The sequence below is a fragment of the Canis lupus genome, chromosome 11, assembly GCF_011100685.1.
Source record: "Canis lupus familiaris isolate Mischka breed German Shepherd chromosome 11, alternate assembly UU_Cfam_GSD_1.0, whole genome shotgun sequence".
In the NCBI taxonomy this organism is placed as follows: Eukaryota; Metazoa; Chordata; class Mammalia; order Carnivora; family Canidae; genus Canis; species Canis lupus.
In genome coordinates this window covers 70,387,458-70,631,250 of record NC_049232.1, presented here as the reverse complement: position 1 = coordinate 70,631,250, position 243,793 = coordinate 70,387,458, and the positions used below count along the sequence as shown (strand labels likewise).

Genomic DNA, 243,793 nt, shown 5'->3' with positions numbered 1-243,793 from the left:
TGAAACTATTATTTAAATCTTGTTTCAGTCTTCACAGTGAATTGAAAAGAACTAAGTAAATATCCTCTTTGATCATTATTTTTCTTTGGGAATAACTATTTATCTGGCATAATTTAGCAATGACTTTTATTCCATTCTTTGGTGGCTTCCCTCATGTCTCTCAGTGGATTCTGTTTGTATAGAGACCAGAAATCTACTATGGGTGGTTCTTGACTTGCCTACCTGTACCCTTTAATATAATTCACCTTTATGTCCCCAAAAATCCCCTTTTGTGCAGACTCAAAGTTGTTAAGTTCTAGCAAATACAGATTTTGACCTGTGTCATTGTGGTACTGCCAGGCAAGAGTTCAGTGTATGGTGCCAGCGACTTGACTCCGTGGCAGTGTCTGTGCAAGTACTTGAATGCTTTGGTGCATCTTGGCTTTATTCTCTTAAAAAAATAAGTGGATATGAGAAAAATTCATGTCTTATGAGTAGTTTTCCCCTGCTCATAATAGTCATAACAAGAGTTAATATGTGATCTGTGTCTGCTGCAGTTCTAAAAACATTACATATTTATCCTATTTAATTCTATCAACAACATCTTGAAGTGGGCCTTTTTATTATTTCCATTTTACAGATGAGAAAACTAAATCTTAAATGACTTTCCAAAGATCACATGGCTACTAAGTGGTGATACGATGAAAAATGAGATCCAGTAGGCAAACCAAATACAGCAAAATTTCAGCCTCAGCAGCAGGTTGATGACTGGATGACTAAGCATTCAATCATAAAGAAAAAAAAAAAAAAGAATATGCTGGAAGTTGATTGTTGAAGATAGCATCCAAAAGGCTAGATATAGCTGACAGTTTCATGAAAACTGAGCTTTTTTTTTTTTTAACAAACATGTAAGAATGGTTTTCAGTTTTTGCATATGCAAAATATAGGTATTTTTCAGGAATTATTTATGTAGAAGATTGGGTGTATGTTGAATTCGACCTCATGCTACCAATAATCTTCCCATCTGAGGCTCTGGGGATCTCGTCCATATGAGTGTGCACATATGAGAGTCCTTTAGACTTCCACAACAGACAGAAACCACACTGCTACGTATTGAAGCATACAAGCTATTATATATTTTCATAATATAGAATTTTAAGGTATAGTAATCAACAGTGGCAAAATATTTCTGTCTTTGACATCATATTTTTTTCTTTTGTGAGATCCAACCTGTAATTGAGACCAGAGAAAACAGTATGGAAAAACAAATCCACGAGAACAGGATAAAAATATCACAAACAGCAAAATATGTCTGAGTATTTAAAACCGTATAGAAAAAATAAATTAGATGAACAATTGTGTAAATATAAATTAAAAAAGATGACATTCTTAATAAATAAAGTTTACTATTTACAATTTTATATATTGCTGAAAGACTTAACTTAGATCCATAAAAACACATAAACAGGAAAAAATAAAACCCAAAATAGGAGCAGCAAATTTATGCGCGTGAGGTACAGAAAAAGGATTGGAATTGTGTTTTGTTTTTGGTGTTTAGGCTTTTTTTTTTCTTTTTTTTTTCTTTTTTTCTTTTTTCTTTTTTCTTTTTTTTTTTTTTTTTTTTTTAATAGTAGTAGGCCAGTAGAATTCTCATGAGAACAGATTTTAAGCACTTCAATGGAGAGTCATTATTTGGTAGTTTCCAGAAGGTGCCAAACAGATTTCAACATCATCATAATTAGAAATACCCATAATAATTATAACAATAATAAAAAGGTATAATATGATACATAAATATGGAAGAGCAGTTTGTAATATGAATACATTTTCTCTAGACGAGATCACAGTTTTATTTTGTAAATATTACATTTAAGTATATATATACACACATATATGTACAACTATATATACATGTGCATATATATGTAAATTTATATTTATATATAATATCTTTATATAGATAGATATCTGCGGACAGGTTATTGATTATAGAGACCCAAGAAAGCAACGTAATAATTGTTCAAAATTCTCCTCACTGACTGCTGGTGTAGTAGTTTAAGAAGCCCCGAGTTGTTTGCACTCAGAATGCCGTATCTTCTTTAAATGGAACACTCGATGTGGAATTTTAAGTCTGAGAAGAAGAAGAAGGGATTTTAATGACTCCCTTCCTCTTGTGAGGTTGGAAATGGCCCATAAGTCTTGACTAGACCACAGTAAACTGACTTTTACACTGTAAGATGTAATTGGCTTTTAATCAAATTCTAGAACTGGTAAAGGCCAGAATGGGGGGGAGGGATCCAATTTACCTATGAGTGAAATATCCCCAACTACAAGCCTCTCTCTTAAGGTGGACTATGAAATCTAGGAGCTCCAGCTTTATTCCTTGAAATATCAGATGAGCACTCCCTGTCTTTCTTAAGTGACCAATGGGCCTGTGCATTCTTGAAAAGTAACCCATGGACTTTGTGTGTCTCTCACAGATTGCCACAGCCCCTTTAAAACCTCAGGGCCTCACACCATCCCCTGCCATCCCACTGTGAGGTAGGTAAGTAATATTATCCCCATTTTGCAGCTGGAGAAACTGAGGCAAATGGAGAAGCTATTTGATGACTTGTTCAAGATCACTGAGCAAACCTGCAGCCCGGAGTTAAGAACTCCAGGTTCTTTCTCTAGAGACATAACTCCTCTCTTGGCTGTCAAAGAATTCTCTTAAAGATCAAACAAATGGTAGGAATTTGGCAAAACTTGAGTAAGTTCAAAGAATAGGCTTTTATTCATTTGTTCTTTAGTTTTTATGTTTGCTGTTTGCTTGGTTTATTTTTGTTTTGTTTCTCAAAAACCATGGAAGTTACCTGTCTGGTCATGTAGCAGCTTTTTAGGAAAGTGGACCGTGCAGTGTGATTCTAAGTGCAGTCTTTATAAAGCCCAGTGCTCTACTGGTAAATACAAACATTTTATAACGTGAAAAGCACAACACACTATGTCCCCTTAATATTAGGCAAAACCAATTTCAAGCCCTCCCCACTCCCTACTACCACTGATTGCCACCAAACATATAGACAAAATGCTCCCCCAACAACAACAACTACATATCCAAGGGGGAAGATGCCTTATTTGCCTGGATCTACCACAATGTACAGAAAATAAAAGCATTATAAAATCCCGCTTTATGTCTCCTGCTAGGGAAATTTTTATGCTTGTGTCTATCTACGCAGCCTGCAGAATAAACAGTTCCCTTTAGGAAGCACAAAAATAGGGGGTTTTTAAATTCTTATTTTTAATCATGCATTTTTATTTCCTTTTCATATCTTTGTCTTCTATCAATCTCTATCTGTACAGCTTCGATACCATCAATTTATTCTTTTCATTTTCCCACTTGAAGTAGTTCCAGAAAAAAAAATAATAATAATAAAACACACAAAACACAAAAACCTCAAAACTGTTAACTTGAATTTATGGTTTCCTTTCTTCCTTTCCTCCTTCCTGTTTTTTTCTTTTTTTTTCTTTTTAAAACACAGGTAAGACCTATAACAAATTGACAGTTACAACCAAGTTAAATTGAACCTGGAAGGGAGGTAGCTGAAATCTGTCTCAAAGAATTATTTTCAACAAATAGCATTTAAGCATGGGCCAAGGTGGGAAAAAGACCAAGAGAACTGTCTAGGCAGTAACTCAACATGCTGCAGCCAGGAGTAGCAGCCGATACCCTCCATCTTCAAAGCCCTACTATTTACGACCATAGATCGCTCCCTTTCTTACCATCCTAATTCAGCCACCAAAACAGACTTCCCAAGGACTGTCTTCCCTTAAGAGGTGGTTGGCACAGAATATGGGGGTAATACGAGTCCTCTGGGCATGCAGTTAGGGTTGTGGCTTGGAAAGGCTCCCCGCAACAGGGTTTGGAGAACCGTCTTCCTCATCTTTTCTTTCTTGCTGCCAACAGGCTAATACTTCTTCAGACCCAGAACCCCCAACTGTTTTAGGGCCCCCTGAGCTGCTGATCGATAGACAACAGTGCTTCAGATCTGCCTCCCTGTGAGTACTCCATTATCCTAAACAGGAGATCATCGAAGGGATAAGACAATGAGTCTATTCCCAGAAGGAAAATGAAGGCCGAGATCAGTGCATTGCATGAATAGAACGGAGTCTCTTTCACTAAGTTTTGAGAAGGGCCTTCCATGTGGGCATGAGGCTGGCCATCCGTCAAGTAGCCTGTCTTGCCTAACATTATTGGCAAATAGGAATTTATGAGTAACAGGTTTGAATGACGGTAAGGAGGAGACTGGGTGGCTCCTTGCTTGACTCAATCTGTGAGTCTGAAGATGGAAGTCAGCCTCTAGGAAGCTTTGCTCAGCTGGAGAGTGTGGGCACAGACAGGGTGAGAGTGAAGGAAGAAAGAGGACGGGGGTCCTGAAGGGAAGCTGGAGAGGTTTTCTTGTGGTTCCTGCAACCCCACCATTAGTGATGGCGTCTTCGGGTCTCCAAGACCTTCCACACTACTTATAGGTGTGATAAAGCAACTGGGAGGCCCACTCAGTTACCTTTCTTAGTTCATATCTTGTCAGTTAACCACACATGTTGATAACTCCACTAGGGCGAGAGAGGGGCTTTAACATCGGCCAGCATCCAAAGGTACTGGAAGGAGTACAAAATGGGATCTGTGCTTCCATGTTTATGATAATTTTGGTAAGGACTGGCCCTGGTAACTCTAGAAAACGCTCTGAATATATGTGAGACAGGAGTTTGTAAAAGAAGGAACTGTAAAGGATGTGAGCCTGTCCTTAACCGTGGTGGCAACCTCTCCAATCTGGAACCCAGTCTCAGGGTTTGGAACATGGTACGAGCCACACAAATCTAAGCACTGCATCCTAATTTATGGGCACCTGTGCGAAAAGCACCTTGGTATGTTGGCGTCTCAAGTGTTCTTGGTCGGCAGGTAATTGCAGTTGGGAGTAATACAGGAAGAAGCTTCCTGAAGTTATTTTTGGTCCCCATAGGACCAAGGACAATGATTGAATAACAATGCCTATCTCGGGTGCAGGAATGAGGAGGGTCAGCACATATGCCTGGGGTTTCCCATTCCAATGCTAGATTTTGTTTTTGTTGGTTGTTTTCACTAGATTTGAGATGATGTGATTTACAGCAATCTTTATGCGATACCCTCCCATTGCCTCACTTTCTCAGTTCCAGGTCTTAGGAATTACGTCCAGCTTGACCATTCTCTCTACCTCATTCTGTATTAATTTCTTCTCATATTATTTCAAAAGCAGTGGACAAGTAACGGGTGGAAAACAGGCAAAGAGGACCCCAATGAGGTAGGGGTTTCCACGTGGGAGTGGGAAGCCCCACTTCCACGTGGGACTACCTTCCTCTCAACTTTTGGAGGCTAAACATGGGAAAGAGGGAAGGGTTGACTAACTGCAGGTGGATGGGAGTCCTGGTAGCTGGAAGACTGTGGAAAACATGATGCCCATGTTGGGTGGTTGGGGACTGAGGCTGTGAACTCTTTGGCTTCCCTCTGATGACCCTCGAGAACAGTTTAGACGCACCAAACCCAAGATGATTCTCTGTTCTAGGATTATAGCTGCTCAGGGCAACAGCAAAGTCCTCAGCACCAAAACCTGATCTAGCCTGGAGGGCCAGGAAAGCTTGGATAAGGAAAATTAACTCAAGAGTCCCCACTATCCCAGCAGTCTCTGGATGGCCCCAACATCACAGACATTTAATACTGGTCCCCTTGATTCTAAAATCTAACACTGGCTCAGACATCCTGGACCCTCCATGAGGGTTTCAGCATCTCCAGTCCCTCTACTCCCTTCCAGGATGAGAAGCCCACCCATGGGGGATGTAACTTCTCACCATGTGGGCCAATGAGGATTTTTCTCTTACAGAAGAGCTAAGACATGAGGAGCCGTGGGAAAATGTGGGTCACTTTTAAGGCAGACTGTTTGGTTGTGTGGGGTTTTTCCTAACCTAGTCCTACTATCTTGGGGGTACTCAATGTATAGGATAGAGCAGCAGGAAAAGTAGCAGCGAATGTGGTCCCAAGGCAAGATTTGGGGAATGGGTGGGTTCTGGAGGGATAGTATGGCCTCAAGCAGGGGGCTGTTATAATACCTTGACACTGCAACCCTATGCCATTTCCAGCTTGGCCTCAAACCCTGGAGTTGGGGTAAGATTCCCCCATGGCAACAGAAGAATTTGGGGGCTTTTCATACCTTGGATTCTTTACCTCGTCCTGGGTTCTACTTCCCTAGAAGGTAGGTGATCAGAGACCATTTCACTTCTAATCCCAAAGGGCTGCACAACTGGGCATGCCCTACATGTTCCAAGCCTTAGAGTGCAAGCTATCTTGACATCTCAACACTTGGTCTTGGCAGTTTCTGTGACTCTCTTTCTCCCAAGGACAGTACTGTCTAGGAGCTTGGGGAAGGAAAGACTGAGTGTGTTCCAGTCTCTCTCTGCTCAGTCTCCCAAACTGCCCTCGTGCAGATAGACGTTTGTTGGGGGTGCGTATGCATGCATGTGTACTAACCACATATGTGCACACTCCTAAATATAGAACATGTTTCTCGCTGTGGTTGTGTGACAATTGATGAGACTTTTAGGCTCTGGGACTGCACACTTATATGTGCAATCCACCTAAGACTTTGGGATGGGATTCCAATCCATCATCCAACATGGCGAAACTTGGTTCATGCGCCCCTACTATGAGTCCTTCCTGGGTGAAATTAAAGGCAGACCGGTTGGGTGCTAAGGATCCCTGGTGTGGGGAGGCCATTCCGTTGAGCAGCTGACTGTGAAATCAATACCAAAGGGATGCGGGTCCTGGCGCTGGGAATTCTTTGTCAACTCCTTGTCCTTCCTTAGCCATGGCTGTATCCCCGGAGGTCTTTCCGGCTGTGTTCTTGGGCCTGGGGGTCCCGACAAGCACAGTCACCTTGTAGGTCACAGGACATAGGGAAGGGGGTGACCTGTAGAGAGAAAGAGAGATGTGAGCCAGGTGGTTGGGTCTGATACAGTAATTTTCAGACAAGTAGTGCAGAGCAGAAGGGGAATGACGGGGTTGGGGGCGCGGGGGTGGTGTCAGGTAGCAGATTCAAGTTCAAGTCATAGCTCTGCTGCTTGCCAGCCCTGTCATAACTTTTACCAAAGTCATTACAATAGCAGCTTTCATTTGTGAGGGCATTTATGAAGGGTTAGGCAACGCTTTAAGATAGGTGCTAAAACCACCACCCTTTTACAGGCGGGGAAACAGGCTCTCTGAAAGGGACAGCCATTTGCCCAAAGTAATGAGTGGCAGACGTGGTCATTAAGGTAGGATAAGCTATTTCTCTCCAAGCCTCAGGTTCCTGGATGTAGAACTGGCATCATCAGCCCCACCTCGCACTGGGAATTCTAAGGGCTGAATGAAATCATGGGTGAAAAACTGGAAGGTACTGTCCCAAAGCTGGTTGATAAGACTTGCATGACGGAATACCTAACTTACAGGGCTGCTGTGGTGGCCAAGTGAAATTAAGTATATGAAAGCGCCTTCTAAGAAAGACACACGCTAGGAATTTTGACTTGGGGAGGCAAGGATGAAAACAACTAGTGCATGTCTCAGCAAGCTCAGACCGCTTTCCAGGGGGCCTGCGATCTCAGTGGGGGACATTTCACATAGAGATTTTGCATAAGGCTCGGTTGAAGGCTCTCGGAAAAAGGTAAGAAGGGTACAACATGATCTGTTATCCACATATATTATGAAAGCTGGGGGAAAAAAATGAAAAGAGATTAAACATTTTTTTTTTAAATGGGAGGAGCACCTGGGTGACTCAGTTGGCCGAGCATCCCACTCATGATTTCCACTCAGATCGTGGTCTTGGGATCGAGCCTCATGTAGGGCTCTGCCCTGAGCATGGAGTTTGAAATTCTCCCTCTCCTTCTGCCTGCCTGCCTCTCTCTCTCTCTCTCTCAAAGAAAAAAAAAAAAAAGGAAAAGCCTGAGTTTTGGTTCCCAGTCCATTCCTTCACATGCTCTGTGACCTTGAGCTGGCTCTCCTTTCTAGAAACTGAGAGAAAGAGCGAATGTCTTCTCGATGCAGCAGATGATCTTTCCAAAGAGCACAGTGCAGTCCCTGCTTGAGCCCCAGCCTGGGCTAACGCAAGCGGATTTCAGATTTCACCTCATTGCATCATGATATTTGCATATAACTTTTCCCAGAGGGTCCCCCATCTGCGCAGATGGATTTAATGACCTCATTCGCCTCCTGCCTAGGCAGGGTCTCCAAGTGCTCACACGGTCTCAGAGAACATCTTTGTCCTCCTCCTAGCCTGTGGACTCATTCTCTGTATCTAACTCTTCTTGCTGCCTCTTGGCCTGCCTGCCTCCCCTCCCTCGCTCCCTCCCTCACAACCTCTCTCCATCTTGCAATTTTGCAATGATTTGAAATGGAAGATTGGAGCCACTTACGTGATCTTGAGCGTGTGACAATTTCTCTGAGCCTCAGTTAATTCAGTCATTAAATGGGAATAACGAAAGCCTACACCTCCTGAGGTTGTGATGGAGGATAAGGGAACTGACCAAAAGCATGTAACACCCAGTTCTTGGCATGTGCTCAGTGCACAGACCGACCAATCAAAGGATAGGTATCTCCTCATCTCTCTCCCTCAGTGAGGCAGGAACCATGTCAGTTTTGTTTTCTGAGCCTGAGCCACTGAATGAATGAATGTCTCTGTTCATTTCTCCATCTCTTACTGACCCTTTCATTGTACTCATGACTAGCACATCTCTGTTTCTTTTCAACTCCTAGAGCATTCCCAAGAATGTAAGCTTTCTCACTGATGCTCCTTCCACGCAGTGCCTGTCTTTCTGCACCCAGCAGCTGGCCGTGCCCTGTTCAGGACCTCTACCTCCTGGTCATCATGCCTTTGCAGAGACTGTGCCTTCTAATCTAGAGAAGTCTTCCACAACCTCTTTATCTCTAAGAGAAGCAGAGAATGTTAGACTTGGAAGAGACATAGAGGACATCCTCCAGTCCAAGTGGGGACACTGATGACAGAGCCAAGTCCAAGTCTAATAACTGAGGTCAAGTAGGGAGAGTATGATCACGGGGGCCAGGAAGCCTGGACTGGCATCCTTGCTTGACTCCTAGTCACTGAGCAATTTCCGGAAAGTCCCTTCACTGTCCTGATGCTTAGTTTCTACATCTACAAAAGGCTGATTTTTGAAAACACTGTATTGCATGCGGTTGTGAAGATCACATGAGAATAAGCATCCAGAAGCCCCAGCACATGGCCTGACACTCAGGAGATGCTTGATGCTGAATACATATGTGCCGAGTCATATTTCCCACCAGCTCACATTTCGCCATCTGTGACACCTTTGCTGCCCATTGTCCCCCTTTCCACCTCCCTTCCCTTTATCTGTTCTCTTCTCCTGCCCTTGCCCATGTTCTAACATTAGAATGATCCAGTTACCTCTAATGTCCTGTGCACAAATTCTGGCTCTGACCCATGAGGGATAATTTCACTTCTGATTTAGCTCCCATGCTTCCTGCTGCACCTCACATGGGCAAAACTGGAACAGGTCTTTTAGAACAAGACCCCAAGTCCTCAGCATGAGATCAAGGCCTTGCATGATTTGCTCACACATACTTCTCGGGCCTCTCCTGGTCCCCTTCTCCTCCTCACTCTCTGTGGCTTATTTCCTTCTTGTTCTCTCAAATATCCCATGGGTTTTCTTACTTATTTTTTCATCTATAATCAATATTTTATTGAAAAAGTGACAGGAAAATAGGAGATCACTGTTGTATAGCTTATAAAAGGAAACATAATTAGGTTATCTTGGTAGATCACCTGGAATTCCTGAATGTTAAGGCTTTCTGTGATAGAACACACCTTCGGGAGGTTGTGTGGATCATTAATGTTGCTTTCTTGCACATGAACACCCCTCTGTGAGTCTGGCTTTTCCTCTGTTGCCTGGCACAACACTGTTGAACCGCCTATACAAAGAACCACCATCTGAGCAAATCTCTAGCCATTAACACTCATCTGCCCTCACTACTGTGTCCTGACCAGCTTTCCTTCCTCTCTTGAGGTCCCATCTCAGGTGTCACCACCCCTCCCTCATTGGTCTGAACAAAGATGGCATTATCACCTACGTTCCACATCACAGCATCCTACGTAAGCCCTCCGTGTACCAAAATGCTCTGTATGTCACCCCTCTCTGAGCAGGGAGCCTGTCTTTCATTGACCAGAGTCTTTATATATCCCATAACAGGCACTCAATGGGCCCATGAATGGAGGAACAAAGGAATGCATGCATATATACCCAGAATCCAAGGCGGGGAGCCTCTGCTCTTTCACTCACTCACTGTGACAGGTGCAGGTTGCCCGCCTTCTCTGGCCTTCCCTTGCCCTAATCTGTACACTAAGATTCAATGTTAATGGTCTCTACCTTCCCATCTGTCTGAAAACCTTCCTCAGTCTGAGAAGAGTAGAAGGCAAAAGTCCTGGTCAGAATATAGAAATTTAGACTTTCTCTCACAAATGCTGCCCTTTCTGCTATCCCCAGTTCCTTCAGCTTCTCCACAACCATCTGTTGCCAGGGCTCTGCCCCAGTTAGCTTCTCTGGCCGGCCTGGCCACCCTGGCTAAGTGGGCATGGTATGGCCATTCTCGTTCCTCCCCAGGTCAATCCAGGCAGCTCTGACCTTTTCTCAAAGAAACATGTCTGAAAACCGAGAGAAGGAACCACAGTCAGAACATAACAAAGTCTGGAAGGCTTGGTCTCAGGAGGCAGATCTGGAGCCTTCTTATCTTCCGTGTATGCTGGTATTGAGCCCTTGTTAGGAGTCTAGGAGGCAGACGAGCCTGGGTTTGGGTGTGGGCTCTACATAGGCGCTGCTTGACTTTCTGTAAGCCCTTGGCACCCTAGGGACTTTGTCTCCTCATCTGTAAAATCAGAGTCCTCTGAAAGATCTCACCGGATTCTGCTGAGGAGTCAGTGAAATAGCGTCTCCAAATGAGCTTACAGAGGTCCTAGTGCAGAGGCGACGTTCAGCAGCCTGTCTCCTCCACCTGCCTGCCTCTTGCAGCTCAGTGAACTGCCTGTTCAGAGCCTGCCCCGGGGTCTCCTCTTCTCACAAGCTTCCTCCCTGATCAAGGGCCTATGAGTGGGAACAGAAGGGTAGCGGCTGGCAGCTCCACCCCCTTCCCTGGGTCTGAACTAGGGGCAGGTCCACAGCAGTGACCAACACTCAACGCCCACACTAGCACTTCCGGAGGGCCTTCCGTGTGCCAGAGGACTCCCACCTGCTGGCTAGTCCAGTCTGCACAACGCCATGAGGCTAGCGTGGTTAGCGACCCATCTTGTGGATGAGAAGACAGAGGTTTCAGAAAGTTTAGAGCACAGCAAACTTGCCCCGGACCTCACTACCCCTTAGTAATGAGATGACAGGATTCAAAAGTCCACTCCAAGAACTCAGAGAGCTTTTCAGCAAGTGAGAGTAAGAAGGCTCCTCCTCCACAGCCTGGACAGGATGTTGCTTTGTCTTTTTACAGCCAATAGCCTTTTATCCCTTTATCACGTGCCTGGCTGAGTGAACCCCGTGCGCATTATCTCACTCACTCTTCCCAGCACCCCTAATAAGGTGGCTATTCTTACTAGCCCCATTTTACTTCTTAGAGGGAACTACAATGCCCAGAGGTGAGTCACTTGGCTGGCAGGTGGCCTGGGATCTGCAGCCCCATGTGTAACCTTCTCCTCGACACCGACCCCCAAGGAGGCAGGCGCAGCAGGAGTCAGAGTCCCCTTTTGACAGAGGGAGAAAGTGAGGCACAGAAAAAAGGGCCACATCCTGGTAAAGTTAGCTCTGAGCCCGATTCCCAGATTCCCTGACTCCCCAAGCAGCGTTCCACCTTCTCCCCCCGATGGCCTCCCAAGGAAACCTACCACCCGCAGCACAAACGCTGTGGTGGCCAGTTTACATTTGGGATTCCCAGCACCGTGTGGTGAGGCTATCCCATAAATGGCTTGGCCACCCACTCTAGGATTCTGTGAACAAGCCCAGGTCAATGACTAAAGGCCAGGATTCTCTCCTTTTTTCCTCTGGGCTGGAGATGGTGCCCAGGCTCAGGGGCTTCTCCTCTGTGAGCTGCCCGGGAGAACAGCTCCATCCGTATGTGTGAGAGGCTCAGGAATGCAGCCCAGGCAAATGCACCGCAAGGCCCTGGCTGCGGGTCTCCCCTGATGCTGGGAGACAGGCAGGGCCAGGATTCTGACTCAGACTCAACAGGGAGGCCACAGCAGAGAGTATGCGGCATGGGGAGCAAGGGGCGGCCTACCCTGAACGGCAGAAAGCCTTGACTATCCCCCCACCCACTGCGGGAGCTTGGGCACAAGTCGGTTCACCACCTGAGTGCCAGGGACGTCATCGTGTTGATGGAAAGATTTAATGAGATCAAGTGGACCAAGGTGTGATGTCAAGTACAAGGACTCGCTGTAAGCTCCTCGGAGGTAGGGGAGACACACGCCTGGCACGGGGCATGGAGGAGTCCATGAATAGAGAGGCTTGTTTCAATGTGGATACAGTGGTCATGTGGATAAGGGAGGGGACGGTGGAGAGAAAGGAATGAGATTTGGGTTGGATTCCTTGCGCTGTCAGGGGCTCCGTGTATGCTGTTAGGCAAGTTATTTTCATTTTGGCGGCTTCAGTTTCTCTGTTTGTAAAATGAGGGTAATGACAGTCCTGCCCTCTGGAAATATTTTACAGAAAGTATAAAATTCGAGGGAAGCCCTCAGCATCGTCTATTGCTTATACTATGTGCTCAGTGAATGCTGCTGCTGCTGCCGATGGTGGTGGTGACAGTGATGCTGGTATTGATGGTGGTCATGGTGATGTTGACAGTGGTTATGAGGATGGTAATTTGGGGGGATAGGAGGGTCTGACCCCTTCGCAGGATCAAACGAAAATGAGTGTCTTATTCATCCACATGAAAAAGTCAATGCTACACCCCCAATAGGAAAAATCATAACATTCCAGAAGCCAGTGATTTTTGGGACAAGGAGGAATTAGTGTAGTCTGTTTAGTCATCTTCCTGTTGTCTTTTACTAATCTTCCAAGGTAAACATGTCTAGCCCCTCTTCCAGGAAGCCTTCTAGGATCCTCTATACTAGTTCAGTGCTTAGAATCACTGAAATACTCCTACACTCTGTGGATAAAGTTCAGGTTCTCTGGCTTGGTTTAAAAAGCCTGCTTAAGGTTCATTTTCTTACCTCTTACTACTAACATCCCCTCTCATCCTGTGCTCTAGCCACACTCAGGGAATTGGGGTTTCCTTAGCATGCCTCTTTCTGTCTGGGCCTTTGCACAGACTGTGCCCTCTGCCAGAAACTCTCTTTTCTCTCGCATCTTAATCCCTGGTCTTCCCTCCCCCACGGACTCCTTTTACCTGGCTATGACCTACTATGCCTTTCATGTTCACCTTTGGTGTTTCCTTCTCCAGGAAGCTTTGTTGACTCTCCTCACTTGCTCTATCTGTCTTAATATACTCTAAACACATGGCCATTAGTCCACCAGACATGAACTCAGCATGGTCAGGACCAGGTCCATCGTGCTTGGGGCCTACAACAGTGTCCGTCACATAGCGGGTGCTCACCAGCAGGGTATAGTGCAACTAGGGATACCTCATTGAACAAACAGATGCACATCCTTGACCTCACAAAATTTTCATTTGATCAGCAAGAGGGGAGGGATAATGAGATGATAAATATATTTTCTAGGATGTGCCAAAGTGATAAGGGTTATAAAAGAAAGAAAGAAGAGTGGAGGCCAAAGCAAATGGGTGCGTGAGTGCCAGGGGTAACGTAAGGTGGGTGGTCAGGATGGGGCTCATTGAGAACTTGACACTTGGGCAAAGACTTGGAGGAGGTAACACAGTGAGTCATGTGGATTAATGGGGAAGAATGTTGTCAGCTAAAGGAGGAGCCAGAGACAACGTCTGTCAAAGGTAGGAGGACACCCAGCTGGACAGTCCAGAGGGCTGGAGTCAAGTGAGGGAAGGTACTGATAATAGGGGTGAGGTCAGAGAAGTGTTGGGGGTAGGCAGACAACCAAGGGCCTGATAGGTCATTGGGAGGACTGGTTTTTACTCTGCGTAAAATGGGGAGACACTTGACGGGCTTTGCAGAGGTGTGATACCCCAAGACTTATTTCGGAGGACCACTCTGATTGCTGAATTGAGATTTTAAGAGCCACTGAGGCACATCACCAACTCTGCAGCCCAATACCAAACCTTTTAGCATGGACCACTCAGCTAAGCAGGCTGCTGTCCATCTACTGATTTTTATCTTCCTACATCCTATAGAATCACTAGACTCCTTAGACCAATGGGCTACGCCTGGGTACAACGTCCTTTCACAAGAAACCACGCTTTTACTTCGATTTAGCAAATAAACAGAACAACTCTATACTGAATGTCATCAGTTAGGCATGCCATCCTGTGCTGAGACATGTTTCTGGGATTAATTTCTTCTTAGCCGACTGGTCTCTGCTCCAAATAGCCTTCAGGTTCCTGCCAATGGCCAATTCCCTCAGGAAGCCATGTGGAGAATCTTTAGACATGAATATAATCCAAATGTCAAGAGATAAAACCCGAAGGTGAGCCTGGCCTGCCCAGGGTCACAGAACTAAGTCACAGAACTGGGACTACACCCCAACTTCCCAGACATCCTCCAGAACCAGTCTCTTAGCAGCTGTCTAAAACACGATCATAACTAGTGTTCCAGGCCACCACGCCTCACGAAACCTTGCTACGCTGAATAAGTTAAGGCTGTTTCCCCGTCTTCCCTCAAACCTCCAACACATGGCTACTAGAATGATTCCAATTATAAATGAATTTCTCTGTTGTTGTTATGAGGGTGGATTATTGAAGCAACCATTCTGGAAATCTGCTCTGTATTCGAGACTCCTCAAGGCTCCAACAGGAAAATAATAAACGGACATGCTGAGAGGCTGAGTCCTGCCCTTTCCTGTCTGCCCCGCACTACAGACAGGTGTCTGGATGGGAAACCGGTCACCCCGTCAGACGGAGTTTCCTGCACTGTCTTGCTCTTGTCTGCCAGCCGGGCCCGGGTCACCCCACAAGGCAGATGTGGGGAACAGCTGGTGTCTGGACAGACGAACACGGGGAGGAAGGATGAAGGCAGCAGACAGACATCATTCTGGGCCAAATGACCAGGAGGCCCTAGGCCTTGGAGACTGGGAAGAGGTTAAGTTAGAGAGTTGGCTAGAAGGATGTCTGCGAGAAGAGGCCGTGCGCTCACGCCCGGGCCTGCTGTCCAGGAGCACCAGGAAGGAAGACGCCCACCCACCAAGGGAAGGGCGAGACGCAAGCCCGTTACAGCGGGATGTTCGGGGCAGGGCTCCGAAGCAGCACCTCGCGGCCTAGACTCGCGGTCTGCCGCTCAGCTCCAGCCCTCGTGGTGGAGGAGCCCGGCTCCGCCCGGCCCCCCGGCCTCAGCTGCGGGGTCTGGACGGTGAGGATAACAAGACAGCACCCGGGACGGGACGACCGTGTGATGAGAAGAGCAGACAGCAGACTCGTGCCCCGTTACCACCAGGCTGGGCCCATCGGCAGCCCTCAAGCGATGGTAGCGACTGCTATTTGGAGCCACAAAATCCTAAGTCCTCCCCACAGCTCTGCCACCTTGTACGAGTGACTTCACCTCTCTGAGCCTCAGCTCAGTCCACCTTGCCAGGTTTTACCCGAGTCTCTAAGTGAGACGACATGCACAGAGACCCCAAACCACGGCCAGGCTCACAGGATGGGCTCCACGGATGAAATCACTGTCACGTAGGAAGGCCATGAAGCCGATCCGGCCTGTCAGTGACCTTCTGAGTGCCGGGCTGTGTGCTCGTGGGCAGGGACCTCCCACGATGGGTGCCCGGGGCCAAGAGTTTAGGTGGGAACTAAATGGGCCCAGTGGTAAGGGGCAGGGAGTGAGAGGAAGGAAGCCAGCCTCTGGCCCCTCTCCTGCTATAAGAGGCTTCCTGCTGTGGAAGCTGGAGACAGAAACCAGGACTTTTTTCCACTCAGAGGAAACTGCTGTCTGGGACGTCAGGGATGGCTGGCAAGGCTGGGAGCCTCAACGACTCTCCACCCTGTCTTTGCTGCCGGGAAAAGCTGCTTTCACCTTTGCCAAGGGGAGGGGTCCGACGGCCAAGGTTCCCTGGCAGGCGGGGTTCACTGCGAATTGTCTCCAACCAGAACGGGGAGGGTCATGCCCACGCACCCTGAGGACTCAGCCCCACACACAGGGAAGAGCTGGGCTCCTGAGTCAGGACTGGGTTCAAACTCGGGCCTTAGCACTTGTGGCCAAGTGAACTCAAGCAAGTCCTGCAAGTGCTCTGAGCCCAAACTGGCTCACCTGTGCAACTGGGATGACAGTGACCTGTAAGAGGGGAACATGGGGCTTAAAGAAAGAGACAGGGGACAAGCATCTGGCAGGATGTCTGACCGCTGTGGCGACTCCCTTAGGGGTGTCTCTATTTCTCTATCCTCTATTTCTCCACCTGCTGGCTCTATAAGGCCGTCTACTGCAGGCAGTACAGCCGGGTGTACACAGGGAGAGAGCGTTAAAGCATCCGAGAAGCCGGACTTTACTCAGAAGTTAAACTGGGGGATTGAAATGGTAGAAGTACAAGTTTAATTTGAGATGCCTTTCTCCTCCAGAAGTCAGACTCCCAAGAATCGCAAATCTGAAGGAGGCCCCAAATACTGTGGACCAGGAACAACCGTAGCAAAGCCAAATGCACCAGAAGAGAGGCCGTCAGTCTGTCATCCACACACGTAGCGCTCGCAGGCTCTCCGTCCTGACTTCAACCACCCCTCACCTTCCCCAGGAAAGCTACTCCTCCTGCAGGTCTCAATGTAACCATCTCTGACCTTCACACCGGTCTCCGTAAGATTTGCACCTTTGCTGTCCTGCCCTTCTACGGAGGTACCACCACGCACGGTCGTATACCTCCCTGCCCACGCCTGGCTCCCCTAATAGGCCACAAGCCTTGCGAGGGCAGGTGCAGGTCTGTCTCGACTTGGTCCAGTGCTCACAGCTCGGTGCACTGCTGGGCCCACACAGGTGCTCGAGGAACAGGCATCTCATTGAACAAAGGATGCTGGGCTAGCTGCATCCTGCAGCCCCGGCCGACAAGAAGGATCACCAATTTAACGTGGAAGAAGGGGGTCTTTTCACACAAAAAGCCTAAATTACATATATAATGTGGGTAGAAAAGGAAAGGGGGAAAAAGGACCAGAAAGCACATTCAGAACTAGCAAAGAACTGACTCTGGGTCCCTCACTAAAGAGGCAGCACTCACCCAAGGACGCTGACGTCTGAAATTATTGCAACTGAGCCCAGTATGAACATAGAGTCAAAATGGCCATTTGGTGTATATATATGTATTTTTTTCAAGTGACTGTAATAATTTGGAGTCTGCACCTGAACCTCAGTCTCATGACTTCATGTTCCCACCATGCACTCTGTAGAAACAGCAATCCATTTAGGGGAGTCTCCCAATAAAAAATAAATTAGGGTTTTTTTTTTAATGTTTTCGTATATAAGTTATAGGTGGTAGGAAAATTCTTTTAATCGGAGCTGCTCTTGCTCCAACTGATGGTGTCACATGAATACTGTGTCATATTCTACAAGAACTTCTATTTAAAACACAACCTCCCTTGTGCATTCACTTTTGAACACGGTGGACTCCGAACACGTGAAATCGACTCTCCTGTATGCTGTATTCGTTTGGCACCAGGGGTCAAGAGCCTTAAAAATGCTCACACCTTTCGTCCTAGTCATTTCCATTCTAAAAAGCCAACTGTCGAGGAACAGAGCTGGAGAAGTATCTACGTGCTAAGATACTCACGAGCATCGTTATTTATCTTTGCAAGAAACCAAAGTAACCCAAGAGTTAAAAATAACAGCCTGAGGTGAATGGTCACATAAATGATACATCAGGACCCTCTGATAAATAATAATAGAGCAAAAACGACAGCTGTAAGGTTTATGATGATATCAGATCATTCTTAGGTATAAGATTTCCTATGCTGGGTCAAAACAGTATCCCAAACTGGAAATGCAGTGAGAGACCCACAGGAACACATATCCACACACTTACACACGCGGTACAACGTGGCACAAGGAACCAGTGGCTGTTTCTGGGCTGTCCGACAAGAAGGGATTCTGCTGTCGTTCTGCTTTCTGGATTTTCCAAAAAAGTATTCTTTCATAATTGGGTGAAAACTAAAATCCATTAGTAGGAAATGAATTTTATTCTACTGTATTTGAGCAGAAAGTACAGACCTACACTAGGGATGATTTAAAAAAAAATTAAAAAAAGGAGGCAGGCATGCTAAAATATTGCCCATTCGAGACTGGCTGATTCCAGAGAGCCCCCGCAGCTCAACCCAAAGATGCAGCTTGAGTGTGTTCCTTGGGTTTTGCCCTGTTCATCCCCACATTCTAGGGTCTGAGCATCTTTCTTAAAGGAACTAATTCTTTTACGGATGGTGCGATATGGATAGCGACCCTGAAACCTTGCTCTGTTTCTGTCCCTCACTCTGCCACCAGGGACAAACCATTTCTCCTGTATGGGCCTCAGTTTACCCCCATTATGAAATGAGAACTGCGGGCCTAGATAATCACTGACAGCACTTCAGCCAGGATGGACTATGACTGGTCTCAGGAACACAGCTCCCCCTTCTTTGAAGAGAAAGAGATGATCTCAAATGATTTTTCAGTGCAGATGGTAGATGAGTATAAAACCAGAGATCGTTCCTCATGAACTCGTTTGTCACCCAGAGCACTTCTCAACCTGGGTTGCCCAGCTCTCAGCAGGAAGAAAGTGGGGGTGGCCACTCTTCCATGAGCAGTGGGTATGCATCATAGTCAAATATCCCAGGTTGACTCGAGACACTTGAATCACTCCTGTTATACCTTAATATGCAAAGGAAGAAAATCACAACCAAGACCACCCCCCCCTAATTTTACAAGTGTGAAAAACCAAACAGGTTATAAAACAATTAAAGGCTATGATTTACCTTGTTAAGAATGTCCCATTTTCTCTCTGCCCCTAGATGTTACCCATACCCCCTAGAAATGCAAGTTCTCTCTAAGATTTTACCCTTTCTGGCCCCAGAAACTCATCTTTTCCTGGCTACCTTCCTGTTCCTTTCTCCTTATCCCTCAAGTCTCAGTGTTGATGCTGACCCCTTGGTAGAGCCTTTCTCCAGCCTCCGGCCTGGGCCCTCTCAGTGCTCTATCCTCCCCCTTATGAAAGTATTGATTACACTTGTACTTATCTGCTTCCACACCGGGCTCCAAGCCTTGAGGCTAACGAACCACATCTGCAAAGATCATCCATGAGTCTGCCCACCAGCTCAGGGCCCAGCACATGATATTAGCTCAACTACTGGCTCAAAGAACAAAAAATACAATACAGTACAGCATAGCGTGTGAGCAAGTGCTGACACAACCAGGGCCATGGGTCGTCCCACATGCCAGTGATCCTGGCTAGGAACCAGGAGAGACCTGCAGAGGGTGGCTGCCCGGGGGCCTACCTTCTTGGTCTTCACTGTAGAGGCACAGCAGTCCCCACCATCGTAGTTGCAGAAAGCTCGGTTGTTGATGGCATCACAGTAATTGTCTCCCATGAAGGGCTGCAAGGGGGAAGAAAGGCAGAAGGAAGCAGCCTGTTAGTAACCTGGAGTGGGTGGGGGATGGCCCTGTACCATGGTAATTGTTCGGCTCTCTCTCATCCTTTTAAAAACCTCTGCAGGCAGCTTGCCTGGCTTCAAATGCCAACACTCCCTTGGACAAAGTATTGCTTCTACCATTTGTAAAGACTTATCTAGCCACATTTTCCCCAACACAACTGTGGTTATGCTGGTAGACACACCTGTAGGCTAGGGTATGCAAAGCCACAGGACAGATCGCTCACATCTCTCTAAAGCTTCTTCATACTTGAAGAAATGATTAGAAAATTTGAGGACCCTTCTCCTACTTTTCCTAGTAGTAGGTAATATAAAAACACCATTTATAATACGATATAAGCTGAATATAATCTGCACAAGACCTGTAAGGATCAAACCTAAGAATTCATAGGAACTTGGCGCAGTGGTCTGTGCATGATGGTGGGCTCCCTCCCCTCTAGCACTGGAGGACAGGTGTACTTGATGCCACATGCATTACATGTTTGCTGTCTTCTTTGTGAGGTAAGCCCTGCCATTCCCACTTTTCAGATGAAGATTTTGAGGCTCAGAGCAAGCAAGGGGCTCAGTCAAGATCACCCTGGCAGGGGCAGAGCAGTAATATAAATCTACTCTGGCTTCTTATTTTTTCATTGCCATTCGAGTCTGTATCAAGCACATATGGTTCTTTGCTTTTTTCCCCTGTGTTCCTCCAACACTGTGGTACCCCAAAGATGAGGGAAAAGATGATGGGGTTAAGTCATCACTGATCTGAACTGAGAGTAATCTTATGGGAGAGTCAGGAGTATATGTAAACCTCCTAACACCTTTGTGTCCCCGTCCGGGCACCAAGCATACTGTTTTCCAATGTCTGCTTAGGAACCTGCAGCTGGTGCAAGACTGTGAGGCCGTTGAACACATGTGCGATATCCAGTTCATCTTGGTCTCCCTATCACCTAGTTTAATGCTGGGTACAACTTTGGCTCTTAGAGATGTTTTTAAAATTGAACACATCGTATTGGTATATGGAAAGGCATTTGTCAGGGATCCAGAAAACATGGGTTCCAGCCTAATACACCTCAGACAACTGGAGGGGTTACTTGGGGATTTTGGTTAAGTGGCTTATCTTCTATGGGCCTCATGACTCTCAGTTGTGAAACAGAGAGGCAGGATTAGTCCACTAGTTTCTCAAAGCAATAAGCATACCCCTCCTCACATCAAAAGCAATGCTGTGTGACCCTTTAACATAGAAGACAGTAAGACCTCCCTGATTGAAGTTCAAGTTGGGCTCTCTAATGCTCAAGTGACTCACTGATGGGAAAGATGTAATCAGTCAGCTAGGGCCACTGCATCTCAGCACAACCCCTGTGATCCAATGGTCTTTCCTTCCCACCCTGACTGTTATGGGGAAAACCAAGCTCACAAGGAGCCCCTCCCATGTGACATCCCTGAATTTTGCATTTCAGCTCCAAATTCACCGAGCCTTTGTGCTCCCAATTCATGATGCCAGATTCCACTTGATCACCATCCTTAGGGTCTAAAAAAAATATCTTAGCAAGACAGACAGAACCAAGAACAGGCGAGAGCTGTGCTCAGGTATATATGTGCAAATGTGCACGGCTATGAACACAAGTGTGACTCTGCTGAGTATCTGACAAAATGAACACGTTATTACATTCATATTCGAACAGAAGGGCACAAACAACAAACAAAGGATAAGCCCTTGGGATAAGTCCTTGGTTTTTCTCTGTGCCTTAGGAGATGTGCCTGTGGGATCTGTTCTTTATGACCTTTCTTATATCATTTAAAACAGAGTAAGGAAGGAAACCAAATGTTCCTTAGAATGAAAGGAACTGGCTCCGTAAAAGAGTAGCTGAGGAAGAAGAGAAAAAAAAAAAAGATAAATGCATTTTTTTTTTTTTTTTGGCACCTGAAACAATCAATCTCCAGTCTCCTCCTTGGCTACCCTCCCCTACATGTCCTTTCCTGCAGCCACATCTGTGCGTCCCTCCACTCATCTTGTACTTGACCATATTTACTGAATGCCTACTACATGTGCTAAAGAAAAAGATACAATAGTCAATATAGATCGAGCTCCTACTCCTCCAGACCTTACACTTCAGCAAGGAGGCAGACTTTAATCAAATAATCACACATCTAATTGGCCAATTTCAACTCTGATGAGCACGACAGAGGAAAGGAAACATGATGCTGTTAAAGAGTAAGAGGACTGGACCTAATCAGGGAGCTCCGTGAAGGTGTCCCTTAGGAAATGACATTTCAGCTGAGATCAGAAAGATGAGCAGGGGTTAATTAGACGAGGGCGGAGAAGGGAAAATTCGTAGAGAGAGCAAATAACATGTGAAAAGCTCTGCTACTTAGAAATTTTCCCCATCCCTGGTATTTCTCATGGCTGCCACTACTACTGTGGCCTGGCAAGCAACTCACCCTTCGAGACCTAGCTCAAACCTCACCCCTCCAAAATGCCTTCTCTGATACCCCCAGGATGTTCTGTGCTTCTATAGCTTCTTGTACTTATTTTGGCTACAGCTCTTGGTACATATTTCAGAATTCTCTCTTTAACTGTGTATCTCCTTTGCCACACTGTGAGCTCCTGACGGATGAGACTCTGTGTCATCCTAGATTTCCTAGCAAAACGTGTGGCAATTTGAGCAAAACTTCACCGAACATGTGTTCCTTAAATGTTTATCCAGTAAAATGCTGCATGGATGGCTACACAGATACATGGATGGACAAGGGGCAAGAAGATACCACAGATGACTCTGGAAGAGAGCATAGTTTTCACTCGACTGAGATCATTGTGTTCCCAGAACGTAGAGTAGCATCAGGCACAGAAGAGGCATCGGTGAAGCTCTGATGCATGAAAGAGTGAAGTGACCACATTGGACACAGCTTGGGGTGGACGGCTCAGGAGTTCCCAAAACCCTTCCTCAATCTTGGCTACCTCTAGGGCATTCCAGGTTGATGGTTCCTCCCTAGTCCCAGAGTTTATATCTCTTCCAGGCGTTCTTTTCAGCCCCAGACAAGAGGCAAACTATAAGCTCTAAGCTAAGGAAGAAAGGAGATGAGGGGCACCTGCAAGGGCAAAGGCGATAAGCATCGTTGGCAGGGCTCAGAGCCTGACAGGTGAGGGTCTCCTAGGCCCCAGTGCTGAGTCAAAGGAGGATCGAATTCTGCTGTCACACTGGCTGCCCAGACCGCCGACTCAGCAGAACGAGTGCCCAGGTAATACAAGCTTCCTTTTCTCCAAGCACTGGACTGATCCAGAGAGATGGAAGGAAGCAAGAGCCACAGGGCCTTGGCCTTGGTTTTGCCATTCCTGGCTGAACCTTGGGAGAATGGGGGCTCTCAATGACTATAGCATCCAATGCCCTGAGAAGATGCCACAGGGAGCCCCTAGCCAATACACAGAAACAAAAGTGTGATCCAGGGGCTGTCTTGTGACACTTGCAGGTCAGGGGTGGTTCATGAGTGGGAGGTGGCCTAGTGGAGGAGAAAAAAGCACCAGCCTGGAGTCAGGAGACCCAGGTTCATGCTTTTGTGCTGCAGCTTTTAAGTTGTGGCTTTTATGCCCAACCTTGGGCCAATCCATCTCCTCTCTGACTCTCATTTTCCACTCCATATAATCATGTGTAGGGTTAGATCACACCAAGAACTCTTCCAGGCTGGGTATTCCCTCAAATCTTAGATCTGGCTACACCTTTAAAAAGTCAGGTACAGATCATCTAGAGGAGCATTTCTGACTCTCACATTCTAAGAATTTCACCAACTACATTTCCTAGAGCTCAATCTAGTCCGTTTCACATGCATTTTCCCGAGTGGGCTCTGAGAGGGGGGCACAGATATTTGTGTATCGACCTGGACGGGATTAGGGGCCACCTTTTCCTTGCCAGCTGAGAAGACCCACAAGGACTTGGGGTGCACAGAAATATATTTTAGTTCCAAAGGCAGTGTAACCCCTTAGGAATACAGATGACATTCTAAGTACCCTGGCCCTTTCCCTCCCCAGGCTTGTCACTGAGTCACAGAGACAGATCTCCATAATGCCAAGTTCCAGGGAATGATTCAAGTCAGAGGGGATCTTCACTTTCAGCTCTATGGTCGGGGCTAAGGTGGCCATATTACTTCTGGGGTTGAAGAACAAGTGAATGACAAACGTGTGGCAAAAGGGAGTGACCTGCAATTAATGGTCAGCAGTAAAGTAGGAATTAGAAAGAAAAAAAATGCACCCTGTGGTTCTATAAACATTAAATGTGACAATTTTGGTAAAATGCCTGGCATGTTATAGATGCAAAATCAATATGACCTCCCTCCCTCCCTCCCTTACAGATACAATATTATGTTGAACACTTCCTGCTTAGGAAGCAGGAAAACCTGGCTTGGAATCCCATTTCTGTTATATATTAGATGTATTTTTGAACATATCTGTTGGTATTTCTGTGCTTCAGTTCCCCCCATCTGTAAAATGGGTTTGCTCATTCCTGTCGAAGAAGCCTGTTAAAGGGATATTCACAGCACTTTGTAGGTATAGCAAATGGTAGCCATGATCAATATAACAACTAGGGACTCACCTCACAGCCTTTGACACAGTGAATCAGAGCAGGGTGAGGATACCACTTGAGACCAGCTGTGCAGACAACTCTCTGCAGAGAGAGGGAAAGAGCAGTCAGATGAGTGTGTGGCTGGGAGGAAGCCATCTCTTTGTTGGCACCACATTCAAGCACCCCACCTCTTCTTGGATCTTCCAAGTCCTGATTTCACCCTGGCATTTGCATGGATAATTCGCCCAGGTACTTGCAATAACAGGAACCATGAGATTACAATAGTATTTGTGTTTGTTGTAGGTATCATGATTCCCTATCTCCCTGGCACGAATAAGGGCTAAAGAAAAACAGAATTGGAGGATGAAGATGCGATCAGAAAGGCCCATCAGGCAATTTGTGGCCGATGTTTGATCCATGGGTGGAGCTGGGATCAGGGGGGGAAAGAGTAGATAGATGGGAGAATGGGGTAGCGCAGGGTTTCCCTAAGGAAACTGCAGGATCAGTGCGGGAGCTCACAGAGAAGGCAGGTACTTCGGAACCACCTTGGATCTAATGAATCCAAATCTCTGAGACCAGGGCCGGGGACTCCACCTTTTACAAACAAGGTTGCCAGATGATCCTGATACACATTACAGTTTGAGTGCAGTGGACCTGTCGCCATGCCATAAGGGCCCGCTCACAATTCCCTGCCATTGCCCTCACTTCCACACCCCTGTGACTTTGTTCCTGCTCTTCTCCTTCACTGAAATGCCCTTTCCCCAACTTGTCTCCTGGAGTCTCTTTAGTTATCCTTTAAATTGCTGCTTAAGACTGACTTCCTCTTTGGTGCCTTCCCCAAACCCCTTAGAGACAGCGTATAGGTTTGCATGTATGTATGTATTTATAGCCTCCTTTAATAATAATAATGATTACTATGATAATGACAACTAAAATATATTGAGTTCATTTGTGGTGCTAATTACTTTATGCATTATCTTATTTATTACTCGTTACCATGCAGTGAGGTGGGCATTAATCTTGGGTCCTAAGGAGAATAAATTCCCCAGGCTTCATAGCTGTTTAGTGAAGAAACCAGGATTTGAAACCAAGCACTCATTTTGGAAATTATTTAAGGCAGCTCATAACATAAAATTCAGTATGAGGATAATTCTTAAAGGAGTGTGTTGCGGGGGGGGGGGGATAAAATGAGGAAGGTAAATAGCATTAGGAACAGGGCTAACATGGTGATCCCAGAAACTCCTTTCTCTAGTCTGTCATAGATGCCTTACTTTCTATGCCAAAATTCCAATGATTTCTTTAAAAAATAGAATTAAAATAATCTGGAGGCAAATGCTTAGATTTGCAATGGGAAGTAAGTATGTCAGGGACCAGCATGGAGGTCTATATGATCAGCTCTTGCCCTCCTGGATGAGTGCCAGCTGATTAATTTTAATTAAGAAATGAACAGTCATATGGGCCAGAATATGGAAAATCATGTGACCGACCCAATTTCTGAAGGCAGACCTATATGGAAGCCCAACTGTAATTAGGTTTCTTGGTGAGCTTGGAACAAAGGGAATCCCTTGACTCCAAGGCTGGGCTAAGACTGGGTTGGTGCCTCTCTGCTGCATAGTATCTGTGGTTCGCCCTTGGATCATCCACACCTAGAATGGCAGCTGGCACCTGGAGGACGCCCATACCTGTTTTTGTTACAAATGAATAGCTAAATCTCAAAATAGAGATGATTTTATCAAAGGGCAATGTTATGTTTGCTTGTTTTCCGCTCTTCTAGAACATCAGAAGAGCCCTTACCAGGCCTAGCACAGTGTCTAGAGGCACAATTAAAGTCTTAGGACAAAGAGCCTAACCTGAAGATCTGACAAGCCTTGCCATGTGAAATCTGCTATGTAGCCCCCTCCTGCCCCTTTCTACCTTTCCCCAGTACACCTAGACAAGGTGAAATATGGGAAAGACCTTGGGCATGGGGTGTGTCAGATGTGGATGTAATTCAACTTGAAATTGCTTTGTAAATTCCTACTCTGAGGCCCAGTTCTCCTGTCTGTGAAATGGGCCCTGAAGGTCACATCAGGAGCTTGCCGTGATGATAACACTGAGATAAATGGTATGGGAACAGTTAACCTAGGACCTGGGTTTTAGTCATCTCTGTCCCTTCCGCGGGCCAGGCCTGGAGCACAGCAGATAAATACATGCCGACCAAATGAAGGAATTTGAGTAGCTCCAGTGCTTTCTTCTAGTTTAGCTACTTTGGTGCCCTCTGCTTCCCAGCTGCAGGGCCAGAAGTGGAGAGAATCACCTGCTTTCATTTCTGGGTCTGAAGGTCTGTCCCCAGCCCAAATCCAGGGATGCTGGAGGGCCACTTGGTAACGGCTCAGGAAGTAGAACAGAGTAGGCTTAGGATGCATGCGGGATCTGATGGCCATCCCTCCCCTTGCTTATTGAGAGCTAAGGTAATCAGTCTGTAAGAATGTCATGGTGTGGTTGTACCAGTTTGTCAGCTCAGGTTTACCTGATGTGAGTTCAGAAAAAGGACTTTTATCCTATCTGCATGAGGCTGTTTATCTTTCCAAGGCTTTTGGATTTTCCACTATTCCTTAGGGCTGCACGTCCTACCTGTCTTGCTACAGGGTCCCTCTGTATGTGAGAACTGGGAAGCAGGCAGGCAGCGAGAGCTGAAGGAAAAGCTGGGCTATTTACACTACAAACTTGGAGATCCCATATGGGGCCCCTCCAATGTCAGCCTTGTTCCGCCGGGTGCCAGTGAGACCTCTAGCCCAGTACGAGCGCTTCCAGACCAGGTTTTGTAAGACAGCTTTCATTTCCTGCCTTGGTGCACATAGGAAGAACTTATCGTCTGCAACGACCATCAGCATCACCAACACCCCCACTACCGTCCCCATCACCATCGTCACCACCACCATCATCAGCAACATGGCACTGCCACCAACCCTGTCATCGTCATCCTCATCCTCATCCACCCAAGCCCTGTACTCATTATCTATTTACTTCTCACCATAACTACGAGAGAGGTACTATTTTTGAGTGTGGTTTACACAAGAGGAAACAGACCACAGAGAAGTTAAACAACCTGCTCCAGGCCATACGCATCGGCAGTGACGTTCAGGACTTAAACCCCACAGCTGTCTGATTTCCAGGTGTATACTTTGAACCCAACCCTCTCCTTGAGGTTCTCCGAGCCCCCAAAACTGTAAATATAAAATGGTTTACTCTTTTGCCTAATGGGAAGACCAAGGTTCAGAAAGGTGGAGGGGCTTTGAGACAAAAGTAGGGTGGGCGGGCAGCAAGTCTCCAAGATGAATCCCAGGGAAGAGGGGTCCTAGGCAGCTGAACACATGTAACAAAGCATCTTAAGAGTCTCCCCATCCCGAGGTTCAGATTGGACACCCCTTCTGGTACCTTGTAAGATGAGCCCTCTTTTCTCCCTAATTCTTTCCTTGATTGATAGGACTTTCTGTGAGGGAATGAGATCGTCTAACCCCTGTTTGCCTTTCGTGATCTGCTATGGAGCTTCTGGCTGTCTTTGAAAGCCTAGGCATTTTCCACCCTGAATGCCTTGCTTTCGAAGAACACCTGCCATTTAGAAGTGTATGATCAGTGACTGAGTGAATGAACCAGTGACCAAATGAATGAGTGTATGAGAGTGTCCATGAGTGAATGAGAAACCCCTGGGTCCCAGGCACACCTGTCCAGCTCCGGGCTTCACGGCCAGGGCACCCAGGATCTCCCCTCTGTACACGGGGTAGACTGGACTTCACGTTCACTCACAACCCTTCTACCTCTGACTTTAGACTCTTGACAGGGTCTTCCACAGTGCTGCCTTCCCTTCAAGGGAGAAATTCTACATCCTTTGTCTACAAGTGTTGAGTCCTATGATTTGTAATAGGTAAGGTGGTCGCCCTGCAGGACAAAATGCAGGAGAACTAGCCCTGGGTTCAAACTCTGATTCAACTGCATTAGTTCTGTGGATTGGGCCGTGAAAACCCCTCAGAACTTCAGCTCCCTCACGTGTAAAGCGGTGACACTACCGATCTCCCTGGGGTACGGCGGAGGCAAAATGAGGCGGCATACGCGGAACTGCCTAACGGTGGCCACATGCTCAGAGATCTTCAATAAATGGCTACTTCCTTTTTCCTCCCTTAAGTACCTCCCTCCCTTTCTTTTTCTTCTCCTGTCTTTCCTCTCTCCTTGCATCCTCTTCCCAGAAGCCATTATCAAATCTAAGGTCTCAGCTGTCCAGAGGGATGATAAGCTTCTGAGGTTGTGAGCTGCATTGGCTATGATCGAGTTGCAGAGCAGACTAGAGGTGCTCCTTAGGAGCTGGTGACAGAGAGGCTGGGAGTCCACCTCATCCAAAGGTTGCAACCCAACAGCCTGCAGGCTACACAGCCCACAGAAACGTTCGCTGTGGCACACAATGTGCTTGACAGAAGTCAAAATTATGTGCCAGTATTTTTTTTTTAGAAATTTAGATATTTTATAAAGACTCCAGATTTCAAGAGAAAGTGGAGAATCTAGCCATACGAGGCACACATGTTCACACTGCCACATGTGCTAGAGCTGCCCCCTTGGGAAAGCAGGATGTGTTTTCCAGAGTTCACCACTGTCTCCACCATTCCCTGCGGTCTCTCCAGCTCTGAGCCCCAGGGACATTCCCATGTGTCCTTGAGTTTGTATTGTCTCGTTTATTAGATATGAGGAGGATTTCACTCTGCGTCCCTATTCCTCCAAAAGTGCGTGAGGGACTGGAAGCTTTCAAAGGAGAGAACTCTAAAATATAAGGAGATGCAGTGGATTTCCTGATGAAAGTAAAACTGAAAATTTCAGTACACTTGAAGCTAATATGATTTTATATGGCAATTGTACCTCAATTAAAAAAAGAATAAGCAAAGCCAGTAGAAGTTAGCTTGGTGGCACAGCCACCACCTGGCACAGGGAAGGGGCAACCTCTGCGGAGTCAGAGATCCCAACCAGTCATGGCTTCAGGAGTGGCCACAACCACAAACATTTATCAAATCGTACCCTTAAGGTCAGCATGTGCAGTGTATCTCCTTGAGAAGAGAATTTTAAGTCATTCCTTAAGGTGCGTAGTACGCACATGGGCGTTTGTTATATTTTCTTTAAGTCTGTGTGAAATATGTCTAGTACATGCTGCTCCTACTATTAATAATATGTCTGGGCATTTAATACCCGGGACGTGCCTGGCCTGCCTGATTCCCTCAGTGTTCAACGTTGCGACTCTTGATCTAGGCCTCGCTCATTCCATGGATGGGCAAACCGCGGCTTACAGGGGTGACGGGATTTGCCAAGGACAGCGAGCAAGAGGAGGCCGAGGCTTGCAGTAGAAATTCTACATGAATTCTACATGGTCACCTGACCCTGCAACTGCAAGGGTCTAGCGCACACCCTGCGCGCTTGGCAGGTCGGGCCTTCACCGAGGCCACTGTCGTGGTGCACCGATCGTACCTCGGGATCCCAGCGTTGCCCTCCCACTCACCTAAGTGGGCATCGTTCTCGTCATACAGGCCGATACGTGTCAAGTACCCGAGATAGAGGCTGTCGTGCGACAGGCGCCAGCCAGCTCCTGTGGGCTCGGGAGCGGCAGTGGCGCTTCCTTCCCAGCTTTGTGTGCAGGGAGGGCCACCTGCAAACCCAGACACCTGCCATGTGTGTGTGGGGGGGGGGGGGGCGGGGTGCTGGGGGTTATTTACACCACCGTAATGGGGCAATGCTACAGATCAGAGTTCTATAGGGCGGTGGCTGTCGGGGCGGGCGGAGGGTGGAGAGCCAGCTGCTAACTGTTTAGCAGCCCGGCCCTGGTAAGCGGTTGGTCAGCGGTTTGCCCTTATCCTCGTCACCCGCCCCGCGGACACCGCACGGGGAGCTGGGGAACCGGAGGCATTGGCCGGGCTGGGGGCTCCCTCCACTGCCCTTAGGCAAGGGGCTTCCCTTGCTGAGATCTCATTTCCTCCACTAGGAAAAGGGGAGCGAGTAAGAGCGACCTCACAGGGTGTGAGGAGGGGGCTGGGGGTGGGCAGAGGGGGCCTGAGCCTGAGCTGATTCAGGGCAGCCATCCAGGAAATGTCCTGGCCCCTGCGTCCTTCCCCGGGAACCCAGGTAAGGGCAGGTGGAGCAGAGCCTGGCTCCCACCCACCCATCGGCCTTGCGCTGGTCCGGGAGGCAGACTGTGGAGATGGGGGGTCCCAGGGGCCTGCCCTGCCCTCGGGGTGGGGCTGCTCTGGCCCAGAGGAAGGGGGGCCTTTCCCTGGCCCGGAGGAGGGGGATCCTGCCCTGGCCTGGAGGAGGGGGGGCCCTGCCCTGGCCTGGAGTGGGGGCCTACCCTGGCCTGGGGGGGCTGCCCTGGCCCAAGGGGGGAGCCTGCCCTGAGGGGTAGTGGGGGAGCTGCCCTGGACCAAGGGTGGGTAGGCTGTCCTGGCCTGTGGGGGGGCCTTCCCTGGCCCAGAAGGGGGTTGAGGGGGGGCCCTGCCCCGGCACAGAGGCCTGCCCTCACAGCTCTGTTCCTACCTTGCTCTCCCGCACGCGGGGCAAGGGTGCGGCGGAGGCCAGCTTCTCAGCCCTGTTCCTGGAAATCATCAATCTCTGCCCTTCACCCTCCTCCCCTTCTCTACCACATTTCTTGCCTCCTGGATAATGAGGCCTCGGGAGACCTCAGAGGTCTGAGCCTCGTTCGGGCGCTCTCCATAGGCCCCGCATCAATAAAGGCGGCGAGCGACCCGGGCGGGGCGGCGAGCGGCTGGTGGCGGGTGGGCGGCTTTCAAACCCCTGGATTTATTTCGCCCTGAATTATAACTGAACTCTGGTGCCCAGGGCGCCCCGAGGGAAGGGTGGGAATTCACCCCGGGGCACAGTAGAGGCCTGAGTGGAGCCGGACCAGGGGAACCGGGTCTGGATCCCAGGCAGAGAAGACCTGGGCTCCTGGGGTGGGAGGGAGCTCCTGGGTCTGCTCCGTGTGCCCGTGTGAGCCTCCTTCCCCTGTCCCCGAGCCTGTGGAAGTCGAGGGGGGGGGCTTAAGGGGGGAAGGGAAGGGAGGGGAGAGGAGGGGAGGGGAGGGGAGGGGAGGGGAGGGGAGGGGAGGGGAGGGGAGGGGGCGGCAGGGCTTGATCCTGGCTCTGAGGCCTGTGTGACCTGGGCCTGATGCCCTTCCCTCTTGGCTCCTCAGCATCTCCACCTGCACCATGAGGGGCTTGCGCTTGATCGCCAGCGTCCTCGAGATTCCCACATGGGGTCCTGCCCACTCCCGGGCCTGCGCAGCCCCGTGATGCTCCCCCGGGGCACCCGTGTGAGAACGGGTGTGGGGGCTCTGGGTGTGCCAGGGGGAAGGGCACGCAGGGGATGGAATGGATGGGAGCAGGAGGGGAGGTTAACAGGGAGAAGCCAGGGAGGCGGGAGGGGAAGGAGGAAGGGGGGGCGCCAGGTGGAACTTGGGCAGCTCTTGGGAGGGTGGAGAGACACATGGGGCAGGGAAAGACGTCCCTGATGGGACTAGTGCTGGAGAGGGGGCACCAGGTGGTGGGGGAGGAGGGGGGGAGGGGGGAGGAGTAGGGGGGAGGAGGGAGGAGGAAAAGGGCAGAGGAGGGAGGAAGGAGGGGTGGGCGCCAGGTGGAACTTAGTGATTGGCTCTTGGGAGGGTGGAGAGACACATGGGGTGGAGACAGACGTCCCACCCCCAGAGGGTACAAGCGCTGGAGACCAGGCACCGAGGCACCTCACCGGGTGGTGGGGGAGGAGGAGGAGGGAGGAGGAGGAGCAGGAGTGGGGCGCAGAGCAGAGCGGGGTCCGGGCCAGCACCAGCCCCCAGGCCGAGTGCTGAGTAAGGCCTCGCCATCACGCCCTCAGCTCCTCTGGGAAACCGTACACCTCGGATCGGGTTCTGCGCATCCGCACATCTGTGGCCGGAGGGCAGACGGCGGGCCCGGCCCGGGCAGAAAGGCCGCAATGGGGACACAGCTGAACACCCCTGCGGCCCGCCTCCCCCACTTCACCTTCTGCAGGAGGAGCCAGTGCCCAGAATGGGTGCATGAGGCCCGGCATCCGCGCTGGCCCTGAGGGCAAGAGTGGGCTCCCAAGTCCGCTCAAGGGCCACAGAGTGACCAGGTGACACCCAGGCGAGTGGGAGCGGCCGGCCCCAAAGGGGACCTGGGCAAGGACGGTGGCTGCCAGGAGGCGGAGCCCCCACGGCCTTGTGGCGGGCCCATGCCAGCGGGACCCTGGGAGCGCTGCACCCGCCCTCGGCCCGGGCTGGAGCCCCCACCCCGGGCGCCCCAGGGACTGCAGGCGCTGCCTCCACTCGCACGATTCCGAGGTCAGGACAACCCTGTGAGCTGCGTGCGGGCCGCGAACACAGTGGGGCTTCATCAATGGTGGTAGCGTCCCCGTTTCACGTGTTCATCACGTTCTCCCTAAACAAGTAACGCGCGGAGAAGCGGAGCAGAGATCGAGGCCCGGGACGCAGAAGGCCTTCCGAGGGCTCTGGGGAAGCCACGCTGCACCCTCCGTACGAGGACAGGCCGACACACATGGGCTCGTGACCCGACTGCGCTGTGTCCCTGGTGTCTCCGTATTCCCACCCCTAAGCCAAGGACCACCGTCCTCGTATTCCCAGGCTGTCCTCATGATGCCCGGACTGTAAAGGAAAGGTCCCCTGCACAGCCTGGCAGAGGGGAGCGGGCCACGCGGGCGGCGCCCACCCCACAGAACAGGTGCCACACGTCGACCACTGAACGTATGCAAGAGGGCCAGTGCAGGACCAGGGCACAGTGAGTGTCGAAGGGGGCACGGGGGACAGCGCCGTCACTCACCTCCACGCGTGTGGGGTTCAGCCAGTGGGGGATGTCCCGTACGGTCACGTTGACTGGCAGGATGATGGACTCGCTGTTGTGGTCCAGGCACGAGGTGACACACTCCGACCCTGCGGGGAAGCACAGCGTGAGGCCGCAGCTCAGCTCCCCTGGCCCTCGATGCCAGGGGCAGCTCTCCCGGGGTGGGCCCCGGTGGCCCCGGTCCCCAGGGGAGCTGGCGATCCCGGCCGTGAAGACAGCTGATAGGCGTGAACTCCCCGCAGGGCAGCCTCCCCGGCGTTCTCCTCTCCAGTGCAGTCTGCACCCGCGGCCACCTTCACCCTGCACCTGTTCGCCACACCTCTCCGCTGCCTGAGGACAATCCCAAGGCTCCCCAGGAGCGAGACAAAGTGTGATCCCCCTAGCCTGGCATCCGTGGGCTCCCGTGGGCTCCCCAATCTCATCTCCCATCAAGCATCTTCATGCGTCGGGTGGTCCGGCCGGGTTGCCCTAGGTTTCCCATCTGAGTCCCACAACCCCGTGCCTCTACGTTTCTGCTCCCACTCGCCCCTTCCCCTGAATCACCCCCATCTGCCTTCTCAAGGCCAAAGCCTATCCGTTTTTCAGGGCCGGATTCACATCCTCCCAAGGCGCCCGCCCTGATTTTTGTGCCCGAGTGAGAGAGGTGTTTGGCGTTGACGAGTCTCTCGGGGCCGACCTTAGCCCTCCCTGTGCCCGGCTTTCCGCCGTTACGGTGATGCCCTAGAGGGACAGGGATCAGGGGGCTCTTCTGGGAGCCCAGCCCGGTGCCTGACACCCAGGCCCCCTGCATGTGAGCTCGGCAATGCAGCCCAGTCTCTTAGCCCTCCCTCTCCGCTTGCACAGGACTCGCACACGTGCCTCCCTGCGCCTTCACACCCTTCCTGCTCTTCTTCAACTCATGCACTAAGAAGCCCCCCCTGCCCCCAGCTGTAGCACCAGGGCCACCCTTGAACACTAAGGTCACAGCACACAGCAGCTCTACTCTATTAGCCATTCTAAGGGCTCCCTTCCAGGGTCGTGTGTGCATGTGTGAGGTCTGTGTGCGTCCACCCCCTTGCGCGCACGCACACATGTATGTCGGCATCTCCTGGGGCCCTGCTTGCTGCCGCCTTGTCATCCTCTTCAGTCTGAGAGACTCACCAGGACCGAAGAGGGGATGACCTAGGACAGCGTTTAAAACCTCTTCACTTTAAACACAGGGACACCGAGCCCAGAAGGGGCACCGGCCCACCTGGCCGTGCGGGTGGTTTCCATAGGTCGCGCGTTCTCCCGAAGGTGCGGCGCTGCCTGGCAGGTTGTCATCGCACCCATTTCTCAGGTTAGAGGAGTGCGCAGAGCTCCGGCTATGAGCGAGCAGGCGATTAGAAGCCCGTGAGTGAGAACCCACGTCCCTCTGCCTTCCGGACCCAGCAGTAAGTACAGTGGAGCCCAAGAGGGGAAAGGGAAAGGAAGGGAGAGGAGACACAAGAAATGAGGGTGGTGTGGGGGGCGGATGGGAAAACACCAGCAGGTTGAGCGACAGGAACAAGGGAGGGAGGTCACTAAGCAGCTGGAGAAGCTCAGGGCTGCGCATGTGTCATGAGATCAGCTCTAAAGGGTTTTTAGGGAGCAAGAAGCAAGGCTGTGATGATAAAATTCTCCTCTTCTGCAAAAGCAAGAGGCAGCCTTGGAGGAAAAGAAGACAAAGGCCATCTTCTCCCAAGAGCGGGGACAAAGGGGAAAATATGGTCAACACGGGAGGCCATGCCTACCCCAGGCAGCAGCCCTGTCTCCCCTTCCCGTCCCTGCAGCTCCCTCCCCTGTGCTCTCCCCACCTCCCCACCCCCAGGGCTGGGCCTTTAGAACCAGGCTGCTATGTTGTGATATATGAGCCCGAACTGGCATCATTACAGAGGGTGATCTCACCAGGCCCCTGCCTCTCCTTCCTCAGGAGGAGGAGGGAGGGTGGCAGCCTGGGTGGCAGGAGCAACTTTCTGAGGCCCCTAACTGCCACAGGAGCTGGCCTGTGCTGCCTGGGGAGGGGCCCACAGGGGGCCGCCCTGGGGGGCTCCAGCATGTGTCCTCCAGCCCCCAAGCCCACAGGAAGGGACGCACACACTGATGATAAGGCCTTGGATTAGATCCCCCGCTTAGTGAGGTGGGCTCTCCCCGGGGAGGGGCCCAGCCTGGGATCAGATCTGGGGGGGGGGGTCCCGGGAGGAGAGGAAGGGGAGGGCCCCGGAGATCAGCAGGTGCAACCTGCTTTCCCTCCTTCCCAGTGGTTGTCTCCCAGCGTCCCACACTGCCTGTGCCCTCTTAGCTCCCCCACATGCCCCCCCAGCCACCCCGGGACCCCGGGGACCCATATTCATCAAAGGGGCATCTGCATGGCAATGGGGACAGCGGGACAGGGAAGGCCATTCAGGTTCCCGTGTCGCAGTGACTTCTTTCCCTGTCTGCTTGACCCTGAAAAAGCTCAGTGGGCAAAGGAATGCTCCTGCCACCCGTCCGCCTGCCTCAGGCCGGGCGAGCGGAGGGCCAGGCCGTGTGCGGCTGTGACGCGTGCGGGCGGTGCAGGTACAGGGTGGCCCCAGGGCATATTTGTGTGCATGCGTGTGAGCCCTGTTTGCCTTCTGTGCCTCTCTCCGTGTACGTAATATGCTTCGGAGCATGAGACGTGTCTGTGCTCGTGACATGCGTGTGATATCACACGTGTGTGCGCGCGGTGTGCAGCTCCGTGTGTGTTGGGTGGTGGGTTTGTGCAGACTCTCCCTCTCCTGCGTGCCCGCCGGGCATGAGTTTATGATGTGTGTGTTTGGATATCTGTGTGGTTGTTAAACATTTGTGCTTGTGTTTATTTTTGCACGTGTGAACATATCTGAATGTGCCATGGATCTAGACACACAGGAAATCTCTTTTTATAAGGTTTTTTTTTTTTTTTAAATAGAAGTAATTTAAGCAACATTCCCCCCCACCCCCCGCAGGGCCACTTAATGCCAGTCATGAGTGTCACTGAATACTCATTAGTGTATATCCTGACCGACCTGGAGGTAGGAACCTCGTCACCGACATAGAAGTGTCTAGAGCCACCCCACAGGAATGACGGAGGGAAGGCCGCGGAGGCCTCGGGGTGGAGCGCCCAGCGTGACCAGCTGCTGCGCCTACGGCCCCAACCCCCTAAAATGCCTGTATTGACAGACCCCACAAGGTAGCCGCCTCTCTGCAGCATCCCGGCTGGGGTCCTCTGGATCGGTGGCTCTGTGGGAACGTAAAGGACCTTCTGAATCCTCGGAGAGAGCAAACCATTCCCCCGGAGGTGCGCTCACCTGGGGCAGGTGCTCTGGACGACGTGTAGGAGTGCGCAGTCCTACCCTAGGCTCCATGTTTCCATCTCTGAAAAGGGGTGGCCAGGCCCCACACGCTCCCCCCACCCCACCCCACCCCAGGCCTCGCTTCAGGACAAGAAGTGACAGCTCCCGCTTTGCTGGGTGCAGAACGGGTTGGCTCTGTGCGACTGGGAGTGAGTGTGCACATGATAACCTCCTGCTCCAGACATCCCTGGTGATTATCCCATAAATCACACCGGCCATGAGAAAGAACATCCAATTCCCTGGGCTTTTCATCATGGTCAATTAGGGACTCGGCCCCAGAGGTCAGCATCGCCGCCCTCAACTGAGGTCACACTCAATGCACACCCAGTTCCCCAGAAAGCCTCAGAGCCTGTGATTAATGCATCTGTCCAGACGCCTGGTCCCAACCAGGCAAATCCCTGGCACCAAACCGCAGGTTGTCTCCCCTCACTGTGAGCACTTTGTGAGCCAGCCGCTCGCCACACAAACAGTATTCTGAACGCGCTATTTATCCTCTCAGTTGGAGGCAACCGAGGTGCCAGGCAGGGAAAGATCTCCGGCTTCGGAGTAAGAGAGACGTCCGGGTTTGGGGCTCGTTCTGTTACCCCGTCAGCGCTCAGTGTCCTCATCCGTGAGAGCTCACTGAGCAGGTAAGAGCCAACGCCTCTGCCGTGCTCCGTGCTCCCTGCAGGGCCGGACCCCCAGGAGGTGCTCACCAACGCGGGGTGCTATGCAAAATTTAGGATTAACAAAGGCAGCTACGCCCCACCCCTCCTGCTTTCCGAAACACGATGTGTGCTTTCACATCTCCCTCCCTGGGCACCACGGGGCTCCTTGACGGATGGCCATTTCCTGCCCCACAAGCTCTTTCCCATCCCTACATGAGCACCCCTCGTCCTGGGAGCTCCTGTGTCCCCCGACACCGTGGCCGGCTTTTCTGTACTCCCGCATGACCCTCGGCACTCACCGACCGGCACTTCTCCAACATTCGTGCCCTTAGGTCTCTTTCTGGGAGCACAGGACCTGGCCTCCCATCAGGACCTGGTCTCTCTCATCTCTGCTTCCCTCATTCAGGGCCTCAAGGGCTACAGGTGCTCAGCTGCCCAGAGAGGCACTGGCCCCAGGTTCCCAGCAGGACCCGTCCCTCCCACGGCCACCCTCGCGCGCCCACTGTACCTATGGCGTAGCCTTCCGGGCACTGCAACTTGAGGTTGCTGTTGAGCTGGTCCGGGGCCGAGCACTGGCCTTGCATCTCCTGGCACAGGTGGAAGGAGCCGCTCCAAGTGCCATCCTTCCGGCAGTGGATGATGTTGCTCCCGCGTCCCTGAGCACCAGAGAAGAACAGTCAGGACGACCGAGAGGGAGCGCCACCCTCCACATAGCAAAACCCCTCGAAATAAAAGAGGAAGCAGTTCCTCATCTCCCCAGAGCCCCAGAAGTGCTCCAGAAACAATTTCTTCACCACGGTAGGCACCCGATCGCCCTAAAATAGAGGCACTGCTAACATCTCTGCTTGACAGATGGGGAAACTGAGGACGCAGCACGGGAAGAAACTTGTTCGAAGCTCCCCAGGGAGCCTAACTCCCATGTTTCCTGAATTGTAGCTCTGAACTCTTTCAGAGATCTCCATCCAAAGGGTTTGTTTTGTAGAATGGGCACCACGCAGTTTCTTGGCCTCCTGAAGGTGGTGGGCGCCTGCGGCTTCGCAAGCAGGGTCCTTCCTCTGCGTCCCCCTTTCAAAGCCTGCGACTGTAACGGGAGGTCCAGCTCTGTGGGTATTTCAGAACGGCCCCTGAACCCAAGCACTCCCTTCTTAGTGCCCAGTCGGTGCCCAGCTCCGTGGGGTCCAAAGGGAGAGCGAGAAAGACAGGCACGTGAGAGGCAGCCACGTCCGTGCCACTGTGCTCGGGGCAGCACCGCAGGGACCCGGGGACAGGGATGGGTTGTGCGGGGCCAGCAGGGGAGGAGGCCCTGTAGAGGAGCCATATATGGAAAAGAGTTTTCACGGTTGCGTAGAATCATAGGCAGAAAAGGGCTAGGAAGACCTTCTGGAAGGCCAAAGGGGACGTGCGAGTGCAAGGAAGTGCAGCAAGCAGCAGAGAGCTCCCGGGTAGGGCGGATGCCGCTGCGGCCTTCGGTGTCAGCGGATGGAGTTCGGGCTCTGCGCCCTGAGGATGGAGAAGCACGGGGGGCGTCTGGGCCGCGGCTCCTCCAGCGTAGAACAAGCTGTGTATCCTCTCCCTCTCTCAAGCTTTTGATAAGAAGAGAAACTCTAAGTGAGGCCGGAGGAGCTGAGCGTGCCGCACCGGTGCAAAACTCCACGCCTCAGCTGAGCTTCCACGCACAGTCCCGCCTCCAGCATCCTCACGGCCTGAACTCTGGCGCATCCTCCATGTCTTTGCTCCCTGCAGCATCGCCGCGAACCTGGGACTTTGGTTTAAATCGTCTGCACCCTCCAATGCGCCCCGTGCCATCTCCCTGGGCCGTGCCTCTGCCCCCGTGCCCCTTCGGGCTGCTGCGCTTCCCTCCCCGCCCGAACGCATTGTGTGGCACGGGCCGCCCTGTCCTAAGGCCGCTCTGACGGTGCAGAGCCTACTGCCGTGAGGTCTCTGACACGCGCTGCCTTTTTATCATCCATTCCCTGCCCAGAGGATGAACTCCTCGGGGCCCAAGACGGTGCCCCACTCACCCCTGCCTCGGGGCCTTCCCACTGCACGTGACATGTCCTGACCACTCGGCAGAGATTTCTGCTCACTCGAGAATGATGTGCTTCACAGAGGATGGGGTGAATAGGCAGAGAGTTACGGGGTGACTTTGTTCCATAAGCAAGGACACCAGTGAACTTGCAGGGGAGGGAATAAATGGACCAGCGAGCCCGCGACGACATGGGTGCATGAGGCGAATGGGGGACTCCGTGAATGGGTGCCCGCCGGGGGAAATGAATCCACTCTCCGAAAGGGCTGATGCAGGCCGAAGCTCCCCTGTCTGAGAAAACAGCTGCAGGGAGACAGGATTCAGAAGAGAAGGGGGTGGGGGGCTCTCTCGGCCTCTCGTGGACCTTTCCAACTGCAGTGGAAGCCTCTGTGGCCACGGGACAAGGGTGGCCCATCCCAGGCATGCAGCTGTGGGACGTCTCGCAGAGTCCACCCCCAGAGGTCAGAGGTCCCGTGTGAGCTCAGGGAGGGGTTAGGCAGCTTCATGCGGCTTCAGAGAACCGGCTCTCCCTCCCAGAGCCCCAGGCCCCGGGCCCCATGATTCTGTGGGGCCCTCGGGGGAGTAGGAAATTGACCCCAATTTCCTGGAGCCTTGGCCTGGGCCTATGATGCATTTGGCCTCCAGCCCCCGAAGGGCTGCAGACCTCAGCAGTACGTGGGCCAGAGCTGGCAGGGGACCTCGGTTTGCAGCAGAGAACGTATCAGAACTAGCTGGAATCTGCTCAGGGAATTTCAGCGCGGAGAAATCCACCGTACAAGGCTCCACCGAAGAGGACGGGAGCACAGAGGCGCTGGCCTTGCTGCCTCCAGCCTCCCTCCCTCCTGCCCAGTTCATCAGGCACTTTCCGCTGCTGAGTAAATCTGCTTTTAAAAGCTGTGGCATCCTTCAGCGAAGACGCCTCGGCCTTCCGAGCAAGGCCCGCCGCGGGGGCTGGCTCTCCAGGATAACACGTCTGTCCCCCTCTCTCGCTCCGTCTAGTCTCAGGGTTAGCTCGTCTCTCCTGTACGTGTTCCTTGCTTCCCACCTGCACACCCTTGCCCTTGCTGTGCCCTCTGCACAGCAGACTTCCCAGAGCCCTTCCGGATTTCCAAACTCTCCTCCAGGACTAGATCTCGGTGCCCTCAGGGCTCGCCTCCCAGCCAGTATGGAGCCTCAGGATTAACCACTGATGATAAGTCTCGTGTGACCACGGAGGACCTGACATTGAAGATGCAACCTGAGAGACCCGAAGACCCGCGGGCAAGGCGCCCGCCGGGTACGCTTGGCTCTGATCGCACAGTTCTGCACACCGGGGTGAGCTCTCTTCCAAGAGGGCTGAGCATCCCTCAGCAAAACACCGTGCTCTCCGCGCCTGTGACTCCGTCTGTAAAAAACCACGAGGGCTCTCTCAAGCTCTCATCAGTCACACAGGCCCACCGAGCGTGAAAGGCACATAATCATCGTGTTATCAAATACCCATCACGCGCCAAGGGTTTTACAGGCATTTAGAGATCCTTTTAGTGACACAGTAGAGTAGAAATTATATCCGTGTTACAGATTCAGGAACTGAGGCTCAGCCAGGAAGCGAAGAAGCGAGTTTTGAAACGGTGCTGGTGCCCCGGTTGGGAGCGCGGCCCCACGCGCCGCCACGGAGATTCGAACGCCGGCCCCGCACCTTCCGCGTGGGCTGTGACGACTCTGCTGTGGCCGCACAAAGGGCACCTCTGCGGTCCCCACGGAAGGCCTGGGCGCACTACGGATCCCCGTGCGCTCTTCACGTCCCGCTCCCGCAGAGCCGCCGCAAATCCCTGCTAAGGGTGTCACTTGGTCCACAAGCACCTTTAGCCCGTGGCTCCGCTGCCGCAGGCATCTCCCACGGGCCGTGCTCCCCTAAGCACCTACAAATCCGCCACCCTTCCCCGTGTTCCTCCCGTGGAACCAGCCCGAGGAATCTATCATCGGGCAGCTCAGGAGCATCGGAGCGGTATTAAAGATGCCGGACTCTGGGGAACAGCCGCAGGGATGTGGAAGGGGAGCTGGGGGGCGGGTGGGGTGACCCGGGGATGGCACTGAGGACGGCACCTGATGGGAGGAGCACTGGGCGCTACCCTAGGTGTTGGCAAACTGAGTTTAAATTTTTAAAAAATGGGCAAAAAAATAATAAATTAATTAAAAAAAAAAAAAAAAAAAAAAACATGGGCAGCCTGGGTGGCTCAGCGGTTTAGCGCCGCCTTCAGCCCAGGGAGTGATCCTGGATACCCAGGATCGAGTCCCGCATTGGGCTCCCTGCATGGAGCCTGCTTCTCCCTCTGCCTGTGTCTCTGCCTCTGTCTCTCTGTGTCTCTCATGAACAAATAAATAATTTAAAAAATAAAATAAATTTTAAAAATATGTAAAAAATGAATTAATTAGAAGAAAATAAATAAAAATGAATCAACGAACAAGTAAATGTTGGGACAATGAGCACTTCTCCCCGGCTGTCTGGGGACGGAGTTCCTGCCCTGGGCCACTGGCCTGCCCTGGGAATGCTTGGGGCGCCGTAGGAAGAGCAGGGCTCCGAGCCCGTCAACACCACCCACTCATTACCATGGGCAACAACTTAGCCTCAAGACCTCTTCCCTGACAGGGTGGGGTGGGGAGTGGGGGGTGGAGGGACGTTGGTTTCTTTTCCAAAGGTCTGTTGTTGTCAAAATGAGACAAAGTCCGGGACACCTGTGTGGTCACCTGGCCACACTCAGAAGCTAAGAAGCCGTTGCCACCGAGGTTCTCGGGCTTGGTTTCTAGAACTGAGAGCACTAGACAGTCACGAGCTGCCCAGTGTGGTGGCTGCTGCATTAGCGCGGCTCTTGGCGTTTACATTTGAACCACCTGAGATTAAAGAGAGCGTAAACCTTGGTGGCTGGGTCGCTCCAGCCACGTGCCCAGCTCCCCAGGGCCCATGTGGCCGGTGGCCGCCACACGTTGGGGTGACGCTCACCACAGCACAGAGTTCTACCGGGTGTTACTAGTCTCGAGAGGCCGTACGCTGTACAGGTTTATTTGTGCCATAAATCGGGTATCCCCGTGGTTCATACCACTCTCCCCACCCCACACCATGGCTTCATGCAGGATGGATGGCCCCCTTCTCCGATATTCTGGGGCTAGCCGCCCGCAGACGGGTAACATTGAAGCCACTGCCTTTGTTTCTAGATTCCACGGGAGCCCACATGGAGCATCGGGGATCCTCTCCGCTAGAAGTGACCTTAAAGGGAGGCTGGCTAGCTCATCTGTGCCTTCCCCAGGGCTGCCGTGTACGGCGGCACAGGTTGTAAACTGCACAATTTCAAGGGAGTACTCACAGGCGTGCTGTACTCTCATGACCTCATTTAATCCTGACAAACCAGGAGGCATAAAACCAGGTTTTATGTGCACCCCGCCCCCAGGAGACAACTGATGCGTCAAGGGGTAAACAACTTGCCCGAGTCCCGAGTCCTCCCACTGGGAAGCGGTGAAGTCAGGATTCGAACTCAGGGTCCAAATCCAGCATCACGCTGGCTCCTCAGGAACAAATGAACCGGAGTTTCATTTGTCAGTTTGCTTTTAGTGGCGGTGGGAGGGAGGACACGAACTTCCCCTACACTAGTCCCTGTCCTCTGCTGCCAGGATCTGGAACTTGTTTGGGAAGCAGAGACTTCCAGCTCCATACAAGCTGTTGAATTCAAGATGCTCTGGGCCGTAGGTTTCTGCTGTGTTTACAGGCAGCAAGAGGGGATCTGAGGTGAATACTAGATTTGGCTCTCAGGGCGCTGGTCTGAGGGTAGAGGAAATTCATTTTCGGCACAAACTAGAAACGTCAATCGTATTAGGAGCCCATTTGGCACACGTCCCCTCATTCTTTGAGCCGACGAGCAATACCCTGCTCCTCTGCATCTAGCCTCCCCGCCGGTTGCCAAACAGAACTGCTTGCGTCGTCTGATAAATTTACATTTTCCTCTCCTTTAAATACAAACTGGCCATGAAAGGTACTTGGCAGGCCCCAGGCAGACTGGGTTTCAGTTTGATAACATGACCGCGGCCAGAATAGTATTTGGCTCAGCAGTTCGGGTAACTGCTAGCAACAGTTTTATGTAAGGGAGGGGGAAGGAAGTCCATCAGCCTGCGTGAGGCCACGGTGATCTCCGGCCTCTGCTTGTCCCGGCACTGACTGCTCTCCCCGGGCGGCAAGGGCGGGAGCGATGTGGGTTCGCAGACATCCCAGAGGGTACACGACGGGGGGTTTTCCGGGGGCATCCATGGGGTTCTGTCCGTCTGCAGTTGGGCAGGGGGTGGGGATCCGGATTCTAATTCTGATGCAGGCAGCACCAGCTGCGTCACCTTGGGTGCTTGGGTGACTTCTCCGGGTGTGAATTTTCCTCATGTGGAAGAGGAGGAAACCGTCCTGGCTGGTCCCCGCGGCTCTCAGGGCGGGACAGCCCCCGAGCACCTACCTGGGGCCTGGCACTGTCCCAAGTGCTGAAAACCCAGGGATGATGAAAGAGGTGGTCACGCACGTCACAGCCGGGAGAAGGGGGAGCCTGGGGTGAATCACCGCGCAGTGTGGCCAGTGCTGGGGGACCCAAGGAAGGGGTACGGCGCCCCAGCGTGGGAGGGGCTTCGAGAAAGAGTTCCGAAAACTGATGGCTGCTAGAGGGAAGGGGGGTGGTGGGATGGGTAAACAGGTGAAGGGGAGCAGGAGGTACGGGCCTCCAGTTATGGAGGGAGTAGGTCACAGGGATAAGAGGGACAGCACCGGGCAGCCTGGGTGGCCCAGCGGTTGAGCACCTGCCTTCAGCCCGGGGCCTGATCCTGGAGTCCTGGGATCGAGTCCCACATCAGGCTCCCCACATGGAGCCTGCTTCTGCCTGTGTCTCTGCCTCTCTCTCTCTCTCTCTCTCTCTCTCTCTTTCTCTCATGAATAAATAAAATTTAAAAAAAAAGGGACAGCATGGGGAATATGGTCTATGGTAGTGGGATAGCGCCGCATGGTGACAGATGGCAGCGACATGTGTGGCGAGCACAGCATGACGTATGCACTTGTCAAATCCCCGTGCTGTGCACCTGCAGTGAATCGCGCGTCGACCATCCTTCAATAAAAAAGGGGATTCCTGGAAAAATGGGCACCTGGGCTGGCCCAGAAGGACGATTAGGAGTGAGGCAGCTGATAAGGGGAGAGGAGCGCAGTGCAGAGGTGAGGGGGGTGCAATGGCGCTGGAGGCCTTGAATCCACCCTGAGGAGTCAGGGGTTCATCCTCCAGGGGATGGGGGCACTGGTTCACGAGGGGCTTTGGGTAGGGGAATTGTGATGAGGTGTACGCTCTGAACAAATCACCCGGGCTGAAACGTAGAGAATGCGCTGGGGGTGTAAAAGCAGGGAGATGATCAGAAGGCTGTGTGCGGCTCAGGGAAGAGACGGTGGTGGCTGAGTGAGGGTGGGGGCGCCGGGAGCAGGCGAGAACAGCTCCAGGAGGTGTCCTGGGGGCAGGATGGGTAGGATGCAGTGATGGTTGGCAGGTGAGGGGCAGGTGAGAGGGGCTGAGGATGGTGGTATCCCCGATCTGGCACTCGGGGGGAGCACTAATAAAGATGGGGGAGGACTGGCTGCAGGTGACGCCAGCACTGGGGCCCAGCCAGCCAAACTCCAGCCGCACCTGGCCAAGGGTCCTCGCACACCCTTGAAATACAGGGCTCAGCCTATCGACCCAAAATGGCTGGTGGAGCTAAGGCTCCTATGGAGTGAGCTGGCTTCCCACTTCCCTTTTCCATTCTGGATTCCCTACCTGCCTTCGAAGGAGTGAGAGACTTTCACTGACTCCGTCAGCAGGAAGGGGCGGGAGTGGCGGCCTTCGTCTGTTACAAGGGGGTGGAGATAACACCCAAACCCTGCCGGCCCCTCCGGGTCTCCCTTTCCTCCCTGGTGTTCTCCACACCGTCCACTTCTAATCAGAAGGTGGTCCCCCTTCTTCACGCAGGCAGAGCCAACGGGTGTCTTGTGTTTTTTAATGCTTTGAGGACGAACATGAGTGATGGTGGCGGGCAGTTGGCCAAACCACCCTGGTCCCTCCTCTCAGAGTGACTCAACTGTGATTGTTTCCATGCCATGGGATTCCACAACATGCTTCCCTTCGCGAGGGTTCGAACCCCAAACATCTTGCAAAGCTCAGGACCTCTGAGCCAAAATACGGTGTTGAGAGAGGAAACCCAGGCGCAGGGCGATCAGCAAAGGAGACGACCAGAACCTCTACTGCATGGGTGACACTGCCGAACCTGCAGTCTCCTGGCGGATGCTGTTCTTCAGATACAGGCGGGCCTCGGTCAGCAGGTAGGAGGGGGCCCGAAGCACCGACCTCCAGTTCAGGGAGTCTTACCTGGGCAGCGTCGCTGTCTTCACACTTGATTCTACACTCGCTGTTGAACTGGAAGCCATTCGTGCACTGGTAAAGCCCATGGAATTTCGGCGGAGGCGGGTCACAAGTCACGGGGACACAAGCCCCCTCCTGCCAGCTGCCGTCTTGGGTACACTGAGTCTTGAAGGCCCGTCTTTACGGAAGAGATAAAAGAAGAGATGTCTCAAGGATCAGATGGCCAGGCTCATGCCCCATCCCAACACCCACGTTTCTCGGGAGCCAGCCAGCCTCTCGTCTCCCTTTCTCACTCCTGGTCCCCTACCTGCCCTACTGGTTGGGAGGGGGCACATGTAGGGATTCAAGAAAATTCATTGAGTTGGGGCAAGTGGTGGCTTCAGACATTCTCTCAGTTACACATGGATTGAAATAAAATTCCAGCCCTGCAAGCTCTAGTCCCCTCCCTACCTTCTAGACTGTTCGGGGAGGGGGGGGCGCATGAGTACAGTGATGATATTAACACCTGCCATTCATTGAACAACAACTACATGCCAGGCACTTTGCAAACACTTTACACACACATCCTCCTTTATTCTTCACAGTAATACCAGACAGTAACTGGTACCATCACCCCCATCCTACTGTTGAAAAGTAGAGGCCTAGAGACGTGAAGTCACTTGCCTGAGGTCGCACGGCCAGGGGGCGGTTGTTAACAGTGTCCCTGTAGACTCTCACGGGGCAGCATGTGATGCACGGTGGGGGCTGCTTCCAGCAAAGAAGCGGCGCTTCCTAATCATCAGACCTCTGGACCTGGCTCTCCCCCTCGCCCCCAGAGCCCACAGGCGTGTGTTTCTGGCCCCACTTACTTCTTTGACTTCCGCGAGGAGCCAGGCACGTGGTATCCCGGTTTGCACTTGTACTTGCAGAAGGAGCCCACCTTGTGCTTGTTCTCTCGGCACCGGGCCGTCTGCAGGTCTGCGTTGGGCACCGGGGGCGGAGCGAGGCACATGAGCTCACACAGGGCCTCCGGGAAGGACCACAGGCCGTCCTCCATGCAGGTCAGGAGGCTGTTGTTGCCTGGAGGACACAGGCCGGAGGGTTAGCAGACGGGTCGAGAGGGGTGCCCCTGACAGCCGAGCTATGGTGCGGGCTGCCTGGGCTACAGCCAACGTAAAAAGCCAGAAGGTCTTCCCCTTGGAATTCCAGACCCTTCTGTATACGACCAAGGGCCTCTAGGAGGTGGAGAGAGCTGCGACGAGGAGATCCAGCATGGGGAGTAACTCGCCCCACATCTACAAGAAACTAAAATTCAAGGATCCTGAGTCCCGATCCAGAACCTCGCCCACCGCACAGGAAGAGACCCTCATGCTCCTTCCCTCCCTCCTCCTCGCTGCGCCAGGTGGGGCCCCGGGCCCAGAGGCCAGAGTACGTGTGCCTCCTGGGAAGTGGCGGGCTAGGGCTCCTGTGAGCCTCTCCTCCGAGCTCCGGGTCCACGTGGCCTCGAGCTGCCTGCCGCTCCTCTCCGGGCCCGCGCCCCTGTACTGCTGTGGGCCCCCTCGGGCCGGAAGGGACAGCACTGTGCTGTCTGGAGGTCTGCTGTGCTTTCCAGGCCCCAGTGTTCAGTGACGCTTTGCCAGAGCAGCCGCCCTCCCCTACCCCGAAGCCCGTGCCAGCTCTGACAGACGTGTTGACTGCCCCCGGGAAGCTGGCCTGATGGGGGACGCGGCAAGAAGAAGTAAAACACGGGGTGCAGGCTTTTCCCTGCCAGGTCATACATTATCAGTGCACAGCCTGCCCCCAAACCTCCCCAGGACAATCAGAGGCAGACCCCAAGCCTGGCTTTCTCCAGCGAACACCGCTCTTCCCGGTTATTACTGAGCAGTGTTGACCAGCAGGGCTGGCGGCAGGTGGAGGGTGCGGAGGTAGGGGCGGAGGCGACAGGCCCAGCGCCCTGAGTGTCATCGGAGTTAGTCTCACAGCAGGCTCGGAGCTGGGAGGACGCACATTTGGGAGCAGAGACTCCGAGAGTGAAGGCACCTGACCTAGTCCTCGCAGTGAGTGAAAGGCAAACCGAAGCTCAGAACCAGGGTCGTCTAACGACAAAGGCAGTTGTTTCTCTGGGAACTTGGCTACACGTGCTCCGTAGGGCCTCTCTTACCTGTTCCGAGAGGCAACCCCCAACTCTGATCTACAGAAAGAGAACTGCCCTGCCTTTCATGGCGATGAGAAGATAAAATGAAACACACCTAGCAAAGTGCTGTCAGATTCCTTATTTGCCTCCCTTCTTGCCTCCCTCCCTCCCTCCTAACCTTGCCTTCACTGGCAGGTCTGAGGGGCCCTATGAGTTGCACACAGGCCTTCGTTCATCCAGCAAGCACCTGTGCAGTGCTCACCATGTGCCAGCTACTCTTTTATATGTCGGGACACAGCAGTGGACAAAACAGACGTACAAACCCTCAAGCCCTGCCCTCCTGGAGCTTCTATTCCAGTGTGGCAGGGAGGAACCCTGGAGACCGGACAAAGAAATACACTGTTTGGCGTGCCGGAAGGCAGTAGGTACTCTGGAGACAAACAGAGCAGGACCAAAAAGCAGCAGGGAGTGCCGTGCACTTTTCTGTAGGCTCCGTACCCCCCACCGACCCCACTCATTGTCCTCTTTCTTCTCCTGTGTCAGTGTGATTCACCTGGTGAGCACAAGGCAACCTAGTGTCTGTGAACCCTAAAGAGGATTGCATGCTGACAAACACTGATGCTGCAAACCACAGAGATTTCTATATCAAGTGAAGGATGATTCATTTGGGTTCCATAGAAGCAGAGAGGCCTCTAGACCACCAGAGACCACAAACTGCTTTATGCATTGCTTTTGTGGTGGAGGTGGTATTTTGGGGGTGCACAGGCACAGCAAAAGCTACGGGAGAAACTTAGCAGAGGTAAAGAGAAGTTATCAAAGATGCAGGGAGCACACACTCTCGGAACTCCCCAAGAAGGATGAACTGTCTGTGCAGAAAGTGTGAGGACTCCAAAAAGTACACCGTATCAGCTATGCAAATTTTAGATCGTGATGTGCAAGTTACAGTCGCTTGGTGGCAAGAGAACGTGAGAGTTGCAAAATGGTCATCAAGAGTGAAAACGCAAGCCAGAAATGTCCGTTCTGGGAGAGGGTGACTGGGAATTAGCCGTGTACCACCGTCAAGAGAACCATCACACTAAAGCAGGAACTGGTGGTTCAGGACCATGGACATGCCCCCACCCCAAAGACAAACAAAATCTAGGAGATGCAGACACTGAATGGCACAGAGTCAGTATTTCCGTGACCCAGCTATTGCCATTACTCTATATCCACTACATGGCTTTGAAGAAAGCGGGGTGTAAAACGTACCATCCGTGCCCTGCCCTCACCTCCTTGGCACTGACCTCTATACCAAGGATGGTCACTGTGTCTGCACACAGGGCAAGCTCACGGTACTGAGGCATCCGTGCTACTGGCAATAGCATCCAACCAGCAAGGGAGCTGGTGGGTTAATATGGCAGTTCCCAGAGCTGCAGTAGCTGTATTCCCATAGTTCCCCAAAGCGACTGAGCTCTGGTTGCCCCCAGCAGGACCTTGCTCTGAAAGAGACCCTGGATGCTCCTGTCATTTCCATGCCTCCCTGCCCCATTCCCTTATCTGTCTTTCCTGGGAGAACATGACTCAGGATATTAGACGCAGGCATTTCTGAGCCTGGGGCTTCTGGCTTGGGGTAACAGTGCCGATGTCAGAAACTGCGTTCCAAAAAGTGATGTGACCCTGTATCTTCATCTGTCCATCTTTTAGAGTCAGGAAGACAAATGGTGCTCTGCTGTCTACAGATGTGCTTAAAGAAATGTCAGTCTCTAATGAGTATTAAAATCATTGTAAATGTACTGTCAAAGAGATATGCCTATGTTCATTATTTTATTCAAAAGATTACCCAGAAGGCCAAATCTCTTTGGGAGTGCCTTTAAGATTGAAATTGGCCTAGGGCAGAATAGGTGGAGAGAAATGCCAGGAGATCTAACATCTGGTTCTCTTACTACCTCATACATGGTGCCTGTAACCTAAGGCTAAGGAATGGACCTCGATCATTCTTTTAGCACCAGAAGCTAGCCTAGTGCCAAGCAAACAGTGGGTCCTTAATACCCATTTATTCAATGCATGAACTATTGTGAATCTACATGTGACCTTGAACAAGTCACCTAACCTCTCTGGCCTTCAGCCAAGGCTGTCTTTGAGTCCTTACAGCTCTAACGTTTTAGGACGCGAAAGAATATTGGCCACTGTATTGTTTTGAGAAAACACAGATGCAGTGAGAGGGACTGGAAGTGGACATGCAGGCCCTCGGGAGGCTGCATCAGCCAAGGGCTAGTGCTGCTGGAACTGGGAGGAGATTCAGTTTCATTGCTCTTGATAGGAAAGAGACCTTAACAGAAAAGGAAGGGCAACAGGAAGTGTAAATAGAGAAGAAGTCTCTCTGTACAAGGTCCTGGGCCAGGTGAGGCAAGAAATGAGGACCTCAAGGTTTCAGGATGGTTGTTTTCCCAATGATAGCCAACTGGAACTCCACCAAGTGCTCAGGCTGCCGCAAGTCAGAGGAGGAAAGCCGAGGCTGAAGAAATGGAGCCATCAAGAGAAGCATGCAAGCCTCTGCCAATTTTAGTCCTAAAAGCACATTGCTAGGCTCCGGGGACCCCGAGGAGCCAAAGAGAAAATCCGAGCTGGGCTAGGCAGTCCCAGAAAGAATGCCATTTGCTTGTAAAACTGGGCTCTCCCAACTCTCGTGGAAGTGAATATATTTCAATTATTTAATTGTCCAGTTCTCTCCCTAAATATCTACAAGGAAGTCTAATAGCTCTTTATAATTCAGCCCAAGAGGCAGGACTTGCCAGGGCCATCTTCTTGATCCTCCTAATAACCCAATGTGTCATGAACCCCATTTTGTAGGTGACAAACTGGAGTCCCTGAGAGGGAATGTGAGCCGCTCAGTCTAGAGTCGAGGCTCCCTCCAGGTCTGCCTGACTCCTAAGTATTTTCTCGACCTCACCACAGAGCTTTTGGCCATGAGCGTGGTCAAAGAACATCTCATGGAGAATTTGGATGAGTGGAGCAGCTCAAAATCAAGAACTGGTCATACAATAAGATTTCAGTACCTCCACCTCCTTCCCACTGTCCAGAATGGTGCCCCTCACTTCCAAATTTCTTTACAAGGGGCCCCATGTGTCATTCACATGTTAGGCTCAAAGGAAAGAGGTTGCTGTCAGATGCAGTTACAGCCAGGGGTAGATGATGGAAAACTTCCCAAGCAGATAGAGAAAGGAGCCTGCAACACCGGACACCTGCCATGAAGAAGCAGCTTGGGAATGCACATGGCAGATGTGAGTGAGCAGATTTCCGCCGATGGGTGGGAATGGCATACCTAGCAAAGGGGCGTCATTTCTAGGGTCAGGCTCCCTGCCTCCTGACCCTAGTGCTAAAGATAACTCCTAGGTGTCCTTGTATAAATGTCTTCCTCTCTTGGGCCTTAGTTTTGCCATCGTGAAATTAAATAATTCACCTTGATGACCTCTGGGCTCCTCCCAGCTCTGACATTCCAGGCTTCAGAGGGGGTTCTGGGTTGAGGGACAGGCTGTAGGAAAGGCCAATGGACTCTGAGACAACAAATAGCAACAGACTCAACCCTCAAAACTTGAGCGACTACTCAGAGTAGAGCAGGAATGAGACAGATAGGAAGAATTATTTAAGAGATGCCATCTTAGCACTACTCACATTGAATAGTGGCCTCATAAGCAGCTGTATGATCTTGGATATGTCCCTTCTCCACTGTGACCCTGAAATCCCCAGGCATAATCTGAGTAGTGGGTCTACCATCAGCACTCAGCAGTGGTTTGGACCCAGTGAGGTCCTAGATCATCTTGAACTCTCACCATCCCAAATGCTAGGGTGACAGATGGAGCAAGCAGTATTCTCCTGAGGAGTTGTATGAGAATTTCTCTTGGTTGGGGGGTGACCCTGTTTTTGTGGGGATGATGTCCCAGTGAGACCCTTGTGGCCCTCCAGGGCCTAGCTATCTGCTTCTGAGAAAGAAGGAAGGGTCTTCTCCTGAGACAGAAGAGAGAACTTGCAATTTCTACAGCGATGGAAGTTGTAACAGCTGCAGGGAGGGGGGACAGGGTGAGGGAAGGAGCCGAGGGCAAGCACAGAGGTTCACTGCGAGGCGCTATAGGATGTGGCCACTCTCTGTGTCCACCCAGCTCACACCCCTGTCTTCGGTAAAGTCTGAGAAATCAGGAAGTGCTCAGTGGCATTGGCTATCTTCTGCAAATAGGCTGAGTTTTCATCTGAGTTGGAGAGGCAAACAGACAGAAAAGCCAACAGAAGCTATAAGTACAAAGCAGGCCTTTTAAAAAAGATCTTTGTAGGATGAAGTCATGCTTACTTTTTTTAAAAGATTATTTTTTTATTTAAGTCACCTCTATACCCACTATGAGGCTCGAACTCACAACCCAAGATCGAGAGCCCCATGCTTTTCCAATGGAGCCAGCCAGGCACTCCAAGGCATGCTTGCTTTAGAAGCCCCACTCCACACTCAATGTCAAGTGCATCTAACACGCTTGAGTTGAGGTTCACTGGGTGATATAAATAATGTGGCATTTGCAGCCTTTTAATTAAGCATTTATGATTCTGAAGTGGTGGTGTTATTGCTGTTGTTTTGACTTGAGAATATAATTTCCCTCTGTTCTTGTAGGTTCCGTGTTGGTGGCGTACATTGGCAGAAGTGACTCTAAGGCTGTGAGTTTGCAGGATATTTTGCATACATCTTGAAGAGGACTCAGAAATTAAGTGAAAGTGGGGATATTCAAGAAAAACTCACCAGGACTAGAAGGGGAAGTGGGCTTGTGGTGCTACCCACATTATTCCAGGTCCCAGGGGCTACCTTTGACTGCCTGTCCTGGGTGGTGGCTGCTGGGCTGACAACCCCTAACCTTCAGGTCCTGGGAGGAGCATGGAGGATGGAGTATATCTACACAGCTCCCAGGACTAAGGCCTCCACGAAACAGAGAGGTCAGGCCTGGAAGAGGGAGGCCGTGGCACAGGTCCTCACAGGGGTGCCCCCTGGGGAAGGTCCGTATTCACTGAGCACTTTCCCTGGCTCTGGAATTTTACACACATCACCTCTTTCAGTCCTCAACCTGACCCTTCCATATGGGCACACCTGCACCCCTTCTGCAGATGAGCATATTGAGGCTGAGAGCCATGAAATAGCTCTTTTGAGATCAACAGTTTGGGGCAGAGCCAGGAGAGGAATCCCAGTCTGTCTGACTCTAAAGACGGTGCTCTTTTCACTTCAATGATGCTGCTCAGAAAAGCAAAACAAAGGGAGGAAAGGGAAGCAAACAAAAAAATGGAGGAAGAAAGCTGTTTACCCTCTTGCTTGAGAAGGGGTTCACTAACAAGTTCAAGAGAGAGGTAGCAGGACCTTCACCCAGTCCTTACTGCCTGCAGACCCAAGCAGAAGCATCAGATCTGGGATTGAGCCCCAGATGATGCTGACAACCAAGGTGCATGAAACGCTAGGGGGTCCTAGTGGGTCAGCGTGGCCGCTGGCAAGATGCTTCTCTGCATTCTCAAAGGGAAGATCTAAATTAGGATCCACGACTATCAAAATGATGGTCCCTCTGGGGCCTCGTCTCCACAGCAGGGGTCACTCCCCTTCCACCATAGTTAGCAGAGAAGCAACAGCAGAAGGGTCTGAATCACTTTGATGAAGAATCATTATTTGCAGGGCACCTGGGGGGTACAGTAGGTTAAGCGTCCAACTCTTGGTTTCCACTCAGAGTTGTGAGTTCAAGCCCTGCATCAGGTTCCCCACTCAGCACTGAGTCAGCTTGAGTTCTCTCTCTTCTTCTGTCCCTTGCCCCCCACCCTTGTGAGTACATGCTTGCGTGCTCTCTCTAGCTCGCTCTCTCTAAAATAAATCTTTTTATTTTTTTAATTTTTTTATCTTTTTTTTTTATTTTCTTAAATAATCATTATTAGCCACAATGGGTGCCATGATAATCAATGCTAATTTACATACTGCTCCTTCCCAAAGGCCCCTGATTGAGGGGAGAAGTGTGATTTCTTGGTCTGGCATTATCAACATGCCCAACATCTGAGCCAAGGGAAGGACTCAGAAAGCGTGAAAGGCGGAGGGCTTACAATTTCCACCATCTCTTCACTTCTCCCCAGCCTACGTCTTTAGAGAACCTCACCTGAAATGCCTATAACTTCTGAATTCAAATCATCTGGGGTTAAAAACCAGGGGACCCGAAGGCTGCTTCCTTTCCATCACTGCTTCCTGGTTTTCTTCCAGGGCACCAGTTTACTAAGATTACTTGGTCTTTCATTCATTTCTCAAAAGAAACATTTCCTGCGGTATTACTTTTATCAATTTACCCAGCCATCCAGTCAAAACACTTATATTAAGTCTTACTAAGCACAGGTTCTGGGCTTGCTGACAGCGATGTGAAAATGGATTAGACATAGCCACTGCCCTCTAGGAACTCATGTCCAGTAATCATTGGAAATTTGGGGAAACTATTGACTCTCTCCCATCATTAAAATGCCTGAAACTCATGAACACATAATATTACATTCAAGTTCAAGGGAATCCATAGATATCCCCCCATCTCCCCACACCCCATGGAAATCTACTAATTCCCCCTCAGAGGAATGATGGCAGGACCTTTGCTGGATGGTAGGACTCATCGGAGGTAGGACCCGGGCTTGAATGAAATCACATTGTGGGTGTCTGACAAACAGACAATGTTCCCTCTGATAAGACAAGGAAGAGGGAGGGTCCTGGCACTTCTGAGAAATGGGTTTATAGATTTTCCTCAACGTATGATGGGGTTACATCCCAGGAAACCCAAAGTAAGTTGAAAATATTGCAAGTCGAAAATGCATTTGTATTCCTAACCACTGAACACCCTAGCTTAGCCCGGCCTACCTGAGCCACGCTTGGAACACTTACAGTAGCCTACAGAGTAGGGCAAAGTTGTTGAAGGCAAAGCCTATGTCATAACAAAGTGCTGACTACCTGATGTAATTTGTTGAAAACCATACTGAAAGTGGCAGAGAGAATGGTTGTGTGGGGATGGAACGGCTGTACAGGCACCGTTGCAAGGTGCCACCGCCCAGCACCACGAGGCTGCGTTGGACCACGTATCGGCAGCCAGGAGAAGGTCAAAATGCAGAACTCGAAACGGTTTCTACGGAATGCATGCCACTTTTGTGCACCATCAAGAAACTGTAAGTTGAGCCATCACAACTTGGAAATCCTGTGTCACATCAAAACCCAGTATTCTGACTGGAAGCCAAGAGCATTTTTTCTAAAAATACCACTAATTTGGTCTGTGATTTCGTACAAGTTCCTTCCCGTCACTGGACCTCGGTGTCACCATGTTTCCAAATCCTCAGTTATTCCACGTGAGCTTTGAGAAGCCCTCTGGTCCTGACATTCTGGGTCACCCCAGCTGGCCTCTTACCCGTTTTCAAGACGAGGCCTCCCCTCCAGTGTGCCCGACTCTGCCCCCCTCACCCCGACACCCTGGGGCCTGGCCCAGGAGATGCCCCAGCAAAGTGCTTCCTGCCCCAACACGCCTCTCCCAGCAGACCCTTCCTAAGGAGGAGCAGTGGCTTTGGTACAAGTCACACCCAGGCCCCAACGCGGATCCTACCGCGGAGAGCGTGGCCTTGGGCAAGGTCTTTAACCTCTCTGAGGCTCTGCAAACATGACTTCTCGTGCGGACTTCCTGGGCCCTAATCCTATCCAGTGAACCAGTCACGTCGTTCCAAATGTTATTTCCTACCATCTTTTTCTTCGTCGCTCCCTCCCCTCCACCTCCTGAAAGACTTGCCAGGCCCTGGAGGGCATTTCGGGGTCACACTTCTGCACACTCGACTTTCTCCTTGGCTGCACCGCAAGGCAGCGTACAAACACTCCGCGGGTGGAGCGGCGGCAGGGGGGCAGAGAAACCCCTGCCCTGCCCTTGGTGTGCGGGACCCAGGGGATGACCCAGAAGTAGGACAAACCAAGCCCGAGGGCCCCTCGTCCATACCTTTCAACTGCGCGGGGTGACGGCACTGGAAGGAGCATTTGCTGCCAAAGGTGGTCCCTTTAAGGCAGGAGAAGGACGCGGCGTAGACGTGATGCTGGTCTGGGATGCCACAGTCCACGGGCTCACAGGCCACCTGCTTGTTCCACTTGCCCTCAGAACAAGTCACCGTGACGCTGGGTCCCACCTGAAAGGCAGAGGCGGGCACCCTAAGCCGCGGCCGACTCATCCCGCTAGCCTCTCCCATGCTACACATGAGTCTCATCCCGGCCCCACGAGCCCAAGGGTGACCTACAACGGGCTCCTGATGATCCCCCCAGCTGCCTGAGCTGAGGACCCCAGCTCCCATTGTGCAGATGCAGACCCGAGGCCCAGAGACGTTGGGGAGCTCCGAGCTACACGGCTGTGAACAGGACGCACGAGGGGCACCTGGGGGCCGAGCTGCTGAAGTGTGTGCCCTGGGCGCAGAGCGCGACCCGGGTCCTGGGATGGGGCCCCCGGGATGGGCTCTCCCTCTGCCCCTCCCCCTGCGCGTACTCTCCCTCTCTCTCTCAGATAAATAAATAAGATCTTTAAATAATAAGGACAACAAAGAGGCTCTGGGGGACTTGAATCCAATAGCCACATTGCAAAGTGCTCCCCATGGAGTCTCCCAGGCCCGACAAGCGCTAAGGCCTCCCAGGGCCTCATGCCTCCCCTCCCGACCCGGCCTGTGCGAATGGCACAACGGGGTTCACGGGCTCTCGGTCTTCATAGCTTGGCTCTGCAGGGGGTAGCAGGGAGTTTGGCACCAGCAGGCACTGCCCTGGGATGTCGGAGGCCCCAATGTTTCTCCTCTGGGCCGTGACACCACAGGCCCATCCCTTGCCTCGGGTGATCTCTCCCACTGGCGCGGCCCCCATGGTTTGCTCGCTCTAGGAGCCACCCCTGCTCTGAGGGAGTCAGGAGGCGTAGACGTGAAGATGGGACTGGCCGGGGAGAAGCAAAAAGGGCTGGCAGGGATTTGAAACAAGCCGGAAGGTGGCAGGAGGGCGCGGGTAGAAGGGTGAGGCTGAGCTTCCAAGCCAAGGGAGGACGGCACGCTCAGGGCAGAAGTCGCCAGATCCTGGGGGACGGGGATGCCGAGGAATGTGGATCTGGGATTTTATTTTATTTTTTTAGAGATTTTATTTATTTATTCATGAGAGACACACAGAGAGAGGCAGAGACACAGGCAGAGGAGAAGCAGGCTCCATGCAGGAAGCCCGATGCGGGACTCGATCCCCGGTCTCCAGGATCACGCCCTGGGCCGAAGGCAGCGCTAAACCGCTGAGCCACCCGGGCGTACCATGATCTGGGATTTTAAAAGCAAAGGACATCTTTCCCCTTTTAGGAGCACATCAAAGGGAGCTGAGGTCCCTCGCTGCCAAAACAGCCCAATCGTTTCCACAGGACCTCAGACCTGACGCGTCCGACACCGGGAAGTGGGTGTCGAAGACCAGGGGTCGAGGGCTCCGGAGCGCCCGATGGGGACTCCGCTCAGGCCCAGAAGCTCTGGAGGATGGTGTCCCCGTGTGTCTGCAGCACGAAGGTGAAGCCCATGGGCAGGGCTCCCGAAAAGGCTGCGTCTGGTGATGGGGCTCCAGAACCCTCCACCCAGGTGCGCAGCCAGGAGCGCCTGTACCAACTATCACCTGGGCCCATCACCTTCTTCGACAGCTCCCTGCTGCCCCAAGTGTAAATCTCTAACCTCCCAACCTGGGGCCTGGGGCCCGGCCCCTCCAGCCTCCTTGTGTGGGTGAGCTCAGGCAAAAAAATAAATCATCTGCGGCATGCTCTTTCTCACCAAGAGGCCCTCACAGGCCACTTCTGCTGTGCCCAGGCACCCTCCTCAGTGCGCACGCCTGTGTCTACTGGTCTGGGTCCCTTTGTCAAGTCACTTCTCCAGAGGGAGCCCCCCAGGCTTGCACCACGCCTGCCTGGCACTTGCCTCGACTGCAGTTTATCACACCAGGAGGTCATCACTCACACACTGCCTGCGCCGGCGGAGTGCTCCTTGGGAGGACGACCTAGCTTTATCTTAGTGACTGTTTTTTTCCTTTTTCTCTAGCACCTAGTATGGCACCTAGTTCCCGGCGAACAGATGCTTTACAGTCTGTTTTACAATTACAGTGAGTGAGCGAACACCTCGTCGGCAGAGGGCTCGCCTCTTTCTAAAGCAGGCCCATGCGAACTGTAGCAGAGTCCTGCCTGCCTGGGTTTCCTTCCCAAATGCTCGGCACGTGAGTTTCTGGATCTGCAACCCTCCCCCCGGCTCCCACGTCCTCCCTACGGCTCTGATACCCTCCCCAGGGTTCTCATGCTCTCCCCAGGACTCTCACGCCCCCCGCCACCGCTCTTACTCCCTCCCCATGGCTCTGATACCCTCCCCAGGACTCTCACATCCTCCCCACTGTTCTCACGCCCTCCCCATGGCTCTGATACGCGCTGTGCACAATGCTACTCTGCACGGGAACCACGCTCTTAGAAATGCCAGGTCGATGGATCCATTCATCCGATCCACACCCGTTTACTGAGCATTTGCTGGGTGGCAGCCCGTGTGAAGTGCTGGGGATTCGGCAGGGGACATGCCATGCCCCCAGCCAGCCGCTCTGGGGCAGGAGAGGGACCCTGAGCGCGGCACCTGGCGCACCTGGCTCTTGATGAGCTCGTCGTCCCGCTGTATCTGCAGCACGTAGCCCGTCCGGCAGCTCACGGTACACCGGGCGCCGTGGTAGCGGTCGCTGCTGGAGCAGTTGAGGGAAGCGTTCTCCACCGCCAGCTCCGGGCAGTCGGCGGCCTCACACACGAAGTGCACGCAGCTGGGGAGGAAAGGAACAGGGGGTGAGCAGGGCTTCGCTCGTGGCACCCCGTTCGCAGCACCCCTGCACTCCAGCTGGGAGGGGCGCTGATGGACTCCCTCGCCGCCCTCCCGGGAGGCGGACACAGAGGACGGGCTTGGGCCCGCTTTGCGGACACGGCCCCGGGGGCAGCAGAGTTCATCACAGCGCCCCAGGGTTCACATCTCACAGAAAGTCCGTGCATGGTGTCACCTGCAAACCTCGCGGAGGCTCAGCTTCTCCACCCGTGAGGCAGGGACCACGACGCCAGCAAGAATCCACAGAGGTCCTTGCAGGCCGGGCGCCGAGGTGATCGACAGCCTCTTCGCGTCTCGTGGCGGCACCCACCCCAGGGGATTCCCGACACACGAACACACTCACTAAGTAGCGGGGAACCGTGTAAACGGGCCTGTGCTCCGGTACCTAGAGGCTGCGTCATGTTGGGCCAGGTACGTCACCTCTCTGAGCTCCAGAGTTTGCTCAAATTTGGGCCCACCCGTAGGGCCACGAGACTCAACCGGGGCGGCGCTGAATGTGCAAGTCTTGTAGAAACTGCGAAGTGATTTATGAATTGCTGGCAAAGCCGCACAGCGATCACGCCTTGCTTCTTGCTGTAGCTGCCGTTCTAGTCCTCCTGCCAATCTGCAGTCTAGCCTCTCTTCAATTTCTACGGGAAGCTTCCCCAGGGGTCCCCAGGGGAGCATCCTGGTGGGCACTCTGCCCTCCTCTAACGGGCCTCGCGCCTCGTGCGCTGAAAACACAGGGACCTGGGTGCCCACCGTGCGCCGGAACGCGTGCTAATCCTCGAGGAAATGGAAATATTAAATCCCTGGGCTCGATGCTCTTTCCCCTCCTGTCACCGTTACACAGACACTCGGTAACATTAGCGGCTATTCAGCGATTGCTTATGCACATGAGCTCACCCCAGCCTCCCAACACCCCTATGAGCTAAGTGTTATTCATTTTATGGTCGGAAAAACCAGGGGCCAGTGAGATCGTGTTCCTTAGGTTCCCACCCAGATGTGTGAGTCTGAAGTCCTTGTTGTTAACCTGGCCCCACACCTGGACTAGAACTTCCCTGAGGGTAGAGACAAGGCCTGTTTCATCCGGGTGTCCTCCGCACTGCAGTAAAGCAGCGGTGCATCCAGTAGGTGTCTCCTAAGCGGCAAGAAACGAGGGGCGGCTGCGTCGGGCAATAGCTCTTGAGCACGCTGGAGGTTGAGATGCTGACTGGGAACCCTGACAGCTTGTCGGGGGCAGTTTTCGGTAGCCGCTTGCCTCTCCGACTGTCTACACTGCCTGGCACCCAGGATGCGTGGAGAGCGAGGAGGCAGGGAGCCATCGGTGGCCAAACCAGCTTCAGAAGGGATTCCTCATTTTTTTTTCCTTGGTACCCATTTCGGGAAACCGCGCTGGGGGCCCTCCCGGAAGATGGTCACTCCTTGCCATGCTCTCTCCTCTGCCTCTGCTCTGGGGCCTGGTGAGTCACGCTTGAGCTGGGGTGGAGCTAAAAGCCTCCACACATCACAAATTCCCTTTCTTCAAATCCTTGGAAAAGGGAAGCACTTGATGTAGGCCTCAGACCCATGCGGATGGGGGCTTTGCATCTCCACCTACCCCCCGCTCCCAGAGGCACCGTGAGAGGGCGACGGGGACACCTGCAGACATACTGGCTTCTCCACCCACCCTCCTGCCCCTGACAGCGTCACCTGCGCCGCGCCACATGCCCCGGGGAGGCGTCCAGGACAGTGGCTGCAGAGCCGACCAAGGGCTCAGACACCCCACGACACACGTGTCCACAGTGGGTAAGCGCGGGGGGCAAGAGCCACATGGTTCCAATCTCAGTTGATTTGCGCCGTACACTAGCAGCTCCCACACTGGCCCTCTGACCCGTGACTTCCCGAGTGGCCACGCCTGCTCTGCTTTCCCAGGGTGACGACCAGGGGGCTCTGGCCCGCCCCAGGCTGTGGGGCCGTGAAGTTGTAAAAGCAGCATGTACCCCCCACCCGGTTTCTCTGCACGGTAATGTTCTTCATAAGAAAAAGAAGAAACTGAAAATAAAAAAAAAAAAGAATTGATTTGCTACAGTGGAAAGGGCACAGGGCTTAGCAACTGGGCTAATCCGAGTTCTAAGCCCCAGCAAGGCCATTTACCAATTGCTTAACCCTGGAAAGTTCCCTGATGTGCTAAGCCTCAGTCTTCTCATCCACAAAATGGAAGTAATAAGCCAATTTATCTCTCAAGAGTGTCAACAGGGTGACATGTCAGCCACTCATTCATCTGTTCAACAGACCTGGTCTAGGGGCCTCGCTGCCCTGTTCTAAACACTGGGGAATTGCCTAGGACGCCTGCCACCTGTGTTATTGAGGAGAAAGGACATGCGTCCCAGAAAAATCATAAGGAAGCCTGTTTCCAACAGTGACGTGCCGCAGAAAGGGCACTAAAGGTGAAATACAGAAGATGACTGTTGGGGGCTGGGGGGAAGGACACCTGTGCAGGTGGGTTGGGGAAGGAAGCCTCCATGAGGAAGGGACATCTGAACTAAGACCTCCATGATGCCAAGGGACATGCCATGCAAAGGTCTGGGGCAGAAGGAGTCCTAGGTGGAAGCAAGAGCGTGCACCAAGTCCAGGACAGAATGGAGCTCAGCATGTTCATATAATCAAAAGGCCCATGCATGAGAAATAGAGAAATACTTTGGAAACCATGATGCTGCAAGAGAAGGTGGTTTCTCTACTCTGGTTCTCTCTGTTGTAGAATGAAAATATCCCCTGGTCACAAAGGTTTCATGGTCAAAAGAACTGGATTAGTAAATCAGCTTTTTTTTTTTTTTTTTTTAATTGCAGGACTACTCAGAACCTTGAATGTTCTAGTGCACACTGGGGATTTCCAGAAGGGGCTGCGGCACACATCATTTCCCAAACTGATAACCTTTCCCAATGGGACATTTCTGGATTAGCGTGCTCCAGAGCATGCCGTTTCAGCACATCGGTGGGTGCCCAGCCTGCGGGCTTGAAGACAGGCAGAAAAAGGGGAGACGGCGATGTGCACCAGGTGTCAGCCGCTATGTCTTCCCTGCATCACCTGACTTGCACCCTCACCGTAACTCCTGGAGGTAGTACGAGGACTCCCATTCTCGAGAAGAGGGAAGTGAGACTCCAGGAGTTCAGCTGGCCTGTCCCAAGGCAAGGACCCGCCAGTGGGTCCGCCCGTCTGTCCCCTCAGCCCCTGCTCTTCTCTTTGCTTTCCCATTAGCTGGAAGGGTTGTGGGAACACACTGTCCAAAAACGATACACATTACCCCACGTGCCCCTCCCAGATACCTCCCTGTCATTGCTGAAACACAAAAACAGGGAAAACAAAGGCCGAAAACCCTCTGGCTTCATTAAAAGCAAACTGGGGGAAGGATTCAATACCAGTGATGAGCAATAAAAATAACAAAAGGAGGAATAAGAGAAGATACTTCTCAGAGGGAGGACATTGGCTGATCTGAGGGATGGGGGAAGGGACATAGGTACTTTTATCAATGAAATTCTCACATCTGGGCAAAGATGGAGATGCAGCCCCAGCCAAAGATAAGCAGATATTTATAAATTTATAATTATATATTTTATTAATATATTGATATATTATTATATTTAATATATTATTTATGATACATTAGTTATTTATTATAAATATATTAATATAGTATTTATAATATTATAAATAAAATCATAATTTATATATTTATTTATTATATATAAATTTATTTATTAGATATTTATTATATATCTATATATTTATGTATTTACTTACGGACTCAAGTCCCACATAGAAGCATATCCTAAGTGATGCACCAGCCAGTCCCCCAACACTGTCCCCACTGCCCAGGGAAATGGCCCCCAATCATGCTCAACCCAAAGGATGGATGTTGCTCAACCTGAACACAGAAGACCAGCAGTGAAAGGGAGGACGAGGGTCCCACCCCGGGCTGCGCCCTGCCTGCCTCGGCGCTGCAACTACACCGCAGGGCGGGGGGATCCTAGCGGCAAGGTGGTCTATCGATCAGTCCGGGGCGCTCAGTGGGGACAGCGGAGAAGACAGCACATCCACACGGGAAAAGGGAGAGAAGATGCTCCTGGCAGGAGGGCTTGCAGGGCCCCTGGGAAGCAAGACTGAGAAGGAAAGATCAAGACAGGACCCCCGTGGGGAGGTGGGTGGGGGTTGGGATAACGGGGTGACAGGGCACTGAGGGGGGCACTTGATGGGATGAGCACTGGGTGTGATACTATATGTTGGCAAATCGAACTTCAATAAAAAACAAATGAAAAAAAATGAAAAACTAAATTCGGGATGCAAATTCCTGGATTCTCATGTTAAAAAAAAAAAAAAAAGACAAAATTCTTTTTTTCTTTTCAGCCTGGGAGGGATCCCCAGAGGCTCTGCACCCTGGAATCCCTGGAGCCAGTGAGGGGTTGGCCCAGGGTGACGAGGCAAAGTCGAAGCCTGCAGGGTCGGGGTGGCAGCCAGCTGGCCAGCAGAGCAGAGGCAGGGTCACTCCACGCCCAGGTGGCCCGCGGGTCCCCTATCGTGTCTCCCAGCCTGAAGGTCGTCGCTATGAACGCTCCTGAGGGTCAGACGTCAGCAAGTCATGAGGGAAGAAGACTGGGGAGGCCCGGCACAGGGTGGGCTCTGCTCTGGCCCCCGTGACCACAGCCTTGAAACCTGTGACCAAGAGGAAGGCCTCTGCGATTCCCGCGGCGATGCCAGTCCTGCCGGGAAGCGGCCGCCTGGCTTTGGGGACTCACGTCCCTTGCTGGGACTGCAGAAGCAGACAATCCATCAGAGGCCCGAGCTTTCAGGGACCACGATCTTACGAAGACAAAATAACCGACGTAGATCATTTCAGAGCCTTTCGGCGGGGGTGGGGGGTGGGGAAGAGATTGTGAAAATCCCCATTATTGACAAGGATGTGCGTGGAAACGGAGGAGACCTCTGATGGGAGCGGAAGCTGAACCGCCTCTTGGAGGAGAGTCAGGAGCCTCTGTCACCGTCGGAGAGACACACGCTCAGCACAGCAGTTCTGTCTGCAGGTGCATCCCCCACATCTGCCACTCCCAACCGGTGTGCCGACAGGTGCTGAGCCGCTCGTGGGCAGGATAAATGGGGGAGCCTGTGGTCTCTGGCCACGAGAAGCTTCTTTCCAGGCTCCAAATCTCACACACAAACTCCTGTAGAGTCATCTGATGGGACGGACACTCGCGCGTGGGCTCCTCTCGGGGCACCGAGTCCAGGAATTCCTGTGGGCACCATCCCTCACCCGCACACCACCTGGTCTAGGTCCACGCCGGCTGGAAGGAGTCAATCTGGTCCCGTGAAGAATTTATTTCCTCCTAGAGCTGGCTCACTAAAGGTTAGCTCCCTATCAGAACTGCCCTTCTCTGGGTGGGCCGGCATGGGGAAGAGGAAGACGGAGAGGGAGAGGGAGAGGGAGAGGGAGAGGGAGAGAGGATGCAAACAATAAAAGGGGCTGGAGGAATGAAGGGGGGAAGGAAGGAGGGAGGAGAGAAGGAAGGAAGGAAGGAAGGAAGGAAGGAAGGAAGGAAGGAAGGAAGGAAGGAAGGAGGGAGGGAGGGAGGGAAGGAGGGAACGAAGGAGGGAAGGGAGGGAGGAAGGAAGGAAGGAGGGAGGAAAGGAAGGAAGGAAGGAGGGAAGGGAGGGAGGAAGGAAGGAGGGAGGAAAGGAAGGAAGGAAGGAGGGAAGGGAGGGAGGAAGGAAGGAAGGGAGGGAAGGAAGGAGGGAAGGGAGGGAAGGAAGGAAGGAAGGTGGGAAGGAAGGAGGGAGGGAAGGGGAGGGGAGAGGAGATGAGAGGAGAGAGAGGATGGGAGTTTACTGATTGTGTAAGCACGGGGCCCCCTGAAGTTTATAATAGCTGCTCAATCTCTGTTTAGAAGCAGAGGATAGTGTGCGTGTGTGTGCATGTGTGTGTGGGGGTGTGTGTACGTGTCAGACACGCCGGAGCCTCAACCCATGGCTGTCGCGTCCCTCACTGAGGCAGCCTCTGCCCCTGGCCGGGCCGTGCCCCCGGGGCTCCCCCGTCCCCCAGCTGTGGCCTGGGACTGGGCTGCGATTCCACACCAGGTCCTCTCCCTCGAAGCCTGACCTTGCTCCCGTGGGCCTCCTCTGGCCGTGGGGGCCTTGAGCCCCTGGAATCTGGGTCGAACACACCGCCTGCACTGACATTGCGGGAGTGATGCGTCTCCTGTGGCGGCCCACTGGGCATCGGTCACGCTGCTCCCAGGACAGGGGAGCAGAAAGGAGAAGGGAGAAGAGTGGACGGAGGAGGGGCCGCACCAGACTGAGGGGCGGGCTGAGGCTGAGGCTGAGGCTGGGGCTGGGGCTGGGGCTGGGGCTGGGGCTGGGGCTGGGTCGGGGCGGCCTCTCCGGACCTGGGCAGCAGCTGAGGTCAGAGGCCCGCGCCGCCCGAGCCAGCTGAAATGTGCGCTGTAAAAAGTGATGCTATTTACCTTGGTGTTTTGAGAAAGAAGAAAAACATCCCATGGCTTTTTACAGTTGTTGCTTATTTTTCTTTTCTTTCCTCCCGGTTTGTTTGTTTTAATGCATTTGCACATTTGTGGGGTCCTGACTGTTTGGGTAAGTGCCTCTCGGGCTCTCTGGGTGCAGCTGCTCCCCTCCCCAGCAGCCCCCCTTCCCCGGAGCCTCCGGGAGGGGTCCTCACCCCCCAGCCGTCGGTCGGTCAAGCCGCTGAGGCCCCCGGACCTCGGCTCTCTCCTCTCCAGCCGCCCCGCTCACTAGAGGCCCACGCGTGAGCAGCCGGGACGGGTCCCCTTCTCTCCCAGACGCGCTTGGCTCCGAAGGGTGTGCGTGTCTGTTAGGGGCAGACGACGCAGGGCTCTGCCTCCTGACCGCCCGGACAGCTTGACTCTCGTGCTCTTGTCCGCACCTCACGGGACAGGTGTCATAATGACATAAAATAATGAAATGCGGTAACGAAGTGCACGTTGGTTCCCTCCGCCCCCCGTACACCCCCACCAGCTCTTGGGAACCAGAGAATGTTAGAACGGGAAAGGACCAGGGACAACATCCAATGCATCACCATCCTCCTATGGACGGCGAAACGGAGGCCCAGAGAGGCGCAGTGACGGGCTCAGAGTCACATAAGCAGCCAGGGACGGCGGGGGCGGGGGGGGGCAGTTCTTCGGCCCCATGTCAAAGAACTCAACAAATGCTGGAGCAATTGATTTGTTTCTGGTGTCAGGCACTTCTAACGGTTTACTGCTAATGAAGAATTCGGAGAAGCCTGGGCTGGCCTCAGTCAACTTGCCCGTGGTCCCGGTGGCCGGGCAAGGATGGGACGGAAAGCACTGCAGCAGAGGTCTCAGGGATTTACATTTCCCATCGACACTGTTTCCCTGAGTTCTGAGAATTGACTTATTTTTATAGTCTGGAGAGCCGGGGAGGAAAAAGCCCTTTTAGTGTGAAATATAAAGTGATATTTAAGGAGCTCTTTTGCCTCCGAACGATTGCAACAGACTTTGCACAACAGAAGCTAGAGACAGTGGGTGCAAAACAATGTGGGTTTTGCAACCACCTTTGGAGTCCCCTGTGGCGGCAGGGGCGTGGGAAAGGCAGTGCCCCCCCCCAACCACGGTCCCAAATGTTTTCTTCTCCTCGCTCCCAGGTATACGGGGCAGGACTGGCTCGCCTTTCAGAGGGCCTCCCCCTGGGGGAGCCCACCGAGGCCCCTGCGCCCCCTGCCTCAGTCTCTCTCTCTCTCTCTCTCTCTCTCTCTCCCCTTCTGGAGCTCATTAAACAAACATGAGAGGTGCTGTGTGAGCCTGGACCAGCCCTTCCCCTTTGGGGGCCCTGGGATTCTGGGGAGTTTGGACACTCCGGGTGTCCTGGGTGATCTCCAGGGCGGCTTCCTGCTCGAAGGGCCTCATGCGGAGTTCCAAGCGGAGACGCACCGCCGTCGGATCCGGAAGGGGCCGCAAATATTCCGCATCAATACCTCGCCTCTGCATGGTGCCCAGCGGCCTGTGAGAGGACGTGCGTCGACGGCGCACCACTAGCCCTCACGGCCACCCGGGGCGGGTGTGTGTGTGTGTGTGTGTGTAGATATTCCCGTCCGTTTATTCAAAAACAGGAAAGCGAGACTCAGAAACGTAACGTGCCTTGCCATGGAGATGCAGGCGAGGAGGGGCACATCCAAACCCAAGTAGGAGTACCCCCCAAACTCGGATCGCTCCCCGGAGACCCCAGCTCTCCCAGCTTCAAGCGGGGTGCGTCACTGACACCACTTGAGACGCACTGATGGAGCGACGTGAGGCCGCCACCAGGGCCCCCGAGACCGCTGAGGGCATCTCCGGGGCTAGGCTTGGGGCGGACACGGACGCTTCCCCATGGCTGAAGTCCAGGGAACCGGGCCGGAGCCAGTGCCAGTCCCCTGCACCCTCCTAGATATCCCAGCGTGTCGGAGCTGCACGGCAGCGAACCCCCACCCCCGGCCCCTCTTTGTTCAAATGTGGATGCCCAGACCCGGGCAGGGGACGTGCTGTTGCCCACGCAAGCCGGCCATCGGCGGCGGTGGGGACTGTGAGTGGGAGGCAGGGCCTTCCCACCGCGCCCGCCTGCTTCCCTCCCTCCCAGGCCCGGGAGCCGGAGCCCCACGCCGGGTGGGCCGTGTAGACCCCAGGGCAAGGGCCCCGCTGGAGGCCCGAGGCCAGAGAAGGGAGGCAACGCGCATGTCCGTGCGCCGCCGAACCCCAGCCAACGGCCCAGGGCATGCGACCCGGGGTCCCTTACCTCTGCTCGGCTGAGCTGTAGGTCTCCCCTCTCTGGCAGCTGCTCAGGGTGACGGGGTCAAAGTTGTCGAAGGAGCGGAGGGCCACCCCCGAGATGGCGACCAGGGGTGAACTGAAGCTCACACGGACCGCCTGGCTGTGGTAGAAGGGCTGGCTGAGGTCATGCACCACGGGGATAATCAGGGGATTGTTCCTGCAGCTCAGGACATGGAGGCCTGTCAGGGGAGACAGAGGGCCGCGGGGCCAGGCTCATTACTCAGGGCCAGTCACGCCCCCCCAACGGGCCCTTCCCGAAGCCCCCAGACCCTTTCATGTCACTGCACAAAAGCACCATTGGGTGGCCAGTGGGGATTTTGAGTTTGATTGAAAGTTTCTTTGTCTGCCTTTTTCTCTTGGTTCCAAATCTTTCCAATCCCTGTGCCTCCCTGCCCCCTAAGCTCTCCCTTCACCCAGCGCCCACAGCCGCCCGCCCTCCCCCCGGGCCGCCCCCCCCCGACGGGCGTGGCTGGCCCTGACCACCCTCCCGCACGGCGACAGGGCCCGCAGGCCAGGCCGCCTTCCCAGGCAGCCCGCAGCTGGTAGGGACCATCCAGGGGAGCCAGGCCCTTCCTGGGGGGCCAGGCCTGGCCTCGGTGCTGATGCAGGAGCCCGGCCTGTGAGGCGCAGACCCCACAGCCGTGCTCAGGGGCGACGCGGAGAAGCTGGGCAGGGGGGCTTCCCGGAGGCGCCCAGGAACAGCCTTCCAGAAACCCGGGTCCCTCCAGAGCAGGGAGCAGGTCCCCAGGTGTCCAGGACGAAGGCGGGCGGCAGAGAGGAGGGCGCACCCAGGAGAGGGAAGGGGGCGGCCGGGTGGGCCGGGTGGGCCGGACGCTGGCTCTGCTGTCTGCCGGCCTCGGCTCACGGGGCGCTCAGCCGGTCACACCCCAGCCACGTGACCCCAGCAAAGGGTTAAACTCGCTTCTGCATCTACCACGGGGATGATCCCCGCCCGGCAGGCCTGCTGGGTTGGGCGTCTGGCTCCCGCTCCAGAAGGTGCCCTTCCGCGGTCAGTCCCGGGGGCGCAGGGGGGCAGGATGCTGAGGACAGAGGACCCCGCGGGGAGGGACGGGGACACGCCGAAGCCCCGGACGCGGGGTCACGGGATCCAAGTAGCTTCTGTGGAAGCGGGCCTCCCCCGCCCCCCGGGGCCTCTGCGATGCCAGCACAGCTAGGAAAATATTTGCCTCGCACTTAGGGAAATTTCCCCGGATTCCAGATAAGTCCGGAGGGGTTTTCTTTCTCTTCCTTATTAACACGTCCCCCCTCGCCTCTAAAACTCACTAAATAAGTAAACAGAAAAACAAAACACGAAACCCTCTCCCGCTCCCTGGGCTTCCGCTTGACCCTGCGGTGACCCCTGGCCTGCTGGCTCCACGCGGGTCTCTGAACCCAGCTCCCCAGGGGCGGTGCAGGCCTCGCTCTGGAGCCCGGCCTCCCCGGCTGGCCTGGAATTCCCAGCCCCTGGAGTGGCTGCACCGGAAACAGGACTCTCCTGGTGCCAGGCCCTGGGCTGGGCCCCCTTACCACTGCCGGGAGGGCCCCTCCGTTACTCCCTCTCAGTCTCGCTCTGACGATCACATGGCACCGTGGGGACAAGAGGACAGCAAGATGCCACATGAGGTGCTCTGAGGTCGTGGAAAGCGTTCACCTCTGTGGGCCCAGTGAGTGGCAGGGACAGCACGGAAGCCTGGGCCCTCAGCCCCGGGGCTGGGCCCCCCCACCTCTGCACCGAGCACATGCGGGTACACAGAGGGCTCTGCAAGTGACAGCTTGACCACTCTGGCCCCGTCCTCCCCGCCCTCCCCCAGCCCTGGGCGGAGGCAGCGCCTCGGCAGACAGGACCTGGCTCTGGATACACCTTCCTGCTCCCCACACTGGCCTTTGCTTCTCCTTCCTCCTCTGGGGAGCTCTGCAGGTTGTGCTGGAGAAACGGCTGCCACTGCGGGGGACTGAGGGACACCTCGGGCTGCAGGGTAAAGCGCCCTGGCTACGATTCCAAGCTCCTGGCTCCTTCTCTCTTCCTGGTCACTGCCCCGCCACCCGGGCTCTCCCAAGGCCTCTCTTTGGGTGTCAGGTGCTGATACCTAGAGGAAGGGCCTTTGCTCGGTCTCCTTCCCAGGGGTCTCCTGAGGGTCACATGGGGTGCGCGAGGTTAAAGGTGCCTGGTAGAAAGGAGCTGTTGAGAGGACTTGGACGGTGGCCCCTTATCCCCATATCTACCACACCCAGGCCCCTCTGGATACACAAAGGCCTCCTGATTTGCCACCAGAACGCCAAACAGAGACGCAAGAAAGAGGGAAGGCGAAGGAAGACCTAGGTCTCAGCTGCTCCTCAAACCAAGCCCTGGATAGATACGGTCCTGAGGGCCACGGGCATGAGAACGCGCTCACCGAGATCATGGCTCTGATCTTTGGTATCAAAGAGCTGGACGCTGATGGTTTCCTGCTTCTGGTCCCCGTAATAGGTGCCATCGGTCACCAGGTGGACGATGACAGCTGCAGCCACCATTGGCTGAGAGAAGTATGCCTGAAATGCAGAAGACACAGGAGGGTCACGCTCGGGCACGTGGCTGGGGAAGCAGCCATGGTGCGGGGGTTTCAAGGAGCATCTTCCATTTTAGGGACTGGGCCGCTCATCATGGGTCCAGGATAGGAATAGGGAGGCAGGGGGTGAAGAGCACAGGCTCTGAGGTGGGAAGCTCTGTGCCAACTTGGCTCTACTCCTGCTGAGCTGTGTACAGTGAGTGGAGGCTCAGCGTCCATGGGCCTAGGCTCCCTCACCTCCCTCCAAGTGATATATTAAGTGAATAACTCAATCATAGGGTGCCTGTGAGGCTCCAGTAAGATAATGGGAACAAAGTGTCTGGCACATACTAAAACCATAAAAAAAGAAAGGTGCTGTTATTATTTGTCACTTCTCCATGCTAGCCTCTGTGTTGGGCAGCAAGGAGACAAAGCCGAGTAAGACCCAGCCCTTGCATTTCTGCGGACCATGGAGTTCAAAGTGGGTGTGCAAATCAAAAGTGGATTTGCAAATCAAAATCAAAATGGATGTGCAAATCAAAAGTCAATACAATCCACAATCCTTAGTCAGGAAGATGGGCCCAAAGAGAGCCACCGAATAATGTGACAAGCACCATCCAACAGATGACCAAACACAGGACGAGAAGGGAGAGAACAGTCAGTCACTCCTCTGCAGGGATCAGTTAAGCCTTCAAGGAGGAGAAGACAATCTTAAAAGGCCTTGAGCAATGAACAGAAGGTTCCGGGAAGACAAAAGGTATCCAGAGTCTTTGCCAAAACAAGAATGACGAGGGGCATTCCATGAGCGATGAAGGGATTCTATTTCAGGAAGCATCCTATTGCCAAGTGTTTTGTTCTCTGTCCTGACCATGAGCACCCTCAGGGAGGAGACAAGCCATCCTGAGGAAGGGTCATGGGAGTTGGTTCCTGGGGGCCACTGCTGGAGAGTCTAAGGCTCTTAAAGCTTTGGCTTACCCGGAGCCAGAAAGTGGTCTGAGCCATCTGGGAGTAGTATGGGTAGCTGATGGTACAAGGGTACCAGGCATGCTGGGAAATGCCTTCACTGAGATCTATCACCTTCGTTCGACACACCTGCGAAAAGATAAAGAGAAACGTGTTTTAGAGGGTGTCAGAAGTTGAATTAAATTCAAGTAGAAACACCTTTGCCATCCACCTATTTTGTTCTTGGCGCCACAGGAGGAAACCGGGATGACAGACAGGAGCCCGCTGTGCTCCAGGAGCCCACCGCCTACCGAGGAACAGGGAACCCTCCACACTCTTAGGGACAGGACAGATACCACGTTTTGGTGGTGGAGGCGACAGAGACATTCTCATGGGGGCAAATGCTGGAGGAGCTGACGTCTGAGTTGGATCTTAAAGAATAGAGGAGACAGGGGGTTAGGGCACTGCGGGTGCCAGGAGCAGGAGCAAAGGCTCCGAGGAAAGTGGAAATCTGGAATGCTTCGGTTGTGCTTAGCTGCCTGGTATTCTGAGAGCTTGGGGAGGGCAGCAGAAAAGGCAGGAGGAGGGGTGGGATCTTGCAGAGTCGTGAATCCAAAGCAGAACATTTTAGAACAAATCTGAAAATTGTGCCCAGATCTGTATGAAGGAACAGAGGAAAGACTATGATAGTATGGGCCTATCCCCCAAAGACAGGATGTGTGTGTGTGTGTGTGTGTGTGTGTGTACACTGTGTGCACGTGTGTATACTGTGCATCCACATGTCATTCCATTCCTCAGGTCGTTCACGCATCCGAGTCCTATTTGTTGGGAGATTGCTGTTTGCCGAGCACTGTGGGACGGGACAGACGCTGAGGAGCTAGGGCCGACCATGAGCGCACGTGTCCATCCAGGCACCACACAGGTATGCGCAGCTGTAAACTGTCGAGTAGAAAACAGGAAAAGCTCTATGATGGAAAAGGAGAGAAACAACGGACTAGTTCTTGAGATTGGTGAGGCCTTTCGCAGCAGGCCGCCCCACGTCCGTGCTGCTCCTCTGACCTGGGATGTGGCTCCTCTCTCAAAACTCCCTGTGGATCTGGGCCTGTCATGCCACACGTCTGGGTCTCAGTGTACTCATCTGAGAAGGGCCGACTGGCAAACGCTAAGGCTCCTGCAAGCTATAAAAAAGACCCCAGAAGGTCATAATAGACACATATACATGTAAAACAAACACAAAAGAGAGGGAAAAAGAGAAAGTATATGCAAGGATCAAGGATACGGATTCCAGCGATACCTAGAGTAGCAAGAGATCGGGAACAGTTTATATGTCCTTCTGTGGGGAAGGGATGCATCGAGTAAGAAACAGTCACGTGACCATCCTTCCATTTGGCAAAAGACTGTGAAGAGGCCTGAATTAAATCCATGCACAGGGATGATAGTAGAAGTATTCAGTGTCAGGTCCAGTGTGGGTCCTGGCCACACGAAACAGAAGCTCTCCCTCCTCCCGAGTCCAAGACATCAATGGAGAGGTTGCAAAAGCCTAATACTCCGCGGGGAGGGAGGCGGAGCAGGAACGAGGTATGAATGGACAGGTACAATATGATGTCATTTACAAAAAAAATCACACAGAGCAAGACAATCTCCCTACCAGAGATCCCTAGAGATGACTACAGAAGAATTAAAAACAGAGTAGAAGAGTCGTATGTCAAATGTGCTATAGTCAAATTCAAGATCAAATGCGTGGCCGCGTGGCTGCGCCATCATCTACAACTGCAATCATCAGTGCCTTTTTATTTTTTAAATGAACTTTTTTGTATTGGAGTGATTTCATATTGACAAAAAAAAGCTGCAAAAGTAATAACTGAGTCCTGAATGCGCCTCCTTCATCTGGTGTCCCTTGCCGTTAACATCTTTATCAATTCATTCTTGAAGCCCCATATAGAGGGGCGCCTGGGTGGCTCAGTTAAGCATCTGCCTTGGGCTCAGGTCATGATCTTTGGTTGCTGGGATCAAGCCCCACATTGGGCTCCCTGCTCAGCAGGGGGGGGTGCTTCTCTCTCTCTCTCTCTCTCTCTCTCTCTCTCTGTTCCTCTCCCACTGCTCATCCCCTCTCTCACAAATAAATAAAACCTTAAAAATATTTTTAAAAAATTAAAAAGTTGCTTAGCCAGCTCTGAAGCATCACCCAGGACGTCCTGCAGGGGCATGCTGGCCTCCGCTAAGGAGACCCTGCTTTATCTTTGACATCTGCACATGAGATGAGCTCACAGGTTTTCAGGGATTCCAGGGTTCCCTGGAGGCCTCCACCTGCGGCTCAGGGTGTGAATCTGCTTCCTTCCTTCTCTGCTGCTTTACCTGTAGCATCTCCGCTCACGGGTCTTACCTATCAAGCTGCCATGTCATGTTTCCCTTCAGAAAAGAGCTTCACTGCTTTAAGAGCATGGAAAAGTAGTAAGAGCCATCTATTGCCAAAGTTCCCTTTCCCCTCCCTGAGAAATCAGTGGGTCCTGGGCATGTAGCAGGAGTTTTCCCCCCGAACGTCGCGTGTCATGTCTCAAGGAGTGTAGAGGTGCCAGGAATCAACCATCTCATTGGCCAGAAGCAGGTGACAGCTTCTGTTGGTCAAGTCTCTCGAAGCCCAATACCGAGGAGACCGGGGGGCAGACCAGCCACTTTAATAGGCTGGAAGATGTCTTTGAGTTTATTTTTCTCAAAAACAACTGGGACTGGGCTTAGGCAGATCTGCCAGTGGATTGTGTTACATTTTACAACAGTGCGAGACTTTGCATAAACTATCTATGGCATTTGAAATCCTGGCCAGCAATTCGACATGTATCATTTGGAAATTCTTTCCCCTGTGTTCGGAGTGTTCTGAGCTGCCCGTCCCCAGCAGAGTGTGGTTGGAGCACATCTCTGGAGTGCTGGGCGGCGGCGGGGGCGGGGGGGGGGGGATGCTTATCTCTGCATCTAAGACACCAACAAAGCCCTCTTATTGCTCAAATACAATTTTCTCTTATCTGGTCAGCTCTATCAGCACCAGACAGGGCTTGAGAATAACTGCTGTTATTTTATTCTCCTGTTTTCCTATTTAGATTGTGTTTGTTTCAAGCTGGCTGCGATCCTGGCCGGGGACAGTCAAGCAGATCAGAGAGGAGCAAACAAATCCAGCTGAACCTTTGCCCAAAGCCCCGGTTGATCTTAAAACCTTCTACGTTCCTGGGGGAGGCTGGCGGGGAGGAGCGGGGTAGGCCACAGGGGAAAGGTGAAGCGAACACTCACAGGCCTCCTGCTTTTGTAGACCTTGCGGATTCTGCTCATTCACCAGCTACTTACTGAGGGTGGGTGGCACCCCCCGGGGCTCTGCACAGCTGAGAGAAAAAAGAGCTTTGCTCTTGGCCACAGGGTTGGTCACTACGGTCCAAGTGCGATCCCAAGGTGACTGATTCCACGGGGATGCTCCGTTTTCATCCACTCACTGCTTTGCACCCTCCAAAGAAAGCCAAGTCCGACTGCATAAAGCATTACTGAACAACGGAGACTTTCCTGAACATTCATGCGGAAACAAGCAGGAGAGTTACATCCCACGCTCTGTGGGGACCCGAGCTCCCCTGGCAGCCGCAGGAAGTGGGTGCCGTCTCCCTCATCATCCCCTTTCCTCCAGTCGCTCTGCTGACCTCCCCAACCCTCCTCACCTCCCCGTCTTCCCAACTTGCACCTCCCAGATCGCGCGTGAGCCATTCTTCTCTCCCTCGGATGACCCGGTCTTGCACACACATCATCTTTCTGATGATGCCACCTAACAACCCTCCCCAGTGCTGTCGGGGGCTGAGCATAGTAACCTGTTGCCCTCTCCATCATGCTGCTATCCGTCCCTTCACATCACTAGACCTTGCAGAGCACACCTAGGGGCTCTAAAAACATGGGCAGCCTCCAGGCTTCGGGTTGCCCTGACAGATGAAGAGGGGGGCCTCCTACAGATGGAACCTGGCTTTCGGCTTTGCCCACTTTCGGCCCACATGTCCGCTACGGCATTATTCACAATAGCTGAGATGTGCAAAAAACTCAAGGTCCATCAGGAGGTCAATGCATAAACAACATGTCATCTGTTGATAGAATGGCAGCATGTTATACAGCCAAAAAAAAAAAAAAAAAAAAGGAAACCCTGCCATATGTGATGCTAAGGATGAACCTGGAGGACATCATGCTAAGTGAAATAAAGCCACCACAAAAGGACAAATACTGCATTATTCCACTTGCATGAGGCAGCTACAGAAGTCAGATTGGGGGATCCCTGGGTGGCGCAGCGGTTTAGCGCCTGCCTTTGGCCCAGGGCGCAATCCTGGAGACCCGGAATCGAATCCCACGTTGGGCTCCCGGTGCATGGAGCCTGCTTCTCCCTCTGCCTCTCTCTCTCTCTCTCTCTCTCTGTGACTATCATAAATAAATAAAAACTTAAAAAAATATATTAAAAAAAAACTCCCTTAAAAAAAAAAAAAAGAAGTCAGATTGGTAGAATCAGTGAGTGGAACAGTGGCGGCCGAGGGCTGGGGTGCGGGGAGAAGGTAGTTGCTAATCACCAGACATCAGGTTTCAGGTTAAGCCAGGTGGTTAAGTTCTGGAAACCTGCTGTACCTGTAGCCAACAATACCTTATCGAACACACAAAAATGTGTGAAAGAAGGTAGATCTTGGGGCACCTGGGTGGCCCAGTGAGTTAAGCATCTGACTCTCGATTTTGGCTCAGGTTGTGATCTCAGGGTCCTGAGATCAAGCTTCGAGTTGAGGCTCCGGTGCTCAGCAGGGAGTCTGCTTGGGAGTCTCTTCTTCTTCTTCCCTCCCACCCCCATCCTCTCTCTTTCTCTCTCTAAAATACATATATAAAATCTAAAAAAAAAAAAAAAGTAGCTCTCTTGTTCACTTTTTTGTCACAATAAAATGGGACACAGTAGTACTGAATGACTAAAATACTGATATGCATCGAATGAGCAAATACGTTAATAAAACAAGTGAGCCGGTTCAGGTTGGGGGAGAGAAATCCATATAATGGTGCCAGGCAAGGAGCAGATGTGGGTGGGCTGGCAAGCACCCTCCCTTAGGTACTATCACGGTTGGAGGAGGGATTACCCAGGATCTTCTTGATCACTTCAGAGCCGGAGAACTCACCTCCATGCATAGGCACCTCAATCTGCCCTCGGACAGCACTTCCCAGCGGCCAGGACGTGTCTGGCTGTACTTTCTCCAACTTTTTCCTCTAAGTAGCAATGTCTACACGCTTTCGTATTTAGAGTTCCAGAGTTAGAAGAACTGAAGAGCTGCCTACTGAGATGATTCCTTCTGTACTGAGATGATTCCTTCTGCAGCGCGCAAGGAAGGGTGGGCTGTCTTGTACAACGTAACGCGACAAGTAGGTGGCAAAACTGTTATTAAAATGCAGAATTTTCTGGTCTCAAGAATGGATGCTTTTTCCTCACCTATGCTCAGCTCCCCCTTGGTGTTTTTAGGTTTATTTGTTTTAGCAAGCTCTACACCCAACGTGGAGCTCAAACTCACAGCCCTGGGATCAAGGGTCACATGCTCCTCTGACTGAGCCGGCCAGGAGCCCCCAGTCCTACTTCTGTTGTGTAGAACCATCTCTAGCGGGAGGTCTCGCTCTTCCCCAAGAACGCATGGCATGGAGAGCAGACAGGAATTCCGGTGCCCACGCCACTCCTTTCTCCAGGAGAAGCCCAGCTCTAGGTCTTCGATGGAAGCTGAGCAGCCACTGCTGTCCAGTCCCATCTTAACAACTGTGGGAACCGAGGGGCAAGAGGCTGCTGCCCCGCTTGGTCTTCGGCACCATGCCCTAGATGCCTCATCACCCTCAGGGGTGTGCCTACACCTAACACCCCCCATGGGAAACAGGAGACCTGGGTCGGTTCTGTCTGTGTCACTTATCAGCTGGACCTCCCCCCCACCTTCAGCCTCCCCATCTGTGACACACCGTGGTTGTCCGGGATGACCCCAAAGTCCCCCAGGAGCTTGAGGACACCCTGTGTAACGACTTCCACCAAGGATCTCAAGGTCCCAATACCATTTATCCTCCCAGTTATCCTCTGTGAGGCTGGAATCATTGTCCCATTTTCCTTTTGAGGAAGGGGGGCAGAGAGGCTTTAAAGAACCCCATTAAGGTCACACATCCAGTTGTGTAGGGCGGCCAGAAGCCAGACTCCGATCCTTCTGACGCCACGGTCTATGTGCCTGCCTTGGCCAAAGCCTCCACTTCCTCTGATGGAGAAGAAGGCACCAGTCACCACTCTCTGCCTCCAGATGCTCCCTGCTCCAAGGTCCTCACTACTAACCTGTCAAAGTAAAGAACTCACCCTGTTGCCCCGATCACCCCTCCATGGCCGCCCCGGGACCGCGGGACGGGAGGTTTCCTAAGACACAACTGGCAAAGGCCTTCGGGAGCCGGTTTCGGCCACATCACCACCTTCACCCCCAGCTGCCCGCCCCCCCCCCCCGCCCCTGCAGCAGGTGGGCATCCACACACGTGCACGGTGGGGCTTCCTCCGCCCCACGCGGCCCCTTCTCTCACATGCCCGGCCTCAACCACCTTGGTGCTCGTGCCCAGACTCCCCCCCACCCCGCCAGCCCCGCCGCTGCACTGGTGCCCATGCTGTGCACTACTACACACGCTTCAAAGCCAGTCTCGAATATCACTCCTCCTCTGAAGGCCCTTGCTCGCCCCCCACACAGAATTAATTGCTCTCTCGCGTGTTCCCATAGCTCTTCGTATATACCTCGGTCACAGCGCTTGTCAGCTTGGAGTATGTATAGTTGTTCAGAGCCCAGTCTTAGCCCTTTAAGTTCTCAAGACTTCCAAGCTGAGAAGCACGCTGTCGTCACGCTGTCGTCACGCCCGCATCCATCCTAGCACATCGCCCAGCACCGGGACGCAGTCGGTGCCCCGGGGACAACAATGACAACAGGAATGGTGGCAGCGGCGGGATGGCGGTCCTAGGCCGGGTGCTTTTTAAGCCTGTGTGCCAAATCTTGCAGGTCTCAGGACAACCCTGGGAGGGCGGCACGTGAGGACACCTGTTTCATAGGTAAGGACTGGAGGCCTCGTACTTTGCCTGAGGTCACATGGCTCACAGCTCACCGTGGTACCGGGATTCAATTCGAAGGCGCTCACTCAGCCCACAATCTTATTAAGAGTGGCTGTGACCTGGGCAGGGGCCACCTGCCGTTCTCCCCGGGCTGTCGTGGAGGATGGACTTGGAACTTGTGCTGGACAGAAGCTGCTTCAGCAGCCCAAAGCAGGTCCTCCCAGGGCGGCCCTGGGCTGGGCGAGGTGGTGGAAAGAGCCCTGGCTTGCCAGGCCAGAGGCCTGCCGACCAGAGCTGACCCACATCTTATGTCCCCCGACACCCATCCTTCTCACGTGCACAAGGACAGAGTGAGCTGAATCCCTAACAGGCTTTTCAGTGCTGACAGTCGGCCAGCGTTTCACTCCCCGTGCCTTCCTGGCGAATGCTGCCGGAGAGAGTGTGGACCCCGTAAGGAAGTGGGATTGTCCCGTCAGCCCCTCAGCCAACCCCTGGACCTCGCGGCTCTGGTCTCTGGAGGGCCAATTTCACAGCCACCTTTCTACGCAAACCGGAGGGCAAACATAAACATTTACCGCAGCCATTCCAGCAATGTGTTTTCTGTTTTCTTTTTCTTTTCTTTTCATGCATGCTACAAAGAGCTGGTTCTCCCCGCAAAGCCTTGAGATCACTGGATATTTGCGCTGGGGGTATCCTCAGAGATCTGATCCCAGCCATCACATCTGATGGTGAGATGGGGAACGGAGCCCACTGGGGACGGGACAGACTGGCCGTAAGCTCCTCTGGGATGGGCCGGGATGTCTGGTGGGTAGTGGGCTTGCCTGGGCTGACAGACACAGAGGCCTCCGTGGCCCCAGGACTTCGGGGCTCAGGTCCCCTCCATCCAGCACCCGCCTCCAAACCCCCCCCTTTGCCGAAGACTGCTTTCAATTAGAGGAGTTAACGATGTCTTGCTTTCAAAGGGTTTTTTAAATCCAGTTTATCTTCCACCCACACACGTCGTACACAAAGGCGGGGAGACAGAGGGAGAACAGGGGGGGAGCGGGAGTTCTGGTATTTTCCCACACAGGGGAGATGCCATGAGGTTTCTATTGAATTTCGCTTTTACAGATTTACATGCCCTTTTGTCAATCACAGGAGGGAGGAAGTGCTCTTCAAGTCTCAGGCCCGTCCTCTCCAATTTCCTCTTTCAGCCCAAAGGGACCCGGGAATGGGTCTCATAGAAAAAAGAGAGGTAAAGGACTGGGGGGGTGGGGGGGACGTGGGGGTGCATGCTGACACTAACAATAGACATAAATGCACAAGTGCATGCATGCACGCACCCCTGCGCACATGCGCGCACACATGCACACACACACATAACCCAGGCAGCGTTTCCAAATATTTCTACTTAGGTCACATTGTAACATCAGGCTTGCAGCTCCAACGCCAAGTTATTTCCCCAAGAATTGCAAGGTGGTACGAGGGACAGGGTTCCCTGACATGGAGATGGCAGGAAGGAGGCCAGGGGTCAGGCCACGGAGACCACAACACCGAGGGGGCAGGTGCAGCAAAGCCACCTCTGCAGAGCCCGCGTGCCTGTCCCTTACAGAGCACGCTGCTCCCTCCGCAGTGCTCCCACAGGGAGCGGAAGGGCACCAACTCTCACAGACAGTCCACAGTGCTGGCGCTGCCCCGGGGGTCCTCTTGCAGTAACCGGGAGGAAGAAGCACTGCTGTCCCCATTTGAGACATAGGGAGTCCAAGGTTCAGAAGGCACCAGGCACTTCCTCATCGCAGAGGAGGCAAAGCCCACGGGCCCAACTCCAGATCCGTATCCTTCCTACCCTCTGGGTGGAGACTTCCCAATACCTCTTGGCCACACCTGTTGTGGTTTCTCGTGTGTCCATCTGTCCCCATGCTTGAGCGTCAGGGGCAGTGCTCGCCCCTGATTTCTGTCCCCTCTTCACTGGTGTCCAACTGCGGCTCGCGAGGCGCGGCTCAGCGAATGCTGCGCCTATTGGACTAAGGCGGCTGAGCACGCGGGTCGGGGCTGACGCACGAGAGCCGGAAGCCCAGGTGTGGACATGGTAATAGCCGCGTGGTGCAGGGACCTGGGATTCCTTCCTGAGCGCTGAAAGACCCGGCCCGCCCACCACCCAGGCTCACATGCAGTTGATGCACAACACGATGATGACAGTAGTAACTGGTACTCGAGCGATCTCCCACGACTCTGCGCACCAGAGCCTGTCCGATTCCGCTATTTCATACTTAGAACCACCTGATGAGAAAGGTATTAATATTACCTCTACTTTCCAGATGAGAAACAGGCTGATCGCTAACGGGGAGTCTGCTGGCCCTGAGACCACTGGGCCGGTTGAGGCATCCGCCATCCGCCGAGCCCTTGCTGGGGACAGACACCATTAATTAAACGGTGCGGACTGCTCCCCTGAGTGTAGACCTCAGAATCCACCTTAATAAAACACTCTGGCGAACCTCTCATCACTGGTCGGCATCGGCCCAGGAGATGGGCCTATTTGCAATCCCTGAACGTGGCTGTTCGCTCACGGAGGGCAAGAACGGCGGCGGCTTGCCTGTGACGTCTTCAGTACGAAGAGCAGTGAGAAGCCTAAAGCCCAGACTAGTTGAATAAAAGAATGAGTCACCAACAATAACATGGTAAAGGTCGTTGATCCTTTACCATCTATACGGATCCCCTGCTTTTCCAAAGTTCACGTCACACCACTTTGCTTTTTTTTTTTTTTTTTTTTTTTTTTGCACCACTTTGCTTTTATCAAAGGCCTACCTTAGTACCTGTTCTCGATAACTGAAAGAAATCCAAAGGGGATTTTCACTTTTATGGGGAAAAAAAAAGGCCAAAAGCAAACAACAGTGCTCAGTGTTTGTCTTGCGGCGCGTCCTGCAGAGGCAGCGTGCACCCCCAGCAGCGAGGGCCCCCCACCCAGCTGCTTCTCCAGAACTACACCCAGCATCTTAGCATCAGGCCACCCGAGCTTAGACCTGTGCCTCTGAGCCTCTGGGCTTGGCCTCCATTTACTCTGTGCATTGGTTACCAAGGTGGGTCCTAAGGTAGCAGAAGAGCCTAAGTAAGACTCTTTTTTGGGGTCTGGGGACACCCCAACATGTTGTCATACAAATGAATGGCAGTTGTTTCTTTGCCTTATGCCGTTTGGGCTTAGGAAAGGTGTCACGAGAACACCCTGCTTTCAGGCTGTGGAGGAAACCTCCATCAGGTGTTCTAGCAAGTGTCCCTCGTGCCTTATCTTAGTTGATGCACACGTGATACACGGGAAACCCAAACGTCGAGATTCCAGGTCCGGGGCCTCTTCCCCTGGCTGCAGAGCACTGTCATCCCCCACCAGGTCTCTCTCCTCACTCCCTGGTCCAGCCTGTTCTGCTTCTTATTCCAAACTGACCCCCTGACCACAGAGAATTTTAAGGCAACTGAGGGTTGAGAGATAAACACACACACACACACACCTTCAATCCCCTCCTCTGACCTCTTTGCACACTTAGTAGCACTGAAAAAAGACAGAGACAGAGAGAGAAGAAGAAAGGCCAGGCTTTCTTGTAGCAACCATTAGACACAATGCTCACTGTCCCCAGGCCCCCAGAGAAGCTTCCCCTTTGATGCCCCCCTTAAAGAGATGGAGGGAGGGGGAGGAGTGGACTGGCTCTTTTTCAGTTTCGAGATTATTTGGCTCAGACAATCAAGCAAAAGCATCTCCTGTGTACAAGGCAGGTGCGCAGAGCGGAGAGACGCCTCCTTCCTCACACCCAGGGGGCTGGACGCGGCAGCAGAGCTCAGGGCTTCCACCCAGGAGCTACTTGCACGTAAGATAACTTGACATTTGATGGCCTCCAACCTCGGGGCTCAGCGCTGGGGTGATTAGCTCCTCAGCGGCCCCGGGGTCTGTCCCTAACGCATTAGCTATTCCACACTCCAGCGGGGTCTAATGTCTTCCGGCCCGTACCCCCCACACATCCTAAACCCTGAGGTTGGGGGTACAAAGTCCTGGGCTGCCCTAAACGGCCGTGAAGAAGCAGCCAGGCTTCTGAGCGGACCTGAGCAGAGAACCACCAGGCTCCCTGGTCTGGAGCACATGGACACTCCTACAGTGACGCTACCTTTCTTGGAGGAGAAACGGCTCACCATCAAGTCTACGGCTGTAGGGGACAGAAAGGTGATGCCTTCCCCTTCTCCTGCAGGTGACGTTTACTCAAGAGGCCGGAGGAAGCAGCCCGGAGACGTGGCAAGGCCAAATGTAAAGCAGCAACCGTGCCCTGAATGCGGATCCTCGCCTCGGCGGGAGGCAGGCATCAGCGGCCTCACTCACTCGACAGCTGGGAGTGAGCCAAAGCCACACGCGTGGCGGCTGCTGAGGTCTGGGCCTGACGCCCGGCCGGCCGGGTTACTGCACATCTATCTCCTGGGGTACAGGTGCGGACCCCGCAGACCACGGTGTGTGAAAGGTGATGGTGAGGCAGCGATGGTGATGCCCCAGCTGCTTCCGCCTCCGTTAACTCCAGCCTGTGTGGCCGCAGAGATTCAGATCTACCCATTTTCATATGGGGAAACTGAGGCCAAGGGAGAAAGAATCAGCACAGCAGTGGCGGCAATAATTAAAAATAAGTGACCCCCGGTCACCAGTGCGTATGGCACACGGTGTGCGTTCTCACCGCGACACCCCACGGGGTGAGCGGCCTCTCCCCACTGACGCACAGGAGAGCTGGGCCTTGGGCAGTGCCCATCGCTGGAAACCGGACAGCCGCTCGCAGGAGGCATCGGGCAGGGGCTCGGGCTTCTGAGGCTAGTAAATCCTCAACAAGGGAGAGTGATTAGTGTCGGATGTGGCGGTGGGCTTTGTGCGGCTGGCGGCCCCTCCCTGCAGAGGCCTGGCCGGGCTCGGTTCACACGGGCCCTCCGTAGGCCTGCTCCCGGCTCCCTAATTATGCCATTCACCAGTCACCCAGGCCCGCCTCTGAACTCCTGACCCAGCAGTGAAAGACTTGGGATCTCATTACTAATCTCTTAAGCCACCTCGTCTTCCAAAATACATCCATTTAACTTGAAGGCCAAGGCGTTGGGGGTGGGAGCCGGGGAGAGGGAAAGCCCGGCACAGGGACTTCTCATGACACGGCCACATCCCCTCCCGGAGGCCTGCGTCGTCCCGAGCCCCGGGGCGGCGGGCCTGGCTGTCGGGCTCAGAGCAGGACAGGCCTCCCTGAAGGTCGGCGGCTCGGCCCCGGGACCCGGGGAGGCCTCTGGTGGGGCGGGGCCTCTGGGCCCACCTGTTTGTAATTTCAGGGGTGTGGGCAGGGGACGAGGCCCGTGTTTGTTTTAATTATTATTATTGTTGTTGAGAAGGGAGGGGAAAAAAATGAGCAGAAACTGCTAACATCTGGAGGCTCCTGTCCAGCTTATGTAATCTCCTGTCGCAGAGGAGGAACACGGGATCCCCAGCCAGATGGTCCGTGGGTGACTTCACGGCACACGTGCCTCCTCCCACAGGAAGATGCTCATGGGGTGAGGAGAGTGCCTGGTGGGACCTTCCCGAAATTCTGAAGGGGTGAGAGGCAGGGGCTTTAGGGGCTCCCAGAAATCTCAGTTTTCTTTTGGGAGGCTCAGATTTTTTTTTTTCTAGCTCAACCTTGAATTTTTCTATTTCTCTCTCCATTCATTCATTCGTTCATTCACTTATTCAATATATATTTACATGGCACTTCCTCCTTGTAGGTTCCTTATTCACCTTGGTCTACATGGTAAAAATGGGTCCCAGGTTTAAAAAGCAAGAAAGGGGGATCCCTGGGTGGCCCAGAAGTTTAGCGCCTGCCTTTGGCCCAGGGCGTGATCCTGGAGTCCCAGGATCGAGTCCCACGTCGGGCTCCTGGTATGGAGCCTGCTTCTCCCTCTGCCTCTCTCTCTCTCTCTCTCTCTCTCTCTCTGTCTACCATGAATAAATAAGATCTCTTTAAAAAAATAAAAATAAAAAAATAAAAAGAAAGAAAGGTAAAACCTCTTCTCACAAATAGCAACCCCGGATGGGCAGGGCTGAGGGGGACAGTGTGTGTAAAAGATTCTACAAGCAAATCCCCAGAGGACAGCGCGGTGGGATCTGTGTTCGAGGTATGTTCAGGCTGAGGGAGCGGCGTGGAGCAAAGAGCTGCCAGGGCAATCTGTGCCCGCGGGCCAGGCCTGAAACACAAACTCTTAATTTCAAGTGGGCTCTGGAGAGCAGCGGCCGGAGAAGAGGCGAGAGAAGGGGAAAGATGGGCCACAGCTGAGCCACAAGAAACCGAGTTTCCCAGATGATGTCAGCAGCGGAGGCATGAAGGACAAAGGTCGAGACGCAGATCTTGCTGCAAGCACAGCTCTGAGCACCCTGCTTTTAAAAAACACGCTCTTATCTTTCTGTGTTTCCAACTCTCCCCCTCCCCGCCCCCAGCATTTGTACTGAAAGCAATTCATGCAATTTCATGAATTCTAGATCAGGATAGCTATAAAAGCAGTGTGGTCTCTGGATCAGATCAAAGAGCACCGTGAGCTCCAACCAAAGTCTTCATGCACCTCTAGATGGGAACACAGAGATAGTGCCAGGGAAAGATGAAAATCCCGAGACACTGCCAACTTCAGATAGGAATCCTAAAGCATCGCGATTTGTATTTCGGAGCCCAGAGGTGTTGCCAGCTCTGGAGAAGTCTACTTACGGAGCACTGAGACCCTTCCAGTGCTGGCCCAGAATACTGAGAGACCGTGACTCTACAACGGGACCGGGCAAGGCCGTGCGCTCTACATCCAGCGCCCGGAAACCACCTGTGGAGAACCAGACGCCAAAGACGGAGAACACAAATCCAGTCACCTTCGATCCAAAAATGCCCTCCCTGCTGGCTCCGGAGTGGAAAACACGGCCAGCTCTGGAGCAGCGTCCTGACACATGGGAGTCTCCACCGCTCGGCTGAGCCACACAGACCAAAGCAGCGTGGCTTGGGTGCCCTGCAGGCCACTTCTGGGCCTTTCTCTGGGAGCCCTGACATGCTCACGGGTTAACCAGAAAAGCGCTACCTGCATCCAAGCTTGGTGCCTGGTCACCGAAACCCTCGGTTCGGAATGGCTGAATGGTGGTTAATGGCAGTTTTGACCACCCGGGCCTGTTCGAGAAAGGTCAGAGCAGTGATTTTTCACTTAAAGGCATCTGTGTGTTGAAAGAACAAGGCTTTCTCGAGTTCATAAAAGCTGGGAGTTTCCAGGTGGTTCTTTTTTATTTTCCCTCCGCACTCCCTGTCCATCCCTCCTCTCCTCCAGCTTTCTGCATTACGACCTGTGTGTTCCGGGTTGTGTCCACGATGAGGAACGAGTCACATGCCCTGAAGGGAGGGACCCACACCTGACGCCAAGACGGCCCTGCAGAGTGCACCGTCCCTGGGCTCTCACTACGGTGCGCAGGAGTCCTCGTCCCGTCCCACACACGAGCAAGGCCTGGAAACCACGGAGTGATCGGCTCCCTTCTCTCCGCTTTTGAAGAGCAGCCACTGCTCCCGTCCAGGGGGCCTTGATCTTGAGTTCTCCCGGGAAGAGGGGCCGAAGGAGGCAGGGCAGGGACGAGAGGACAGGGACTGCTGATGTGCTTATGCATTTAACGGTGTGTGCTGACCTCCAGCTCAGACGAGGGACATGGGCAGCACTGCTCTCTGGCCTGCCCCTCCAGGTTTCGGAGGTAGGGCTAGTGACTGCGATGCGACCTGCCAACCGGGGGCTTTGCCCACCAAATGCCCAATGAACACGGCTGACTTGAGTGCCCAGCCCCCCAGGAGCAGGTTCCTCCGAGGGACGGAGGCCTTACAGAGCGCGGCTTTCCCCCGGGGCGCCCTTGGCCAAGGCAGCGCACATCTGCACCGGAGCCGGCTGGGGAAGCGGCCCTTCCGAGATGTGCTCCCTGGCGAGCGGCAGCATGATCTGCGACCCACGAGGTGAAGCCTTTGACCGTCCCTATGCCTGCCACGTCCCCGAGCCTTCCACTGAGCGGCAGAAGTCACACACCTCTTAAAGAGTCGAAGGGACGTGGGCTGGAGCCTCAGCCGATGCCACTGGCTGCCGGTGTGACCTTGCACCCCCTGGGAGGGCCACACGCCCCCACTGCCAAATGAGATGCTGGTGTCTGCTCCCGGGGCTGAGACAAGGACCCCTCCACACTCCTGCCTCGGGCATGCCCTACCTGCTAGAAACAGAATTAGCACGTCCCTACTTCATCCCTCTCTACTTCTTTCTTCCTGGACACAGAGGAAGACGGGTTTGGGTTCCAATTCTCGATTCCCCCGCCCCACCCCCGGGGCCAGCTGCAGAAACTTGGAGAAGTTCCTCAAGCTCTCTGAGTCTCAGTCTACTCCTCTGTGAACCAGTGGGTTAGTGGCTGCCTCCCAGAGGGGCTGGCAGGTGTAACCGTGCTGGAACAGTGGGGGGGCTTCGGGTAGAGACCCCGCGTAGCCGCCCGGCTAGCCTGCCTCTCACGTGGCTCCTGTCGCTGTGGTCAACCGTCCCCATGACCACCATGTCACTCCCTTGACTGTCCTCTATTATTGCTTAGTCACTGCTTTTCCTCTCTCCCTTAATTCTGCATCCCTCTTCCGCCTCCTTCCATCTGTCCTTCTGCCCTCCCTTCATCTTTCTCTTTCATGTTCTCCTTTGCTGGGAGACGACCTCCAGAGGGTGAGCCACTCTCACAAGCCGGAAAGACAATCCCTTGTGTTCCCACCAACCTCCGTAGTAACCTACCCACAGGGACACAGGGACCTCACTGAGACCCTCGTCTCTCCCGGAATAACAAGAGGCAAAAGGCTAGAGCCTTTACCATGTGGGTCGGCTTCCAGAAGCCGTTTCCTACTTTCTGCATAAAGCTGTTGACAGAGCAAAGTGCAGGTTGAGTCATAAATATTTACCACATGCCTACTTTGTGCCAGGCCCTCTTTTTCATCCTGAAACAACAACAAAAAACCCCTGTGCTTGTGCGGCTAACACTCTGGAGCGGTGGAGGGGGTGGGTCACGGAGGCAGAGAGAGCAGAGACAAGACCAGTCTGGGGCCCAGGATGGGCTTTCAGGACCCCTTCCCTTCCCCCCCCCGACCCTGATGCACCCCCGTCTGCAATGCAGGGGAAAGTGGGGGACTAACGAAGGCCCTGCTTGCTCTGGTCACCCAGAGGACCATCTACCAGGGGACTGTACCCTGGCCACATGAGGGAATCACAGGCCCTGATTTGTACATTTAAGCCAATCATAAAAGAGACGCGGCTCAGCAGACACTGTTTCCAACAGCCTCGTTCCATGAACCCAGAAGCACCCGCCGAGTACTCTCCACGCAGCAAACCCGTGGCAGGCACAGGAAATCACTAAACGTTAAAAGATAGAGCCCAAGTCCTTAGCTGCTCCTGGGGCATTTGGTCTGAAAAGCTGTGGATGCAGGAAAAGCAAAGTAAAAGGCAGCTTGTGCTCCTTGGATGGTTGCAAAAGGGCCACGTGATCTCAGAAGAGCGAAGGCTGCACACAGGTGGGTGGTCAGAGGCAGCCTGATGGGAGGAGGTGCCATGGGACCTAGACCCCGAAGGAGAGTTAAGCCTCCAAGAGGTGGACAGGTACACAAAGGCTCCCTTGGGCAGGAGAGATGGGGACCCCGAGGCCCGTCCGGGGATAGCTAGTCGCCAGTTCTGCCCGGAGCGGCCCCGCCAGGCAGGGAGCTGTGCAGAGGAGCCCGCCGAGATCCCGTGCGGCCCTGCCTGCTAGCGCCTTCAGGTGGTACAGACCGCGCAGAGCGGTGCCCAACCTTGGCAGGTGAGAGCTCGCAGAGACCAACGTTTACTGTGACTGACAGAAAATGTGGCAAAACTCCTCCCTTGAAGACACATGCACACTTAGGAAGTTCAAGACACCGTTTCACCAAAAAAAAAAAGAAAAAAGAAAAAGAAACGATGGGGACAGGTGGCGTGGACCCTGGAAGAACTGGATTGACTTGTGACCCACCACACAGAGCCAAGGGCCCCCCGCCAACCTTTCCGACGTGGGGACGCGGCTCCTGCTGCACGGGTTGGTTATAAGGAGATGACGCAGCGGCTGAACCGAGTGAAGGCGGGTGGTGGCTGCTGTCGGCCAAGCGCTGCGCCCAGGGTGCCGCGGGCCCCGACCTACAGCTGAGAAGCCTGGGACTCCCCGAGGCCCCCTGTAAGGCAGCTCTGCGGTGGAACAGACTCTCCGTCAGCCTGTCCGCCAGGTGGCCCGCTGTCCCCACATGACTACTCACGTTTAAAAGTAAAAGGATCGGTGCGTGCGGCTGGTGAGCCCTGTGGCCACAGGTGGCCAGGGCCTGCCGTGTGGCACGTCCACATCCAGGACCTCCAGCTGTCCCCGGGGGCTCGGCGCCAGCAGCCCTGGAGCCCGGGCCCCCAACCAGCCTGCCCTCCCCAACACACAGCCGCTCCTCTGCTTCCCCGCGTCACTCAGGATGCCACTCTTTCCCTGGACCCCTTGCTCCCAGGCCGGGCCTGGGCCCGAGGGGGTCACTCAGGCAGCCTCCAGTCCTGAGAGCAGACCAGATCTGTCCCCAAACTCAGCCGGCTCCCAGGATGGAAGCAAGGGTGCCCAGCAGCCAAGCGTGCCCGTGCACCAGCCCGCACAAGGGTCAGGGGGGGCCAGAGCCCCGGGGCGGGGGGGGGGGGGCAGGAGCCCAGGAAGTCCCTGGGGATCCGCCCTGGCTCAGAAGCACGCCTCTCAGCAGGACTCACACGCTCGATGGAGCCCACCCCTCCCTGGAAAGCAAACCTGCACACCTGTATCCGGGACCTCCTGGGACTTGGGTCTGGCTGAAACTCGAGGGGGGTTTTAAGAAACCCAGGGCTCGGGTGGAAGCGCAGGTGGAAGGCCCTTCGTGGGTCCAGGTCTACAGGTAACACATCCAGGCTACCTAACAAGGTAAGGCCATGGGATGCGCGTGGGAGCAGGGGGCTGGAAAAACCAACACAAACAAAAACAAAAGCCCATGCACGGCCAGGCCTCTGTCCCCTCGGAACCCCATCCTTCGGGCCTGGCTTGAGAAAGTTTACTTTCAGGCATAGGGAAATGAGCATGTGGTTTTGGGGGCAGAACTCAACGCGCCAAAGCAGCGGGCTCAGCAAGCCTGCCTGGCCGCGGCTTCCTAAGTGCACTGCAGCCCCGGAGAGCGAACGCTGTTTACATTTTTTACATGTTTCTTGGGTACAGAACATGAAACTAAATTATACAGCAAAGGCCACGCTGGCTACACGCCGGTGCCCCCACTTAAAACAGAAACAATTAAACAACAAGGAAAAAAAAAAGGGAAAAGAAGAAAGAAAAGAAAATGAAAAACAAGAATGGAAGCGGGGTCCTAAGGGGGCCCCCAAGTGAGTGACGGGGGATGGAAGGAAGGAGGGAGTCTGGTCCTGAGCCTGGGAGTGGGGAGGGAGGACGTGCAGACTGACGAGATGGGGGGGGGTCAGGCTTGGAGGGAAGACAAAGGAATCTTCCTAGAGGGGCAGCGGGGGGCAGGGGGGGTTGGCAGGGCTGGGGCTGCTCTCGCAGAGAACGGGTGGAAGCAGCCCCAAACCACAAAGCCACGCTGGTTCTTGGGCTTAGAGTCAGGAGGCAACCGGCAAGCACGAAATGAAGAGTCGTTCTTCAAACCGGTTGCCCCTGCATCCCATGGCACCATCCCAGGCCCCTCCGTGCACGCCCCTCGAAGGCCAGCTCCATCTGTGCACGGGTCACGGCACTGCCAACCTCCGTCCTCTCCTCCGCGGGCATCGCGGGCTGCCCGAGGGTCAGGGTTCATCACTGGTTTCTCTCAACCTCCCCCTACGGCTGAACATGATGCTTGAGACCCAGTAGGTGCACAAGAAGATCCTACTGATTTTCAATCCAAAGAGCAGAAACATTTCATAGCAGTTGGGGATTGAGAGGTTTCGGGGAGCCGTTTAGGCAAAGTCAAATCTTCGTTAAGTGAAGTAAGACCAAGACACTCAAAGTCTCTCTTCCTTGGGCCCCAAAGAGCAAGCCTTTAAACAACAACAACAACAAAATTGGGTTGTTCCTAACTGGGTGTCTCAACTGCTAAAACTCCATAGGCAGAAAGGAGCATTTCAGTAGAAAATATTTCTGTTGCTCTTAGAAGGAAAAACCACATTCTGGATCCACTGTCTCATCCTCGATGAGCACCTGCCATATAGATGTCATTACTGCTATTTTAGGGACAGGAGGTTGGGTAGGAGCAAAGAGAACTGGTTTACCCAAGTGACAGGGCCAGGATGGCAGTGGGGCTCGGAGCGGGAATCCACGTGAACCAGATCCTAACATTTCACCTTTTTTTTCTCTGAAACTCTCATCATTCCAAGTTCTTCAGGGCCATTCGTGATGCTTGGCCTTTCTCAAGTTTGACTAAATAGCAACAGAGTCAATGAGTGAAAGAGGGAGGGGACGAGAGAGGGCCAGCAGGAGAGTCTGGGATCGTGAATAATTCTGTAGATTAAAGTCCCTGCCAGGCCGAGCCGTCTATGACAAACTCAGGGCGGTCCCAGCAGCCAGCCCGGGGCTCCTTTCTGGGGCAGGCGCTGTTTCTTCTTCTCCGGGGGGTGGGGGGGCTCAGTGCCCCACATCAATGGGACAGGCTGTAACAGGCCATGGGACTTTCTGTTCTGTCTCCTTAGATGACTCGCACATGTGCTCTTGAAAAATTATTCATAAACCACCAGGAGAAAGCACATCCCATGGGTATTTGGGAAAACTGCTTGGAATCTTCTCTGAAATGTCAGTGTGTTCCTTTCGCCCGTCCTCTTCCTTCCACCACAGGCAGATGCTGTCCCATTTCACCAGTGAGAAGAGACGTACGTTCTGGTGAAGGTACATGTAAGGAGAGGAAAACTCTTAGAAATGACCTCAGTGCCGGGCTGCTGAGTCCAAGATTTCTCTCTGTCCTTTGCAAATAAGATCATCTAAATGGCACTGGAGAATTGCTTGTCCATGCAGAATTTCCCAGGGAGGCTGTTTCGATGAAATGCCGGTCGTGTGGTGTAAGAGAAGGCAGAAGGAAGAGGGAAGAGTGCCGTGGGTGAGGTGCTTCATGTCCCTGAGACTCAGTTTCTTCGTTTTGAGAAGGAAGTGAAACTTCTCAGTCTGGTCATGTGCTTTAAACCCCCCAGTCCGGGGTCTGGTATACAGAAGGTGTTCAATACATGTCTCTCCTCTTCCTCAAACGGACGTCCGATTATGACAGCCCCCGGCTCATAACCTCTGAAAAAGCTCCCCACCGCACTTAGGGTAAAGTCTAAATCTCACGCATCTGAAGGATGTCCCTGCACACCTTTATAAGCTCATCTCTCCATTTCCACTTTACTTCTTACTGGCTTTTTTTTTTTTTTTTTTTTTTTTTTTTTTGGTGTCTGCCTGTCCCTACCACCCTCCAGGTGTCTCTCTCCTGAACCTCCGCACTCCCTACACTGCATCATAGGTGCTCATGGAGATTTCTTACTCTTGCGTCCAGAGACCCCAAAGGGTATCTGCTCCCTTCCTCTGGATGCGAGGATGAAGACTCGGAGAAACAGCCCCCACTTCTTGGCTCAGGCTTGGCGGCCATCGAGCAATGCACACACTCTGTGATTCTCTTGCTGACATTGCAGGGCTTCCTGTCTATGGCACGTGGCTTGTGACACACCCGTAAACACACCTGTAAACCGAGCCAAGTCACCTTTTCCATTCATCACTGTCCTCTTTGTGCTTTTCTTCTTTTGTTTTCCTCCTACAATCCAGAAGTAATTAGGTGTAGATCTGAGAAATCTGTCTTACACGTTGGGGATGGCAACTTAAAACACGTCCTAGACTTCTCCCATGGTTTCGTAAGCCCGTTTTAAATGACCTTCCGGAGCAGGCAATTCGTAACCTGAAAGGACGAGTGCCTACAGGTGGAGGTCTACACCGCCCGACAGACACGGTGGGGCAATATTTGAGGTATTGGCATGGCAGCTCCTACATTTTTGGTGTTTCTTGAACACACACCATGCATGAAAAGGTCCAGAGATGCCGGTTCTCCTAGCTTCTACTCCAGAGTCATCACAGAACAGGTGGGAGCTGCCTCACCCTGCACCTGAGCTCCTATGATGAACACAGCAGCCAGCACCCTGGTTCTGCCCCTTATGGGGGCGAGCCCCAAGGCCACCCGACCAACCCTCCAAGCTTCACTGTCCTGATCCATAAAGTGAGCACAGAGATTCCTGTTTTTGTAGCAGTTTCAGTAGGATTCAAGGAATTCGACGCGGAAGCTGGATGAACTTGATAAATGTTATTTTTATAATTTGTCCAGGGCCTTCAGAAAGTGGGCGAAGGGACTTTTCCGTCCGTACGTGCTGGCTCTCGTCCCTGTTGGCTGAGTAAGCTGATAGCACTGCGGTTTCTTCCTCAGGGAAACTCCCTCTGAGTCTCAGTCTTGGGTCTCTGGCTACTGTCTGGAACAGGACACACCCCTCCGATGAAAGGGTGAGCCCTCTGAGGGCAGCCAAGGGACTGGTGCTTCTCTGGAGTCTCTCGGAATGGCTGGTATGGTCCTGAGGATGCAGGAGACATTTGCTAACACAACTACGTCTAACCCAACAGGAAGGTTGACTGAGCTTCTGTACTGTGTGGGTAACTGTGGCCTCTGGGTGAGGGTGTGGAGGAGAAGGCTAACATATATGGGACAGAGAAGTAAAATCTGAACTACACAATAAGTGGAGGGGAAAAAACAAAACAAAACACATACACCAAAAAACCAAAACAAAACAAAACAAAAAAACAGTACTAGATGACTTCTCTACATTTACAATCTTAACATCCACCAGGTACATGCTGTCTTTCCCTCTTTCCAAAAGAGGAAACCTGTTGGCAAATTGAACACCAATAAAAAACAAATTTATTATTTAAAAAAAAAAAAAAAAAGGAAACTAAACTTCCTGGAGGGGTCATCTGCTCCAGGTTCCCAAGTCAAGGAGGGGCGAGGAGGGCAAAGCCCAAGTCACATGATTTCCATTAACCCCCCATGCTCTTTACCTACTCATGTTCCGCAGTGTAGGATTCAAATATATTACTCAATGACTACATGAATTAATACACAAATTACTGTAACACAAGACAAATTATGGTTTGCCTTTTAACGGAGGCCCCAAGTACTAGGGACTGGCCTAGAAGCTGGTCACAGCTACTCAAGATCAAGTGGCAAAGGACTAATACACCCAATAATGGGTCGATGGAGTAGAAAGAGAATCGCCGACCACAGGAGAGACGTCTAGGGTCTCTCCTTACCATGCCTTACCATGGCGAGCTTAGTGTATCACGAGGCACTCCGTCCCCCTGTGGATAGTTCTCGTTCTTAGAAAGGTTTTCTTTATTTTGGCCCTGAAACTACTGCCCTGGAAATGCTTAGTCTAAGCTTTACCCTCAAAGGATTAACCAAATAAATTGGTTGGTTGACTAAAGGTCTGTAATCCCTGGAGAGCCCTGCGCATTCCAGATAGTCAGTATTTCCATTTCCTCCCTAGGCCTCTGCAGAAGGAGGGAGGTGCTTGTCAAGATAGGAGGAAATGGACTGTGCTAGAAATGCTGGGGGCGGGGGCGGGATGAAGGACTATCTACATCTCACCCTGGCAGCCTTTGGCGTGAAGCACCAGAGACATGCAAAACATGGAGGCAAAATTAGGACAAGTCGAAATTTTTGCAAGCACTTAACCCAAACCATTTCTGAGGTTCCCCAAAGAGAGATAACTTGATTCCTTCGGTTCATTTCCATTTTTGTTCTGTCTCGGGGACTTCTTGAATTCCAGCTGGGCCGGGAAGGTGCGTGGCCAAAATATCCAAGGAATGTCTCCTATTAGAGGGTGTGCAGCCCAATATGCACACCAAGAAGTTCTGATGCCTCCGATAAGGTCTGCATATGAGACTCAAGGTTTGGGGTGGAGCAGCTTAGCCCTAACCAAATTTGGGGATCTTGCTGGAGGAGCACAGACACCCGAGAGGCTGGAAATTATTAGAAGCAAAGGGTTTTTATAAAGTCGAAACAAAAGTTTGCACCATTTCTTGGGGGCACCTGGGGGGCTCAGTCGGGTGAGTGTCTGCCTTCAGCTCAGGTCATGATCTCAGGGTCCTGGGATTGGACCCAGAGTCGGGCTCCCCACTCAGCGCAGAGCCTGCCTCGCCCCCTCCCTCTGCAGACACCCCTGCTTGTGCTCGCTCTCTCAAATAAATAAAATCTTTTTGTTTTGTTTTGTTTTTAAGTGAAGTTTTCATCAACTCTCTGGGCTCAGGGAGCACGATGCACGCTGCTCTGGGCAGTCCCAGCGAGACCCTGCGACCTTCTGTGACGGGGCTATATGCCACGAGGACTCTCACAGCTCAGCAGGCCACGTGTGGTTCTTCGCGACCCTTCTTCTCCCGGCTGCAGTGCAGAGGCAGCCACACGTCCTCCCAGCCCCTCACCTCTGCCCTTCGTAGAGCTTCGGGGCATAGCGGGGGTCCGGCCAGGCTGGCTCAGAGTGGCCAGGGAGACCCCAAGCGCCTTGGGCACCGGCATGGTGACACCAGCAATGGCCCAGGCTCGGCGACGCTGCTTCCCAGGCCACTTTCCTGCCACCCACTGACTGCCACTTCGGGATGTGCCGCCAGTCCCAGCCTCACTAGGCGGCCTTCCCTGGCATCCCAGTTGCGGGGCCCTTCACTTCTGGGCCGCATGGCTCTGGGGAAGCCACCCTGCCTGTCCGTGTCCCCTGGCTGTGGAGTGCAGTAGGGCCCAAGGTGGCGGCAGGTGCACGACAGTGACCCTGCCACGCCCCCCCCCATGTCTGCCCCGTCCTCCCCTGGGGACCCATGCTCCGGCACGGGAATTTTGTGCGTGGGTGCATACACATGTGTGTGTGTGTGTGTGTAAGGGAGACAGAAAGAGAGAGAGAGAGAGAGAGAGAGGAGAAAGGATGATTGCGTCGGGGAAGAGGAGGGGCACCTACGATGCGGCGCATCTAAGCGCCTCCCGCCCCTTCTCTCGAGCGTCAACCTCTTCAGTGGAGGCCCCGACTGGGTGGCGGTGAGCTCCCAGCCTCCTGTAAGCAGCGCACGGGGTAACGTGGGCCCCAGAGTGCCGTCCCCTAAGCCCCGGGACGATCCGACCTGGAGTCACGCAGGCCTAGCCTCCAGCGGGGGCTCCTGGAGGCTGCGGCTCAGACGCCCTCCAGGCCGCCTGCCTGGCCGGCCCAGCCTGGACACAGCCACCGCCCCCCCACCCCCACCCCGGACCCCACATTCTCCAGTGAGCTGATCTCATTATGGCAAATTTAGTTACAGCTCGAGTCTCCTTGTTACAAAGATTATGTCCAAGCCCAGAGTAATGGAACCTAGTCGATTTCATTAAAATAAAATTGGTTACAATGAATAATTCAATAGGATGATTTTGTTTCCTCGTCTCCTCTTTGTAGATCGAAGAGCTAGTATTTATAATGATTTTTTGAAATTGGATTTTTGTTTAGGAAGAGATAATCACCCATAATTCCTGACAGCCCCTCCTTACAAGACTGAAATAATTGCCCCGTGAAGTCGCCTTTCCAACGCTAAGGCTGGGCAGTCCTTTGCCTCCTCCTCCTTCCGCGAGGAGCGATAACACGTCGGGTGGTTTGAAGCACAGCTGCTCCCTCAGCAGAGGCTCACGTGAGATTCCCAGTGTGTTCATTCCCTCGTTTGAATGATGGTTTTTAAACATTTAGCGTTGAATTGGGAATTCCTGGCCCCATTGCCGGCCGGCCCTGCTGCTCCCGAGCAGGACCTTCTATGCCGCAGAGAAGTGATGCCCGAGCACTTTCTCTTGGTGGTGCTCACTGGCATTCAGCACTGTGTGTGTGTGTGTGTGCACGCGTGTGCGCACGTGCATGTAACTGTAGTCAATTAAACACACGTTTCCAGAGCACCTCGTCTTGTCTAGGACTGTGCTTGAAGACGAGAGGACCAGAACGAATGTGGCTGACCTCTTTCTCCAAGAACGCGCAGCCTAGAGGTGATTTGGGTTCAAGGTGACAGGTGCAACCAAAGAAGAAGTCGGCAAGTATGGAGGTGGCACGGGAAGGGTGAACCCTCAACATCCACTTCCTCATTCATTCATTCATTCATTCATTCCTCATTCCTCAATTCATTCATTCACCAGGCTGGGACTAGGCAAGATCCCTTCCACTCAGGGCAGCCAGAAACAAATGTGAATGAATAAATAATCTAAGGCTCGTAAACACAAGTATAAACAGACAAATGAAAAATGGCCAAACAAACACTGCAACTTATAAGTGAAGTGGGCCTGTCTTGCACCTCATCCAGGGATTCTCACTGGGCCCCAGAGGAAGGTCACATCCCTCTTACATCTAGAAATCAGGCCTAAACCCCCCACTGCCACCCCCTAGTCAGGGAAGCAATACGAGGGAGGAATGGCTGGGAATAATGGCTCATCTGCAAGCCCAGGAGCAGGCTGGCCTCTGACATGGCCACCGGGCCAGGCGGTTGGAGGCACTGAGTCGTGTCTCTGGGAAATGGGAGTCTCGGAAGAAGGCAGGTGCTTGCTCAGCAGGATAATTGGAAAGGGGACTCTGGGGACAGCACGGCCATCCCTAGAATCACACAAGCACTGGTGGCCCCAATCGCTTGCTCCCTCAACTAAACTGGCAGTCCCCTGGGGGAAGAATCCTGGATCATAAATAGTGCATTAGGGGACTGAGGAGTGAGTCACAGCTTTATAGAGCGGAGAGGTCCTTGGAGATCGTCAAGTTCAACCACCCTCTAATTTAAAGATGAGAAAAACGGGGCCCAGAGAAGTGGGGAGACTAGTCTAAGGCCACACAGCAAATTCATGATAGAGTTAATTCACAGGCGAGTGTTCAAGGGGCACACAACTTGGCACCCCCTCCTCCAAAAAATAAAAGCAGGACTTTCCCAAAAGAATTTGGTCTTGCCCCACAGAATTCTAGTGACATGTACAAATTGGAATTCTTTCACCAAACGTGAATTACAACAGGTAGGGAAACAGGAGGAGAGGCATTACCCTACCATGATGATGTTGCCTGCACTTAACCATCCTGTGTCTCATCCCTCGTGAGGCCCTGGGGTTGCATTTGGTTAGAGATATGGTCAGGTGGCCACATCCAGTGGCACTAAGAGATGCAGGACGTCTGCAGGAAACCGCACACGCGGCTGGGCGCTTACCTGGGAGGCCGCGGGCTGCCCGATGATGACCCAGCCTGGGCACTGCTGGTCCTGATGCGATACTGAAGCATTGGAGGCCCACTGGTCCAGGAAGCCCTGGGGCGTGTAGACCCCGCAGTCCTTGATGCTAGTTTTTTGCTCAAACTCCTCACATACTCCATCACCGTCATGGAAATAGCACCGGCTGGGTTCATCTGCAGGAGATGGGCAGAGAAGGGAGAGAACAGAGAGATGTGTTCTTTGGTCTCAGCTGTCATCCGCGGTGGTGGGCCCAGACCAGCAGAATCAGCAGCACCGTGAGGCCCACCATCAGCAGTCACGAGGGACTAACGGTCACCCTGATAAAAGGAGATCCCGCCATTTGTGACAACGTAGATGCCTCTGGAGGACACGAAACTAAGTGAAATAAGCCAGTCACAGAAGGTCCAATACTGTGTGGCTCCACTTAAATGAAGACTATAAAGCAGCGAAACTCACAGGAGGAGAGACTAGGATGGTGGATGCCAGGAGCTGGGGGTGGGGGTGGGGGGATTGGGACGTGGCCAGGAGCTGGCGGGGACTGGGACGTGGCTCAGGGTTGAGAGTTACTGTTCAATGGGTATGAAGTTGCAGGTACACAAGACAGTGTAAAGCATTGTGCTTGCAGCTTAAATTGTGCTTATGGTTATATGAAGTGTATGCATACTTACAAATCTAGAGGGTAGGTCTTGTGTTATGCATGTTTTACCACACACACACACATACGCACACACATTCACAAACACATGGACCTTCATTATACCCCAAGTGTGCCCCACGGCCACTTTGTGAGAAAGGCATTATTATTTTAATTATTTCAGTCCTCCAGATTAGGACACTGAGCTCCCATGCATCTTTAATAACTTGCCCAAAATAGGGGCGCTTGGGGGGCTCAGCTGGTTAAGCATCTGCCTTCGGCTCAGGTCATGATGTCAGGGTTCTGAGACTGAGACCCAGGTCGGGCTCCCTGCTTAGTGGGGAGTCTGTTTTTCCCTCTCCCTTGACCTCTCACCCTGCTGGTTTTCTCTCTGTCTCTGTCTCTCTCTCTCCCTCTTGCTCTCAAATAAATATTAAAAAAAAAAAAAAAAAAAACTTGCCCAAAGTCACACGGTGTGTTCATGCCAGATCCTGGTTTCAAATTCAGGCTTTCACTCTTCCAAGTTTTGGGTATGTTATCTGACACCACAGAACTTCACAGTGGCAAACTGAGGTTTACTGAACTCCAAAGAGAATTCTGGTTTCACCTAGGAGTGAACTGATACTCAAGAGGCGTTGGCTTCAATCCCAGCTCTGTAACTCAACTGCTCTGTTACTGAAGACCAATGTCTTGCCCCTCTGGGCTCAATCAGATAAGAGGGTGAAAGTGCTGGGCATCCAGGAGCCCTTCCTGTCTACTGTTCTAGGCTCCTTGGGGCTGGCCAGATACCTCAGGAGCTCCAGTTAAAGTCCCAGGCCAAGTGAGCTCTCAAGCTCCCATGTCATTCAAACCACAGCAGAGATTTCTACTTGGGACAACGTAGAGCTGCAGCAGGTTGCAGCGATGCTCAGCTGCCAGGACAAAGATCATGGAAGCACAGAGCTGGCAGGTGCCTTCTAAGGACGCAGGACCTCTGCACGTGGCTTGCTATTTCAGCACAGAGCAACGCCGGGAGAAATCAGAATGCAGCCATCGGAAGGAGATCCCCCTGCCCACCGTTTAATAAATGTTCAGGTGGTCTGCACTGTTTTCCCAATACTTAGGCCAAACTAAATACCCCTTTCTGCGTGGGTTCCTATTTTATAAAGATCCCCACCTTAACACTTAACAGAGCCATCCTATCTACACACTGTAGCTCCTCTAAAAGACGGGCCTTCTTGAAATCTGGACCTTATGCGGTGTCTTCCGGTGAGCTTAAAATGATCATCCAAACTGGTGATAGAGATGCTATTAAAAACTATGTCCAGGCAATGGGCACATGTCCTGGGAAAATCTGCAAATCCCAGGCATAACAGAACATATGGTCACCCTAAGGATACTGCTTGGTCTAGGACACTCTTCCCCTATTTGCTCCAGAACAACAGAGTGGAGCCCCTTTTCCAATCAGGAATTGACTTCTGTCCCTCCTATATTAGCTATATGACTTCGCACAATTAGCTTCACTTCTCAGCCTCTGGCTTTCCATCTGTAATACAGAAACAATTGTCCCAAATATCGCAATAATGTTGTATGGTGACAGACGGTGACTACACTTGCCATGGTGAGCGCTGAGTAATGTACAGAATTGTTCAATCAATATGTTGTACACCTGACACTAAAATAACACTGTGTATTAATTATACTTCAACAAAAAGAAAAGAAAAGAATGATTGTCCCCAGCCAGGACAACCTCTCAGGATGGCTGCAAAACTCTCATAGGAAGTGGACACAAACATGCTTTGTACATTCTAAAATAACAGTCAAGAGAAAAAAAAATAATTCTTCTTTCAAGGGCTCCATTTATTTCTAGCTGGCTGAATGGAATCACCTTGTGCAATCAGGACTCACTTAAAACACTCCATGCGGCAGTCCTCTCCCCAAACAGAAAGAGCCGGGGTCAAGTAGAATTAAGACTTGGAATTCTAGGATGCTGAGTATCTGAAAAAGGAGTCTGTGAATTCAGGGGCAGCAGGATGTTGAGCCCCTTCCAAGCTCCAAAATCCCTTGTTTATTTCAGCAAACAGTTTACATAGTGAAAGACTATCAAAAGAGCCAGAATAAATCAATTCATTATAATTCAATTATTTAAAGATGAGCCTGAGCCAGCTGAGGACTCCAGTGACCAGTAGCACGCCTGGCAGCGCGAGCATGGGGGGAATACAGACTCAGCACTTCTCAGGAGCTCCAGCCTCCTGGCGAGCAGGGCCGACTTACATATAATAAAACGGAGACCTAATCCGAGAGTGACCAGCCATTAATCCAGGCTTTCCTCTCCTGAAACTCAATAAAGGGAATTGCCGAAAGCACGGGTTTTGGCATCAGGCAAAGCTTGACAGAGCTTTGCTCAGATCCTAGCTCTGTCATATATCAGCTGTGTAGGATTTAAAGAAAACTAACAGAACCTCCCTGAACTTTATCTTCTCATCCAGGAAAGAAAAGGAGACGATAATATATTTACCCGGTGCTGTTAAACGGATTTCATGAGATGATGCGTACAATGCCAGCATCTTCGCCCATCTTAGCTAATGAGGGACTGAGAGCCAGAGGCGGTAAGGATCTGCTCCTGGATCACAGGAGGAAGTGGCGGCAGTGCGAGAAGTAGGAGCCTGGCCTTCTCATACCTCGGAGAGAAATGCCCCCTACATGCTCTGTCTACAGAGTAAGGAGAGCACATCCTGTTGAGGACCAGGACGTGGGGTTGCCTGACTGTTGGTACCACATTCCCTCCCTTCCAATCTGAAGACAGGGAGGGTGAGATTCTAGTAAGATCACATAAGTTCTATTCTCTACGATGACTTAATTCTTGTTCTCAGCAAAGAGACTCCAGAATGGCAGGAACTGGGGCTAAAGCTGAGGTCTCATGAAGGCTCACTTGCTCCTGATTATGACCGCCTGTGTGCTGGGACTCAGCAGAACCAGGGAATGGGGGAGGCGTAGGGGTAGGCACAGTTAAGCAAGTAAGTGGAAAGGTAGTTAAATGGATGATAGGTAGGCAGAGACAGAGTTAAGAGAGAGATAGGAGGTGGAGTGGGGGGGAAGAGAGAGAGAGAGAGAGAGAGAGAATAAATATGCCTGGTTTCTCCCCCAAGATTCTGCTGACATAGCTACTGTGAGCCATTTTGGGAAATAACATCCTTGGACTCTGCAATTCATTTTCTCTTGCTCCTGGAGTCCCCGGGGCCCTTCAGCTACATCTGCCAGTCTTCATCTGGAGAATTTTCTCTCCCTCTTTCCTCCCATGCCCCAAGCACTGTAGAGAACAGAGTGAGGAATGGAATAAAAATGCGTGGCCAGGAAAAACAAAGACAGCAACAACAACACAATAAAACAAAACTGGCCTTCCTGTTTTCATTACATCAATGTACTTGGTGCTTTTTGAACACTTCATGCCGGTAGCTGAGTAGGTTATAGTGAAAAGAGTTTAAAGTCAACACCAAGGTCAAATGGTCACCCCACCGCCTGCCTTCCCTGTATTGATCATCGCACAGCCCCTTGGAGCGCTCAACAAATAATTGTTGAATGAGTGAATGAGTAAAATCCAGCACTCCCAATGCACGTACTCCTGTCTAAACACAGTTCACACTCTGCACCCTTTGGGAAGTTTCTTCAGACGGGGTCTTTGAGAGGAGGGAAAGGAGCTGAGATGCCAGGGGTGACTGGCTTACACCGGGATTGCACTGGGCAGTATGATTTCTCCGCCTCACCCCTTCTTCCTCCGACCTAAGAGAACTCTTTGTCTCAGACTCAGTCCCTTTTGTGCAGTATCACATTTAGAAACTGCTCTATCCAGCTAGAGGACGTGATGTGGGGCGCAGGCATTGCCAAGTCTGTCATCCCCAGCTGAACTTTCCTGTGCTACTTTCTTTTCCTTCTGGAAGAAATGCACAAGGCTCCAGGAGCCTGAGGCAGATGGACTCTCTGTAAGTGGACAGACACAGATGATGCTGCTTCTCATTGACTTAATTTTCAATTTCCATCTGTCTGGAGCATCGGAATGAAATGCCATGCCTCTGCATTCCTGAGGCTTGTCTGAAGGACACGATTTGAGATGGTCAGAGATTATTGCCCCTATTTGAGAGCTTGGAAGCCAAGTCTTAGGAAAATGAGATGGGTTTACCTTGGCATGTAAGCAAAGGCTGGGGTTTAGGCTTTTGTCAAGAATTCTTGTCCTTAATGTCAGAAACTCTGGATTCAAGCCTCTAATCTGTCCATGACTACCAGGTAATCTTGAATGTATTTACTTAGGATGGAACTACTTCAACCCAACTGGGGGACACTAATGAACTTAGCCTGATTAGAAAACTGTGAATCTGCAACACCACTAAAATCCTTGTGGTGAATGAATAAAAGAAAGAGCTGGAGAATTCATTGCTGGAAAAGGAAGCAGGTACTTAAATTGCTCTTGCCAGCTTGGTACAAGATCTCAGGATGATTTCCACAAGCTCTCACTTCAAGAATCTTGAAGGCCACACAGCCATAAGGTGTTGGCTACTGCAAGAATGAACTCAAGCCAATGTATTCTTCAAAGAAGGACTGAGATAATGTATATTGCTCAGGACAGAGGGATAATATAGCAGATCTGAGCTACAACCTTCTACCCCAGATACATACCTGCCCCTGCCGGGCTTCACACATAACACTGTGACACATGCCCTTGCATGTGAAGGTCATCTTCCGTAGCTTGGAGTACAAGGCCCTCCACAACGGACCTCGCTCACAGTTTTCCAAACCAGCCATTCCCCATCATTCTGTCTTGGCGTCCTAAGGGCTGTTTCCTCTGCGTAGGATCTATTTCTCATTTTTCACTTTGCTAACTCCTGCTGGGTCTTCAGATGCAGCTGAGAGTGTCTCCTCTAGCAAGCTGTCTCCATCCTCCCTTCTCTCTCACTGACTCCCATCCTAGCTCACTTAGGCCACCCTCCTCTGTGCTCTCTCTCACATTTCCTGGATTCCCCACATCCAGCTTTTGTCAACCTGTCTGTGAACAAAACCCTCTTGCCGCCCTGTCCCAGCAGGCAGGAACTATCTCTGGGCATTAAATTGCTGACTCTCATCCCTGTATTCCGAACTCATATCACAGGACCTAGAATCAAAGAGATGCCCAACAAATGGCCAAGGAATATATGAGGGGACAAATGACAAACAAAAGCAATGAATATATATATATATATATATATATATATATATATATAGTCAATGGATTAATTAATTTATATATATATATATATATATATATATATATATATATATATATATATATAGTCCTGGAGCCGATGAACTGAAAAGCATATACATAAAGCATATATAGAGCAGAGCCAGAAGTAATGGACTATTGTGCCTAAAATTGTTTTTTTTTTAAACAAGTGCCATTAATAAGGAATATCTACACAGAAGCCCAGAACAAAAACCAGAAAAATACCTGACTTGTGGAAAATGTAGAAGAAAAAAAAATGATACAGAAGAGAGAAAAGCTACTTCAGGAAGTTTCTATTGTTTTTGAATGGCTTCTTGTTCAAAACTTTTACTGTCATGTCCCTAATAAAGCAGATTGTTGGAAAAATGGGGAGTGAGGACAAAGGTTGTATAGAAATTGTACTTCAGTTAAAAAAATATGTAGCTGAAACCTTGAGTTTTTAAGACGTTTACAACATAAAATCATGTTGCATTTAAAATGTACTTCATATATATATATATATACATATATATATGTGTATATATATATGTATATATATATATATTATTACCAGTGTAGGCCTGTTCTCAACTAAGCAGGTATCGATACACTTTTCTTTGATGTGATTATTGGCCATACCCTGAGTACTGCAAACCAGATTTCATCAAAACAGAGGTATCTTTTTCCAGTGAAATGACATATCTTGTCTAAAACATTTACTAGCTTTGCTATAAAATTTCTTCAAACTTTGGGACTCACTGCAGTACTCTAAAGCAAATCCCCAGTGGCTGTCTCACAAACACTTCCATAATGTCCAGCTGGGACTAAGAATGCAGTAATCCTCTTGAAATCATTTGAGCAATGAATAGGCAATAAGTAAGAGGCACCAAAGCATTCTGAAGATTTAGGAGTGAGGGTCGTTATTATCTCCAGCTAAGATAGCTTTTAACTCCTTGATGAGAACTGGAGAAGAGACTCAATCCACATAACCAGTATTTATTTACTCACTATCTGCTCTGTGTCTGTGCTGGTACTGGGGACACACTGATGAATCAGGTGGGGCTCCTCCCTTGTGGGTGGAATCAATACTGCTTGGGAAAACAGGAAAAGGCTTCCCAAGAAGATAGTTTGGGGCAGCATTTTGGAGGAAGAAAAGAATTCGGGGATGTGAAGGGAAGAGTATGAGCAATGGATGAGCCTCAAGCAATGTGTGTGTATATGAGAAAGCTGTCAAGGTTAAAGCTAAGGGAGAATGATGGGTCCTGGAGCCGATGAACTGAAAAGCTAATATGAGGCCAGACTAAGGAAGGACTGCAATGCCATTTTGAGATATTTGAATTGTACTGTTTAGAAATGGAGAGACTGTGGGGCACCAGAGTGCCTCAGTCGGTTAAGCATCTGCCTTTGGCTCAGGTCATGGTCCCAGAGTCCCGGAAAGGAGCCCTGTCTGGGGCTCCCAGCTCAGCGGGGAGTCTACTTCTCCCTCTCCCTTTCCCTCGTCTGCTGCTTCCACACTTGTGCTCTCACTCCTACTCTCTCTGTCTCTGTCAAATAAATAAAAATCTTCAAGAAGAGAGAAATGGAGACTTTGATGATTTTTCTGAGCAGGAAAACCTGCATTTTTCACACTCTTAGAGGCCTAAGACCTGATTTTGCTTAGGTCTTTCCCTAATGCCATTTACCATTTATGTGATTTTGGAGAAATTACTTGGAATTTCTAGACCTTGCTTTCTTCATCTGAATAATGGTTGAAGGACTAAGTGTTTGCTATCATGCTCAGATCACTTCATAATTCATGTGATTACATAATGACCCAAAATGTTTTCTTAGTTTCTTCTGTGTGCTAGGTACTGTGATAAACTGTAGGCACAGAGTAGTAAAAAAATCATCCATGACCTTCACCTCATGGAACGTATGGTCTAGTGGTAAACGTAGGTGAAGCCCTCAGGACATAACAGGTGGTCAATACATGGTCTATGACAACGATGATGACCTTGGAGCTGAAAGCAATGATTTTATTTCCTGTACAGGAAAGATGAAATTCATGGAATTGAAGTGATTTGCTGAAGCCTGTAGAGAACATCCGTAGTACAGCTAAGACTAGAACACTTGAACTTATAACACAATGCCCTTTCTACTACACCATGTCGATGGATCGGACTGGGTTTTCAAGATGTAATTCTGGCAACAAAATAGTTCATTACCCTTAACCAAGTTTCAACATTCCTTTTGGGAATCTCCATTTTCACTTTTCACAACATCCCTGGTATGGGCTACATAGTAGTCTGAGAAGCTATTGGGGTTACCAAGTGTCCAGCCCATTGAGGAAAAAAAAAGCTCTCTACAGATGGGGAGATGACAGCTTTAAGTAATAGGAGATATAATATGTAATAAGACTCAAGGAGTAAGCAAATACTTTGGATGCATGCTCTCCTGAGATGGGCTACCTTCCAGAGGGTGGTAGGATTGACCTGTCTTTCTAAACTTCTTGTCTGTGAAGATGGGTCAGCTTTTGAGAAATTAGTATCTGTTTTTATTTCCAGCTGAGGGAATGGTGATTGGCATTAGGATATTTGGTTAGTCCAATGATTACTATTTTCTGTATTTTTTTTTAAACACCAGAAAAAAAAACTGTATTTTTAAATTCAGCTGTTTGTTTAGGGATGGGTCCAACCACAACAAGCTTCATGCCACATAACAATTCATCCAAACAACAACAACAAACGACCAAAAAATGCACAATCTCTGTGTCCAAATAATAGCTTCTTGGAACATGGGAAACTGGAGTACTTAACCCCCGAAGGTTCACAAAGGGGAAGCTTGGTGGGGAGATGGTGGTGGCTGTACTGGCATATGTTTCCTCTGGAAGAGAAATATCTGGACTTTATATCGCCTATGTTTCAAAGGCTTCATGTCCAACCCACATTGCTGACTTCATTTAATTCTATTCAAGCCAGGGTTTGTTCTTAACCTCCTCAACCAGATTGGTCTGTCCAGCGTACAGAAGACAGGGTGGTGAAGGGCTTCTAAGGAACCATGAATCCGCTAACAAGTTTCAGATGCTGGTTGGGTCTACTGAAACTGAGGAGCTTAAGTTGGTTTTTGGTTCCTCCAAGGGTTGGCCATACACCAAAGTGGGCCAGAAATTCCTTCCTGTGTTTCACCTGTGACAACCAGGCATCATCTAGCAAATGGAAAACACTAGGAAAAGAAGGATGATCTGGATATAGTCACATATTAACACTTCCATTCCACACCCAGGCCTATCATGGAGAGCACGATCCAGGGGACAGCCCGGTCCTCTGTCTACTTGGCCCTTAAAATACTCTCTTAACTGGTTTGGGTCTGCCCCATTTCCTAAGAGTGATGAATCTAAGGTGATTAAGCCATGAGCAATTTATCTAGACTGTGTTTGAAATACTTAGTTACCTTCTGCAAAATCTGAGCTTCCCCACCTAGCTCCCAAATCCTTCCATACTATAGCTCCAATTGCCTTGTCTATTCTCATCCCAAAGCACATCTCTGCCCTTAAATGTATAGTTTCTTCTCAGAATCCACCTCTCAGAGCTTCTGTCCTTGTTTCTTTAGCCTGAAAGGCTAGTCTCTGCCTGAGTCTCCCATCAAGCTTTGACTCAGGTATCTTTGGCTCTGCAAAGCCTCACCTGTCACTCTTTTGGATTGCTACTTGTCTAGCACAAACTGACCCCCTTTCCTTCCTGCATCACTATTCTCTCCTTTCAAACCATCATAACAGGATATGGCCTCTATTAAAATGTTAATTAAAAAATTAAAATTAAAAAAAAATACCCTCCTTTCATTCCACATCTCCTTACCACTATGTCTCCCACTTCACACTTCTTTCATGACTCACGGATTTTATTGAGAGTTATCTTTACTTACACTTCCCACCTTCTTGCCTACAATTCACTCTTCAGTTCTTTCCAATCTAATATCTGTACTCACTACTCTACCAAAATCCATCCTGGATGGATGGATTTACCATTTACCTCAAGGTTTCTAAAACCATAACATCAAAATCCTTGTCTTGCTAGACTGCCTGGAAGCATATAAAGAAATAGCTCTTTATTCCTGAAGCACTCTCTCATGGATTCCAGGGCACCTGCCATCCCATTTCTTTTGGGCTCTCAGCTTATCCCACATAGACTTATTTGCTGCTTTCTGCTTCTTCCCAAAATCTCTGCTAAATGCTGCCAAGGCTTCAGGGCCAGGCCGTGGGCCCCCTTTCCTATCTATCTACATTCTATCATTCAGTTCTCATTTTAAATAAAAATGTGAAAATATCTGTGTGCCAATGACTCAAACATTTCTTTAGAAATTACCTCTTCTATGAATCCTAACTGCCTACAGTGACATCTTTACTTAAATATCTATTTAAAAGCATCACAAAATCATCAAGTCTAAAGCAGAAGTAATGGTTTCTCCCCACACTCCTCTCTTGTCCATCTTAGTAAATGACAACATTGCCCAACAATGGCCAAATCAAAACTGTCTGAGTCATCTCTCCCATTTTTTTTCAGCCCACCTTCCAACCCCACATAAAGTCCATGAGCACATCCTGTATCCTCTTTTATCTCAGAATATTCCAAAAAGATTCACTTCTGTTCCATCACTGCCACTCTAATCCAGGCCATTGTCACTTAACCAATGCTCATCTAATCAGTCTTTTTGCTTCTTTGGCCTATTTCCTAATCCTTCCTCTTCAACTCATCCACAGCTAGAGTGCTCTTTTAAAAACATAAACTTCCAGGCTATCTTCCTACCTAAAACTCAATGGCTTCCTATACTATGTGGGGCGAAATTCAATCACTATCATGGCCAACAAGTCCCCACCTTGCCTGATCATACTACCCCCCTCACTCACCATATCATCCATCCAACCACTCTATTCATTCAACAATCCCTCTGTTCAACAAGCAAATGTTTCTTAAATGAACCAAACTTGTTATAGGTCCAGGAACTTGAATTTGCTATTCACTTTACCTAGAATACCTTTTCTCTGACTTTTCTTACAACCTCTTCCCTTTCATCGTTTAGGGCTCAGTTAAAATATTACTTCCGCAAATAACAACCTTGCCTACACACCTTCATCCCCATTAGAGCATACATATCATCTTGTTTTATCTCCTCCACACCGTTATTCACTAACTAAAAATAAATTTTACTTATTATTGTTTCTTTCCCCCCAGCCCTGTGACATAGGTTTCGTGGAAGCACATTTCCAAGTGTACACCTTTCTTTAGGATCAAGAAAACTGCCTCACCATATTATGTAATTGGCATTTGAGAATAAATTAATGAGTGTGTACAGCTCTTGGATTGTGAGACATTTCTGAGCCGTTTCGAGTGTGACTTCTATTCACGTCTCTGGTTCTTAGGACAAAGCCATTTCTTATACCAGGTGCTCAGTAAATGATGAATTAACAAAATTCTTTTGGAGTTTCAAAATGTCTGTTATTGATTGTATTGAAGAGATCACAAACCTGACTTGAATCTGTTTCAGCAGATTGTATGATAGAAAGATTTTTATGAAAATATTAATTAGAATGAGATCCTATTATAAATCCAAGCACACATTAGGAGGAAAAAAAATCCAATTCTATCTAAACCATCCCATAATATTTTTCTCCCCATGAGACATCGTGCCTCACCATCTGTCCTAAATATTATTTTATTTTCTTTCTTAACTGAATTTGCAAAGCAATGGAACATCTGGATAGAAAAGGTGGTGCATACTGGACTGAAATTTAATAAAGAGATTTGATGGTTTTATGAATTGGAACTCGAAGATACATTTGCATCACCTTGAATTAAGTATAGTTATTTGAATGGCCTAAAAAGATTATAAGCGAAGATAGTGATCCTAATAAGTGACAAGGCATTCAATAGAGCAGAATGCTCAGGCCCTGAATGATTTTCAGCTGGGTCTCTTTTGGGATCCAATCCTATCTCACGATATGGAAGAGGAGGTAAAATTCAGTCCCACAATGAATTATGTAGTGGCCACGAAACAGGCAGGCAGGAGGGACAGTGACACCCAAGACCCAAAGGCCTTTAAAAGTATAAGCAGGAAATAACAAAATGAGATTTGTCTTGGATAATATAAGCTAATAATAAATAGAGAAAAGCAGTCTGAAGCATTCATATGCAGAGAATGTATAAAAGTGGCATAAAAGGGTGATGAAGATAGCCAACCGCAAACGGAGTGTCAGTGGTTGTCATGTGATCTCGTCTCCCCACACCAAAAGTAAGTAAGCAAAGAGGTAAAAAAGAAAGAAAGAGAAAAGAATGGGACACTTTCTCAAAATCAGCAGCTTGGTCAAGTGAACAGGAGTTGAAAAGAGATGCACTCTCATTTCCTTCCCTGGGCTGCAATTTCCCTTCTACAGGAAGAGAGTTCCATCAAGTAGCTCTAGGATCCCCTTCAATGGAGTCATTCTAAAATGTATTTGGTTCTTGATGGTTTTGCCCCTTTAATCATTAAACCAGGTTTTCAGGGACACCTGGGTGGCTCAGCGGTTGAGCGTCTGCCTTTGGCTCAGGGTGTGACCCTGGGGTCCGAGGATGGAGTCCCACATCGGGCTCCCCACAGGGAGCCCGCTGCTTCTCCCTCTGCCTGTGTCTCTGCCTCTGTGTGTGTGTGTGTGTGTGTCTCATGAATAAATAAATAAAATCTTAAAAACAAACAAACAAAAACAAAACAGGTTTCCGGTCTGAAGATGGGGAAACATTAGCAAAATGAAAACTGAGAACAGCGCAGCTGAAGACGTTTCTGAGAAACACAGGCGAGGACTATGGCAAACTGCAGGTGGAAAAAAGGACAGGAAATCAAAATTGGAGGCTTGACTCCGCCGCTCACTTACTCTTCGGCACCGGGTACCCCTCAGTTTCATCCTGGGTTTCGCTCCCTGTGTCTGTAAAAGCGAAACGACCAAACTGCTTCTCCCACCCATTTTAGACAGTGGCTGCAACAATCAGATAAAATATTACGGCAAATGCTCAGACATGTTACTGTTTTCACATGTTCTTATCGCCCTGCAATCTAGAAGTCCTCTCCCTAGAAGCCACCGCGTGGCTTGCTCAGCTCACTCTCCTCGCCTTCGCCTCCTCGGGCTGCGCTGCCTCCACTCGCGTCTCTGCGGCCTACACCCCCTTCCCCGATGTCATTGTCTACAGAGCATGACCCTGCTTTTTGCACAAGTTTACTTGACTGCTGCATTCTCTCTAAAGTAGGCTGGCAGGGCCTTGAGAGCTGGATCACAGGCTGGTTGGCCCATGACAGCCCTTCCAATTCCAGGACACAGAGGACACTGGGTACACGTTGCCGAACAAGTGAAGGTTTCGCCCCACAGGGGCCTCTAGAGGCTGTCTAGGCCTTTTGCAAATGTGGCGGCTGAGATTCAGAAAGGTCAAGTAACTCACTGAAAGCTCTACAGTTCATTGCTACAGGCCAAGGGTTTCGGTTGGCTCATTAAGGCTCATTATATAAATATTGGGGATCCGCGGTTTCAAATAGAAATCAGGTCTGTGAGAAGCGTGCACATGTGACCATAAAGAAAACCCCACGGATCCTCACGAATGCAGTTTGGGCACATATGCACGTCTGTTCTCCAACGCAGTAAAGTGAGCCACGTATCCATCCGTTAGGGTGTCCTCAAGTTTCCAGAGAAGAGAGACTTCTGGGCAAGCGGATGCTGTGCTAAATAGTAGGAGCCAAGGAACTGAGGATGAATCAGGGCACCACAGGAAAACCGAGCCAGTCACCCCAGTCTGGCACAGCTGGTCGTGACTAAGGTGACCGCAGCACACTGGGCTCTTGGTGGGGATCCCACCCGAGAAACTAGAGTGTCACAGTGGGTCCCTCCCACCCGAGCCCTGATTGGTTGGGCCCGCTTCGGAGACCATCCTCCTGCCATATGGTTCAGATAAGTCCAACAAGATGAGGCATTCAAGCCACAGCGTCCTCCACCTCCAAGTTGGTGAGATAGGCCACAGTGCGCTAAGGGCCGAGGCCAAGTCAACATGCTGAGCTGTTCTCGGGTAAGTTTCTTTACCTTACGTGATGGGCGGGCTCCTCTTCTGCCCTTGGAAGAGGATTTTATGTCATTTGAATATATGCTCTTTGGTCTGTATTGCTGAACTGTATTTTGTTCTTAGAGAAACGTGTGTGTGGTGTGTGTGTGTCTCCTCCCAATAAGGAGAACACAGAGGAGGGAGGGAAGCAAGGATAGAAGGAAAGAAGGAAGGAGGGAGGGAGGGAAAACTCCTAAATTTTATGAGTTAATCTGGAATATTTAAAAATATCAACCAAAACCTGTTTTTGTTGTTGTTGTTGTTGTTTAACTAGAAAGGATAAGGGTTAGCATTATTATTCATGTATGGAAAAAGCTCCCAGGAATCCTGGGTGCTCTGAGATCAGTTTCTACTGACTGCAGAAGGTGACTGCGCAAACAAGTAATGGGATTGCAGACTGTGTAACTGGCTATAGATTCCAGAAGGGAGATCAGAGAGGCTGCCTGTGGTTCTCAGGTGGCTACACAGACCAGTTTGGGGCCCCTGAGGTCTGAGAATAGGGCCCAAGGTAGGCACCATCACTGAGCAATCCTCTTATGTAGGGGGATGTTTAACCTGGAGAAGAGAGGGCTCAGAGGGGACACAGCAGGAAAACTCCTCTAACAAAGTGCAGCTGGTCTGAAAGCGAAATTGGCTGCCTCAGAAGACAGTGGTATCCATTCAACATTTGCCAGCAGAGGCCTGATGAGGATCGCGAGGCATAATCCGGTCCCTGCCTGTTTCTGTCGCCTTCTCGTTCCTTCTCTAGTCACGGCTGACAGCCTCAAAGTGCAGCTGCTTCCCCAATGGGCCGTATTCCCCCAAATTCCCAGCACTGCTCTTCCTCTGACTGGCCTCTACGCATCCTTAGCCATAGTTTGACCAAGCACTCCTCTGCAAAGTCTCTCTGCTAATCTCCCCGGGGTGAGGTGGGGGGGCTGCTTGCCCCTCTCTACGTCTTCCCATTGCATCCTCTACTTCTCTAATAACCATTTTAGCGACCAGGCAATAAATGCATTTGCTACGTGAACGATCGGATGACTTGGCACATGCCGGGCACTACGTTAAAAGTTTTTCAATGTATAATGTCATTTAATCTAAGAAGAGCCCTGTATGTTTGGTGCTATCCTTATCCATACTTCACAGACCAGGAAACTGTATAAAGAGGATAAGTCAATAGATTCATATAAGGTTTCACAAGTTGAAGCAAGAATCTGATCCTGACTAGTGTCATGCCATAATCCGGGCCCCTGCATGGGTTTTATGTGGCTGGGGACACCGAGGGGGCCTAAAGAGACAAGCTGATGGGGCTCCGTCCGCGATGCTGCAGGACAGGCGGGCTCCCGGGTCTGCTGGAGCTGCGGTCACATCCCGGCCTGCGCTAAGGAGCTGGGCCTCCCTGAGCAACACGCTTCATGTCCTGGTCCTGGTTTCCTCCTTTCAGACATGAGGGGGATGAAATGAGGAGCTGTATAGAAAACACCTGGCGTGGAGTCCGGCAGGAAAACAGATTCTGTGAAGGATCAGGAGTCTCCCTTTCCCCAAAGGAAGCGGCAATCTGTCTCTGCTGCCCTGTGCCAGTTAAACTGCACGGGCTCCATCACTTATGTTTTGGTTAAACCTTTTTAATTTTTTTTTTTAAGTGGAATCTGAGTTTTTGTTGGCAGGTGATTGAACACACCGGGGCCCAGCCTCGGGGCCCACAGTCCATTAGGGAATTTACGAGGACAGATGGGGAGGCTTCAACTCAAGTACTCCCTTCAGAGGCAGTGCTTACAAAGCCATCAATTTCCTTAACAAGGAGCACCGGCTTAAATGCCCCCGTAAAGCCGTGCTATTTACACAGCTATCCACTTCCCTTTGAATTCTCTGCCTGGGGGGTGGCCTACCTGCAGTCCTTTCCAGCTACTAGTGAATCAGGCTCCCTCCCAAAAAGGAAGCTCTAGCGGGCACTGGGACTGGGTTTTGAAAAGCAGCTCAGTTCGGGGTTATCAGGCAGTCCTGTGGGAGGGGGAGGAGGGATCTAAGTAACCACCAAAGGCCCTGGGTCAGCCCATCCCTTCCACCGAGGTTCTAAAACGCTTGGACCTTGTCAAAGAGTTAGGGCCGTCCTCAGCAACGAGATGGAGAAAGAGGGCTGCCCCCTAGCCCTTCTCTCCTTTGTACCAAGGGAAAAAGAGGCTCAAAAGAACATTATGGGCAAACACCTGTATGGTGCTTTGCAGCTCTGTAGCAAGTGTCAGTCCTGTGATGTGGTCCCGTTATAGATGAGGAAACTAAAGTAGCCCCCACCCCACTTTTGAGGCAGAAAGGGGATCTGAACACTAGCAACTGGCTCCGGAGCCAGGCACAAAACCATCACAGTGAGACACCGCGCCGGAGAGGACCCCCTAGAAGGCAGACGAGCCTGTGATTGAAACTGGGGCTGGGCTGCCTCTAAAGACCCACAAAGCTCTACTACGCTTTGCTGCCTGAATAGTAAAACTGTCTGCTAAGAAACACGGCCTTCCTTCACTCATTTATTCTGTATTTACTGAGCCAGAAATTACTTGCCAGATCCAGGACTGAATTCTGGGGAGTTGGATGAATGACACTGGATCCCAACACTCCAGGAGCCCAGAGCCTGGTGACGGGAGCAAGTAAGTCAATCACTGCGGACACAGTATTTTGTCCTGAGGTAGGAGAGGCTGTGGGAGCAGAGACGAGGGCCTCCCATCCACCACACACACAGAGCCCTGAGGGTTACCCAGATTCGAGAAGGTGATTCTTGGGAGGTTACACTGGGCTGGATCTCGGAGGGGTCCCAGGACTGGGTGGTGGGGATACATGCCAGTCTCTGCAAGCAAATGGATGGAGCTGGAAACAGCCTAGCAGATGAAACACAAAAGATCTTGGAGTGTGAAGTGCAAAGGCCAGCTTCAGACCTTGAATGCCACAGTAAGGGATTTGGATTGATCTCAAGGGCACTAGCCTTTTCAAATGGAGAGTGACAAAATGATGTTTGCATTTTAGGAAGCGGTGCTCTCCCTACGGGGAGGGTCGGTGAGGGCAAGCCCTGGTGGGTAACCTGGGATCTGCTGGAGTTCTCCTGCAAAAGTCTGCAAGGGAGCTGGAGGGGACTCAGGTAGAGCAAGGAAGGCAGGAAGAGGGAAAGCGGGGTTGATTTGGGGTGGGGGTTAGTTCTCAAAGTAAAATGCACATGGTGGTGATCGTCTGGATGTGAGAAATGACAGGGAGGGGAGACTTAAGGATGTTTCCCAAGCTTCTAGCGGAAATATCTGGTTGGCTAGTGGCGCCACCAGTTGAGACAGAAAAACAGGAGTTGCAGCGGGTCTGGGGAGAAAATCAATTGGTATGTTCGCTATCTAATGTGTTGAGTTTGAGTGCCTGTGGGGCATCCAATGAGAGCAACTGGGTATGTAAGTCCATACACAGGTCAAGAGAAAAGCCCAGACTCAAGACAGAGATTTGGGGTGGGGGTGGGGCGGTCTTTGGCTTTGAATGATGAGCTTAGGGACAAAGTGCAGTATGAGAAGTAGCTCCTTTGGGGACTTTGGCGAGCTCCAATATTTTAAAGGGTGAGCAGAACGTCTGTGTAAGTGTGGCCAGAGGGGTTAAGGAAAACTGGAAGCTTCAAAACTTCAAGAAAGAGCCAGATAAGTTAGGGGAGAAACACACTGAACTATGTCTGTTAATCATGCTATGGAATGGAATCCCCTTTATGGCTTCCCGGAGTCAAGATTCTTAACTTTCCGCTTGATCTCTTCCAGGGACTGGGCGTTCACTACTCATAGAACTAGATGATTAACAGTCATAATAACTGACATTTATTGAGCGCTTTCTGAAGGACAGGAACCGACCATCCCAAGCACAGCAGAACTGGCATCTTCAGTGCCTCGCATGGACCTGACACGTAAGACACGTTCAACAACTCCATGATGGATAAATTCACAAAGGAAAGAAAGGAAGTATCCTAGCTACCCTATGAATGAAGGGAAGAACAGCACTCCCATCTCACAGATGGAAAAGGATGCTTGGGGGATGGAGCCTGGAGCAGAGAAGTGGTCCCCTGTGCTCTTGGGGCAGGTCAACCAGCTTCTCTTTCTCAGCCTCTCTCCCCATGTAGGAGTGCTCTTGGCAAAAGGCACCCAGACAGATGGGAAAGTAGAGAGGTGGAAGACGCTTGTGCAGCCCTCGCATGGGTAATGAGCCTGAACTCAAGTTCTATGCGTGGTTTTGGGCTCCTGAACTGAGGAATCGGCCCCAGCCAGGACCTTTTACAGCCCTGCCAACAGTGGCTGGAAGGGTAGTTCAATCTTATGGATAATTTGGGCTGGGTTTCTGACCGGTGTTGAAAGCCAAAATCCCTCTGATTTCTCTTCTGGTCAGTTTGCCAAGAGTACTTTGTTGGCCCTTGAAGAGCATCCCACTGAGGGGAGGTTGGTCTTACAACACTGCTCCTGGCACAGCAGGCTTCTGCCTAGAAACCACTCCTTGCTGCAGAATTGCACTCAGACACCCACCTATCTTGTGCCTCCCCTCCCAGTAGACTTTTTTTGGAACCAGTTTACTCATTGTAGCCCCCAAAGAACCCTAGTTCTGGACCTTTATAGCAGCAGAGCTGTGCACCTGGTCTTCCTGAGCCAAGGTGCCTTGGTAGTGTTCACAGACCCACCCCCCACACCAGGGGGCTTTCAAAGTCCTCCTGCAGTTGCCTCCTATCAGTCCAGGCACATCCTTAAGGATGCTGTCTTCTGAAGTCCCCCAGTGAAGGACTTGTGCTGCCACTTGTCACGCCCATCTGCATCGTACCTAGCAAACAGCTTTACATGCAGCAGGTGCTTAATATAGACAGAGACCAGTGTGAGATTGGTCACATTGGCTTCCAGCTGACTTCGAGGGACCCCCGTGGCTGCTGCCTGGTGGGGGGGAGATGGTAACCTTAGCCAGACCCTGGGCATGGAGTGTTTTATCTTTCTGTCTGGCAAATGAAAATAGAAAACCCAATCCCTTAAAAATTATTTAAATTTCAGATTTACTTTATCTTAATTTATTCTCAGTACTTAATCAGTAGCAGCCAAAAGAAAGTCGCTTTTAGTTTCTCCCTCTGTTAAGTATTTAATGATCTGTAAACAAACACTTCAGACAGTGTTTCTTAAAGAGACCCTGGGATCCTTTTGTTATGTGAAGATTCCTTTGCTGGGCGCATTGTTTCCCCTTCTCATTATCTGTTTGCTGGCTGGCTGTTCAGCTCTTGAGAGGACACATTTTATTAGATAACCTTAATGATCAAGAGGTAGCGTAAATTAATAGTTCAGCCTGAGGGCTTAAGAGACAGACTTCCCCCTTACTGGAAGCCTCGAGTAAATTACTTGACATCTCTGTGCTTTTTCCTTATCCAGCCATCTTTAGCCAGCACAATATTAACACTCCCACAGAGGGTCAATGCAATTAATCAAAGGAGTTAATAGAGAAAAAGCATGAAATTAATGAAACGAATAAAATTAATCATGAGCTATTTCTACTACGATGTCTACTGTCAGGGACGATGACATATCTTGCCTCTCCTAATGGTTTTTAAAGGTCTAGTGTTTTGGAAGAGGGCCACCGCTCCTCTACTTGTAGAGCTGGGCAGATCTTGGATCAAATCCCAGCTCTGCAGTTTAAGGATCACCTGCTTTGGACAAAGTCACTTCACCTACCTGAGCTTCGCGCTCACCTTGTGTAAAATGGGAGCAATGGTCCCACGCCTTCCAACAGCCTCCTGGAGACCCAAAGAGGAGGTTGGGCGGGCTGCGCGGCCACCAGCAGGCATGGGATGGAGTGCACCCGAAGGCTCCTTTCCCCACGTAGTGGTTTTCCAGCTCACTAAATATTTACTGAATGAAGGCCAGTTTCTCAAAAGTCACTTAAACATTTGGGGGCTCTGTTGTGTCATCTGGAGAGTGGTGATAATAATGCCTGGCTGACGGGGGCGTTGTGGGTTTGCAATGAGACCACAGAATAGATTCTCCATAAATATCAACACACTCCCTTCTGCGGCCCCAGGAGGATCCTGGATGCTGCCTTTAGGCGGTGAGCAGTTTGGGCTCCTCTGGGCCCTCTTTCCTGCCACCGAGTGTCATTTCACGCAGCGCATCCGTTAATGACCCGCTGAAGCTGAACGCTGGGGACACAAGAATGGACGGGGTAACTTCTTCTGTGAAAGGTGAGGGAAACTGCTGTGTAACGGGAAAATGTGGGGGATCGATACAATTACAGCTAAGCTTCTAAGGCCCCAGGAGCAAGATGCATAAGGCAATACACTCGCCTCTTCAACTCTTCTGTGCCTTGATCTCCCCAAGTAGCTGCTACTTTACCCACCTATATACTCATCCATCTTTGCCAACGGTAGGATGTCAACTTTTTCTGTACAGGGCCAGACAGTAACTATTTTGGCTTCGTGGGCCCTCCAAGGTCTCCATCGGAACTACTCAACCATGTTTTTGTATTGGCAAATATCTAACCCAAGGAGCACAAATGGGTTTCGATGAAACTGTATGTCCCCAGATGGTTAGCAGGTTGGGGCTGGCCAAGGGCAGCAGGTTGCTGACCCCTGATCTATGCAAGCACGCACTTGGCCCATCGTGCTTGGCATGGCATGCCAGGGCTTGGCATGGAATGTCAGACCAGGAGTGACAGCCTCACCGAGATCTGACAGAGGAGAACTTGCAGGACTCCAGCCTCACCTCCCTCCCTCCCTCCTGTCTGGCCACGCTGCCTTTCTCTGACAGCCTTGTAAGCCCTTTCCTGTCTCGTGGATCTACTAGTCCAAACTTCTTGCAGTCCTCACTCTATCACCCTGCCCTACACATCTCCCTAATTTGTCCATTTTCTATTCAATCATCGAGTCTGAGCTTAAATGTAGGTGTCCCGAAGGAGGACTTTCCTGACTCCTGTCTGATATAAAGGAGGCCCTTCGTTTACGTACTTCCAAGTATGTCCACTTACTGGCCCTTCCAACAATTACATTCAAATAGTCATTAGTGTCATTTCTCTGGCCTTTCTTGCTCCTGCTTCCTTGTCCCCTTGCAACTAGCACGGGGCTGGGCACACAGCAGGCATCAGGAAATGTGGGAATGAATGACATGATGTGACCCAGCGGCCAGCTTGCACCATCCTCCGCCTGGTTCTGACTGCATATGTTAGAGCTGATTTATTCTGCAGGCTACAGCACTGGGGCTTTCACACAATCCTGACTGCCCATCCATCATTTTATTTTAAGCACATGACTTCTCTGTCCAAAAAGAAAAGGAGGATACAATTAGGTCTATATCCCTCACTTGCTTAATATTTCAATTTCCCCCAGGGCACTCCCTTCAAGTGGAGATCACAGCTCATGAATATTAAGTGTCTCTTCCAACACAACACGGTCCCCAAGAAAGAGCAGAGAGCCAGCAGTGAGGAAAATACCCTGACACCTGGCCCCCCAGGCCTCCCTCTCTCCCCCCAGCTACCTCGGCCACGTCGGGCACGGATGCACAGCAAGACACGTGTGTGTGCGCGTGGGCAGGTCTCTGGTCACTTTAAAGGCCATAAAGAAGCCCTTGTTCTTGGCTACCCAGATTCACCTGCCTTGGAGTCAGGCTGCCTTTCAAAGGCACACATCAAAGTGTGGTGTTGATTCCTCAAATTCAGGCAAGCTCCGAGCCCTTCGGAGCCTGACCCCTCCCTGCGAGTCAGGAAGCCGACCTGGGCTGAGGGCTAGAATTCCTCCCTTCTGGCGTCAGAGCCCTCCTGTTTCTTTTCATTCCACCCCGGCCTCTCTGTGGGGTAGGCCTCCCGGGTTTCCGAAGGAGGTGGCAAGCCGAGGTCTGAGGCTGGATGGCCAGCTTGATCCTAACCGGTGCTGACTCGACTCGGGGCGTTTGAATGCGTCCATCAGACCTCCCGGTCGAGGACTTCAGATCTTCTAGGTCCTGCTCCTCATGGCAGCCTTCCGCCCCATCGCCTTCCTTTCCTGCTCCTTTGTCCCCTCAGTGACCCCCTTTGACCCTGTGGGTTAAAGGAATTCCTTTCTCCTCCCCAAGCCCTCATTTCTTTTAAAATGCACAGTTTAAAAACAATAATGATCTGGGATTTAAATTCTGGAAGTCAGAGTTGAAAGGGCCCTGGGAGCTCATCTAGCTCACCCCCTCACCTCATAGCTGGGGAAGCTGAGATCAAGGGGGCTCACTCACTTTGCACAAGGGACCACCGCATTTTTACAGCAGGCTCAGGCTCAGGACCACTTTTCCCTCCCCCCAGGCTGGACCCGAGGCCTTTGTATCAATCACTTCTGACATGGGAGTGAGGAAGGGGAGGGGGACGTGGCATTAACTTCTGTGCCCCATCGTGGGGCATCCACTAACTGCCATGTATTGCCCTAAACACCCTGTGGACATTACTTCCACCTTCCTCTAAACAGAACTGGGGTGTTATAATCATGCCCATTTTCCAGAGAGGACACTGAGACCCAGAGAGAGGATGGCAGATGCCCAGGGTGACCCAGGGCGTATGTACAACCACTAGACGTTTGAACTCAGGCTCCTCTGTCCCTACCACGTTGCCGTGACAACGGGATTAAGTGTCAAAGTCCTCCTAAGCTAAAAAACAATGTGGCTACTGTCAATGGAGGGTGAGCTCTTAAAAATGAAAATACAGCCCGAAACACAGGAGGGCCCTTTGTCGGGGGCATGGGGTTTATGCAGTGGAATGTTTATAGGGTGATAATAACTGAAAGTTGTAGTTTTCATGACTCATGAAAAAGGCACAGAAGGACCTGCGCCTACACTTTCACTTCCTGCTGTGCGCCAATGGCACCAGAGCAGAAACAGTGGGAAAGTCTGTCTACTGTTCCTGGGGAGTTCATCAGGAGACTGGACATGGTCCTTAGAGGCAGGCAGATGGGGTCTGAGGCCTCCTTTTCTGACCCACTAGGCTGGATGACTTAGGACGGATGAGCCACTGAAACCCTCAATACCTCTGTCTCCTCGTCAGCAAAACGGGCATTATGAGCCTGAATGCGCAGAGTTGATGGGAAAATGAGTGACGTCACTTGCGAAAAGAGTTCTTAGCACAGAAGTACTCAGAAAGGGGGTTTTTAACACTTAGTACGGTTGGGTGCCTACAAAACGACACGGCTTCATGCTTCGGTGTTCAGACCCTGTCCGGCAGGACCTTGAACCCCTCCCCTGCTATTTCTGACTGAAGGACCTTGGGCAAGTTACTTAACCTCTCTGAACCTCAGAGTCTCTCTTCTAGGAAACTGGGATAACGACATCACTTATGTCATAGGATTCCTGGGTGGATTGATACACCCTCTGGATCCATGGTACGAATAATGACAATAATAATACAGCAGTGGCAGACACATAACACTGACCAGGGGCCACTGTTTTATTTTTTTAATTTTTTTATTTTTTTTGGGGGGGGGCACTGTTTTAAAATGCTTTACATGTATGACCTCGTGTCGGCCTCACAACAGCCATACGAGGTAGGGTCTATTACTAACCCATCTTACTCATGAGAAAACGGAAACTCAGATTACAAAGTGGCTGGGCTAGGCTTGTCACCCAGAATCCAGGTTCGTAGTCACCGGGCCATGTGGCATCATGCCAGTGCTAAGGGTGCCACCCAGGCTGGCGGACAGGTGACCACCCTCATGCCTTTATCCACCCCCCGCCCCACCGCGGCTACTGCTAATAGTTCTCTCTTCTTCTCAAAGCATGACTTCGAGTCACCGGGAGCCGTGTGTCAGGGAGGTGGTGTGGTGGCCGTCACGCTTCCCACAGAAGGAGGTCCGAAGGAGTACACGCATCTGGGAGAAGGTTTTATTTTGTTGTTGTTTGTTTGTTTGTTTTTTTAATTTTAATGCTTTAGTAAGGTGAGAGGTGGATCGCCTTATTATGATTTCACTTTGTTAGAAAGAAAAATAATAATAAATGCAACTCCCAGCAGAGCCCATTCTTCTCCTCCTTCCACTCCCCTCCCCCCAACCAGATGCTGTTTTTCTTTTTAGTCACTGTTGTTCTAAAGTATCATTAGAACATCCACCGAGAAGACGTGGCGATTCATCTTCTTGTTTTCCTTTCTCGCCTTGGCTCAGAGCAGGCCAGGGCGGCCTGACACAGGGGCCACAAGGCTCTGTGACCCCCGCCCCTCCCAGGGACTGGGGTGGGGGGAGGAGGAGGATGGGTGTCCCCTCCTCTGCCTCAGCCGCCTCGCAGATAATTGAGTTAGGGCCCTGGCTCTGGGACAGGGCTGGAGATGCTATGTCAGGGACCAGAGACAATGGCAGCCCCACTGTGGTGGGGAGCAGAGGAAGAATCGGGAAAAACAGACCCACGGGATGACAACGTGGGGGTCCGTGGGCTTCTTTTTCCTAACCATCTATCAGCATCAAGAAGGATTTGAAACCCCAAAGCCTTCAAGTAAATGACATGCAGAGGATGCCCCAGGGTCAGACAGGACAAGAAGCCTTAGAGCCCTCAGCCTGTTGGCTCTCACATCACAGAGGGGGAAACGGAGGCTCCTGGATGCTGAGCTGCAGCGCAGGCCCCACATCTAAAGTCACCCCTGGGACCAGCCATCCCGAGGGACGCAGGGCAGTAAATCAAAACGGAGCCTGAGTCCTCCATGTTGCATCTCCTGTAAGGGGCTGCGGGTCATCTCAGAAAGTAGCTCATTTCCAGCACTGGCTTCAGATGTATCACTAAGTAGAGCCCCTTCTGGGGATGCTTCACGTTTTGTCTCATTTGAGCATTACCTTCCCTCCTTCGGCTTTTATCAGCAGCCTGTCTGTAGTTTATGACTCAGTGCTGTAGGAAGAGAATTCCCAGCGCTGCTGAACAAAGCCTCCAGCCAGTGCCTGGGGGGCCGGGGGGGGGGGCGGCGGTGGTGGTGTGCGGTGGGGAGTTATCATTTTACTGATACCACATTTTTTTTAACTGAAACCTAAGGCCTGGTGTATGTTATGTTTTTTAAAAAGGGGGAGAAGGACAAGATAATTTCCACATTGCTGGGGATGCAGCCTGCATTGCCTAAGAGGTCTTGTGGGTGGTGTTCCTTTTAACAAGCAACTTATTATGTGCTGGGGGATGAGGGCGCTGGGGTGGGAAAGTAGGAAAGGGCAGTCCCGGGGTGTTGCATAATAACACATTGGCACCTTGGGAATACTTCCGGACGTGTGGGCTTCTGAAAAGTGAATGGGAATGCCACCATAAATCTGTCACCCACCCTCACACTGGTGTTACCAAACCCAGGGAAAACACTGGCCCTACTAAATGGCCAGTGACAAAATAATTAATAATAATAATAATAATACAGAAGAGAAGAGAAAGGAAGATGCAAGGAAGGAAGGCAGGGAGTAGCAGAGTAGTAGAGTAGACAAAGCAGGGGGGCTGTACTCAGTCTAAGATGGGATCACATCTCTATGAGCTATGTTACCTTGGCCAGGTTAAGGCATCATAATAGGTCTTAGGTCCCTCATCTGGATATAAGAGCCCTCCCAGAGGCTCACACTAAAGAAAGGTGTGGGACACAGGACATCCCACCTAACCGGTGATCGTCAATGGTCGTTGCACCCTCACTCCCCACCCATACCCACACTGACACAAGTAATAGCTAATGTACATCAAACACATCAAAGTTGCTAGGAATGGGGCTGAACCTCATAGTCTCTTATGACAACAATTTTCAGTCAGGATTCTAAGTGACAATCAACAGAAACCATCGTTGGCCAACTTAAGCAAAACGATCAAACAAATAGAATCTATTCAGGCAATACTGGATAGTTATAGAAGTCTCTCTGGGAGAGCCAGGCTTGCACACTCCAAAGCCCGAGTCTAAGCTCAAGATTAGGTGCCAGGACTGGTCTTTGTGAAGATATCAGAACATGGTCACTTTAGCACTAATGCCACATGCTGTTCACTGATGTTTCAGAAACGTATAGGTTGAGGGGAAGTGTAGCTCTTGTGCCCACACTCAAGGTGTAGAGGGGAGTGGGGAAAGGAGACTTTTGGATTTTCAACTTGCAGCGCTTGGGATCTCTGTTTCGTCATTATTATATCAAGGAGAGTTATTTCCTAAATCCAGGAAGGAGATTCAAATAATAAGCATCCAAAATATTGATACATATCTTCCATAGTTGAGTCTCAGGACTTTCACCATTTTCTCGATGAGAATACTGATGTTTGGCTACGGTTGCACGTCTAAGCCATGGTATGAGCCCAAGTCAGTCTCACTCAGGCCAGTTCTCTTGGCCACTGTCTTGACAAATATAATGATGAAACCAGTCCATCTCAGCAAAGCCTCCCACACTCCAGTGCCATTTCTCTGACTCACTGAAGCTGGATTTGGTGGGAGCCAAAGATTCACTGTCTACTCTTCAAGCTGTTCATGGAGTTTGCCCTTGGAATGTAGTTCCTGGGAGCTGGGATCTCTGGATAGGCTCCTTAATTCTTGGAACGTCCTGTGTCTCACTGAGTCTCTATGATGGAATTCTAATTGGTGAGGGTGGGGGTATTGCTGAAGTTGTTCCTCTAATGCAAACCATATTCAACATACCAGGTAACAGAGCCTTCCCTGGACACCATCCACACCACTGACAATGGATCCCAGTCCATTAATTCACTAGATGAACTGTTCTAGAGCAGTGTGTTCCTCATTCACCCTCAAAGCCCTAAAAGACCAAGAGCTGCCTTTTTTTTTTTTTTAATTTTATTTTCTTACTATTTTTTGCAGTCTGAAGTCAGACTCTCTGGGTTTGCGTCCTGGTTCTACCATTTAACTGCATATCTTTGGTTCACTTCTCATGCTTCAGCTTCATCTTGTGCAAAAGCAGGACTATAAAAGGTTGTTATGAAAACGAGAGTTTATACATGTGCTTGGTATATAACGGAAATTCAACAAGTATCATAATCACCACCAGAATACTCAGAATCTAGTAGAGAATAACAGTGTATAAAGTGGATCTATGAGGGTCCGGGTCTCACCTTCTTGGCACCTCCCTCATCGTCACCTCTTTCCTCTTAAGCCTCTCAGTTAACATAGTTTGAAAAATCACTGAACTAGTCCAAAACAGTCATTCTGGCTAAAGTAGAGGTGGAGAAGTTAGGCCCCAAGGGGGTGGGGAGGCACGCTAAGACTGGACTCGCTGTCCAGCACTACTTTCTAAGAGCTTCCCAAGCCCCACCACCATATGCTTAAAATTCAGTTCTTTTCTTTTTTTAAGAATGTCATAACTGTCACCTCCTGTCTGTGCCAGGCTCCAATAACCAAGAGTATCAAAGACTTCAAACCTATGAGCCAGGGGTCAGCAAAGGCCTGTAAAAGACCAGATTCGGAAATACTTTAGGCTCTTTGGGACATAGGGTCTCTGCTGCACCTGCTCAATAGTTTGTAGCAGGAAAACAGCCATAGACAATATAAATAAAGTCACAAGTATGCCGAGTTCCAGTAAGACTTCACCCCCTCCAAGCATCTCTTTTAGGGTACCATATCCTACCTAGCCTTCCCCACATCCTCCCTTCCTTCCAGAGGCTCTTAAGTTACATGCACCCTTAGTGTGAGTAAAACAGGTAGATACTTTCCAGCATGACCTGGGAGTGATGCTGGTGTCACGAGGATGACGACAAAGGCAAGTAGCTCATGGGTAAGGGAAATAGCCACACACTTTGGAAATCACACAAGTCAAGTGCAGACAAGGCCTTTAGAGAACACCTAACCCAATCCTTTGAAGTTTACACCAGGTAAATGGAAGCCCAGACGAGGGAAGCAGCTTGGCCAGTGTGAACTTGGCAAGTTCTCGGTGCAATGAGGACTAGAGCCTGGTTTTTCTGATTTTCGGCTCAGGCTCCTTCAGCCATACCACTAGACTAACATCAGGTTTTTACCATGGGCCAGGCCCAAATCCACAGAGCAAAGAAAACAACCTTCTGTCATTTAAAAACCCAAGGTCCTGCCTGGAAATTCCCCTTCTGTCTTTCCTTGCTTCCTCTAAGTCCACCTCTTTTCCATCCATGGTTACCTGTGGGATACCTCTTATTGTGTGGCTGAGCCCCTACTTGGTGCCAAGGAGATAGTAGGTGCTCAATCCTTGTGTGCTGAGAATGGACTAAGGGTGAGTGATACATGGTGAAGAGCTCACAGTGCTCAGAAGACCCCGCCCCCCGAAAGGAAGGTCTAAATGTGTCCCTGTAACACACTGCGAATGTGAGGACCCAATGACATTTCCTTCCCTTTAGTCTTCCTCGAAAATTGCCTTTCAGTGAGAAATCTTCCCACCAATGTTTTCATCCCCTCAGTTTCATCCCCTCATCCCCTTCCCTCTTCAGATAGAGCACCTCTGTCTTTTGTACTTGCAAATGAATTGTGATTAGTTTTCACCTCCAGCCCAGGGGATTAGCCAGGGGACCTTTGATCTTCAGGTATCGATTTGCATCTTAAAGGAAGTATGATCTCATCTGAGCCAGCTCAAAATTCCATCCCTGCCCCCCAACCCCTGTCTGTTTACCAGCCCCGGGCTGGCCAGGGCCTCCCAAGTGGGGCTGTAACAACAAGACCAGCCAGACTCCTAGAGAAGCCAGAGGAAAACAAATTTCCCATCTGACTCAGTAAAGGTGGGAAAAGGACGTTTGCTTTCTAAACACAAGCTGGTCTGCTACTCCTCCACCCTCGCGTCAGAGAGACTGCCCGAGGTTCTGAGTGTGTGACAGGGACCACAGTGGTTCCCAGATCTCGGCTGCAGGTTGTGCAGCAGCAGCAGGAGCTCGGTGTGTGCTTAAGAATCAGAGAAAATCAGGTTCGAGTCCTGGTTCTGTCTTTAATCACTTCTAAGCCATGAGGTTCTGGACACGCTCATAATCACTCTCTGGCTTCTGACTTTACTCATCTCGAAAGGGAGAATAAAATCCTTAAGAATCTATCCTAATAACCGTCCTGGAGAGCTGGAATGAAGAAGAGCTACAACGTAAGTGGGACGATGCTAGCCTGAAAACGAGTTACCGGCAGCCACCGCTGTCACGTGTGGGAACAGAAGCTCCGTGAGGGTAGGGGCCTGGGCCCCATTTTTATTTGCTTCCTATTGCTGTATTCCCGAGTGCCCCCCATGAGGTCTGGCCCACTGGAGGCACCCAGTAAATATTCGTTCCACAAGGAGCAAGTCATCATTGGTCCTCATGCCCGCTCTTCTTGAAGGGATGATTCCGCAAGGTCCCCTCCTCCAGCTAAGCCCAAAGGAATGACACACACTTACCAATGCAATTGAAGGAGTCTTCCTGTCGGCAGAAGAGGGAGCAGCCATCACCATTGAGTTTATTCATGTCATCACATTCTTCACCTTGGCTTCTGCAGACCAGGTACAGAAGAGAAATTGGTCAGAGCAGCTTCAGAACCACAGTTGGACATGGGAAGGTCCCTCCCGGGGCCATGAACTTTCCAAGAGGCCTTAGGCAAGTCCCTTACCCTGAATGTCCATTTCTTTTTCATCAAAACGAGATGTATAAAGATATAAACGTGGAAGATCCTATTAACCTTGCCTTATTTTGTGCTTCCCATGATGAAGCAGAGTATCTGCTTCAGACCCATTCTCCGGGATCTTATGAGTTAGGTCAGATGGGAGAAAGGAATGGATGAAGGCATGAAGGAACCAACCTTGCTCCCCTGTGTCTGGGAGATCTCGATGCCATTTTAAAATAGTGGATTTAAAGGAAATTCCTGAGCTTCTGAAATATAAATTATGTTCCTCACTATGCTCTACCTTACTCTCCTCCCTGTTCCCCACAGTGAATTTAATAATAAAGATTTTTTTTCCCCAGTCACATTTTTGGGTCTGGCCTGCCTTTCACCAGAAAGTATGGCTCTTTCCATCGGGTGGTTCGTTTCACGGTGTCAGGAACTCCAAGGCCCATGGGAACTATACTGCTAGGAAATAAAAGTGTCTCCTCTTGATTGTTCATTTTGTTTTGTGTTTTAAGATTATTTCTATCACCCCAGGGTTGTTCTGCAGAGATTGGGATGGACAGGAAATGAGCAATGCTCTCTGAATTGGACCGAGGAGAAGGAGGAGAAAGAGCTGAAAGACAGAATGGATTGTCATTAACTGGAAAATTCTCATCCTTGGAGAACAGAAAATTTGGGTGTAGACCCCCTTATTTCAAACCAGCTGTGTGATCTCAGACAAGTCACCTAATCTCTATCAGGCCATCTAAATCAATTAAGACTAAAAATCATTTACAGTTCCATTCCTTAGTCGCAGTTACCACATTTCAAGCCCTCGATAGCTGTGTGTAGCATGTAGCTAGCGGCTACTGGACCAGACAACACAGACTATATTTCCACCACTGCAGAAAATTCCTGGAGAGTGCTATTCTAGATGTTGAGTGTCAGTTTTGCCACAGGTTCAAATAGAGATAACCAACCATACCTGCTCCTTAGAGCTGGTGCAAGAATGGAATGGAACTTAATGCGACTGACATGGTGTATGACATATAGTAGATGCTCAGGGAATCAGGGTTCTCTTTCCCACTCAGTCCTGGGAGGTCACTGCAAGTGTGTGGCAGCTGTCTCTCCCTCCCCAGAGACCAGCTGGGACCTGTCACAGCATGGAAGAAGCCTTAGACTTTTCCCTTCACCCAAGCAATTAACACTGGGAGATGTTTGTTGCCTTTAGGAGGTGTCAGAGTAGCAGAATGGTGCTTTGCAATCAATCCTTAAGATGGCTGGGCCATTGCATGAATTTCTCAAGAGCCACTCAAGTGCTCTCCTGCCTGCAAATGCATGAGCTGAGGACAAGAGAAGTCCATATTCCAAGCTGGGTCCATGTTTCCAATCTCCGCTAGTGAATCTTGAATGTTGGAAACTGGTGACAGCCTTGTGTTTCTTAGCTATCTCATGGGTTATCTAGGGAGAGATTTTTTTTTTTTTTAACCTGGGCTGGTTTCCCAAAGCCACAAAGAACACATCTAACCCGCCTTCCCTCACCACCCAAACAGTATGTTCTATTGGTTTAAGCAAAACATGAGTGTCACCACAAATATCTTCTAGATTGGCAGATCTATCATTACATAGAGAGCTTCTGAGAAACCTTCCTTGACCTCCCAAGCTGGAGTGGGTGGCTGTCTTCTCTGTGTCCAAAGATACCGGGCTCCATCTATCATGACACCTGTCAAACTGACCGCCTTTGCCTGTTTACCTGACATCCCCCTATACTAGGCTTTCAGATGTCAAAGGAAGGGACCGTCTTTGCCATCCTAGATCTGCAGTGCCTGGCACAGGGCCTGGGATACAGCAGAGAGCATGAAGCTCCCCTTTCACTTGTTAGGTTTGCAGGGCTGTTGGTGACACAGCGAGGCAATGGTGAATCCAAATGGAACATGGGCCTGGGTTTACATCTTGGTTTTGCTCTTTACTGGGCATGGAAGCTGGAGAAAACCACTTTAGTCTTTGTACATATTAGTTGTCTCTTCCGTAAAGTGCAGGAATAGAACCAATTTCACATGGTTGTCGGAAGGACCCAAGGAGATAATAATGTAGCCCAAAGCTCATGCATGATGGAGGCTCAATAAATATTTGGGAATATTATAATTACATTCATCCAATGCTTTCATCCACTGGGGCCTCATTAAGTGTGAAGCCTATCTGAATATCTTTGGAAATTCCCTTAAATATACATAGCGAATCGGCACAAATCATCCTATGGAAAATCCAATTAGCTAAGATGACGTTCCTCCTTTTCCTACAAGTTTTTGTTTGTTTGTTTGTTTCTGTCTAAGGAACCATCCATAAGCTGCATTCAGTTTTCTACAAAGCATGTCGACAACTATTTGGTAACTTAATAAGTGTTTGATATCTGTGTGGAATAGGAATTCTAGATAAAAATACTAAAAAAAAAACCTTTATTGAAAACACTACTTATATTAATAATAATAAAATTTTAAAAATATTAATAGTTTTACATCAGCAAGAAGAATGAGGTTGTTTGCAGTGTTTTGCCAACACATCTATATCTGGCTGCAAAATGGACAGACGGAGGAGTTGTAGGTCAGGTTCCACATCTGGTTAGTTTCTTTATATATATATATATATTCTTTGCACTGAATTAGAAAATCCCAAATCACAATTGTGGGTTGTCGGCAATGACCGCAAGTGTTTCCTGGATATTCTGGATACGCAGCTCAATTTTAGACCCACAAATGATGGGGCACTCTCCCGGGAGACTGCCTTGTTCAGTAGCTTAGAATTCCCTCAGACAACAGCTATGTCAAGAGCCAGAAGTTGATGTCTTAATGTGGAAGAAAATGGTCAATGTCTTTCCTTTCCCCAACTGGGTGATATGAAGCACTAGAAGCTATCTCTTCAGTTTGCTAGGTGCATGTGGATAGGATTTTAAACATAGACAACAGCACACCATGAGTTTCATCCTCTGACAAACGAGGAGCTTTATCTTCTATGCTTGACAAGTCAAATTCTTGGCAATAAGATGGTTTGCGCCATCATTCAACACTTAAAAATCCTTATATTATCTCCTGAATATTAAAATCTTAACAATTCACAGCTTTGAAATTATAGTTGCAAGACATTTAAGACGTGAATATATATCCCTGAGATATGTCACCTTAGCAAGCCTCTTAAAATGGTGCAAATAATCATTACCGACCTTACCAGTATCAACATTAAAAAAAAAAAGTCATTTCTTATGCCAACAATTTGAATTAGTACCTCTCTTGTACCAGCTCATATACTTCAGACTGTGGGGTAGCGGAAGCTTGTGCGTACTATCTTTCCGCACAGCCAAGTTGAAAAGACGTAACAGGCTGGCCATCATCTGATCATACATGCAACATTCAATCTTTCCTTCAGTGCTAAGTCATGACCAGAAAGCAAGCTGCTTTCTGCTGTCTGTGGGGAGGGGTATTCAGGTGCAATGCTTTACTTGCACAACTGTGTTACCCTTGCTCTGCTCCTGGCCGGTCCCTTTATCCCAAAGCAGGTTTCCAGTTTACATTACACACCTCGAGATCATTGGTACCAAATTAAATCGCTCTTCCCCTCCAGCACTAGAGTCAATGATGAACTGAAAGAAAGAGTCATCTGGCACTTCTCTTTCACATACGTACTCCACCTATGATTCATGGTCTACATATCAGCGGTTTCATCCAACTGTGAAACATTCTCCTTGCTGCACCCCTCCCCCTACAGAAACAGTCGCTGCCATTCCACATTGTACAGAAATTATGTGACACCCAACAGCGCCCTTTAATGAAGGGATTTCGCCAATAGCTTGTTTGCCCTCTCTACGTGTGATGCTGTCATTAAATCGGCCCATAGTTTTAAAAGTCTCTTAGCAATAGTGTAACTTGCAACCATGTTAGCAATAAGGAACACAACTTTAGCAATAAGAAACTTAACTGTAAATGGTGTCTGGTCTGTTTTTCACCTCTAGAGACAAAACTATTCCGTTTCGTGCCAGAAAACATTTTTGTGCCAATTTTAGAGGAAAAAAACTGAAAGGTTTACTTTTTTAAAAAAATTTTTATAAAACAACGCAAAAGCCTTGATGGCTTCTTGCCCCTATTTCACAGTTGTGCACTATCTCGCCCTGTGGACGAGGGGATAAATGGACTGATGACCCAATAAAATCCATGGTGTAGACATGCAGCTTTATATTCTCTACTCACACTTCTCCTTTTTGGCTGCTCGTGCGGAGTCTACACTTTCTGGTTCATTTGCCTCCCTGCACTTACTTATGTTCACATTCAGTATTCACTCTGGAGGACTGTTTACTATTTATGGTTTCTACATTATAGTGAGTTAGAATATTTTGTTATTTTTATGAGCCTTTAACCCATTTTGTAAATTGTTAATATAACCTGATACGACAGAAATAACAAATAAGTATGCAGTTTTAACAAATTTCAATGGCAACTGGCAAAGAATGTGAAAGTGTCTCGACCTAGATGCACTGTGTCCTGTTAACTGAATGGAAAAGACAAATAGAATCTTTGCAGTACACATAAAACAGTTACGATTAAGAGCATGCTGGTCCTAAGTGCATAATGGCAGCTCTGTCAGAATCATATATTGTATCACATACTTGAAAAATATATGTGTTTGATAAAGAATCACTGCTTCTCTTTTGAGGCCAGCAAACTACTTGCAGACAAATTGGCAGACTGCTGGTGACTGCTGGTAACTCACAGCTCACACATTGAAGAGTATCCCATAAGCTCTTCTATTCAGCACCCCGACCATCTCTTGACCTCATCAGCATCACTCCCTCCCCCTTCTTTAATCACATCCACTTACTTCTGGATAATGCCATCACCACAGTAGCCACTTCCATGGATGTATATGGCAGGCAGGTGATGGCTCACTTTCTTCACTTCCGGAAATGGTGATGACCCAGTACTGGTATGTGCTGCCGAGGCTGAGATCCCTGGAAAACGGAGATTATTAACAAAGGTGATTAGCTATACAGACACAATGCTGGGAGCAGACAAAATTGATCCCCTTGAGTACCTGCTATCAGTCTTGCTTGCTTTTGAAATCACACCCACATTAAGTTATCCAATAATTTTTATTGTCTCCTGTGGTTCAGGCACTCTCTTATGCATGACGGACCACACCAAAATGTACAGCAATAATAACTAGTATCAAATGACAGACAACCGTGAATATTACTAGGTACTTGTAGCTTTAATTTAACCTTTATAATAACCCTGGTGGATAAGAATCGGATGGTAGGTGGCCCATAATGAAGGTGTTTAGGAGAATGTCATTCAGGAAAACTAAATGGGATAAACAGAGAGCTGGGAAAGTACCATGCCAGGCTCGGTAGGCATTGTCTGATCTCCCCCCCTCATTGTAGGAACTGAACCAAAGCCTCATTACATGTGGGCAAGCCCCTTCCTTATGCTGTACGTTCGGCGACTGTCCTCCTCTCTACTTCTTGCTCTTCTCTGTCTCTCGCCCTCAACTAAAATAGTAACTATTGCAGCATCTATTAACTGCGAGTCAGGCTTGGGGCTACACACACTCCATGTATTTTTCTCATTTGAGAATCAAAACCACCCTACCTGTGAGCTAGTATTTTCATGTTTATTTTACAGATGATGAATCTGAGGCAGAGAGAGGTTAATCAACTTGCTCACAATCACAGGCTACTAAATAACATCCTGCATTCCGCCTCCCTAATCCCTAGTTTAGGCCGGTTTTAATAATCTCATCCCTTGCAAAGGGGCATCCTGTCTTGAAATTGCAATTCCAGGCACTGGTGGCTGCCAGATTCTCAATTTGCCTAGCCTGCATCTCCCCTCTGCTCTCAAGACCTCCCAGTGCAATGCCTGCTTCCACTTCCTCACACTCAACCTTACCACAGATTTCCTCCCTCCCCTTCTCAGCCCCTCTCAGCTGCCTGCTTAAATTCCTCCTGCCATCAAACCTGGCTACTGCCAATTATCCTCTGAGGCAGAGATATATTTATGTTGGTTCCACATGACCAAATCACAATACTCATTTCCTTTTCGACCATTTTCGAAGGGTGATGTTATTCCCCTTTTTATCTCCCTCTGCATTAATTATTTACTTTTTAATAATAAAAAGGTGCCATGGGAAAAAATATCCCACAAAATGATAATGAAGAGAATTCTTATTAGATTCCAGAGTTGAGGGCGGGGGGGGGGATGGGATTTCATAAACAAAAAGATGATGTCAAAAAATCTCAAGTTCTCCTGCCCATCTGTTGTTTCAGCTGCTGTTAGGGCTGGGGCTGTTTGGATAAGGCCCATAAGGTAACAGGTGCAGAGGCAATGGGCAGACAACATCACCTGACTCTAAACACAACGGTGAGTATGACTTTATGAGCACTGAAGGACTCTAGTGAGGAATATAGCCTTCCTGAGAATGCTGGCCTTGTTACCCAAAAGAGGGATTGTTTCGGCAGTGCTGGAGTGGAAAACAATATTGGGGGTAGACCAGAAGTCCCTGGGGATTCCATCATTGTCTGTCAGTGAAAACTAGTTAGGTAAGATGCATACAAATCTCAAGATATTATACCTGTGAATGTATGAACAACTGTTGCCTTGTAAACTTCTGTATATAGTTTGTGGATACAGGCTCTGTTTCTTCTTTCTAAAAGAATTTATTAGATATTTCATCCACCTCCAAACTAACAAATGTATACTTTTTCTGGTCGTGCTTCTAAAACTGAAATACTGTGGTGGCAGGTAGAGTGGTTTTCCCGGGTGATAATATAGAGGCACAAGATAAAGAAGACACGCGTTCTATTGTATATTCATTTTCCTCTAAAATATGGAGGCATGTTTTATATTAAACAAATATGGCTGTGTTATGAAATAAAATAAGAAATTGTCTTCAGGCTACATTGCAGGCCACCGGGGGCATATGGTCACTGTCTGAAGCAGATGGAGCACTTCTGTGGAATGCATGAGGGTGTGAAAAGTACTTCTCTACATTGTGTTTTTCATTTGTAGAGTGTGTCACAAATGATTTATGGCTGATAATATTTAAGGTGCTCTGCTAATATTTGTGAATGTTTCCCTCCTCCCTCCTACACTGCCCTCCCTCCTCCTCTCTTCCTCCTCCTGCTTTTCAATAAACACAAGTCTGAGGCAAGCAAACATGTGTTTCTACCCCAGCTTCATCACTTACAAGCTGAGAAGTCACAGGCAGGTGTTTCACTGCTCTGAGCCTATTTCGAATTAGTCATCAATGTGACCTCACAGCAGTTTCCTACAGATTGAATGTGAGAACACATAGAAAGCACATATGTGCCCAGCCTGTGATAGCAAATAAATATTAACCCATTACTATTAAGGCTTAATTGTTAATATTCTCATTCACTGGAGTTACTCTATGCTGTCTTTAGTAGAAGGGAGAAAGTGACAGCTACATGTAACCTTGGTTAGGCAAACCCATGAGAGTGGGGACACCACCTATGGTGTATACCGCAGCTTAGTGGGAAGTCTCTTCCTTACCACATCATTTGGCTAGAAGACCCTCAGCACCTGCAGTTTGCTCTCACTCCATGTGGCTATTCCAACTTCTGAAAATTCTGGATCCCAGAAAGTTTGTCTTACCCTGGGGCAAAATCTGTCTCCCCATAACTTCCACCCACACCTCCTTCTTACCCACTAGCATCACACAGAACACATCTGATTTGCAGGGAGACCTTGATAATCCTCCTTCTTCCAACTGTGTGTGGATGGCTTATGTATCATTACGCCATGGAAGCCTGACAGCAGCTCTTTGAAGCAGGGATTTTGTCTCAGGTTTTCATCCAGGACAATAAAAGCCCAAGTCACTCCCTTGGTAAAGATGTAGAGAAAGGGGGAGCAGTACCACTGCTATTAAAAATATTATGTCTTTCCACTGAAGAATCCTTGTGACAAAATTACATTTTCTTCAAGTTGAAGTCAAAATTTATGCCAAATGACGGCTCTTTTCTCAAGAACCTCGGTAGAATAGAATTCTTTAGGAAGGTCAAGCTAGTGGACTCTGAAGGCTTTGCTGGAGGTTAGGACCTATTTCATGGTTGGTCTACAAGTGGGGCATAGATGTCAAGTTGTTCCTTTTAGCTGCTTCTAAGACCATCTGGAAAGTCATACACAATTGCTTGAATTCCTGCCTCTCCTGCACCTCTTACCTCCACTCAGACCCTAAACTCTGTCACTATTCCCCATCTCAAAACTCCCATGTCATTCCCTCTATATCCCTGCCTTGAAGGCTGAACCAGCCCCTCGTATCTGCCTTTTCCAGGCCTGCCAACACCATCAGAATATTCTGAGATCCAAAGCCACTCTCCAGCTCAAAATCTTCTCATTTAGAGCAGTGATGAGAGCACACTACCAAGCCCAGTCTCCCTATTTACTCTTTGTTGGGAACTAAAATGTTATCACTTCACCCGAAACATGATAAGTTGCATCACTTCTGATTTCCTTCATAGACCTCTGAGTGTCATTTATTTTTTTAAAGCTAATCTCCATTAGTATTTAAAGGTCAATTCCTCAAACTGCATCTTAGATTAATTTTATGTGTCCAGCTAATTAATTTAAATTGCTGTATCAAAATGGGATGAGATTGCTTGGCTACTTTTGAGGGATTGTTTTATGCATCTTTTATATGACTTTTTTTAAAAAACATTTTTAACATTTAGCCATTGTTCTTTCACAAATGTCTCAAGTGATGATGAATCAGCTTTAGGTTTGCATTTCTGACAATTATAAACAAAAATAGTGGCATTTTTAACTGTGATGATTTTTCAGTATTCATCCTCAGAAATGTCACATTGATGGTAATGTGGATGAGATCTGGAGCCCAATCTTTTTTATGGTATTTTTTTTTAAAGATCTTAAGTGATCTCTACATCAAATGTGAGGCTTGAATCTACAACCTCAAGATCAAGAGACACATGTTCTATCAAATGAGCCAGCCAATGGCACCTGGAGCTCAATCTTTCAGGAAAATTTTGTTACAGATTATGAAATCATTTTCTTAAAAATATCAGTATGTACATAAATATCCATAAGGAGACTAAGTACCACCTGACCTGGCTCTTGGCAAAAATGCATATTTCTTAAAGTGTTGGTGTGTAGTTCATATTGTGATTGGTCCATTAAAAACCACATGAGGGATCCCTGGGTGGCGCAGCAGTTTAGCGCCTGCCTTTGGCCTAGGGTGCGATCCTGGAAACCCGGGATGGAATCCCACGTCGGGCTCCCAGTGCATGGAGCCTGCTTCTCCCTCTGCCTATGTCTCTGCCTCTCTCTCTCTCTCTCTGTGTGACTATCATAAATAAATAAAAGTTAAAAAAACGTTAATTAAAAAAAATAAAACCCACATGAAATCTATAGGTAAGTCACTTCACTGCTTTGGGTCTGTTTTTTTTTTGTTTTGTTTTTTTTGTTTTGTTGTTTTGTTTGTTTTTTTTTTTTTTTACCTTCTAATTAGGATATATGATTCTTGTCCCATACCAGAGTAAAGGTAAAATGGGAAATATAAAAGTGCATTAGCAGAAAAAGGGATAGAGAGCCTCATTGCAATATGGAAATATCCCATTTGCTGCTTCTAGGAAACAGTCTCTAAAGCCTCTTTTTGATTACTCCCTATTGACCCCCTATTGTTCCATATCATACCATTCACTGATCACCCTCTGTCTCTCCACATAGTGTGTGTAACTAATTGTGTCATGCTTCTTTGAAACTCCTTCTTCCGCAAATAATAATAGCAATTGTTATTTCCATTTGTTGCCTATTTATCATATGCCAGGCACTAGGCTTAGTACTTTCTATGAATCATCTCATTTAATCAAAACAACATTTCCCTGAATAATTATTATTATCTCCCCTTTCAGATGAAGAAAGCCATATTTGGCAAGGTTGCTCTACCCACTGCTTTGGGGGCAGGGACTTGAGCCAGGTCTATCTAACTTCATTGTAAGACAGCAGTTTCTGGAAATTATGAACGAGAAAACACTGCAGGACAGAAGTTAAAAGACCTAGTTTTGAACCAAGTTGAGTCCACATGCAAAGACCATTTGGAAAAGTTCTAAAAGTTAGGAGAAAGACAAACATTGCCTTCAACACTACCACTACCACAAGGCATTTCCTGTTCTGACCATACGTTTCTTCATCTGTGAAATGGAAATCTGGGAAGATGATCAGCTCTGGAGTGCAGACTCTCATTTCATGAGAAGTGTAGTGTTGCATCTTTTCTACCAGCGAGAAGCTGCCTCAGCAGTTAGAATCCTGCCCTGAGAATGGGTGTAGTTCAGGATTTACCACCCAGATTGTCTGAGCTGGAAGAAACGGTAGGGGGACCACCTAGGATGCCTCTGGCTCAGGAAGAGACCAATCTTCCAGTACTGCCGTGGGCTGAGGACCAGAGGGTAATACCCAGGCATTCTGTACACCACCTTCCAGCCAAGAACTGGAAGAGAAGGAAAACAGTAACTTTTTGAGTCTGACATGATGTGCCGAAGGACTTTATACACACCATTATTGTGATTTCATTTTTATTTATTTTTAAAGATTTTATTTACTTATTCATGAGAGACACAGAGAGAGGCAGAGACACGGGCAGAGACAGAAGTAGGCTCCCTGCCGGGAGCCCAATGAGGGACTCGATCTCAGGACCCTGGGGTCACTCCCTGGGCCAAAGGCAGATGCTCAACCGCTGAGCCACCCAGGTGCCCCCCATTATTATTATTTTAATTAGAAAATATTCCAGTTATGTAGCATAGAGAACACTCTTAAAAATATCCTTGGAAGCCTCACTATCCAGATTTGTCAAATTACAACACTGCCATATTTTCTTCGTCTCTTATTTTTGTTGTAAAAAGAAATAAAATATGTTGTTTTATATATTTATTTTCAACCCACCTGTGTGTTCTTCCCTCTTATCACGAATGTTTTTATACTTTTTATTCACAGGCACTGTTTTGCATATTCTAAATTTCATAAATGTTCTAATACTATATTTATCAGTATGCAGCTGGCATTTTTTTGCACAGCATTATTTTTGAGATCACACATATTGATACATGTAGATCTAGCTCATTATTTTCACTGACATAAGTATTTTATTGTAGGAGTATACCATACTTTATTTGACCATTCTTTTCTTGGTGGACACCTAGGTTGTTTCTATTATTATTATTATTACTTTTTAAATTTTTTTATTAGTTTCAGAGATGGAATTTAGTGGTTCATCGGTTACATACAACACCCAGTGCTCATTACATCAAGTGCTCTCCTTAATGCTCATCACCCAGTTATCCCTGCCCCCCACGTCATTTCCAGCAACTGTCAATTTCTTTCCTAGAGTTTGGCATCTCTTATGGTTTGCCTTCCTCTCAAATTTCATTTTATTTTATTTTTCCTACCCTACCCCTATGTTCATGTGTTTTGTTTCTGAAATTGCACATATGAGTGAAATCATAAGGTAAATTTGTCTTTCTCTCACTTATTTCACTTAGCATAATACTCTCCAGGTCTGTTCATGTCATTGCAAATGGCAAGATTTCATTTTCTTTGATGGCTGAGTGATATTCCCAAACCATAAGATATCTAAGAGGTAAAGAATCTGTACTCTGAAAGCTATAGAACATTTATGAATGAAATTGCGGAAGATACCAAGAAATGGAGAAACGTTCCATGCTCATGGATTGGAAGAACACATATTGTTAAAATATCTATGCTGCCCAAAGCAATCTACACATTTAATGCAATCTCTATCAAAATACCATCAGTATTTCTTTATAGAGCTCAAAGAAACAGTCCTAAAATGTGTATGGAATGAGAAAGGCGCCAAATAGTCAAAGCAATGTTGAAAAACAAAACCAAAGCTGGTGGCATCACAATTCCAGACTTGAGGCTGTATTACAAAGTGGTAATAATCATCAAGGCAGTGTGGTACTGGCACAAAAACAGACACGTAGGTCAATGGGACAGAATAGACAACCCAGAAATAGGACCCTTAGATCTCTGGTCAACCTAATCTTCAACAAAGCAAGAAAGACTATCCAATGGAAAAAAGGCATTCTCTTCAGCAACTGGTGCTGGAAAAATGCACAGCCACATGCAGAAGAATGAAACTAGACCATTCTCTTACACCATACACAAAAATAAACTCAAAATGGATGACAGACCTAAATGTGTGACAGTAATGCATCAAAATCCTAGAGGAGAATGTAGGCAGCAACCTCTTTGACCTCAGCCACAGCAACTTCTTACTAGACACGTCTCCAAAGGCCAGAGAAACAAAAACAAAAATGAACTATTGGGACTTTATCAGAATAAAAAGCTTCTGCACCGCAAAGAAACAGTCAACAAAACTAAAAGGCAACCAACCAAATGAGAGAAGACGTTTGCAAATGTCTTATCAGATAAACAGCTAGTATCCAAGATCTATAAAGACCTTATTAAACTTAACACCCCCAAAAACAAAAACATGGGCAGAAGATGTGAACAGACATTTATGCAAAGAAGACATACAAATATTGTTAATCCTTTTTGTTTATTTCAAGTAATGCTACTTTTAAACATTGTGTTCACTTTCCTTTGCAGAGAGCAAGAGTTTTCTGAAAGAAATATATCTAACGTGGTATCCCTCAATTGAAGGTAATTGCATCTTCAACTGTATAAATATTGCCAAATTATTCTCCCAAGTGGTTGTACCAATTAACATCCCTATCAACAGACTTTCCAATGCTCCAGGTCCTGGTCAGCACTTGATTCTAACATTTAATTTTTTTGCCAATTCAATGGATCCTAAATGACATTTAATTACTGCTTCGTTTTGCCTTTCCCTGACTAACAGACCTGAGTATCATCTTATGTGTTTGTTGACCATGTAGATTTCTATGTTACCTGCTTGTTTATCACCTTTGCCTTTTTAAAATTGTTTTTTTTTCTCTTTTCTTATTGCTATGTAAGTATATTTACACAAACTGGATACTAATTCTTTGCAATTAAAGTAACTGAAAATACTATTTCCAGATCTGTAACTCTTCTTTCACTCATTCTGTTTATGCTGCTTTGTTGAATAATTTTTAAATCATGTCCTTCATTATTTGTGTTTTTAATGCCTTGTTGAATACATGTTTCTTTCCTCAAAAGTCACAAAATAGTCACCTCTATCTCCTTTGAATAGTTTTAAGGTTTTTATTTTCACATGTATGGCTTTAATCGTCATGTAGTTTTTAAAGTGATATGTGGTAATGATTGTTTACCTTTCCAACATGGATGAGCCATTTGTCCAGAATTTGTTATATATTAATTAATCTTTTCACTACTGAACTGTAATACTACCTTTGCCATATATCATTCCATACTTAGAAAAGTTTGCTTCTGGGTTATTTCATTTCATTGGTCTCTTTTTTTCTAACGTCTTATCAATAGCACTTTGTCTTAATTTCCATAGTTTTATAAAAGTCTTGATTTATGCTACGAGTCCATTCTATACTTCATTTTTTTCTTTCAAAAAACTTCTTTGCTCTTCCATATGAATTTAAAGTTTCATTTTTAAAAATGCCTGTTGGGATTTTGATTCCAATTTCATTGAATTTATAGATGTATTTGAGGAGGAAAGACATCTTTATGATATGGCACCCTCCCATTTATACACACAGTTTATCTTTTTATTTATTTAGGTCTCCTTTTATGGTTTCAGTAAAGTTTCAAAGCTTTCTTTGTAAAAATTGGAATGATATTTTATTAGGAATATATTCCTAACTTTAAGCATTTATAGATGTCAGAGCTATAATAAATGGTGGCTTTCATCTATCTACTCACACATACATATATATACACATGTACACACATATGTATAATTCCATTCTCATATTTGGGGGCTGATAAAAATAATTGAGTTTTATAAATTTATATTATATTTAGATGTCCTCATAGATTGTTTTGTTGGTTCTAATAATTTGTCGATTCTTATTAATTTTTCTATGTATTCTCTTATAGGTGAAGATAGTAATAGCTTGTTTCTTCCTTTACAATGCCCAGAATTTGTGTTTATAATTCTTGTCTGCCTGTGCCAGGTAGGACCAATAGTGTTACTGGGCATTCTTGGTTTGACCCTGGAGTTGGAAGGAATAGCTCTCATATTTTATCATTAAACATAATGCCTACGGTGTTTCACTGTGTTCCTTTCTACTCCCAGATCACTTTATTTTGTTTGCTTTGTTTTTTGATCATGAAGGGGCCTGATTGTAACAAGAGACTTAAGTTTGGCATCTAGCAAGACAACCTTGTTTTTTAAAAAACCATTTAATATGCTGACATTGTGAATTACTGGAATCCAGAACCCATCTAACATTAGAGTCTCTTCTCATTCTGGGATGACCCAGCCTAGGTACAATGTGCGTGTTTGTGTGAGTGTGGGGCTTTTACTACTCTGCTGAATTCTGTATAATACCTTACACAAGACTTCTGCTTCTTGCTTATATATTTAATTTACCAAAGAAGTTTTATCTTTTTCATTTAATTGGTCTATTTATTTATGTATTCAATTATGTATGTGCGCCTGGCATCATAGAAAGAATGTTCTATGTGATATTGATTCTTTTGATATTTATTGTTTTCTGGCCTATGACATGCTAAACTAAAGAGGTGTGTCCTACACATCCCCAAAAGTAATACGTATATAATTTAACTCAATAGCAAGATTCTATACACTTGCATCAGATGAAATTTCTTTGCGTGTTGTTCAAAATCTTCTAGATCATTATTTTAGTTTGCTTGATCAATTAATTATTGAGAAAGGTGTGTTAAAATATCATAATATCATTATGGATTTATCACTGTTTTAGGGAAGAGGCATTTTTCATTTATACATTTTCAAGTCATGTTCTTTGGTATATTTAGGCTCAAAATTATCATAAAATTTCCTTTTATAATTTATATGGTGACCTCTTTATCTTAGTGATATTTTTTGCCTTGATTTTTCCTTTGTCTGGTGAGTATTAATTTGCTTTGCTTAGTATTTGCCTGGTAAATATTTTCCACTCCATTACCTTTTACCTTTCAGTGAACTTATCCTTAGTTAAGTTCAACCTGAGAACCTTCATAGGGTAACTTCAACCCAATTAGTAGAATGCCTACTGTATTCGATTTATTTCTTACATCTTTGTGCTTTGCAGTTATCATTCCTTTTTTTAGCATATTTATTTTCCTCCTTTCTAGCTTTCATTTGGATTTGTTGGATTTCCTGATTCCTGCTCTCTTCTCAGTTCACCTAATCTTTGGAGACTGTATTTTCTAATTTTATTTATTTTTCTTGTTTACCCTAACAAAAATACTAATCAATAGGCACACTTGTTACCATGATCAATAAAAACCTTGGTGTTGGTTGCTGACCTTTCTCTCAATGTCTCATTTACTTTTTTGCATCTTTTCAATTTTTACATGTTAACTCATGTTTGTTAGGTTTTAATCTGTGGGAATCACGTGGTCCCTGGGCAAAATCTATATCCCCCTCCAGAGTGATTCATGTTCACTGCTAGGTACTTCTGGAACATCATTAGCTTTGAACTTTTCTCTTTTTTTCTCTCTCTCTCTTTCTCTTGCCCTCTCTCTCTTTTGTTGTCAGTACTTGCCCAACTCAGGCATTTCTAGACCATATTGCACAGTATAAACTCAAAGCTCAGTTTTCGTGAGGCTTAGAACAGACACATGGATAGTTCTGCAAATTTTCACTAACCATGTAGACTTCCAGAGATCCCCACTTTACTCCAAAAACCTTAGTTACCATTCCTCACCTCGAAAAGTTACAGGGCCAGATGTCTTCTGCTCGGATGAGCAAGAATATACACTCTACTCAGTTGCCAAAATCTGATGGTTCTCCCTTGTCCCAACTACCACAGTTAAACGTTAGCTTTAGGGCTTACCTGTCTAGTTCTGTTTCATTTCATCTCTTGCCCCTGGTGACATATTTTTCTGCTGCTCTGATCTAGGATATTTGGAATCTAGGATATCTGGACAAATGTTTTATACTGGAAATATCTTTAGATTAGCTACTTCACTTTACATATGCCTTCTGCATGATTTGTAATAAAACTTGAAAGGTAGAGATCATTTGCTTTGATCTGTTATGGTCCAGAATAATGCAGCGAATCTGCCCAAGGTCATGGAGGTAACGATTATAAAGCACAATTTAAACCATGCTGCTTGACTCTGAAACCCTTGACTTTTCCATGACATTGAGCTGACTCCTTGGATAAGCACACACTAGTATGCAAGATGTTAGTACCAATTAATACCCAGTCCAACTACAGAAGGCTAAAACTACCTGAAGATAAGGCAAGCTCTTCCATATGGTCCTAAGGTCTTTTACGAAGCTGCAACTCAGACTGAATTATATTTTGTTTCTTCTGTAGAGTTGTAGAGGAAAGTTGCTTCAGTTCTAACGTATTTTTAGGGTGAGAGCTGACCTTTTCTTCTTAATTGAGAAGTGACAGCATATTATCATAATTGCTTTATTTTTTCCTAACCATAAAGATCACTCATGTTTATTTTAACAAATTAGAGTTCTAGAAGAAAGAATTAAAAATCATATCCAGCCATATCAAATTCCATTACCCTGAGGTAGCTACCATGAACTTTCTGGTCAGCATCCTTCCCATATCTCTGTATGTATAAATGCACACACATACTATGTCCTATGAATAAAAGATCACAAATCTGTTTGTATCACTTCATCTTTACTGCTCATGAGAAAGGGGTATAGGAGTAGTACATCCAGCTAGTTAGCTATCATAAAGCTAGCCACTTTTGATGGCATTGACCACTTTTTCAAATTCTGGATAAATATGTTTATATCATTTCATTTGTTCATCTATTTATTTGTGCAGATAGCACTCATTGAGTTCTCTCAGCTTCTTCCTAGGTCTGGAATTCAAAGATAAACAAACTACGGTCTTGCCTTTAGGATGCTCATAAGCTACTGGGGGAAAAGAAAGACATTAAAACAGATGGCTTTAACATAGCCTCAAAAGTATAAGGGCTGTGGGAGCACAGAGGAGTGATATTTGACCCAGGCTGTGGAAAAGAGAGTCTGAAAAAACTTCCCAATGGAGGCTTACTTGCTTGACTAGAAAAGGGAAGGAGAAACCACATCAGGGAAAGGAGGAGAACATAATCATATTTGTTTCATGGAAGACCATTTTGGTAGCAGTAGAGATAACTAGTTTAAGAGGAAAGGTAGAAAGGGAGTATGTGGTGGTAGGGAGACCAAATACTCCCCATGGGATGAACGATGCAGGAATGGATCAAGTACCTGCCAAGTTTGGGCCCCATGCTATATGCCATATTCTGTTTTGTTTAAAGAGAACTAAAACTTACAACAAAATACCTTCTTCTCCAAATGCCTCTGGAGTGGTGCATAGTGTTCTCCAAAGAGAAGACATTAACATTCATACAGTAAGATTACGTACACTCAGCTTTGTCCCACATAACAATATACTCCTTAATTCCAATGCTGTCTGGGGATCACCCTGAATTCTTCTTCTTCTTTTTTTTAATCACCTTGAATTCTTCAGAGAACACTTGACTTTTGTTCTAGGCTGAGAGACACTTTGGTTTTACTTTTTACTGGACAAGGGTGGTTGTTATGGATTTGGGATGGAGAGCATCACATACTGTTGAGAACCAAACAGCTTGAAAGACAGAGTCTCACATCACTGTGGATAGCCCCTGGACTACATATCAGAAAAAAAAAAAAGACTATAGGTCTTGCATTAACTTTCGTTGTGATTTTGGATGAATCAGTTCTCTTCTCTGGACCTTGCTTTCTTCGGCTAGCCACAAAGAAAGAAAGGGAAAGATAGAGAGAAAGAGAGAAAGGAAGAGAGGGAGGGAGGGAGGGAAGGAGAGGAAAAAGGGGGGAAAAAAAGCATGTATGGAGTTTCTGATAGGATTAATCCCAAAGACGGAGATAGCATCATTAGTCTCAAAGAGTTAAAAGCACAAAAGGAAGGATAAATCAAGCACAGGATGGTTATAATCTAAGGTAGAGTCTGCAGAGCACCAACACTGAGAGTGACCAAGTAGTGGCTGGGAGGATACAAAAGGCTTGGGGAGATTTCAGGCTTTTGTCTTATTATTGCAAGACAATATCCATCACTTATTCCCCTGGTGACCACTGTGAGCTCCGACCCATGGTCTGGATGAAATGAATGGTAGAGTGCTGGCAGGGGTCTAAAGTCCACTGGGCACTAGGATCCTTCCCAGTGGAACCAGGCTCTGCCCCTCTCACCCAGGTATCACAAAATTCATTATTTTTATGGTTGCGATGCTGCCCCCACTCTGTCCATAGCTCAGAAAGGAGCAAATGCATACATGCAACCGATTAATTCCAGCAGCCTTTGATATAATTGTCTAAAGATCTGCCCTGGTACCAATTTAAAACACAGTAGCAAATTTAATAAAACTAACAGTTTTCAGCCAAGGCCTTTGTTATTTTGTTTTAATCATCTTTTACCACCAATTGAAATGATTTTCTACTTTCTTGGTGCAATGAAATAAAATACAAGGGAAAGAATGGAGGGACAATGTGGAAATTATAAAAGATCCAGAGCTCCGAGTCCTGGGAGAAGGTAACAGCAGTGCTGAGACTTAGCTGGTTGTTTGTGTCAGGCGTAGATTGGAAGGGAAGACATTTGCCAGTTTGGGGAAAACACCACACCTGGATAGCATTAAAGCAAGGGGAGAGGAAAGATCTACAAGGGACTCTTGTTTTTCCTGAATGCAACCAAAGGCGATGTGTGACAGCTTCCCCAAACACCCCTGCTGGTGATGGACAGGTCTCTTGATTACAGAGCTGGGGTTTGTGACAAGCTGATGGGTCGCTAAGGCCTCTGGGAGCCAAAACACCAGCTACAGTTGGAGGTAAACAAGGCATGCGGCACAGTGTGAAAATCGAGGCCAAGCAGGGGCCAGTGAGCCGAGAGCAGGGACCCAGTGACAGCTGGTGATTGAGGGGCACTAACTTGAACACAGTTGTCGAGGACCAGGGGCCAGTGGGGAAAGCAATCTCCTTTCTCCTCCCTGTGGCCTCTCTGGGTGGCCAGCAATTTTATTACTGGCAGAGGGCAAGCCCAACAGCATTTTTGAATTTGGCACCACATCTAAAACCATTTGGGGGCTGGGCTTCTCTTTCTTCTCTCCTCTCCCCCCTACCCCTGACGCCCCCCCACCCCCTCGCCTCATGAATGCTTTGGGTTCGGTGAAAGCCGGCGTGCAGTTAGCAAACTACATTTCCCCTCAAATTTTGAAACCCATGTGCACTTGGGGAAAATGTAATCCTTATGTTTCTGATTCATTTACACTTAACTCATCAAAACGCTATTTTGTAAGAGCTATTTGATGTCCACGCAGCCTCCTAAGCCCTTTTGTAAGCCTTGCTTCTTAGAAGCAGGAAGTCACGTTTCTGACGAGAGGGAGAACTTGAACCTAAAAGGTTGAGTTTGTTTTGAAATGAGGGCTCTCGGAGCGTCACGTGAACCCTGAGCTTGGCCAAATGTGTTCTCTCATTTCCTATACCACCCCCCTCACCAGCACCAGCTGCCACGAGGGTACTGATGTCAGCTTTCTGTGATTTCACCCCGAGCATCATCGCAGACCTCTCCGGGAGCCCAGGCAGCCCGACTCGGATTTGCGTCCCAAGGTCTGGCCAAACTCCAGGGCTCTGTTCTGTGGGGGAAGGAGCACCTAGACTGGGAGTCAGGAGCCCAGGGGTCAGCTCCCTGTATCCCCATCAAATGGCGGTGTGACTCTGGGGAAGCGTCCTGCCCCCTCTGGGCTCAGTCAGTGCCTGGACACTCCCGCCAGGCCCCGGAGGCCCAGAGGCCCGGAGTCTAATTCCTGGTGGGAGCCGGGTTGGGCGCTCCAGAACGCTCTCTGCTTCAAAACCCCGGAGTCCGGGTTTGCGCCCAAGGAGCTGAGCCCAAGAAGGGAACATAAAAATGTAGAAACAGAGCCGATGGCTTCGGGTATCGCTGATTCCAAGCTTCTAGTGGGGTGGACATGAGAGCCCAGGGAAGGGGAATGAATCGCCCCAAGTCATACAGAAAATTAAAGGCAGAGTTCAGCTTTCCTGGTGTTTTTGCCTAAATGTCCTTGGATGGAAGTTTCCAAACTCTTTCAGTTCATAGTATCTCGAAGCTGGGGTGAAAAAACCCCTACTTCCCATCTGACAACAAGAATGTGCACGGCGGCGCTACAGCATGGGGGGGGCTGGCACTGCTTCGCATGAGGCACAGTGAGGTGGTGTCTGGCTTGTGTTAAGGCCCATGAGTGAATGATTAATCCCGGGCAGAAAACAAAGCCCGTGCCTTGTAACGTTATAGGTATTAGTGCCACGGAAGATTAACCCCGCGACCCCCGGGGACCTTGGCGGAACCGTGGACTGGACTTCTGAGAGTCAGTGGAGGATGCAAACAGGTGGTCTCACAGGTCCCGTCTGCCCACCACACTGCACGCACATGCACACACACTCCTGGAGCACACACGCTCACACACATGCACACACACTCCTGGAGCACGCATGCTCACGCACATGCACACACACTCCTGGAGCACGCACGCTCACGCACGTGCACGCACACTCCTGGAGCACGCACGCTCACGCACATGCACGCACACTCCTGGAGCACGCACGCTCACGCACATGCACGCACACTCCCGGAGCATGCACACTCACGCAGGTGCACACACACTCCCGGAGCACGCATGCTCACACATGCACACACACTCCTGGAGCATGCACGCTCACACATGCACACACACTCCTGGAGCACACGTGCTCACGCACATGCACACGGGCACCCACAGGCCTGCACACGCACATGGGCACGTGCACGAGCTCACCTCCGTTGCTCCCGACTCTCTACACAGGGAAGAGATTTTACGGTTCCAAGTGGCCCCTAGCTGCTTGCCTGCCACCGATTCACAGCTGGCAAATGGGAGGTACTTGGAGCCTCGTCCTCCTCTCGTCCCAACCCAAATATTCAACTCCGTCCACATCCTGCCTCCAGTTGATCCAGTTCCCACTCACCTGCCTCCTCCCCCTGGGTGTCCAGGTATGCCCAGCCCCTAGCATTACTCAGAACACCCAAGTCTCTGCGCCCCTCCCTCGACTGTCTCCTGCTTCAGCTCTGATAACAGTGCCCCACTTCTCTGACCATTTCCGATCTGTGCCTCCATCCCCTACATTCACCCTGAGAGCCGCACATGACCAAAGAATTGTCCCACAACCAGGTCTGATCAAGGCCCTCTTGCCTAACACTCTGTGGCTCCCACTGCCCTCAGGATGAAGCCCAGACCTCTTAGCAGGGCAGTCTAGAACCATCATTACTGGCTTCTCTCGACCCTTCTTCCTTCAATTCCACACTCTCTCATCATCTCCAACTTGCCAAGAGCAAGGAGTCTCAACTCCTATCCCTGGCTACATACCCTCGCCTTGGCTTAGGCTCTACCCTTCACCCAGACGTTCTTACCGAGCCTTTAAGCTGAGTGGGGAGCCCCTGCCCATCGGCTTCTTTTACCACCTTTTAATACCTTTCTCACAACTTTGTTACCACCTGTTCATATGTTCACTTCTTATACGAATTCGATGAAATTTCTAGAGGGCTGGGACTCTCTTGTTGACTGGTTTATTTCTGCTGCCTACACAAGGCCTGTTATAAAGACGGTGCTAAATAAATATTTGTTGAATGAATGGAAGGCCGCCTTACATCATCTGGCCCCTTTATGGGTAAGGAACCTGAGGCCCCAAGAGGAGACAGGATCATGTTATAAGATTCTCTTTTGTCCTCATTCTTTGGTAACTAATCCATCTTAGAAGTTAAAAGACAGGCCTCCATCACACCAGATATGGTCTGTGTATTATCATAAATGTCTGACTTTATTGATCGGTCACAGAGTTTATTCATGTATGCATGTATTTATTTACCCACATTTATTGTCCATCTACTTGATGTCTGGTCTTGAACCCAAAGCTGAGGATAACGTGGCAAGTACTACTTAGTTCCCACCTCTGGGGTCTCCCTGTCAACTCAAAATGCCACCGAGCAGGAAAAACATACTGATATATACTGAAATTGTTCCAAAAGGAGAGCTTGGTAGGCCCTAAAACAGAGACAGGATGTCAGTGTGGAGTTCTGAGAGCCCCAGTGTGTTGAGAAGGCTTTCAATAGGGATGGCTGGTCTCGCTCACAATCCAGACCTGTTGCTAATGTGATGTGTGACCTGCTTGCTCCACCCTCACGGAATTAGATGCCTTTAGTGCGGAAGAGAGCTCAAGGAGGGTCTGAACAGAATGTCAGAGCTGAAGATGTCCTTTGGAGTCATCTACCTATGCCTTCATTTTACAGACGGGAGGCTGGGGTCCACAGATGGGGGTCACAGACCATGATCACAGCAAAATTTTAGGAGCTCAGTCCTGGAATCCAGGTCTCCTGAATCCAGGTCCAGTGCTTCAGCAGAGTTTTTTTTTTTTTTTTTTCCTTTTCTTTTCTTTTTTCTTTAACTCAGTGACAGAGATTAAAGTGCAATTTGTCTTTCCTTTCTTCGAATCCGACACTGAATCTTAGCAACTCTGGTTAGAGTTTCAAGGGAAACTGCTTCATGTGTGTGTCTGTGCATGTCTGTGTTTTTGCCTTTCACACTTACTCTCCAGACTGGCCCTGGCCAAGAACAAGCCTAATGAAAACCAAACAATAGAAAGAATCATGAACGTTTAAATCTTTATGATTCCCCAGATTGCGACGTGTTCTTGCAAGCCCATTATCTCACTGGTTTTTTACAGGACACCCGCTGTCAGACTGCATGGACAGGAAACAAAACCCACTTTTTCCAGGGGAAGGAGCTGAGGCTCAAACCACTGAAAGGACCTGGCCAGGGTCACACAGCAAGGCAGCCATGTGCTGGCCTGGGAATCAGGTCTCTTAATTTTCAAATTCAGCCTCTCTAAAGTAATGTCTGAGGTTCCTGTTAGAACAGACACAACATAAACCCACTAAGACCTGCCCTAAGGATTCTCATCATCTTTGAGCACAGACTGAATGGATTTTGTCCACTCTTCTTGCCAATGTCCAGTATGAGATAAATTCCTCCATTCTTTCCACATCTGTAATTACTCTGATGGCTGTTATTTTACTTCTCTTTCCTACCCATTTATTTTTTTTCTTAAAAATCAGGAACTGGAGCAGCACAACTAAGATCAGTCCACCCTCCCTACCCTCAAGGCAGAGAAAGAACAAAGAAGTAGGTGATATCAAGACACCCATTGCAACCTGATTTCACGAACTGGTTTTTCAAAGGGACTCTTGACCTGTCCCACCCTCTAATAGCATACTAAATTAAAATCTATTCTTTGATTTCCAGAATAACGTTTCCATCATTCCAAATACCTGAAACTTGAAAGTCATTGGACAGCTCCTTCTTAAAACCTTCGCATCCAATACATCACCAAATACTGCTGATTCTACCTTTAAGACATACCTCTAGTCCACCCACTTCTCTGTGCAGATAATCATAATTTCTGGTTCAGACTTTAGCAATAACTTCTGGATGGACTTTCTAATTCTCCCTTAATCCTTTTGTTACACAGTACCCAGAGCACTTTTATTAAAAAGGCAGATTTGATTGGTTTGTTCCTCTACTTTCCAACAAATAAACTCAAACTCCATAATGTTGGCCACACCTCCTTCATAACTTGGCCTCTGTTTACCTCTCCAGTATTGACTTCTATATATCCCCCCCTTAATTTAAGGAGGGGATATTATTATAACCTTACAATACTAATCTTCAGCTTGTAATTCTATTTTTATTTGAGTTATTATTCAGCCCAGCTCTCCTTTCCAACTGTAAGATTCAGAACCCCGGTGTCAGCGTGGAAATTGACATGCAATAGGGCACTTGTTATTGAATAAGTGAATTAATAAATTTATCAATGGAGCCTTGTGTCTATCGTTTAACCTCCCTGGGTCTTCTTTAATATCTGTAGAAGAGACACTGTAACAACCACTTTAAAGTCCAGTAGTGCATCAAACTGACCCATAGAAATGTAGATGAGTCATTTCAGTGGTGTTAGCACCAAACAGGGGCCCTTCGCATTTTCAAAATCATGAAGGTATCTGGAGACAGTTAGCACTTCTTTGGACGCTGCTGTTGACCATGGAGATCTGTTGATTCTGCTAAACACTTTCACTTACTCTAATATTCCCAGAATCCATATTTCATTCTGAGAGATACTTGGCCACAAGACTGACAAGAGGGAGTCATAGGTAGGTGATGCCCAGCTTCTAGAAATAGAGTAAAATTGTGCTGACTATATAACTTGCTTAGTCTAGGCTAGGAGCAGAGGTATTTGTTCTGGGCTTGGAGAGATAACTCGTTCTCCTGATACTGCCTATCCATCCTGGTGGGCAGGACATCAGAATGCAGGTAAGACCATGCTGGGTTGGCATGGGAGAAGGACCTACTCAGGAAGAGGTCTGACCTGAAGCATGCATTTCAGCAAAACATTACTGGAAACCACGCTGGCTTGATAATGTCCACACTTCATCATGTCTCCTCCTTCTCATGTACTTAAATGTTCAAAAAGCAAAGGAAAATATTTGTTCTTTTTTGTATACTTATTATATTGCTCCTTAGAAACAAGAAAAGCTAATTTAAATATCTATTTTCTCCATCCATCAAGATGCCACCTTATGCTCTGCCTGTCACAGCAATGATTATGCTCAGTAATTTGCCAGGCACAGCCTTTGGGGGTCAGGCTAGGAAATGTAAAATATGACTCTAACATTTATTAATGCTGAGATCTTACTTAAATAAATGACTTTACCTCTTTGAGTCTCAGCTTCCCTATCTAAAAATAAGGCATGTTGATATCTATACCTCATTGGCAGGCTTATAAAAATATTGAGCGTATCTCAAGTAGTCAGTATGTGGTAGTTAGTAGTAGTGTGGTAGTAGTAGTTAGTGCTACTAGTAGTAAATGCTACCTGAATATGTGATGGTGGTTAACACAGTGACTAAATTTAAGCTCCATGGAGTATAGAAACTGGTTTGGTTTTTCTTATCCCTTGTATTTTCAGAATGTGACATGGTTCCCAGCCAGGGAGCATTTGAAAAATAAATCAATGTGTATAAATAATTACACAAAGAGTAACTTCTTCATAAATGCTAGTTCTCTCGTGACTACCTGTTTTACCCTAGATTCTAATAACATTGATGGATAAGCAGGAGTGCTGACATTAAAATCCCAGTGTAACAGATGGGAAAACAGAGATATGAACAGCCAGACCTAAATTAAAGATATTAATAGACAAGTCACAGAAGAGAAAGTGTAGATATCCAGTAAATATTTGAAAAGATGCTCACCCAAGATGTTCAATCACAAAACCATAAATAAGAATCTATGTTTTCAATCATCAAATGGACAGAGACAAAGCACTTTTGTTTTGCCAGTGGTGGTAGCAGTGACAGTGCAGAACAGCAGGTCCTGCTACACACTGCTGGTGGGATGTGAGCTAGTTCACCCTCTCAAAAATGCCACAGGTTGTATCCACTAAAATAAAAAAAGGCCAATAGATTATGATCCAGTAATATCATTTCTCAGCATCAACTCTAGAGTAATGCTCACATGTGCCTATAAGGAGGTTCCTATAGGAGTACTGACTACAGCATTTGTTTGTAACAGAAAAATGCATGAAATATTATAAAGGCCCAGCTTTAGGGCTGCAGTTAAATAACTTGTAGCACATTCCCTCCATGGAGTACTGTATGGCATTTAAAAGGAGTGATATAGATTTAAGAACCAAGGTGTATAGATAGCCTAGATTACTACATTCCTCTCTCAAGACTCCATGTCTGGTCTGTGACTGAATATGCACTTCTTCCATAAAGTATAGTATGCTGGTTCATTCATTCATTCATTCATTCACTCATTCTTTTATCTATCAACGTTTGCTGAGTATCCATCTGGTTTCGACCATCAGTACTAGGGCAAACCTCTTCAATGATCAACACTTAACCATCAAGTCTTATCCATCCTTAAGGCCTCAGCTTAGACATCGCTTCTTCTGAGAAACCTTCGTTAACCACCTCAGGCTGGGGCAGATACCTTTCTTGTGTTTTCCCACAGCTCCCTGTGATCTTTGCACTAGAGTACTTTCCATGCTACCAGATAGTTACCTGATTCCTTGGCTGTTCAGGCCCTTTAAACTGTGTGCTCATGAGGCCAGGAATCGGGACTCTATTCCTAGTTCCAACATAGCATATAGCTCAGCACAGGCACATAAGTAAATACTTGTTAAGGCAAACAACAACTATTACTGAACACAGTTACATTTGATTCGCACTCGTTGGCTGGTGAATGAATTAACAAATGAACACATACAAGAACAAAGAATGGATGACTGGGTGACATACAGAAAGAGCCAGGAAAAGAAGTGGGACCAAGATAAACAATGAAGTGGTGAAGCAGCTTAAGAGCCATAGAAACAGCATGAGGGATCCATCTATGCCTTCAGTTGACCCTGATTTGGTCTAAACTTTCCCAATCCTCTGAGGCTTAATATGGCATTGCATGTCAATGTTATGGCTAAGATCTGGAAGCATGAGACATGTATTCCGAGAAGTTTCACTCTATGTTACTGTTGACATGCTCTTCATTCATTCATTCATTCATTCATTCAACAAGCATTCATAGAAGCCCTGATTCTGTTGCATATGAGCATGCTACATTTTGTACTTAAGAATCTGAACCACATGAGAGGGGGAATAAAAAAGGAACTAAAACACAAGCACAGTTAAATATAAGACAAGCCAAACAGTGATCAAGGACCAAGGATCCTGTTATAAGACACCCATGTTCCAAATAGGCTAGGGTCTCAGTGATGGCAGTTCAGCTAGTCCTTATTATGAATCACTAAGAGACATTTCTGGTCTTTGCTCAAATATCACCTCATCAGAGGCCTTCCCTTAACACTTCTCTAAAATCACTAAACTCTACCCAACTGGGATATTATGCAATCGTTTCTGGTTTGTGTCTCCCAGCCACACTGCAGGAATCAATGAGAGCAAGGACCTTTTCTGCTCTGTTCACTACTGCATCCCTAATGCCTACAAAGTAGTTAGGCTCATGATGGGAATCAACAAACATTTGTTGAGTGATCAGACTGATAAATGAACTACAGTTTTTGAGCTGCGATTGGTGGGGTTTCTGAGCACGTAGAGTCCAGAGTCAGACCTGGGATCTGATTTGTAAAATTTGGACTCAAATGCACAAGAAATTCCACTCAGACCATATAAATATATCATTTCCTTATGCTTATTCATTTCCCCTAAGAATTATATTAAGAATGCCAAGAAGCTGAGGCAAAATAGACAGAGATTGTGTTGGCAGGTTAACAGGTCTGAATGAGAGACAATCAATAGAATAATTAATTGGGATGCACATATAAGCCAAATGGGAGAAGTGACTTCTATGCATATTTCTAGTTCTAAATCAAAAATCCTAAGAAGAGAGAGGCACAAATATATTTGTTCAACCAGAGAATGAATGACTAAGAGCACTGGCTTTGGAGTTGATGGATTTACATACAACCCTAGCTAGGTGGCTTGATAGCTATTCAAAGTCTGAATTCCAGGTCCTCGTCTGTAATCTGGGAAGAAGACCACCTACTTTGTGGAGCTGCTGTGCAGATCAAATCAAATGAGATTACTTAAGTCATACCCTTAGTAAGTTCTTGACACATAGTAAGTACTCAGTAAATTATAGCTCCTCCATTTCTCTTCAACCACTAAACTCCTTCTCCTTCTTCATTTAAGAGCTGTTCAAAAATATTCACCGAATGTCTACTTTGTGCCTGCAATTATTCTAGGCACCTGGAAGGCACTAACAGGCAAGCAAACAAAGAAAATCCAGTCCTCAGGAATCTTATATTTCTTAATTACATCTCAATTCTTCCAAGTTTGGGTTAGAAGCCACTTTTTGTCTCTGTCTCCGCCTTCGGGGTATTGCTACACTATAGTGACACTGCTTCCCTCTTTTCCTACAGTGTGAGTACCATGAGCTCAGACTCCATGCCTATCCTGGCACCACGGTATCATCATTTCCTAATACGGTGCATGGTATCTGATAGACACCACTAAATATTTGCTGAATGAACTGATGATGGATGGATGGATAGACGAAGAGATGAAGAGAGTGAGCTTCTATTCATTGTTTCTGGTTGCTTTATTCCTCACTTCCTCTCAGAAAAAAAAAAAAAGAGCTCAGTTTTGTCCACAGTCTTTACATCTTAGAGAAATCTGAAGATTCCATCCAGACCCAAGGAGCATGGTAGCCAGTACAGAAGCACTTGGCAGTCAAGTTTAGAAACAGAAGCTTCCTTGCTCTTTCTTCCCAGCCAGATGCATAAAGAACTGGCTGTGTAGCTGGTGTTTCTGGACTCCGAGTAGGTCTCAGGAACTGACTGAGGACTGGTGTCTCCTGAGTCATAGCCTGTCTTCTATTTGCTATACCTTAAACCTCAGCCAGCTTGGATGCATGTCTGAGGTCTAGAATCTTGCCTTTGCACTATTACAACAGAAGGTGGTGTGGTACTGTGGATGAGAAGGTGTTATTTGGAATTAGACGTCGGTTTTAAACCTGACTCTGTCATTACCAGCTGTATTAGGTCGAATAAATCACTTTTCTGAGCTTCAGCTTTTTCTCTGAGCTTTACTTCCTCATAAATATTTGTTTTAAGGCAGTTAGAGCAGAGAATACTCAGCAAACGGTTGACATTACTGTTATTTTTATTACTATTGTCCACAACTACACATTGTACTCGGGCATCCTAGTGAATTAGTGGTCTCCTCTGGGTACCGATTCTTACAGACAGTCTCTGCTAAGTCCCTTTTACTACAAAAAAAAAAAAAATTAATGAGTCACTAGTCACCTAAGAACAATGTCTACCCACAGAGAAGAGTTTAATGTGTTGCCCCCTCACTTTACCAAGAGGGAAACTGAAGCCCAAAGATGTGATGCAATGTGTCTTAACAACATATGGTGAGTTAGTAGCAGAGTCAATGCTGGTCCCCTTTTCCCATACCAGTGTCACTTCTCATTCAATGGAGGGGTTTCCATGTAACAGAGAGGTTCCACATTTCTTCCTCATCCTGGCCAAAAGTAATCAGTCTCCTAGAAGTGTCCATTGGGTAAGCACAGAAGCCTTTCCATCAATGTCATACCTTGGGAAGCTATCTCCAGTACAGATAAAAGAAGGAATAAATATTTTTGTTGAGAGAAAAAAATGAAGACAAAGGTCAAAGGGAATCATGTAATGGGTTAAGTCAGGGAAGAAAAAGAAAGCATTTTTTTTCTCACTCCTCTTTTTCTCCAAAACAGTCTTTATATAGAACTTGTATAAGAGCCAATTTATTTGATATGGAAAAAATGTGAAAGCAGCAAAATACACACCACACACACACACACACACACACACACACACACACAAAGAGGTATTTGTGTTGGAGTTCAGAACTCAAATTACCAAGAGATAAAGGAGTTGAAATGGTAGGTTAACTTGGAATGATGGTTTACTTTTTTTAGAATCTCAGAGAACATTCAGGTCAGGAAATGTAGCCCAGCCTAGGTCTCCAGTAAATTCTTTAGGACTCAAGAAAGACAAAGAGGAAGTTAATGAAGGCCTCAGTCTAGCCCATATGTTTGAAACATCATCGTGGGCTCTAAGAAAGATTTGTTGAGTGAATGAAAGAACAAATGGAGCATAAGAGTGTGGGTCTGAATAGTGGTGGTTCTGGAAGCAAAGTGGCATAGGACTGGGTGTTTTTAACTACATGGTTAAAGTCTTCAGCACTGAAGTGTGAGCATCCACAGGAAAGGTACCAGGTCATTCCTGCAATATTTAGCTTCTAGTGAACACTCTGGCACACAGAATGTCCTCAGTACATTATTTTCAAATTGAATGAGTATTGGGAAAGAGACCCTGGAAATCCCCGAGCCTTACAGATCATTTACACAGTTTAATAGAGTGACTATTAAACTGTAGCAGCATTAAAGTCATTTGGGAAGACCCTCTAGTCAAGTTTCTGATTCAGTTGTCTGGGCTGGGACCTAAGTTCTCAGGTCTTGCTGCTGCTGGCCTGGGGCCCCATTTTGAGAACTTGCTTTAGTGCAATGGCTCTTAAACATGAATGTACATTATAATCATCCACTGAGATTTTAAAAGTTCTTCTGATGGCCAGGCTTTATCTCCTTACAAATTAAGTTAATACTTGGGGTGTTGGGGATTGGGGGATGGGGTTGGAGAAGGGATGCTGGTGAAATATAAGGGATTTTAAAATGTCCCTAGTTTCTATAACATGCACCCAACTTTCAGAACCCCTAGTCTAGCACAACCTCCTCCTTGCAGATTAAGGCCTCTTAAGGCTGAAAAGGGTCAGTGACTAGCCTAAGATCCTAGAGCAAGTTGGTGACTATCCGGGAATGCGACTCAGGGGCTCTCACTTCTTCAGTTGAATTTCTACCCTTCCACATTTATCAACTATGTCTATTCTCACAAGCACACAACTCCAGGCAAAAAACGAAATCTGTATTTAAATTGAGAGTTTAAAGCATCTATGACTTCTTCTCTCCATTGTTTTATAAAGAAATTTTAAGTGGATGCATATTTATAGAACTTTACCACTCTAGACAAGCAAGAAGATGAAAGAGACAGCATTATGGAATATTTTCAAGGCAAGATGATCCTTTAAATTTTAAGTACATTCTCAAACACAAACCAAGTGCTCCCTCTGAGTTCTTGAACAGATGTTCTTCATCTCTGAGTCAATGAGTGGGCAAGGGTCTGCTTGTGATGTGCACATTAATTGCTGGCATGTAAAAAGGAGTGCTGGTAAAGTGTTTGAAAGTGGTTCTGTCTCTTAAAAAGATTAAAAGTTTCCTCCAAAATTTGGTTTCTATTAATGATTGGCTCAGTAAATATTTTCAAGTAGACAGAGAAGATATTGGGTCTTATATCATCTTAGAACCAAAGAGAATGTGACAAAAAGCCCATAGAAACCACTGACTTGAGCATTTTCATTACACAGAAGAAGGAAGTAAGGCTCAAAGAGATTGAAAGATTTATCTAAAATTAGTAAGTGGACTGGCCGGGGCTAAACCCAAGGTATCTGACTTCTGAGCTATTGTTCTCTCCAGTACTCAAAGTGTTCCCTACTTATAGCCCTTGCACACAGTACATAGTTCAACAAATTTTGGTGATTAGCTTCGCAAACTCTTGGTACCCAAGTTAGGTGGTGAAGGCCCCTTCATTTGTTGGATTAAAGCAGAAGTTAGAATCACATCTTTAGCCAAACACTGATCAAAGACACTGGCTTTAGGAGTCAGGACAGAAACTTGATCTTACCACTTCCTAACTGTGTGATTTTGGACAAATGACTTCACATCTCTATGCTGTCATTCTCTTCTTTGTAAAACAAGAAGGATAATTGGGCTGTGGTTGTGGAGAGGATGAGATGAGTAAAAGATGCAAAGATCTCAGCTCATGGTCTGGCATATAGGCAAAGCACTAGTAACATCACTATACGGTGGGCCTCTCTCCTAAATACTGAGGATGTTTGAGGAAGAGGTGGCTTGAGAAATGAATATGAAGGACAAGCACTATCTCACATAAAAGCCATGAGTATCCCAGAAGGCTCCTGGAGACCTAGAGCTACAAGGACTCTTAAGGATCAAATGGGTTTGAACCTCTCTTCCACTTCGTAAAAGGAAACCAAACGAGGACTGGGACTGATTATGTTCACTTTCCAGGAACATTCTCATGTAAAAATGCAGAAACATGCTCAATTTCTAGGCAACCTGCTATAACTTCACTCTCTTCTCACTCACTGACAAAGCAATCACAATTCATGAATCTTCTTCAATTAAATATAAAAAGGAAATCATTAGCAAACTTCAGTTCTTCCAATTTCATCAGTAATATATGACTTTCTTATGCCTAATCTTATACAGCCTCCTTTATTCTATCATTGGGAAAACTAAGAAAAGAGTAGGAACCTTAGCATTACAGTAGAGCTCTCACCAAAAATCCAGGCCTCCTGGCTCCTTGTGCATTGCTGTTCCCACCATAACAACTCTGCCTCATTAGGACAATTCTACAATCAGTGAAAGTTATAGATCCCTAGAAATGATTAATCTTCTTCTAGAGCTGGCCTCTCTGACCATCCTTACATTCATCTGCAGCCCACCCACCTGACCATCTCCCTATCCAGAGAGTGCACTTACGTGTCCGTGAATCTTCTATGGAGGTGTAGGAGGGAGGCCACGTCCACATGGAGAGGAGGGTCCCGGACCACCTTGTACTGCAGGGGCTTACACTCTAGACAGAGCGGGCTGTCTGCAATGGACGTCAACATGGCCGCATCGATCTCTAGGTGCTCATCCAACGTGTAGATCTGTATGCCGGATACCTCCTCACCCACATCTCGGAGTTTGATGGTCAGTGGGACATCGCAGAAGACATTCTGAGGGCCCAGAGAGATGTTCTTCCCACTGACAGTCAACAGTTTGATGTCATTGACAGCCCCACTAGAGTCCCAGTCAGTGGAGACAAAGGTCACCCAGATGGTCAAAGACTCAGGGACCAAGGGGTAGCGGAATTCCAGTTCAAGGTAGCAGCCTTGTGGCTCAGGGCAGGCTGGAGGGACTGTGTGTGGGTTGACAGCTGAATTTGGGCTCCAGGTGCGGACACTGGACTTACAGGGCTGCTCAACATCTGGATGACCTATGGAGAAGAGATGAGGGTATGAGTTCCTGAAAGCCCTCCAGTCTGGTCCTCGGAGCTTCCTGTGGACACTAGGAGAGACTGGCCTAACTTGAGCTCAGAGAGAGGGTGAAAAGAAGGAAGATTCTCAGTGTTCTGGTAAATCAGCTGTGTGCATAGCACCCAGCTTGTCTCCACCCCTGCAACACAGATCTTGAATGAATCACCAAACATTTGGTCAAAACTAGATTCAAGTAAGTATCTTACGCTTAAGTCAATGTCCTAACTTTCCTTATCTAATCCCTACTTATAAGCTATATTGCCTCAGATGGAAAGAAGGGAGAGACATACATTTGCCAAATACCCATATGTCCCCTGAACGTGCTTACTTCTTGCAAAGATTCATCTCAGAGGTGAGGCAACTAAGACTCATAAATGTGGAGTGAACTGATCAAAGCCTCACAGCTTGATGTGAAGGTCAGCATTAGAACCCAATGTTGTCTCATCTTGAAGTTCATGATCTTTATTCTCCCTCCTGCATGCAGAGGACACTAAAATAAACTAGAATCTCTAAAGTACTGATTTTAGTACGACCTTCATTGAAATGACAGGATAACAAGCAACCTTTAGCGAATTAGAGGTGAGAACAGATAGTTTCTCCCCTTGGACTGAGGACTCTGGGAGGAAACTGTCTAGAACCATGAATGACAGAGCTGGAAGGCAGCCCCTGGAGCCATCTTATCTCTCCTCCTCTCTGCCACATGAGGTCATTCCATACCACTGAGCTTCTCAGAGTTCCGTCCAGTCTGACTCAGGAAGGGGAGGGTTGGGTGAGGCGGGGGGAGAAGGAAGGAGAGATTCTTCTACTCTCTCCCTGGGGAGACAATGCCTCATCCCCACTGATCTCAGCCTGCAGCGACTTCTGAATTTTTCTCTGCTGAGATCATTAGTCCTAGACCCTCAGAGAGCTCTCCTTTACACTGCTGAGAAAAGTAATCAGGACTCAGTGTAGTAATTGGCTCTAATTTGTTTAAGAGAGTCTAGCAAGAGATACAGATCAGCTGGTGATGGTAGGATGGAGGATCTCAAGTTATCCTATTAGCCACATTCTTTTTCTTCTTTTGCATCACTGGTCGGTGGGAGGTAGGATGTTGGGCATTTGTAACACAAAAGGGAAAAGGCAATATTTGTCTGAAATGGCTTTGTGGTAGTGTTACAGCATCATAGGAATCACAATATGAACATCAGAAAACCATTTTGGGTGGAAAAGCTACTCCAGTGAAGGCTAAAAATGCCTCAATCTCTGTCTCTCTGCCCAACCGAGGGAGAAAAGAGAAGACACCATGTGGAGATGGAGAAGAGAAAAAGGAAAGAGAGAGGGGAAGAAGATGAGGAATATTCAAAAGACTTTTTAAATACAACACATTAGAGCAGGAAGAGATGGACAGAATGACAGGATTCTCTCCGGTGCCCCTTGGCAAGGTTCATCTGTTATTTGAAGCAAAGGCTGGTTAGAAGTGACCAGTGGTTTAAGTCAAAGGCAGAAGTGATGTCTATGCTGACGCCTTAGAAGCCCTAGTGAAGGTGAAGATTTTCCTCTGTTGACTCTCCAACTCAGTGGTGTTCTTGATTCTCTTAGCTTTGTGGACTACTGACACACAGACATCACTTACTCACTGAGCTTTACTGAGGGCAGCATTTTAATGTGTGTGAAGCACATTCCCTAGCTATTAATTTATCCATCTGATCGTCATCAAGATCCCATTAGATAGTTAATGTTTTTGCCTCTCATACTCTGTTTCACTCCATGCCAGGTAGCCTTTATATCATATAGTGCCTGGTCCATAGATAGTGACCAAAGTGGACATTTAATAACTATTTGTGAAACAAGAAATCTTCTAATTAATAAGGAGTTAAAATAAAGAAGTGAAAGCCTCATGGAACACTGAAGCTCACTGATGGGGAATGCCAGGTGAGCTTTCCACCCCTCCACACACTTTTTCCTGGAACTGTCTACAGATGGGACAATCCTTCTCCTTTCCTTGGAGAAATGACTACAGTGGTGGGAGCTACAAGAGAATAAAGATGACACATGTGTTTGGCTCCCGCCTTCTCCCTGGTTTCTTGTTAATCAACAGAGGGACCAGACACTTTCCAAAAGACAGGAAGGTGAGTCTGGACACTACCCTCAATTAAGTAAACAGGAATGGAGATCTTAGCAAAGCTTGTGCTTGTCTGGTTATCACAGACCAACTTTTACATGTAAAAAAGAGCCTTGGGGGTTACTGGGTACAACCATCATCAATGCAGCAACCCCTTTAACCTTAGAGGCTCTATGAACTGACCATCCCCTATGCACTCGGCGCTGCACCAAGCATGCTACATGCCTCAGCTCTCTTCCTCTTGGTAGTAAGTCTATGGCACAGGCCTGATGAAAATCGTTTTTACAGAAGAGGGAACTGAGACTCGGATGGTTAAGTCATTCCCTGATGGGGAGAATATTATGTGATACTGTTGGTCCAGGCAGCATGCCAAGATTTGAAGCAATGGAAGCTGGGTTACAGTATCAGCTATACAAGCTTCTTATTTTGTCACCTACTCCAATGATACTTACCTCACAGGGGTGCTGTGAAACTTGAATGGGATGGGATATTTACTAAATGCTCACAAACACGTAAGCTCTGTTATGAAACATAAGGAGGAATTAATAGGCAAAAGCTTGGGAGGAAGAGGAAGTCCAAGCAAAGAGAACAACTGAGACAGAATGGAAAAGAAGATGACTATGATTTTGAGCACAATGGGAGAGCAGCAAGAAATGATGCCAGCAGGCTAAACAGAACCCAGATCATGAAGGGTTTTGTAGGTCATTTTAAGGAAACTTCACTTTATACTGAGAGGGATGGGGGGCTAGTGAAAAACTTTAAGCAAACAAGTGAGACTTGTCTTTTAGAAAAATCACTGTTTAGAGTCACAGACACTATCCATGCATGTATGTACTCATCCGTCTGTCCGTCCATCCATCCATCCATCTATCCATCCAAAGAATAATTATTGACTGGCTAGTCTGTGTCCAGAGTTAGGCTGGTCCCTGGGGAGAGAGGTTTCTACACACATGGTCTCTGGCCCCATGGAGCTCCCAGTCTAGCGAAACCAGGTGGGAAACGGTTGTACTAATGCACACAATCACACCTGTAGCTTGGATAAAGGAACACCAGAAGGGACGAGGACTAACCAAAGTACCTAAGGGGGAAGAAAGAACAAGGCTGAAAAGTTGACTGAGTGTGAATGTGAGACAGGGAGAAGGGCAGAGGAAGAGGGGAAGGAAGGAGGAAGGGAAGAAGAAAGAAAGAAAGGAGGAAGGACGAAAAGCACAAAGGTTACTGTTAACTTCATTGTTAATACATACCCTTTTGTATATATGGTGACTAAATGAAAAGTTACATGTTTATAGAAGCTGGTCACTAGAAGTGAGGCCATATATGTGTGTAAAATATATTTATACATACTTATGCTGATTTAAATTTACATTTATGAAGATCCATACAGACATCTATTATATATCTTTGTGTATATCCACTGCAGCTGTTGACACAAATACAGTCATAAAAACTTGGTGCCAAGTTTTTTCCAGATGAATACTCAGCACACCTGAAATATTCTGGGCAGAAAAATGGGGGAAAGGACTCACACAAACAATGAAAATGAAAAGAGCTAGTGCCGTGTGTTACTCTCTCAAGGAAAACCCAACACATTATATGTTTGTATATGTGACCTTAACTGAGATCTGAGTTGATCAGGCCTAGCTATCTAAGTCCTGGGTGACAACTGTCCCTGATATTGAACACCTCAGGAAATATTCGTCTATGAAATACAGTTTTTGCTCAAGAGATAGGAAAATAGGGTTTGTTTTGTGTCCAACCACTTTTTGTGGCCAAAGGCAAGAATTTCTGTGACTGTATTTACCTGAAGTTCATGTAATGGAGTTAATAGAAGATAATGGATGTGCAATAAATATTTGTTAAATGAAAAAAATTCTATCTTATTAATATGGAGTTAAAATAAAGAAGTTACAGCTTCATGGAATATTAGAGCTAGAGAGGACATTTATTCTGTGCATGAGATGCTATCTTCAGAGAAGCTCAGTGACTCATTCAAGGGCACAGAGCACATTGATGGCAGGATTCGGACCAAGGTCCAGCCCACTTTAACCCCCCCCACCCCAGACTCTTTCACCAACCCCAAAGATATGTCTGGCATCGTTCATAGATTTGGGAGTTTTATGTTAGTTTGGGAAGTCCAAAAACTTAAACATGCAAAGATAAATAGGATGAAAATGAGTTGAGAAATAAGTTGCAGAATTTGGCTCATGGAAAAGTTTATTTCTTCAAGGATATTAAAAGGGTCTGAGCCAAAAGGATCACAGAGCCTGTAATAGGATGCTCTAAAAAAAGAACAGAGTCTTTTCCTGGCCTGCATGCACTAAATTTACATATCCTGAAGGAAAACCCAAGGCTGCTGGGTTTCCTTGCATGCCTGAGTCAGCTCAGGGAACCAGGGGGCTCAGCACTTCCAATTGAACTCTACTCTGCACATAACGCTTTAAGAGGGTCAGGAGCAAACCAGGAATTGACTTAACCAATTGACAGTTGGGTTGGATGGAGGTGTGGGGAGATGTCTGAAAATTATTTCATTCACGCACCCAATAGAACAAACCGAGGTGGTTTTAACCAGAGAAATCTCAGGGGAGAATCTTGCTGATTCTACCTCCCAAATATCTCTGCATCCCATTGACTTCTCTCCATTTGTCACTGCCTTGGATCACACCCAGACCACCACCACATCCCTCTCCTGGATTCCTGCAACAGCCCCCTGGCAGCTCCCCTTCCTCTGGCACACTCCTCTCCAGGCCCTTTAGCAGAGACCAACCCATCCTATCTTTATAACACACACATCACACCATGCCTTAGACTCCTGCCAAGGCATGTGGCAGCTCCTTGCTGCCCTCAGTATCAACCCATCCTCATCCAGGCACTACAGGACAATCAGTCCAACCTCCCCCTACTCCACACCTCATGCTCCATGCTCCAAACCTACTTCAGCTCTTATAGCATTATCATTTATGTGGGTTACCTCTACTGATAGTTATCATGTTATAAATGAAAATTGAGAAACTTTAAAACACAAGAATACATAAGCATGTGTTCCATTAGCTATCAGAGTAGTAATAACATCACATTCCATGCGGCCACTGGAAAGCTCCACTGCTCTCTCCGGAGAGAATGGGAGTGAAAATGGTAATCAATATCACAGCATTATTATGAAAATAATTTTGGACTTTGAGGACACCCTAAAAAGTCTCTAGGAACCCCATAAGCCTCCAGATCACACTAAAAAAAAAAACCACCACTCTAAACATAGCAAACTTCTTTCATGATCTCCAATGTGCCTTGCTCACTGGTGTGGTGACATTTCCTGGGCAGTCTAAGTCTCAGTTATGGATGAGGTCAGCTTCCTACAGGTCCCCTGGCACTCTGTGCTTCAATTACCATGGGCCTCCCTGCACTGGATGCCACCCTTTTCCTCATCCAACTCCCCTTTAGATAGTCAGTTCTGCTTTGCCCATGTGCCCAGCACACAGCTCCTACAGTGGGCATAGGCGACACGGGGTCACTCTGCACGTACACAACGTGTCATCAGCTGGAAGAGCATACACTTTCTTCCGTGAGAACCCAACATGCGTTCCATTGGGATGGGAGCGTCATGACTGTAGATTCTGAGAAGAACTTTCTAACAAATGGAGTTAGAACGGAAGGCCCAGGAATGTACACACTGGTGCTAGGAGAGCCTCGGTGAGGGAGGGCACCAGGGGGATTCCTGCACTGGGTGGGAACCAGGGCTGGATGACCCAGGCCCCCCTTCCAAGTCTGACAGCCTGTGATTCTGTGGGGCTGAGCTGAGGGCTACTCCCAGACATCCCTCTCGCTTTACATTCCAGATGGATTTGTTTAGAGTTTCCAAGTTCAGCTCTCATTTTTATTTTAAGCTACTTTAGAAGATAACAAAGTACAGTGCTGTCATTTTTCTCCTTCACTCTCCTCTCTGATCCCTTTCCCTTGCTTTATTCTCTGGCTTTTTCTTCTCAACCTTCTTTCTAAAAATACATAGGAAAATGGGGAAGTTCTCCCTGAACCTCCGGGAGGAATTAGGCTCTGCTTCCTCTGATGGGCTGATGTCCCCACCCAGGAACCTTGGGCGAGAGCTGCCCCATACAGGAGCAAGAGAGACTGGGGGGTGGTTCTAAGTATCAATCTCTGAGGGCAAGGGAGAACAGAGTGTCTCTGTCAGCCAGGCTTCAGGCACTAGATCTGAGCCCTATAGGGGATATTGCAGAAGGAAACTGAGGAGGCAACTTTCCACATGATTCTTTAAGTTCCAAGTGGTTGCTGTCGGGGCCAAGTGACCATGCAATAAGCCTTGAGTACAAGGCATCCTCTTAATTTCTGCAGAAAGCCCAGTGAGTCTGGCAGCAAGTGGGACAGTAAGAGAGCATAGTTTGCCAGCCCCCAGCAGGGGGGCCTGGGAGACCCTGGGCCAGGGGAGTGTCTGGTCATGGGGAAAGCGCACCAATAGTGGCAACGATGAGGTGCTCCCCTCAAGTGTCTTGCTGTTAAATGGATCCCAAAAAGGAGAGTATGTGGCAGAAAACTTGGAGAGGGATAGTCATGGCATGTCTGTGGATGCCCTGGACAGTCCCAGAAACAAACGAAGAAGACAAAGATTACTGAAAACTTGACATCCTCCCCCCAACAAGTTATCTTCGTCAATTCTAAGGTGATCTGATGTGCACCAACAGGCTGTCAGGGTCTGGAGGCACACACAAACACATACATACATATGCCATGTCTTTACCAGTTGTATGGCCTTGGGCACTTGTTCAATGTCTTAGCATCTTTGTTTCCTCATATGGAAAGTGGGACGACATTCTAGGACAGTGTAAGAGTTCAAAGGACATGTGCTGAATTGATGCATGAATATTGGCCTTGATCTTGGGCTAAGGATCCAAACCTCCAGTTGTATGCTGAATAACTCTGGAGTTCTTATCTATGCCTTGGTGACTATAGTTAACAATACTGTATCATATACTTGAAAATTGCCTAGAGAGTAGATCTTACATGAACTCAAAAACAAACAAAAAACTATGAGATGATGGATGTGTTAACTAATCTGATCGTGGTGTAACCACTTTGCAATAATACATGCATCAAATCATCACTTTGTACATCTTAAACCTATACAATGTTATATGTCAATTATGTCTCAGTAAAGCTTTGGGAAAAAGACAAAAATAAAATAAATTGGCCTTGGAAGGCAGTTGTAAGATCAAATTATATAGTGTGTGGAAAAGACTGTTAAAATCATAGGGCTCCATCTCCATCAAAACAGTGGTTCTTTGCACCTCCAACCTGTAAATGAGCTTCCAGGCTGGCTTACCTTCTGCTTCCCGAGGACTCCAGTGTCCTGATGGGCCACAGGGCATCGGGGAGGAGGCGTTGATGGCATACTGCACCAGGATTCTCCCTTCCAGGCAAAGTTCACATGCTGATCCCAATTCTCTAGGAGGCCAAGGAAAGAAAGGAAATGCACCGACTTAGGAACAGTTGAATGAGCTCCTGATCTGACGAGGCCAAAGGCACCAGGGCAGAAAACACAACAATTCCATATTATCCCATCATCTTTATCCTTGCCAAAGTTTCCAGGATACGACTGTGACTGAAATTCCTCCCCAGTGCCCAGCAAAGATCTTGTCTGGGCTTATGTGGCTTCTGTCCTAATAGTAGATACACTTCTTTAATTTGGAGCCATGCAGAATCAACATGCCAAAGACTTACTATCCATACTAATCTTAGTTTCATCAGATATCCAAAGCTCTACTGAGGATTTGATGTGTGGTTGTGAAAAAAATCTAGCTCCATCTGACCTCAAATTTTATTCTTTTAATAGTGTTCATCAGGTACCTCCCATGTGCCAAGCACCATCCTGTGTCCTAGGTACTAAATAAGAAGGCACGGTTCAGTTGCTTCATCTGAAAATGAGTTGGCTAAGCCAGATGATGCCTATAGGAACCTTCCAGCCCTGACATTCTGGGATGGATGAATCACTTCTGATTTAACAGTCAAAAGCAGTTTCCTTACCATGGCATCTAATTCATTTTAGCAGCTCTCCAAGGGGCAAACCAATCCCTTGAAGGGAACAGCCCCAGAAGTGGAATATTATGGTGGCTTCCTCTACTGTCAAGCGTATTATGTATCTGGATTCAATCTCCCTTTAGCCACAACAGCCTCTGGGATCTTGCTTGTTCTCCAGACTTGGCATCTGTTTAGGAGGCAGCTGCCAGGAGGGGAGAGGGATCAGCCCATTATTTCTCAAAATGCAATGGTCCTGCCAATACCTCTTTCATCATTCCTAGAAGGCTCTTTATCCTTTGGCTACCTGAAAGATGCAGTGGAGGAGCCTTATGGCTTTCCCTTCATAGGGAAGCTCTGTAGCCCATGGGTTCACATGGTAAGAAATAGTATGTGGGTGAGCATCAGGCTGCTAGTGTTCCCCATTCTTCTTCTACACAGCTGCCAGGACCTCATCCCCAAACCTATATCTGAACAGATCATTCTCCTGATTATCTGCTTTTACATGGTGGTCAACATATGCAGAAGGATGGACGGATGGACAGATGGGTGGATAACCGGATGGATGAGTGTATAAGTGGATGGGTAAGTGGGTGGGTAGGTGGCTGGATGGATAGATGGGTGTGTGGGCAGTTGGATGGGTGGACAGAAAGATGGGTGAATAGCAGTCATTCAAACATGTTGCTAAATCTCATAACTAACTTAGTCTAGACTCTCAAATTATAGATTTTGCATCCTTGGCTTTATCATTGTTAATGTGAAATCATACATAGGGTAGAAATTTCGCAAGCATATTAATATCCAGTGAAAGGAGAATGATGAAATAGCCCAAGATTAATATGTTCAATGATGTGGTAAGCAGCCATTACAAAAATATTCCATGGAGTCTCATGGAAAATGTGTAAACTATAATATTAAGTGAAAAAATCATATTCAAAATTGAATTTACAGCAGCTTCTCAATGCTATTCAAATAACCTCAATATGACAAAATATTGACAACAATTTCTGGGTGGTGGAATGAATATAGGATGAGTCCCCCTTTTTTTATTCCTTCTGGTTTTCTGAATTTTCTAGGTTTTTTGAAAACCTATGAATTTCTCCTGGATAAGAATAATTACAGAAATACACTTGCAAGAGGGAATGAGGAGTGGAGAGAGAAACTTCCTCACTCTGGAGCAGAGTGCCATTATAATGACCACAACCCATGCATAGCAGCTCATAGTCACATGACTGGCTCTATGATGACAATGAGATTATAAAGGTTCTGGGGAGGAGTCGGGAACCACATGGACTTTAATGGCCACTGAGCCTATCTTTCTATTTCTTTAGATGCTTTGTTTTGGATGAAAGTTACATAGTCCCCTGCACTTCACTGAGTTCTTGACATATCCTAGGTTTCTCATACTTTAATGAGTGACTAAACCATCATCCACCTGACAGTAAACATATCTTGTTTGCACAGAGCTCCACACAGTATCTTCCCTCATCTTCAATCACTGATTCACGTATTCATTTGCTGTTTCATCTATTTATTCAATGGGTAATCATTGAACCACCTCTCATTGCTAGTACCAGACATTGACTATCCAAGGGAAAGGAAATCAGGTGTGTTACCTACCCCTCCTAGGGCTTGTAGCCAGGTGGATAGTACATAAACAAATAAATAAACAGATATAAAATCATGGGTGCATTAAGTTCTAGAAGGAAAGTAAATGGATGATGTAGGAAAGAATACTGGTAGAGAAGGTGCACTGGGCTAATTAAAATTGAAACAGTCATTAAAGACCTCAGTGAGAGGAATGCCATCTATGGTGAGAGCTAAAGGATGACATAAAGAATGGATATAAAGCATTCCAGGGGCAGTCTCAGGTATGTAAAAGACCAACACAGGAAAGGCTTGGTCTATAGGGATCTCAAAGGAAATCTGAGTGACAGGAGTCATAAATGAAGGAGAGTGTTAAAGAGGCAGCTAGACAAGTAGGCAAGGGCCAGATCTTGGGAGGTCCTGTCGACCACCTGGAGATTGTACATAAAAGAGATGGGAAGCAATTGGAGGGCTGTGAGCCACTGGAGACCCTTCAAGTCATGGAGTGACGTGATCTAATTTACATTTTAAAAAGATCGGTCTTTATGCTGAATGAAACATGGATTGAGGAAAGAGGACAAAAGTAAAGGTAAAGTCAGCAACTAAAAAGCAATGGTGTGATTTTGGGTGTGGGTGATGTTCCCATTTTATAGATTAAGAAATACAAGATCACGAGCACAAAGCAATCATGCCAAGTTCACAGCCTGTAAAGTCATAGAGTAGATACAGGCTTTACCAAAACCAGGCAGTATCCTACACATCCAGGAAGTATATGTTTTCTTATGTTTGGCATTCATTTGATTTTTATTTGCCCAGATACGCAATGACATACACACAGACACTGAAATCACGGTAGTACCGGATGCTAACACTAGAAGAGACCCTCTTTCTTATCCACGTTCCATGAGAATCAAAGCCTAAAGCTCAAGTCTGTGCTAACAATACAGTGCCCAACAGCCACATGTGGGTCTCTGAATTTAAATTAATTAAAATTAAGTAAATTTAGAAATTCACTTTCACACTTGGCACATTTCAAATGCTCCACAGCCAGTTGGCTAATGGCTACCATATTGGGCAGTACAGATACAGAACATTCCCATTCCTGCAGAAGTCCTATCGAACAGTGCTTCTTTAAGATATCCACTGTGTCTTATGAGTTAGCTTCTCTCCTGTGCTTCTAGAACGGTACTTGTTATGCACCATTCTTGCAAGGACTGAGAAAATAGTTACTCAAATCACTTGCTGTGTTCTGAGATTTGGAATTGGGACCTTGGTTGAGAAAGGCCAGATGGTCTTTGGCTTACAGATCAGAAAACTGAGGCCAAAGAGGAGGAAATGAATGAGGTTTCAAAGACTTCAGACCCAGGTCTTTTGGTTCTTAGTCCAGAATTCTTTCCGATGTGCCACCGCCAATTGTTCAGATAACTGAAACCATTCAGTCAACACATGTTTGCAAGACAGATAAAAATAAAGGAGTTAGAAAAGCCAGGGGGTGGCCTTGAATTATTTATTCAGTTGCCCATGTGTGAGGACACAGGCTGTGGGAGGATCTGAATATGTTTTTTTAAGGAAAACCCTTGTATTCTCTTAGACCGCAGATGTGAGGAACAGCGGGAGGACGTGGGGATGGCCAGGGGCGAGAGGTTGGCATTGATGGATGTTGTAGAAAACACCAGAGATTTTGCAGGGAAAGAGAATTTTCAAGTAGCTAAACGGCTCTGGGAAACCTCGTACAAGATGGGAGCCAATATTTCTTGAACATAGAGTGTGTGTACTAGGCATATTACGGATGTCGTATTTCTCAAATTCCCCACAAAAACCTGGTGAAGTGGGTACAATTGTGGAAGAAGATTCAGAGGGCCAGAGAGAATCAGAGAGGCGAGATGGCGTGCCCAAGGTCCCACGGACCCGGAGCGGTGGAGCTGAGAACACAGTGCGGACAACCTGGTGGCAAGCTTGTGCACTCCACACCGGGGCCAATCTGTAGGACTATAAACTCCGAGGGTTTGGGAGAGTGGTAGCTCCATTTCTTTATAACAATTTATTGAACTGGTGGACTGACTTCCTCGAGCCATAGACGATCGTCTACGTAGCTGTTAACCCTAATTAGACATGTTTCTAAAACGTCAGTTGTAATTTAACATATGATAACTCCGTTATGAAATCTCAGACTGAACAGAATAGCTATTGTATGAGCCTCAAGTACCAACTGACTATAGGTTATTAAAAACATATTGATTGAAGCTGAGGGTACCATGTAATAGAGACATATCTCATTACACAACAATTAACCCTCCAATGGGTTTCCAACAATCAGATGGTATTTATTTAATGGACAATAACTGCTTTATGAAATACAAATTAAATACATACACGGGAAGCTTCATTTACAAAACTTCCATTTTTAAGTGGAACTGAGGCCAAGGCTTGACCAAAAGTCTGATACTTCTCATCGCCACAGAAAAAATAAATAAATCTACAGGCTGCTGGAAAGTCTGCTCTGAAGTGTCACATGAGGTTTCCCAAACCCAGCTCTGAGCTCCCAGTGAGGGCGGCAGGGGGGAGGGGGGTGCGGGAGGGGTGGTTTATAGAGGGCCTAAGGAGTGCATTTCCTTCCCCATGAACACATTCACCCAGTTGCCAAACAAACGTTCTAGATTCAGGGACTGATAGGAGTGGAGAAAATCAAAGCATGTATTTAATGTGATACCTTGATCTAATAAGTATTTTTACACACATACACATGCAAATGAGAGTTCCTTACCACCTTTTATGGCTCTTTTTAGGGGAGGGGTAATACCTCCCTCATAATTTGAGTTTTGGAAGGACTTAATGAAAGCACATGGGGGCCCCAGACAAGACGTTGCAAAATGTACGTTGGAGCCTAGCTCCCAGCACCTCCCATGGAATCTTGGTTAAATCAAATAGTCTTTCACTCTAATTCCTGCCTTACCTGGCAAATGAGGAAGATGACTCCCCTTTCTTACTTTTTATAATTATTTTATTTATTCATTTATTTGAGAGCGAGAGAGAGCATATGAGTGAGGGGAGGGGCAGAGGACGAGGGAGAGGGATAGAATGCCAAGCAGACTCCACACCAATCATGGAGCACAATGTGGGGCTCAATCTCTCGACCCTGAGAACATGACCTGAGCTGAATGAAACCAAGAGTCGGATGCTCAACCAACTGAGCCACCCAGATGCTCCTTGATGACTTCCATCCAATTCACAGTTACTTGAAAGGGTGAATGAGACTCTGCATATAAAGCCTTTAGTACAGAATATGGCCCAGAGTAAGGACTTGATAAATGGCAAAAACTGTAACCACAGAAAATTATTAGTTAATCATTAGCTGGTTATGACTTTCACCATCATCAATGGTCTATCATCAGTATTGGATAAAATGCGCCCAAGAAGGGCTGGGCTGGGAGTTAATATACTAATAAGCCCTAAATTACAGCCAAGTGTAGATGTCAACATCTTAATCCACTTTCCTGTCCCTTGAGAATCTGTTTCCCTTAAAAGCTTGAGCTCCTTAGAGAGTCTTAATGCTGAAAGGCACCACAAGAGACCGTTGGATCCCTGCCTTCAGGCCCTAAGGCACCACGAGACCCACTTTCCTGTGGGAGAGAACCAGTCAAGGAAGGAAAGTGACTTGCCCAAGGTAGTAGAGCTAGAAAGTGAAAGATAGGGGAGCAGATCTCTTGTGCTTAAGTTTATCATCTTTGACCTTTTAAAAATTCTACCCTCAATCCTATAACAAACTACTGGGCACAAAGATTCTAAATATACCTACTACACATACATACATATACATGCATGTGTATTCATGTATGATGTATGAATATATATATACACACATGTACACCTTCATATATGATACATATTATACCTATATTACAATTGTGTATTAACCAGAGGCAATTTCAACTCCTGAGCTCATGGAGATGAGGCCAGTACCTCTATCCCAGAGGATGTTCTGGCAATAAAAGTTTCCAGGTGTTTCATAAGAAAATAAAGCTAAACATCCATTCACTGAAAGCATGCATCTTTACTTATTAATTTTGATAAGCACTCACTCGTTTATCCCCTGACTCTCAAATTTACAATGTGTCTACATGGACCAGTCACTGCTAGGCGGTAGGGGCTCCAGATGAACAAGAGCGAGGACAAAGGAAACAGCAAAGCTCCTCTCCAAGCCTGCTGCCCTTCTGCATTTCCCTCTTCATGGCAGGAGAGAGAGGAGTCAACGCTTCACAGGCCACACTCACCTTTCAAAAAAGTGGCCATCGATGGGTGGAAACCACTCCAGTGTCACAGAGTTGGTCGTGTGGCCCACGATCTGGGGGGCCAGGGCAACAGGCGCCGGCTTTCTGGAGGGTTGCCAGCTCTGGTACACCAGGTCCAGGTAACAGTGCATTCTGGCAACTTGATTGGGCGTGAAGGAGTCTGTGCAGTCGTCATCTGCAAGTGGGCAGAGGGAGAGATAAGAACCTGGCTGCATGGGCAGGCATGAGAGAGAATTATGACGTCTCCGGGGGCCAGACAACCAGCACCCCAGCCCTTGCCAACTCAGAGCTGGCCTCTTCCAGTGCTCACGAGTTAATGGTCTGTGAAGAAATGAGTGCAGTCATCACTTCTGGAGACAGGTGAGAGGGAACAGGAGGAAGGGGAGGGTGGATGGGACTGAGCAGCCCAGAGGTCACAGTTAAGGACGAGGGCCAGACAGACGGCTTTCCATGGGCCCCCAAGTCCCTGTTCAGTAAGTCACACATTTCCTTACTCTATCCCTCCCTCACCACTCACCCCAAATTTCCCATTCATTCATTCCTTTATTTGCTCACTCATTCCTTCCCATCCATTTCATCTGCTCACTTGTTCACTTCACTATCCAGGGATCCAGTGATCTTGTCCTTCAAACGCACCTTCTGAGCATCTATCACTGTCCTCTGCTCTGTGCCAAAGGCCACAGAAAGATGAAACTTAAAGATGTTCCTGCCCTGAAGGAGTGACCAGTGTAGTTATAGAGTGAAGGCTAGTTCGGCGTAGGTGTCAAGTTATCAGAAGACTCCTAAAGTCTGTGATGCTGACCACTGATGAGCAAGAGGCAGCACAGTGGGGAAGGACAGTGACCCAGGGAGGCTTCTGAAGAAGGAGGCCCTTTGGGTCAACCAGACTGCATGGCTAAGAGGGGGAAGCAAAGGTCAAGGACAGTAGGAGAGGGAGCTGCAGGACCACAGGGACATGGTGTCCACTGCAGCGAGCACAGCCCGAGGCAGGCAGCCAGCCCTAGGAGCAGTCTAGGCTCAGTGTCCTGCAGGCAATGAGGACGGTACTGTCACTTGGATGTTCACTGTGAGATTTGCATTCTTGACTCCCAAGACCATGTTTCTAATCAATACAAAAACTTCTTTCTGTGCATAAATGAGACCCTGTATGGGAAAAGTATCCTGCAGGTGCTTGATAAACAGGATGTGAGCCCGCGTCTGACTGGGCTGGATACAATCTCTGAAATGTCTTTAGATCGAACGACCTTCAGCCCTCCTCTCTTTTCCACAATGCGGACTGAAGACAGTCCAAGACTCGCCTCCCAAGGAAGAAGCATGCCTCCTGTCTACCCCTCCAACAGCTTCATTCAACTGCCCCAGGGGCAGAACAAGGCACTGTTTTGGCTTGGTTTCCAAAAACACCACTTCTCAGAGGTGTCCGCCTGGTCAGGGTTTCTGCAGCTGGGCCCCAGACGGAGGAGCACGGGGCTTGCCGGATCTTAAAATAAACCCGCCACCAGGAATCCTGCAGCATAAACTCACTTCCTCTTATCAAACAAACAGAAAATAAGTTTGGGCAGGTGCTGGGTTGTTGGATGGGACCTTGAGAATCCAGCTTGGGGAAGGGACAGGAGTGCAAGGAGGTTATACACAGAAGCTGCTTCTGATTTCCCTTAGTAATTTATGACAGCCGGTCCCTTCTCCAGCACCCTGTGCAGATCTATCATATGTTTGGAGGGAGGAGAAGAGCCCAGTGTCCCTTATCAAGTATCTTTAGTCACATACATCTATCTCAGGTCCACATGCAGCCATCTAACTCCTTGGAATAACAAACATTCAATGGCTCCCCATTGCCTGGAGAATAGAGTCCAAACATCTCAGCCTAAGAAGGGCTAGATCATCAGGTACATTCATTCTCCTTTGTGTCTATGATCTTTGTGTTTTTTAGTGTAAAAAGGTACCCCTGCAAAAGCCTAGTACCTGGTAACCTGAATAGGTTAGAGGCAGGAGAAAAGATAAAGGCTAAGAGTAGTGGAAGGGGAGGAGGGCGGGGGGTGGGGGTGAATGGGTGACGGGCACTGAGGGGGGCACTTGATGGGATGAGCACTGGGTGTTATTCTGTATATTGGCAAATTGAACACCAATAAAAAATAAATTTATTATATATATAAAAAAAAGAGAGAGACCGGTGCGTGAAGGATCTGGAGTCAAATGGGCAAGTGAATTCATGCCCTCAGGGCCTGTTTTCCCACCTGTAGACAGAGATTGATGAGGATACCAAGAACGTTCATCTCAGAACTTGGATGGAGATAAGGAGAGTGGAGCACAAAGGACCATGATGATGCTCAGTAAATGCTTGCTGCCTCATGCCTGGGACAGCGCCCCTGGGTATGCATGTATGTGTGTCAGAAAACCAGAAGCAAGCAAAAAAAAAAAAAAGGAAAGAAAAGAAAAAAAGAAAAAAAAAAAAACCCAGAATGTAAAATATCCATTCTCTTTGATCTAACAATATCACATCCAGGAGCTCAACAGACAGATATTCATGAACAAACATGCGGAAAATATAGGGATGAGGATATTTTTTGAAGCATCATGTATAATGGTAAAAATACCAGCAATAACACATCTGGCTATTAATAGGGGAATGACTATGTATGTTAAGGCATAGGCACTGAATAGAATACTAATCAGTCATTTCCCAAAGAAGGAAGTAACTCTAAAACTCAGGTCCCTCATGTATAAATTGGGGACATTGAAATTGACCCCGCTCTCGAGAGCTGCTGTGGGGACTCAGTGAGCTGAAGCACATAAAGCATTTATCAAGATGAATGGAGGAGAAAAACAGCATTTTTCTCCCTCCGTACACTCCGGTTTGTTTGTTTCTTTCTCTTCCCCAAAGAAGTGCATTTTCCTTTCATGACTTAAAAGTTAACCATTTCCATGTTTGTCGATAAAAAGGACAAACATTATACGGTCTCATTCATTTGGGGAATATAAAAATTAGTGAAAGGGAATAAAGGGGAAAGGAGTGAAAATATCAGTGAGGGTGACAAAACATGAGAGACTCCTAACTCTGGGAAACGAACAAGGGGTAGTGGAAGGGGAGGTGGGCGGGGGGTTGGGGTGCCTGGGTGATGGGCACTGAGGGGGGCACTTGGCGGGATGAGCCCTGGGTGTTATGCTATATGTTGGCAAATTGAACTCCAATAAAAATGTTTTTTTTAAATAAATTTTTTTTAAAAAAGAGCATGCAAAACAGGTGACAGATCCTGGAAGGGGAGCAGAAATGCATCTGAACGTGAAAGCGGGAGGCAGAAAGCATCTGTCCCAGGGTGCGTGGCTTAGAGACTTAGCTGCTATCAGAATCTTGGGGGGAGGTACCAAAGGGTTTCTGTTGATCACAAATGCTCTGTCTCAATTAGCTCACGTCTCAAGTCAGCCCCTCTTGGCTTCCTGCCTTCACACGCTTCCCCTCCCGACATCTGATCTCCAGGACCAGCCAGCCCGTCTTGTTCTTTGGTTCCCATCTTACCCATCTAAGCAGAGAGGATGTTGGGGCTCTGGTGCCTGGGGAGGCCTGAGCCAGTCCCCACGCTGTTGGTGCCCTGCCCTGAGTTCGCTAACTGAACTCCATTCTCCAGCATGCATTCCTCTCTGCAGCCTAGAGGCTGCAGAGCATGGGGGACAGGGAGTGTCGGGGCATGGGCCCAGCGCTGCTGTGAGCTGTCGAGCCCTGTGTTGTGGAGGTGTGAGCAAATGCCTCCCCTGCCAGCCTCCTCCACACCCGCTGTACCACAGGGAGTAGTGATGCTGCCCGCCCCCTAAAACTAATGAGGGCATTTAGCAGGCTAAGCCTTTCTGGTGTAGGGATAACGGAGCTGCCCTTTGTAAGAGGCCCTGCCTTCCTGGTTTTTATTAAAAAAGGATAGAGATAATAGTAGGAATAGCAGGAAATGATTATATTCACTGTAAAACATGTGGGATATGCCAAAAATGTTACAAAGAAATAAACGTCACCCTAAACTCATTACCTAGAGATAATACAATGAATATTTAGGATATATGTGTATAAGTATATTGCATGTGAATATTTATGATTCTCAGTCTCATAAACACATTTACATCATGTGCATATACACATACAAATACACATATGCACACACATCTACATAGGCCAGACCTTACACTGTACAAGGCTCCGTGACCATTTTCACATTAAATAGCTAAATAATCCTACTAATTATCGTCTATTGAGCACTAGTTATGGTACCACGGACAGTTCTAAATCCTTTATCTGCACGAGTACACCTACTATCACACAAGGTAGGTGTGATTATCCTCCATGGAATCCAGGAAGTCAGTGAGGCTTAGAGAAGTAGCTTGCCTAAGGTCGAAGGCTAATGCCTGGAGAATTCCAGTGGGGTGCCTGCACTCTGTAACTTCCTGCCCTGCACCACAATGTTACTCGGTTTCTATTTACACCCCTGCTTCCTCTTCTACACCATTGTTAGTGGCCACATAATGTTCTATCACAGGGATGCCTTGTGATTTATTTCAACAATCCATGCTCCCTGGACTTGCAAGTAGTTTCTGTTTTTTTCCCCCACATATAAGCTTTTTTTTTTTTTTTTCTTCATGCCTGGCAGAGAGTAAACACCCAATTGATATTTGGACAATGAACATTGCTAAGAACATTCTTATGATTAAATCTTTAAATAAATCAACAGGTTTATTTCCTCTGGATGCATTCCTAATTGGTGGGATCGCAGCGTTGAAGCATATGTGCATGTTGAAAGGCCCTGACACACAGAGCAATGATAAGAAGACACTTATTATTGTTGGCTGAAGAAGCCCGGGTTTCTGGACTCCTGAGGAAGCCCTGACTGAAGGGGATCTTGGGGGGCCTCCCATGGCCTATCATCTTCAGGAAGCAGAGTCTGAGCTTCTCTTCATCTGCCCAGGGTTTATCCATAGCTCAAGATGGCCATTCATGCCTGGTGCTGAACTAGGCTTGCCAGCATCACCTGCCTGCTGTTTGCTGGAGCTGAGCACTTGGGGCCCTCTCGGCCTTCCTTAGCATCAGAAAGAGAGCCAGATGTTTACTGATTAATAGCACAGGCTCTGCAGGGGAAAAAGTCTTACCTTCTTGTCGTGTGATTCTGGGCAAGTTACTTAAGCTACATTAAACCACACTTTCTGCGTCTGTAAAATAGGTCCCGTGATAATAGTACTTACCTCACTGGGTTATTTTGAGGATTCTGCAAGACAAGCCTAGGAAGCATTGCACACAAGTGTGTGGTGTATCACAGGCACTCAAGAATTATTGTGGACACCAGTCAGGTGGCGTTATTTCAATTTAAGTTAATTAAAGTTACCAAAGGCTAACAATTCAATTCCTCAGTCTCACTAGCCAATACTTCAAGTGCTCATGAGCCGCATCAGACCAGTGGCTGTCATACTGCTGGACGGCATAGACACAGGACATGTCCATCTTTGCAGAAAGTTCTACGAGAAAGCACTGCACTAGACTCTGCTCAACTAGTGACCAGACCTGAGGAAGAAGCACCCAGGAAGGAAAGAACTCCAAGCAGTTGACCCCGCAGGGTCTCCACCCTCTGCCCTTGACTGCCTAGCCCCTATGCATAGCTCTCCCCAGCCCTGAGAACCCAATCCTGTTCTGCATTTTGAATTTCATCCAGCTGCTTTTGTCACCTCATCTATCAGAGATCCTAAGGAAAACAAACATTTCAAAGCTCGTGGTCGCCTTGAATATGCTTTTGCGGGTGTAAGTTTGTTATCGTAGCTCAGTGAATTAGTTCTGCTGTTAATGGGTCACTGAGCTGAGGGGTTCCTTTAAAAAAACAACAGTAAATCAATCACCCTTTAGATCTGTACAAAGGGGAACAAAAAAAGATTTAGTTTATGGGGGTCTGGTAGCTAGTGGCAGCTCCGAGGCCCCTTAGAGTCCGGCAAACTTCCAAATTCATGTTATTGTTTATTTTCCATGTGCGTTGAGCTGGCCAAGGAAAGGTGCTACAGAAATGGAACGCAAGCAGGGCTGTGTAGGGGGGGACAGGGCACCGGATGTGGGATGTCGGCTTGGCTGGGAATGGGAGTCCAGTGGGAAATCTGCTTTTGAGGAAATACCCAGCACTGTGGTCTTTTAAAAAGACCTAAATCTAAAGACTGCTTTCTGGTATCAAGGATGGGCTGTGGACCCTTCTAGAGACGTCAGGTTTGAACGGTATGAACCTTAAACTGCAGAGGCCCCCAGAGATCATCAACCCAAGAGGGAAAGCAGAAAGATCTACTGGGGATCATCAAATTCATTGGGTTTCAGCAGCAAAACCCCTCTCTTCAAATGCAATCCAATGCAAAACCAAAGAAGAAATGGAAAACAGTTGTAAGGATTTCCTGGTTCAAACAAAGATGGAGACCTAGAGTCCCACACAAAAGTAGAAGAAAAAAAAATGCTTGGTGTCATACAGATGAGCTAGGGTGAATGACTTGAAAATATAAAAAAAGGTTTTTGATAGTATGTATGCAGTTAGGAAAAGAATGTACTCCTCTCATGTAATTTTGCATTTGCAAAACCAAAAGCATTCTATATATATATTTTTTGGTAATAAAATAGTAAAGGTGAGTATAAGAGCTTTATATTTAAGAAAAAGTTGCAGTACAAAAAAAAAAAGAGAGAGAGAGAAGAGAAGGAAAAAGGTTTCAGTAATCACCAGCTTAGAAAAATACAGCTGCAAAATTAGAGGAACCTTCTCCAAGATTCCTTGGATCCAATGATTCCATTTTCTTGAGTAAAGTGAGACCCAGAGAAGGGATGTGATAGACGCAGAGACATTAGGTGACCCAGTGGTAGAGCTAGAACTTCTACCTAGAGTTCCTGATGTTGGGCCCCAGTCAGCTCCTTAAAGTGTGTCCTTCTGAGGAGCCTTCAGGTACAACAGCTTCCATTACCCCTGGGATCTCACACAAGGACTGTTACCCTGATCGTCTGGGATGAGGGATTGCTGGGATCAAGAAGTCTGAGAAAAGGAAAGCAGCTTTCCCAAGACTCCTCTGAGACAGGCCTGGAGCCTTGTGTGCGACACCCAGCTTCGTGCTCCTGCTGAGCGGGGAGCCCTACCTGCGTAGCTCATGAAGTTGTTGTAAGGGGTGTTGAAGAAGCTATGGAAGCCGCAGGTGTCATTCCCTGGCCCTGGGTCGCCGCAGAACTTGTGTTTTGGGGCTGGGTTGGTGTCACTGCAGAGGTCTCCCGTCTCAAAGGAGGGCTCCGTCTCCATGCAGGGATCGCTGCAAGACTGGATCTCTGAGATACCTCGGAAGATGTGATAGAGGCCCAGGCTGTGCCCGATCTCATGGATCATGGTGTGGGTGTGCCCAGGAATGCCATAGAAAGATGGGTTCAAGACAATGCCACCTGCAAGGAGAAAACCAGAGCATTAAGCAAATGGGGTACTCTGTTTCCTGGTACAGAAATCCCCCAATCTATCACAGGTAAATGGGGTGCTGCCCAAAGTAACCACAGGCTTCTCCACCCTGTGGCTCCACTGCCCCGAGAACTGTAATGACTTGTTATATGAATCACTGATTGAGTAGGAAGGAGTCTCAAAAGTCATTTTGTGAGTTGTGAGATCCCAATGCCTGCAGAAGGAAGACAACAACTGAAGTGATCTCGAATGACTTTAAAAAGAGGCATGATCAGCACTTAAGGACCTTGATTTCTGGGCTGGTAGACATTTCTGCTCCACCTTGTCCTTCAACAGTAATGCATGGCCTCGTTTACAAACATTCTGCACAGTCTTGTCCAACCGAGGCTCCCATGGTCAGGCCCCCTGGTCCCAGTCCTCCCTCTGCCTTTACCAACGCTATGACACTGAGCATGTTGATTACCATCCCCGAATCCCACTTCCTCATCTCTGGTTCTCCCCGAGAGTGAGTACTCACGAAGGCCAGCATCATGGTGTGCTCATCATTAGGACATCATTCATTATAGCCAATGTTTCTTGAGCACTTACCCTGTGTCCTTAGGCCCTGTGCTCAGTGCTTCATGTGTATAATCACACTTAACTAACTCACAACCCAATAAGAGAGGCACTGATGCCCAGACAGGTGAACTAACTGGCTTATGATGGGGAGTCAGGACAGTGTCAAGCTGGAATTTGAACTCAGGATCTGTCGTTTCCAGAGCCAGGCCTCTTAATGAGTTCTACTACTAGGGCCAGTCACAGGGCCTGGAATATGGCATCTCATTAAATGTGTGTTGAATCTTTGCTGAACGTGAACCCAACTAAAGAAGTTTTCTGAGGTCTAACTAAGCACACGTAAGCAGCTAGCATGGCACTTCGTATCCAGTGGGTGCCTTAACAACTACTCACTACTCGAAGAGTGTCTTGAGACTAAGCAGCAGGACCATCACCTGGAAGGTGATTAAACACGTAGAATGTTGGGCCCTACTCCAGACCCATGGAATCAGAATCTGTATTCTAATAAGAGCCCCAGATGGCTTGTCTGTATGTTCTAGTTTGAGGAGCAACGGTCTACCCCACGTGACTGAGCATGGCTTAGCTTAGGGAGATAGATGGAGCAGATTTCAGCAGAAGCAATGGACAGCATTTTTCATGTTCATTTTAGGCACTGGAGAAATGCATACAGGCTGGTAGGGAGACATTTAAACTTAAAATCCAAATGTGTTTAAGAGAAGGGTAAAATTCGGGTTTGAACACTCTGCAAGTAGTGATTTTAAGTGCAGAACAGTGTCTTATAAAGAACGGTGCTAAGGCCAGGGCCTTGTTGATTTGAGCTTGCAGGCGTGGGGGGAGTTTTATCTTGGGTTGAACTGCCAGGAGGGCAAGCTTGCTCAGTCATGGGGCTCGCGGAGTCTATTAATTCTGAACTGCTCAGAGCCTTCTAGCACAGAGATAAAGATGTATGAGAGGGTGTGTGTGTGGGCGGGGGTGTGCACACACACACGTGTGTGTGAGAAGGGGGAGGCAAAGAGGCAGGGAGAAAGAGAAATTGAGACAGGAAATCTCTCTCAATTATTTTCTGTCAATCATAATATGAAACATAATCCCCTTCCCACCCAAGGCTTTTTCCAGGGATCATGGCATCACAGCAGGAAAAGAGGGTAAAAATATATGTATGGTTCTAATAAGTTGGGTTTGATTGGGGTTAGTGTGGAGAAATTGCTTCTGGCCAACATTTCTTAGGATGAGGAGATTGGTGAGCTGAGGGCTGGGGACCCAGAGCCCTCAGCCTGACATGCAGTGCAACATTCATTCCGCTTCACCCTGGCTGTGTGATCTTAGAAAAGTGACTTTGCATCTCTGGTGAGCTCTAAAATAACCAGCTACCACAGTGCCAGTGATTCTCTGTTTCTCCACGAAGCTTCAACAATGAGGCGCTAGGCAGGGCAGTGGGAAGGTATGGGACCCCACAGGTATTTCCAGGGATAATGACAGGATTGCAGACTTAATGTCCGGGCCAGCTTTGTTTGTTTTACCTCATCCCCTCCCGATTCACCCCTTTGCCCAGAGCCACAGCACAAGAGCCCGAGTCCTGTTTCACTGCTTCTCTTAAAAGGTGAAATAGCTGGAGCCTGACATCATCCTGAAACACTATAACATGCTATGGATTTATAGCCTTCTGTATTCCTGGTCCTGAGCCAGCCCCAGAAATTCACAGAATCATCAGGAATATTTTTCTCTAACTTTAGAGGCCTTCTAAGACTCTGATCAAGAGCCTTTCAGTCGCTTTTCCAATAGGACAGCATTTCAGTGCTGAGAACTGTCCTTGGAGGCCATCTAGTCTAAGCTGTTCATTCAAAATCTGAGCAATTTGGGGCTTGGGGAAGGAAAGAGACATGCCTAAGGTCATACTGCCGAGTAAAATCATAGCTGAAAACAACCATGCGTAATGCTGTGGGCCAGGAGGGGTCCCATATGTCATCCCAGGCACATGATAGATACAAATCATCTACTTTCCGGTGCGTCTAAGTTGCATACTCGTTTCTGCCCAACCTCTGTCTGTCTGTCTACCCATCCATCATCTATCTCAGGATTTCTCAGCCTCAGCATGATTGACATTTTATACTAGATAATTCTTTCCTGCTAAATCTGTAGATTCAGCAGCATCACTGTCCTCTACCCACTAGATGCCAGTAGCATTCCCCCAGTGGTAACAGTCAGAACTATCTCTAGACATGACCAAATGTCTCCAAGGGGATGAAATGCCCCCAGTCGGGAACCACTACAGATTTCTCATTGTCTCTAGCTCTATTTACACCACCACAACACGCTGGCACACATGCACACGTGCACACACACAAGTCGGTTCATTCCCTTAAAAACAAGTGAGAAAGAGAGCAATCTGGAGGGAACTAACTCTAGAGTTTGAAGTCTCCATCATGTGAAGTTGCAGGGTCCCTCATTTCCATGATACCGCAGATTGACAGCAGGTGACTGGATTCTGGGTGCATCACTGGGAGAGCAGGCAGGCCTAGGGAAACAGTCAGCACTGTCACTCTGCCGAGCCCTAACCTTCCCGGATGAAGACTCTCACCGCGGGAGGCATTGCTATCCACTGGTGTAAACAGCGGGAACATTCTATCAAGGGGAAAAAGGTTGAGTACCTTGTAGTGCCTCACTCAATGGAATATTGCATGGTCATTAAAACATCACCTTTAGGGAGATGGAAATAACCCAGAAGGATGCTTTTATCTTATGATGTTAAGAGAAAAAGCTGGACTGGAAGTGATTAGAAAGACTGCTACTCTGTATAATAATGTAAGTGACATAATACGAAGAAAAAAAAAAAGAAGGTAAAATTTTACCTATGCTGTGATTTCAAATATGCACAAATTACACAAACGCACATGCACATATAGACGTGTATGGAAGAGAGCATGGAAAAATCATGATCGATGTTGACTCACAGGGCCTGGTTCAAAAACCATTGTCTTTTCTGACTTTTGGGGATGGGTTTGTATAAATATACGTCTGGTTTATGGATATGAATAATTTGGATGTAAGAAGAGTTCCTGGTGGTGTTGGTGGAACACGGCAAACAGGGAGTTCTTAACAAGCTCACTTTCTCTTGTCTCTTTGGTATCTCTCAAGCCAAGCCTTAACCGGTTGTGCCAGCACCATGTGGCTGATGGGCTGGGCAGATATTTGCATGCACTAAGAAGAAATCTGTCAACGGACAGAGCTGGGGCCTTGAATTCCAAATGTGGCTTCAGCCATGGACTTGGGTGTGACCTTGGATAAGCCTTGTTCCTTCTGTGGGTCCCGGTTTCTGCACTGGTAAAACAGGGTTAATGATACCATGCTATCTCCTTCAGAGTAATGTTTGGTGGTTGAAACGAGATGAGGAATGCTGAAGAGTTCTGTGCACTAAAAAGCAATAAAGAGATTGTTCACCGTCACCACTACCACCGCCATCATCATGGTCATGATTTCCACCACCGTTATCATCACCACTAAATTTATTCCTGTGCTAATTCAATTTCCTCCTGAAGAAGTTTCTAATTCTCACCTAAGTGCATTAGGGCTTCCTTGTCCCATGGCCAAGTGGCTACTCCTGCCAATTCCTCCTCCGAGGAGTTTGCAAAGAAGATATTAAGGTGTGTTGATCCATCCAGTCTAAGAATGTTCTTCAGTTCATTAACATCCAAGTATGCTCTGTAACAGAAAAAGAACCTTGGCTGTCATCACCATCCAAAAAAAGGTACTATTCAAATAACAGCTATTCCCCCAAGTAATTAAGAGCTACTATGTGCCAGGCACTTTGCTAAACACTTTATAAACATCACCTCAGTGGCTTCCCCCAATACTATTATAAGGTTAGTTGAGATGACCCCATTTCACAGCTATGAAAATTAAGTCCTTGTAAGTTTAAGAGACATGGTGAGATTACTCAGCTTATAAATAGCAGAGTTCAGGTTAGAACCTGGATTTACCTAAAGTCAACATCTTTGCCCTTAAGGACTTCGCTATTTTGCCCAGTGACAGGGCCACAAAACGTGACTGTAAACTAAGAACATAGACCATGGAAAAGATAACACGTATTCTTGTCTTGGCTTCTTCTCTACTTCACTCATTCACTGTGGACATCAGACCATTTATTTGGCAAGTACAGAGCTGCACTAGGAGGCCTGCTGTGCATCTCTATACCAACCTTGCAAAGAGACATTATCGCTCTGTTTTCAAGATAAGGAACATGTGGCCCAAATGTGATGAAATAGGTTGCCCAACATTGCAGAACTGGGTTTCAAGGCCAATTCTGTGTACCTTGGAAACCTATGGTCTTGTCACTGGGCATCATGCTTCCCCCTCCCCCTTGATGATTCTGCATTCTTTAAGCCTCTATTTATTTGTCTGTACAATGGACTTAAAGAGGGATATTGTATTTGGAGTGGCTGCCATTGTAGACTGATGTATCAGAAAAGTGAACTAAACCCCTGTTATCATCATCAGCTCCTTAATACCTAGGCTGAACACAGGTTGCTGAGAGGCAGAAACGGTCTTTGTAAAGAGGCTGGCATGTCCAAGGAGCTTAGTAAATAAGAACTCCTCCTTCAAAGAGTGTGACTCTCCTATCACCACTGAAATGCTAAAGCTCTCCATCAGTCACAGGCTTATTACTCAATGGATCATTTTCTATCGACACAGGCATCTTGCTCTCCTCTCTTGAGTCTCTCAGCCTCTGTTTTATGTCTGCTGTCATATGGCCTTGTGAGCAGCTGATAATCATTTCTTGAGTAAGGCTGGAAATGAATCAATGAATAAATGAATAAAAACATACATAAACAAGCATGCAGGCAGCTTGACGTGGTAGGTGAGAGGATGTCTATGAATAATGGTATTTAGTGTTTGATGGGCCCTTCCATGTGGTCTGACTTCACGTGGATTATCTCCCTTAATCTGCTTAATAAGGCTGAGGTAGGTTGTATTATGATGCCCATACTCCAGAAGAGGGAAAAGAGATGTAAGCTTCAAACCTTGCTAAGGTCCCACAGCGAGCTGGAAGTAGTTTCCTTTTTCATATCTGCCCATAAAGGGTTGACACAAATCCTGGCTGGGAGAAAACTTATGACAGTTCCCTTTTCTTTCCCTCCTGGGGTCATAGAAGGATGTCCTGTATGTGAAAGAGTAAGTCCAAAGTCTCCAGCATGGCCTCCAAGACGCTGCCTCCCCCTCTAGCCCTGTCTCTCTCTGCTCCCTCTCTGAATTTCCCACTGTGGTTTTGGGGGGTTTACCACGATGCATCCTCTGTGGTGCCTCCACTCAAGATGTTCCCTCTGTCAGGGACTCTGCTCTTCATTTTGTCCTCTGATGAACAAATCCAAAGCCCATGCTGGTACCGCACCTCAAGGAAAGCTTCCCTGATTCCCATCTCTACACTCATTCACCTCCTATAATATGCACACTCACACTATTCCAAATCATCACTCTACTTGTCCATATCCACCACTGTCTGTGGCTCCATTTCTGTTTACCCGGTTTTCAGCATAGGGTTTGCCACCAGGTAAGCACTCAGTAGATGTTAATGGGGTTGAATTTACATTGGGAAAGGAAGAAGCTAAAATATTTAGGTCCCAGTCTCCTTCCTATGAGGCCTCAGTTTCCTTACTAATACACTGGGATAAGCAGCAGCTACCCGGTGCTTTCATAGGAGCATCCCTATGAGTCACAGACCCACACCTCTACTCCAATGGGAACAGATACATTTGAGAACTAGAGAGTCCTCCCCATTCCCTACATCATCAAGAGCCCATAATCGATCAGTTGCCATAATTTTTTTCCTGGCTTTTCAAGAAAAGGTGAACATGAGTTAGAGATACAGACAGGGTTAAGAGAGGTCATAGCTATGTCTGGGTTGAACTGACCACTTTTAAGGATAGCCACATGCTCAGATATTGACCCTAAATATTGCTTCCATGCTTCTTCACTCTGGAAATCCTAACTTCACCTTCTTAGACTGGAAGCCTCCTAAGGAGTTTTGGCCAGTCTACTCTGTGATCAGGGAAGGAAAGAGCGAAGAGAAAAAACCAAAATGTATTAAGCATTTGCTGTAGGCCAGCCCCTGTGCTAGCAAATACCTCTCATCCCATCGCTGCAGTATTTGAAGTCATGCAGCATAGTGGGGAGGTAGGATGACTTGTTCTGAAGCCAGAGTCCTAGGTTTGAATCCAGCTCCTCTACCCAATGTTTGGGTCACCCTGGGCAATTTGCTTCACTGCCTGTGCCAATTGCTGTACACACAAAACAATCTACCTCATCGAGTTGCCCAGAAGATTTGGGATGTAATAAAGGAAGTGCAAAGGGCTTAGAACAATACCTGGCATGTAGAAAAGCTCAATCACTGTTTAGCTATTCCTATTATTTATCCCCATCTTACAGATGAAGGAACAGGGGTTCAGAGATCACATAAATAGTGACAAAGCCAAGCACAAATCTCTATGTGTCCAATTCTTCCCACAGCCTCACCCTCACTTCCAGGCTCATGCAGGGCCATGGTGCAAAGGGAAACAATGCGTGGGTGAATGAAAACAAAGAGAAGCTGAGATTTTCTTGGATCAGCCCTTTCCACATTATTTATTTTTTTCTAATTGATTTGTCCATTTCCATCAAGCATTCTCTCAGGCAGAGAACACAGATGTTATTAGACAAAGTCACCTCTTTGCCCTGCTGCTCTAGGGCTGAGAAAGCTTCATAAGAAGAAGAGATGGGGTGAGGTGGGGTGGGGGAGACATTTTAATTGGTTGTTTATTCAGTTGTAATTGCAGAAGCCAATCTTTTCAAGGGGTGGTACTCATCCTGGCCCAAGGCAGACATGTGGGATGTTGGAGCCTCTCCCTTGCTTGTATGTTTTTTTTTTTTTTCACACTTTGAGATGCCTCCATTTCCCCCAAGAGGAAGAATCCATGGCAGCCATCCACGTTCTTGCCCCCTCCCCGCTTGCCTCTCTCCTCTCTGTCTCTTTTTTTGGGGGGACCCACCCAAAGGAAAACAGCTTTGTGGCTAAGAGCTTTTGGCTGTGGTCTTCCCACTGACTCAGAGCCAAGCTGGGTGTCTCCCAAATGCATCAAGGGAAAGTCTTGGGGGGGCGGGCAGGAGCCCTTGTGGGTATTTACTTCTCTCTTGCTACCTCTTTAAGAGAATGTTTAATCCCTCCTGTCATTGAATGGAGGTGAAAGCAGAGAAGGTCAAACAGAGAAGGGCCATTAGAGTTTAGGGAGAATGGTGAAGAGGGAAGAGAAAGGACTCACTCAGGGCTGCTTGGCTTTCCATTTTGCAACTGTGGGAAGGTTAGTCTCATGTGTATATTGCAAGTTGGTCACATTTATTTAAAAAATTCATTACTCATGCTCCATAAAAATCAATACAAATCCAAACGTCAGTGCATTTGTTAATTTACGTGCCAGTACTACTCAGAGTTGGATGGACAGACCTATGTCGATGGGCAAGTTGCTTTGTCTCTCTGAGTGTCAGTACCCCAGCAGGCTTAAATGGGACAGCTCAGCACTGCCTGGGCACGCACTCCTCTCCATGGTCTGGTCTCCTATTTTTTTCCTACTGGTATAAACCTAAATGATCTGCCTCTGAGTGGTTCTCTGGGTCTCAGCTTTCCACATCTCATCCCTACCATCCAACATTCTTCTTCCTCCAGCAATCTCAGCCTCAAGTACTCATGGTGTCCTCATCCCTGGAGCCCCTGGGCTTCCCCAGTTATGCTCACTCCTTCCTTATATGCCCATTAGTTTCCTTCCTCTGCCTCATGATCTTCCTTCCGGAATTTCTGCCTTTTAAAATCTTATCCTCCCTGCAAAGTCCAGCTTACATCCACTCCTGATCACCCTCACCTGTAAAATGGGAGGATGACAGTCACCTCTCAGGGGGGCTAGAGGTCTGACAGAGAAAGTGCCTCATGCAGTGCCTGATGGGTAGAAGGCACTCAATGACTAGCGTAGGCTATTGTTGTTATGTTACTGTGATGACATGGATAATTATTAGCAGCACCAAAACCATCATCACCATTAGCTGACAGTAGCTTCTCCCTCTCCATAGCCTCCCCTTCTGTTTCTAGCACTTATCACCCTGCTTTGTGTTATCTTTCCAGTGAGCACCCGTCTTCTCCATCAGGCTATGAGCTTCAAGTAGGTGAGGACCAAGTCTTCATGTCTCTGTGCTCCCTAAAACTTGAGTGAGAGGAGTGAGCGAGTGTGACAGACAGAACACTGATTAGCAACTGTTTAGCACCATGGTCTTAAATTGTGTAACTTCAAAACCAGATGAAGAAGTCCAGGCTCGGGGAAGCGAAGTGACTTGCCCAAGGCATTGACAAAGGGACAAACCAGGGCCTGACGACAAACCTCCATTCACTAGCCTGTGTACAGCACTTCTGCACAAATTAGTAAAGTCACTTCTTCATTCAGGTGGACACAGTTCCCTACAACAGTGCATGGCTTCGAGGATCAGGCATGGGAGGGACTGCAGCCCCGGGCTCCCCCTCAGCTGAGCGTCCCCGTGCAGGACTTGCATTGCCTGAGTGTCGAGCCTCTCCCACTACACTTAGCTGCTCTGTCTTCAGCTCTGAATCCCTATCCGTTCAGGGAGCTTGTGAATTAGATTCGCGTTTTCCAAATCACAGTCTACTGAGGGCTAAATCCACAAGAAGTAGGCGCATATTTAAGGGAAAAGCATTTTATGATTCAAATGAGTTTAGGACATGCTCTGCTAAACGATGTTCAATACGTACTTTTCTTAATTGTAAGAATTATTAGAGTCTTTAACATGCAAAACAGGAGTAGAGTAGATCCTGTAAGAGCGTTCCCAAACACATTTGACCATAATCCTTTTCCCCTCACCCTCACCTCTGCCTCTGCCAAAAATCAAATAACAGCACAACCAACAGAGTTTGGGAAACACTGGGCCAACCCGGAAAGCTCTTCCTAACGTAGACCCTCTCCACAAGCTGCCTCTCTAGGGAGGTGTCTCGGTGTCCCTTTGCTTCCTCAGCAGCCCATGCCCCTGGATCCCACCGTGCAGGCTGTGGGTCCCCTGGAATGTCAGTTTCAGGGGGGCCCAGCCCCAGAGTGCCAAGGCGCCCAGACTTCACCCCTCTGCCAGAACTGCATTTCAAAGCCATGAGAGCAGTTCTGGAGGGAGATCAAAGCTCTCTCAACTCAACTGTCATTAGAATATTTTCTTTATGCATCTCACTCGCTGGTGAGTGCCAATAACATATTTCCTAAATGCACTGGCCTGAGATGGTACAACTCTGTAATAATCTCAATGAGAGGGCTGTCAGGGCCTGTTTTATTGAAAGGGAAGCAAAAGGGAACTATACTCAAAATGCAGAGCAACAACAACAGAGCCCTTAAGTGAAATTATGGAAGGGCTCGAGTTTTTTCAACCCTAAAAACAGACTACACTGGCTCTCGTTTTGCAGATGGTTGGTCAGAGGTACGACTCGCAGTGAGCCCAGATCGACACTGGCCACTGGCCAGTGTTTGTTTCTATTCCCACTTAAGGCCAACTGACTTCCCCGTCGTAGAAGCGATAGCGGTGGAGATTTTTGAGAAGTGTGCTGCCCAAGTTCTGTTCCCTGGGCTCTCGACAGGTGGAGGCAGGACATGGCCATGGTGCTGGCCAAGTGCTGATGCCCCGGACCTGGAGAGGGTTTGTCTCAGGTGAGCCTGGCCGTGAGGAGCCACCTCTACGCTAGACGCTGGGGACAGCTCTTTTACATTAAAGGAAAAACATCCGAGTGTCATAGAAACAAGCACATCTTTTTTTTTTTTTTAAGGGGCAATTAAAAAATTCAGCATCACATTTAAATAGAGTGCCTTAGAGCTGTATTCTACTCGTAATCGTATGGAAGATGGTTGTATAGAGTAAGACTATGCTACTTACTTTCATCATTAAATATCTTTGGATCTAGTTCTAGATAGGATTGTTCTGGAATGGGGTCTAGTCTTCAATCAATGATATGAAAATGGGGGCACAAGTACATTAAGTTTTATGGCACACGTTTTTGTATTCACCATTTTTTTTCTGGCATTGCCTCACCAAGGGATACTTCATTCTTGTAATCACGGGCTTTATGATCTTTAAAAAAAAAAGCCTCATCTTAAGAGAGAGACAGTCTAGGGTTCAAATCCTTTCTCTTCTGCCAAAAGGTGTGCCTGTGACCTTATTAGGGAAGGGACTCAACCTCTCTGAACTTCAATATCTTCACCTGTAAAATGGGGGATTATAGAATTCAATCTAGGCAGGGGAATATAAAAATTCAAGGAGGTTAACATCAAGAGGTGTGCCCAACTCATGAACGGGGCCCAGGAGGCACAATTCTCTTATTAGCTTGCTCATGCAGCTGGAGGGAACTAGCCTTAGCTCCCTTAGCTCCCAATGCCTGCCGTCTTTCTCCCACCAGGGCACCCTGCTCCCATCACTGGCCCGCGATGCTTATCTCCTCCACAGGTGCTTGACCTGTTTCTACAACTCACAGAGCAAGTCCCTTAGCACTGCCTGTTTCCATATTCTGATCGCAGCCTGTCATTCCCGAGGAGGATCTCAAGTCCCCGAACCACGACTCCAATTTCAGAACACACCAGACCATTTGAAAGTGATTATCAAATATAAAGATCAAAGCCACTCAAGGCAAGTCATTAAAGCAAGATAAACCTCAGAATGTTTATTGCATCCATATCCTTGTCGCAATTACCAAGCGTTCTCCAAGCCGTGGCCAGTTCTGAACCCTGGATTCTGTGTTTTCATCCCAAGGGTCCCAATGATCTGGACTTTATTCTCTTGCTTAGTTTCATTGTCAGAAATGTCTAAATCTGCCTCTCTTGTAAGAGGAGGCACAGAAAAAATAAAGTGCTTGGAGAGTTTATTAAATTCTCAGAATCCTGAATGATCGGTTTCCAAAATCACAGCTCTTGTATAGCAGCTTGACACATGGTCTAAGAAAAATGTAATGGCACCAATCAAAGAGCAATTGAAAAATCGATCATTCTTTCATTCATTTATTGAATAAGTCACTCTCTCATTACCTCCCCTCCTCCTCCTTCCCTCCCTGCCTTCATTTTCCTCTCTTCCCTCCTCTCTGCAAATCATTCATTCAGTGTGTTCCTCCTTTGTTCACCAATACTTACAGAGATTCTATTATAACCATGCCCTAAGCTAGAAACTGGGCATACTAATATGGAAGAGAAACAATCTTCACTCTCAAAGGGTTAGCAGCTTTATGAAGGAAGTGAGACAAATAATCAGATGATCACAACATAATGCAATAATACTAATAAAACCTGCCATTTGGGGGCGTTTACTACACATCAGCACCATTGAAAAACTTTTCAAAATTATTTCTTGAAGCTTTACAAGAACCCTATGTGTTAAGTATGAGCATCCTCAGCTTATAGGGGAAGAAACCGAGACTCAGTGAGGTGATGCCATTTCCCCAAGGTCCCCCTACCTGGTTACAGGTGTGGGAGGTGGATATGGCTGCTCATCTGTACTACACATCACATCCCTAATCATTAATGCCTTACCTTCTCTTATGACATGCATTATCACAGAGGCCTGCTGGATAGACGAGAGGACAGATGGCACTGGAGAAGGCCCTGGCAGTGGCTTATAGAAAAGCAGGTGGGTCTGACACTATCTAGGAAGGACAGGTATTTATATATAGGGAACAATGTGACGCTGGGTGGGGGTGGGAGCAAGAGGAGGTGAAACAATAGGTCTGGGTTCTGATGTGGTCTGCTGGAGTATTTCTCATTGATCAGGCTTAGATTCCATACTTCAAAATCCTTCGTATCTCTGCCCCAAACTGTAGGCCCAGCAGGAGAGCTGGTTCCCTGGGGGTTGCTCCCTCTGAGGAGTCACATGGAAAGTCAACTCTCAGGAAAGTCACTGGTCTGCAGCTTTCCATACAACAGGATCAGGAAGAGCCCCAAGGATGAGTGGGATCAAGAATCCTGAGGATTTGGATGGAGGAGAAAATGCTGATTCAGAAGTAGGTGGGCCAGTGGAGAGGTTCTCGGAGCTCTGGATCATTAAAAATAAAATACTGAGGAGGAATTAGAGATTTCACATTTTGACCAAGAAATAAAGCATGTGAAGATGAGCCCCCTCTTCCTTCACACACCATTTAAGATGTCCTTCACATAATAAAATAAAGGGTACTGAGTAGTCCTCCTAAGGAAAGAACACGGTAATCTCAAAAGAGAGGACACTAGTTATAAATGAACACCTTTTCACTAGGATCCACTCAGCTCCTATTTTTTTCACTTGCCTTTTTGAAAATGGGTTTCAGAAACCGTTGGGGCAGAAGACAAAGAGTCAGAACACCTGGTTTCTGGAGAGCTCAGCTATCCTCACTTGGTTAGCATGACTCAGGCTAGAAGTGACTCTGACCCCTGATGAGTCAAGTACCCATCCTCTGCGTTCCCTCAGACTTTGGACTTCTCTATAAAGCATTTATCCAACTAGCTACTTATCTACCTGCAGGATATTCCATGAGTGCAGGATCACACCTATCTCATGAAATATTCGTTGCTGTACCCCCAGCATCTAGCACCGTGCCTGCACATCACAGGTATGCACACACCACACACACACACACACACACACACACACACACACACACTGAAATAGTCACTTTCCTAAGATCTTTTCTTGGGGTCCTATAATCTCTGCTCCAATAGCCCCATATTCTCAGAGTTTCATTATTTTTGGGAAGCCATGAAGCATGAAGAATACCCTGATAAGTAAGGGGAAATAACAAAGTACGATGGTGTGTTCAAAAGCACCAGAACAGTAATGTGACCATCCCACGTCAAAGTACTGTTTTCACAACACAAGTGCGGAATTCCAGGGCCCACAAGCTAGCTCTTCCCACCACCTCCCTTTCTTCGTAGAGGATCAAAACCACAATTGATAAATAATAGAACTGACCACATTAAGCAGAGTATACACAGCTCACCAGCTGCCCTGTGGTTTGTCGTCCACTTGAAGCACAATTAAATAAAGACAAATCAACCCTTTTCATAAGTTGTAGGAGACACCACGTTCTGGATACAGGCGGCATTTCAGTAGACTGTGTAGTTTGGCTCTAATTTGGAGCCATATAACTTATGTGACGACTGGCTGAACAATATTGCATTTGAGAAGGATAGAGCGAGAATTACATCATCACCAACGTGTGTCAATATGGCAACTTCTAGATTTTGGCCTGAGCTGTGGCCCCGTACAAATCACCCGACTGTAGGCAAATAGTAGAATCGTATAGAGACACAACAGCACGGTTATTACAGTAGATGGAGATCTCTCTGGATGGCTTGAACGAGTCTAATAATATCTCCAAATCTGGGTCCCCACGAGGGTTAAAAACAGATAGCTCTCAAACGGTCATGTGACAATCAAAAAGTTCTTAAGTATGGGGAAATAATGCTGAATAGCATGAGATCGTATGTCACGCTACCAAAAGCAGAATTAAATTCAAATGGAATTTTGGAAAGAGGACACCACATTCAGGGCCTACGGGAAAACAGAATGGCAGACGCGTAGACTGCCCAAGGTAGGGTGCCGCCAGCAGGCTGCTGCAGAGACTTGAGTATTGGGAGTCAGATCCTTTCCAGTTGTCAGATCCTTTCCAGTATAATTGTTGCTCCACTGCTACGCTGAACACATCAGACTCAATTGGTCAAAGGGGCTGGTAAATACTTTGAAGGCAGGGGCATGGTCTCATATTTCCCTGGATGTCCCCAGAGTCAACCTACGGCCTTGCTCTTACCTGCCCAATATCAAGCTCCCCATTTGTAGTCTAGTTGCAATCCCCACAGGCCTACAAACTGGATTCCCACATCTGATTTGAAAAATGTATGAATAGTTACGGATCTTAAAAATAGGCTACCCAAATCCTCCCATTTTACAGATGAAGAATTTAAGATAAAAAAAAAGTGGCCTACTCCATGTTGGCTAAGAAGTTACTGGAAATAGCTAGTCACTTCCTTCCTCATGCTTTGCCAAGCCACAGGGCAAACTGTGTTTTTCTACCATGAATCCTCCTGGGAAAGAGCCCTCTCTCTGTCTCATGTCCCTCTCCTACCCCCCGTAAGAGCCTGAGGTAGTCTGCATGTGTGTGTCATTCTAGTCACCCGCCGTTGCCTACTGTGTCCATACAAAGAGTTTGGGAGTCAGGGTTCAAGCTCAAGGCTGGAGGGCTGTGCTGTCTGAACTCAAGAAAGGCTGGAATCACAAATGTCAGAACCTGAAATGAAGACTGTAACCTCCTCGCCCTCCGCCCTTCACCACCAGATCCCCCAAAACAACTTAGGACACGGAAGGGAGAAAGACAGGAAGGCCCAGAGAGAGGAGACAAGAACTGGGGGGGGGGGGGGGCTCTGAAAACAAAACAAGACAAAGAAACTGGGGAAATGGGAACCTGTTGGACTTTGCCAAACAAACCCGTGAGCAAGTGCCCTTCACACACTAGTTTTGTGTCGCCAGAAAGTGAGAGCAGGGGTGTGATGGTCCCCACACAGGAGGCAGGAAATCAGCCCAGCTACGAGTGTGCAGGTGCAAACTGAGCCGAGATCAGGTCAGGGACACGAGTCTCACTAAGGCCAAGCGTCCCGGGCTCAGTCCGTGCCACACTCCCGCCGCTTTGTTTCCCACCCTGGAAGGGCGTCTGGCTGGGCCGAGGCTGTCATGAGTGGTCAGTGTCACCAGGGGATGGAGAAAGAAACAGGAGCATGCTGATTATGTGAGACCCGGGGTGGAAAAACCCCAACTGCCTCCTGCTGGGGCCCTCAAGGGGGCACCAAGCTCTCCGGCGCACCCAGGGAGCTTGAAATGGAAATGCACACCCAGGAAGGGGCGAGACAGGGAGCATCTCCTACCTGTAGACTCGGAGACGCAGATGCTGCTTCAGAAAGAGCTGCAGGCCAGCAGGCGCCCTGTGCTGCCTCTTACACGGCTCGCTGGAGTCCTGGGCGCCTTCGGGGTGCCCGCCTGGCTTTCAGCTCCTTCCCTGGGATGGGTGAGAGCTACCCAGCCAGCCCCATCCTGGGATCCCAGGCATGCCTTTGCTTTACACTGGGGAGGCACAAACTTACTGCCGTGTGCCGCTCGGGACAACTGGTCTGTGCGGGGCTTTTGGAGGAAACACCATCTTTCGAAAATAGAACCTCCAGGAGCCCAAATAAAAGGCCTTTGGTGGAAGAGAGGGATGAGCTTGTCTCCAACCCCCACTCCAGCCTGAAGGTTCCAGGGACGGGGCTCAGGATCCAGAGGGGGCTGGGAATTAGGGAGGATGTATGTAAGAGGTCAGAAGATTTCCCAAGGACGGAAAATCCCCAAACAACCACCACTGTTATTTTGGGTGCTCGCTAAGTGGTGGGCGTGGTTCTCATGGGCTGACCCCTGTATCATTCACTGAATCCTCGAAGCACTAGACTGTGTACTCATCCCCGATTTTACGGAGGAGGCATCTGAGTCTTTGATAAAGTGAGAGACTTGTCCAAGGTCACAGAAATGTTGGGGCACCTGGGTGGCTCAGTGGTTGAACATCTGCCTTCAGCCCAGGGCGTGATCCTGGAGTCCTGGGATCGAGTCCCACATCGGGCTTCCTGCATGGAGCCTGCTTCTCCCTCTGTCTGTGTCTCTGCCTCTCTCTCTCTCTCTCTCTCTTTCTCTCTCTCTCTCTTTCTGTGCCTCATGAATAAATAAATAAAATCTTAAAAAAAAAAAGAAATGTTAAGTGGCTTGATCTCATGTATGGTTGGTCTCCAAAATTCATGTTCTCATTTATTGGTGAGACTATACTGATGCTCGTGGCTTCTCACAGGTCCCAGTTTTGAGCTCCTTCTTAGCATCACGTGGAGAGGCCCCAAGTGGTTCTCTTCATGCCACTCACCCCTCTATCAGGCTCTCCAGGGCCAAAGTCACCTGTGCAGAGTCACAGAGGGGACCTCTGAGTAAAGGTGGACTTTGTTTAGATGAAGAGCACGAAGGCAACCCAGACTGAAGCAGAGAAAATGGGACTCTGCTGCACGTGGCCTGGATAGGGGTGTTTGTGCATCCACACCCAAGCAGGCATGTGGGCTGGAGGTGGTTGAAAAATCTAGGAGCTTCAATCAATTTGGAACTTCACCCACGGTGACCAATCCCAACACTGCCTGGGATCATTTCATGCAGAAATATGTCCTCTAATACAGTTAGACATTGGGGTCGTTTAAAAAAATAAACTAGTGTGCAAGTTCAATGAATTTGATGCGGTATATGGTCTTTATTTAAAACTACCAATTCTGTGGCCAGTCCTAAAAAAAAAAAAAAAAAAAAAAAAAAAAACCCAAAAAGTCAGTATCTTAAGAATGAAAGTAATCTGTGCAAATGACCTCAATGTGTGTCCTGCAGTTGCAACCAGGCCTTTTTTTTTTTGTTTTTCTTTTCTTTTCCAGGCCTGCAGAAAGGCAGTCTCCATAAAACAATGCTTGAGGAGCCCATGTGTGCACTCAGGAGGGGAGATGACTCTGCACCTACTACGTGCCACACACCGTGGCCAGGTGTTTTACACGGATGACTCCACGTGAGTTTCCCCACACGCTGTCGGAGAGCGGTCCTCACCCAATTTTTACAGATGAGAAACCAGCAACTCTTATTGAGAAACGAGCCAAGGTCAGACAGCTAACGAAGAGTGGAACCAGGATACAAACCCTGGTCAGTCTCCAACACATACCACTTTTCCACTATACCAGGCCTGACTCCTGTTATTGCTTTAATGAATATTAGTCACGTTAAATAAACTCTGATATTCTGATTATAAAATTCCAAGCAATTTCTCTTACACGATTACTGGAAAAGAATGAACAAAGTTCCTGAACAAATAACAAAGCCCTCTTTCATCTGTGTGCTGGTTAACTCTTCCCAGAACTCTTGCTGGGATATTATTTTATGTGACCCTCAAGGCGATCACGTGATCCAGGCGGTCAGATATTATTATTATTCCCTTTCCCTAGATGTGGAAATGGAGGCTCAAGGAGATTATGAGACTTGCCCAAGACTGGATGGCTACAACGTGGCTAGGCGGAGGCTAGGAGCATCATTTTGCCCTGAACCCTCCTTCATTCTGTGTCGGTCTGATTATCAGGGCTCCACGGCCAAAAGAACAAATCATGGCATCGAACTGCGGGAAGTCCCAAGTAGACCCACCTCTTCCTTGAACCCTCCCATCACTTTCCCACCTCAACCTCTTGGTTCTTTTTTGTCCTGACAAAGCCTGTTCATCCTGGCGGTCTGTTTGTATACCTCCTCCAAGTCAGAAAAACCTTTCCTGACTTCCCCTCAAACCACAGGGACCCTGCCTTTTTCTCAGAGCTCATGCAAGCCTTATCGTCTGTGTGGTTCCCTGGGAGATTAATCATCCGCCCTCTCACCGTCTCTTGAATGACTGTAACAAAATACCATCAAACCACAGAATATAAGCACCTTCAGGACACAGATTGCATGTTGGATCCCTAGGGCACTTACCACAGTGCCCTCGGTACTAAAGCGTCTTAATAAAATATGGATGATGGGCAAGAACATGACCATACGACACAGAACTTCTCCAAGTTTCTAATCCCCAGCTTCTAAGAGCCCGTGGCAATGGAGGAGGGTAGAAATGCCTTGGGATTAGGAGAGGAGATCCTGGGTCTTGCTCTCAGCTTGGCCTCACTCTCGCTGGGAGGCCTGGGTCAGTGCTCGCCCCTCTGGGGAGCTCAGCCTCCTCATCTACAGCCAGAGAGGGCCAGACCCTGCCGCTGCTCCTCTCAGCTCAGAGAGTCCCAGATTCCATGCAACTCTTCCAGATTTGGGGAGAACTTGGGCGAAGGAAGTATATGTTTCATGAGGTCATCCCAGGGAAGAAGAGACCCCAACATGTCAAGGGGAACCATCTAATGGTCTCTGACAAGGGGCGAGGGAGGACACCGAGGAGATCCACAGTGCCAGCAGAGGGGTCGAGGAGTCTGTCTCATGGCTTACTGCAGTCCTTTCCAAAGACTTCCAGCAATGTCAGCTCAGGTCCAAAAAAAATAACATGGCCCCAGGGGAATGCCCTTGTTCCATTAAAAATAATAATAAAGGAAGACAAAGAAAATGTTTCCCTATCAGCCGACAGTCTGCAAGGGACGTCCTCTCTGTCTGTCCTATTGTTTATAAGCAGCTATTCATGGGCAAAGGTCAAGTTCACCTAACTGTGCCACAGCCTGCACTTTGGAGGATGCAAACAGGAGCTTGCTGGGTTTGTTGCAAGATGCTCTCGCAGTGGAGTGCCTGCAGCCCAGACTGTCGATTGCCTCTGGGGTTCCTGATACTCGGGGTTTCCCTTAATACCCAGGTTTTCCCTTTTATCCATAATAAGGCATGCGGAGTGCAGTCTAACTTGTTAGTGGACATCCCAATGGCAGCAGATGAAGTTCTGCCCCCCTGGCTCGTCTCCACGGCCAGAGAGAATGGCCAAGTTCATTGGAATGTCTTTTTTTTTCTAAACGGCCAGTCTGATAGAAAACCTTTTACTCTCACACAGACGGCTCCTCCTGGCTGACACAGGGGCTCCTTCCTTCACAGCCGTGATTACAATGGCGCGCTCGCTCGTCTGTCTTTTCCACTGGATGGTGAGCTCCAAAGGGCAGGGTCTGGGCTGGCACAGAGGGACCATTCAACAAACATTTACTGGGGCAGGAAAGGAAAGAAGGAAGGGCAAGGGCGGGAGAGAAATAAGGGAAGGGAAGGGGAAGTGGAGGGAGGGAAGGGAGGAAGGAAATGAAGAAAGGGAGAGAGGCAGGAAGGAAGAATTTATCCTGATGCTAGAGTTTGCCATGAGGTAACGCAGTGGCCCTTCCTCTGTTCCCGGTCTGCGTCCTAGCCATCCTGGACGGTCCCCCTGCTCATCCTGCACCCTCTGCATGGGCTGTCTTTCTCTGTGTTCTCGACACGCTGTTTGCTCATGCACACCCACTGCCCACCCCTCTCTATCCCGTTCTGTGCCCTTGGAGGCCAGCCTCTTTGGGGGGCATCTACAGGTTCCTTTGCCCTGCGACTTCTACCTTGGGTCCCCCATGGGAATCACCGGCAGAAGACAGGAAGGCAGGAGAGAATGACACTGTGGAATTTACTCTCCTGGCTCCCTTCTGGCCTAGGGGCTCTGATAGGTTGGCTACCCCTCTTTACAGAGAGTCACCGTGGCTGCCCAGGGGTCCTCTGCATACACTCACTCTCCAAGGTCCCCAAACCACTCTCTCTGCTTGCCCATCCAGGCCAAGGGTGGGAATGGCTCCCCTCTGTTGCTGACTCTGGCCTCTGTGACGGTCCTAAACCCCACCGACCCTACTGTAGACAGCCTCCTTCAGAGGAGCTGCCCCCTTCTTCTCTCCTTAATTGTTCTGTTTGAATGTATCGCCTGGTTCCTGCCAGGGCCTGGCCCATGCAGGCTGCATCCCTACCTCTGGACGTGTTGCCCATCCACAGCTGTCCCTCAAAGCATGTCTCTGCCAGCCAACCCACCTCATTCCCTTAGCGCAGATCTCCACCTTACAGAGCTCCTGCCCCACCGTGTGTCATGGATCAGATTTTCTTATGTGTGAATATGATTCCCCCACCAAAGTGGAAGCCCCATACTGGTGAGGAATGCATCCCACTCAGTTCAGCATCCCCAACCAGGAGCAGAGGGCCTGGCAGGGGTACACTACCTAATAAACGTCTGTGACCAAATGTTACCATGTGGTTCCATTAACAGGACTGCAGTAAGATACCAGCAAAAAGTCGGGCTGTGCTGTGCTCAACCCCAGGACCATCAAGGCTACTTTCTGCAGCATTGCCATAATGCTCGCTGTGCATGCCTCAGGTGGCGGGGTGCTTGCTCACCTGCAGAGAAGCACTGCCCTGGGAGGACCATTCTGGGGTGGGGGGCGATGACATGATCTGTTACTCAGCTCCAAGCTGCCTCCTGTAATTACAACGAAGTCCTAGCCAGGGCTTAGAAACCATACAGAGAAAGGCCTCTCCCACAGGACGGGCCTTTGGAGACTTGATGTGTGGCTGTCATGGCCCTATATCGCCAAGGCCCCAGGAGAATTTTCTCATTTTGGCCAAACATCTCCAAGTGACTATGATACACACTCCAGGCCCCTCACTGCCCAGTCCCTCTCTTTGTGCATAGCTTCAACTGACTGTTCCTGTTATGGCCTCTTAATAAGGAAAACTAGCTGCTGGTGTAGCTCGAATCGTTCTACAAGGGTTCATGGAACCCTGAGGCCATTATCTGATTCTCTTCCAAACTCACTCCTTCAAGCACTTCATAATCCCAAGCTCTTGGAGGATGGTTGGGAAAGTGAGGACAGAACACACAGGGCCAGGTACTTGTGGTTGTCCAGGATGTCAGGGCAGTGTGGATCGCTGTGCCACAGCAGATGACCAGAGCAACCTGTACCCTAGTTTGACCACTAATGGACAGTGTGAGTTTTGGCCTCAGTTTCCATCTACAGGGGGGTTGGGACCAATGGTCTCTGAGGATGTTTCTAGGTCTGACATTTGGCAAAATCTCGATGTCCTCTGCAGCCCTCTGCCAGGATTAGGTGCTCTCTGACACCACACGAACCCCTGGGAATATGGGCCCCGGGGACCCAAGGACCATCACCTAAAGGAGCCTAAATGGGTTAGAGGAAATGCTATTTCTCTGCCAAGAGTTCCCCCCGAGGTGTCCGGCTGCATTACTGAGGAATCTTATTTTACTCAAGGGAACTGCTGCATCAGTGGTCAGAAGGAACTACCCCCTAGCCTGTGGCACACCGCGGACGGCGGCGGAGAGCAGGCCTTGGGAAACTTCTCAAGAACTCGGACGATGGAGAAAAGATGAGTGGGAAATATCAGGGAGGGAGACAGAACATGAGAGACTCCTAACGCTGGGAAACGAACTAGGGGTGGTGGAAGGGGAGGAGGGCGGGGGGTGGGGGTGAATGGGTGACGGGCACTGAGGGGGGCACTTGACGGGATGAGCACTGGGTGTTATTCTTTATGTTGGCAAACTGAACACCAATAAAAAATAAATTTATATATATATATATAAAAAGAACTCGGACGATGGGATCGTCCTGTGGTGTTTCATCTTAAATTCACTTTTGCTATTCGCCATAGACGGGAGGAAAAAGCAAAGCAAAACAAGGTCAGTCCCCCACCACAGACTGAGAAGCATGAAGTAGTTTCATCGTGCTCACCCGTTAAGAAAGAAAAAGAGAGAAGGGGGAGGCGAGGGAAGACCCTGATGAGAATTAAGTTCAGCTCTTTATTAAAAATCACCTGGATAGTATCAATCACATGCTCACTGCCCTCCCGCCCTCCCTCCTTCCCTCTTCTGAAGGTTACAAAGCAAGTATTTCTCTGTAAACTGGTTTCTCTCTGCACACAAGAGGGCCGTCACCCCCAGCCCCGTCACCCCCAGCCCCGTCACCCCCAGCCCCGTCACCTCCAGCCCCGCCGGGGACCTGACGGGCTCCCCTGGGGCACCTGAGTGTCCCAGCCGCAAACCAGCGGCACACGGCTGCTCACACACATCGTGGGCAGGCCCTCCGGTCCTTAGGGAAGAGGAGGCCGCTGGAGGCCGGCGGTGAGGTGTCTGGGCCCCGGGCCCCTCGGCCCCTCCGCAGGCCACACTCCTGCCGCCATGGTCGGCTGCCCCGGCTCCTGACCCCACCAACCCCGCAGCTTTCTCCCAAGGCTTTGGGGAAGCCACCTGCCCGCCACACCTGCCCTTCAATTCTGCCTCTTACTGCTTCTCAGACTGAAAAACACCTCCCTTTGGGGAAGCTTCAGAGTCAACAGACCTGGGTTCAAATCCAAGCTTTCCAGTTTAGCTCAGCGACCTTGGCTAAATCCCTCTGTCACTCTGAATCCTGGGCTTCCTTTGGCACAAGGGGGCTCAGGGTACCCACCTTCCTGGCTCTTGGTAGGTGCTGAATACACAGTTGCTGTAGTTGCTGTATGGATGGATGGATGGATGGATAGACGGACGAAAGAAGGAATGGAGGGGCAAATGAAAGTACAAATGGGTGAGGGACTTGTAGCGGTCCGTGGCCCTTACCCTCCACTGTTCCCTCTGTGCTTGGGCACATAGGTCATTCCTGGCCGTTCAGCTCAGCAGAGCACACACCACACCATCCTCGGAGCCGTGCATCTGTGACTTAGCTGAATGACTCTCCCGACCCGTGACCTTGGCCGGGTCATTTCACGCGCTGAGGTCCTCTAGCTCCCTGTCAGTCAAATGCAAATACTAACCTCTGCCTTGCCTTCCCTACCAAATTCTGCCCAAGCCCACATGAGAGCAGAGATGAAAGCGCTCTGTGACCTGGAGGGAACCGGCCACACAGCAAGGCTACTTCCCGCTCGGGGCGCTCGTGCCTCTGAACCAAGGTGAGAGTCCAGGGCGCGCCTGGTGCCAGCCGGCTGAGCTGACGTGCACTCTGGCCTGCCGCCAGGCACGACACTCTCCTGCCAGCGTCGTCATTCCTTTGCACATAGGTATTTTGTCTGTGCATGGGAGGCCCTTGCTCTTTTGAGAGAGACATAAAGAGAGGAGTCAGCAGAAAACCTGCAGAGGTCGGCAAATGCGCTCGAGCTATCAGCAAGTCCAGGGTCCTGTGTACTGGACAGAATGGAAAAGTTCAGCATGAAGCTGGAAATCAGGGAAGTGGATGATGCCTGCCTCTCTGGCCTGGAACTAGCCCTCTGAGCCCCATACGGAGTAGAGATCACCCACGGTGATCAGCCAGGGGTTCACCTTTGGGCTCTTCTTTGGAGGTGCCGGCTGGAGTGGACACTGTGAGCAGAGGCTAAGGGAAGCATTCCAGAAGCTTCTCCTTTCTGCCCTCGTCTGGGCAGTAAAGTCCCTCTGCCTTGACTTCCCTCCTCTCTCCCTCAACCCAATCTCGGATGTCCAAGCGGTGCCTATGCTTTTCTGGAGACACGTGAGCTGCACGTCAGTGTTTTCCTCTTGGAGCCCCCGCGGTGCCCCCTCAATGCAGCCCACGCCACCTTCCTGACACCAGTAATGACCTAAAGGCTTCCTGAGACCTAATGGCCCGCTGGCCACTGCAAGAGGGACCGTGCTTCTCGATCCCCAGAGCAGCTTCACAAAGCAGGTGCTGTTACCGTTCCCACTTTACGGAGGAAGACACGGCTTCGGAGAGGCCAGGACGTGGGGCAACAGCACGGCTGGGACCTGCACCCAGTGGTGTGACCCAGCTGACCCCAGCTTTACCAGCACGCTGTGTGACGGAACGGGGGCTGTGCAGGGATGGGTGTTCCGCATCCGTCGGGCACGCTAGCCACGAGCCCTTGAGGCTGCGGAGCACCTGAAATACGACCTGTGTGACTCAGTGTAGATTTTAAAGTTATTTGATCTCACCTAATTTAAACATTCACAATGGGGACTACACCCTAGGTAACGCCCTGAACCCCCGACCCCGACCACCTACACTATGGCAGCTATCCACACGTGGCTCCCACCACCCACTGTTGACACCGAGCCCTCTGAGAAGACAGGGTTGGCTCTCCTCGTAGCCCGGGTGGGGGGATGCGGGGCTGGTGACGGGCTGCCCTCACATTTCATCCCCACGAGAACTGAGTAAGGGGCTGGCCTCGGTCACCAAGCCGCTGTCCAGACTGGGCAATCCGGAAAGTTCCAGGACCCCGAGGGGCCTCAGGTCCCTCGCCCATGCAACATCAAGGGGGATGACCTCGGCTCACGGCTGGGCACTAGTGGCCCAGCGCGTCTTACCTGTGCGGAGAGTCGGGGTCAAAGCAGGTCTTGGTGACGTCTGTGATCTCGGGGTTACAGCACTCTCCGCCGTCGAAGTTGAACCGTTCATAATTGCAATCCATGTCACACACCCCGTTGTGCTGCTTCTTCACGAAGGCAGGGTGGCGCAGGTTGCGGCAGTCCCCGCCGTCGTGGCCGGTCAGCGTGTGGTTGCACTCGTGGTCACAGTTCTCATCCCCAATCTTGCTGATGTCGCAGTTGGCCAGGACGAGGCGGCGGCGCAGGGAAGAGTTGCTCACCTCCAGCACCTGCAGCTCCCAGGAGATGTTGTAGTGCTTGAAGGCGTCGGCCAGCTGCCGGTGCTGGAAGTCGATCTGCTGGCGGCTCACCGTCGGGTTCTCCCGGTCGTCGTCCCGGAGGTTGACCACGCGGTAGCGCACCACCTTGGGCCGCCGGAAGCGCGGCAGCTGGTTGTAGCTGGCGATGACCTCCGTGTTGTCGCACAGCGTCTGGCCGCACAAGGGAGGCTCCAAGCTCGTGTCCAGCAGGAAGCCGTGGGCCCCGCTGACTTCCACGTGGGGCATGTGGCCGTCCTTCATGGGGGACCAGGTGCGCTTCACATTGTCCCAGTTCTCCTGGAGGAGGAGCTGAGGTAGAGGGGCGTGGAGGCCGTGGCTTTCCATGTCCAAGAGCACCTCCCGCTGAGTCCTGGCCACCTTCCACAGGCTCAAGTGCTCGATGTAGCCCCGGAAGTTCTGATTCAGGGCGCTGCCTCCCAGCATGAGCACTTTGCACTTCTGGGTCAACGGGCTGAATATGCCGCCCACCTGCTCCCCGGACGTTGCCACCTGGGCACCATTGACATAGAGCTTCATCAGCCGCCCGTCGTAGGTGGCAGCGAGGTGGACCCACTGGCCTGGGACGTAGCTGCGGTGGGCATTGATGGTGGTCACTTGCCGAGCCCGGTCCGTCTTCAGGGAGAAAAAGTAGCGTGGATCTCTGTTGCCTTGGTCACTGACGGTGTGAATTCCCACGACCCATCCTCGGTCACGCGAGGTGTAAGAACATTTGTCATATAGCCCTATGGGGCCCGAAGAGAGAAAGATGAATAAATAAAGGATGGAAGGAAGGCAGTCAGTTATTGCTGATAAAACCGATTATTAGTATGTCCCACACCCACAGGTTTCAAACTGTGCTCGGCAGGATCCGACAATTCCTATTGAAGCCTCTGGGACCAGCCTTAAGGCAAGGTGAGGGCCAGAGGAACAGAGAGGACAGGTGAGCTGGCCTTGGGGGCTTCTCGCCACTATGTGAGCCCAGGTAGTTCCACTTTTATTGGTTCTGAATATGGAACATACAAGAAAGGCTTCTGTTTGTGGAATGGGTACTTGAGCCAAAGGAAATACCAACAATAATAATAACGGAAATCTGAACACCTTTGGTTTTGCAAGCCTGTCGGACGGGAAAGGGGACTTCCTATGAAGAAGGTATTTTAGGGGCACCTGGTGGGGTCAGTCGGTTAAGCGTCTGACCCGTGACTTCAGCTCAGGCCATGATCTCATGGGTGGTAAGATGGAGCCCCACGTTTGGCTTTGTCCTCAGCAAGGAGTCTGCTTGGGATTTTTGTCTCTGCCCTTCCCCTGACTCGCATGCACACATGCTCTCTTTCTCTCAAATAAATAAATAAATAAATAAATCTTAAAAAAAAAAAAAAAACCCAACCCAAAAGGGTGTTTTAGGTGTGGGATGATACAAGAGGCAAGTGGAGAATCAGGCTGTAATAATGAATAGATACGCTCATTTAGAAGGAGGGCCCCTACTACGATCACCAGAGTGCACATCACCACTGGCAATCACCAAATGGCCAACGGTGGTGAACTGTCAGCACAGTGGGTCCAGAGAAGCAAGGGTCGAGGGCCACAAAGCTAATGCGCCTACCTTCTACCAAGGGTCCTGGCTAGCCCTGAAATTTGGCCTCAGAGAAAGGCAGACATGCTCAATACCTGAGCTGGGAAGGCTTCTAAAGATCACCACTTCCAACTTTTTCCCTTGACAGGTGAATGATTTTAGACCCAGAAAGCGAAAGGCGCTTGTCAAGTTACACAGAGTCGCTGACAAACGTCCTGAGACCCAATTCAGCTTGCTTTTCCCTTGACACTAATGTTTATATTTACAAAAGAATTAAATGAAAAGCATCCTCTTAAAATTAAAAACAAAACAAAACAAAAAAAGCTGTTGGGGACTCCTTCATTAAGTAAAATCCCCCAAGCCTCTAGGGCAGGTCAAGCATTGTGCTAAGGCCTGTGTATGGATTCCACGTATGTGTATGTAGTCCACGAAACACCCTTAAGGCAGTGATGTTAAAAGATAAGGATTTTAAAGGAAGCAACGAGATGGATGGGTTTATGGTCAACCAGTCGGCAAGTGGATCCTCGATCCATCAGACACTGGGATTCGCTACCTTGTGAACCAACTGTACGGGTACTTCCCTTTCCCCCATCAAAGCCACCAGGGATCTAGAGCACATCAACTGCCTGGGGGTGCCGCACGCTGGGTGTCTGGAAAAGTCCCAAGGCCGACATCTCTAGACTTAAACTCTGGGAACCCCAGAAAGTCACTTAGCAGATTCTCTCTGGATCGAATTATCTTTATAATCAACAACCCCCATTCCTCAGCCTTTCTGGAATATACCCAGTGTCCTTGGCACAGACAGGCTGTTGGATGGGGGAGAGGACTTTCTAATTAAGAGTGTATTTTAAGTGCAGGATGATGTACGAGGCCAGGTGGGAGGAGAAAGGGAGATGAGAACGAACACAAGATGCTCCTTTAGGAGGACAGTCCCTAAAGCTGGAGACCTGTTGCGGTCACCATAACTCTGAGCGTGCATCTGCCATCAGCATTCATCAAAGGAGCATGGAGAGCTTCCAGCAACATCAGGAGAGGAAGCCCACACGGTCCTTACTTCTTTGCGGGTACCGGGGCCTTAGAACTCATGGGAATCGCTCTGTTAGCAGCTGACGTGGCTGGCTGGCAGTTTGGGCCTGGCACCGAAGTGTGCCTACACCTCTCCTCCCACACCCTCAGGCAATAGCTGCGGTCCCCTCACAAAGTCAACCTGCTCTCACAGGCCGGGCAACCTGGTGAAGCACCGAGTACCTCCTGGTTCTCTACCTGGAAAGGGAGGGGACTGAATGAGGTCCCCCCTCACATGCCTCGTCCAAGTCTGCTTGTCTGTGGTTCCGGGTTTCCCCGTGCCTAAGACAGAAACCACCTCTACCAAGAAGCTGTCCGTGATGGCCCTGTAAGGAATGCTCATCTCTCCTCTGAACTCATTTTACATTGAGGCAGCTAGACATTGGCTCTGGGGTTTTGGAGTCCCCCTAGACGGGATGCTTCTTGAGGCGTGAGGCCTCTGGCTCGGTCATCTGTACCGTGCCTTGCCTACAGTGCATGCTCCGTGAGTGCCTCATGAAGGAGCACAAGGAGGAGTCCAAATAGAGTGGAAGAAGGAAATGGGACAAACAGAATCAAAGGCCCTAAGTCACATCTTCATCGCTAAAGAACACAGAGAGTCAGAAGAGAGAGCGCGCTTTGAGAACCACAGGAAGAGCCGGATGTTGGGACTCGGGGCAATTCTGATAAAAGCAACTACTGGCCGGACATCTGGGGGAGAATCACGTCACTCCCACAGATCTTACTCCTCTTGCCTACATCTCTCTTGAAGTAGGCTGTCATACTTGAAAGACACAGTGGATACACCATCCTTGCTCTACAGCAGCCATCCAGGTAGTTCATTTTTAAGAAGCTGGAGGGTCTGGGAGTGATGTCAGTGACAAGTAGAAAATGACTAGAGACGAAACACAGAAACGCCAAAGAGAGAAGGCACCCGGAGGCATCTTGACTGATGCATCAAGAGCTGGTAGGATAACGGCGCAAAAAAGCACAAGAACTCCTGGAAGTCACCGGTAAAGCCTACTTAGAAATCCTAAATCCCGTCTGCTTAGCTACTGTCAGGATGCTGCATGTGTAAAGCTACGTCCCCACTGCCCCCTCCAATGCCAGAGCTCTGGCTCCAGGTTTGGAATGAGTTACCCCATATCTACAAGTTGCCGCTTGCTACAGGGGATCAGGAGACCAAAGTCCCCGGAGTCGTCAAGCTTGTGCTCCCCACCCCATCACTGAGCTCACCTTCTCTTGCTCCCCTGGTGCAGCCTCCTTCTTAAACAGAGAATTCTTCTAATGAGAAAATTAACATGTGAAACAAAATCCCCTTTCCCTCTCTTTCTCTCTCTCTCTCCCTCCCTGCAGGTTTTCTATTTTGCCAGGGGCTCTCAGTCCCGCGTTTTCCTGTTGCCTTTGGAAGGCTGCTGGCTGGGTTAGCAAGGTAAAATGTTTACACATCTGTAGGGTGCCCTCCGTTCAGAACCTTCCTGGGGCTTGGGGCTTGGGACCCAGGCTCAAGCCACCTCCGTCTGCAGCCAAGTGAGAAGAGAGGAACAGAGAGAAAGGCCAGTCTGCCACATACTGCAGGGGACCAAGAGGTGGCTTAGCCCCAAGAGGCACAGAAGGAGGGCAAAGAGAGGCTTTTCAACGGAACCAAGAGGAAATGCATTAAGGGAAATGAGAACCTTGAGGCAGTGGCTTCAGGAATTCGGAAGTAGGGGCACCTGGGTGGCTCAGCTGGTTGAGTGTCTGCCTTTTGCTCAGGGTATGATCCTGGGGTCCTGGGATTGAGTTCCCACATTGGGCTCCCTGGCCCATGGGGTGCCTACTTCTCCCTCTCCCTCTGCTTCTCCCTCCTGGCTCATGCTCTCTCTCTCTCTCTCTCAAATAAGTAAATAAAATCTTTTTTTTTTAAGTAGTTCAGAAGGAAATATTTATCTGGAGTGTAAGTGGTGAAAGGAAATCACTAAATCACTGAACGTCAATGGGGGTGCGGTGGAGGCGTAATGGTGATGGGGACTTATTTCTGTACAAAAAAAAACCTAATCCACGGTAGTCACATTCCAGGGGGCTGTACCACCAGCCCAGAACCAGGGATCTGGAACCAGAGATCCGGGCTCGGCTTGCCGGATGACCTTGCCTGGGACAAGTCACACCACCCCTCATGCTGCCAGGCCTCATTTCCCTTCTCTGAAAGAGGAGACGTTTGGATTAAATGATCCTCCCCTCCTACAATTTAAGAGCTCTTTTGTTCACTACTAGAATGGTTCCTTGTAAGCAGAAGGAGCTCGAAATAGGTGTTGATTTGAATGTTGGACGCCCCGTGTCAATCCTAACGCGTGCGTGCTTAGGTCCCCTCTCCTCTATGGATGTCCACAGAGGACACAGGATGGTGTTCTCTGGGGGACACGTGAGAACCCTCCCCACACCTGGCCCCTCCCCGTGGTTGTCTAGGAAGATAGAGATATAGTGAAGGAAACAGGGAGGCGGGCTGAAGTCGGCACCATCTGTGTGGCGCTGGAAGTTGATCCCAGGGGACACATCCCCATGTGACAAGATGAAGGCTACGGGGCAATCCTGCACACAATCTACATCTAATTAGCATAAGCCTGCCTCAAGGCTATAAGCGCATGGAAGCAGACACTGCAAGTGTGCGGAGCCTGTGAGGGGCTAGGGCACGCTGCACGGATGGAGACGTCCAGCCCCAGACCTGGAAGGAGCTTGCCCAGGGCCTCATGACCATCACCCGTCACTCGACCCTGGTCAGCCGGCCCTCCTAACGTGCCCTTATCTTCCTGCAGCTAGCTTGGCTTGCTTTGAAAAGTGCTTTCGATCCCCCCAGAAGCTGGCTGCCTACTTCACTGTCTCTTTTTCTCCTCATTTACCCACTGACCCTCATCCTGGAGATGAAGAACAGACGTAAAAGAGGCTAGCCCGAAGGCAGAAGGCTCGTACGGGTCTCCCAAAACCCTGGCCAGGGCTGCACCAGGAGTCTTCCGGGCCCTGGGGTCCCCCTCTTGGGGTCACACTGATGGCACTAACCCAGGGCAGCTCCATCTGACCACTCTGTTCCACTCCAGGGACAGACAAGTCCCCCCCACCCCAACCAAGTCCATCACGTTCCTTCCTGTCGGAGATCTCACCACTTCTGTAATTACTCATCCAGTGTCTCTGTTTCCCATCTGCGTGTCTGTTTGGTTCATTTCAAAGTGCCCAGCATCCAGGACAGACCCTGGTACTTTTGCAGGTGCTCCGTAGAGTTTGTCATTGCAAATTAAAAATAAAGGAAGGAAAAGGAGGAGGGACATTTCCCTAGCACTGTGCTCTTTTACAAGAGCATAGTACCCTTTATTTAGAACTTGCTAAGTCCCACGTGTTCTATATTAATTCTCCCGCTTAACCTTCACAACAAAACTCTCGCCTTTGCCCATTCTTCAGAGGAAGCTGAGGCTCAGGGAGGGAAGAGGTTTACCCAAGGTGACAAAGCTTGGAGTCCAAGTCTAGAGGATTCCCAGGCCCAGGTGCTTACTCACGTCACTGCATTAAGAGCCAAGGGGGCTGCCTGGAGGCACGGCCCCCTCCGACAATATTTCTATAAGTCCCATCGCGCCAACACAAGCACGTGGAATTGGACTGCAAGCCAGGAGGCTACTTTCCATTGTCATTCTTCTGCTTGGGTCTAAAACACTGAGCATGTATCAATGGTTCTTTATTACCGGGGCTTAATCTGTCCTACTTAGCTCACCCCACTTCCCTGGAACCCAAGATGTGCCTGGGTCTCATTGTCTATCCAGAGTTCGGGATGCCTGCCAGGGCATGTCCTCCAGCACCTGGACTTCCACCACCCACTTCTCTACCTGCTGGTTTCTGACCGGGGTTTGTTCCAACGTCCAGGGTCTCAACAGAAATGTTCTCCCTCCGACTCCAAGGGTGTAGTCACCTTGTACCTTGGATGCTTCCCAATCTTCCTTTCTGTTTGTTAGGGGCTGAATCGCATCCCCTCAAAATTCCCATGTCAGAGTCCTAACTTCCTAGTATCTCAGAAGGTGGCCTTGTCTGGAGGCAGGGTTGATACAGAGGTGATCAAGCTAAAATGGGGTCCTTGGGGCGGGCCCTCATCCGGCTAGGACTGGTGTCCTTGTTAGGAGAGAGGACTGGGACACAGACACACAGAGGGAGGACCGCGTGAAGACACAAGGAAACCAGGGCCACCGACAAGCCAAGGAGAGAGGGCTCAAAAGAAACCCCCACTGCGGGCACTTTGCTCTCAGATGCCAAGCTTCCAGAACTGTGAGAAAACAAATTTCTGTTGTTTAAGCCGCCCGGTCCGTGGGACTTCGTTAGGGCACCCGTGGCCGACTACACCACCACCACTCCAGTTTCCAAGCCCTCCCACTGAAGTGTCTCTAAAATCCATCCCATCTTCCGCGGCCTCGTGCCCCGTTCAGGATCCTCCTCTGGTCTCGACACGTTGCCCCAATTCACTCTATTCCCCAGGCGGGCAAAGCAAGGCGTATCAGGAGGAGGCAGGATGGGTGCTGCGTGGCCACGTGCAGGGAGCGCCCTCGCAGGGGGGGGTTGCTTCTGCGTCTCAGCAGGGTGCAGGCTTATGCTCACACAGCCCTTGTATAACAGGTGCCACTTACAGCCGAGGAAGCCGAGACTCAGAGAGGCGAGGGCACCTGCCGAAGGTCACACACAGCACTCCGTGTGTGCAGGGACTGACTGGAATTAAGGACTCCTGATTTCAAGTTCAGTTCCTCAGGGATGAAGAGGCCCTCAGCTGTGTCTCCACGCTGTGCGTGTGCATCCCGCCCTAGGATGGTTTCCCGGCATGGTTTGAGTCAACGCAAAATTTGCTCGGATAACCCTTGACTTCCATCACTGTCTACGGAGGACGATCGGCAACGGATGACAATCACATCAAGTTTATACCATTATTTGGTTTTCTCTCACTGGTTGAGTAGACATGGGAGGAGAAACGATACTCGACCTGGGTCCTTTCGGCTGGTGACAAAGCAGCATTTTCAAATAAATCATGATAATAATAGAAAGCATTTGCCGAAAGCCTCTGTATAGCAGGTCCTCTGCTGCTAGGCACAAAGGTCCCCTTCTGCTCATAATGACCCCATCAAGCGGGCTCTCCCGACAGTCCTTTGCCAGAGGAGACAGTGAAGCGTAGAGAGGCTACGTGATTTCCCCACGAGGATCCCAGTGAGCCAGTAGTGGAATCACAACCAGACTAACTGGAAAGCCAGAGCTCTCCTCCAGGATGCCTTCCTTCAGGGGGAATAACTCTGAGCCCAGTGGAAGATGCCTGTGGCCCAACCTGCCATTGCTCTGCTGTGGGTTGCTGCAAAAGCAGCCCCCCTCTCTGGGCCTTCTCACACCCTGCCCCATGAGGTAGGAGGCTTACACCAGAGGCCATAGAAGCCCCCTGAGACTCTGAGATCCCGGGTCCTCCAGACACCCCAGCCTTAGTTCCTGCTGGGAGAGATGGACGGTCATGGAGGCAGATGTGTGGGGGGGGGTGGAGGAAAAGCAGTTGTAGGACCTCCCAACTCAAGGGTGTCCACTCGCTGTGAGACATCTGCCAGAGAAATACCAGCAGAGGTGAGAGGATGGGGATCCGAAAGGGGGAATTAGGTCAACAGTCTGGTTTCTTTCGGGGGGCTAAAAAAAAGTTAAAAGCTAAAGGTTGGAGCTGGTCCCGTTTTGTTTTGTTTTGTTTTGTTTTCCCTTCCAGGGTTTAATGGCTGGTATCAAAGCCACAGAGGAATGCTTGAGAGAGCAATCCTATGGAAAGCTTTTATCTGTCCAGAGGACAGTGATTAAAACAGACAGATTTGGGTTAAGTATACCCATGGTCCCTGTACTTGCTTCAGTCGGGGGGAGGCGGGGGAGGACCACCAAAATGACCCCGGACGACTCAGCAGCACCAGGCGTTCAGAGGAGAGCCGGGACATCTCCGAGGTGGGACATCACTGCTCCTCAGCATCCTCGACCCTCCGGGCCCACCTCGGTTCCAAGGATGGACTCTAGGCTCCATAGAAGGAGGAGGTTTGAAATAATTCCCAGCTGGCTGGAAGGCTTATCCCAAACTATTCTGAGTCCTAGACATCTCCGTCTCCTGATGTAAGACAGGCAAGAGCATCATGAGCAACCCCCTGGGGATGCCTGGGGGGCTCAGCAGTTGAGTGTCTGCCTTCAGCCCAGGGTGTGATCCTGGAGCCCCAGGATTGAGTCTGCTTCGGGTTCCCCGCAGGGAGCCTGCTTCTCCCTCTGCCTGTGTCTCTGCCTCTCTCTGTGTCTCTCATTAATAAATAAATAAAATCTTAAAAAAAAAACCACACACACACACAACCCCCTGGAGGAATTAGCTCAGGTATGTCCCTTCGTGGGGTGGGAAGCGTGCCCGCCGTGGCCTGGGCGCCTGCCCCCAACCTGGGAACCTTTCCCTGGGAGCCCTCTGACTACATGGGTCTGCGCCCCGTCTGTACCAGCTGCGTGACCTTGGAGGGGTTCAGTCCTCCGGGTGTCAGCTCTCACACCCAGAGGACTACAAAGCCTTACCCTGTATACTTCGCAGAGAAAGAAAGGAGTTAAAGGAAGGCGTATTTCCTCGTGAACCACCGAAGGCTAAACTGACATAAGGCAAGGCTGACGAGAGTAGTGCGTCTGGGATGGCAAGGTGCTCTCGGGGTGCACCCATGTCCCCTTCTGGGTGCTGACTCCCCAGCCCTGCGGCCTTTGCTCCTCCCTGAGCCAGCTGGGTGGCCTTGGGAAGGTCAAGGCTTCCACAGGGCCGCGAAGGTACATCCAGGGCAGGCTGTGCCACTTGCTCACTGTGTGACTCGGGGACAGTCGCGGCACCTCTTCCGGTATTAGTCTTCGCATCTGTAAAATGGGGGGACACTCTCCACCTCTGCCAGTTGTAGGGGGAGCTAACGAGATCATGAACGTCCCAGGACCTGGCCGGGGGAGGCACTGGCATCGTCGTAGGCCTTAAGCACATGCACCGGGAGATCTTACCCGCGCCACTGGTTAGGGAGGCGGCCTTGGGCAAAATCCCCTCACCTGCCTCATGGTTCTCTCAACTGTACCTGATAATCCCAGTACTTAATGCACAGTGCCAGTGTGGGGACTGAGCTCAGAGAATGCAACACTCATTTGCACAGCACGTGACACATGCTGGCTCTACCTTTTATTGATATGAATGTCGGTTCTTTTTCCTCAGAACTGTGATCCGTGTTTTTTCCCCCACCTTCTTCTGTGTGGTTACACTTTATCCTTTCTGAAATAGAAAGGCACGCTCCTTGCTCTCTTGCTCCCACATCATCAATGACATTGGAGTACCTACACTTTTAGAAAGAGCAAGTGGTGGAGGAGAGGAAGAGAGAGACAAAGGAGGAAAAAAGAAGGAGGAAGAGAGGGGGATTCATGCATTTTCAGTTTGTGGGCCCTTACAGGATGCCCTAGCACAGGCCAGACCCTGGTAAGCTACGTGGTGCTGATGCTGGAGCCGCCTTGGGGAAGAGAGCCACCTTTGGGTCACTGTGATGGTTCTGAGGACCTACAAGCTTTTCCCTGCTCACTCACCAAACCTCAGGGACAGTGATACCACATTCCAGAAAATTCTCAAGGACCATTCCATCCTACCCTCCACATTCTTTGCAGCAGTCCCCAGCCCTTACCCTTCATCATTTATGGAATCGGGTATAGTCAGGGCTGGAGGTTCCCTCAAAGGTCATTATATCATGCACACCTAACCTCCTGCTTGTATCACCCATACAACATCTTGACAAGATTGTTCACATTTTGGGATTAGAGAACTCCATGCCATGAGAAGGAGACCTCTGCATCTTTGGGCATTTCTCTGTGCTCACCTGTAGTGAAGCCAAATCACCTCCCTTTTCTTGCCTTCCACTGATCCAGGATCTGAGCTCCAGGGACCCACAGAGTTATTCTGTAGCCTCTACCCCAGGACAGCTGTGAGGAGGTGTGAGGCTTTTGATTGCATTATCCCTGGCTCTTCTATCCCCCAAGTTAACATCCCCAGGTCCCACCTGATTTATCCACCTACCCACTCGCTGATGCATTCAACACACCTTCATAGGACATCTACTACATCAGGTCCAACCTAGACATTCAGGGTATAGAGCATGACCAGACACAGACTGTACCCCCTTGTGAGAGACTGCTAATCCCTAATGCTAGTACCAGTCTTCTGGTTGATGCAATGTGGATATAGTAGGAATTGATAACATGCAGACAGGAATATCTATTATTATCATGCCTGCCTCCTTACTCTATCCCTAGGATCACTACTCTGATTTGTTCTATTGTGACCCAGAGCCACAGGAACCTACTGAGAAATACAGACCCACCATTTAGGATGTGCCACATTCAAGGACAACAATTTTATGTGCATCATCTCAGTGAATTATTATGACTACTCTCTAAGTTCTCGCAGTCCCGTTTTATGGATGAGGAAAGTATGACAGTTTTCTTGACTTGTCAAAGGTCTTTTGACTTGTAATAACATACATAAGATTGGAACCTAGCTCTCTGACTCCAAAGTCAAGTGTTTTGCCAATGCTTTATGTTTTCTATGAATAAATATAAGCAAAAACTCTTTTAGATGCAGATGGTTATTTATTTCTTCATACAGTCATTTTTTAAAGCTTCCTTATATTGATTATACACTCTGTTGGTTATAATAATACAAGAAGCCTTAAGTTTCCCTGAAGCCTTCAAGTGTACAAAGAATCTTAATTATTTCATTTGCTTTTCCTAGATCTCTCTAAAGGAAGAAACATAGAACCTATGATTCTGTTCACACAAATGGAGAAAGTAAGCCTCTGGGAGAGTAAAGATGAAGAGTACGTGTTTGTTCATCAACTCTGTGTCTGGAGCCTTCTATTATATAAGAACATAAATGCTCAGAACACAGGTGTTGAATGTGTGAATGTGTATTTGAATGAATGAATGAGTGAATGAATGAATGAATGAAACATGCCCAAGGCTTGTGAAGAAATGCAATTTGAGTAGATTTTGAAGTTTCAAACCATTTTTAGAGTACTGGAACAAGAGCCCCGGCTTGGTGGCAAGAGTGGCATCTTTGTGACACTGGGTAGGCCTCTTCCACTTCTTGGCCCTCCACTGTTCCACCTGTATGATGCGAAGGTTGCATCCACAGTCACTAGGTTGGGTTATATAAAATACTACAAGGGATAATGAGGAGTCAGGAAAGCATAACTAAGCGTGTGACCTGTGGCAGCTCGCACCCCCTCTCTGGTCCACTGTCTCATCAGGGAAAGAGAAGACTATGGTGAACGGATTTCTAGGCAATCTGTTAAAAATGCAGGGATAAGATTTCTAAGTTGAGAGCGTTAAGCCATGAACTTTTGCCCTGGCTTGCCACTAATGTACTATTGATCTTGGGCAAATTCCTTTTCAACCAGGGTCACGTCACGACTTTCCTGGCCCTGGGCACCTTTCCTTTCCTCCATAAATACATAGAATTATGTTTTACAGTTACATTGGCAGAAAGATGCATACAATCAAGAGGCTGGATTCATCATTACATAATTCATGTTATTACGCTATTTTCTTCTGATTTTCAAAGAAACTAAGCCATTTTTATTGGCCCCTAAAAGTACCTTGCTTTCCAGGTACCATGCTGGCTGCACCTCGTAGATGAGTCAGCCTTGGGTCCACATCTGGACCTTAGATCCTCATCTACAAAATAACACCAGGAGGGTCACTGAGTACCTGTAGCCAAACCAAGGAGCTGAGAGGGATGGGGAAGGTTCCCATGTGGGCGAGCCAAGTGACGTGAATTTCATAACTGACGCAGACCCACAGCAAGTTATGTAAAAATGCACCCCAGACAGTGTGGGCTGAGCTCTGGAAACAAAAGCTCCTCTCTCGGGTGAGCCTGCCATCACCTCATCCTGGCCCACACAGCCAGGGGTGAGCCTTTCAGGGAGAGCGATGGCAAAATGAGATAAGGAAGGGACGCGGCCAGACAGGCAGATTCCCACTCCGGTGCCATCCACAATCACTCTTCTATGCAGGGGGAATGGTGGTGGCTGATGGCTGATGCCCCCCTAGCGCTTGCTGTGTCCCAGGTGCTGTGGGAAACTGCACGGGTTAGCTCAGGAAGCTTTCACAACAATCCAAGCAGGGGAGTAGAGTTATTATTCCCGTTTGAACGGATGAGCAAACAGAGGCTCAGAGAAGCACAGATAACTCACCCGAGTAACACAGGTGGGATTCAAACCCAGGTAATCAGACCCAAGAGTTCCTGTTAGTAACTTTGAAATTGGGCCTCCCAGCCTGGGGAAAATGGACTGTGTGAGGACAAGGGGCAGATCTTAACTACCCATAAAGAAAAGCCTAATAGAGTAAGTTCTAGTAGAAGGATGAGCAAACAGAGCTCAGTGGAAGGAACCCTCGATGTGGACAAGATGAGAAGGCTCAGGGAAGTTTTCCTGGAGGAGTGGCACAGAAGCAGCCTTGCAGGAGGAACAGGGACTGGGTGGCAGCGGCTGGGTGACGACCTTCCGGCAGAAGGCGAAACAGGAGAGCAAAGGCTGGGAGCTGTGCTGTCACTGGAAGGGGGCTCTGGGGGCAAGACCTGAGTTCTCGATGGAACTGAGGATGTACAGAGTAGCAGAGGGAAATGAAATTGCAAGGTGTGCCTGAGGCTACAGTGCCAAGGGCTGTGAATGGCACGCCGAGAGATCGGAAGTTCATTCCATACACAACTGGGAATCTTTGCTGGTTTTGAGGAACCAAATGGGGGGTCATTAGCTTGGGATCATGGTGTTCTTATCAACAGGGCCACGTTGATGAAAGATTCAGGACTCACGTCTCAGTAGTCCCTGCCCAGTGCTCATGGGAGAAATCTGAAGTCATTCGGACTTAAGGCCTATAATGCAAAGCATGGAGTGTAAGCAAACTTCTGAAGACAGAAGGCTAACAGACTTTTCAGATATTAATTTTCTACTGTTTTAATATCCACTGGCAAATCGTGCATCATGATCCAACCCAAGGGACCTCTTTAAGGCTCTAGAAGGATAACTGGTAGTTAGATCTCCTCAGGACTTCAGAAGTTTAATTCTGTTCCTCTAGGTGGAGGATGACCTAGTTCAGCCTTGAGCTTGGTCTCTGGTTGATGTTGATCAAATATCATTGACCTTCTGGGGCTTGATTTCCCCACCTTCTCAGCTAGAATAGGGCACAGAGTTATCTTGAAACTTCTCTTCTGCTCAGACAGCCTATCACATAAGTTATTGAGGTGCAGGTAGTCCATCTCCTTGACATACATCCTTGACTCTGAGGGCTTAGCCTGGGACCTGACATATGGTTGACCCAATACACGTCACTGAATGCATGACAGGGGTTGAGCTTGTAACTTAAGGGGACTTTGAACAGAAAGTTTGGAGGTGGTGAACATTTTCTAAACAACAACAACAAAAGCATAAAAACAAAGCAGATCAGTAACCCAGACAGGCTAGTATTTGTTCTCTGGCTGTAAAAGATGGCAAAGGACCGAAAGATTCTGGAACACAGAAGACTGATGAGGAGGCGTCCAAGGACACTAAAAGGTCAAGGGGAAAATCAAATGTGAGAAAGTATGGAGGTGGGGGTATGTGTTCTAGGAATACGTTCTCTTTAATCAAAAAAATCCGCGTAAGTCAGTGGTTCTCTACCAGCAGAGATCTTGCCCCCAGAGGACATTTGGTAATACTTATGCAGACATTCCCGCTCATCACAACTGGGAGTGGATGCTACTGCATCTAGTGGGTCAAGGCCAAGCATCCTCCAATACTAAACATCCTGTGACAAAGAATTACCCATCCCAAAACGTCAATAGTGCTGAGGCTGAGAAACTGAGATATGAGGAACCAGGAAAAGCTGCGGTAAACAACAACGTTTGGGGAGGAGGCTGAATGCGGGGCTAAAAAATTCAGATCTGACCTGGAGACTTTGTGGGGGAGTGGCTAGACCACGGACTCCAAGGACTCATTCTCCCATTGACGTGCTGTGTGACCTTGGACAAGTCACTGAACCTTCCTCTACCTCAGTTCCCTCCTCTGGAAGCCTAGCACTCGAAGACCAAAGACTTCATATGCACAAAGTATTCAACACAGTGCCTGGCACACGTCACACGCTCGGTATGTTAGCTATTCTCTTTCGATGTATAGGTAGTAGGGAGCTATAATAGACCCAAGTTCAAGAGAGGCCAAAGAGTGCCTTCAGCCACGGATAATCCTGATAGTGAAAAATGACCTAGAGCTGCATGATCACGTGACTAGTACATCCACCCACTTAATAACCCTCCTTCAATCAGCTCCTGCTTCGGAAGACACTACAGGTTAGAGGTGTCTGAGTCTGTCTTGCTGTCTGCACATACTCCCGGGCTGGACTCTGTTTTCCAGATATCCAGGAGGCCTGGGCCAGCATCCGACCGCCTCTACAGTCCAGGCTCCTGATGGTTTTAATGAATAAGTGGAAGGAGACAGAGGAAGCCAGCCACGAAGACAGTTGGAAAGATGGAAAGGCAGAAAGCCTTCTATGGAAGCGGCTGCCAATGACACACACTGCTCACGGGGATGCCAAGGACAGAGCCGGGGACATATTTTGGAGGTCTGTTTGAGCTACTGATACTGCTCTCTTGGAGCCCTTGTTTGTAAACAGATATTTCTGCTGACACGGGGCTTTGTGAGGGCGGACGGAGTAGGGTGGGAGAAAAAGGCAGGTTGTGTCCGAGAGCCTTAGACCATGTGTTTATTGTTGAGAATACAAAGACCTCACTGTATTAAATGAAAATGCTTGTTTTACAAGGCGAGTGGGAATATGATAGGTACATGTCGAAAATGCTTCGGAAACTGAAACAACCCCATGCCACGCGGGCTTCCTGCTACATCATGCATCCAGGGGCACAGGCGGAGCACGAAGGCCCAGAATCACTGTGCAAGGGCTTTGGGGCTGTGGGCAAAGAGAGTCCCAGGAGCTAAGTGACTGGCAGCTCCCTTCTCTGTTCCCTTTATGAAGCCTGCCCTTTCTCAAAGATCCCTGCCACTATTTCACATTCTCTATCGGTTTTCCACCACCTGCTGACCTACGGGTGGAAGCTGTTATTGATCTAAAATATTAGCGTTGATAAAGGAGCCTCCAGTAGTCTAGACTCAGATTCAGAGCACTACTGGGAATACTTATAATTATATAACTATGCAAGCACAGCAGCTGAATTTTTTCAAAGTAGTTTTCAACTTCTAAAGTGGGGTTTTCAAATTGTAGTCTAGTAGAAGCAAAGGACTCAGTGGAGGTATCTCAAGGGATTTTTTTTTTCAAGGACTCAGAGTGGCATAAAAACAAGAATCAGAGCCTTCTAACTCTTGCCCCAGCCTTAGCACATAGCCTGGAAAATGGAAGGTGACATGGATGGAAGGGTAGTTGGGTGAGGGTATGGACTGATGGAAGGGTAGGGAGATGGAAGGATGGAAGGATAGATGGGAAGAAGGGAGGTGGGTGGGTGGTTGCTAGGTCGGATGGATAAATGGATGCATGGATGGATATTTGGATTCATAGATTCGTGGGTAAAGCCCATAGTGGATAATTATGGTCAGGACCACCTCAGGCTACATTTGAAGTGAACTTGCCTATTTTAAAACTCAGAGAAACTCAGACCAGAGTTTGAATAAACAAAGTTGTAGATTATATTTCTAAGGAATAAACTAACTTCTCCTCAGAGGGAAAGAAGCCCTAAATTCTATTTACTCCAGCAAGGGTACAGATGAAGGAAAGTGCAATTCCTCAGTCTGATATGACAACTCAACATCAACATTCTCATTTTCTCAGATCTCCTAGCGTGTTCAGATTTTAGAGCTGGGTACAGGTTTCAGGAAATGACCTCATGTACCTCCTGCCTTTAGGCATTTAGGTCATCATTTGGGGGCCATAGACCCCTCTAAGAAACCGATGGCAACCTCTCCCCCAGAAAAAAAGTGCGCACCGTCAAATTTTTATGGAAAATGTCTCAGGGTTCAAAATCTGTCCAAGTCCTCCCAGAGAGTGCAAGAAAACCCTGATTCTCTGTTGATCTCAAATACCAGTGCTATTCAGGTATTTTAATTGGTAATGGTATTAGTAAGGAAATGAATAGTGATGTTAACCAAAATACTACTCATCACTAAAATAATATCATTGATAATCAATGGACACCTCAATCGTGGTGTGATTGAGATTCTACTCTTGGCCTCAATGTCATTTATTCTCCACTTCTAGGTCAGAGTGACCACTGGATCCTGTAACTTCCTAGTTCATCTGGATTAAAATCCAGATTTCAGGACCTGCAAGGTCTTCAGGCGAGGACACCCGCAGCTGGGTGGCTTGCACACCTGCTCCCTCAGCATCCTCGACTCTCCCTGCCTCGTGGTCTGTGTGCTAGCTGTGCCCTCCCTCTCTCTCTGGAACTCTCTTCACTTATCTTTTCACATGGCTTATTCCTTCTCATCTGTCATGCAAACCTCAGCCTGACCACCCAAACTGAAGTCCCTCGACTCCAGTGTTCTCTAATGATCCACTTTTATCACTCATCATTGTTAATATACGAGACCTTACAACTGTTGACTCATTTACTGTCCTTCTCTTCCCAGAAAAAAATAAAGTCCATGAGGGCATAGACCTGCTCTATCTTGCTCACTCACTGCTGCATCTCTAAGTGTCAGGCCCCTACTATATATTTGTTGGCTATGTGGAGATAGTTGCACAGAGGTTTTCTGGAAGCTTTGGGTGTTACCACTACCAAAACTGTGGGACCCTGGGCAAATCTCTCCCCCATTGTGGACTTTAGACCTCTCAGCATAAAAGGATAGTTTGGGTCCTATCCCACTTCAGGATACAATGATCTGAAACCTGTGTGACCAAGTTCAGGAGGGCTGAACTCAAACCCCAACACAACATGACAGGACAGAAGGAATGGTCAGGATAATTGGGCTCTAGTGTTCCTCTGCTCTAATCTAGGATGGAACTTGGGATAATTTCTTAGTCTCCTCGGGACATCTGATTCTTCTTCTCTGACCTGAGGACACTGGCCTAGGTGTGTCGTAAATTTACATCATTTACTCATTTGGAAGTCCCCCCACAAATATATATTGAACTGCTGCCATGTACCAGGCCCTGGGAAGGTGCCCTGAGCACAGCAGGCATGATTCCTGCCATCATCCTGCTCCCCTATCTTCTGGAAGGTCTCCAAGACACAGGTGAGAGTTGCAGGAGGAGCATGGGCACCTCCCATACAATTACACCTGTCTCTTCTCAGCTCTCTCCAGGGATGGGACTGGAGAAGCTAGCAGAAAACCATGGGGGAAAAGTACTTAAAGCTTACAGAATGGTACTCTGGCTCAGCAGACAGAAAGGGGAGTGATAGGGAAAGGTGGCAAGAACACACACAGGCAACTGGTCAGCTCAGAGAGATGAGGAAACATCTAACAGCTAGGGTCCTTCAGAACATGTTTGTGTTCACTGCTTGGCTATTACTAGGGCCCATGATGTCATTCCTCAAAGCACCTTTCCTTCAGAGCACCTCTCATCTTCTCTGTTATTTAGAGCCACCTCCAATTCACTTAACCCCATTTCTTGAACACCAATGGGCAGGGCTGGTACTGTGCTAAAGCCAGGAATAAACAGAAATGAAGACAGAAATGGTCTCTGCCCCCAAGGAGCTTGGAGACAAGTGGGGAGAGGCAGGCACATACGGAGGCAAACACAACAGAGTGATAAATGCGATGAGGGGCGGATATAAGGGGCTGCTGGACGTGATTCGGATGGTGATGGATGGAATTGTCTAATCATTTCCTAGTGTCATGCTCCTAAAAGCTACTCTGGGCCAGTGTCCTCAGCTGAGACATGAATCAAAAAGTGTTTATTGTTCTAATTTGATTTATGGCTCTACATTCAAAATGGCATGAGTGATCTATCCACATGCAAGGCAAAGCATGCCCTCTACATACAGACACATGCCACCTACTTCATGAGAAAGTTCCCAACCCGCCCAGGTGGAAGGGGCCTCTTATGCCCCTGAAAGCTCAGAACACTTTCTAGCCCTGTAATAAACATGGGTGTTCAAGAACACAGTGTTTCTGCCTCTGCGCTTCCCCAGGACTCTATTAATTGCTTCGTTATAGCAGTTACCATGATGTCATGTATCTGTTTACCAGTCTGCTTCCGCTGCTAGGACTGGGAGCTCCTCAAGGGATGGAACTGTGCCCTGCACTTCATTTTAGTCCCCTCCCCCCCGCCACCCTTGGTTCAACATACAATACACAGAGACTAAAGGGTGCTCGATAAACATCCATTAAGTGGGTGGATGGGTGGAAGGGTGGGTGGGTGATGGATGGATGGATGGATGGATGGATGGACGGACGGATGGGTAGGTAAGTGGGAGGGTGGGTGGATGGAAGGAAGAAAGGAAACAAGGAAGTTGGTTGACTTCTAATAAATTGTCATTTCCTACTGAACCTCACAGAATGCCTAGGATAGAGCCTGGCACATAAGAAGCGCTTAAGAAAAGTTACCAAACAGTGGTATATTTCCTTCTAAGTCACTAATGTGAACTCACAGATGTAACTGGCATCACCCCCACCCCCATCGTTCCCACAAAGGAAAGCAAAGTGACTCAACGGAATGAGCACTGATTTGGAAGTCAAGAGATCTGAGTTCTACTTTTGATTTTGCTGCTAACTTGCTGCTTAACATTAGTCAACTCAGCTTAATTTAACAAGTTAACTTGCCTGGACCTCAGTTTCTCCAACTGTATAATGAGCATATTTGTCTGATAAAGCAGAGCATAAACGTCATTGGGAAAGGGTGAACCAGATATGGTACTTGTTTGTTTTTAGTGGATCGTATCTAATCAGCTCAGTGGGGCTGTTCTGTACAGGAGTCATCCTGAGAGCTTACAGTATACTGGGCTCTACAGGGGCTTAATCGGCTCCAGTGAGAACACACCACAAACTCAGTCTTGCCACTCCAGGGTCATTCTTCTACTCTGAAGCCCATAGTTCACACAGCACCGTCACCTACATACATCCCAGACTCAGCTCAGAAAAGGGAAATGGAATTAACCTCTGCCTCAACACCGTCTTTGAAATCTTATCATGTTCATTCAGATTCTTCTTCCATCCCCATCCCTTCCCTCTTCATTCTACTATCAATCTCGAAATGTTTGCGTCAGTCACCGGGGGCACCATTTCCCGTCCCTTCCTCCCTTCATCCACCCATTTATCCTTGCATGTATGTATCCTCTATGGAACTTCTACTGGACAACTACTGTGTTCCAAGCCATGCTCTAAGCCTGTGGATAAAGACAAAATTAAACTGGCCTGAGTTTGAACTCTAGTCCCACCACCATTTAGCTGTGGGGTCTTCAGCAAGTCATGTAACTTTCTAAACCTAATTCAGAGGGTTCAAAGTGTAGCACTCTGCACAGTGCCAGCACATAGTAAGTGCTCATTATAAGCTAGCTGCTTTTATTACTGTTATTACTGCTGAGAATACGTACTTTCTCCCAAGGGTATATAAACAGCGGATAGAGGATTCCAGATCCTGAGGTCACCACAAGGTCTCACAAGATCAAGGGGAAGCAGATGGAAAGCCCCCCTCCCCCCAATCAGGAAGGAGGGAAATGGATGAAAACCCAGGCAACAGATATGACTTCCAGGACACTCGAGGCCCAGTAAGAACCTGATAAGGGGGAGAGGGGGAAATCTGAGAGGAGAGCAAATCTTGGGATTATGTGCTGTAGTGCACACACAAAACAAATGCTTTGCAAACAGGCGAGGGGCTGAGAGGGGTAGACCAAGGCTAAAATGTGGCTTGGATTAGAGAGGACGAAATGTGAGTTGAGGAGGCATTTAAATGCACTGCTCCCCTCCCCCCTCTGTTTTGGAAGGCCAGATTTCTTTTCCCTTCTGACTTCTTCGCTCAAGGGGAAATGGAATTAACCACTGTGTAATGTTTTTGAGTGTGACGCACGGGTTAGGTCATGTGCTTTGGTTACGTAATGCAACATGCCTGAGGTTCCTGAGCTCTTTCTCTCAGAATCATTAGACATGTAGCTGGTTTTGCTATCCAGTCATGCATTCATTAAACAGAAATGTACACAGCGCCTTTATAAGCCAAAGGCTGTGCTAGGCAGCGGAGAAGTTGAGATGACCCCAAATATGCACACAATTAAATGTGATAAAGAATTCCAGGTGTTTTGGTATATGTGTACAGAGGGTATAATGGAGACAGATGGATAAGAGAGGTGGGGGACAGTCAGGGAGGGTATCCCGGAAGGGGGAAACATTGAGCAGAATCCCATGGAAGCTAACGTGTTCTGCAAAATGGTGCAGGGGTATATAGAAACACAGCAACTAAAGAAAATTATGTCACAAAAATGTCCAGGGTATCTAAGGGGAACTGCAGATAATGCCAATGCTATTGAAGGGCCTAGAGCTAGAGGTGAAAGAAAAGAGTCGGATTTATGTTTTGGGAAAAACTGGCTATTGGATGTTGGAGGAAAAAATGAAGGGGTGCAGTGTGGGGCCGAGGCTGAGAGAGGTGGGCATTACAATCCTAGGGAAACAGTCAAAGCAAGAGGCCCAGAGGGCCTAAGCCAAGAAGAGGGAAGACTAGCTATAAAAATGTTAAGGAGGCAGGACAGATGAAAATGGATGACCAAGTATGGTGGGTGATCTACCTAGAGTGGGTGACACCAGATGAGAACACAAGGAATTTTGGAGAAATGATGATTCAGCTTTGGACATGTTGCATTTGAAGTGCGTGTTAACATTTCCAGTGGATCCATGAGTCTGGAGTCCAGCAGAGCCTGTAGACAAATGATGCTCATCAGCGGAGAGATGGTGATTGCTCAATGGGAAAGGATGCAACATCAGGGGACAAGCCGACAGAGGCCTGGAAAGACTCAGAGGACAGAGGACCTTACCCAGCTTGCTCACTGATTTGGAGTCTTTCCCCCAGCAACCCTCAGTTTCCTATCTTTGAAAATAATGGTTTTGATGAATCCTTCTGACTCACATATCTTGGTTCTTGGGACTTACTATGTGAATCGTTAGTTCACAGAACAGTACAGTCTGGATTCATTTCTTAGGTTTTCTGCTCGGGTACTTTGTATATCTTAGAACAAGGCAATCTTGTACCTGACTGGACTGTTTTTCCATTTTTTTTCCAGCCTTTGCAGCTGAAAGATCTACAACATCATTGGGGGAAACAGCCCCTTCTCTAGAAACACGTGTGGTCTGATCCTGCCCAGCCACATTTCACGTTTATTGGACAACAGGGATTAAGAAAGGATGGAATGGGGCAGATAAAGGTGTAACTTCTTGATTACAAAGGGGACAGGTCCAGGTTAGACCATGAGCTTCCTGAAGGCACAAGGCTGGACATGCTCCCCACAACCACATCCATGGATGCCAAGCTGTGGCCTCCCACCCTCTAGACTCTCTGTCTCTACTTCCTCCAAATGAACTAGAGCCTGGTTTAGAGAACCTAGTTTCTCTAAAATTGAAAAAGGGTCACCTCCCCCACTCTTCCAGTGTTTACGGACCCTGGGTCTGTGGCAAATAATATGGAAAAACAAATGTTCTTTTCTTTGTTTGAAGGAAAATCTAAGTGGCCACAGAAAGTATGTTAGGTGTGAGGAACAGAGAGAAAGAGAGGAAGGAGGAGGACGAGAAGAAGAACGAGGAACTTCATTGAAGACAGTGCTGAGGATTCACAGAAGGAAAACAGGCTAACGGATCATCACAGACTATAGAGTTTTAGTATTTTACTTCATGTAGTAATCTGATTAACATGATAAGTGAGACTAAAAGGTCAGTGGCCTACCGTGATGCCCAGGAACTTGCCTGAAAGGGCCCTTGTATAGTAAGGAATTGTGAAATGTGAGTATTTTAGCTATGAGCCAAGTAAGTGACCACCGGAAAGGTCACTCCGTTGAGTTTTTTGGAGTACCTGTGGCAGTGATGATGAGCAAAATGACTGAGATGGTTTCCAGCTCTTGGGAAGTACCAATATTACCTAAATAATGTCTTCAGTCACTCTTTGACAAAAATTCTACCCATTAATACTTTGCTTTTTGATATAAAGCTTTCCGGGGAGGCACGAAAGTACATAGGTCTATGGAAGAGGAACGTTCTAAGGTGTCGTCAGTCAATGAAGCCTCAGCAAGAAGGAATACCAGGTCATTTTTCAAGAAGGAGTGCTGCCGGGGGCGAGGAAGCAGAAAGTGTGCGGCCACGGGGCCCTCGAGAGGGACAGACACCACCTAGTGGAGGAAAATGCACCCAAACCAGGAAGAAAACTGCAACCATGGCCAAGTTGACGGTTTTGCCTTAGGTCTGACCTGATTACGATTATGGAATCCTAGGGGGACCTCTGCGTGGAGGGTCCCTAGGGCAAGGATAGATTCGTCCCTAGTTCAACCTTACAGATGAGGAAAATTGGCCCCCAAGAGGGAACATGACAGGTCCAGAGTCACAGAGTGAGGTAATGACTTGACTGGTCTAGAACTGACATCTCCTAGCTCCTGGTCCACTGCTCTTCCTTCTCCAATATCCCACAGTCTTTTATAGGTAGCCTCGGGTCTTCTCCTAAGGCTCTTCCCCAGTGCCACTTCTCATTACCGTCTCCCCTGACCACCCATCTAAATCTCACTCCTCCTGCAGCCCCACCCCTATGACGTGCCCTTTACTTCCTTCTCTATTTTTTTCTTTATGAACACATACATGTGTGATACAGTCACTCTCTCATGTATACTCTGTGTCCATCTCCTTACCCCATCCCTGAAAACACAGATTTCTTGAGGGCAGGGATATTTTCCTCTTATGCTCAGTGCTCTGTCTTCAGGCCCCAAACGGTACCTGGCACATCGCAAGAAGTCAGTAACTACCTCCTGATACCCAGGCAGGAGATGGACAATTTTTTACTGTGTCCCTTGTTCTCATCTGGATTCCTTAGCGTCTCCACTATGAGGACACATGAAACAATAAAGTGTTTCTATGTTTGCCTTTCCCTTTACCTTTTGTTTTATGTTGAGAGTGATGTATCTTTCCCGAGTGGCAAGGAAGGGAAAGGCAATCCCTGGCTCTGCCCAAGGAGATAAACCTGTCCAACTCTCAGTTATTGAGAGAATTAGAATTAACGTGTGGCAAGGTGGCAAGGGTCGGTCACACATAACACCAACATGAGTTAACGTTTACTGTGCTTACCCATGATCTAGATTCCATTACTAAGCATTTTCCACATGGAGGCCCAGTTAATCTTCAAAACAACCCCATGAAGTAGGAGCCAGCATTATCCGCATTTTACAGATGGGAAAAGTGAAGCTTGGAGATATTAAAGTAACTTGGCCAAGGTCACGCGGCTGGCAGGTGGGAGAGTCACGAAATCAAACTCAGGCCATCGGACCCTTGCGTCCTAAGATCAACCACTACAAAATAGTCCCCGGGAAGCCTACCCTCCTTTCCTGTGTTTCCTCATAGTGTCCACTTCTCCTGGGATTAGACACATGAAGGTCACTCCCTCAGACCTCAAGGAGTTTCTAGATGGTTCCCAGGACAATTGGAGATGGAGAGAAATGAGGAGCCAGACAAGTGAATAATAGGAATACGTGGAACTCTGTGTGTGTGTGTGTGTGTGTGTGTGTGTGTGTGTTGCCATAATATGCTTTGGATTGTCACAGCAACTAGCAGATCCTGGGGGATTCTTATGCATGGTATCAAAGATGCTAAATGCCTCACAGTGTGTGAGACGGTTCTATATGGCCAAGAATAGCCTCACTTAAAAGCTTCTTGCTTACCAGCAGGGTTCCACCACCACCCTCCTACACACGCCTCAGAAGCCTCCCCTTGAGCTCTCCCAGGATGGTCAGTCACCTGAGTTTTGTGAGAGTGCAGAGGGGAGGGCAGAGGGAGCTCCTAGTGTCTGAAGGCTGGACTGCACCCCGACTTTCATTTGACTGCTGTGTGACCTCGGGACGGTCCCTGACCCTCCCTCCCCAAGCTGGCACCGTGGTACTGGAACACCTGTTGGCTCACAGAACATGCAGGGATCTGAGCCTTCGACTCCTCCTATGGTGCTCAAACTCTTAATTTATTTTTGACTTTTTATTATGGAAATCCTTAGCCACACATGGAGGGACAGACAAAACGGGCATTGAAGCCCATCGTTTCTATCGCCTGTTCTCAACAGTTGTTATCAGTCTGCTGATCTTCCTTCATCTTCCACAGTGACCGTACCTTTATTAGTAGTGTCATTCTGGAGCATTTTAAACAAATAAAACAGACATAATGGACTCTAACCCATAAATACTTCGATAGGCAGTTCTAACAGATTAGGGGCTTTGAATATACATAATAACATGAATGGAATTCACAATAAGTGCTCAATGTCATCCCCTGTCCGTTCAGACTGTTCCCTGTCTTCAAACGGAATCTTGCACAAGTGCACAGTTTATACAGAATTAGGTGAAGGGAAGTGGGGGAAGGCGGAAACCTGCCCTCCAGCATCTCCCCAGGGGACCCTTAAGACTGCGGAGCGCAGTCTAAAAGCCCCTCTTCCACCCCGGAGCCTCCCTGTGCATCCTGAGAACACTGAGGCCCAGCAAGCAGTTGTCAAGGTCACGCAGCACCTAAGAGGTAGGATTCGGGAGACCTGTGAAGTCCCAACATCAAAGGGCTCCAGTGAGGTCACAGGCATGAAAAGATTTGCTAACTTGATCACTATTTATCATTTGCAATGTGAATAATGATAATGAAGGCGCCTTCCCAGGAATGACCTTGATCACACAAATTCCTCACATCTCTCACCTCCCAGCCTACCGCCCCTTCCTCTTGCTGACATGTGGACCTGGTCCTAATCTTGGCCAAGAGCTTCTGCTACCATTGTCTCACCGGGTTCCTGCGACAACCTGTGGGGATGGGGAATGTAACCACACCTGGAATCCTGTCCCCTGACGCCCCGGTGGTTGAGCTGGGGGCTCCGGGTCCCACAGCTCAGGGGAGGCCAAGTCAGTACTTGAACTCAGAGCTCCTGAGGCCCAGTTTCAGGTCTTCATAAGGAGCCAAGGGGCCAAGATCCACAGGTCAGTCCTCAGTTAAGTATTTCCAGGAAGTGCATCAAGGCATGAAGTGGGGCCTTTGTGCAGCAAGAAGAAAGAGAAGGGGACGTTAAGGGAAGCAGAGCAGCTGGGGGGGGGGGGGGACAGGCACTTGCTGGATCCCTGAGCCTTAGGGAGACAGGGTGCGAGCTGGCTGTGGACGAGGTCCTCCTACCCAGGGCACTTGGGCATTTTCCCTTCTCCTCCTCTGAGATAGCTACAGCCTGAAGCTCTAGGGGTCTCCAATGAGGGGGTCTCACATGGGGGGTGGTCTCAATGAGGGGGCTCTGAAATAACGGGAACATACCCCTTCCGTTAGAATTGGCCCAGTGCAAAGTTGAGGCTGCCTCAGCTTCCCTTCCTTCTCGGGGAGGTTCCCCTCCCCACCCCTTGGAGAGATTCATGTAAAATCAAAAGCCTAAGACTCAGTGTTACCTGCTTACAGGAGTGTCAGCACTTGAGAGGTGACACCCGCTGGAGAGAGGGTAGTTTCACACACAGAGGTGGCTCTGGGAAAAATGGAATGGCAGGGCCATGGCACCCAGGGGGTTGGGGGCAGCAGGGGAACCGAGAGTGAAGGAAGGGTCCTTTCTGGTGTTTGGGAACTCAGAATGGAGACAGGTACAAATCTCTCAAGTCTTAGCCACTAACCAGTTCAGTTAGTGCGCAGTACTACTTCCCCTGTGAGCCTCAGTTTCTCCGCCTGTAGAGCAAGGAGACCTTAAACTGGATCGGGGATTCGCCCCACTGGTGGTCCTTCCATGCCATCTGAGGAGGCTTTGAAATACCCCAGCGCCCAGGCCAAGCCCCGACCTGTGACATGAGCATCCCCGGGAAGCGGCCTGGGCATCGGGATGTTTTAAAGGCTGGTAATTCCAGGCGCGGCCAGGGTTGTGAACTCCCGGACAGTATGACCTCCCAGGCCCCTCGGAGAGGGCACAGTTTGTGAATATACTTTAATTCTTAGCCCCTGTATGACCCTGGTCCTCAGTTTCCCCACTGCACAACGACCTGTCTGCCCCAGTCCCTGCCTGGGCCGACACTGCACGGCCCACGTTCCCGAGCTCCACACCTCTGACCGGCCTCAAGTTTGCTCTCCTCTGTGGCAAGGAGCCAGGGTGATGTCCCCTCCAACACCCAGCCGTCCACGTGAATGGCTGCTTGGGGAAAAGGGGAAGTGGAAGGAACCCAGGGGAGGAGCAAGAGGCATGTGACAGTAGATCTGTGACCCGGACCCCACTGTGACCACCGTCTGCCTTTTGCTCCTGAGGGTGCACACTCTTCGGTGCTAACCGGTTTGCTCATTCATTGGTCCAGTGGCTCTAGACTTCCTCTGGCTCTCACCACTGAGGGGTCATCCAAGTAGGTCAAAGAAGAGGAAATGAAAGTGCAAGGGGAGAGAGTGGGGGGGGGGGCGTCTAACTGTCCCCTGACATACATGGTCTACTCCCCCAATAACTCGAGAGGCGATGTCCTCCCAGCGCCAACAGGCCGACTTCCTGGGAGCCAGGTTAGCCAACTGGAAAAGTGAAAAGGGAATGCTGTTACTTACTGGATCCCGTTCCCGTTGACTGAGTCCCTAAGAGGAGCTGACACCCTGCCAGGTACTTTCTGCATGTTTACTTCCCTGCAATATCCCGGGATCACTATGCCCATTTTGCAGATGAGGAAACCAAAGGACAGGAGGAGATGAAAAGTGACATTGATCTCAAATCTCACGGCACGGGACCGGCAACCGTGATTCCAAGCCCCGTCTGCTTAATCCGGCAGGAAAGGAAAAACAGACCCGCCAAGTCCAATCCAGGGCCCCGAGTGAGACTTAGACCTGCTCTCTATCCTCTTAGGTGCGTGGTCAGCACCCAGCAATGCAGAAGGGATGGGGAACATCCCGCCTTAAGCATAAGGAAGGAAACGTGAACGGCTCTTCTCGCCCCAGGAAGGCCGTTGAAGGGGATACGGGCACTTAGAACTCAAGTTCACACGTGGGCTCTGCCTCCCTGAGGGGCGGGGGGACCGTGGACTGTCCAGGTGTGTCCTCGGCCCATCAGGGTAAGACCGAGCTCTCCGGGAAGTCGGGAAGTCACGGCCAGTAGTAGGAGTGAAGTTTGCAGAGCACTTCCGATACACCAAGTCCAGTCCTGAGTCCTACCCTCACTTTGCAGATGAAGCCGAAGCCCAGAGGACTCAACCAGCTTGGCCGAGGTCACCCCGCCAGTTAGGGGCAGAGGTGGGTTCTCGAGTGGGCAAACTAAGGGCTGAAACGGGCACCTCACCCCCGCGACGTTCTAGACCTGGATGTGACGACGACGACAGGTGGGGGCCAGCCTTGTGAACAGATGGCACTCCTTGCCCCCCAGCCTTCCCTGTTAGGGCACCTGTGAGGCTGGGAAAATTGCAGGCACTCTTTTTGGGGGGGCCTGGTGGGGTAGTAGGAAGTGGGGGCGGCAGACGGGAGGAAATAGTCTTTTCCGAATAGCCAGCGAACTCAACAGTCCAACATTTGGAACAAAAGAAAAAAAAAAAAAAACGTGGCAAGCAGAGGTGCTGGACGGGATTCAGGTAAATCCCTTTCTCCTTCAGAGCAGGAATTCTGGATCACTGAGGGATGGGGCGGGAGGAGGGCAGCACTTGTGCGGTCCACATTTCACTTATCTAACACGTCAGGAGAAACTTTAACAAGATTAACTGCTGCTCGGGGCCTCTGCTCGATGGAGCAAATTGAGTCTATTGTTTTCTTTTTCTTCTCCTTTCTCTTTCTTTGGACTGGAGGGTTTTGGGGAGGGGGGGCCCTTTGGGGATGAGGGGCAGGGGTCTGGCTCCTGCCTGCTACGGGACAAAAGCAAAGGAGTGTGTAGGAAAGCCCCCCACCCTGGACTTGAAAGGGAGCCCAACGTGCTGTGCGGGGAAGGCAAAGGCTGTGCCTGGGTGGTGGGCTTGGGAGGGGGAAGAGGTGATGCTGTTTACTAGACACGTTCTCTCAGTGGCGGCAGCGGCGGTGCGTGCAGGGGGGGCGGGTGAGGCCTGGAAGGCCGCACGCCTGAGATCAAAACCGAGCTCCTGCTGCCCCGGCGCTGTGTCCCCCCAGCAGCACCCCTCCTTCCCCTCTCTGTCTCCCTATCGGGGTCTGGAGAGAACGGGTAAGGGTGGGGGTAACCTCTGCGGACCCCTTTCCACCAGGGCCTTAAAGGATTCTCAGATCCTACAGACCCTCCATCATCGGTGGGCCCTGCGCACAAGCACCTCCTAACTTTGGCTTTGTTTTTGCCCGTATAAGCCTTTCCCTTTTTATTTATTAATATATATATATATTTTTCTTCTTCTTCTTCCCTTTTGGAAAAAATAAAAGGCATGTTTTCTGAGCTTCAGAAGCACGCTGCTCCTTCCCTCCTTCCCCCTGCCTCTCCAAGAGCGCCTGTCTGAACTGGTGTCAGGGAAGTTTTGAACCGGGGCAGAAATAGCATCCCGGGCGGATCTGGGAGCACAGCCCGCCTACCAGGAGCGGCAAGGCCTGCCTCTGCCAGACGACAGACCCGGTTAACAGCACCGTAAAATTAGACCTTTACGAAACCCAATTGAATCCTGCAGCAAAGAGTGATGTAAGGCAGCCTGGCCTGACAGCACGGCAGCAACCCTCTGCCTGAAATAGCAGCGCGCTCCCTGCTGAGAGATGCAAGCTCTCTCCAGATAGGGGACCAGGGATTCCTAGGAAAGTGGCGACGCCCAGCCCGAGGGAGCCAGCGGAGGTCAGGCGGCAGCCCCGGGCGCCCGAGGTCGAGGCGGGAGGACGGGAGGATGGCTGGGCACTGGCCGGGCTGCCCACCTAGGCCGGGCCTCTCCCCGCCTGAACTTACACGCAGGAGGGAGCCCGAAAAAGTGCTTCTGCAAAGAACCTCTGTTTGTTTGCTTTTTAATTCAAGGAGAAGCAGGTTCTTTTTCGTCCAACAGCCTGTACCGTGTTGGAGGATACGCAGAATGAGTCTCGGCTGGCTCAGGGCCAGGTGTTTACACACCGCCAATTCTGGCTCAGACTCAACTAGGGGAGGGGAAAAAAATCCACCAGAATCCTCGGGAGAAAAGCTCCTGGCTTTCTGGTGCTACACGACAGCAGTGCCTTTTCTTTCTTTCTTTCTTTCTTTCTTTCTTTCTTTCTTTCTTTCTTTCTTTCTTTCTTTCCTTTTCTTTTCTTTTCTTTTCTTTCCTTTTTTTTCTTCTTTTTTTTTTCCATTTTCAGAGGAATGTTATTTCCACACATAAAATGGGCCAGGCATTTTATACAAGCAATAATAACCTAACGTCCCCCATCCAATTAAAGTATTTTACTGCACAATCTTTGTGTGAGAGAGTGAATGAGTGCTCAAGAGAACGCGTGTGAAGAGAGGCTCCTTGTCTGAATTATAGACGTTTATAAAGCAAGCTCCTGTAGAATCCCAGGTGTTCTGCATACATACATACATGCATATATATATATTCTTTTAAAAAAAAAACGTATTTATTACCTTTTCATGGATGATACCTATCTAACCCTGAGCCCTCCCCTCCGCATCGGAAAAGCATTCCAAATCACTAGCATGGCAGGTAAAGCTTAGGAAGAATCAGTTCTACTCATTTCTTTCTTTTTTTTTTTTTTTCATCATCCCTGAGCAGCAGGCTCTGTGCTTCTCCCAGGTTCCGAAAGAGAAGTAAACAGACCATAGCCCTGAATCACCAGCATCATCAGGATTAGTGGAAAGAGCACTTCCCCTCGGCTCTGCGGCCGTACCCCGCTTCAGGTGCCTAGGACCTGGATGCTGAGACCCAAAGAGCCCGGTTTCCCTCTGCTTCTTGGAGGAGGTGGGGATGGAGGGGTGGGGGGGCAAGAGAGGGAAAAAAATAGCATGTGGTGACGTCAGATGTGGGGGGAAAGTCACTCTCTCGCTCTGGGCTTGGGAGCGGGAGCCCGGGAGCCCGGGAGCTCCGGGGGCAGGTTCCTGGGAGAGCAGCAGAGTTTGGGTGCCCCGAGATGGGGCTCGCGGAAGCAGCCAGACAGAGAGAGGCACAAGTGGCGGAGGAGCTCACAGCTTTCCCGGGAAGACAGCGCAGGGGGGCGGGGGGGATCGCGCACCGCCTCCGCAGGCTTCCCGGCGGCGCGAGGGGGGAACCCCTGCTCTAGGACGGGGCAAGGCTGCCTGTGCAGGGAGGGAATCTCCCGGGCTCGGGCCGCGGAGGCGAAACTTTCCTCCTCGGCTCCGGCGCCGCCGCCCCCCCCCCCCTCCACCCACCCACCCAGTTGCATTAAAGGCATTGCCCCAGCTCCATGGGGAGGGGGGCGGACGTTGGTGGAGCTCGTCTAAGGTCTGCAACCCTCACCAAGTGTCCGGTTTCACTCGGGGCTCGGCCGGGGAGGGTGGGGAGCGAGCACTGCGGCTCCCGGCGGGCCCCCGGGGGTCCCCCGCAGCCCCGCGCGCCCCGGGGAGGCCGGCTCGCCCCAGCCCCGAGGCCCGGCCCGGGATGTGCGCGCCCGTGCGCGGCGGGGCGCAGGGGGCGCAGCCCGCAGAGCAACTTCGGGCACTTCGAGGACTTCTAAGTCGTTGGGATCGCGACAGCCCCATCCTTGGAGGCTTTCGGGGTGCACGGGCCCCCATGAAACGGGGACGTGGGAAGGGGGGCTGCTCATCTCCATGAACAAGTGAGAGAGATCCGTGAGCCCCAGGATCGTGCCCCGCGCGGGCCGCCCTCCCCTCCATCCGCGGCCGGCCCCCTCCAGCGGGACGTGCGTGCACAAGGCTCCCGAGGGGCTCCGGCCGCCGGGAGCGCTCCCCGAGTTCCTCCCGACACACACACACACGCGCACACACGCGCACACACGCGCAGGCACACACACGCGCGCGCGCGCGCCTTCCCTCCTCCGGGCAGGCTGGGCAGCCGCGGAGCCCGCGCGCGCGCCCATTCGGCAGACGCGGCAAAGCGAGGCCGTCCGCCGGCGCGGGGCGCCCGCCCCCCGCCCCGCTCGCCCGGGCCCCCGCCGGGGCGCCCTCGCCTACCTGTGATCACCGCCGGGGACCTCTGGCCGCCCTCCGCTCGCAGCCACACTTGCAGCGTGAACGCGTCCCGGGGCAGCTCGAGGTCGGCGCGGAGCCGCAGCTGCTCGCCTCGCCCGCCGAAGTAGAGCGCCCGGCCCGGCGGGCCCGGCTCCGCGGCGCCCCTCGCCTCCCGCTGCTGCCGCCGCCGGGGGACGCGCACGGCCTCCCAGGCACCGCCCGGCGGCGGCGGCGGCGGCGGCGGCGGGGAGGCGCGGCGGCCGCGGGCGGCCCGGGTGGCGCAGGTGGCCGGGCCGGCGGCGGGGCGCGGGGGGCGGCCGGGCCGCGGGTCCCTGCGGGCGCGGCGGGGGCGCTCGGCCAGCCCGCAGCCCAGCGCGGCGCTCAGCAGCCCGAGGCGCAGCACCCAACTCCAGAGCCGCATGTCCGACGGTCCCCCCCCGCCCCCCCTGCGCCCCTGCACCGCCGCCCGGAGCTGCCAGCTTTGGGAGCCGCGGCGCCTCGACTTCCCTCGCCTTTCACCTTCCCGGCCGAGCCCCCCCTTCCACTCGCTGTGCCCCTTTTCTTTCTCGCTTCCCTCCTCAAGGTGTGTGCTCCACTCCCCCCACCTTTGAAGAAGGAAAAAAAAAAATACAGCCCAACTCCTCCTGGTTGGCAATTAATTTCTCTCCCCGCTCCTTTATCTGCCTTATTTCACCCCCCCACCCTCTAACAGCTGGTTGCCTTCCTCCTTGTTTTATTTCATTTTATTTTATATGATTTCTCGCTGTTCCAAAAAAAAAAAAGCTCCTCTAAGACACTGATCCGCTGAATTCCCTCCCCCCCCAAAAGATGCTCTAATTTATTTATTTTTTGCGTCCTTTATAACACAAGCCACAGCCCCCTTCTCCCCCCCCCCCCGTCCCCCCTCCCCTCCCTCCTTCTTCACAAAATGAAAGGAAAGAGGGGGGAAAAAGCCCTCAGAAGATGAGTAAACAAGCGTATGCTAATCTGCTCCCGAGCGCTCCACCTTCCCAATTGAATGAGTCCCTGTTAAAACTGCGGGGATCATGACTAATCAATCAGTTTGGAGAGGCCGAGCTACCCAGCCTTCCTCCACTTCGCCGTTTGCCTCCTTCGCTCCCGCTTCTCCACCCCCTCCTTTTTTTTTTTTTTTTTTTTTTTTAGAAGACAATCTTAAAGTAACAATTTAATGAAATTCTGTACACACCCCCTTATGGTCCTTCCAGCTCTCCTCATTCCTGCTCAAAACACACATTCCTGTTTTTGTTTTGGTTTGCTTGCTTTTTTTGTCCCCCCCCCTCCTTCACCACCCACCCCCCCTTATTATTATTATTATGGTTTTTTTTTTTTTTTTCTCCTGGCGGGAGGAAAAAAAAATCTCGCGCCTCTCTCAGGAGCTCCTTTGCACTTTGCTGGTAAACCTCATCCCTCTCTATAGCACAGAAAGGGTCTTGAAACTTGATTCTCTGAATTTTTTGTAATGCTGTCTCTCTCCCTCGCTCACCCTCATCTGTCTCTCTCCCCCCCTCCCTCCTTCTTCCTCTCTTTTTCTCCCTCTCTCCACTCCCTTTCTCTCCCTCGTCCTCTTTCCTTCCTCCTTACTCCCTCTCTTTTACCTTCTCAATCCCTTTCCCCGGCTCAGAATTCCCTTAAAGTTATGCAATGGTGAACGTCCCCCCCCCCCCCACACACACACACACCCGCCCTCCTCTCTGAGCCCCCAGTGCTGCTGGTTGCAGCTAGTCCAAATGTTGTCTTCAAAATCCTCACAGAATCCTCAGGAACAACCAGAAGAAAGGCATTTTCCAAGGCATTTGCCTTTCCGAAGCTTGCACTCAGCACAACTGGGTCTTTACTCCAGGATACTCTTAAAAATATTCTATTGGCTGTTAGAAATTATTGTAGTTTTATATTAAAAAATGAGAGAGACATATTCATTTACCTGCCTTTTTTTTTTTTTCAACCTAAGACACTCAGGTTCTCCGACACTGTTCAAGTCACAGGTAAGGGTCTGACCGTTTGCTGCTTTGTGGATCTGTTTTGAACTGGGACATATATGTAATAGATTTTTGTTCTTCTTCCCCCCTCTTTATGGAACTCAAAAGCTCCCCCTTATGGCAAAACAGTTCTTTTTTTTTTTCCCTTCCAAGTGTTTAATAAGTCAAAATGAGTTAGCAGTGGTGAATTACGAATTATTAATTACCAGTATGATCAAATAATGTAGTGATAAAAAGATGCTGCGTGAGGTTTGCATGTGGAAAGCACGCTAGGAGCCTGAGGTGAAGTTTGCTCCATTAACCAGGGGACTTTCCTCCCCATGCACCCCTGTCCTCAGGGCTGCTCCAGATCTTTCCCAAGAGCTGGGATCATGTCTGCACACTTCAGGGAGAGTGAATACCAGTGGAGAATATGTGTTGGTGAAAGTATGCAGATTTGTAGAATGAGCAAATGACTCAGACATCCCCTCTATAAAAGCCGGAATGTGGTATGCAGGGATTATGGCACTATTCTGAAAACAGGAGATCTCAGAGTCAGATCTTCTTGGTTTGGGAAGAACTGGCCACATGGTCCGGGGCCAAGAATGTTTGAACTCAGTTTCTCTAGTTATGAAATGAAAATGGTGTCCTATTAAATGTGTTTCCGGGCTGAAGGGAAAAGATCTTCGGGAGTCCAATGCCATAGATACGGAATTCGCCGGAGCAAATCGTTCACTTTCTGCAATTCCAAGTCATCTATGAAAGTCATGAGGTTGGCATTCAATTAAAAAAAAAAGAAAAAAAAAAAGCAAAGCAAAAAGATCTATGTTGAACTCCATAAATTACATCCTGCAAAACCCCCCTCTTTCCCCAACAGAGGTTGGAACATGACTACGAATTCACTTCAATTGTGGCAATTAGGCATTGGAAAACTCTATTCCTTCCAGAGGCTTCTAAGTCATTGTATACAACAGTTTTGAATATTCCTAGACGTGTGGGACGTTGTCAGCTTTCCCACAAAGAGTCATAACACAGAGTTTCAGTTCTAAGTCCCCAGTCACGCCAACACGTGTCAGTGCTCTGTCCCGCACGAGCCGCTTTGCCTCGCTAGAGCCTTCCACTGCTGCACCTTTAAAATGGGACCATCTCCCGAATTCATTTTGACCACAAACTATGCTCTGGGGTATACTACTACTCTGTAAACTATAAAAATGCTAAGTGAATACCATCTAGTTTACGGTTGTCGGCAAGTGCCAAGTGCCCCTTAGGTTCTTAAAGACAAGTGAAAACCCAGGAAGCCAAGGTTTCATTTCTGTCCTGGGGCAGACGTGAGGATGAAGGGACAGATCCAAGTATCAGAGCTCCCGAGCTTCTCGATCTCAGCCCCCAAGTGCGTCGGAGCAAGTGGCAGAGACGTTCACGGGTCTTCTCGTCGAACACACAATTGCTATTCTATCCCAGCCGCCTCGGGACCCACTTTGACTTTGATACCTGCCTATATGTGTTTGCTTTTAAAAACTGAGTGAACAAGTCTGAATGAATTGTGACCCTTGGTTCATGACCCACCCTGACCACGGGTCTATGCATACCACTCTTATTTACTTACATGAGATACAAAATTTATTACACGCTGCTATCCCTCTTTTACTCGATCCCTCGGTCTTTCAAGGATTTGCCTCCTGTCCTTTCATCATTTATAGTCAAAGAGCAATTGTCTGAGACTGAGGGGACTCAGGTTCTAGTTCTGACCTATGTGGACCTTTGACCTGTTGGCTCTTAAGTCAAATGAAAGAACAGAAGTCAAGGATACCTAAGATCGCTTCCAAATCTGAAGTGTAATGGAGTCCCCAATTATTAGAGTATGCCAGTAATTTCCATTAGATGGTCCCATATTTATCAATTCCATCCCAACTCCCACCCAAGGAATTCCTTGGTTTGGGGGCAGGGGGCCTTGTCCTAAAAACTAATTTTTTAGAACAAAAGTAATTCCTTTCCTCCACTCTCAGGATACACGCCTTCGTCATTCATCTTATTTGGTAAAAAGTAAAAGCGAGATATTTTGCCAAGGAGGGTGTAAGTGTCTACAAGACGTTGGAAGACTAACGTCTAAGTGGATTCCTAAAGTTTGGGACGGGTTTGAATGAGTGAGAGTCGTTCAAGGAACACAGCACTGTGACCTGCAGCATGTTGCTGAATTTCTCTGAGTCTCAGTGGCCTTATCACAGCGCTGTCTTGAGGTCCATGGGCTGTGTGACACATAGTAGGTGCTCAATAAATGAGCACCCTCTCTTCCTCCCCAGGGGTCTAACTTTTATGACCCTCTGGGCTGGTGCCACCTCTCATCACCCGAGCCCCACCGACTTCTTACTCTAAGCCAGGATTACATTCATCTCAGAATTCCTAGGCAAGCATTGTCTGTTTGGTAGAATCTGGAACTCCCTGAGATAAGATCTCACATTGTTCTCGGTGTCCTGTTTATGTCTTTCTTTCAAGATTAGAACCCACCTAGGGCAAGGATCTTCTGGAGCTCCTTCTGTTGCCACACCCCTCCCCCACCGGTCTGAAGGGCTCCCTCCTCTGGGCTCTCACAGAACTTCCTCTGAATTTCTCTGGGCACATCCCCAAACCCAGCCATCATGCTTAATTACACATCTGCTGGTCTCCCCTTTCCCTGTGGGACAGTCTCTGTTGCATTCACATTTGTGTTTCCCCAAATGATGCGCAGCACAGCGCTTTGCACAGAGCTGCTGCTTTAGAACCGTTCAATTTAATTATTCCATATACATGGTGTATATTTGGAGTAAGAGAAATTCGATTCAAATCTCCTCCTTGCTTAAATTAACAATTCTTTTTTTTTAAAAGATTTTATTCATTTATTAGAGAGAGAATAAGCAGGGAAAGCTTCAGAGGGAGAGGGAGAAGCAGACTCCTCACTGAGCAGGGAGCTGGATTCGGGGCTCTATCCCGGGACCCTGAGATCATGACCCGAGCTGAAGTCAGCTTCTGAACAGACTGAGCCACCCAGGCGTCCCTTAAAGTAACAATTCTAACAACAGCTTACCTCTACTGAATACGCAGTATGTTCCAAGCAATATTTAAATGCTTTTATAGGAATGATTCTATTTAATGCTCACAACAAGCCTACAAGCCTACAGAGGAGGTCCAACAATCATCCCATTTTATAGGAGTTAAAAAAAAAAAAAAAAGCAAAACAAAACCTTAATCACAGAGAATAAATAAATAGTGGAGAGCCCAGCCAATCTGGATCTAGCACTCTGTGTTCTAGCTCCAGGGGCTGGGAAGAATCACTTAACCTTTTGAATCTCATTTTTCATTTTTATAGATTTCATGGGGTTATCTGGTAGATTAAATGAGAAGATGGATATCATGTTGCATAGCCACTAGTACATATGTCAGTGGGTGCTGGATAAATATTAGCTTCTTTACTTCTTCCCCAACAGTCGTTGAGTTATGTTAATTTAGCACACAGACTAGAGTTGACAACTGCAAGAATGACACCAGCAGGAACAACAACCTGACTGTATTGGGCACCTACTATGTGTTAGACACTAGGTTCTAACTTTTTCCTTCATAGGACGAGGAGATAGGTTTGAACTCAGTCTATATCTGAACTGCTCAGCAGCTTTCTATCACTCTGTCTTCTTAACTCATACTAGAAAAAATAATTTTCAGCCCTGAATATATTACGGTGTTTGTATGCTTTATTCGTGTCGAGGGAGGGAGGGTGAGGAGGGGAGGAGGAGGAGATGGGAGGGTAGGGAGGCTGGGAGTGAGGGAGGTGAGGGGTGGAGGTAGGGGCGTTTATGGGGTCGGATGTGGGGATGTTTGGGTGAGTGCTGGATGTGGGTCTGGGTGGTTTCTTTCTTCTGTTTTTCTTCTTCTTCTGTTTTTTTCTTGTCTCTTTCTTCTTTCTGGTCTTTCTTTTTTTTTCTTCTTCTTTTTTCTTCTTTTGTTCTTTCTTTCTTTCTTTCTTTCTTTCTTTCTTTCTTTCTTTCTTTCTTTCTTAGAAGCTCCAAGCTCTGTCTGGAAAAAAAAAAAAAAAAAAGGTCTGTGGTTTAATCATTGCCTGTTCTACAAAGTCAGGGTGGAAAGGGAGGCAGTGATCATACTGTTTCCTGAGGTGGGGTTGCAAGGGAGAGGGTTAGGGACCACTCTGGCTGGGCTCGAGGTGTTTTCCTTTGTATTTTTTGAGGCTTTTGCATTTACAAGTGGGTGGCTCTGGAGTGAACTGGAGTCCTCTCTTACTCATCTCGCAGGCTTATGACTGGAAACTGAAAGAGCAACTTCCAGCATCCAACCCTGTCCTCAGACTCGTGCCAAAGAGTTCCTTTTTGCCCAACTCAGGTGCCCAAGACATTTCTTTGCTTAGAATTTTAGTTGAAGATGAAGATCCATGCCTAAAACTGTGTTTTTAAAAAT

The 243,793-nt window shown here is 49.0% G+C and overlaps 1 protein-coding gene across 1 annotated transcript; it reads right to left on the bottom strand.

Moving 5' to 3' along the window:
* Positions 1–1,090: 1,090 nt before the first annotated feature.
* On the bottom strand, positions 1,091–237,798 carry PAPPA (pappalysin 1). Its single transcript, XM_038553223.1, is given in 23 exon segments — positions 1,091–6,953; positions 19,580–19,678; positions 24,301–24,372; positions 33,108–33,217; positions 37,634–37,781; positions 45,535–45,706; positions 46,377–46,587; positions 55,627–55,810; positions 58,295–58,463; positions 67,290–67,503; positions 69,718–69,853; positions 70,825–70,941; positions 97,125–97,318; positions 126,335–126,426; positions 131,386–131,435; positions 131,437–131,515; positions 158,905–159,403; positions 166,874–166,995; positions 173,424–173,616; positions 180,559–180,852; positions 184,971–185,116; positions 205,260–206,322; positions 237,381–237,798. Coding segments are annotated over 23 exon segments (4,890 nt in total). The 3' UTR covers positions 1,091–6,845.
* Positions 237,799–243,793: the final 5,995 nt, after the last annotated feature.